This window comes from Pleurodeles waltl, chromosome 10 (genome assembly GCF_031143425.1).
Source record: "Pleurodeles waltl isolate 20211129_DDA chromosome 10, aPleWal1.hap1.20221129, whole genome shotgun sequence".
Classification (NCBI taxonomy): Eukaryota; Metazoa; Chordata; class Amphibia; order Caudata; family Salamandridae; genus Pleurodeles; species Pleurodeles waltl.
Genome location: NC_090449.1, coordinates 37,284,934 through 37,553,548, shown reverse-complemented (window position 1 = coordinate 37,553,548; position 268,615 = coordinate 37,284,934). Strand labels below are relative to the sequence as shown.

The 268,615-nt window shown below is 44.8% G+C and overlaps 1 protein-coding gene across 2 annotated transcripts; it reads right to left on the bottom strand.

Annotated features, from left to right (window-relative positions):
* Positions 1-36,214: 36,214 nt before the first annotated feature.
* On the bottom strand, positions 36,215-258,644 carry HDAC6 (histone deacetylase 6). 2 transcript variants are annotated; one of them, XM_069209604.1, is made up of 29 exons: positions 258,564-258,644; positions 237,455-237,594; positions 228,490-228,630; positions 224,332-224,420; positions 222,181-222,265; positions 221,780-221,820; positions 220,875-220,971; positions 220,043-220,140; positions 219,826-219,930; positions 218,870-218,938; positions 195,891-196,017; positions 190,693-190,758; positions 144,372-144,431; positions 143,627-143,716; positions 143,122-143,228; positions 142,570-142,637; positions 141,569-141,749; positions 138,655-138,783; positions 138,259-138,427; positions 137,979-138,112; positions 137,266-137,334; positions 119,676-119,868; positions 119,011-119,160; positions 85,582-85,756; positions 83,101-84,917; positions 67,957-68,088; positions 66,932-67,078; positions 42,697-42,825; positions 36,215-40,047 (listed from the first exon to the last, which is right to left on the bottom strand). In XM_069209604.1, the coding sequence occupies exons 2-29, from the start codon at positions 237,554-237,556 to the stop codon at positions 39,988-39,990; spliced, it is 4,830 nt and encodes a 1,609-aa protein (XP_069065705.1). In that variant the 5' UTR covers positions 237,557-237,594; positions 258,564-258,644; the 3' UTR covers positions 36,215-39,987. The 2 variants fall into 2 exon arrangements, with proteins under 2 accessions (XP_069065705.1, XP_069065704.1); XM_069209603.1 differs by lacking the exon at positions 258,564-258,644 and adding an exon at positions 257,548-257,747.
* Between the last annotated feature and the right edge of the window lie 9,971 nt (positions 258,645-268,615).

Below are 268,615 nucleotides of genomic sequence, written 5' to 3'. Positions count from 1 at the left end.
ATATCCGACCCCAGTAACAAAAGTAGCAGTGCTTTACACTTGAACTCCTGGGGTAGTGTCGTAACAAAGGTCCCTGCTGCACCCGTAGTGCGGGAGGCCCATGGAGCTCCAGGGGGCGCCCTCAGCACAGAAAACTGTGCAAGGGCGGTAGGCCCGTGGCTAGGACCAGGGGAGAGCCCCCCTCTCCCTTTAGGGACTTCGCAAGGGGGCGAGAGAGGGGGGCTTAAGTTTTGTTACGTCACCGCCCCGTCATGTCAGGCTTGACTCTTTCAACCAATCCTAGAACAAGCACCAAATTCATTTTGGGGCTTGTAGTTTTGGTTTAACGTGTAACGTTGAAAACAAAAGCTAAAATATCCCAGCGACATGCAAAGGATGGCTGAAAGTGTCATAATAGACTTACCACCTATGTGCAAATCTAAATTGTTTTCCTAAGCTTACACAAAACTCGGCAGTGGCGCCAGTGGGGTCCAAGAACGATGGGGAGGGGGCAATGGTAGTAGAGTGATTTGCAGCAGTACCCTGTACCTTTGGGCCTGCATGGAAAGGTTTCTGTGGCACCACAGACCAAAGGGTTGACCCCAAATGATGCTTGAGTTGGCATGAAGGGTATGAACATAGTCATGTGGTCTGAAAGCCTGCTAGAGAGGGCTGCCTCCCTAGAAAAAATGCTGACCATGGCATTAGGAAATGCCATGGATCTGACTGGCAGGGAGGGGGGGGGGGGGAAGGTAGTGAGTGAGTGAGTGAGTGAGTGTGTGTGTGTGTGTGTGTGTGTGTGTGTGTGTGTGTTCTCTAGGGGCTAGTTCGACCACAGGTTCTGAAGGTGGTCTTGGGGGTGAATCAACTGGCGAAGCCGGCTTGAAAGGCACAAAAGGTACTACATCTAGCTCCAAGGACAAAAACATTCCGTGGGAATCGAGAGGTGCCTGGGCGACTTGCATCTGTGTTGTAGTTTAGCAGCGATTAGATTAAGCATTAGCAGAAGACATCTTGTATTTAGTAACTATTGTGAACATTTCGCGGAATCCATTTTGTATTCATGGCAGCCATTTTCTCTGCCACATGCTGCCATGTGCTCACCATGTGCACTGTCCTACCTTTCTGTTAACTACTCTTGAAATCTGTCTAGTGACAAGTTATATTTAGCATCTTCTACTTTCGCACATGCTCAGTAAGGTCTGCAGCTGTTAGTCCTTGAAAACTGTTAGCTCCTCCTACCTGTCGACTGTGCATTTTCAACATGACCTTACATGTATACAAGTCTTGCTTCTATAATTGTACCACCTCCTTTTAGCCCCTGCGTGGGTATAAAAGGACCATGCTCTCTCAGTTCAGTGTGCTACTTCAGACATTACCTAAGGGTGCTGTTTGAACTGTAGTACCGCCTCATGAGGTTAATAAACTTTGACTTTTATTTCAGTTCCTGTGCCAACTTCTTCCTACATGGTCTGAGGACTTTGTGCAGAGAAAGGTGAACCCCTTGCACTAGTAGGCCTTGCTGAGGCTTACTTCAACATCTGGAAAGAGCTCAGTGTTTCTTATGCTAATTCCATATGCTTGAAGAGTGCAAAAATGGTGACCTTGAGCAGGCCCAGGAGTGACACCTTCCTCTTTTGTCGTCGCGGGCCGACCACATGAAAAGTTTTGCCTCTCTCTCCTTTATTGTTAGTCTAGAGTCTAGACTCTCAAGACTTAGTCACGGTCAGACCCCTGACACCAATGGAAGCTAGAGTGAAGGTTGCCGTCCATTGCAGTCAGTACACACCCTAAATCCCAAAATCTTTGGGTGAAGACATCCCCCACACTGTGGTTTTTGACAATCCGGAGTGTTTAAACACAAAATCTCTCTAAGAAAGTGAGCTTCAGATCTACGTTGAAAGCACAAAAAAAAGTGATGTTGCACCAGGGATGGCGCTATATTGCTTGGGTGATGCCACCAGGCATCTCTTCCAGCACAGAGGAGCCGGTATCCCCTACCAGAGTCAGAGCTTTGAAGGTTTCTATATCCAATCTGATGCCTGAGATAAATTTAACAGGCAAGGAATCTGCAGGTAGAAATATCCACCAGAAACCATAGCTACCTTAGAAGGGATTGAAAAGCTGGAACACTCATTGTATACTTCAAATTCTAAATACTCTCTCGATGAGTTAAAGCTAAACTTTGTTACTGTAGGAGGCTGGCCTGGTGTGTGGTGGACACCTATGGTGTTGGCAGGATCCCAGTGACAACAGTCTAAGCACATTGATAGCAGGCAAAAAGTCGGCACAACCATGCCAAAAAGAGGGTACTTTCCTACAATTATAATAAAATGTCCACTGATTAGACGTCTGTATTTTTGCCTAAGAGTAGCGCAAGATATTACGTTGGCCAGAATAAAACGGGGAAATTGCATGTGAATTGCTTGAAGATTAGAGAAGAACAAGTTAAAGTAAACTCCCTAATCATTAAAGATTTCTTTTATATTTTCAAGGCTATAGATATTCTTAAGGAGTTTGTAGATTTCTATACACATTTACATAACCTAATATGAAGGAAGATGACATTGCTAATTATTTAGAATCAATTAAAACATCACCAAATCTAGTATCCACCATTTTAATCTAGAAAAAGATAATCTGACGAACAAGACTATATTTTGCTTACACACTAAATAGGTACACTGTTCCATAAATCTGGAGGAACATCAAGGAGGTCTTGCTCCTGAACATTAATGTTCCCCTAGATTTATGGAACAGTGTACCTATTTAGTGTGTGATTAGTCATTTTGGGAGACCGTACACTGGACCAACAATCTCCCTATCCCTCTCTTTGTTGATATCCTAGTACAGCCGGTTGCTGTGGGATTAGATTTCTTTTGTGTTCTTTACTCACCTGTGTCTCTGACACCATGGAAACTTTCCAAGGTTTGAGTTTTGATGACGACATGGTAGCAGCAATTCTGCTAACACCGTCAATTTTGAGCAATGATGGGTCAGCTCCTGCGGGCAGTCTTAAAGAAGGCTGGGACAAATTGTCCACCCTGAAACACGACCTTATCAAAACTATTATGCACGGTACAAAAATGACTGAATACTTAAGAGCAAACATCGCTCCCAATGGTCTACTAGTGTCGAATATGCCCAGGATTTTCCTACACGATCTAGTGTTCAGGAAAGACTGGGCCCAGATCGCTTGGAAGTGTGCAAGAGACTGGCTAGTCCTTATTATTAACACCTCCAGACGTCTGGCAGATTCCATCACTGTCCAAATCAATCTTTTAGAGGGTACCTTGAAAACCACTGTTACCTTGGCTGCGTTTAAAAGTCAGTTGGCAGAGATTAACTCTGAATTAAATGAAACTAAAGACTTCCTCACCAATCAGAAAATCTCGAAACTTCAGAAGGACATTACCAGATTCAGTAGGGAAAAGGTATATCCATATACCCAAGAAGAATTCGAGACAGATGTACAATCTCGTTCCTCAGATGAGTCTCAGTCCTCTTTTAAGAAACCTCAGAACAATAGTAACAGCTCATCCTCAGATGGATGGAGTACGGATGATAATATCCCCCCTCAACCGTTCTACAATTACCCCCAATTTCCTGTCAGCCACCAAATGCCCTGGCAGCCACCATACCCTTTTTACCAACCTCGCCCTATGATGCCCTTCATGCCTTTTTTAGGCCGAGGCCGGGGCAGAGGAAGAGGCAGAAGAAGAGGCAGAGGCAGAGGTAGACGCGTGCAATGGGCCAGGGAGGAACCACAGATGATTACCAGGAGCCAGGGCAAGAACCAACCTCCAAGAACCCAGTGGTAAATCTTTCTACAAGACACCTCACTGAGACTGAAACCACAGTGCTCAATCGAGGACTTGGATTTGTTCCCACACCTACTGAAGATTTCTTTAGACTTAACTGTGAACTCTCACAATTTTTCCGAAAAATTCAGTTACAATTCTATTTTCAAGACAAACCATCTGACATTACACAGACTGACTCTGGACTGAGACCTAAGTCTACTTTTGTTCCCCCTCCAGCAGCTATCCCGTGCGAAGTTCTAGCATTTGAGAAAGCGGTCGTGACTGACCGTGCTGCAATACATCCCAAACGCCCCTTTATCAATATCTCAACAATTGAAAGGAGAGCCTTAGGGACACTTGCTAATGACACCTCCATTGTTATTAAGCAGGCAGACAAGGGAGGGGCAATCGTTATAATGAATACTGAGGACTATCGGCAAGAATGCTTGCGTTTGCTGAGTGATAGCACCTATTACACTAAAATCACGAGTGACCCTACACTGAGATTACAATCTCTGATTAGGGCTATGATCGCAGAAGCATCTAACAATGCTTGGATCTCCCCTAAAGAGGTGGCTTTTCTGGACACAACTAACCCTAAAGTCCCATATTTCTATTGCCTTCCTAAGATTCACAAAGGCAAATTACCGCCTCCGGGACGCCCTATTGTGTCTGGAATTGGCTCTATTCTAGAACCATAATCATTGTCCATTTTCTGCGACCACTTCTTGCAGCCACTTGTAAAGGAACCTTCCACTTACTTACAAGATACCAAGGATGTATTGAATTTGATTGAGTCTATTAACAACACAGTTGATGTCCATGGTTTGATTACCCTGGATGTCGAGGCTCTGTATACAAATATACCACAGGATGCGACACTACAGGTAGTAGAATCAACACTACAGGATGGTAGTGACAATCTCACGTCACCGGTTCCATTTATAATGCAGTGCACTACATTGGCGATGACAGAAAATCTCTTCCAGTTTGAAGATCAATTTTACCATCAGATTAGGGGTACTTGTATGGAAAGCACTTTTGCTCCAAGCTTGGCTTGCCCCTACATGTATAATTTTGAAAAACAATTCATTTTACCCGCTACCAATCGTTTTTCTGCCAATATAAAACGATGGCGTCGTTATATTGACGACGTCCTGGTAGTGTGGCACGGTCCTCTAACTACTGCTGACATTTTTACAGATTGGGTTAATACACTCAACCCCTTCTTGAAATTTACATCCATGGTGTCAACCAAGGAAATCAACTTCCTGGATTTACTGATCACGATCCATAATGGCAAATTATCGACCAGTACATACCATAAACCAACTGACCGCAACAGTCTCCTGACATATGACAGCCACCATCCAAAATCTTTACGTGATAATTTGCCGTTTGGGCAATTTTTAAGATTACGATGCAACTGCAGCTCAGCACAGGTGTACAACACTCAAGCTGATGACCTACAAACCAAACTACTATCACGTCACTATCCCCAGTATATTGTCAACCAAGCTCGCAAGAGAGCTAGAAACAACAATCGCGAAGCCTTACTCTAACCCAGCACTAGGGACACTAATAGGACATTGACTTGTGTGTCCACCTTTACCCCCCTATCGAATGAGATCAAGAAACTGATCAATAAGAGATGGCCTATTCTCACAAGTGTGGGCAATTCCATCCCTAGACCTCTCTTTGCATTCAAACGATCACAAAATATTAAGGACCTGATAATACATACCCGTCCTAAAGGCACTGTACAGTCACAGTCGACTCTTTGGAATCTTCCCCCTGTGATGGGCCATTATCCATGTGGACACTGTAATGTTTGCCCACTGACCAGTCATGTCAAGACCCTTGAATTGGAACCAATAGGTCAATGGCACCTGACCAAACACACTAATTGTAACACGAAGAATCGTGTTTACATGATTACATGTCCTTGTGGTCTACGATATGTTGGGATGACTTCCAGACCAGTCAAAATACGGATCAATGAACATAGGAGCAACATTAGGTGAGGACGTGTCACCACGAAATTATGTGTCCATTTCCTAGAGACACCTCACAGTCCTGACGACTTACGTTGGGTGGTCTTGGAATCCCCCAGATTCATTAACGACTCCTCACACTCGCTGTTCAGACTCGAACAACGTTGGGTATTCAAACTTCATACTAATACCAATGGTTTGAACGATGACATACCATGGGTAACACTGTCCCATTAGTTCCTCCCTGACATAGTGGACGGGCCTTGCGATTTTTTCACACGTGAACTGAATTAATATAATTCCATACTAACTACTGTTTTAACAACCTGATTAGTAACACTTAGGGCCATATGTACAAACACATTTTCCCATAGACACAGAATGGGTAAAACCCTTTGGTACATCTGGCCCATAGTCCCTAGACTTTCCAGGGGCACGCGCCATCACCTTTAAGTTCAAGGTCTTCAAGACCTGTTACACGTCAGGCCCCACTGTTATAGAGGTATTTAGAGGTCTCTACGGATCTCTTCAGCCGACTGCCCACAGGGCTATGCATTACAATTACCGGCGATAATGGAGTCAGTTATTCTTATATGGCTGCCAGTGTTCTCTATGTGATTGTCCCTTTTTTTCCATCACAACCATTTCTATTACAGTGATATATCACTGACCATAGTTATGGCCAGTTCTTTCTGTTTTTCTGTTTACCGGTGTGTTTTTTTATAGCATATCCTCTGTACCAACCGGTTAATACTGAGTTAGTGACTCCAACATGGCCGCCAATATTGCCCATTTGGTTGCCCCTTGTCTATTTTTATGATCTATGACTGACTGTAATCAGGGCCAGTCCGTCTTCTATGTTTGCAGCAAAATAGCATCACGTGACGCGGAAGAACATTGTCTCTGCGTCGCATTAACTCTAAATACAAGCCGTGCACCCCCGGTCGACACCATTTCGGGAGAGCACGCCAAGGGTAGGTGAAACGGACTGTGACCGCCACTATACAAGTAAGTGGTTCGTTTGCCTCTTCGGCATACCGTTGTTTTTTGCACAAAGGTGCGACCTTCACGACTTCCACTCTAGGGCACCCTACATTCTGGGAGTTCCTTTAAAGTTAATTAAGGCTTTTTTATGATATGGGACAGCGGGCCCACCTGGTGTCAGCCTACAGATCTTCCTGTGAATGGTGGCCATAACTTTAATTTTGACAACTCTGTCTACCGTTCTATTAAAGTATATGCCACACAGTGAAATAGGCACTATGTATACTGATATCCCTCTTTACCGACTTTTAGTGAATGTTCAACCTCATCTAACTTAGGTGAGCCATCTAGGCAAGTGGACATAGCAACACACTAGTACCTTCACCAATGTAGCATTGCAGACCGTTGCATCCTATACTGTACTGTATTGGTTGGATTATAACAAATACTGAATAAGTTTCCTAATGCAAAATGTTATATTTCAATTTCTATTAGTAGTGACTGTTTGTGGCATGCTATTTCCCAAGGCCCCCCCCCCCCAGTGATAAGGGATGGTAAGCAAATGATTCAGCTTGTTTTTAACACTAGGGGCTACCACCTCTTTTTTCTCACTGGTTTACCACAGGTGTTTTGTTCATTTAACCGTGTATACTGATTGTATATATTGTACATATTGTTTTCTAGGGCGAACTTTCTTGTTCCCATTTTTTGACAGTTAGTTTACTAAAATGTAAGTGACTGTAATTCTTCATACATACACTAAGTATTTTTGTATTTCACTTCATTTTTCCTTAACTTATTATGAGTCAGGAGAAGTTAATCTGATTGTTGGTCCTGAAGAAGCGTTATAGGATCTGTATAGACCACCATACGTGAAACATGTTGACCATGCCATAGGGGTCAGGTGATAATTTCCCAGATCTCCAGGCTTTGTTATAAAGTGGTTGAGCATGAATCCTCATTTTCCACTTTCCCTGTGTTTATAATCTTGGTCTTAACCTTTTCTTGTTGACACATTAAATAGAGCAGACTCCTGTGGGGTTGAGAACCAATTTTAATCTTTTCACTCTCCTGCCGCAATCAGTGTCTGACCTCTACGATTACGACGGCAGCCACTTACAAAAAGATCTCCGGCAAAGAGCCCCCGAACGGGCAGCCTGTCAGATATTGCACTGCCAGTCTGTCGAGGAGCAACCCGATGATGAAGCATGACATCCATTTGGATGTGTGAGGGCTCTTGCTCCTGAACATTAATGTTCCCCTAGATTTATGGAACAGTGTACCTATTTAGTGTGTGATTAGTCATTTTGGGAGACCGTACACTGGACCAACAATCTCCCTATCCCTCCCTTTGTTGATAATATTTCGCTTAGCCTACTAATGAGAGGCAGATCCCTTTGACCTAATGGTTTTTGGTTGAATTGTTTTCTTATATTACAATGTTATTCTCCAAACTTCTTGAGCCTTTTTTACTTCTTCTCATCTGCTAACTCGGCACAGGTGTCATTTTAGGAGACAGTGATCTGTCTTACCAAAAACTGAGTCTAGATCCAAAACCTTGTAAAATTTATAGAACAAAATCTTCTTGTCTTTTCGCGGCCCTCTTTTACAGCAGCTCATTGGTGGAAAACAGCCTGGCTTTGTCAAAGGACGACTCTTGTCCAATAACACCAAATCAATTTTAATGTATTAAGCAAATCTAAATTTATGTGCCCATTAGCTGCTATTACCATAAACACAGAGGAAGCCCTTGATAGAACGGGTCGGGTTTAATTTTCAAATTGTTGAAATTATGTGACCATGGCTCTAACACGATCATCCTAAATTTTCTATTCTAAAGCTCCTATTTTCTTGATGACGTATCTTCTAGTTATTTTCTTCTATTGAGAGATGTTACACAAGGCTGTCCTTTAGCACAATTTGTATTCATTTTAGCTCTAGAATTATTTTAGTTCGGAAGTAGGCAAACCTCACTTTGTAGCTGGTTTTAGATTTGGCGAAAATTAAACTAAAGGTCAGCGCAGAGGATGTTCTTTACATTCAAATTCTAATGACATTACAGTGAGCAATGGAAGTCACCAAAGGTATTCCAAATACACTTTTCTTTTCAGAGATTTGAGGACAGCAACATGAGTCACTCTGTATGACTTTTGCAAGCATTTCTTTCATGATGCACCTTTCAGAAATGGCACTATCAGCCAGAAGTTCTGCTCAATATGTTTGGTTGAAGGCTGCCCGGCTCTTTCCTTTCTTTGGAAACATGTATTTTAGAGACAGGAAGAGAGAAACTAATTTTACAGTTTTAAAATTAGCAGCCGTGGCCAGACAGTGCAGTGGCTATCCATTAAGAAAGAAACCTTCTGTTGGCTTCAGATTGTGCAGGGACAGAAAGATGGCATTGTACTGCTCGATGAGAGTGTTTGTTGACTCTCATCTGCCCCTCTCAGAACATGCGAAGGTACATAATCTCCAAGCTTCTCTTCCTTCAGAAATGTGCAATGAGCTTCTTCTGCAGGACACCCTTATTCCCCATCACCCCGACAGGTGAGATAGCCTTTTAGTGGAGAGACAGTGAGCGACTGACCGAGAAGTCAAGGTGTCTTCAGATATCACCACATTTTTGCCTACTGACCCTATACCACCACCAGACTCCCTTACAGCTGGAATACCCTAACCAAGCTGAGGCCTCCTGGCCACAGCCTCAAGACTTTGAGACCCAACCAGGAGTCTCCTTGCAAGCTCTGCCTCTTCTAGTGCTGGTCTGGTGTGGGGGTCAGGGGTGTGAAGCTGCCACCCTAGTCTTGCTGGCCATTCATTTGGAGGAAGGTATCAGGACATCCTAGAGGCTTGGTCCAACTTGGATCAACCCAGCATAATGCACATTCACCTAAACTGTTGAAAGATCCTGGGGAGAGTGACCGTGTTCCTGTTCCTGGCTGCCAAGATCAGCCATGTCCACAGCTGAGCCTTATCCTGAAATTGAAGAGAAGGGCATCCTAGCTGTTGGCAGGTGGCTAGAGGCTTGAACTGCCAATGTCCGTTTCGGTGAGATCCCCACCACGCGTCTCAGAGATCCTTCAGACATAAAACCCACCCTTGGAGAAGGACCCAAAGTATATTTTCACATAGCCAAAAGAGAAACATACTTGAAGCAATGAATTCACCACAACTTGAAAGAGGAAGATTCCAATTGAGACAAGCCAACTCAATTATAACTTAAGTAACTTCTTCCCTTATCCGGTGAAGGGGAGAGTATCACACTGCAGTGGAATATATCCCCAGTAATGTCTGAGAATTGTTCATAATATCTTAAACTAATTTTGTCTTATCGTCAAACCCCCCTCTTGTGTTAGAAGTATTTATATACTACACATTTTAACATTAGTAAGGCCTCTCATGGTCATAGGCTCCTGGTCCTGATTTTGAGGTTTTTAAATTGACTGGAGTCTCTTTATATTCATAGCTGTAACATAAAGAAAGTAGCTTTGCGGTTCTGTTGTTTCTAATAGGTGTGTTTTAATAATAGATCAATGAGTTATGAAGTTCTATTGGTGTATTCAGAGGTCCTGCTAAAGGTGTTTGGCTCTGTGTGGATGGTTTCACATGCCCAGGAGTGTGCTAATTGGAGTCACTGGTTTTGGCAGTCATGCTATCCATCTATTAGCACGGGGAGAGGGGTGTAGGGTAAAGCTTTCTGTTTAATATGTTCAGTTGGCATGTGACGTAGGGAGTGTGCTTTTGTAAACACAGTTCTACGCAATGGTAGGGCTATTGGTGTATAGGTGGGTCACAAAATTGCACTTTCGTTGCAAACAGTACTGGTTTTATATTTTCTCCTAGTCTTGCCAACTAGTGTTGAACATTTTGTGGTATGCGGCTAGCCTGACCAGAGAAGCCAGAGTACCCAACATTAAAACAGGTCAAATGTGAATCTACCATAGCCAACATTGATCCCACCCCATTGGCTGTACTCAGAATGGAGCTAAATCTGTCTGCAAATCTCATGTTAAGATACACAGACTTGGCAATCTATCTTCTAAGTGGGTGGAAATAGACAATTCAAGCTTGAATGTAATTCCAAAATATGCTCTGGTGAAACACAAGATATAATTGAAAGGCACTGTAGTAAAAGTGCATAAAAGTATAGATTCTTTACAGGAACCTCTTAGTGAGCATATGTTACGATCAACATATGGCACATATTCTGCCAATGGTATTTGCATCAACTGGGTTTGGAACCTTCCTGTCCTGGTTTCAACACCTACAGTCAGTTGTTGTATGTACATTGTGTTAAGTAGCTGATATTGTGTGTACAAATATATGTATTTTATAAAGTCATGGGTGTATTGTTGTTGATTCATATGGGTATTTTACGTTGTCCCAGAAGTCCAGTCAAGATGCTAACTTTATTTGCCTCAGACATTACCCAAAGGTTTTGTGTGTAAATTCAATGGAAGTACTGAGTGTCCAGGTATTACACATGTTCTCAACAGTGATGAAGCCATTCGTTCTGTGTGGGTTGTGCTGCAGGGCCCGGATATCCATTTTTTGACTTACCTGCACCTAGCTGGGTTGGTGTTCTGGGTTTTATTTAGACCTGTAGGCTTAGCCTATGGTAAGAGCTGATGGTATGCTTTGCGAGTCGCCCAGGAGCAGCCTCTCTTTGCTGGGTCCAGGGAGGAGCAGGGCAGGCCTTTTTCCTTGAAGGCCAGTGGTGTTCTGAGGACTGTGGATCTGGGATGCCACCTTTATGCCAAGTTTTCGTTTGTGTGAGGGAAGACTCACTAGCCATAGGGCAATAATTCCCATGAGGTAAGCCTTTCCACTTTACATAATTTCTTAAGCGTTGGCCACCAAATAATCCCAGGATACCACTCCCTACCTTGAACCAAGATGGTATAAGCCTTCTTTGCTGTGAGGAGTCCTGCGCACACCCAAGGGGTACCAAGCTTAATGAGCCATTCCTCCTAGAAAGCCGGTTTGCAACATTTTTACCCATCTGGAGGTGATGCCAGTCTGTTTGCCTTCACAAAGGAGGGGGCAGGTGAACGTGTGAATGCCATTTAGTTCACAGAGGTAGTAGGCTTTAAAGATGGGCCATCTGTGGCCACCCGCTGGTAGACATCCTGTTGAAGGTCAAATGTCCTCCTACCAGCAATTCTGTTTGTTCCCTGGTCCTAGGAGCACTTCCCAATTGGTAGCAGGATGACAGCATGTTGTTGTGGGTTGTAACTGCTGCAGATAGATTGAAAAGAGTACCAGAGGTTCCAGCAAGAAAGTGGTCACTTTCTAAAGACACACTTCTATTAAAAGTCACCTTAAATCATCCCAGCAATGAGTTTAATGTAATAATTAATTTGATACCTTGGACTAATATCTTTGGTGGTCTCAAATGGAAGTTAGCGCTTAGTGCTGTGGCTAGTGAAACTCCATGTTAGCCAACTGGACCACCAACATTGGTACAGTGAAAATGTCAGTTTCTTGTTTTCACTGTCAGAGCATATCAAACTGTAAAGGAACATGTTGCTCTTTCTAATTAATCACCCTGCCTGGTGGGCTACCATGGCCTTCCATACAAGTGGCTCATTAATATTAAAAAAGGAAGGTTTTGACATGGCCAAAGGGTTTATTTTGCCATGTCAAGTTGGCAGGTTTAAAGCTACCCACCTAGGCTGCAGTGCTCTTGTCACTGTAGTGGTGGCACAATTAAGTGATGCAGTCCACTAGTGACATAACGCATTAGCCCGGGGTATCTCTTTGGGCTTACAAGTAAGTTAAAGAAGCCAACAAGGTATTAGCCAAGTGTACACTTACTTTGGAGGTCTAAACACATGCACCATGTCCTGGACAGCAGGTCCCAGTGCACTACAAAGTTATAAGTAGACATTTGGAGATGCAGCATTATGGATGATCTGCTAAGAGTAGAATACCCCCTGGCATCGGAATCACCATGTGCAGCCTGCATTCCTTTGAAAAGAGATGTACCAGAAGATGAGAAGACACTGGCATCAAACTCAGATTAGATTTAAGCTTATTTTCCTTTTTTGTCTGTCTGACTTCATTTTCTTCTTGATTTACAATTTCACCAAAAGCTGAACAATCTCCAGGTGAAAGCTCTGGTACTCAAGTACATGCTTCCACGGAACCCTTATCCCAAAATGGATATTAAAGATTGCTCAACAGGGGAGGTTACTGTAAGAATTTGGGTTATTAATTTGGGAAGAGGTTGCTCTTACCAACTTAACACATCCTGGTTAGAACATAACACAGTTCTGAGAGAATCTCTGTGCAATCCATAGTAGCTGTTTTGTTTTTAAAGTGCGATAAAAAAAACTCTGAGCTGGACGAATCTGGATTTCATGCCCACCTAGGCTGTGCCCTAGCTAGGGAAGCCTCAGCACCTTCTGACTGTCCTCCAGAGGTGGAAAGAAATGCCAAAGAGGCTTATTTAGAATTTTTTGGGGGAACAGGGTACTCCATCACAAATATATTGCAGGATAGTGTATGACACTCGTAATACAGGAGGTTGGACATCCACAACAACTTCTGTACACAAAACTATAAATAAGACACTAAGCGCCAACTTTTTCTAACTGCTGGGCAAGTTTGTCCTAGTCACTCCAGTAGCCTCAGTACAGGCTTCTAGTCACCAGTTCTCTCTCCTGTCTTGGCTACAACATAGTCAGCCTACAGTCGTTGACTGGACCTTCTTGGAGTCAGCTGTTCTTCGGACTATTCCTCCTTGTAGCTTGTAAAAATAAGTTCTGAGGAGTTGGTGGGTATTCCAAGCATGGCTATTTTCTCACAGAATTCCCACTTTCTTAAGTAGTATGATCTGTGTTACTTGAAACCTTCCCAGAGTTCCTTAAACAAAATCCTCAGTGTTCCTCCCCCACTCCCATTGACATGTGCCCCGCACCCACCACCCAACCAGTGACTGCCTTGTTGCGAATGCAGGGGACACAGAAAGAAAGTCTAAAAATGGCTCTGGTAATCTTTGTTTACTCTCCAACACAGCCCCATTTCGCATTTCCACTTTAAAGGAAGAGCTTTGAAAGCTGTCCTATTGTCAGTTGTTCCTTTCCACCCCCGATAGCTAGTCCTTGCTATTATGTGTATCTGTTAAATCCACTCATACTGCCTGCTTTCAAGGCACAAGTCATTATGTTCCAGAGGAAGGGTTGTTAGCATTCAGAGAGGCATGTGTCTCCGGAAGGGGGTCAGGAAGCAAATCGCTCTAGAAACAGTTTACTCCTAAGCTGCACGAATCACACCTTTATAGTTACTTTTCCACTCAATGTATTGAAAAACTACTTTCACAATTGAATCAGATGTTAAAACTAAGTGAAAAGGAACTTCTGTTCATTGCTCTTGCATTTTCCCATGCTAAAATAGGGAACAGCAACTTTTTGTAACTGTTATGGAAGCAGACTGTCCTCAATATCAATTATGTCCAAAGCAGACTTAAGGAGTGCCTAATATATAAAAGTAGGGTTTCAAAACATGCAAAATACACCTGTTCCCCTGACATTTGTCACGGTAGAACCTTTAAACTCCATCCTGGCTAGAGCACAAAGATTATTTTTGGAACCATACATTTTATGTTACTTACGTGGCTGGTGTTGATAAACACTGAATGCCCATATATGACATTTTGCCCATCCTGAATGTAATGTATGGCAAAATAAAACGCAAAGCTAAATCAAACAAGCATTGCAAAGCCAATATGTCTTGCCTTTGGCTGCCAATGTAGATCTATTGAGTTTGCCAATGCTTTTTTCTGATTCTGTTTGGCAAGGAGAAAAAAATTGTTTAATAAATGTGTACAAATACTTTTTTGATATGTTTTTGTTGTGAACATATTTGCCACGTTTAATCAAGTGTTGGTAATAGTTTGTGAGTTCAACTTTTTGAGAGGAAAGTTTTTTTTTTTTTGAGTAACTGAAGCTGGAGCACTGTATTTTTGTAAAGAACAAGTTACTTACCTTGGGTAACGCTCTTTCTGGTGGATACACCATTTAACTGTAGATTCCTCACCAGATTGGATCTGGAAACTTTTTAGCAGTACCCCTGCGGGCCAGCAGGTGGAATCGTGCTGCTCATCACTGAAACTGTTCCGCTCCAGAATTGACATGTGAAGCAGCATATTAGCAGCACTTACATGCACTAACATCAGTTGCGTTCTATGCTGTCCAAGCCCCTAGACACAACAGCAGATTGGTTCACCAGTGGGGAGGTGTAAAATGCTCAGGTTCAGGTACAGAACCTGACCGTGTTGCTGCAATAGGATATCATCCTAAAGAGGCAGCCGAATTGGAAGACTGATGCTCATGGCCAGAGGTCCTGCGTACCACACAATCTTCGTCCAGTCTGGAGCCATTAGGATGACTAGCACCCAGGTCTCTCTTGATCTTGAGCATACTGGGCAAAAGAGGTATGGGCAGATAAGCATATAGGAGCCCTGAGCCCCAATATAGGCGAAAGGTGTCTCCCAGGAAGAACTACCTTGGGTAATCCAATGCGCAAATCACTTGACAAAGCGTTCTCTGAAGTGGCAAACAGATCAAACCATGGTTCTCCCCATTGCTGGAAGATGCCCCGAGCCACCTCTGAGTACAAAATCCATTTGTGATCAGCTAGGTATCGCCAGCTGAGTTTGTCTACTCTAACGTTTAAAGATCCCGCCAGCTGTTGGACAATCAGAGATATGTCCTGATTGCTCAGCCACTTGCAAAGACGTACAGCTTCCAAGCACAGAACCCACAACCCTATTTGTTAAAATACCTATAGCGGCAATATTGCCTGTGAGCACCTGTACTTCCTCCCCTTTGATCTTTGGAAGGAAAGCTTTTAATGCAAAATGGATAGCTCAAAGCTCCAACAGATTTATGTGAGGGCGAACTTCCACCAGAGACCAGACTCTCTCTCACTCAGATGACCTCGCCAACACAGTAATGACGCATCAATCACAACAAACAATACTGGGTGGCATAGTGAGAGGTATCTGCCGCTGGTCCAACTGCAGCTGAGTAGCCAGGACTACAGGTCTTTTGTAGTCTCCTCCTACACTTGAATGAAATCTGACAGATTTCCTTGATGTTAAGCCCCGAGACTTCAAGTTCCAATGCAGAATCTGCACGTGCCACCTGGGATGGACCACTAGCAGGATGTAGGAGGCCAGGAGACCCAGAAGTCTCAGAGCCACTTTTACCGGGGCCCAGACTACAGGCCGAAACATCAAGATCATAGCTCGAATATCCTGGACTCACTGAAGGCGATGTAGCTCGAAACATAATATCCAAGTTAGTTTCCATAAAAGGGAACTTCTGCGAAGGAGTCAATTGTGACATCGGCATACTGATGGTGAAACCCAACGACTTCAATAGTTCGGCGTTCGTTTAGAGATGGCTGGCGACTGAAGTGAATTTGGTTTCAACAACCAATTGTCTTGGTATTGGAAGCCTGTGTAGATGTGCAGGAGTCACCACCATCATCTTTGTGAACACATGAGGTGCAAAGGTCAGTCCAAAGGGGAGAACTGAAAATATTCATGTCCCACCTGAAAAATGCAGGAAACGTCTAAGTATGCAGGATGGGAATGTGAAAATACGCATCTTGCACTTCCAAAGCTCCCATCCAGTCTCCTGTATCCAGGGGAGATAGAACTTAGGCCAATGTTAGCATTTTGGTTTTGTCCCTTCTTAGGACGAAGCTCCCCACCCATTTTTAGTATTAAAAGAAATGCCAGGCATAACAACCAGTACCAATTTATGAAACTGGAATTCCCTCTATCACATCATTTGCTAAGAGAGCCCAAAACTCTTCTTGAAGAATTGACAAGTGGTCCTCCAGTAGATGTTGTGGTGGTTGAGGAATGTCCAAAGGGAATAAGCGGAATGAGTTAAAGTGCAGTAATAACCTTGTGTCACATTCTGGAGCACCTATTGATCTGAAGTTATGCTCCACCACACTGGGAGGTAGTAGGTGATTAGACCTCCAAGCAGGCGTGAACATGCAGCATCAATGTAATCTTAGAGAGGCTTTAAAGTTGCTGGGCTTGGGGGGGCGGTTTGAGGCTGGAGTTTGGTAGATCGTTGTCCTTAGGTGGCTGTATGTTGCCTACCTGCCCAACCGATGCGCATAAAAGCCTGGGTGGTCTGCGTGAATTGAGACATATACCAACTCTGTCTCTGGAAGTAGCCTCTTCCAAAACTTGAAAGGTGTGCACCCACCTGGTGATTCCAGACCTATAGAGTGAGCAGTGGCCTTGCTCTCCTTGAACCTCTCAACTGCTGTATCTGATTTCTCACCAAATATCTAGAACCATCAAAAGGCATATCCATTAAAGAATTCTGAACATCGGTAGAAAAAAGTTTCCCAGATCCAAACTTGTCTTCTAATCACCACAGTGGTCCATGTACCCCATTCCTAAAGAATCTGTTGTATCCAATCAAAATTTAATAGAGAATTTTGCTGCATCATGCCTGTCAGCAACTAAACTCTGTAAAAGTTAACAAGTATCCTCCAGTACTGAAGGTAAAACTTCAGCTACCCCATACCACAAAGCATGGGATATCTCTAAAACATACAGGAAGTATTCACTGCTCTCTAAGTCAAACTTGTGGAAGAAAACATATTTTTCACATAATCTTTATAGACTCACCAGCAGGAGGCGTAGTTGGAAATACACTGAGATTAGTATGACTAGTTAAAGCCTGTATTTTCAGGCTTTCTGGAGTTGTATGTTGAAGAAGGAAGTCCAGATAGCCCGGAGGCAGACAGTGTCTTCTCAAAAATATGATGATTTGCTGGAATACAAGATCCTGCATTAGCCCAGGCACCCATTTAAACATAGGTTAAAGCCTCATTGAGGACCAATAAAGGTTCCTGTGAAGCCCGAGTTGGATCCAGTAGCTCAGTTAGCAAAGTAGTCTTAACCTCCTGAGGTGGTAAAATAAGATCCCTACTTCTCAAAATTATTCTAAGCAGTGCAACAACAACCAGACTTAACCATGCTATTTAGGTACCCAAACCTGAGAACCAGACGGGAGTCATACCCAAACGAGCCACCCGTTTCAACCTCAGAATGCTACAGGTCTGGCTAGATAGAACAGAATGCAGAGCAGTTCTTTCCTTAGATGCCGAGAAAGCATTTGATTTAAAAGATTGGCTCTATTTCCATATGACCCAGAGAAGGTTTGGGCCTAAATTTTGTGAATGTGTGGCTTTGCTCTACAAGAACCCCACAGTAGCCGTGCGAGGGAACTGGGTAACAGCCACTGCATTCAAACCGGGAAAGGGTACAAGGCAGGGATGTCCTAACTCCCCATTATTGTTTGCATTTTGCCTGGAGCCATGCACAAGCTGGGTGTGAGGCTGAGCAGATGTCTCCAAATTCCCAAGGGTGACAGGAGAACTTGAAAAGACTCTCTGTACGCAGACAACATGCTGCTTCACCTCACTAATCCAGGGATGGCAATCCTCTCGATCTTCCAGGTATTCAAGGGGTACTCTGGTTACCACATCAACTTGGAAAAGTCAAACCTGTTCCAGATAGATGGAGAGGGGACAGAGGAGGTAACTCATTTTGAACCTCAAGAACAGGGTTTAAATAACTGGGAGTAGAAATCACCATTAATGAAGGGAGATTCCTCAAGGAGATCTTGGGTAGTCTCACAGACAAGTTCAGGGTAGATGCGAACAGATGGAGTAAGTTGCCCTTAACATTTATGGGTAGTGTAGGAAGCTGGGCTGGTGTGTGGTGAGTACCTATGGTATTATCACCTTATACCACGTCTAGGTATCCCCCCCACCCCCCATTAATGAAGTGTAGGCAGTGTCTAGAAGCCAGGCTCTCTAGAGGTAGCTGTGGATGAACTGCCAAGACTTATCTAGGAGACATGCAGAGCTCATGCAATACCACTGTAGTCACACAGCACATGAAAGGACCACACAGTGTTGCAAAAATAAAGGTACTTTATTTTAGTGACACAAGTACTAAAATTACTAGATAGGCAATACTCCAATAGCAGGTAAGTAATCACTCTATATATGTACAGTAGCAATCAGAAATAGGCATAACAAGCAATAGAAGACAGCACAATGCAATAGGCAATAATGAAGGCCTGGGGGGACTAAACCATATACCAAGAAAGTAGAATGTGAAAGTCAGGACCCATCCAAGGAAGTGGAATCGGTAGAGGGAGCTGGAGGGACTAGGAAACCCCAAAGGTAAGTACCAGAGTGCCCCCAGCGTCCAGGAAGAAAGGAGTAAATTAATGGATTTTCCCCAAACTACTAAAAGGACTGAAAATAAGGATCATTAAACACCCAGACAAGACTGCAAGTGTCCAGCTGTGGATTCCTGAAGTGGAAGACCTGAAAGAGAAGGGGACCAAGTCCAGATCTCGTGGAAGTGTCTGGTCATGGCAGGAGCCACTACCCACCCGTCTGTGGTTGCAGGAGTAAGTCGACAGATGAACAAAGATGGTCAGGAATGCAGCCCTGGAGTCAGTGAAGAGTTCCTGGAGGATGCAGATGATGTCCCACGTCAGAAGGAAGGTTGCAGTCTGTCTGTGTGTGTTATGGAAAAGCCAGCAACAAGCCTAGGCAAAGGTAAGAGTTCCAGGGGACCCTCAGCAGGGTAGAGAGTCCACAGAAGAAAAGGCAGCCCCCACAGAAGACCCACAAGCAGGAAGCCCAGGAGTCACAGAGGCTGACGCAGCACAACTGAAGAAGGGTCCCACACCACAGGAGAAGCACGCAGAGGGCTGTGCGTCGCAGGAAAGAGTGCTGGGGCTACACGAAACCTGAAGATCCCTTGGAGGAGATGCCAACAAGCCTTGGTAGCTGCAAGAGACACATTGCACAGGGGTATTGTCCTGCGTTGGAAGGCAAGGGCTTACCTTCACCAAAGTTGGACAGCTGGCAGAGAGGACCAAGGGGACCACTCCAGACCACCACCCATGATGCAGAATCCACACATCTCAGGACAAGAGGAGACCCACACAGCCAGTCATTGTACTTGGTGCCTGCAGATGCAGGGAAGTGACTCCTTTACTCCAAGGAAGATTCCTTCTTGTACAGACTGAAGACTTTCCACCCTCAGAGAATGCACAGCCGGGGAAATGTTGCAGCTGATCGAAGGAGCTGGAGAACCAATGTTGAAGGGTGAAGTTGTCCCTGGAGCTGCAGATTGTAGGTTTCAGTGAAGTCCAGTTGCAGTTCCAGAGGCCAGAAGTCGAAGCAGACATTGCAGAGGAGTCCTGCTGGAATCTTGCAAGTCGAATCTGGAGATCCACCCAAGAGGGAGACCCTTAATAGCCCTTGAAGGGGGATTGGTCACCTAGTCAGGTGACCATCTATCAGGAGGGGACTCTGACGTCACCTACCTGACCTGGCCACTCAGATGCTCCCATAGGCCTCTGCCCACCTTGGATCCAAGATGACAGAATCAAGGGGCCATCTGGAGGAGCTCTGGGCACCACCCCTGGGGTGGTGATGGACAGGGGAGTGGTAACTCTCCTTTCCATTATCCAGTTTCGTGCCAGAGCAGGGACTGGAGGTCCCTGAATCGGTGCAGGCTGGTTTATGCAAGGAGGGCACCAAATGTTCCCTTAAAAGCATACCAGTGGCTCGGGGAGGCTACCCCTACCAAGCATGTAACACCTATTTCTAAAGGGAGAGGGTGTTACCCACCCCTTCTCCCAAAGGAAATCCTTTGTTCTGCCTTCCTGGGCTTGAGCTGATCAGGCTGTAGGAGGGCAGAAACCAGATGAGGGGTGGCAGCAGCATGGGCTGCCCAGAAAACCCCAGAAAGCTGACAGGACCAATGCTGGGGGTCCTCTAAAGCGCCCCCAGAGTGCATGGAATCATACAACCAATACTGGCAACAGTATTTGGGTATGATTCCAACATGTTTGATATGAAACATGCCTAGGTTCGGAGTTACCATTATGTAGCTGGACATGCGTAGTGACCAATGCCCAATACACACATAAAACTTGCATTCACAAAGTCAAGGAATATGGATCTGGAGTTTGTGGGGGACACCTCTGCTCATGCAGGGGTGTCCTCACACACAGGTACTTGCACCCTGCCCTCTGGCCAGGGGGGGCCTACCATAGGTGTGACTTACAGTGACCTGGTTCAGTGACCTGTAGTGAAAAGGGTGCATGCACCCTTTCACGCAGGCTGCAATGGCAGGCCTGCAGATACACTTTGCATGGGCTTCCCAGAAATGAGAACTGGTGGGCAAGAAATCCATGGTAGATTTTCTGCACAAGGGGGAATTGGAATGCTTTGATGAACTGCAAAGGGAATACCATTTAGTGCCCTCTCAAAAATTGAAATATATACAACCGAAGTATGCACTGCAGAAGGAGCGGGCAATTGAGGGACTATCTCCAAGAGCATACACTCTTGGAAGATTGGGTGCTACAAGAAGAGACCAGTGTCACAACTCTATTGTACGCCAATAAACCACGCTCCGTATGGTCTCAAAAAAGAAGCTAATGGGGAGATGGAGGATACAGATTGGGAGGCGGGCCTGATACACCTCAGAGTGATGGCTATCAAGATTCAGCTGCGATTAGTACAACTCAAAATACTGCACAGGATTTATTATAACTAAAATAAACTTTTAAGATGAGACAGGCAAGCACCTCCTACTGCCTGAGATGTATCCCCAAGGTGGTTATGCATAGAATGTGGAGATGCCCCAAGCTAGGCAACTACTGGAGGGGAGTAATCGTTGAGTTGGAGGTGGTGCTGGGCCTTCAGATGCCTGGAACACCCAAACTGATAATACCAGCGATCCCTAATGATGTGGATATACCGCGCAGACGAAAACAAGTTACTTACCTGTAACTACAGTTATCCAGTATTGGTATCTTTCATAAATTCACATGCTTGAATCATCCCAGTCGTCGAAGTGGGAGTCCCACGGTACATAAAATAGCAATAAATAATATATATATTTTTTTTGCCATAGGCTATAATGGAGCCAGCACTTGCTCACATAGCCTATCCATGTCCTTTTGTGAAAGGACCCAAACCTGCCTGCTGTCCAATCAGGCACCAGCACCCTCTAGAACCTTCTCCAGATAAGCTCCCTTCCTCAGATTTTCCAGCACAAGAGTGAAAAATTAAAACCTGAGAGGAAATGCGAGCATCAAAGGGAAGGAGGGTGGGTCGCATGTGCACTGGATAACTGTAGTTACAGGTAAGTAACTTGTTTTCTTATCCAGTATTGGATCTTTCATAAATTCACATGCTTGAATCTGAGTAGACAGCAGTATGGTTGATAAACATTGTATCCAGCGTGGGTGGAGGGTGCGAGCATGAAGACCCTCTATCTCAAATATAAATAATAATAATAATAATCATAGTAAACTCATACATTTCTGACCGTGAGTTACGAAGGAATACAGATACTTTAAGTACGTGTATATAAATACTAAAATTCATGCTGTAAATACCGATATAAATATATACGTATATGTATACACATCCATAAATACATACATACACCTTACATATTCACATGGAAGCATAATAGAATGAAAATGTCACTTACCCAGTGTACATCTGTTCGTGGCATCAGTCGCTGAAGATTCACATGTTGTGCATAGCCCGCCATCTGGTGTTGGGTCGGAGTGTTACAAGTTGTTTTTCTTCGAAGAAGTCTTTCGAGTCACGGGACCGAGTGACTCCTCCTTTTTGTCTCCATTGCGCATGGGCGTCGACTCCATCTTCGATTGTTTTCCCCGCAGAGGGTGAGGTAGGAGTTGTGTTGTAGTAATAGTGCCCATGCAATGGAGTGAGTAAGAATGTACCAATTTAAGGTTTACTAATATATATACAGATGTGTAAGACTGAAGCTAACTTCCGAACTGCTACAGGCTCCCGGGGAGGCGGGTGGGCACATGTGAATCTTCAGCGACTGATGCCACGAACAGATGTACACTGGGTAAGTGACATTTTCAGTTCGATGGCATCTGTCGCTGTAGATACACATGTTGTGCATAGACTAATAAGCAGTTATCTCCCCAAAAGCGGTGGCTCAGCCTGTAGGAGTGGAAGTGGTCTGAAATAAGGTTCTTAGTACGGCTTGACCTACTGTGGCTTGTTGTGCGGATAGCACGTCTACACAGTAGTGCTTGGTAAATGTGTGAGGCGTAGACCATGTGGCTGCCTTACATATTTCGTGCATTGGAATATTCCCTAGGAAGGCCATGGTAGCGCCTTTCTTTCTGGTGGAGTGTGCCCTTGGTGTAATGGGCAGTTGTCTTTTTGCTTTAAGGTAGCAGATTTGGATGCACTTAACTATCCATCTGGCTATACCCTGTTTCGATATTGGGTTTCCTGCGTGAGGTTTTTGAAATGCAATAAACAGTTGTTTAGTTTTTCTGATGTTTTTAGTTCTGTCGATGTAGTACATTAGTGCTCTTTTGACGTCTAATGTATGTAGTGCCCTTTCAGCTATGGAATCTGGCTGTGGGAAGAACACTGGTAGCTCTACCGTTTGATTTAGGTGGAACGGTGAAATAACCTTTGGCAAAAATTTAGGATTGGTCCTTAGGACTACTTTATTTTTGTGTAGTTGGATAAAAGGTTCTTGTATTGTAAACGCCTGAATTTCATTAACTCTTCTTAGAGATGTGATGGCGATGAGAAATGCAACTTTCCAGGTTAGGAATTGTATTTCGCAAGAATGCATAGGTTCAAAAGGTGGACCCATGAGTCTTGTTAAGACGATGTTGAGGTTCCATGAAGGAACAGGTGGTGTCCTTGGTGGTATAATTCTCTTGAGGCCTTCCATAAATGCTTTAATGACAGGTATCCTAAATAGTGAAGTTGAATGGGTAATCTGCAGGTATGCAGATATTGCTGCGAGATGTATTTTAATGGAAGAGAAGGCCAGGTTCGATTTTTGTAAGTGTAGTAAGTAACCCACTACATCCTTTGGAGATGCGTGTAATGGTTGAATTTGATTATGATGGCAGTAGCAAACAAACCTTTTCCATTTGCTTGCATAGCAGTGTCTAGTGGATGGTCTTCTAGCTTGCTTTATGACTTCCATACATTCTCGTGTGAGGTTTAAGTGTTCGAATTCTAGGATTTCAGGAGCCAGATTGCTAGATTCAGCGATGCTGGGTTTGGATGCCTGATCTGTTGTTTGTGTTGTGTTAACAGATCTGGCCTGTTGGGCAACTTGACGTGGGGTACTACTGATAGGTCTAGCAGTGTTGTGTACCATGGTTGCCTTGCCCATGTTGGTGCTATCAGTATGAGTTTGAGTTTGTTTTGACTCAATTTGTTTACTAGAAATGGAAGGAGAGGGAGAGGGGGAAAAGCGTACGCAAATATCCCTGACCAGTTCATCCATAGGGCATTGCCTTGAGACTGCCTGTGTGGGTATCTGGATGCGAAGTTTTGGCATTTTGCGTTCTCCTTTGTTGCAAATAACTCTATTTGAGGTGTTCCCCAACGGTTGAAGTAAGTGTTTAGAATTTGGGGGTGAATTTCCCATTCGTGGACCTGTTGGTGATCTCGAGAGAGATTGTCTGCAAGTTGATTCTGGATCCCTGGAATAAACTGTGCTATTAGGCGAATGTGGTTGTGAATTGCCCATTGCCATATTTTTTGTGCCAGAAGGCACAGCTGTGTTGAGTGTGTCCCCCCTTGTTTGTTTAGATAATACATTGTTGTCATGTTGTCCGTTTTGACAAGAATGTATTTGTGAGTTATGATTGGTTGAAATGCTTTTAATGCTTGGAAAACTGCTAGTAGTTCGAGGTGATTTATATGCAGCTTTCTTTGATGTACGTCCCATTGTCCTTGTATGCTGTGGTGATTGAGGTGTGCTCCCCACCCTGTCATGGAAGCATCTGTTGTTATCACGTATTGTGGCACTGGGTCTTGGAAAGGCCGCCCTTTGTTTAAATTTATGTTGTTCCACCAAAGAAGCGAGAGGTATGTTAGGCGGTCTATCAACACCAGATCTAGAAGCTGACCCTGTGCTTGAGACCATTGTGATGCTAGGCACTGTTGTAAGGGCCGCATGTGCAACCTTGCGTGTGGGACAATGGCTATGCATGAGGACATCATGCCTAGGAGTTGTAATATCACCTTCGCCTGTACTCTGTGTTGGATACATGCGTTTTATAATCCTTTAGAAATTTTGAACCCTTTGTGGACTTGGAGTGGCTATTCCCTTTGTTGTATCTATTGTGGCTCCTAGGTATTGTTGTACCTTGCACGGCAGAATGTGTGATTTTGCATAGTTGATGGTGAAACCGAGTTTGTAGAGGGTTTGCACGACCTGATCTGTGTGGTGCGAGCACCTTGTCAGTGAGTCGGTCTTGATTAGCCAGTCGTCTAGATACGGGAATACGTGTATTTGCTGCCTTCTGATGTGTGCAGCCACTACTGCTAGGCACTTTGTGAAGACTCTTGGTGCAGTTGTTAAACCGAAGGGCAATACTTTGAATTGGTAATGTATTCCTTTGAATACGAACCTTAGGTATTTCCTGTGCGACGGATGTATCGGTATGTGGAAATACGCGTCTTTGAGATCTAAGGTAGTCATGTAGTCCTGTTGCTTCAGCAATGGTAACACTTCTTGGAGCGTGACCATGTGAAAGTGTTCTGATTTGATGTAGGTGTTTAGTGTTCTGAGGTCTAGGATTGGCCTCAGTGTTTTGTCCTTTTTTGGTATTAGGAAGTACAGCGAATAAACTCCTGTGTTTATTTGTGTCTTTGGTACTAGTTCTATTGCGTTCTTTTGCAATAATGCTTGAACTTCTATTTCCAGAAGGTCTGAATGTTGTTTTGATAAATTCTGTGTTTTTGGTGGTATGTTTGGAGGGAGTTGTAGAAATTCTATGCAATAACCATGTTGGATAATTGCTAAGACCCAAGTGTCTGTAGTTATTTCCTCCCATGCCTGGTAATACTGACCTATTCTTCCCCCCACTGGTGTTGTGTGGAGGGGATGAGTGACATGTGAGTCACTGCTTGGTTGTAGGGGTTTTGGGGCCTTGAAAGTTTCCCCTATTCCTAGGGAACTGCCCTCCTCTGTATTGGCCCCGAAAGCCTCCCCTGTACTGTCCCTGGTAGCTGGACGGTGTGGCCTGTGAGGTGCTGGCTTGTGTGGCCTGACCCCGAAACCCCCCTCTAAAGGTTGTCTTGCGAAAAGTGCTGTAAGTGCCTCTGCTCTGCGGGGAGTAGAGTGCGCCCATGGCTTTAGCAGTGTCAGTGTCCTTTTTAAGTTTCTCAATTGCCGTGTCCACTTCTGGTCCGAACAATTGTTTCTCGTTGAATGGCATATTGAGCACTGCCTGCTGTATCTCTGGTTTAAACCCAGACGTTCGTAGCCATGCGTGCCTTCTTATAGTTACAGCTGTGTTAATTGTCCTCGCGGCTGTGTCCGCTGCGTCCATAGAGGAGCGTATCTGATTGTTCGATATGTTCTGTCCTTCTTCAACTACCTGCTTTGCACTCTTTTGTAGTTCCTTGGGTAGATGCTCAATGAGGTGTTGCATCTCATCCCAATGGGCTCTGTCATAGCGCGCAAGTAGTGCTTGGGAGTTAGCGATGCACCATTGGTTTGCAGCTTGTACTGCGACTCTCATTCCGGCTGCATCGAACTTGCGGCTCTCTTTATCTGGGGGCGGAGCATCCCCAGATGTGTGGGAGTTGGCTCTCTTACGAGCTGCTCCTACTACGACGGAATCTGGTGGCAGCTGTGTGGTGATGAAAACAGGGTCCGTGGGAGGTGCCTTATATTTCTTTTCCACCCTTGCTGTTATTGCCCTACTCTTGACCGGCTCCTTGAAGATGTCTTTAGCGTGACGAAGCATTCCTGGGAGCATAGGCAGGCTTTGGTAGGAGCTGTGGGTGGAGGAGAGGGTGTTGAATAAGAAGTCATCCTCGACTTGTTCTGAGTGGAGGTTTACGTTGTGGAATTCTGCCGCTCTAGCCACCACTTGAGAATATGCTGTGCTATCTTCTGGTGGTGAGGGCTTCGTAGGATACGCTTCCGGACTGTTGTCCGACACTGGGGCGTCGTATAAGTCCCAAGCGTCTTGGTCCTGGTCACCTTGGCTCACGGTGGTGTGAGCCAGGGAATGTGGAGGAGTTTGTGCTGGTGAAATGTTAGCCACAGGTGGAGGAGAGGGTGGCGGAGTAACCTTCTTTGCCACTTTTGTTAGTGGTGCTGGGTCTGTTTGAAACTCCAGTCTCCTCTTTCTCCTAATAGGGGGAAGGGTGCTTATTTTCCCCGTTCCGTCCTGTATGAAAATACGTTTTTGCGTATGGTCCACATCGGTGGATTGCAGCTCCTCCTCAAATCTATGCTTTCGCATCTGAGAGGACAGAGAGTGCTCCTCTGAATAGGATCCTGAAACTGGGTCGGTTGCGGGTCTTTTCGGCACCGAAACCCTGTCTGTATGTTTTTTCGGCTCCGAGGTGACTTTTTTCTTCTTTGGAGTCGAAACCTCTCGTCGTCGATCTTCGTCGGTGCCGCTGTCTCGGCGTCGAGCCGTTTCGGCACCACTATCTCGGTGTCGATGTTTTTCTGCAGCACTTTCTCGATCCCGAGAAGGCTGCGTGCCGGTGTCTCGACCGGAGTCGGACGATCTCGGCACTGTTTGGGCCTTTTTCGGTGCCGATGGTCGGTCACCGAATTTATGGGTGGAGCCATGGCCTGGTGGCAGTGGCGTCCCCTGGGCCTTGTCACTTTTCTTATGTGTTGTTTTCGACGTCTTACTCACGGTTCTTTGATCGTCGAATTTCTCGGAGTACGATTTGTGGATCGAAAAGGTTTCTTCTTCCTCTTGTTCCTCGAACTCTCGGTGCGCTGTCGGCGTGGACGCCATCTGAAGTCTCCTGGCTCGACGGTCACGGAGTGTCTTTCGGGACCGGAACGCGCGACAGGCCTCGCAAGTCTCCTCACTATGCTCAGGTGACAGGCACAGGTTACAGACCAAATGTTGGTCTGTATACGGGTATTTGTTGTGGCATTTGGGACAAAAACGGAACGGGGTCCGTTCCATCGGCGTGCTTCTACACGCGGTCGGGCCGACCAGGCCCCGACGGGGGATCGAAAGCTACCCCGAAGGGCACCGGAGCGCATCGACCTTCGATGCGGTGTTGAATCTAACTACGCCGATCCCGAACGCAACAATACCGACGAAATCTTCCGATAACTAGCTAACTTTCCGTTCCGAAACTCGGAGCGACAGGAACACGTCCGAACCCGATGGCGGAAAGAAAACAATCGAAGATGGAGTCGACGCCCATGCGCAATGGAGACAAAAAGGAGGAGTCACTCGGTCCCGTGACTCAAAAGACTTCTTCGAAGAAAAACAACTTGTAACACTCCGACCCAACACCAGATGGCGGGCTATGCACAACATGTGTATCTACAGCGACAGATGCCATCGAACACATGGTTATTTGCATTTCAAACCATATGACTATAACTAAGGAAAAGTCTCTCCTTAATGAAAGAGATGGCGTAGCACAGCTTGTCCTACTAGAGAGTCTGTTCTTTGTGATGACTCCAAACAATAGTGCTGCTTAAAGGAGTGCGTAGTTTTCCATGTCGCAGCCTGGCAAATTTTATCAAGGGCAATACCTTGAAACAAAGCAGCCGATGTGGAGACTGCTCTTGTGGAGTGGGCTCTCGGGCGCCTAGTCAAGGGTTTTCCTGCCTTGGTGTGACAAAATTGGTTTGTTGAAGAAATCCATCGGGCTATAGTGGCCTTGGTTACTCCTGTTCCCTGACGTCCCAGAGAATAAGATACTAGGAGTTGGTCTGATTTTCTGATGTGTTTGGTACTTTGCAGATAAAATTGTAGGCATCGTTTGATGTCCAAAGAGTGGAGAGTTCTGTCTGCTATCGTAGTAGGGTTTGGAAAAAAGGTTCGTAGAATAACGGGTTCATTGAGGTGGAACGAAGATGGAACCTTAGGAATATATTTGGGATTGGTTCGGAGCATAACGAAGTCTTCAGAGAAAACTAAAAAGGGTTCTTTAGTAGTGAACGCCTGTATATCACCGACTCTCCTGGTAGAGGTGAGAGCGAGCAAGGTTGACACTTTCCAGGTGATGTACTTGAGTTCCGCCCTATGAATTGGCTCAAAAGGAGCTTTCATGAGTTGGGAGAGAACAATATTAAGGTGCCACTCTGGCGGAGGTAAGCGTACCGGAGGAAAGGTGCAGAACAGCCCTTTCATAAACTGTTTGATGACTCTGGTTGAGCCGATAGACGGCATGTCAGCCGATCATCTGTAAGAGGCTATAGCTGCTAGGTGAATCTTAACTGATGCATGGGAAAGACCAGCTTTGGAGAGGGAGAGCAGGTAAGAAAGAATTTGCTCAGGATTAATCTGAAATGGGTGAAAATTGTTCTGAGAGCACCAAACACAGAATCTCTTCCATTTGAGTTTGTATGTCTTGTTCGTGCTCTCTGCTCGTGCCTTAGATAATATGAGCCTACATTCTTGATCAATGTTCATATCTTGGAACTCTCTGTACTCAGGAGCCAAGCATGCAAGTGTAGTGAAGTTGGGTCGGGATGTAAGATGAGAGCCTGATTCTTCGTTAGAAGATTGTGGTTGCACGGGAGGCAGACTGGATTGGCTACTGACCGGAGTAGGAGCTCCGTGTACCAGTACTGCCTCGGCCACTTGGGGGCTATGAGAATGATCCTGCAGCATTCGGTCTTCATTTTCCTGAGGAGCCTGGGAATCAGTGGAATGGGGGTAAAAGCGTATGCAAAGATCCCGGACCATCTATCAAAAGAGCATTTCCCCACAACCCCGGGAGTGGGTATTGACTGGCGTAAAACTGGCATTTGGCGTTCAGATTGGTGGCGAACAAGTCTAGGATCGGCTGACCCCATCGTTGGAAGATGTCCTCGAGTATGGTCTGGTTGAGTTCCCACTCATGACAGTTGTCGTCTGTCCTGCTGAGAGAGTCCGCTAGAGCATTGTTGACCCCAGCCAGGTGCTCTGCCCTGAGGCGGACGTTGTTCAGTGTGAGCCAGTTCCAGAGAGACTGAGCTTCTCTTCAGAGGGAGAGGGATCTTGTTCCTCCCTGCTTGTTGATGTAGAACATGCTTGTTGTGTTGTCTGTTCTGACTAACACTGATGATCCTGCGATGCGTGGCAGAAAAGCTTTGAGCGTGAGATGAATCGCCTTCAGCTCTAACAGGTTTATGTGCATCTCTTTTTGGAGCTTGGACCATCTGCCTTGAATGCGCATGTCCTGTAAGTGGCCTCCCCATCCTTCCAAGGAGGCGTCCGTGGTGATGACGAAATCTGTTATTGGTGCCAGAAAAGTTAGACCGTGGGAGAGGTGGTTGATGTGAGACCACCATTCTAACGCCTGCCGAATCTTTGGTGTAATAGTTATTAAGTCGTCGAAGGATCCTTGCGACTGGGTCCATTGAAGTTGCAGTTCTTCTTGCAGCGGCCTCATTTTGAGTCTTCCTAGCCGTACTAGGACTATGGCTGAGGAAATCATGCCCAGAAGCGATTTGAATAGTCGTACTGAAACGAACTTTCTTGCGGAGATTGTGACAGCCAATTGGGTCAGCTTCTGCTGCCTTGCTAGGGTAAGATATGCCTTGTTTTGGATAGTGTCTAATTCTGCTCCCAGGAAAACTCTCCTGCGTGCGGGAAGCACGACTGACTTCTGTAGGTTCACTGTTAGACCCAAACCGTTGAATAGTTTTAGGCAGGCGTTTGTGGCTTTGGAAGCTAGTAGAGATGACGGAGCTTTTATGAGCCAGTCGTCCAGGTATGGGAACACCTGGAAACCCTTGCTTCTGAGGGAGGCTGCGACTGGGGCAAGGCATTTCGTGAAGATTCTCGGAGCTGATCTGAGGCCAAATGGTAGGACTCTGAACTGATAATGGGCACCGGCTACTGTAAAACGGAGATATTTGCAATGCTTTTGGTGTATTGGAATGTGGAAGTAGGCATTCTGGAGATCTAGAGTTGTCATAAAATTTCCAGGATTCAAGAGGTGCAAGATATCTGACAGTGTGATCATTCAGAAGGATTGTTTCCGAAGGAACTTGTTGAGTTTCCTGAGGTCTAGTATAGGACGCCACTCTCCTGACTTTTTCCTTATGAGGAAAAACCGGGAGTAGAATCCGAGACCCTGTTGTTGCAGAGGAACTGCCTCTATAGCCCCTTTGGCCAGAAGGCTGAATACTTCCGCTTGAAGCAGAGGAAGATGGAGAGACCTGCCTGATGTTGGTGGGTGAAGCGGTGGCTTTTGTGTGAATTCCAGGGTATGACCTCTTGTCACTATATCCAGCACCCATCTGTCTGATGTTATTTTCTTCCACTCTTGGATGAAGTTGGAAATGTTTGCTCCTATTTGCTGATGTTGAGGGCATTGGGGGAGCATAGCCGGTGCCTATAGAAGATCATTGTTTTCCGGGTTGATCTCTGGATTGCGAACCCTGCCTTCGTTTACCTCCTTGTCTGGTATGGGAGGCAGTCGATGATTGCCTGTACTGCTGGTGGTATGAAAGCCTGTACTGGGATTGCTGGCATTGTCTATTGAAGGAACCTCGAAATGAGGTGAAACCTCTTCCTCTAGCCCCTAGAATGGGCTATTTCCGGTACTGCAGGGTACCCAGGGACTTGGCGGTGTCCGTGTCCGTCTTGATGGCTTGAAGTGGGTCATCCACATGTTTGCCAAATAGAGATTCGCCATCGTAAGGCATGTCTAGGATTCGGGACTGCACTGGTCTAAAAGATGTGGCCTTGAGCCACCCTTGCCGTCGTAAGACCGCGGCACCCGCTAGTTGGCGGAAACCAGTAGAGGCTATGTCAAGAGCGCAGTCGATAATTTCTTCCGACGTACGCTCACCTTCCTGTAGGATCTTTCGTGCCTCTGCTTGTTTATTTTCAGGGATGAGGTCCAGGAAAGGTTGCATGTCGGACCACATTTGGCGGTCATATCGGCCTAAAATCGCTAAAGAATTTGCTGCCCTGACAGTGATTGCAGACATGGAGGAGAATCTCTTGCCTATATTGTCCAGTCTGCGACCTTCCTTGTCTGGAGGAGTAGAGATAGGCGTCAATGGATTTTTGGAGCGTCTTTGAGCAGCCTGTGAGATGACTGAGTCAGGCTTTGGATGGCCAGTAAGGCATGCCGGAGAATCTTGGGTTGCCTTGTATTTTTTATCCAGTTTTTGTGCCCTCGCTCCATATGAAATCAATAATCGGAATGGACCGTACCGACTTCCGTGATTGCTCCTTGAAATCATGTAGGAAACATTCCGACTGGGAGACAGATGTTGGAAGGTGAAAACGTACCGCGGCTCTATCCATAAGATTATGGAAACCACCTATGTCCACGGGCGGAGAATCAGAGGGGCGAGGAGGTGGTTGGGAAGGAGTGGGAGCCAAGTAATCCTCCCATTCCTCGGTAGGATGTTGTGGAGTGGAAATTTCTCCTTCTTCTTGTTCCTCTTCCCCTGAAGTGGAACCTTCATCTCTGGGGGGTGCAGCTAACACCGAGTGGGATGTCAATCTTGGAGGAGGAGGAGCATTAACTGGTGTCACCGGAGAGACTGGCGCTGGTGGTTGATCTTCCGCTGGGAACCTTCTCCTATAATCCTGAAGCATGGATTGTAAATCCTGGATTAAGGAGGAAGGCATTTGTACAGTATCTCTGTGTTGAGGCTCTCGTGTTTCGTAATATTGCTCCTGATGAGAGTAGTATGGTTGATATTGTTCATACTCATCCTCTTCATCCTCATCTTGGTACTTGACATGGAGCTGCAAGGGGCTATGTGCATCTCCGAAAGGACCTTCGTCAGATTCCTCCCAGTCAAGAAGATGACTGGGTACTAAAGCCAACACCTTTTTTTGGAGATGTGTCAGTTGGATAAATGTCCGGTGCAGGTAGAGATCTGATCCTGACCATGGCTTGGAGATCTGGAGACCTGGAAGAGATAGGAGTGGCCTCAACCTGTCTACTAGGCACCACTGCTGTCGATGGCGTGAAAGTTGATGCAGCCGTGGATGATACCGATTTTTCCGTCGACGGTGGTGTCGCCGACGATGGTTTCGCCGACGGTAGTGTCGCCGACGGTAGTGTCGCCGACGGTAGCTTCTTTGACTGTGTCCCCATCGATGGCGAAAGCGCCGATGACAATGGCGTCGCTGACGTTATAGTCGACGGGGCAGTCGTCGACGGTGTTGCAACCAACAATGTTTTTACTATACTCGTCGATGGAGTCTTGAGAGAGGGGATCGGATCCCTTACCGTCGATGTTAAGGTCGTCGACGCTGACGATGGTCTCGTCGACGATGTAGTGGAGACGGTAGTTGTTGGTACCGTCGTCGTCGTCACGGTCGTCGACGGTGTTGTCGTCGTCGATCTAATTTTTAGAGTCATTTTTCCAGAAGTGGAAGGCTCTGAGGAAGGAGATAGACGGTAGGACTCCTTCTTTTGAAGAGGAGAGGAAGGCTCAGAGGAGACTGAAGTCTGTAAGCCCTTCCCATGATGTGATTTCTGCCTCTTCCTGGATTTTTCTGTGTGGCCTAGGTCCTCAGATCTGGACCTTTTGTGTGGCCTCTCTGACCCACTCTCCTCACCTGAAGTACAGGATTTGGCCTGTAACCATGTCAGGAGCCTGCCCTCACGGTCTCGGAGGGTCTTTGTGGAGAAGGTGCGACATATTTTGCAGTCCTTAACCTGGTGTTGTGGGTAGAGACAATACAAACAGTCTTTATGTGGGTCATCCACATGGAGCCTTTTCTTTCCACAGGTCTTGCAAGGGCGGAAAAGGCCTTTCCTAGAAGAATCCAACATATTTTCAACTCTTTTGAGAGAAGAAGTTCTGAAGTAGAAGAAAAACTGAGCAGAGCTCAGGGAGACTCCCTTCACACGACGTGCGGTTGAAAATCTGAGGAAGGGAGCTTCTCTGGAGAAGGTTCTAGAGGGTGCTGGTGCCTGATTGGACAGCAGGCAGGTTTGGGTCAGCTGGCTCCATTATAGCCTATGGCAAAAACAATGTATTTATTATTTATTGCTATTTTATGTACCGTGGGACTCCCACTTCGACGACGGGGATGATTCAAGCATGTGAATTTATGAAAGATCCAATACTGGATAACTATGGGATTCTCTATTTTGGGGTTTACGGTGGCCAAGAGAGATGCGGGGAGGAGCACAGATCCAAATCGCAACAAAATGGATAGAGGAAATGAATATGTGTATTGATGTGGAAAGGGTGGTGATTTAGGGGACCATAGAAAGAACACTTGGATTGATGCAATGCAGAAAACTATAGGAGATGGCGAAGTATTGAACTGACAGCAAAATACCCCTTGTAGGGGTAAGAGAAGGGAGAGTCACCGGAACGAACAATGGAGGAGGTGCTAGTAGGAGGGTAATTGGGGGCTTAGAGGGGCGTGGGAGAAGACTCTACTGAATAACTGTGAGCTTACTCGGATGTACAGTATGCTGTGTTTTGTGCCTTTGAAGTCCATATTTAAAATTAAAAAAGAAAAAAAGTCTCTGTTGCCCTACATATAGCTGTGGCACATGATGCTGCCTCCTCAGTTGCTCTAACTGAAAAGGTGATGACAAATCTTCATGCAAAGCATCAAGACCACTTGCAACTTGCAAGTCTTGTAAAATATTATAATAATAATCAGCATCAAAAGTATATTCCTCACTAGAAAGATCAGGTTCCGACTGAGCGTAAACCAAATTATATTAAATACTGTCTTAAGTGTCCGAAAGAACAATCAGACCTGCATCCGGCATCTGTGACGTTGACCCCAGCATCGTCTGCGGCCTCATTCGAATAGTCTGTGGCTTCAGGTGCAGTGCAGAAAGTAGAGGCACTGAAGGTACCATAGTCAATGGACGCAACGTTGTCGTCTTCTAAACCGGACTAAAAGGAGGAGGATGAATCGGTTAACATCTAAACAACCGGAGGTCTCCTCAGATCCTGAAAACATCCAAGACTGATCCAGACACCGCCCAAGATTGAGCCCCTAGCTTTCTTAAGCTATTGGAGCTGATCTGGCATCGCTACCTTATCTGATGGTACCCGAAAAGGAAAGGACATCAAAGGCAGATTTACCACAGGGTAACGACTTTGTCTGGAAGTCTCAGGTACCTCATGTGACTCTGAATGGGTGGGATAATAGGAATGGCACAAAGCAGAGGAGCCATGCTTGAATTTTTATATAGCTCTTTTTGGACTTAATTGACTTTGAAGAAGTCCGATCTCCAAAATGACCTCTAGATGGATACGAGATTGTCTCCTTGACCTCGCCCAAGAATGAGTTACCTCTGACATCGAACAAGAATAATCTTCGACTTCGTCAACTCAGCTCCCTCAAGTTTTGTCTCTCGATCTCAGATTACCTTTTTGTTCATTTTGGCACCACAGGATATTGTTATGAAAATGCTTCTGAATCCAGCCTGACACCTGGGGGTATTCAAAAGATAAAGAGTGTGCTGTTAGAAGTATCTATCAGAAATAACAGAACTGACATCAGCGCATATGGATGGCACTTATGCGTGCTCCAGCACATCACGTCCGGACTCCAATGGTGTTGGCACAGAGCTGCACAGCGCCACTTACCGTCGCACAGATGTACTGCTGAAAAGCTTCCAGATCCAGTCTGACGTTAAGAATATTCACAAGGTGAGGAATTTGCTGATAAAAGTATCCATCAGCAATACGTTTTAGTAAAACACTGAGCATAGTTGTGCAAAATATAGACGTTTGCTAAGAGTGAAGTTTGGAAACAAATTTGTAAATGTAAATAAATAGAACATGTGCAGTGAGAGCGTTTTTTGTGTTGCTTAACTATTATTGACATTGGTCTATATCCGTGTACGATGTCACAGTTTATTGTTATATTTTAATGGGTGCATAAATTGCTATTGAGCAGGTAAATATTTCAAAAGGCTTTGCAGAACCTACTCCGCTTTTTACTATAATCTTGCCATGTCCCTAATTCTGAGAGGTGTTAGGAAATCTTCATACCATCAGCATGAACATGGACAGCTTTGCATAATATTTTCATCAGACATTTGACACAATGTTTACTGTGTGCATTTGATTACTGTCAACTTAATATTAACGTTGTAGCAGAAAATCCCAACATTAAGCTTTACTGACATCTAATTAAGGACACAGATTGATTATAATTACATAGGAACATGATTTTGCAGCACACTAACATATGCTTGGCTGTCAAACATTTACATAATGTCAAAACCATGTAAACATTAAATGAAACCTTTGGAAAAATGTATGCACCGCATGAAATTATCACCCCAAACTGCCCGTGTTCACACAAACATGAGTCTGGGGGCTAAGGGGAAGAAGGCATGAGATGGAGCCAGGCCTCAGGTCGTGAGGCTCAAAAGGTGGAAGACGGAGACAAAATGTTTGGTAAAAACAAGAGAATGCTTTATTTTCTGTCAAAAAGCTGGTTTCCCCAGCTGAGTGCAAAGTGTAAGACCCAACATGTCTCATGATGGGTTGCTTCTGTTACAGTGATGTGTACAACAGTGAACACAACTTTTAATTACACGTTCTGTGGACGAGTCTGTAAAAAGATCCGACTCTGGTGGAATCGAATCTTGGCAAGTGGAGGAAGCAAAAAGAGTCATGGATTAGCCTCTGTGATAGTTCCTTTCTGCCAAGCTCATCTGGAAGCTCATTTTTCTTACAAAAGAAAGATGATAAATCAAACCGAGAACGAAATATTAAAAACCTGAACTAAAGAGAACAATCATTTTGGTACCGAATGGACAGACTCCACAGATGCTACAAATACATTCTGTAATTAATCCTTCAGATCTGAGCCGGTGTCTCCTGGGATGGAGGGGTGTTGAATACTTAAACCAAGTTTAAAAAAAAAAAACGTTTATTACCCAACAATAAGGTGACAGGTGTATGTCTTGAAGAGAAATACACTCTGCCTGAGTAGAACATATATATGATAAGGAAGAGAGCGAATGTATATTTAGGATGTAGAAAAACAGATGCTAAGGTGAAAGGAAAAATTAGGACAAACAAAATAAAAACACAAAAGAGTGCTGAACAAAAATTAAAAGCCTGAAGAAAGAATTTGTGCTGAAAGCAACCACTCCATGCATCTTTGTTAAATGAAGTCACAGATAAAAAAGAAATTAACTCAATACTAATATATTTATATATAGATACACAATATTAAAATATGGACACAACATGAATCAGCCATTTACATTCAGCTACTGCTTTCAGGCATAACTGTTTCTCGTACAATCTTTTTCTTAACTGGAAAACATTCAAGAGGATGAACTGTTTAAATAACACAATCCAGATGCGACTAGGGAAAGTAGATTGATGACGTTGCTTGTAGACATGTGCTCACCCATGCTGATTCATTAATGCTTTAGTTATGTTCTGAAAGCATGAAGCCCTTGATCAGGAAAGTTCAACGTTTTATTCATGTCGGTTTGAGTCCTTCCCAGGAGAGGGCATGGTTTCAATACAGCTTTGTGTATGGTGTAGGATTGAATTAGATGTTTTAACCCCTTCACAACCGCTCAACACAGCCACATGGCTGCAGTAGCATCACCCAGAGGCTTGCTTTGAACTGGTGCTGCAGTGATGAGTCATGAGACACTGCCAGCCACAGCTCAAGTCAGTCTCAGCCACACTTCTTGCTGGCTGATGTCCTGGCGCACATTTACAGCATTCACTCCTGATCAATGTTTTCACATTTTGTTTGTTTCCAGATGCCCAACAGAACACACCAAAACACAATGCTAGACCAACTGAGTTAAACTCCGAGGTCAATCCTTAGGCTGGGTGTTACTTAGCAGGGTGCGAGCTGGCTCACAAGTCTCTGGGGCCCTAGACAGAGGCAGGATCGCAGATGACAAAGCACGGCTTGGACAACTGAGAGAAAGAGTGCTTGGTTGAAGGCCAAGCCCTGAAAGTGCAATGCATGGAGCATAGCAATGGCTTGGCCAGACAAGGCACCTCAAATTTGTACAGCAGAACAACCCAATATTGCTGTTACAGGACTGCTCCAGCTCTCACTTGGAGGACACCAATTCATTCAGTGCTCCCACTGCAATAGCCCTTGACCTAATAGTGCTTAATTCATCACTAATACTTAAGAATTGCCTTTTACTCCTGCTATTTCCCCTGCCTGGCTTTTTATCACTTTAGTATCAACTTTAGAGAAGTAACAGTATTTGTGTTATGTCAACGTTGTCCCATCCAATTTTAGCCAGTCTGAATAGATGAATTACTGGCAAACCAAGAGAGAAGATTGTTTGGTACCACAACACTCAAGAACCAAGGCACGCCGCAATGCTACGGTGCATTTAGCAATTGGCAGAGATTCCTCTCAAGTTTGGCTGCAATTTCCTTGCAGGACTAGAACAGTTTGAGCTCAAGACTCAATATCAATCTAACCCATTGCAAATGGACTGCAGCATATTTAAGTTCACAAAGGCACTCGTGCACTAGTTAACGTAACAATTCTCTTCTCAACGGAACACCCACAAAGTGGGTTTTCATGTTTGCTTTGCTGTTTGTCATAGCTCTGTAATTCAGACTGGTAAAATGAATGATGAGGTAAAAGAAACTAAATTCAAACAGCCTTATTTATTCATGTTGCTAAAGAGGAGCAAATACCTGATTCCGAACCCAATGTAGTGCAAGACAGCAAGGCAAATTCTCCAAATCATGCCTGCCATGGGCCAAAAAGAGACGCAGAGTGGAAAAGAACTGTCAGTTTTCTCGTATGAAGGGGCGTGGCTTTCTTGGTGAGAGAAGGACGGAAATGTTCGCTTCAGTTATTTGAGGTGGAAAGGAAGACCCATCACAAATTGAAAGGAAGTTATTATTCTCACTGGAAGCGCGGTCTCAACTTTGCCTAGAGAGCCAAGCAAAGGGAACCAAGAATTGCCCAGGAGCCGATCAATCTCATGTTTCCGACCAGTGAGCTACTCTGAGATCTAGTGTCATAAGTCACATGATCAGCACAGTGAGGAAAGGAAGCCTGCTAGGGCTATGTCACAAAGCTGATGCAGCAAGCTGCTCAGACTAATCAAAAGGGCTTGAAATATAATATTTATAAGTCAGGTCTTACCATCTACACACAAAGTCTGAACAATCACATCACAACCTGCTAGGAAATGCTTCTGCCAAAAAAAACCTACCTTCTTTCAATCTGAGAGGAGCAAGTTGAGTCTCAGGTTGGAAAAAAAGACTAGGTTTTTGAAACAAAGAACAGTTTTTGTTAAGAAAATCAAATACAGCAAGCTATGAAGGTGAAGAGGACAAGTATTAAAGACAGTAGAGGTAGAAGCTAAGATGGTAGACGCTTGAAACAGGGGACTGGGCAACAGCATCCCCTGAGCTGATAACCACTCAAGCTCCCACTCCTGAATAACAACGCTTTATAGAAAGGGCAGCCGGAGAGAGGCGGTAGGTATGGGAGAACCATAATGTATCGTCCATCTTCCTTATCAAATGCATCGGCAGTGCTCTTTGTGATAAGTTCGTAGGCATGTTATAAAACACATGTGCAAGACTGGCATTAGGATTGCCTCCACAACGCAACCAGAAGAGATAGTCTGCCCAAACTCAAAACACAGGCACTCTGGCAGTAAAAAGCACCAATAACCTGATAAGTTAGAGAAAGGGTGAGGAAAACTGGCTGTGCACAGGGTGGCCATGTCCCAGAACACTGAATTCATAATTAGCCACGTTCAACACTCGTAAAAAAAAACCTGGGACGCTGCTTTCCTTCTCTGGGTGAGAAGGCGGATGCACCTTATTGGTATGCTGGTGTTTCTTAAGCCTGAGAATCCGGTAAAGCACTGGTGTATAGTTAGATGAGTACTTCTTCTGTGATGCTGTAGGTAGTTAATTTACAAACCGACTGTTGTCAAGGCCTCAGTTTGTAGCAGATGCATAATTACTGTAAGCAATCTAAACATCTGCATTTAAAGAGTGAGATGAACCCTGAAGACCTAAGGCAGGTATACTGGAGCCCACAAAGTATACCAGTTGATGCATTTCCTGGTACCTAGAACATGGAAAATACTACGCTCATTCTGGGAGCTTATGAGTCACATGCTGCTGTCCAATACTCAGTCTTGGTAGGAGGGTAGTCCCAGCATGGGCGAGGAAAGGATGGGATCCACCATCACTGTCAGGCCACATCTTCACCAAACTTCATCCGGTGAGCGACATTCTTGGCCTCCAAAAGGGCCTGGCAGAAAGAAACAAAGCCGTGAGATGGTCAAAAGACAGGAAGAAACCAGCCTATTTTTCTAAATACTTAATTATTTTTATCTATGGGGATGGAGAAGAACAAAAGTTACTTATCAGTATCAATCATTCTGAATCTTGAATAGTTACAGATTCACCAGCAATGAGTCATGCATTATCTGGTTATTGATTAAAAAGGATGAAATTGTAGGAGTCTACGAAAGAGTTTCTATAGTTAAACTTCTGTATAAACTTAGACTATTTCCCCAGAAGCAGTCTATACACTACAGTCATCTTTAGAACTTGTTTTTGGGCATATGTCAGTGTTTGCGAATGTAGGTGACAATGTGCTCAACTTCTTAGGATTGCCACGTCAGTTGCATCTGAACTAGAACTATTCAAGGTGCAAACTACCATTAAAGTATGCAATTGCTTCCTTCGGCAGCCTGTTTCTGTTGTAGATTCACGTGCTGTCATAGATTACCAATTGGAGGTCTAATCTTGGAGGTGATTTTCAGGCTGAAATACTTGTAAATACTTTAAAAAAAACTGACGCTACCACTTGTCAATCTCTTCTAAGGTATTTATCGCTACAACGATTAGTTAATGATTGGGGCGAGCCTCAGGTTATGACTCAACAAATATACAAAAGGTCAATATTCTCCTCGTAGCGGGGAGCCTGTTGCCGTACCTCGTTCTGTTGCTGTCTAAATGTAACATAATTGCATGCACTTGACATCTAGCAGACTAGTTCTGATTTGAAAATTGGGTTGGCAGTATTCAATTTCCCATATCTGAACTATTTTGTGTCACTTAAACAGTATGTTAGGGTTCTCCTAGCATCTAATGCATGAATGTGCCACAGATTTTGGTGTTATGAAAACATGTAGTTCAACTGTTTGATTTAAAAGGACTGAGGAATTCTTTGGTAAGAGCTGAGGTGCTGTTTGTAATGTTACCTTGTCTTGATGGAAATGTAAGTCTTCTGTGGTGAGCGTGTGTAGTTTACTCAGTAGTGACATGGTGGCTTTGAAAATTCCCATGTCTAAAGTTAAATATTCTAGGGCTTGTAGGAAGGCTCTCTGCAGGTTGTCCCCCCACTTTTGCTCCCATTTGAACTGCTAGATACTAGAGTTCGACTCTGACAGTGCACTGAAAGACAGCTAACTAGGCACTAGTGCCAGTGTTCTTTCCCCTAAAAACGAAATACCCAATTGGCAAGGACTTTAGCACCCCTGTACTTCCCTAGTAAATGGTACCCCTGGTACCTAGAGCATGGGTACTAAAGATGGTCCCTAAGGGGTGTAGCATGTATTATGCCACCTTGAGGGTTCCCCATACAAATTACTTGTAGACTGCCACTGCCGCAGGCTGTGTGGCATGGGCAAACCATGAGAGAATACACAACATGGCACACTCATTGTGTGCCATGCCAAAACCACTGCATATAATATATGTAAGTCACCCCTACAAGCAGGCCTTGAACCCCAAGGCAGGGTGCATTATATTTTTTGTGAAGACATATCTGCATGAGCAGAAATGCCTCTGTGATGTCTAGTTCGAATATTAGATACTGCAAGTAAGCAGGGAAGCCATCTTAAGATATGTACTGGGCGAGTTACCCAGCAACATAATGGCTTCACTGAAACATATGTGTTTGGTATCAAACACCTTGTCTTAATAAATTCATACGGATGCCAGTCTTAGATTTGTTATGATATGCATCCAGAGGGCACCTTAGAGGTGCCCCTGAAAATCTACTAGTCCTCTAGGGTGTTGGCTGACTGGTATCGACCAGCCTGCCACCACAGACAAGTTTCTGACCCCCTGAAGGTGAGAGCCTGCGCTCTCAGATATCAGAAACACTAGCTGCTCCAGAGGAAGGTGTTATCACCTCCTCCAGGAGGATGGCTAGTAAATCTGCATACCAAGGCCAGGAACTTCAAAGTCCCTGCTTCCTTTGATATGCAGCCCTGGCTTCCCACAGGCCTGGGGAATGTCACCAAGACAGGTGGGAAATTTGCTGTGGCACTACCATGCTAGTCAAACCCCTAAGGTGGGCTGCCTTATGTGCTCCATCAAGAGGGGTTCCGCTGTCTTGTATATGGTGGAATTATGGGACAGGGTTATACCCACTCCCCACAAGAAGTGTTCATATAGGAAGTGTAATCACACCACAGGTAAGTAGCCCATTGGTTATTACTCTACAGTCCCCTTAACACCCAAAAATTCAGTATTTAGATGGCCCCCTGACACCAGGACTTTAGTTTCGACTGACTGAAGAAAGAAAAGGACAAAGAATATCTGGAGAAGCAAGAACTATTGACTACTGGTGGACTTCAGTGCAAAACCCTGCCTGCGTACATGCTCTTGTCCCAACAATCACGACAACCTGACTCGTCCTGCAGCTGTGCATCCCCTAAAAGCCATGAGAAGCCTCCAGCCTTTCGCTGAGCTGTCAGCATCTCCCTTGAGAGACTTCTTTGAACAAAAACAACTAGCGCACATTAGTGTCCAAAACTAGACGGCAGGAGTATGTTATGTATGTGTAATAAAGCCACACATGATACAAACAGTACGCTTAGGAGAACCAGAACAGAGAGATGAGAAAGAAAAAAAAGGATAAGGAAAAAATTAGACTGACACATACCTCATTGTGAATGTATGACTCACAACTGTAGCACCACACAGAGAGATCAGCGTAACTCAGCACTACCATATGACCGGAGTCCAGGCCATGCATCAGCATGTGCTCATTAATGTACCGCCCGCAGTACACCTGGGAAGGAGTAGACAAAGAAGGGAGGTGAGCAGATCTTATCCACAAAACCTACAATTCCACAAGAGGTAATCCAAGCAAAGGAGTTGTGGTTTTCACTGAGGAGCATTGGCCTCTCCTACTATGCTTCATTTAGTGGCATATTGTTATAAGACACACCTAGCCATAGCAGCTCCATAGCTCTTCGCACAGAGCATGGTAACAATTCTCTCTGTACAGGCTAAAGATGTGCTGGGTCGGCATTTACAAGTGCAGCCTGCAGAACTACAACAGCATTTCCAGTGTACAGCCTTACATGGGGTTTTACCGGAATTAAACTAAGTAGACAGATATACAAAGACCATCCAGTTCTGCAGCATTGGGTCATTTAATAGCTTCACATTCTTGAATTATTCGCAGATGTCAGGATGGGGAAATCCGGACATCAGGAAATAATACAAGCAAGTGAATCTGTGGCACGTCCACTCACTCCAGCTCCTTAGAACCTACAGAATAGAGAAGAAAGACAAACTGTAACAGGGGGCAGAGATCAAGGAGAATGAAGTCATCATATTGCCATGATCCAATATTATCTAGCTCATTGTGCTCTTCAATTAATGTAACCTCAGCTCATGACAGGGCCTAAAGTATGCCTGAGAGGGTATCAGAAGGGCATTTATAGTAACTAAATTTTCAGTGATTTTGGTGCAAAACAGCAAGAGGTAACAGATCAGGTGGTAACTGCTAGAAATGAGCAGCTCTAAGTAGGTTAAAAAAATAATGGGACAATAGACACATTTTTCCATTCTACTGCTAAACTGACAGATTTAGGAGGTGTTAATTAGTTGGGACACACTGGAACAAATATAAGGCACCACCATGTGGAAGACGTAAGACAAACCAAAGAATTAAAATTATGGGATCTTGGAAAAAAATAAGAGTTAGAGGCTAGATTCATGTTTAATGTGATCTTCTAATCATGATGCCTGGCTCAAGACAATGAGACTGCACCCAAAGACACAGTTCTGAAGGTTCAAATCCTTCAGGTTCACTCAGGGACTTAGACATGACAGAAAGGACACCCTAAGTGTAAACGGCAGGCTGGGGATGCAGCTGGCTCACCCGTGAGGATGGAGAAGTGGCTTGGCAGTTCCGCCACCAAGGACAATACTTGTCATCAGACATATTGTTTCTCCAGAACACTCGAGTCCTTGACAGACCCTCATTGCTTTCAGTCAGCTGGGTCTTATGTTGGTCTTCTAATGGGTATGAGCAGTCGTCTTCTTGCAGAGCATTTCAGCACCTCATCTACCCCAAGTGGAAGCAGCAAGATATTACAAGAACCAATGCTTGTCCCTTCACTTCATGGAGATCAATTATCAGTAAGGATTTTACTTCATGGAATGCTTCTGTTTAACACAAACCAAAGCTCTCCTTTAACCCCCAGATGAAGTACAAGCTGGCTGGTATTTATCCTTCCTGGTAGACCAGAATGAGATAATCAAAGGTGTACGTTTTGAAAAAACAATTCAAACTCTTCTGTTTAGCGAGAAGTTTTTGTGGCTATTTATAGTAAATTGTAAAGCCAGACAAGTTTGGTCTGGCAAAGGTGTGATGTGAAGATATGACCCAGCCAGAAGGCCATAATTGCTGGCAATAACCAGAAACACAGTGTACTGTTTCAACAAGGCAAGAGAAACCTGCAATGACAAAGGAAGAATATGCAACATTTGCAAACCTAACTGATACTTTCAGGTGGAATGTGTGCATGTGTAAACCTATTACAATGTCTCTCTACTGTAGTGTACACGCACTTTTTTGTTTTGAACCCTTAACCTCAAGATTTTGTTGGGCATCCCCATAGTATAAGGTCTGGTCTATTCATTCAAAAATCTTAAATGTTTCCATTCCAAGATCTGTCCCTCTCTATAAGACTGTGCTTGTAGTTTGATGACACCCAACCAATGCATTGTTGCCTTCAATGAAAAAGACCTGCTATACGTTTCCCTTTGAAAAACTCATTAAGACAGACTACTGTTCGCTTGCTCAAGGTGCACTAAAGAGACTAGTTTGGAATAAATCCATTCAGAAGTTTTCCTGAACATTTAAATGGAGATGCTGTAGCTATTCGAGAGTAGAACATCTAATGTTAGTGACTTATTTAATTTAATAAATGAGGGACTGATTGTTTTGCCAAGGTCTGAAGTTTGCAGACCTCTGAGAAACTAAAGACCTAATCTTGCAAAAATGTTCGAGGCCAAGAAAGAGTAGAGAGATCCCTTGAGGGATAGAACATATATTTCCCTGAAAAAATGGATATAAGAACTTAGCCGTGGGAGCAAATGCAAATATTTTCCTTCCCATATAATCTTGGGGCAAAATTATATTATTGTACAGCTAACTCTTTATGCCTAGTGCCGACCATGGCTCCATTTCGAACCTTAAATGCCCACTGAGACCAGCAGGTACTAGGCACAGGACTAGGACTCCTGCATACTGGTACTGAAAGAGCCATTGAAAATTGGCCAAAGAAAAAGGCAAAATAATCTCAACTCAACCTCCTCTTGCACTTTGTTAACACAGATGTGTTTTTTCGCTATACATTCTGTAACAATCACTTATCTAAACATTCTTGGAAAGAAATGAAAAAGTTTTACTTATGTATTTGCAGGAAGACAGTCTAGCGAGAGCATGAAACATGATGATCCTCAATGACATCTCTTGCCTGGGACCATCCACTTTTGGGAACACGGTCAGTAGAACTTGGAGGATAATTCTCTGCTCATAACTACTCACTTCTTTGCAAGGGGAAGAATCTTTGCAGACAATAGATGTTGCACCATTTGTCAACTTCATCTTAAAAGTTTTTTGCTGTCTCCTCATAGGGGGTCAGGTGTCCTACTACATCTTTTCATGTACAACACAAGCAATGACGAAAAAACAAGTTGCTTATCATTAGTAACGTTCTTTCTGGTGGATACTTTATCTAGCTTCAGAAGAGTTAGTAGGATTGATGATGAACCTGCAGTTAGAGTATTAACCAAATACAGCATTATTGAGGGCAAATAACTTGTTCTTCTGATGAATACTTCTTAAAGCAGATATCTCACTTTGTGAGAGATACCAAAATAGTACTTGTCTGGATGATGGGACTATGGAATGGCTCAGCGCACTAAGTCCTGTAGGACTGAACAGGCGAATTCCCCACCTCGATGGGGTTGACTGTCAAGGAAACAGTGCTTCGTGAATGTGTACACCGGAGCCCACGTAGCAGCCAGACAAATACCCAGGACATGCACTGTGTGTACTAGTGCAGTATGAGCAGCCTTGACCTCAGTGAAATGAACCCTTAATCCTTTAGGTGGATGAAAATTGGTTCTTTTCTGCACTGCGTCTTGCCCTTCTTTGCACCAGAGAAGGCCACAAAGAGTTGGTCGTCCACCCAATGGTCCATGGTGCGATCTAGTAAGTGAGGTCTCTCTTGGGGTCTGATAAACTGAGTCTGTCCTCCTCTTTCGAGGGGTGAGTAAGAGTAAAGAAAGTCGGAAGAGTGATAGCCTGCTAAGCACAGAAAGGTGTTACTACTTTTGGCAACAATGCAGCTCGAGTTCTCAACACCAATTTGTCTGGAAAACATGCTGTGCAAGGTGACAAACTGAGTGCTTGCAGCTCACTCACACAACAGCTGATGTTACTGCGACCAGAAAAAACGTTTTTAGGGTCAACAGACGTAGAGGACAACTGTGCACTGGCTTAAATGGGGTGCACATTAGAAAAATTTGAAACAAATAAAAGTTCCACTTGTGGCATTACAGGTGTTTTGGCAAAAACGTGTTGTAAACCTTAAAGCAATCTCATTGCAAAAGGTGATTTAAACAAAGTCTGATCCTGTTCTGAATTCCAATTTTTAAATTCAGAGCACCTTTACATCTCGATATGAAAATGTGTGCTGTAAAACATGCAACAAGTGAATACTTGATCCTAATGAATGCACTTGTCTAGCACGGTTTTCTGTTCTGACAGTGTGTCATGAACGTGTGATAATCAAGCTTATGGGGGAAGCAATACAAATTTTCCTTATTCACCGAGGCTTAGGGGTAGCTCGCTAGTTAGGAATGGCTAGCATAAGCAAAGGTCAGGGGAAGGGAAGGTTTACCATGCATATGCTTTCCTGGAACATTAACGGTTTGAGGACCAGCGCAAGAAGGAATAAAATCTTACAATATTTAAGGGACTCGCCAGCACAAATTCTTGTCTTACAAGAGACCCACCTGGCAGCAGACGAGTGTGAGAGGCTATTTGAGACGCAAAAATGGGTGCAAAGTTGTATCTATACTAATCACAATTTCCATACGAGGGGGGTGGTTATTTTGGTTAAACATGGCTTGCAAGTTAGGGTAGAAATACTCGAAGCAAGATCAGATCAAGCAGGGTGCTGGGTCATAGTAAGAGCTCAGGTTGGGGGAGGTGTTTTAGTACTGGTTGGGTACTACGGCCCAAATCGTGATGATATTGAGTCTCTTAATCGGGTGTTCTCCCAGTTAATTGAATTGTCTGATCCGGTTATTATGATGGGGGATTTTAATGTGGTGCTGGACAATAAATTGGATAGAACGGATACTTGTAGATCCCTAGGTACGCCAAAATCTCAGCAATATCTAAGAATGATGAAAGAGCTAAGCCTGTGTGATATATGGTGGAAGAGGGGTCGGGATGCAAGGGTTTTCTCCTTTATCAATAAGAAATATAGCCATGCTTCACGTATTGACTATTTTTTGGTTGATAGTAGGTTGCTGGAGAACGTGGATGAGGTAGAATATTTACTGTCTCATCTATCAGACCATGCAGCGGTGTCGTTGCACTTAACCTTGTCTCAGAGGAGAATGTATAATAGATGGACACTGGAGCGTGCATTACTAATGGAGGATGATGTGACATCTCAATTACGCAGGGAAACAGAAGTTTTTTTTAGTACTAATGTAGGCTCTGCATCACCATCAGTGGTATGGGATACTTTCAAGGACGTTATAAGAGGGAAGATCACGAGCATCGCATGCTATAAGCGCAAGATGTTTAGAAATGAAATACGTTTTTTAGAACAGGAGATGTTAAAAAAAAAAAAAAAGCGAGAAGTTGGTCAGAAAAGAGGAAACGTCTCAGTCAGAGGTAGTGAGGGTGGGATTGGCTGAGTTAAGACAATGGATGGAAAATATTTTACAAGCAAGAATTGTTAAAAGATGGGAGGCAAGCAAACTGAAGCACTTTGAATATGGTGAAAATTCGGGGAAGCTGCTTGCTTGGAAGATTAAATCAGACCAGGCCAGGAACCATATTAAGGAAATTAATTTGGATGAGTCAGGGGTGAAAGTGACACGATGTGAGGATATTGAGTATGGGTTTCAGGAATATTTTGCATCCCTGGATACTGAAAGTGTAGAGGGGCGAGAAGAGTTGGTGGAAGATTGGTTAGTTCCTGATGTGGTACCGGAAATCACTTTGCAGCAGCAGGAGTTTCTTAATGGTCCTATAACCATTGACGAAGCACGGGCGGTGTTGTTCGGAGGCAAAGACGGGAAAGCCCCTGGTCCTGATGGTATCCCAGTAGAGCTGTATAAAGTATTAGGTGATACAATTATCCCAATTTTGACAGAGTTGTTTGGGAAGATTTTTTTAAATGAAATAGATATCCCAACTACATGGAATGAGGCGATTATCACGCTGATTTTGAAACCAGGAAAAAATGCGACAAAATGCGCATCTTATAGGCCTATTTCACTATTAAATAGTGATTATAAATTGTTTGCCAAAATATTGGCAGATAGGTTGAATAGAGTAGTTAATAATCTGATACATCCAGACCAGAAGGGCTTCTCGAAGGGCAGATATTTGTATGAGTTGACATATGATTTGATTGGGGCTATAGGCATGGCAACGTCTTTTGATTCCCCTTTGAGGGTCATTACTATTGATGCAGCGAAAGCCTTTGATCAAGTAAGTTGGGGCTATCTAAAATCAGTTTTAAAACGAGCCAATTTGGGAGATAACTTCTGTGGGGTTGTGAATAGATATATAGGGCTCCTACAGCAAGAATACTTGTCAATGGAAATCTTACTGGAAGTATTACAATAACTAGGGGTACTAGACAGGGATGTCCACTATCTCCTGCTCTATTCAACTTATATATCGAGCCATTTGCTAGAAAGATTCAGCAAAATTCTGTGATTTCTCCCTTTTGTTGTAGGGGTTGGGAAAGGAAACTTGCTTTGTATGCGGACGATCTTTTGGTGTATACAGATAATCTATCATCTGCTATTCCTGAGATTTTTCGACTAGCCGAAGGATTTGGTAAGGTATCAGGCTATCAGGTAAATGTGGAAAAGACGGAGACCATGGCATGGAATACGGAATATAGATCAGTTTATAGTAAGAAGGAAATAAGGTATTTGGGTGTCCTGGTGACCCAGGATATCAAACAGTTAGTAGAGAGGAATCAGCAAAAACTGCTACTGGAGATTAAGGGATTATTGCAGGGTTGGGTTCATCTTCCCTTAACAATTATTGGAAGGGTTAATTTGGTAAAAATGTCCATTCTTCCAAAGTGGAATTTCCTGTTTTCTGCTTACCCACTCCCTATGCAGAAAAAATGTATAGATAAAATGCAGCAGCTTATAAATTATTTTATATGGAGTTCTAAAGGGGTTAGAAATTCTCGGAAAAAACTGCGTAGGTGTAAGGGAAAGGGTGGTTTGGCATTACCAGAACTACAGTATTATGCTTGGGCTTTCCTCTTGAAGAATACCAGGACTCTATTTCTTTCTCCAGATCCTACAAGTTTAAGGTGATTGCCTCTACCATCAAGGGTGCGTCAAGTAATTTCATTTTTAAATTTGGTGATCCTAAGTTTTTTAAACAGGTAAAATTGAAAATTATGCAGGGATTGGCAGAATGTTGGTACCAGCTTAGATTAGTCGCAAAGGTTTCATATTACAACTGCAATGCACCTATTTGGGATTCTCCGGGTACACCAGAGTGTTTTCAAGATGTTTTGGCTTTACCAATTAAACGGGCAGGTATAGAGTATTGGGGGGACCTCTTTCAGGAGGGGGTACTCCTTTCCTGGGAAGAGTTGAAACAACAAACGGGTGGCTCCCTGACTAGATGGAAGTTTTTGCAGATAAGGGATTGGGCACAGGGGGTTAAGGGAGGAGTCGGTATGCCCAACGCTTTGGAAGATGTTGTTCCGAGTCGATTGGTAGGTCCCCATAGAGTGGCAGCTTGGTATTGGGGGATTCTAGAAGGGGTGGATGGTGAGTTCGAACTTCCTACGGCTTTGTGGAGTAAATTCTTCTCTAAAGAATTAGTTCATATGTGGTGGAAGAAGTCATTAACTTTTTTGTTTGATACAGTTAAGTCGGCTGCTTTGAGGAAGAACCACTATTATACAATCCATAGAGCTTATATTTCTCCTGAGAAGTTGTCCAAAATGAAAGGAGGGGAGGAGGTGAAATGTCCAAAATGCGGTTTAATACAAGCAACTGACATCCATATGTTCTGCGAATGTCCGGATATTCGCTAGTTTTGGGAAAAGGTATGTGAGACTCTCTCGAGTATGTTGGAGTGGGAAATTGCAGCATCTCTCTCTTTAGTAATTTTTGGCCAACCACAAGATCAGGAGGGGAGGAGTGGAAGAGGTACAACCTTAAATCTCAAATTTGTATTTTACGCAATTTTGATGGGGAGAAGGGAAATATGTAGAAAATGGATGTCGGCTTCCCCTTCAGTATATTCGGAATGGCTTAATGATGTGTTTCGTACTGCGGATTTGGATTTAATGTTACGGAAAAGTAATAGGACGGGGGAATTTTTGGGCCCCATTATTGATTTGGAAACACTGATTTAGGTAATGGTAATTTGTCAAAAATATTATGTGATAATAAGCTATTTGTTTCTGTTATTTGTCTAATGATTTTACCCCCTTCTCTGAAATCCTCATGGAATCTAGATAGATGGAGGATTGTTTGAGAGTTAAGGGCGTCCCCTAGCCTGGATTACTGTTTTGCTGGTAAAGTAAGAGGGGTTGTTTAACGGCCACGGTGAATGAGGACAAGGAAAAGGAAAAAAATAAAAAAATAAAGCTTATGGAAAAAAAAAAAAAAAAAAAACACATTCCTAATAGTTAAAAATCTATCTGCATGATTGTTTAGTTTAGATAAGTGTAACAAGTAGCTGCAACAACACTGCTGCAATGTGTTTATTATTTATTTTAGGAGTTAATCTGGGGATATCAGAAACACTGACCGTTTTCTTTCAGATGTTTCTATTTTCATTATTTGTCCTTTTAGACTTTACTAATTCCATCCTTTGCCTTTTCTACTTCCATCATTTGTCTTTTTAACACTCTAAATCTTTCATAGACAATGTTTTAAACATGCGTAGAAATACCTGCGTTCTATGCACCTACCTTCTAGGACCATTTATAAACTCTAGATCTATACTATCAATATGATAATCACGCCTGATGCAATTGTCACCATGATTCTTTTTCTTATTGCTGATTTAGTGTCTGCTAGTCCTATAATTGTTTTAACAAAATAAGGTAACATCGATAATCAGATCCTATAAAAACTCATGTATAGGACTACAGGTTGAAGAGGACGTCATGCAGGCAATGAAGAGCAATACGAGCACAGCACCAGCATTTCCTTTAACTGAAGGCCTGAGTGAAGCGTATAGCCTTCACTGAATTGTGCTGGGGCTGTGTTTTTTCCCCGGACAGACAACTGCCCTTGTTTTTTAACAGGAATAGCAGGCTTCCTATTCCAGAAGATACAGACACTGTTGTTCCAAACCAGGTAGGTGCACCACCTCTGAATCTCGTAAATAGGCTTATTATGTTCTAATTCTGCAAGAACTAGCACAGAGCCTATGGATGGCACAATGAAGGAGTTAGGACTATGAAATACAATGTAAGATTTTTTTCTGTTGTCCCTGTTCAAAAACTACTGTGATTTTATATTCTGTGATGTTACCATTCCTATTTCGTGCACTACAATAGGATTGTTATTATAAGCATGCATTTGAAAATGCATATTCTGTTTCTAGTGATCCTTGAGTACGTAACAAAAGAGGGTTTTGAGTTCCACTGTTGTCCCTAAACTCAAATTACGGGACTTATTGTTACCAGGAAATACTTCCTGCGCAATAGTGCTCAATCGGCTGTGTTTGGGACACAGTCCAAATGGATTTCTAATCTGAATTAGCACACTGATCAAGTCCTTCTGCTTGGGGGGGGGGGGGGGGAGGTGTTTAGAAATCTGACCTCTTTGACTCAAAGGGGAACCCTAGAGAATGCATCCATTTAGCAACCTCAAACAAGCTGAAAGAGCTGACAAATACTGTTTAACAGTGCCCAACATAAGTCCCTGCTTGGTCAACTACAAAACAAACACTTCAGACAGCTTAGTTTGCAGCGGGTCAACCCGTTAGATGCCACACCAAGCCACAAACATGTCCCACGCCTTGAAAACACTGATTTCATAGATGGGCACATGGCTGCCAGAATAACAGCAACAACTTTGGGATGAGGAGTGAAGGAAACTAGCTGCCTCTGCTCAATCTCCACACATGGAAGTGTGGAATGCGGCAGTCGATCCGCCTGAATCAACAGCTTGATTGGAGGTCAGATACTCATACCCAGAAGTTCTGAATACCACACTGTCCAGGCCAAATCTGGAGCCACTACGATGTCTTTGGCATGGTTGGTCTTGATTTTCTTCAGAAATCTAGCCAATAGGAGTGGATGCTGGAAGGCATACAGGAGTTCTGAGCTCCATTCTGGGCAGAATGTGTCTCCGACAGAACCTTCTTGGAAACTCTAGTACACAAAAATTCTGACATTGGGCATTTTCTGCAGTGATGAAAAGATCGATCCAGGGTTATCCTCATTGCTGACCAACACATCCTACACCACCTCTGAGTGTAACTGCTATTTGTTAACCGCGAGGTGTTGGGTGACTGAATTTGTCCACCCTGGCCTTTAGAGAGCCAAACAGGTGGCTCATGAGAGAAATGCCCTGTCAAGTCAGCCGCTTTAAGAGATGCAGTCTCCCGACACATGACCCAAGATCCCTCTCAGCCCTGCTTGTTGCAACACCACATGGCGATAAAGTGGTCTGTGAATACTTGTACTAGTTTCTTCTTGAAAGAGGGTAGGAAGGCATTCAGTGCCCAGCTGCAACTCATAACAAATTGGTAAGGAGCTATGTTTCTGCCGGGTACCAGAGTCCTCTGATCTTCACCTCTCCAAGATAGTCTCCCCAGGTCAGTAATGATGCATCGGTCATGACATCAGCTCTGGGTGTGGTAATGAAAGTCTGCCACTGGGCCAATCATGGTCTAGGAACCACCATTGTAGATCTTTTGCAGTCTACTCTGAAACCTAGATGGAATTTGATTGGTTCACCTGGTGCTGTGCCAAATAGAACGTCATGTCCAATTGCACAGTCCGCATGTGTCATCTGGCATGGTCGACTAGCAGGACAGAAGAGGCCCACAGCAGTGGCACTATCCTCACTTAGATCCAGGACAGAGGCTGAAACATCAGGATCATAGCATGAACGTCCTAGAGTCTTCCCTCCTGGGGAAGGCAGGAGACTGCATTCTATCTAGGATGGCTCTGATGAACAGGAGCTTCTGCAAAGGAGTCAGGTGTGACTTTGGCATGTTAAAAGCGAACCTGAACAATCTTAAGAGGTTTGCCATTGTTGGAAGGTGATCCATAACTGTCTGGGGTGAGCCCACCTTCAACAGTCAATAGCCCAGTTAGCAGAAGATTGGTAGTTCCAACCGCTGAAGGTGCACTGCGAACACTATGTGAACTCCCGAGGGGCACTGGCAAGGCCAAAAGAAAGCATTGCAAACTGAAAATGCTCCTGGCCCACTATGAACCACAGATGACACATGTGGGCCTGCATGATGTGAATATGGAAATACAGGTCCTGTGGATGCAACACAACAATCCAGGATCCAGAGCAGACAAAACCTTGCCAAGTGTGAGCATCTTGAGTTTGTCCTTCTACAGGAAGTTGTTGAGAATGCAGAGAGCTAAAATAGGTTGAAGGCCTCTGTAATCCTTCAGCACGAGGAAGCAGCGGATTAACACCCGATTCATCCTTTGGAGGATGGAACCCTCTAAGGCCCTTTTGGCTACAAGGGTTTGCTCTGTCTGCTACAAAACGTACATGTGTTCCTCTGTCAGCTGCGCTGATGGGGTGGAATGTGCAGTAGGGTAGAAAGAAATAGAAGTGTCAAACCTAGTTGGCCAAGCTCGAGGACACTGCGTCCGAAGTGATGTCTCACTACCCTTGGAGGAAACATTTGACACACCAAAGTGGCTGTAGTTGCTACAGCGGCAGGACAGAACTGCACATTTCCCCTGATGCACTGAACAGTCTTTGGGAGCCGTGGCCTCAGCCACAAAAATGGCTGAAGATCATTGTGCTAGCTGCAGGCTCTGGCAGTGGAGATATTGAAACCCCCAGGCACAACCATGAAAGGGGCGAAGATTCTGAGGAAATTCTCTGGTAGGGGCAGGCAGCCCCATGGAACGCACTTGGGATGACTTTCTTTAAAGTGTTCCCAGGCAGAGACCACTCTTAGAAAGAGCGTCAAAGAGCATATCTATTAATGATGCTTGGACATTTTCAGAGAAGCCAATAGACCTCATCCAGAAGTGGCGCTGAAGCAGTGTTCACGCCAGTCCAGGTGACAAATTTTGCCTCAGTCTGGCTGTTTGGTGTGGTTTGGGATGAAGATGCCAGTAGGTCCTCTGGAAATGTTTGTAGGATTTGACCAACTACGTCTCAAAGCATGGCTGTAGCAGCCTAGGAGAAAGCTGGCACTGACGGAGTGCAAAGCAAGTGTGGCAGAAGAGGACACACGTTTGCCAAATGTCTCCATGAGCTTGGGCGCACAGTCAGGAGTTGTAGGAAAGGCATGAGAGTTCCCTATGCTGGTGGACACTTGGACCACAAGACTTCTCTAGTGTCGGTTTTGACTCAAGAAGTCAGGATTGCCAGGTGCTCGATTTGTGGCTGCAGGCTACCTGCCTGTTGACTGGGGCCCAGAGCACGAGCCCAAAAGGGTATTATTAAGGACTTTGTTAAATGGAATGAGAGGTTCAGTACGCACCTGGGCAGACTGAAGAGCCTCTATCAGGACGTCAGTTTTGACCTACATCTTAAGGACCTGAAAGTCAAGGACCTTCACAGCCTTTCACATAACCAAGGCAAAAATACACACTCTCCTCTGTGGCAGGACTAGGAGAAGAGATAAGTCCAGTTTCTGGGGAGGGGATCTAGACCACTGGCATCTTATAAGTCTGCATACCAACTGTCATCATATATTGGACAAATTTGTCCCCCTCATCACCGTCCTTATTATCAGAATCTGAGCCAAAGAGCTCAACAAGGTGGTAAAGGCAATGTATGAGAGTCAGAAGGGTTGGCTGTAGGTTGCACTAATGTGGGATCATAATGGGCTTGGTGATGGAAATCACCATAGGTAGCACATCCTCCTCAGCCAACAGCATCTAATTGAAGAGTACAGGCACAAGATCGAAGTTGGCACTGAAGTGGGTGTGGAACCCCAAGTGGTCTAAAGGGACACAGATCGTGTCATGGGAGAATCTGCGGACAAAACTCCAACTGGATGCCTCTGTAGATCATTGGGGCTTGGATGTGAACTACAGGGTGCCGAAAAGCATGGAACATATGCACATCATGACCTCCATGAAGGCCCCTATTTCCTGCAACGCTGCAGACGGATCCGTTAATTTGGGTGGCACTGGGATGAAACTCTGAAGCGGCTCTTTAGGAGTTTAGGAGTAAAACTGAGTTGCATGCCGATACCCTTGGACCCCCTCTGGAATTCAAGAGTGGCATTTAGGGACTAATTTACTGCTTGGACTTTTTGATATCTTTGACTTACTCAAAAACCTCGACTGTGAAGAGAATCATGTGTGTGATTACTTTGGAAGAAGGAACTGGACACTCTATTCAACTTCGACCAGTCGTGGTGTGGAGCCTTCCGATGATAGAGTTTATCTTGCAGTCCCGTATGGCCTTCAGGCTCATCAGGGTGCAGTCATCACTAGCCCTGGACTCATGCTCCAATCCCATGCACCAAAGGCTTACCTTGAGGAGGTCTGTCAGAGATATTTGTTTGTAACAGTGCTCACAAGGTTTAAATCCTGTTATTTCGGGGAGGGATATATTTCCCTTTAACATAGGTTAAAAAAAAAACAAAAAAAAAACAGAGTCTTTTGTAGAGAAATTCTTGTCAAAGACGAAATTAGTAGAGTTCCGGCTCTGTGTCTGAAGGTGCAGAAAGAAACAAGCTAATGCCAGAGAGCCTGGGTGACACTTATAGGCAGACACCCTCGTCCCTTTCAGAGCGGAACAACACCAGTGAAGGGCTGCACAATGCCATCTATACGCGTGCAGGAGTACTGCTTTTGAGTTTCCAGATCCAGTCTGATGCCTGGGCAAATATTTACAAGGCGATTGTAGGAAGTTGGCTCTGTATGTGCTATTTCAAAGTAAGGAATAGCATGCACAGAGTCCAAGGGTTCCCCTTAGAGGTAAAATAGTGGTAAGAATAGATAATACTAATGCTCTATTTTGTGGTAGTGTGGTCGAGCAGTAGGCTTATCCAAGGAGTAGTGTTAAGCATTTGTTGTACATACACATAGACAATAAATGAGGTACACACACTCAGAGACAAATCCAGCCAATAGGTTTTTGTGTAGAAAAATATCTTTTCTTAGTTTATTTTAAGAACCACAGGTTCAAATTCTACATGTAATATCTCATTCGAAAGGTATTGCAGGTAAGTACTTTAGGAACTTCAAATCATCAAAATTGCATGTATACTTTTCGAGTTATTCACAAATAGCTGTTTTAAAAGTGGACACTTAGTGCAATTTTCACAGTTCCTAGGGGAGGTAAGTATTTGTTAGGTTAACCAGGTAAGTAAGACACTTACAGGGCTTAGTTCTTGGTCCAAGGTAGCCCACCGTTGGGGGTTCAGAGCAACCCCAAAGTCACCACACCAGCGGCTCAGGGCCGGTCAGATGCAGAGTTCAAAGTGGTGCCCAAAACACATAGGCTAGAATGGAGAGAAGGGGGTGCCCCGGTTCCGGTCTGCTTGCAGGTAAGTACCCGCGTCTTCGGAGGGCAGACCAGGGGGGTTTTGTAGGGCACCGGGGGGGACACAAGCCCACACAGAAATTTCACCCTCAGCGGCGCGGGGGCGGCCGGGTGCAGTGTAGAAACAAGCGTTGGGTTCGCAATGTTAGTCTATGAGAGATCTCGGGATCTCTTCAGCGCTGCAGGCAGGCAAGGGGGGGGGTTCCTCGGGGAAACCTCCACTTGGGCAAGGGAGAGGGACTCCTGGGGGTCACTTCTCCAGTGAAAGTCCGGTCCTTCAGGTCCTGGGGGCTGCGGGTGCAGGGTCTCTCCCAGGCGTCGGGACTTAGGATTCAAAGAGTCGCGGTCAGGGGAAGCCTCGGGATTCCCTCTGCAGGCGGCGCTGTGGGGGCTCAGGAGGGGACAGGTTTTGGTACTCACAGTATCAGAGTAGTCCTGGGGTCCCTCCTGAGGTGTTGGATCTCCACCAGCCGAGTCGGGGTCGCCGGGTGCAGTGTTGCAAGTCTCACGCTTCTTGCGGGGAGCTTGCAGGGATCTTTAAAGCTTGCTGGAAACAAAGTCGCAGCTTTTCTTGGAGCAGGTCCGCTGTCCTCGGGAGTTTCTTGTCTTTTCGAAGCAGGGGCAGTCCTCAGAGGATGTCGAGGTCGCTGGTCCCTTTGGAAGGCGTCGCTGGAGCAGGATCTTTGGAAGGCAGGAGACAGGCCGGTGAGTTTCTGGAGCCAAGGCAGTTGTCGTCTTCTGGTCTTCCGCTGCAGGGGTTTTCAGCTAGGCAGTCCTTCTTCTTGTAGTTGCAGGAATCTAATTTTCTAGGGTTCAGGGTAGCCCTTAAATACTAAATTTAAGGGTGTGTTTAGGTCTGGGGGGTTAGTAGCCAATGGCTACTAGCCCTGAGGGTGGGTACACCCTCTTTATGCCTCCTCCCAAGGGGAGGGGGTCACAATCCTAACCCTATTGGGGGAATCCCCCATCTGCAAGATGGAGGATTTCTAAAAGTTAGAGTCACTTCAGCTCAGGACACCTTAGGGGCTGTCCTGACTGGCCAGTGACTCCTCCTTGTTTTTCTCATTATTTTCTCCGGCCTTGCCGCCAAAAGTGGGGCCTGGCCGGAGGGGGCGGGCAACTCCACTAGCTGGAGTGTCCTGCTGGGTTGGCACAAAGGAGGTGAGCCTTTGAGGCTCACCGCCAGGTGTGACAATTCCTGCCTGGGGGAGGTGTTAGCATCTCCACCCAGTGCAGGCTTTGTTACTGGCCTCAGAGTGACAAAGGCACTCTCCCCATGGGGCCAGCAACATGTCTCGGTTTGTGGCAGGCTGCTAAAACTAGTCAGCCTACACAGATAGTCGGTTAAGTTTCAGGGGGCACCTCTAAGGTGCCCTCTGGGGTGTATTTTACAATAAAATGTACACTGGCATCAGTGTGCATTTATTGTGCTGAGAAGTTTGATACCAAACTTCCCAGTTTTCAGTGTAGCCATTATGGTGCTGTGGAGTTCGTGTTTGACAAACTCCCAGACCATATACTCTTATGGCTACCCTGCACTTACAATGTCTAAGGTTTTTGTTTAGACACTGTAGGGGTACCATGCTCATGCACTGGTACCCTCACCTATGGTATAGTGCACCCTGCCTTAGGGCTGTAAGGCCTGGTAGAGGGGTGTCTTACCTATACTGCATAGGCAGTGAGAGGCTGGCATGGCACCCTGAGGGGAGTGCCATGTCGACTTACTCGTTTTGTCCTCACTAGCACACACAAGCTGGCAAGCAGTGTGTCTGTGCTGAGTGAGAGGTCTCCAGGGTGGCATAAGACATGCTGCAGCCCTTAGAGACCTTCCTTGGCATCAGGGCCCTTGGTACTAGAAGTACCAGTTACAAGGGACTTATCTGGATGCCAGGGTCTGCCAATTGTGGATACAAAAGTACAGGTTAGGGAAAGAACACTGGTGCTGGGGCCTGGTTAGCAGGCCTCAGCACACTTTCAATTGTAAACATAGCATCAGCAAAGGAAAAAAGTCAGGGGGCAACCATGCCAAGGAGGCATTTCCTTACACAACCCCCCCCCAAACGAAAGAGGATGAGACTAACCTTTCCCAAGAGAGTCTTCATTTTCTAAGTGGAAGAACCTGGAAAGGCCATCTGCATTGGCATGGGCAGTCCCAGGTCTGTGTTCCACTATAAAGTCCATTCCCTGTAGGGAGATGGACCACCTCAACAGTTTAGGATTTTCACCTTTCATTTGCATCAGCCATTTGAGAGGTCTGTGGTCAGTTTGAACTAGGAAGTGAGTCCCAAAGAGGTATGGTCTCAGCTTCTTCAGGGACCAAACCACAGCAAAGGCCTCCCTCTCAATGGCACTCCAACGCTCCTCCCTGGGGAGTAACCTCCTGCTAATGAAAGCAACAGGCTGGTCAAGGCCATCATCATTTGTTTGGGACAAAACTGCCCCTATCCCATGTTCAGAGGCATCAGTCTGCACAATGAACTGCTTAGAATAATCTGGAGCTTTGAGAACTGGTGCTGAGCACATTGCTTGTTTCAGGGTGTCAAAGGCCTGTTGGCATTCCACAGTCCAGTTCACTTTCTTGGGCATTTTCTTGGAGGTGAGTTCAGTGAGGGCTGTCACAATGGATCCATATCCCTTCACAAACCTCCTGTAATACCCAGTCAAGCCAAGGAATGCCCTGACTTGAGTCTGGGTTTTTGGAGCTACCCAGTCCAGAATAGTCTGGATCTTGGGTTGGAGTGGCTGAACTTGGCCTCCACCTACAAGGTGGCCCAAGTAAACCACAGTTCCCTGCCCTATCTGGCATTTGGATGCCTTGATAGAGAGGCCTGCAGATTGCAGAGCCTTCAAAACCTTCTTCAGGTGGACCAGGTGATCCTGCCAGGTGGAGCTAAAGACAGCAATATCATCAAGATAAGCTGTGCTAAAGGACTCCAAGCCAGCAAGGACTTGATTCACCAACCTTTGGAAGGTGGCAGGGGCATTCTTTAAACCAAAGGGCATAACAGTAAACTGATAATGCCCATCAGGTGTGGAGAATGCTGTTTTCTCTTTTGCTCCAGGTGCCATTTTTATTTGCCAGTACCCTGCTGTCAAGTCAAAGGTACTTAAGAATTTGGCAGCACCTAATTTGTCTATGAGCTCATCAGCTCTTGGAATTGGATGAGCATCTGTCTTGGTGACAGAATTGAGCCCTCTGTAGTCCACACAAAACCTCATCTCTTTCTTTCCATCTTTGGTGTGAGGTTTGGGGACTAAGACCACTGGGCTAGCCCAGGGGCTGTCAGAGCGCTCAATTACTCCCAATTCCAGCATCTTGTGGACTTCCACCTTGATGCTTTCCTTAACATGGTCAGATTGTCTAAAGATTTTGTTCTTGACAGGCATGCTGTCTCCTGTGTCCACATCATGGGTACACAGGTGTGTCTGACCAGGGGTTAAGGAGAAGAGTTCAGGAAACTGTTGTAGGACTCTCCTACAATCAGCTTGCTGTTGGCCAGAGAGGGTGTCTGAGTAGATCACTCCATCTACTGTGCCATCTTTTGGGTCTGATGACAGAAGATCAGGGAGAGGTTCACTCTCTGCCTCCTGATCCTCATCTGTTACCATCAACAGATTGACATCAGCCCTGTCATGGAAGAGCTTAAGGCGGTTCACATGGATCACCCTCTTGGGGCTCCTGCTTGTGCCCAGGTCCACCAGGTAGGTGACCTGACTCTTCCTTTCTAGTACTGGGTAAGGGCCACTCCATTTGTCCTGGAGTGCCCTGGGAGCCACAGGCTCCAGAACCCAGACTTTCTGCCCTGGTTGGAACTCAACCAGTGCAGCCTTTTGGTCATACCAAAACTTCTGGAGTTGTTGGCTAGCCTCAAGGTTTTTGGTTGCCTTTTCCATGTACTCTGCCATTCTAGAGCGAAGGCCAAGTACATAGTCCACTATGTCTTGCTTAGGCTCATGGAGAGGTCTCTCCCAGCCTTCTTTAACAAGAGCAAGTGGTCCTCTTACAGGATGACCAAACAGAAGTTCAAAGGGTGAGAATCCTACTCCCTTCTGTGGCCCCTCTCTGTAAGCGAAAAGCAGACATGGCAAGAGGACATCCCATCTCCTTTTGAGTTTTTCTGGGAGCCCCATGATCATGCCTTTTAATGTCTTGTTGAATCTCTCAACCAAGCCATTAGTTTGTGGATGGTATGGTGTAGTGAATTTATAAGTCACTCCACACTCATTCCACATGTGCTTTAGGTATGCTGACATGAAGTTGGTACCTCTGTCAGACACCACCTCCTTAGGGAAACCCACTCTGGTAAAGATACCAATGAGGGCCTTGGCTACTGCAGGGGCAGTAGTCGACCTAAGGGGAATAGCTTCAGGATACCTGGTAGCATGATCCACTACTACCAGGATATACATATTTCCTGAGGCTGTGGGAGGTTCTAGTGGACCAACTATGTCCACACCCACTCTTTCAAAGGGAACCCCCACCACTGGAAGTGGAATGAGGGGGGCCTTTGGATGCCCACCTGTCTTACCACTGGCTTGACAGGTGGGGCAGGAGAGGCAAAACTCCTTAACCATGTTGGACATATTGGGCCAGTAGAAGTGGTTGACTAACCTCTCCCACGTCTTGGTTTGTCCCAAATGTCCAGCAAGGGGAATGTCATGGGCCAATGTTAGGATGAACTTCCTGAACAGCTGAGGCACTACCACTCTCCTAGTGGCACCAGGTTTGGGGTCTCTGGCCTCAGTGTACAGGAGTCCATCTTCCCAATAGACCCTATGCGTTCCATTTTTCTTGCCTTTGGACTCTTCAGCAGCTTGCTGCCTAAGGCCTTCAAGAGAGGGACAGGTTTCTTGTCCCTTACACAGCTCCTCCCTTGAGGGTCCCCCTGGGCCTAAGAGCTCAACCTGATAAGGTTCAAGCTCCAAAGGTTCAGTTCCCTCAGAGGGCAGAACTTCTTCCTGAGAAGAGAGGTTCCCTTTCTTTTGCTGTGTTGTAGTTGGTTTCCCAACTGACTTTCCTGTTCTCTTGGTAGGCTGGGCCATTCTTCCAGACTCCAGCTCTACTTGTTCACCCCGTGCCTTGCACTGTGCTCTTGTTTTCACACACACCAGTTCAGGGATACCCAGCATTGCTGCATGGGTTTTTAGTTCTACCTCAGCCCATGCTGAGGACTCCAGGTCATTTCCAAGCAGACAGTCCACTGGGATATTTGAGGAGACCACCACCTGTTTCAGGCCATTGACCCCTCCCCATTCTAAAGTAACCATTGCCATGGGATGTACTTTTCTCTGATTGTCAGCGTTGGTGACTGTGTAAGTTTTTCCAGTCAGGTATTGGCCAGGGGAAACCAGTTTCTCTGTCACCATGGTGACACTGGCACCTGTATCCCTCAGGCCCTCTATTCTAGTCCCATTAATTAAGAGTTGCTGTCTGTATTTTTGCATGTTAGGCGGCCAGACAGCTAGTGTGGCTAAATCCACCCCACCCTCAGAAACTAGAGTAGCTTCAGTGTGGACCCTGATTTGCTCTGGGCACACTGTTGATCCCACTTGGAGACTAGCCATACCAGTGTTACCTGGATGGGAGTTTGGAGTGGAACCTTTCTTGGGACAGGCCTTGTCTCCAGTTTGGTGTCCATGCTGTTTACAGCTATGACACCAGGCCTTTTTGGGATCAAAGTTTTTACCCTTGTACCCATTGTTTTGTGAAGAGGCTCTGGGCCCACCCTCCTGTGCAGGTTTTTGGGGGCCTGTAGAAGACTCTTTACTATTTTTAGTTTTGGTTGTCTCATCACCCTTCCCCTGGGGAGTCTTTGTGACCCCTTTCTTTTGGTCACCCCCTGTTGAAGTCTTGGACACCCTTGTCTTGACCCAATGGTCCGCCTTCTTTCCCAATTCTTGGGGAGAAATTGGTCCTAGGTCTACCAGATGCTGATGCAGTTTATCATTGAAACAATTACTTAACAGGTGTTCTTTCACAAATAAATTGTACAGCCCATCATAATTACTTACACCACTGCCTTGAATCCAACCATCTAGTGTTTTCACTGAGTAGTCAACAAAGTCAACCCAGGTCTGGCTCGAGGATTTTTGAGCCCCCCTGAACCTAATCCTGTACTCCTCAGTGGAGAATCCAAAGCCCTCAATCAGGGTACCCTTCATGAGGTCATAAGATTCTGCATCTTTTCCAGAGAGTGTGAGGAGTCTATCCCTACACTTTCCAGTGAACATTTCCCAAAGGAGAGCACCCCAGTGAGATCTGTTCACTTTTCTGGTTACACAAGCCCTCTCAAAAGCTGTGAACCATTTGGTGATGTCATCACCATCTTCATATTTTGTCACAATCCCTTTGGGGATTTTTAACATGTCAGGAGAATCTCTGACCCTATTTATATTGCTGCCACCATTGATGGGTCCTAGGCCCATCTCTTGTCTTTCCCTTTCTATGGCTAGGAGCTGTCTCTCTAAAGCCAATCTTTTGGCCATCCTGGCTAACAGGAGGTCATCTTCACTGAGAGCATCCTCAGTGATTTCAGAAATGTGGGACCCTCCTGTGAGGGACTCACTATTTCTGACTAACACAGTTGGAGACAGGACTTGAGGGGTCCTGTTCTCCCTATTTAGGACTGGAGGAGGGACATTGGCCTCCAAGTCACTAATCTCTTCCTCTGTGAGGTCATCATCAGAGGGGTTGGCTTTTTCAAACTCTGCCAACAGCTCCTGGAGCTGAATTTTGGTAGGTCTGGAGCCAATGGTTATTTTTTTGATATTACAGAGAGACCTTAGCTCCCTCATCTTAAGATGGAGGTAAGGTGTGGTGTCGAGTTCCACCACATTCATCTCTGTATCAGACATTATTTTGCTAAGAGTTGGAAGACTTTTTAAAGAATCTAAAACTGTTTCTAGAATCTAATTTCAAACTTTTAACAAACTTTTAAACTCTAAAAGACAATGCTAAACAGGGACTTAACACACAAGGCCCTAGCAGGACTTTTAAGAATTTAGAAAAATTTCAAATTGCAAAAATGAATTTCTAATGACAATTTTGGAATTTGTCGTGTGATCAGGTATTGGCTGAGTAGTCCAGCAAATGCAGTCTTGTACCCCACCGCTGATCCACCAATGTAGGAAGTTGGCTCTGTATGTGCTATTTCAAAGTAAGGAATAGCATGCACAGAGTCCAAGGGTTCCCCTTAGAGGTAAAATAGTGGTAAGAATAGATAATACTAATGCTCTATTTTGTGGTAGTGTGGTCGAGCAGTAGGCTTATCCAAGGAGTAGTGTTAAGCATTTGTTGTACATACACATAGACAATAAATGAGGTACACACACTCAGAGACAAATCCAGCCAATAGGTTTTTATGTAGAAAAATATATTTTCTTAGTTTATTTTAAGAACCACAGGTTCAAATTCTACATGTAATATCTCATTCGAAAGGTATTGCAGGTAAGTACTTTAGGAACTTCAAATCATCAAAATTGCATGTATACTTTTCGAGTTATTCACAAATAGCTGTTTTAAAAGTGGACACTTAGTGCAATTTTCACAGTTCCTAGGGGAGGTAAGTATTTGTTAGGTTAACCAGGTAAGTAAGACACTTACAGGGCTTAGTTCTTGGTCCAAGGTAGCCCACCGTTGGGGGTTCAGAGCAACCCCAAAGTCACCACACCAGCGGCTCAGGGCCGGTCAGATGCAGAGTTCAAAGTGGTGCCCAAAACACATAGGCTAGAATGGAGAGAAGGGGGTGCCCCGGTTCCGGTCTGCTTGCAGGTAAGTACCCGCGTCTTCGGAGGGCAGACCAGGGGGGTTTTGTAGGGCACCGGGGGGGACACAAGCCCACACAGAAATTTCACCCTCAGCGGCGCGGGGGCGGCCGGGTGCAGTGTAGAAACAAGCGTCGGGTTCGCAATGTTAGTCTATGAGAGATCTCGGGATCTCTTCAGCGCTGCAGGCAGGCAAGGGGGGGGTTCCTCGGGGAAACCTCCACTTGGGCAAGGGAGAGGGACTCCTGGGGGTCACTTCTCCAGTGAAAGTCCGGTCCTTCAGGTCCTGGGGGCTGCGGGTGCAGGGTCTCTCCCAGGCGTCGGGACTTAGGATTCAAAGAGTCGCGGTCAGGGGAAGCCTCGGGATTCCCTCTGCAGGCGGCGCTGTGGGGGCTCAGGGGGGACAGGTTTTGGTACTCACAGTATCAGAGTAGTCCTGGGGTCCCTCCTGAGGTGTTGGATCTCCACCAGCCGAGTCGGGGTCGCCGGGTGCAGTGTTGCAAGTCTCACGCTTCTTGCGGGGAGCTTGCAGGGATCTTTAAAGCTTGCTGGAAACAAAGTCGCAGCTTTTCTTGGAGCAGGTCCGCTGTCCTCGGGAGTTTCTTGTCTTTTCGAAGCAGGGGCAGTCCTCAGAGGATGTCGAGGTCGCTGGTCCCTTTGGAAGGCGTCGCTGGAGCAGGATCTTTGGAAGGCAGGAGACAGGCCGGTGAGTTTCTGGAGCCAAGGCAGTTGTCGTCTTCTGGTCTTCCGCTGCAGGGGTTTTCAGCTAGGCAGTCCTTCTTCTTGTAGTTGCAGGAATCTAATTTTCTAGGGTTCAGGGTAGCCCTTAAATACTAAATTTAAGGGCGTGTTTAGGTCTGGGGGGTTAGTAGCCAATGGCTACTAGCCCTGAGGGTGGGTACACCCTCTTTGTGCCTCCTCCCAAGGGGAGGGGGTCACAATCCTAACCCTATTGGGGGAATCCCCCATCTGCAAGATGGAGGATTTCTAAAAGTTAGAGTCACTTCAGCTCAGGACACCTTAGGGGCTGTCCTGACTGGCCAGTGACTCATCCTTGTTTTTCTCATTATTTTCTCCGGCCTTGCCGCCAAAAGTGGGGCCTGGCCGGAGGGGGCGGGCAACTCCACTAGCTGGAGTGTCCTGCTGGGTTGGCACAAAGGAGGTGAGCCTTTGAGGCTCACCGCCAGGTGTGACAATTCCTGCCTGGGGGAGGTGTTAGCATCTCCACCCAGTGCAGGCTTTGTTACTGGCCTCAGAGTGACAAAGGCACTCTCCCCATGGGGCCAGCAACATGTCTCGGTTTGTGGCAGGCTGCTAAAACTAGTCAGCCTACACAGATAGTCGGTTAAGTTTCAGGGGGCACCTCTAAGGTGCCCTCTGGGGTGTATTTTACAATAAAATGTACACTGGCATCAGTGTGCATTTATTGTGCTGAGAAGTTTGATACCAAACTTCCCAGTTTTCAGTGTAGCCATTATGGTGCTGTGGAGTTCGTGTTTGACAAACTCCCAGACCATATACTCTTATGGCTACCCTGCACTTACAATGTCTAAGGTTTTTGTTTAGACACTGTAGGGGTACCATGCTCATGCACTGGTACCCTCACCTATGGTATAGTGCACCCTGCCTTAGGGCTGTAAGGCCTGCTAGAGGGGTGTCTTACCTATACTGCATAGGCAGTGAGAGGCTGGCATGGCACCCTGAGGGGAGTGCCATGTCGACTTACTCGTTTTGTCCTCACTAGCACACACAAGCTGGCAAGCAGTGTGTCTGTGCTGAGTGAGAGGTCTCCAGGGTGGCATAAGACATGCTGCAGCCCTTAGAGACCTTCCTTGGCATCAGGGCCCTTGGTACTAGAAGTACCAGTTACAAGGGACTTATCTGGATGCCAGGGTCTGCCAATTGTGGATACAAAAGTACAGGTTAGGGAAAGAACACTGGTGCTGGGGCCTGGTTAGCAGGCCTCAGCACACTTTCAATTGTAAACATAGCATCAGCAAAGGAAAAAAGTCAGGGGGCAACCATGCCAAGGAGGCATTTCCTTACAGCGATGAATCTTGAGTTAGAAGTATCTAGCAGAATTACTGATTCTGAATCATATTCCATAACAAGGGAACATGTGAGCAGAGTATATACACAAAACAAAGAATAATTACCTTGTAACAAACAAGACAGACCCAGTTTTCCACTGAGCTGCTGCACTCTTGACAGGCTTCTGTCACGTTGAGGCCACATTCTGGGACGGACTGCACTGATTCCAAGTGTGGACACCAAGGCAGAGGAGTGACTGCATACAACATGCTCTGGAAAATAAATTGAAAAAGTTATTAACAGATTTAGGTCATGAATTAGATACCCTTTTATCTTAGGACAAGGGCATAATTGTGCTAGTGAAGCCCCAATCTGAGCTACACCAGTTACGAATATTCTAATACAGGGTCGACTTACAGCTCTGCCAACACAACTCCATCCTGACTAGAAGCATGCACGCTGTCCAAGCAAAGCTCTGGCATCAAACATCAATCATGCTCTATCACACTGCTTGCTTACACAGGAAAGGATATCCAAACATAACCATGGCAATAAACCTAAATCATGGCCTTCCACACATCCTACTAGTTTAGTACTGGTTCAAAACACCATCTGTCAATGCGTATCAAGTTTGATGTAGAGAAACTCTGCTACTACAGTACTGTTAATGGCATCCTAACCTGCAGTACCATCAACTGTTCTAGCAACAGACACACATTTAGTTTTTCAAAGCACCACAGTTTGGACGTGCAGCTAGGCGCAGCCATTTTGGCACATCAAGCTCAGAAGCTGTTAGTAGATCTGAATCAAACCCTCATGAGGCGTAAATCAAATACTTTGTAATGTCCAGTTATTTGTTTAGCATCTAATAATGGTCACCGGCTAGTCTGTAAATTCTCACAAACTTCACAGAAAAGCAAGCACAACTACAAAGAGGCGAAGCATAATGCCCATGATAACACAATATGGCCATGTGTAGGAGGAATTAGAACCAATGCCTTCTGGCTTTGTGGTTTAGCTTGTACTCCACCTTTCCTCTGTGCAAAATATAGGCAAATTCATTTAATGCTGGAACTCGGACTTATAGCTCCCACTGTGTTCCGCTTTGGGACCCTCAATACATCCTACAAGTACGTATCTTGCCCCTCACCTGCTCCTCTTCTGGACAGTTCCCAAAGCGTTTGCAGAGAGGCCTGGAGTTGAAAGGGTTGGTCCAGCCAGTAGCTTCTTCCAAAAGCTCTTCCTTCTTTGGGCTAGATGAAATGCAGGTCTCTGGGGTCTCCTGAAAGACGAAATGCACATGACATCTACCACAAACACCTTGATAGACCCCTCTGTGCTTCTCTGTCCTCTCTGTCCTGTACAAGCACTCTCTAACCCCCAAGAGATGTAATGAGAAGAAAAGGAACACTTATAAACATCTCATGCCTCAACTCAATGCCCGCACCATACATGGGACACCCGAGTGAATCTTTTTCAGATGCAAGGAGTTAACTCCACCAAAGGCTGGTGAAATCTCCTCAGTGCTGAGTTACACCAGGATAGATTGCAACTAGCTATGTGAAACTTAGACTACATTTGCAAGAAGCCAGCGCCTCCAATCATCTAGAAATGTATCCTGCCCACAGACTCCCTGCTACCAGAGTCTGGAATGGGACTTCTCTGTACAATGGTGGCTCAAAGTGTTTCAGCCTTAGAAGTAGAGTATGTTGGTGCCACTGGGTGCATCCCAAATACACTTACCTCACATTCTTCACTTTGAAGACACAACAGCTATGTGTGGGAGAAGGAATGGTTTCTTACCTGTAACTCCAGTTCCCTTGTAGGGGAATTTTCATTATAGTCATAAGCACTGAATAGGCCTGCCCACGCGCGGGACCCTTAAGCACTTTTTCGCAACATATCTTTTTAAGTGCAGATGTTTGCCTTTCTTTGGGAAGGTCTGCAGTGTCACTTGAGAGAAAATTATTACGCATCCTATAGAAACAGGCTACAATGGTCCAATGCTTCACCTTGCATTTAAAAAGGGGGCCAGGAGATTATATATGTATATAATTTGGTAGTGTTTTGGTAAAAACAGCATAAATGTCTTTCACAACCCCTTTTTGGTGTAGCAGAGCGATCCTAGGGCAGTGTAGCCCCGTAATAAGAGTGAAAATTAAGGCTGTGCTTCAAGAAGCCAGAGACCACCGGTATCCCATCATGCTGAGCAGGTGGCAGTTGCTTCAGTTCTTTTTGAGGCAACGTGTGTGTGTTGTCACATCAGTGTACTGGTGAACCCTGTCCTATCCACTGGGGAGGAGGGAGGGTTGCTTATGACTATAATGTAAATTAACCTACGAGAGAACTGGAGTTAAAGGTAAGAAACCATTCCTTCCCTCGTAGGGGAGTTCCATTTATAGTCATAAGACTGACTAGAGTACCAAGCCCATCCCTACTTATGGCGGTGAAGAGGACAGAGAAGGTAATATCAAGCAAACAGATTCCTAAGGGAGGCCTGTCCTATTTGAGAGTCTGCTCTGGCATCAGAAGCCAGGCAGTAATTCTTGGTAAATGTATGGACAGTTCTCCAAGTGACTGCTCTGCAAATAGTAGGAATAGGAATATTTCTCAATAATGCAGCTGTAGCCACTTTACCTCTAGTGGAGTGTGCTAGGCTTAGCTGTTAATGTCTTGTTAGCCTTTTGATAACATAACAGGATGCAAGAAACTATCTATCGGGGAATAGACTGTTTAGAAGAGGCCAAGCCCATTCGGACTGGACCATAGTTAATAAACAGTTGGTTCGATCTACAGATGTCAAATGTCCTGTCTAGGAAGAATTTCAAAACTCTCCTCACATCCAGAGAATGAAGAGATCCTTGCGCTGGAGTGGAGCGGCTCTGAAAGACTGTTGGAAGAGATATGGTTTGGTTAACATGAAAGTACGAAATAACTTTAGGGAGGAATTTCGGGTGAGTTCTCATAACCAGTTTGCTAAAATGGAAGACTGAGTATGGTTTGTGAGAACAAAGTGCTTGGAGCTCGCTAACCCTGTGAGCTGATGCTATTGCTACAAGGAAAGCTGTCTTCCAAAACAGGTGTTGCAGGGAGGCTTTGTTAATAGGCTCAAAGGGATCCTGCATAAGACGAGAGTACAATGCTAAGCTACGAGTGAGGTGAAGGACATCTAATGGGAGAGAAACCCTTTTTCAAACCTTCTAGAAAATCCTTGATGGCGGAGATTTTGAAAAAAGAGGTTTGTGAAGGACATTTTCTGTAGGCAGTGAGGGCTGCCAGGTGAACCTTTATAGAAGAGAATTGCAAGCCAGATTTTGCCACAGGGAGTAAGTATGGAAGAATGACATTTTCCTGGCAAGAAGTGAGGTCCACGTTTCTAGAGGAACACCAAATGCAGAATCTCTTCCACTTGAAGGCATATGCGGAACGGGTGGAAGGCCGCTTAGTCTCTTTGAGGATGTCCATGTAGTCCTGCGGCAGATTCAAGTGTCTGTACCGCACTAGTTCAGGAGCCATGCCGCCAAATTCAAGGAGGAGAGATTGGGGTTTACTATCTGGCCTCAAAACTTTGTTAGCAGATCTGGTCTGCATGACAGCTTGAGATACGGACAGAAGGACCAGTAAAGGAGATCCATGAACCACCAGTGACGTGGCCACTCCGGTGCTATTAGGATTATCTTGGCTCTCGCATGGTACAGCTTGATGAGGACTGATGGAATCAGAGGACATTGGCGGAAAAGCGTAAAGAAATTTGTTGGACCAGTCGATCCATAGGGCATTCCCTAACGTCCCTGGTTGGTAGTATCTCAAGACAAAACTTTGGCATTTTTTGTTTTTTAAGGTGGCAAACAGGTCGATGGCAGGTGCCCCCCACAGATGAAATATGTTGTGAATGACATTGTTGTGCAAGACCCACTTGTGCTTTTCTTGCAGAATCCTGCTGAAAGAGTCTGCCTGCGCATTTTGGACACAGGGAAGTTGAGTTGCGGTGATTGTTAGATTCCTGGCTATGAGCCATTTTCATATTGTTTGGCCTTCGTGTGATATAGGCCTGGACCTCGTCCCTCCCTGCTTGTTGAGGTAGTACATGGTGGCAGTATGGTCGTCTGGACAAGCAAGGAGTTGGATCTGAGCGACAGGTGAAACACTTTTAGCGCTAGATGAACTGCGTGCAATTCAAGGAGGTTGATATGGTATGTTGACTCTCTCTCTGACCATTTGCCCTTGATCTGGAGGTGGTCCATGTCAGCCCCCAACCCCCAGCCTAGCAGTGAGATGTCCTTTCCTATTGTTTGAGGAGGAACCTCCGGATGAAAAGGCATCCCTTAAAGCAGGTTCTTTGGGAAGCATCTTCATTTCAAGGAGAGCTTTGCTCGACGAGACAGGACTATTCTGTCCCCCTAATTGCCCATCAGCTGGTCCCACTGGTCCTTGAGACATACTTGGAGGGATCGCATGTGGAGGTGAGCATTCCGTGTGAGGAAGATGCAGGATGCCATTGAGCTGAGGAGAGTGTTCTCACTGTTGGACGGCAAGCTGTCATGAGAGAATGATATTTCCGAAGGATCGATAAATGTCACTCCTCCGAAGGACACACTCTTTCTTGTACTGTATCAATTGAAGCTCCCAGGTAGTGTAATGTTTGGACAGAAGCTGACTTGCTGAGGCTGACCTGGAGGCCTAATCTTTGACGGAGACTGCAAGTCCAGTTGTATTGAAGCTGAGCTTCCTGAGATGCTGATGCCTAGATCATCCAGTCATCTAGGTAGAGGTACACAAATATTTTGTGCCTTCTCAGATGGGCATCCACCACTGCCATGCACCTTGAGAATGTTTTTGGTGCTGACTTAAGTCCAAATGGAAGGGCTTTCCACTGGTAGTGATCTTGTCCCTCTACAAACCTCAAGAACTTGCAATACTTCGTGGGAATTGGAATGTGAAAGTATGTGTCATGAAGGTTGATGGAACAGAGCCAGTCCCTCTGATGTAATGGAGGATAAATTTGGCGTAATGACAGCATCTGGAAGTTTTCTCACTGGACCCATTTGTGGGCTGATTTGAGGTCGAGAATGGGTCTGAATGTGTTCTTGTCTTTTTTCACCAGAAAGTACCTGGAATAAATGCCTTTCACTCGGTGGTCGTGACAAACAGGTTCCACTGCTTGTTTCTGCAGGAAGATGTTTGCTTTTGACTATAACAGTGGGAGTTGAAAACTGGATGGTTTCGGAGGGATGGATGGTGGAGGACTGGTGAACCTGAGACAATATCCATTTTGTACAATAGCCAAAACCCAGGCGTCTTTTGTTATTTTTTGCCACTCAGCCAAATGAGTTTGTAATTGGTGGTAAAGGTGATGCTGTGTTGTTGAGCACCACTTTGTTGGTGTCCCCAGGGAGGGGTTTGAACCCTCTGAGTATAGTACAATTGTTTGTAGAAAAGGAAAGATTTTCATTGATTTTTGGATCTTTCCAGGCCAACAGCTTTCAATGTCCCCATTTCTGACTTCATCCTTGCCATCTCATCATCTGGTTGGCTTCCGGATATAGTGGTACCAGAGAACGGGAGATTTATAATCCTCTGTTGAGCCTCTGGTTTGAGGAAGCTAAGGCGGAGCCAAGAATGACTCCGGAGAGCGATCCCATGGCAGTATTCATGTGCTGCAAGGAGTGAGGAATCAGCCGCAACACTAATAATTTGATTGAGACAAGTAACCCCTCATTGAGGATTTCTTGGAAATCTCCTCGTTTGTCTTGTGGGAGATGGTCAATAAATTGTTGCATCGAGTCCCATAAAGCCCCATCGTATCTGCCTAAAAGGGCTGTAGCACTCGCCGCTTTCATTGTGGTAGCCACTGTGCTGCAAACTTTACAGCCCACTGAGTCAATCCTCCGACTTTCCTTATCAGGAGGAACCATGGAAGTGGGAGTAGTGGCATCATGGTTTTTGGCTGCCACTACAATGACAGAATCTGGTGATGGGTCCGTTCGTAGAAATGAAGGATCCTGCTCCGGAAGGCGGTACTTTTTCTGAAGCCTAGATGCAGCTGGCTTGATAGAAGCTGGTGTTGAAAATAGATCCAGAGCAGGTTCTAATAAGCCTGGCACTAATGGTAGCAAAGGCCACAACGCTGATCTGTGTTGTACGGTCTCAGATATTACTGAAGTTGACAGTGTTGGAGTCAACATTGCGATATTAAGCTTTGCAGCTCCTCTCACCATGACTTTCTGAAAGGTGGTGATGTCATCCACAGGTGATATATACGTAGCAGTAGGGAGTCTATAGTGTTAGTGAGTAACATCTGGTAGTGGAGGATGAAGTGTCAAGGGGTTGTCTTGAATGAGATCTCCTAGAATGGTGGTGATGACATGAGCGCCTAAGTTGATGGAGTTGAGCGCCTTGAGTTGTGGTGTCTGCAATGATGGCGTGATCTAGAAGAAGTTGTGGACCTTGGTGAAACTACTGGCGCTGGAAGAGGAGGTGGTGGCAAAGGTTGAGGCGATTGTGGAGGTGGTTGAGGAGATGGTGCTGGTAGCAGAGAGCCAGGTTGAACTCTTGAAGGGGAGCATGTTCTCCAATACTCTGAATCTGCAGAGGTATAAATGCACCTCCTCTTTCTTCTTTCCTCCTGTCGTCTTGAGGAGGCTGTGAAGCTTCTCGATGGCGACCGGCCTGTCAACGGTGATAGATGTCAATGTCATGACACCTATTGATCCCTACGTCGATCTCCTACTGTGTCCTGATGGCCATCTGGACCTCGACCGAGAGTGCTGAGGTGGCTTTGGGCTTCTCAATGGCGACAAAGGTCTCCTTGTCGACGGTGTTGTTTTCAAAGTCGTCACCCGATGCCCTGACAGCAACCAGCGCAACTTCCTTGACGGCAAGCCCTGGATGGACGACAGGTAGGAGCCGTACCTTTCCTCGACATTCTCAAAATCGATCAGGATCTGTTGTTTTTCAGCCATTTTCTGTCTGGGACGCTCACCAGAGACAGATGAAAAAGCCCTGGTACAGGTCCAACCCGCTCCTCGCTCGGAGGTCCCTCCATCATACTGCATCTGTTTTCTTCTGTTCCATGTAGGCAAATTGTTTCTCTGTCTTTCAGGGTGCGATGATATGCTTACCACTCCCCCCCCCCCCCCCCCCCCCAAATCGGAGATGATAACAGAAGAGGGTGCAGTAACATCTCAGGGTATGGATGCGGATGGTTCCTTCCCACCTTGAGCAGTCTGCTGGGTGGATCTACCCCTGGTCTGGTTTCTGAAATAAATCAGTTGTCATCAAAATTCAGGAGAGAATTGTGAAGAAAAAATCCCACATTTGGCCGAGCTTAATGCTCCAGGGTCCTATCAGCAGGAGCTGGAAAAAAGCACTGAAACAACTGCCAACATGGTGGAGACTCTGGCTTATTAAAGGCACATCCCTTATTTTCACTCTTCTAATGGCAGCGTATGGGGCTACAATGCCCTAGGATACTTAATCTCTCTGCTACACCAACAAGTATTTGCAATGCAATAGGTTTCACATTTGCTTGCGTTAGAGGTATTGGCATTGTAAATGCATAACTGGACTTTTCTTGCCACATAAAATGGTCAACCCTGCCACATGATTTGGTCCTCTCTGCTACATAATTCCAGTTGCCCTGCATATAACGAAAGCATTTTCATATACCTTCTTCCTCTATTTACAGCAAAAAATTAAAATATTGCCACAAACATCTCTCTATCCCGTGTCCCAGGGAACACCGCTGCCCCTTTTGTACATGGAAATACCACTGGCATTAATGCACAGTGTAACACCCCACTTCACTGCATCATTAAACTTCAATAGTGTACAGAGAAGCACTGAGTGACGATATCTAGCAGTGCACTGGGAAATCTGCCAGGGCCAGCCTACAAGGGAGCATCTGACTCTGAGGCTTCTAGCGAGTATAGAACAGTAAACTGGGAGACATTTACCTCTATCAATGTACAGCAGGACATCTAGCTTGCCTGTCCATGGCTATATGTTCCATATTGAAAATGTCACTTACCCAGTGTACATCTGTTCGTGGCATCAGTCGCAGTAGATTCGCATGTTCTGCAATAGCTCGCCATCTGGTGTTGGGCCGGAGTGTTACAAGTTGTTTTTCTTCGAAGAAGTCTTTCGAGTCACGGGACCGAGTGACTCCTCCTTTTGTCTCCATTGCGCATGGGCGTCGACTCCATCTTCGATTGTTTTTCCCCGCAGAGGGTGAGGTAGGAGTTGAATTGTAGTAATAGTGCCCATGCAATGGAGTGACTAAGTATGCACCTATTTAAGGTTGAGATGATACATATATAAATAATTGAAGGTAACTTCCAAACTGCTACAGGCTCCCGGGGAGGCGGGTGGGCACATGCGAATCTACTGCGACTGATGCCACGAACAGATGTACACTGGGTAAGTGACATTTTCAGTTCGATGGCATCTGTCGCTGTAGATACGCATGTTCTGCATAGACTAGTAAGCAGTTATTTCCCCAAAAGCGGTGGATCAGCCTGTAGGAGTGGAAGTAGTCTGAAATAATGTTCTTAATACGGCTTGACCTACTGTGGCTTGTTGTGCGGATAACACGTCTACACAGTAGTGCTTGGTGAATGTGTGAGGCGTAGACCATGTGGCTGCCTTACATATTTCTTGCATTGGGATGTTTCCTAGAAAGGCCATGGTAGCACCTTTCTTTCTGGTTGAGTGTGCCCTTGGTGTAATGGGCAGCTGTCGTTTAGCTTTAAGGTAGCAGATTTGGATGCATTTAACTATCCATCTGGCTATACCTTGTTTTGAAATTGGGTTTCCTGCATGAGGTTTTTGAAATGCAATAAAGAGTTGTTTAGTCTTTCTGATGTTTTTTGTTCTGTCAATGTAATACATCAATGCTCTTTTGACATCTAATGTATGTAGTGCCCTTTCAGCTACGGTATCTGGCTGTGGAAAGAACACTGGAAGTTCCACTGTTTGATTTAGATGGAACGGTGAAATAACCTTTGGCAAAAATTTAGGATTGGTCCGTAGGACGACTTTATTTTTGTGTAGTTGTATAAAAGGTTCCTGTATTGTAAACGCCTGAATCTCGCTTACTCTTCTTAGGGAAGTAATGGCGATGAGAAATGCCACCTTCCAGGTTAGGAACTGTATGTCGCAGGAGTGCATGGGTTCAAAAGGTGGACCCATAAGTCTAGTTAGGACAACATTTAGGTTCCATGAAGGAACAGGTAGTGTTCTTGGTGGTATAATTCTCCTAAGGCCCTCCATGAATGCTTTAATGACTGGTATCTTATATAGGGAAGTTGAATAGGTAGTCTGCAGGTATGCAGATATTGCTGCAAGGTGTATTTTAATGGAAGAGAAAGCTAGGTTAGATTTTTGTAAGTGAAGCAAGTAACCCACTACATGTTCTGGAGTTGTGTGTAATGGTTGTATTTGATTAATATGGCAGTAGCAAACAAACCTCTTCCATTTACTTGCATAGCAGTGCCTGGTGGATGGCCTTCTGGCTTGTTTTATGACTTCCATACATTCTTGGGTAAGTTGTAAGTGCCCGAATTCTAGGATTTCAGGAGCCAGATTGCTAGATTCAGCGATGCTGGATCTGGGTGTCTGATCTTTTGGTTGTGCTGTGTCAACAGATCTGGCCTGTTGGGCAATTTGATGCAGGGTACCACTGATAGGTCTAGCAGCGTTGTGTACCAGGGTTGCCTTGCCCAAGTTGGTGCTATTAATATGAGTTTGAGTTTGCTTTGACTGAGTTTGTTTACCAGGTAAGGAAGGAGAGGGAGAGGAGGAAAAGCGTAAGCAAATATCCCTGACCAGTTCATCCATAGGGCATTGCCTTGGGATTGTTTGTGTGGGTATCTGGATGCGAAGTTTTGGCATTTTGCGTTCTCCCTTGTCGCAAACAAGTCTATCTGAGGTGTTCCCCAGAGTTTGAAATAAGTGTTCAGAATTTGGGGGTGAATTTCCCATTCGTGGACCTGTTGGTGATCTCGAGAGAGATTGTCTGCGAGTTGATTTTGGATCCCTGGTATAAACTGTGCTATTAGGCGAATTTGGTTGTGAATTGCCCAATGCCAAATCTTTTGTGCTAGCAGGCTTAACTGCGTGGAGTGCGTCCCCCCCTGCTTGTTTAGATAATACATTGTTGTCATGTTGTCTGTTTTGACGAGAATGTATTTGTGAACTATTATTGGTTGGAAAGCTTTTAGTGCTTGAAAAACTGCTAGAAGTTCTAGGTGATTGATATGCAGTCTTGTTTGATGTACGTTCCATTGTCCTTGTATGCTGTGTTGATCGAGGTGTGCTCCCCACCCTGTCATGGAAGCATCTGTTGTTATTACGTATTGTGGCACTGGGTCTTGGAAAGGCCGCCCCTTGTTTAAATTTATGTTGTTCCACCACAGAAGCGAGAGGTAAGTTTGGCGGTCTATTAACACTAGATCTAGAAGGTGACCCTGTGCTTGAGACCACTGTGATGCTAGGCATTGTTGTAAGGGCCTCATGTGCAGTCTTGCGTTTGGGACAATGGCTATGCATGAAGACATCATGCCTAGGAGTTGTAATACCATCTTTGCTTGTATCTTTTGTGTTGGATACATGCGTTGTATGATGGTGTTGAAATTTAGAATTCTTTGTGGACTTGGAGTGGCCACTCCTTTTGATGTGTCTATTATGGCTCCTAGGTATTGTTGTACCTTGCGCGGCAGAATGTTGGATTTTGTAAAGTTGACGGTGAACCCGAGTTTGAAGAGGGTTTGTATGATCTGATTTGTGTGATTTGAGCACTGTATGAACGAATGGGCCTTGATTAGCCAGTCGTCCAAATATGGGAACACATGTATTTGCTGCCTTCTTATGTGTGCAGCGACTACCGCTAGACATTTGGTAAAGACTCTTGGTGCGGTTGTTAATCCGAAAGGCAGTACCTTGAATTGGTAATGTATTCCTTTGAATACAAACCTTAGGTATTTCCTGTGCGATGGGTGTATTGGTATATGGAAATAAGCATCCTTGAGGTCTAAAGTTGCCATGTAGTCGTGTAGTTTTAGCAATGGCAATACTTCTTGTAGTGTGACCATGTGGAAGTGGTCTGATTTGATGAAAGTGTTCACTACTCTGAGGTCTAGGATTGGTCTCAGTGTTTTGTCCTTCTTTGGTATCAGAAAGTACAGTGAGTAAACTCCTGTGTTTATTTGTGTGTTTGGCACTAATTCGATTGCATTCTTTTGCAATAGTGCCTGCACTTCTATCTCCAGGAGATTGGAATGGTGTGTTGTTAAATTTTGTGCTCTTGGTGGTATGTTTGGAGGGAATTGTAGAAATTCTATGCAATAACCATGTTGGATAATTGCTAGAACCCAAGTGTCTGTAGTGATTTCCTCCCATGCTTTGTAATAATGACCTATTCTTCCCCCCACTGGTGTTGTGTGGAGGGGGTGAGTGACATGTGAGTCACTGTTTAGTAGTAGTGGTTTTGGGGCTTTGAAATCTTCCTCTATTTCTAGGGAATTGCCCTCCTCTATATTGTCCCCGAAAACCTCCTCTATACTGTCCCTGGTAACTGGACGGTGTGGCTTGTGAGGTGCTGGCTTGTGTGCTTTGACCCCGAAACCCCCCTCGAAAGGGCGTTTTACGGAATGTGCTGTAATTCCCTCTGCTCTGCGGGGAGTAGAGTGCGCCCATGGCTTTGGCAGTGTCCGTATCTTTTTTGAGTTTCTCAATCGCTGTGTCCACTTCTGGACCGAACAGTTCTTTTTCATTAAAAGGCATATTGAGAACTGCTTGTTGAATCTCTGGTTTAAATCCAGACGTTCGGAGCCATGCATGCCTTCTGATAGTTACAGATGTATTAATTGTCCGTGCAGCTGTATCTGCAGCGTCCATGGAGGAGCGTATCTGGTTGTTGGAGATGGTCTGTCCCTCCTCAACCACTTGTTTTGCCCTATTTTGTAAGTCCTTGGGCAGATGTTCAATGAGATGTTGCATCTCGTCCCAGTGGGCTCTGTCATAGCGCGCAAGTAGTGCCTGGGAGTTCGCGATGCGCCACTGGTTTGCAGCTTGTGCTGCGACTCTTTTACCAGCTGCATCGAACTTGCGGCTTTCTTTATCTGGGGGTGGTGCATCTCCAGATGTGTGAGAGTTGGCCCTTTTCCTAGCTGCTCCTACAACGACAGAGTCTGGTGGCAGCTGTGTAGTGATGAAAGCCGGGTCTGTAGGAGGCGCCTTATACTTTTTTTCCACCCTTGGTGTGATTGCCCTACTTTTGACCGGCTCCTTAAAGATGTCTTTTGCGTGCCGGAGCATACCAGGGAGCATAGGCAGGCTTTGGTATGAGCTGTGGGTGGAGGAGAGTGTGTTGAATAAGAAATCATCCTCGACCTGTTCTGAGTGGAGGCTTACGTTGTGAAATTGTGCTGCTCTAGCCACCACTTGAGAATACGCGGTGCTGTCTTCTGGTGGAGATGGCTTTGTAGGGTATGCCTCCGGACTGTTATCTGACACTGGGGCGTCGTATAGGTCCCATGCGTCCTGATCTTGGTCACCCTGGCTCATGGTGGTGTGAGCTGGGGAGTGTGATGGAGTTTGTGCTGGTGAGACGTTAATCACGGGCGGAGGAGAGGGTGGTGGGGTAACTCTTTTCACCACTTTTGGTTGTGGTGTCTGTTCCGTCTGGAACTCCAACCTTCTCTTTCTCCTAATGGGGGGAAGGGTGCTTATTTTTCCTGTCCCCTGCTGTATGAATATACGCTTTTGCGTATGGTCCACATCAGTTGCTTGTAGCTCTTCCTCAAACCTATGCTTTTGCATTTGGGAGGTTAGCGAGTGCTCTTCTGTATAAGAGCCTGAAGCTGGGTCGCTTGCAGTTTGTTTCGGCATCGAAACCCTGTCTGCGTGTTTTTTCGGCTCCGAGGTGACTTTTTTCTTTTTCGGGGCCGAAACCTCTCGGCGTCGATCTGTTTCGGTGCCGCTGTCTCGGCGTCGAGCCGTGTCCACACCGGCATCTCGGTGTCGAGGCTTGTCTCCAGCACTTTCTCGGTCCCGAGAAGGCTGCGTGCCGGTGTCTCGACCGGAGTCGGACGATCTCGGCACTGTTTGGGCCTTTTTCGGTGCCGACGGTCGGTCACCGAATTTATGGGTCGAGCCATGGCCTGGTGGCAGTGGCGTCCCCTGGGCCTTGTAAATGTTCCTCTGAGTGGATTTCGACGTCTTACTCACGGTTTGTGTATCGTCGAATCCTTCGGAGTCTGAGTCTTGGATCGAGAAGGTACCTTCCTCTTCCTGTTCCTCGAACTCCCGTTGGGCTGTCGGTGCGGACGCCATCTGCAGTCTTCTGGCTCGACGGTCTCGGAGTGTTTTTCGGGACCGGAACGCACGACAGGCCTCGCAGGTGTCTTCGCTGTGCTCAGGTGACAGGCACAGGTTGCAGACCAAGTGTTGGTCTGTGTAGGGGTATTTATTGTGGCATTTGGGGCAGAAACGGAACGGGGTCCGTTCCATCGGCGTTCTTCAGCACGCGGTCGGGCCGACCAGGCCCCGACGGAGGATCGAAAAACTACCCCGAAGGGCACCGGAGCTCTTCGATCTTCGATGCGGTGTGGAATCTAAGTACGCCGATCCCGAACGCAACAATACCGACGAAAATCTTCCGAAATTAGCTAATCTTCCGTTCCGAAACTCGGAGCGACAGGAACACGTCCGAACCCGATGGCGGAAAAAAAACAATCGAAGATGGAGTCGACGCCCATGCGCAATGGAGACAAAAGGAGGAGTCACTCGGTCCCGTGACTCGAAAGACTTCTTCGAAGAAAAACAACTTGTAACACTCCGGCCCAACACCAGATGGCGAGCTATTGCAGAACATGCGTATCTACAGCGACAGATGCCATCGAACATAGAGATTTATATGTATTAGGGAAGTGTCTGCACATAAATATATATGCCTTAGCCATTTTACAGTTTACAATGAGCACCTGATGTACAGGACAGCATCTGGCAGATAGACACAACAAGCAAACACAGAAGTGCCGACATTTAACTTAAGCAGGGAGACAAATATACAGGAGCTGTCTAACTCAGTGAGTACATAATGGGACTTTTCAGGTACAAGGGCTCATCAAAGTTGACTCTGCATATTAACAATTAGTGTACATGGAGTGATACGCGGTGTATATTAGTGCATCTTAATCTTAGAGTGTACTTGGGCAGAGGGGATGCCTGACAGCGTCCACGCTGTAGCTGAAAGGAACTCACCTGTGCTGTACAAATTGCAAGCCTGTCCGCGCACATGGCATATTTATAAACTGGAACAAAGTGGCCAGTGCTTGGACAGTGTTACAGCCCTAAGTGCTGCAGGGAGACCCACCTGGAGGTACCTAAGAGTATATGTACACCATCGCCTAGAAACCATAAAAGAGTAACAAAAGTCACTCTGTAAAAAAAAAAAAAAAAAACTGTTAATATGGTTGATACATCTACAAAGTGAACTCGAAGATGTAATGCACATGCACATTTATAAGCCCCTTCTAGCCGCTAGAAATGAATTGTGAATGTGCAGGCAAGTCACCTCTTCCTGTAGACTCTCAATGTATTAATTACTATACCGTTTTTTAAGCTGTTCTGTAAATAACAGGTTTGTGTTTACACTGCCACGCACATACTCCAGCGTTAATAAACAAGTCACTGGCTTGCCCCATCACAGCTCCAACGGTGAGGGTCTGACTGCAGGGTCAGCCTGTCAGGACACGGCTCAGTTCTAACATCGTTTGCTGAGCCCATCGGAAGGCTTTCATATATCCTAGCATAGAAGGAAATAGCCTAGACATCCGCCTGCAGACAATAGCAGCACACTGCTCTCCACCTATGTAATCAGAGGCTCCACGATGAAGCTACAGCAACACCCACCAAATGTCGGGCTAGTGTGGGGACTGTGCGATCCTCTGGGCGCAAGGGCTGACTACGAGCCCACAAACAGAGCTGTGATTCCCATTCCAAGGAAATTGCTTCAAACTGAAAAGAAGCATCAAGGCACTGTACTTTTTGCATATTTATATGCCCTTGTTTGTTAATGCGTTTGGTGTTATGACAATTAACGATGGTCCTTTGTAGATGAAGTTAGGCTTTGTGGTAGCTACAGTTTCATTCTGTGCTCTTGTCAGTGATGACCGAGTATCTGTTTCAACGCTTAGGAAGTAGTTTATTTATAACAGAATGTCTTGACATTACTTTCAGCACAAGAATACCAAGAAAATGTCAAGAAGTGGATGACAGGATTTCTCTGTTAAAGGCACAGGCACTTGTAAAAAGCGCTTGTTGTAAATAATAAGTTAGCAATGGGGCGTCATATACAGAGCTGCCGACTTTGGGACCAAGGAACTAGCTTTGAGTCTGGCGTCGGCTCTATTTAAAAAAAAATAAAAAAATGTTGATCTAAAAATAAACTTGTAACAAATAAAATTAAATGAACAATGGCAACTAAAAGACAGAAGGCAGTCCACAAAGGAAGCACATTAAAACTGAATGAAGAATGAAGCGCCTGTCACGTAGCAACATGGGAAGGCATTAACAATGGTGCATAGGCTCCCGTGCGGGGCCACCAATAAACACAACAACCCTCAACATGAAGTCCAGGTAAAAGAAACAAAGAAGAGGGAGAAACAAAATACAGCCATGCAGCGCGAAGTGGCGGGGCCAAAGAAAAAAAATTGTGCACCACACTAATCCATGTGGCAGATCGTGCAATCATCCATGTAACAGGGTCAGTCTGCAAGGTGGTAACAATACTGCCTCAAGGCGGGACAAACGTGAAGTATTTTCCTATGAAATCAAGGGAATTTCGAAAGGCGGGCCGAAGAATGAATGAATGTGACGGGGTGTGGTTAAATTCCACAGATTAAGTGACTCTGCAGGACTTCCAGAAGAAAGGTGAATATCTGCACTATAAGATGCATTGTGAAAAGTGCTCCGGGGTCCCCGCACGTGGGCAGGACTATTCAGTGCTTATGACTATAAATTAAAATCCTCTACAAGAGAGTGTGTTCCATATCCTTTGCATTCCATGAACCCACTCTTCAGAGTGGAAACGTATACTACTGAGACCTATCACGAGTCTCAGAATAGTTGTTAAATGCCCAAGTTTTCCCTAAATTTTCAAAGGCCAAATGCATGATGTAGAGCAGAGATCTAAAAGATGATAGGCTACCTAATTAGAGTGAGAATGAAACAGTGTCCAACCATCAAGGAAAAAGTATTGTAACATGAAAGTCCTGACTGGGTGCTAGCTTACCTTTTGTGAATGTCCTTCGATGTCTAGTACCTGCAAAGAGAGGGAAATGTCCACCACATGTTCCTCATCACTGCCTTCAAGCCCCATTACTGTCTCAGTATGAATTGCACTGCCAGCTGTGGATGACTCCTGTAACATTGTTGATTGGGCCAGACTCCGAGAGGAAGGTGAGGGCGCCAATGGAGAGGTTGAAGTCAGCTTTGTGGATGCAGTTGAGAAAGTCTGGCCTTGCGAGCCTGGCAATGCTGCAGCAATATATGTGGGATTAGATAAGGTCGGTGACGAGGACGATGCAACGGTGACAGAGCATGCACTGGCTATGGTAGAAAAGTCGGACGAGACCATGCAAGGCTTCACCTTTCTCCTAGCACCTCCAACTGGTATCGAAGTGGGGCTCTCACAGGCACAAAGTGGAGGTGTGTGTCCGGCAGGATTCTGGTCGTATGACTTGTCTCCAGTGGAGCATTTACCATTTACCAAAGTGTCTCCCCTCCCATCATTGAGGATCACTTTGTCAAGGTTGTAGACAGTTACAGGAGCTGGTTCCACTGCAGGCAATCGCAGAACCTCCATATTTATGCTTAGGATCTCATTCTGGTCTTTACTGGAGTCTTGTGCTGTCATGTTCTCTCCAACTGGCAAACACATATTTGAATTATCTACGGACAACTCCTTTATAGACATTTTTTCTTCACCCAGATCAGCCACAAACCTACAAGGTTGCTGTGATAGAAAAGCTGCTTCCACAATGGTACTGTTTTCCCTGGGAGTCACAGGTTCCATAGTCACAGACTGACAGACGGGAGTCTCTGGAGTCGAACCCTGTGCATAACCCACAACATCAGTGTGTGACTTTAGGGTCCTTGGATCATCTGTCACTCGTTCTTCAGAGTCTGCACATTCACCAACAAGGGGAACAGATTGCTGCAATATTAATTTGGAGAGTTCCACCACTAAAGAACCAGTTCCTACATGGTTCGAAGCTTCCTCCTCTGGATCTTTCAGTCTCTCTTTGGGGATTTCTAATTCAGCAGGTGATAAAATGGGGACCAATGGAACCTCATTTATGGAATCATGTAGATTCTCCTGCATTGTGAGGATCTCAGATGACTGTGGTAAACTGAGGTCCTTGCTCTCCAGCATTGTTTCCAATTCAAATACATTACCATTCACTACTGGAAGCTCCTTTTTCTCCATGGGTGACATGGGGTTCCCAGCCTGCACTGTTTTATCTGGCTCATGATCCTTCTTAATCCTTACAGTATGCATTTGCTTCTCAGATGGTGAAACAGACACATATGCTTGTCCAGATTTATCTTCTTCATGGTCATTTTCAACCACCATTGGGGCCTCTGGTTTGTCTGATGTAGGCAATGGACCTCTTAGAGTCTCCACCTGCTGTGTGTCATGGCTATTCTTAATTCCACCAGGACTATCTAGCTTTTCTACCTGTGTTACTTGCACCCTCATCTCCACCGCTTCCTCCACTGTTTGATCAGTTTCAACCATTAAGGGGGTCTCTGACCTCCTGGAGGATGATACAGATGCCCTGGACACCTCTGCTTCAATCACTTCATGGCCACTACCAATCCTAATGGGCTTCATTGGCTTCCCAAATGTTGGTGTTAGAATTCTCGGATTCTCTTCTTCCTTCTGGTGGTTGCTCATTTTAGTACCCACTGGTGTAACTGTCTGCCCAGTTGAGCTGCTTCCATGCCTTGTAGGTGTGCTTGGCTTTGGGGTGTTACCACGGCTTTTACTTGGCGTGACAGGCTTGTCTCGAGTCACCTCTTCACAAGTAATCACAAACTCAGGGACTGAAAGAAGAGAAAAACAACTAGTGAGCCATCTTACCACTTGAAATATTTATCTCTCTCACACATTTATACACAGCCATCCCACTTAATCTGCACTGATTGGTTGCGGCTGGGTAGTCAACAAGAATGGCTGTAGGAAGCCTGCACCTCCCTGGACTGTTTTGCAGGCAAGAAAGGTACAGCTTTCTGTGTTTAGATAGTCCCCTTTAATTGAGTCCACCTCTGATGGATTTGCAGCCCCTAAAAAATCATTTACTCAGGTGGACTAAGAAAGTCTGGATTCAGAAAGAATCATTTACTCAGGTGGACTAAGAAAGTCTGGATTCAGAGAGTTCCACTTTTTGGCTGAAATCTTTGCTCAACAGTAGTCAAGAGGAGAGCTGCATACTTCATTTGGAACTTCAAATACACACAGTACAAGAGCCCTAAAATATTTCTTACATGCTTGTTTTTTTTTTTTTTATTCTGCTCACTCCAGGGACTAGGGTAGCACCTCCCATCAGTAATAGTTGTATTCTGATCTCCATAAAAGAGAGCATTTCAAGACCAGAGTCCTCCCAAGGAAACCTTGTGTATCAAGTAAGCGGTACCACTGAAGTGCTCCAGCCTTCCATCATATACATACATGGCTTTAGTTTTTCCCACCAGATATGTGGGCGCTTACCATGCAGCTGGAGGCTCTTCCAGTACTTCTTGTGCACCCACACGGTGTTGGTGACGGACTGCTGGGCACTGCGCTGGGGGGCACGCAGCTTTCCGAGATCTGGCAAGGTGTCCCCCAGAAGGGTGCGTGTGCACATTGTCATTGACTCAGAGATGGATGAAAGATTATAGCCTCCCTGTCAGATTCAGGGAGAGAAGTGTTAATCAGCAAGGGGCACTCCAAGATCATAATAAAAAAAAAAAAAGAAAATATGACAATGACAATAGTTCAAAAAGCCAAAATAAAGCATTCCCTCAAATTAAGATGACTGGGTTATAAACCGAAAAAAAATACAACAAGGCTCCCCTAGGTACTGCTAGATCTACAGAGTTTCATTAAATCCCCAAAAATTCCAATCTTTCAAACATCTGCGTAAGCCAAATGTAAAAGAAAACTGGGATACCATATATATCTAGAAATTATATTTTATTATACTAATTTTTAGATAACTCATATATGAAAGTTATATCTATATAAAATGTTTCATACCCTGCAAGCCTTCAATTCGTGGCCTGTAGTGCTGAAGATTCACATGCTCTGCATACTTCTGCCATCTAGTGTTCGGGTCAGATGTGTACAATTTGGTTTTCTTCAAATAAGTATTTTCGAGTCACAGGACTTAGTGACTCCTTCCCGCATGGAGAGTGAGATTGGAGATGGAGCGTAAATACATAGTAAAGATACCCATGCAAGGCAAAATATTAAAAATATCTAAGAGAAGGAATATATATGCAACAAACGCAGGCCACTCGGGAGGAAGGTGGGTGCATGTGAATCTAGAGCATTACATGCAATGAACAGATGCATAAAGTGTAAATAACATTTTCTGTTGGTGACATGTGGGGCTCTAGATACAAAAGCTGTCCACAGACTGTTAAGCAATCCTCCCAAAGTGGTGGCTTAGCCTGAGGATGTAACAGAAGACTGAACAAGCATTTGTAATGCAATGGGTCTCGCGTTTGCTCGAGTTAAAGTCGTTAACGTTGTAAATTCCTAACTGGACTTTTCTTGCCACTTAAACTGAAAAGTAAAAAAAAAGTTGACATGAGTGAGCCGATTCAACACGCCACTGCCACCACAAGCGTGAAGGAGAGTAGAAAAGGAAAAAGAAGTTCCCTCGCAGTCAAACATCGGCAAAAGCGCAATTATCAATGTAACAAGGTCGGTGTCCAAGGCGGTAACCAAACCGCCCCAAGGAGGGACAAACGTAAAGCTTTTACCAATGATAACAAAGGATTTTTGAAAGGCAAGCCCAAGAATGAGTGATGGTGATGGGCATGGTTAAAAGCCCACAAAACTTACAAGTCAGAGTGCTTCTGTGTTCGAACTAAAAAGAGTACGTAGGACAGACTGACTAAACTTTGCTTGCTGTCTGGAATGGGCATCCACACATTAGTGTTTAGTAAATGTATGAGAGTTAGACCAAGTGTAAGGAAATGCCTTCTTGGCATGGTTACCCCCTGACTTTTTGCCTTTGCTGGTGCCAAGTTATGATTTGAAAGTGTGCTGAGGCCTGCTAACCAGGCCCCAGCACCAGTGTTCTTTCCCAAAAAACTGTATCTTTGTTTCCACATTTGGCACACCCTGGCATCCAGGTAAGTCCCTTGTAACTAGTACCCCTGGTACCAAGGGCCCTGATGCCAGGGAAGGTCTCTAAGGGCTGCAGCATGCCTTATGCCACCCTGGGGACCCCTCACTCAGCACAGACACACTGCTTGCCAGCTTGTGTGTGCTGGTGGGGAGAAAAGTCGAAATGGCACTCCCCTCAGGGTGCCATGCCAACCTCACACTGCCTATGGCATAGATAAGTCACCCCTCTAGCAGGCCTTACAGCCCTAAGGCAGGGTGCACTATACCATAGGTGAGGGCATAGGTGCATGAGCACTATGCCCCTACAGTGTCTAAGCAAAACCTTAGACATTGTAAGTGCAGGGTAGCCATAAGAGTATATGGTCTGGGAGTCTGTCTTACACGAACTCCACAGCACCATAATGGCTACACTGAAAACTGGGAAGTTTGGTATCAAACTTCTCAGCACAATAAATGCACACTGATGCCAGTGTACATTTTATTGTGAAATACACCCCAGAGGGCATCTTAGAGATGCCCCCTGAAAACATACCAGACTTCCAGTGTGGGCTGACTAGTTTTACCAGCCTGCCACACACCAGACATGTTGCTGGCCACATGGGGAGAGTGCCTTTGTCACTCTGTGGCTAGTAACACAGCCTGTACTGGGTGGAGGTGCTTCTCACCTCCCCCTGCAGGAACTGTAACACCTGGCGGTGAGCCTCAAAGGCTCACCCCCTTTGTTACAGCGCCCCAGGGCACTCCAGCTAGTGGAGATGCCCGCCCCCTCCGGCCACGGACCCACTTTTGGCGACAAGGCCGGAGGAGATAATGAGAAAAACAAGGAGTAGTCACTGGCCAGTCAGGACAACCCCTAAGGTGTCCTGAGCTGAGGTGACTCTGACTTTTAGAAATCCTACGTCTTGCAGATGGAGGATTCCCCCAATAGGATTAGGGATGTGCCCCCCTCCCCTCAGGGAGGAGGCACAAAGAGGGTGTAGCCACCCTCAGGGCTAGTAGCCATTGGCTACTAACCCCCCAGACCTAAACACACCCCTACATTGAGTATTTAGGGCCACCCAGAACCTAGCAAGATAGATTCCTGCAACCTGAAGACGAAAAAGGACTGCTGACCTGAAGCCCTGCAGAGAAGACGGAGACACCAACTGCTTTAGCCCCAGCCCTACCGGCCTGTCTCCCCACTTCGAGAAAAACTCCAACAGCGACGCGTCCCCCAGGGTCCAGCGACCTCTGAAGCCTCAGAGGACTACCCTGCATCTAAAAGGACCAAGAACTCCCGAGGACAGCGGCCCCGTTCCAAAGAAAATGCAACTTTGCAACAAAGAAGCAACTTTTAAACACCACACGTTTCCCGCCGGAAGCGTGAGACTTTCCACTCTGCACCAGACGCCCCCGGCTCGACCTGCGGAGAAACAACACTACAGGGAGGACTCCCCGGCGACTGCAACCCTGTGAATAGCATGAGTTGACCCCGCCCCCAGCGACGCCTGCAGAGGGAATCCAGAGGCTCCCCCTGACCGCGAGTGCCTGCTTCTAAGAACCCGACGCCTGGTAAAGACACTGCACTCGCAGCCCCCAGGACCTGAAGGATCCGACCTCCAGTGCAGAAGCGACCCCCAGGTGGCCCTCTCCCTTGCCCAGGTGGTGGCTACCCCGAGGAGCCCCCCCTTGCCTGCCTGCTTAGCTGAAGAGACCCCTGGGTCTCCCATTGAAACCAATTGCAAACCAGACGCCTGTTTGCACTCTGCAGCCGGCCGCCCCGTGCCGCTGAGGGTGTACTTTTTGTGCTGACTTGTGTCACCCCCCCCCCCCCCGGTGCCCTACAAAACCCCCCTGGTCTGCCCTCCGAAGACGCAGGTACCTACCTGCTGGCAGACTGGAACCGGGGCACCCCCTTCTCCATTGAAGCCTATGCGTTTTGGGCACCACTTTGACCTCTGCACCTGACCGGCCCTGAGCTGCTGGTGTGGTAACTTTGGAGTTGCTTTGAACCCCCAATGGTGGGCTACCTTGGACCCAACTTTGAACCCTGTAGGTGGTTTACTTACCTGCAAAACTAACAAAAACTTACCTCCCCCAGGAACTGTTGAAATTTGCACTGTGTTTAGTTTTAAAATAGCTTTTTGCAATTTTTGTGAAAACTGTACATGCTATTTTGCTGATTCAAAGTTCCTAAGTTACCTAAGTGAAATGCCTTTCATTTGCAGTATTACTTGTAAATCTTGAACCTGTGGTTCTTAAAATAAACTAAGAAAATATATTTTTCTATACAAAAACCTATTGGCCTGGAATTGTCTTTGAGTGTGTGTTCCTCATTTATTGCCTGTGTGTGTACAACAAATGCTTAACACTACCCTCTGATAAGCCTACTGCACGACCACACTACCACAAAACAGAGCATTAGAACCCTTGGGACTCTGTGCATGCTATTTCTTACTTTGAAATAGTACATACAGAGCCAACTTCCTGCACCAAGGAACTCTTCTTGGATGTCAGCTAGTGGTATATTAATCTAGAAAGCCATAGATGCCCCTTTCTTTCAGTGGAATGCGGGGGGAGAGAGAGAAAGTTTTCCTTCAGCTTTAGGGTAACAAATCTGTATGCACTTAACCAGCCAACACCTGCCTTGGAAATGGCTCATCTCATGTGTGGCCTGGAGTGTGACACATAGCTGTTCCGTGTTATGGAAGGGTTTATACATTAGCCCTCTCTTGACATCTAGAGTATACAGAGTGCGTTCTGCTACAGTGTCTGGGTACAGAAAGAAAACTGGGAGGCCTATTGTCTGATTAAGGCGAAAACTGGAAGCTACTTTAGGGATGAATTTGGGATTGATTTTGAGAACACCCTATCATGATAAACTTGAAAGAAAGGATGTTCCAAGGTAAAGGTGTATATCTCAGTAACTCGCCTAAGGGAAGTAATGGTTACAAGGAAAGCCACCTGCCAGGAAAGGACTTGCAATGGGCAAGAGTGTAGTAGTTCAAAAGGAGGGCCCATGAGTCTTGTGAGAACTACATTAAGATTCCACACAGAAGCAGGAGGTGTTCAGAGTGGGATAATCCATTTGAAGCAGTTCATGAAAGTCTTAATGATTAGAGTTCTGAACAATGAAGTATTTTGTCTGTTCTGTAAGTAAGCAGCTACCACACCCAAATGTAATTGAATGCAGGTGAAGGTGAGGCCTGACCTTTGTAGGTGAAGTAGGCAATGGACAATGACCTGACCAGATACTGTGAGAGGATCGATATTTTTTGGGAGACAGTAGTGTACAAACTATTTGCCTGCATAGTGGGCTATAGTAGTTAGCCTGCAGGCCACTCTGAGAACAGACATGCATTCTTCCGGTAAGTTAAGGTAACCAAACTCCAAAACCTCAGGAGCCAAACTGCAAGGTTGAACTGCTGAGGTCTGGGGAGCCTAAGAGTGCCTCAGAGTTGCGCAAGAAGGGCTGGTCTGTTGTGGAGCTTCTCGTAAGGCACTACCGAAAGCTCGAGCACAGTGGCTTAACATGGTTAATCTACCCAGGTTGGTGCTACTAAGATGAGTGAGGGATGAATGTCTTAGCCTCCAGACATCAAACAGTAGGAGAGGTGGAAAAGTGTAAGCAAATATCTCTGACCAATTCATCCATAATGCATTGCCCACGGACTGTGGGGGTGGTAACCTGCAGCCGAAGTCTGGCATTTTGCATCTTCGGCAGTGGCGAACAGGTTTATTTGCAGAAACCCCCCAACAATGGCAGAACAGGGGTAGGACTTGGGGGTGGAGTTCACATTTGTGGTCTTGTTGATGTGCCCTGCTGAGCAGGTCTCCCAGATAGTTGTCCACCAGGGAAAGTGTTGTACGAGCAGACATAATCTGTGATATATCGCCCACCGTCATATGCGCTGGGATTCAGTCGACAAGGATAAGTTACTTACCTGTAAATCCTAGTTCTCTTTCAGGGGTATCCTCATCAAAGTCATAAACATTGAATATTACCACCCTCGTGCGGGGATCCCAGAGCATATATAAAAACACACATGTATAAGTATGAAAAATACATGAAAAATATAAAAAAATTTAGTAGACAATTTTCATACCAGAACCATGTATACATGTGTATACCAGCAATGCAGACTACGTTGATAAACAGGCTAAAATGCTTTATTTCTATGGATTTTTTTTTTTAAACACTCTCCTTTATAATTACAAGATTTTTTTTTTCCAAAGCACCATAGCTGGGCTCAGGAAAAGAAGTACTAGCAACATCCATGAAAAAAGAGAAAAAAACTACATTAAAAACAATAGACCATTATTAGCTAATAGGCTGCATGCAGGTTCATACAGCAGAACCACAAAATTTGGCATCGTGCCTTTAAGACCCTGAGCACCTCCAGTATCCCACCATGCCTCAGGGTTGAAGGAGAGGTGACAGTTGGTTCACAGTTAGGTCAGTACTTTTTTACGGTGACAACGCATCCTACATATTAGATAGATGGTCTATTCTGCACTTCTAGGAGACTTGCGTCCGGGGAGGAGCGTGGGTTGTTTATGACTTTGATGAGGATACCCCTGGAAGAGAACTAGGATTTACAGGTAAGTAACTTATCCTTCTCTCGCAGGGGATCCTCATCCATAGTCATAAACAATGAATAGATTAGCAAGCCCATCCCCTATCTCTGCGGACTGTCAAATAGAAGTGCAGGAGAAAGAGACACACTATGCAAAAAAAATTCTCAGAGACGCCTGCCCAACTTGAGCGTCCGCTCTGGCATCGGAGTCCAAACATTAGTGCCTAGTAAATGTATGTACACATTTCCATGTAGCAGCCTTACAGATTTCAGAGATTGGAACATTATTAAGGAGGGCAGCAGTAGCCACTTTTCCTCTTGTCGAATGAGCCTTAGGCCTAGCCAATAACTGTTAGCCAATTGATATGCAGTAACAATACATGAAACTATCCATCTAGATATGGTTCGTTTTGAGGCTGCATCGCCTGATCTCATATGTCCATAATTTACAAACGAGTAGTGAGATCGTCTAATCAATTTGGTCTTATCCAGGTAGAATTTTAGCACTCTTTTCAAATCCAGGGAGTGCAATGCTTTCTCCGCTGGACTACCCAGATTAGGGAAAAAAGTTGGTAGTGATATAGTCTGATTGATGTGAAAATCCGACACCACCTTCGGTAAGAATGATGGATGAGTTCTTAGAACAACTCTATTTTCATGGAAAATCTTGTACGGTTCCTTGGAGGACAAAGCCTGAATCTCACTGACCCTCCTCGCCGAAGTAATGGCTACAAGAAAAGCTGTCTTCCACGTAAGGTGTTGTAAAGAAGCTTTGTGGATAGGCTCAAAAGGAGGCCCATGAGTCTAGATAATACTATGTTCAGTTCCCATGGAGGTGAGGGTTTTCAAATGGGTGGAAAAACCTTCTTCAAACCTTCAAAGAAATCCTTGCATAGTAAAGAAGGATTCCTGAGAAGGTGACTTACGATAGGCTGTAATGGCAGATATATGTACCTTACTAGATGACACTTGCAGACCCGATTTCGCCAGATGGAGCAGGTAAGACAATATGACCTCCTCCTGAGCCAGAATAGGATTCTGACCCTGCTGACGACACCATATGTAGAATCTCTTCCACTTGAACGCTTAAGAGCGCCGCGTGGAATGCCTTCTGGACTCCTTTAAGATGTTCATGCATTCCTGCGAGAGCCCTAGATGCCCATACTGCAGAAATTCAGGAGCCATGCCGTCAAGCTCAGAGAGGGAAGGTTGGGGTGAAGAATCTTGCCTCCCAGCCTGCAAAGGAGATCCAGTCTGCACGGCAGCCTCTTGTGCGGTTGTTCTGATAGGTTGAGGAGATCCGTGTACCAGAACTGACGAGGCCATTGCAGGGCTATGAGAATCATTCTGGTGTTGGATCTGTAGAGTTTGTTTATCACCGCTGGTATGAAGGGAATCGGTGGAAAGGCGTAGAGAAATATACCTGACCAGTCGATCAACAGGGCATTCCCTCGAGACCCCGGACGGTAGAACCTGGACGCGAAGTCTGGGCATTTCTTGTTTACCTCGTCTGCGAACAGATCTAACTGAGGTTGACCCCACTGAACAAAGATGTCTTCGACGACGTCGTCGTGAAGAACCCAATCGTGGGCGTCCTCGAGGGTTCTGCTTAGGAAGTCCGCCTCCACGTTTTGCTGCCCTGGGAGGTGAATTGCTGTAAGAGACATTCCCCTCGCTCTGAGCCAATGCCAAAAGGCCTGAGATTCCCGAGACAGGGGCCGAGACCTCGTCCCTCCTTGCTTGTTCAGATAATACATTGTTGTCGTATTGTCCATCTGCACCAGGAGAGACTTTCCCTGAATTGATGGAGCAAATGACTTGAGAGCCAGATGACCCGCTCTGAGCTCCAGCAGGTTGATATGGTACGACCTCTCTTTGATGGACCACAAGCCCTGAGCTTGAAGGGAACCCAGATGAGCTCCCCAGCCCTGAAGCGACGCATCCGTTACCAGAGTGTCGGATGGAATTGGCTGATGAAAAGGAACTCCTACTGACAGGTGATGTCTGTGCATCCACCATCGTAATGATTGTCGCGCTCCTACCGGAAGAAGCATTCTGTCCTCCCAGTGTCCTGTGTGTTGATTCCAGTTTTCCTCCAGAGCCTCTTGAAGAGGCCTCATATGCAATCTGGCGTTTGGGACAATGAAAATGCAAGAGGCCATGGAGCCCAACAGAGATGTTACCCGACGGGCCGTAGGTGCGGGGAACCCAAAAGGTCTTGACACTCCCTCCTTATTGATAACAGTCGTTCTTCCGAAGGATACACTCTTTCGAGCTCTGTATTCAGTATCACTCCCAGGTAGTGGAGGGTTTGTGTTGGGATGAGGGTGGACTTTTGGAAGTTGACCTGCAGATCTAGAGATCGGAAAACACTGAGCACAATGTCCAGATGGTTCTTCGCCTGTTCCAGAGAGGAGGCTTTCAGTAGCCAGTTGTCTAGGTATGGATAAATGAAGATTTTCTGCTTCCTTAAATGTGCCGCTACCGTTGCTACACACTTGGAGAATGCGTGAGGGGCAGATTTTAGGCCGAAGGGAAGCACCTTGATAGTGTTGGGAGGCTATCACAAATCATAGGAATTTCCGATGCTTGGGAATGATCGGGATGTGAAAATAAGCATCTTGCAGATCTATGGAGCACATCCAGTCTCCTCGATGCAGTTGAGGGAAGATCTGGTGAAGAGTCAGCATCCTGAACTTTTGCTTCTTTATGTATTTGTTCAGTAGCCTCAAGTCTAGAATCGGTCTGAAAACTCCTTCCCGACCCTTCTTTGCCACTAGAAAATAGCGGGAGTACACCCCCCTTTCCTCTTTGTGTGACTGGAACCTTTTCTATCGCCTTTTTTTGTAACAGGGCCTGAACCTCTTTGCGTAATAAGCTCATGTGCGCAGGACTGGATTTGGGTGGTGGCAAGTGAGGAGGAGGTTGCCGGAAAAGAAGAGAGTATCCACTCTCTACAATGTTCACCACCCATTTGTCTTTTGTGATGCCATGCCACTTGTGAATGAACGCTGTGATACTTCCCCCAACCGGAGTGGTGTATGGTATTAAGGGAAGCAAATCCTCATTGTTTTGCAAGGGCTTTGGGGGTAGACTGCTGAGGTCTGCTTGACCCTCGGTCTCTCGTGGCTTTGCGAGACTGGAAGAGGGGACGCCCTTGTTTCTGTTGTGGTCTCTGGGACCAATGAGGGGTTTGAACCCTCTGTTGGAACGGGCGCCTGTCATAAGGCCTATACCTTTGGCAGAAGTCTTTCCTCCTCTCGAGGCCCACTGCCCTCATGGTGTCAACCTCCGCCTTCATATGCGCCATCTCCTCATCCGTGTGGGCTCCAAATAGCGAGTTTCCATTAAACGGAAGATTCAAGATACGCTGCTGCGCTTCCTGCTTTAATCCTGCGAGTCTCAGCCAGGAAGATCATCTCGCACAAACCCCATACGCGCAACCATGTGCTGCCAAATCTGCTCCATCTGCTGCCGCACTGATGATCTGATTGGACACTAGACTTCCCTCCTGAAGGATCTCCTGAAAATCTTGCCTGTCCCCTCTAGGCAGCTTTTCTGCAAACCTGCTCAGCGAGTCCCAGAGTGACCGATCATATCTGCCTAGGAGTGCGGAGGCGCTGGAGACCTTCATCATCGACGCCGCCGTGCCACACATCTTCCTCCACAGAGAGTCCAGGTGTCTATTCTCCTTGTCCGGTTGAACCGTAGAGGATGACGCCACTGAATGCGTCTTACGGGCTGCGGCCAATAAGACGGAGTCTGGTGCTGGATCAGCCCTGAGAAACAAAGGATCTTGATCAGGGGCCTTGTATTTCTTTAAGATCCTAGCGGGAGCTGAACAGAGGTTTTCTGGTGTTAAAAAAGTCTCCATGGTTGGTTGGAGAAGACCAGGCACAAGCGGTAACAATTTCTTTGTAACCGCTTTGTGTTGCAGGGTTTCGAAGATTACCGACGAGGAGGTGGAAGGCTCCGGGACCTCAATATTCAGCTTTTGTGCTCCCGTGAGAAGCACCTCGTTGAAAGTTGTGTTGTCGTCCACTGGGGAAACTCTAGCTGGCGGAGAATCCATCAGAGTCGGGGAGTACCCTCTTACTGATGACCCCGACGATGTGGACCAAGGAGACCTTCTGTGACGGCGCGATCTTGATCTTCTCTGGGAGCGTGACCTGCTCCTAGATCTTGTTGTAGTGCGCCGAGGCCTAGTGGCAGACTGGCGAGACGCAGAACGAGCCCGTTCTGTGCGCGCCGTTGGCGATGGTGTCCTCCGGAGAGAAGCCGATGGTGAATACATTCGCGAGTACTGAGAGTCTGGAGAAGCAGGCGTTTTTTTAAGACTCTCCAACCACCTTGGCGATAGCCCAGACGATGCGGCTCTCGACTGCCTCGATGATCCACTCCTTATGGAGACCAGTGGACTTGTTGGAGTGACGTTCTTGTCAGCCGGTGGTTGCTGACGCTCTCCCCCTTGCGAGATAGGCAGCACCTGTTTCGACGTTGAAAGGTGTACCGACGTCGAAGGAAGTACCATGGACGGTCTCGACGTCGAGCGCCACAACGGCGACCGGTGGTCCCTTGAATGTGATCTGCTCAAAGTCGTATGCTGCGCCGTTGAGTGATGGGCCGCTGACGACGGAAGTCTCTGCTCTCGCCATTGAGGCGATTTCGAAATCGCCTTCCGTACCGTCGAGGGATGTGAGGCCTTCGACGGCGAATGAGCACGGCGGTGCTGGCTCGACGGCGATCGGTGGGTTACCGTTGACGGAGATCTGCCCTTATTGTGGCTATATACCTTCGACGTCGGTCGGGTCGCCGTTGACGGCGATCTGTGACGATGCGACGCTGGCAGCGATGACGTCGACGGGGAACAGACAGGCACCTTCTTACCAGCTGACGTCGATCTAGCCTGTCTCTCCTGAGAATGGCTTGTTGACTGTCTGGGAAGTGAAGGGGACAACGTTTTTTGCCTCTCATGAAGACCATGAAGCCTGATTTTCTCTCTGTCTTTCATGAATCCTTTTTCACATGTTCTTGCAGTGCCTGCATGTGTCAGGGCAGTGGCTCTGAGGCAAACACACAATACAGAGAGTGTGGTTCAGACTGGGCCTTCTTCTTCCCACAGGAAGGGCCCTTCACAAAAAGAGAAAGCATTTTCCCGTCAGGAAAAAATCCCCTCACTCAGACAAAGGTGAAAAATGTTGAGTGAAGGTAGAAAAACACTGTTTTTGAATATTTTTCTGTGAAAAACCCAGAAAAATTGAGAGCTCAATGCTCCAAGATCCTCTCAGAAGAAGCCGGAAAAAAGAACTGACCTAACTGTGAACCAACTGTCACCTCTCCTTCACCCCTGAGGCATGGTAGGATACTGGAGGTGCTCAGGGTCTTAAAGGCACGGTGCCAAATTTTGTGGTTCTGCTGTATGAACCCGCATGCAGCCTATTAGTTAATAATGCTCTACTGTTTTCAATGTCGTTTTTTTCTCTTTTTTCAAAGATGTTGCTAGTGCTTCTTTTCCTGGGCCCAGCTATGGGGCTTTGGAAAAAAAAATTCTTGTAATTATAAAGGAGAGTGTTTATAAAAAATAAAATAAAAACTCCATAGAAATAAAGCATTTTAGCCTGTTTATTAACATAGTCTGCATTGCTGTTATACACATGTATTGAAAATGTCACTTACCCAGTGTACATTTGTTCGTGGCATTAGTCGCTGCAGATTCACATGTTGTGCATAGTCCAGCGTCTGGTGTTGGGTTGGAGTGTTACAGGTTGTTTTTCTTCGAAGAAGTATTTTTCGAGTCCCGAGACCGAGGGACTCCTCCTCCTTCGTTCCATTGCGCATGGGCGTCGACTCCATGTTAGATTGTTTTCCCCGCAGAGGGTGAGGCAGGAGTTGTGTATGTTAGTAATAGTGCCCATGCAATGGAATGAATAAGTATGTACCAACTAAGGTTTAAGTAATATATTTACAAATGTACAAATGTTGAAGATAACTTCCAAACGGCTACAGGCTCCCGGGGAGGTGGGTGGGCACATGTGAATCTGCAGCGACTAATGCCACGAACAGATCTACACTGGGTAAGTGACATTTTCAGTTCGATGGCATGTGTAGCTGCAGATACACATGTTGTGCATAGACTAGTAAGCAGTTATCTCCCCAAAAGCGGTGGCTCAGCCTGTAGGAGTGGAAGTAGTCTGAAATAAAGTTCTTAGTGCGGCTTGACCTACTGTGGCTTGTTGTGCGGATAGCACGTCTACACAGTAGTGCTTAGTAAATGTGTGAGGCGTAGACCATGTGGCTGCCTTACATATCTCGTTCATTGGAATGTTTCCTAGGAAGGCCATGGTAGCGCCTTTCTTTCTGGTTGAATGTGCCCTTGGTGTAATGGGCAGTTCTCTCTTTGCTTTAAGGTAGCAGGTTTGGATGCACTTAACTATCCATCTGGCTATACCCTGTTTTGATATTGGGTTTCCTGTATGAGGTTTTTGAAATGCAATAAACAGTTGTTTGTTTTCCTTATTTCTTTTGTTCTGTCAATGTAGTACATTAGTGCTCTTCTGATGTCTAATGTATGTAGTGCCCTTTCAGCTACTGAGTCTGGCTGTGGGAAGAACACTGGTAGTTCTACCGTTTGATTTAAGTGGAACGGCGAAATAACTTTTGGTAAAAATTTTGGATTGGTTCTTAGGACTACTTTATTTTTGTGTATTTGAATAAAAGGTTCTTGTATAGTAAACGCCTGAATTTCACTTACTCTTCTTAGAGATGTGATGGCAATGAGAAATGCAACCTTCCACGTTAAGAATTGCATTTCGCATGAGTGCATGGGTTCAAAAGGTGGGCCCATGAGTCTTGTTAAGACGATGTTGAGGTTCCATGAAGGAACAGGTGGTGTTCTTGGTGGTATAATTCTTTTTAGGCCTTCCATAAACGCTTTAATGACAGGTATCCTAAATAGTGAAGTTGAATGGGTAATCTGCAGGTATGCAGATATTGCTGCGAGGTGTATCTTTATGGAAGAGAAGGCTAGATTTGATTTCTGTAAATGTAGTAAGTATCCCACTACATCCTTTGGAGATGCATGTAATGGTTGAACTTGATTATTATGGCAGTAGCAAACAAATCTTTTCCATTTCCTAGCATAGCAGTGTCTAGTGGATGGTCTTCTAGCTTGTTTTATGACTTCCATACATTCTTGGGTGAGGTTTAAATGTCCGAATTCTAGGATCTCAGGAGCCAGATTGCTAGATTCAGCGATGCTGGGTTTGGATGCCTGATCTGTTGTTTGTGTTGTGTTAACAGATCTGGTCTGTTGGGCAACCTGACATGGGGTACTACTGACAGGTCAAGTAGTGTAGTGTACCAAGGTTGTCTTGCCCATGTTGGTGCTATTAGTATGAGTTTGAGTTTGTTTTGACTCAATTTGTTTACTAGATATGGAAGGAGAGGGAGAGGGGGAGGGGGAAAAGCGTACGCAAATATCCCTGACCAGTTCATCCATAGAGCATTGCCTTGAGACTGCCTGTGTGGGTACCTGGATGCGAAGTTTTGGCATTTTGCGTTCTCCTTTGTTGCAAATAGGTCTATTTGAGGTGTCCCCCAAATTTTGAAGTAAGTGTTTAGAATTTGGGGGTGAATCTCCCATTCGTGGACCTGTTGGTGATCTCGAGAGAGATTGTCTGTAGTTGATTTTGGATCCCTGGAATAAATTGTGCGATTAGGCGAATGTGGTTGTGAATTGCCCATTGCCATATCTTTTGTGCCAGGAGGCACAGCTGTGTCGAGTGTGTTCCCCCCTGTTTGTTTAGATAATACATTGTTGTCATGTTGTCTGTTTTGACAAGAATGTATTTGTGGGTTATGATGGGTTGAAATGCTTTCAACGCTAGGAATACTGCTAACAATTCGAGGTGATTTATATGCAGTTTTGTTTGATGTACGTCCCATTGTCCTTGGATGCTGTGTTGATTGAGGTGTGCTCCCCACCCTGTCATGGAAGCATCTGTTGTTATCACGTATTGTGGCACTGGGTCTTGGAAAGGCCGCACTTTGTTTAAATTTATACTGTTCCACCATAGAAGCAAGATGTATGTTTGGCGGTCTATCAACACCAGATCTAGAAGGTGACCCTGTGCATGTGACCACTGTGATGCTAGGCACTGTTGTAAGGGCCTCATGTGCAGTCTTGCGTTTGGGACAATGGCTATGCATGAGGACATCATGCCTAGGAGTTTTAATACCGTCTTTGCCAGTATCTTTTGTGTTGGATACATGGCTTGTATAACCTTGTGAAAATTTTGAACCCTTTGTGGACTTGGAGTGGCTATTCCCTTTGTTGTGTTGATTGTCGCTCCTAAGTATTGCTGTGTTTTGCACGGCAGAATGTGAGATTTTGTGTAGTTGATGGAGAAACCGAGTTTGTAGAGGGTTTGTATGACATAATCTGTGTGTTGTGAACACTTTGTTAGGGAGTTGGTCTTGATTAGCCAATCGTCTAGGTACGGGAATACGTGTATTTGCTGCCTTCTGATGTGTGCAGCTACTACTGCTAGGCATTTTGTGAATACTCTTGGTGCGGTTGTTATACCGAACGGCAACACTTTGAATTGGTAATGTATTCCCTTGAAAACGAACCTTAGGTATTTCCTGTGCGAGGGATGTATCGGTATGTGAAAATACACGTCCTTTAGATCTAAGGTTGTCATGTAGTCTTGTTGCTTTAGCAGTGGTAACACGTCTTGTAGCGTGACCATGTGAAAGTGTTCTGATTTGATGTAGGTGTTTAGTGTTCTGAGATCTAGGATTGGTCTCAGTGTTTTGTCCTTTTTTGGTATTAGAAAGTACAGTGAGTAAACTCCTGTGTTTACTTGTGTACATGGTACCAATTCTATTGCGTCCTTTTGTAGTAATGCTTGAACTTCTAGTTCTAGAAGGTCTAAATGTTGTTTTGACATATTCTGTGTTTTTGGTGGGACATTTGGAGGGAGTTGGAGAAATTCTATGCAATAACCATGTCGGATAATTGCTAGGACCCAAGTGTCTGTTGTTATCTCCTCCCAGGATTTGTAAAACTGACTTAGTCTTCCCCCCACTGGTGTTGAGTGAAGGGGTTGAGTGACTTGTGAGTCACTGTTTGGTTGTAGGGGTTTTTGGACTTTGAAATTTTCCCCGGTTTCTAGGGAATTGTCCTCCTCTGTACTGGCCCCGAAAGCCTCCCCTTTGGTACTGTCCCTGGTAGGTAGACGGTGTTGATTGTGAGGTGCTGGCTTGACCCCCGAAACCCCCCTCTGAAAGTTGTTTTGCGGAAGGTGCCGAAAGTGCCTCTGCCCTGCGGGGAATAGAGTGCGCCCATGGCCTTGGCTGTGTCAGTGTCCTTTTTCAATTTCTCAATTGCCGTGTCCACTTTGGGTCCAAACAATTGCTGTTCATTGAACGGCATATTGAGCACCGCTTGCTGTATTTCCGGTTTAAAGCCAGATGTGCGCAACCATGCGTGCCTTCTTATGGTTACTGCGGTATTTATTGTTCTTGCAGCTGTGTCCGCTGCGTCCATAGAGGAGCGTATTTGGTTATTGGAGATGTTTTGTCCCTCCTCAACCACTTGTTTTGCCCGTTTTTGAAATTCTTTGGGCAGATGCTCGATGAGATGCTGCATCTCGTCCCAATGGGCTCTATCATATCGCGCTAGGAGCGCCTGAGAGTTCGCGATGCGCCACTGGTTTGCAGCTTGTACTGCGACCCTTTTCCCAGCTGCATCGAACTTGCGGCTCTCTTTATCCAGAGGTGGTGCCTCGCCTGATGTGTGCGAGTTGGCTCTCTTGCGAGCTGCCCCTACCACGACTGAATCTGGTGGCAGTTGTGAGGTGATAAAAGCAGGGTCCGTGGGCGGTGCTTTATATTTTTTCTCCACCCTTGGAGTTATCGCTCTACTCTTGACCGGTTCTTTGAAGATCTGCTTTGCGTGCCTTAGCATTCCTGGAAGCATAGGCAGGCTTTGGTAGGTGCTATGGGTGGAGGAGAGGGTGTTGAAAAGGAAGTCATCCTCGACAGGTTCTGCGTGTAACGACACGTTATGGAACTCTGCTGCCCTAGCTACCACCTGTGCATACGCTGTGCTGTCCTCAGGTGGCGAGGGCTTGGTAGGGTACGACTCAGGACTATTGTCTGATACTGGGGCGTCGTATAGGTCCCAAGCGACTTTGTCATCTTGGCTCATGGTGGTATGAGCCGGTGAATGTGACGGAGTCTGTGCCGGTGATATGTGAGTTACAGGTGGAGGAGAGGGTGGCGGAGTTACCTTCTTCACCATTTTTTGTGGTGTTTGTTCTTGAGTTTGGAACTCGAGTCTCCTTTTTCTCCTGATTGGGGGAAGAGTGCTGATTTTCCCTGTCCCACTTTGTATGAAGATCCGCTTTTGTGTGTGGTCTACATCAGTGGTTTGTAACTCTTCTTCAAATCTGTGTTTGCGCATTTGAGAGGACAGTGATTGTTCCTCTGTATATGAGCTGGCAGTTGGTTCGGTTGCTGGTCGTTTTGGCACCGAAACTGTGTCTCTGCTTGTTTTCGGCTCCGAGGCAAATTTTTTCTTTTTCGGCGTCGAGCTTTCTCGGCGTCGATCTTCCTCGGTGCCGCTGTCTCTGCGCCGAGCAGCTTCGGTTCCGCTGTCTCGGCGTCGATCTTTTTCGGCAGCACCTTCTCGGTCCCGAGATTGCTGCGTGCCTGTGTCTCGACCCGAGTCGGACGATCTCGGCACCAGTTCGGCCTTTTTCGGTGCCGATGGATGGTCACCTACTTTATGGGTTGAGCCATGGCCTGTTGGCAGTGGCGTCCCCTGGGCCTTGTCTGTTTTCTTGTGTGGTGCTTGCTTCGACGTCTTACTCACGGTTTCTTCGACGTCGAATTCCTCCGAGTCCGATTCATGGATGGAGAAGGCTTCCTCTTCTTCTCCTTGTCCCTCGAACTCTCGGTGTCCTGTCGGCGTGGACGCCATCTGCAATCTTCTGGCTCGCCGGTCACGGAGCGTTTTTCGGGACCGAAACGCACGACAGGCCTCACACGTTTCTTCCTTGTGCTCGGGCGACAGGCACAAGTTACAGACCAAATGTTGGTCTGTATATGGATATTTATTGTGGCATTTAGGACAGAATCGGAACGGGGTCCGTTCCATCAGTGTCGATGTTACACGCGGTCGGGCCGACCAGGCCCCGACGGGGGATCGAAATTACCCCGAAAGGCTACCGGAGCTCTTCACGATTCGGTGTCGATTCTATTCTTACCCGATCCCGAGCGAAACAATACCGACGTAGTTTTCCGAAGTTAAGACTATCTTTCCGTCCCGAAACCCGGAGCGAAAAGGAACACGTTCGAACCCGATGGCGGAAAAAAAACAATCTAACATGGAGTCGACGCCCATGCGCAATGGAACGAAGGAGGAGGAGTCCCTCGGTCTCGGGACTCGAAAAATACTTCTTCGAAGAAAAACAACCTGTAACACTCCGACCCAACACCAGACGGCGGGCGGACTATGCACAACATGTGTATCTGCAGCTACACATGCCATCGAACACATGGTTCTGGTATGAAAATTGTCTACTAAAAAATGTTATATTTTTCATGTATTTTTCATACTTATACATGTGTGTTTTTATATATGCTCCGGGATCCCCGCACAAGGGCGGGAATATTCAATGTTTATGACCATTGATGAGGATCCCCTGGAAGAGAACTGTAGTGAGTGTGTACCCACTTACTTTTGTAGGTGAAATATGGCAGTGGTGTTGTCCATTTGATATAAGACTGTTTTGTCCCAGAAGAGAGGATGGAAGGCCCGGAGAGCGAGCTGGATTGTCAGGTGATTGATGTGGAGGGATTGTTTTGCAGATATCCATTTCCCATGAACGGTTATGTGACTGAGATGCAAGCCTCAGCCAATGAGTGAGGCATCCGTGGTGGTGGTCTCTTGTGGAACTAGGTCAAATAAGGGCCACCCCAGAAACAAGTTGTTTGTGTTACACCACTGCAGAAGGTGATAAGTGAGGCCTCAAACCAACACTGGGTCCTCTAGATGACCCTCTGCTTGAGACCACTGTGCTGCTAGGCACTCTTGTAACGGACTAATGTGCAATCTGGCATGAAGAACTATGGCCATGCCAGATGCCATAATTTCTAGCAATCTCATCATACTTCTTTTACTTGGTGATCTGGCAAAAAGGAGGTATCAGGTTTTGAAAAGCTTGAACTCTCGCTGGACTAAGGTAAGCTTTCCCTACTTGTGAGTCTATGGTGGCCCCAAGAAACGGCTGTGGAGTAGTGGCCCCTTTGTGGGCTGTACTCTTTCCTCTGCCTTCGCCATTGTTACTCCTGTGCCAACCACTACAGTAACCTCATAAAGGCGATTGCTGTGTGGGCCTTGAAAATGTGGAAGAGGTTTCCGGAATGGGGGTTTTGGCTGCACCTCAGTATTGGGAGTCACAAGGAACAGCTGTTCGTAGGGTGTCCATTGCTTTGGCCATATCAGTATCATTTTTTATCTTTTTTAGCATCTCGTCAAACTGAGGGCTCATGAGATGCTGGCCATCAAAGGATGCATTTAAAAGGTGTTGCTGTACCTCTGGCTGAAAGCCAGAGATGCACAGCCAGCATGGCGACACAGAAGAATGCTGGTGTTTATGCTACGTGCAGCTGTGTCTGTGGCATCCAGTGTACAGCGGTTAATGGTATTGGAGAGGATTCTGCCCTCCCCCACCAACTCTTGTCCATTTTTACAATACTGCTCTGGGAGATGCTGCACACAGTCCACAATCTGATCCCAATGGGCACAGTCATTCCAGGAGAGTAGGCCTATAGAATTAGCGATGAGTAGCAGACTGCACTGCTACCCTTTTACCCCTACATCAATGTTGTTATTCTTTCTGCTTGGAGGGGGTGTGTGCCCTCAGTGTTAGTTCACTTTCTGGCCATATGAATTACTAGTGAGCCGGGGGTAACTGACCCTGAATATACTGGGGGTCAGTGGGAGAAACCTTGAACATTTTAATGACCCTCAGTGTAAGCACCCTGGCTTTACCTGTCTCTTTAACGATTTCAATGGCTGGTCTGAGAACGTTGAGTGGAGAGAGATTACATGAAGAAATCATCCTTCTCATGTTGCACATGCATTTCTACCTTGTGAAAGGTAGCTGCTGTAGGAAGCTGGCTCTCTATGTGGTGTACTGAATGCAAAAGGACACTATGCAGATAGTCCAAGCTACTATTGGTTCTCTTGTGTAGTAGTTTGGGAGAGCAGTTTAGGCTTATCAGAGAGCAGTGCTAAGCATTTGCTGAACACACAGTGTCGGAAAACGAGACACACTAAAGAAGAAAGTCAAGACCAATTTGTAAAAAAATACAAATACTTTTTATGTAATGTTTGAGCACCAGAAAACTTCAAAAGAAGGTTAGTACTGTTGCAGTGTATCAATTTTTGCAGGTAACAGTGTCACTCAAATGCGTTTTTAAGTGTAAAAGTCTTTAATTGGGCAAAGTACATTTAATGCATAGGAGTCTTTGCAGATAGGTCTCCCCTTTAGGTTGTAGGGTGCTAGAGGGACACAGTCTCAAGTAGTACAGTTTTACCTTCCCTACGGCATCCAGGTGCAGAGGTGCTGAATAGGTTGGGTGCCTTGCGCACTGCACATTTGGCGATGGGCAGCGCACCTAGAAACAGGCTACAAAGGGGGGGCTTGGAGACAAGTCTGGGAGCTTTCAATGGGAGGCTCAGTCGGTGGGGGTCCTGGGAGCAGGGAACTGTTGGGTTGTCGTGGACCCAGGACATGAAGCTCGTGTGCAGCGGGTGTCAGCTGTTGGATGCTCCTGCGTCAAAGGCACTCACAGGTCTTGCTGGACCTGCCAGAAGGGGACAAAACCGGGCAGCTGGTCCACTCTTAGTGCTGGCCTCTGTGATGTGGATGTCCCTTGATGGTTGGTCTCTGGTTGTAGCGCTGAAGTCCGGACTGGACTCAAACAAGCGCTGGTTGCTACAAGGGGTCTGGCACCCAGGGTATCAGTGAAGGGCAACTCAGGTGCATTCTGGCATCTTCTCACTTGGTGGGGAGACGGAATGGACCTCCTGGAGCATGGTGATCTCCCCCTGGGCAGCTGCTGCATCGAAGGACCCGGTGGCCAGCAGTACGGTGAGCCAGATGTTGCAGTGGGAGCCTGCAGGGAAGTGGCTCCTCCACTCCAAGGGAGATGCTGACGGCTTGGCACGTTGCTAGAGGTCCTCCAAGGCTTTTGGTGGATGTACAGCTGCAGGACGAGCCGGGTTGTCGTTTGGACTGAAGTAGGAAGGCAGGCAGGGCTTGGCACCAAGAGTCCCCCAGCAGTCCGCAGTTCTTGCTTTTTCGGCTCTTCTTTGTTCTCTTCTTTCTTCAGTTAGTCGAATTTGAGCTCTTGGTTTCAGGGGGGCACCTAAATACTGAATTAAGGGGCATTAGGGGAGTGTAGTGTAGTAACCAATGGACTACTTACCCAAGGGATGACTACACCCCCTATATGACCACTTTCTATTGGAAGTGGGCATAGCCTTGTCCCAGAGTTCCTAATTCCACCAAAAACAAGTTGGTGGAATCCTTCCTTTGTGGAGTACATCACGCAGCTCACCTAAGGGGTGATACTAGCCTGGTTGCTCAACACACCTACCTTCATAGCTAATTTCCTGCATGTCCTGGTGTCATATGGGCCTCTGGGCAGGGGTGACATTCCCTAGGTTTGGGGGAAGCTGGGGTTGCATATCAAGGGTGGCAGAGGCTTTAAAACACAGTAGGTTTCAGTGAAGCCATTATGTAGTTGGGTAACTCGTGATGATCAATGCCCAGTACATACCTTAAGATGGCTTCTCAGTTCACGTGCAATTTCTAGCAATAGAACTAGACATCACAGCTATCTCTTTATATAATGGACCGAAACGAGGTAGACTGTGCAAAGAGTCCCGGAAATTCCCAGAGATATCACAGAGGCACAAATTACATTCCAAAAGCTCTCTTTTTGGGTAGTGTGATTGAGCAGTTAGGAATATCACAGGATAGTGCTAAGGATTTAAGGCACGCAATCATGCAGTAAGTGAGGCACACACTCAATAAAAAAATCCGACACCAAGTTATAAAAATAACACATGGTTTTATATAAACTTTGATACCAAGATCACCGGAGTCAGGCGACTACTTTTTGAGTTATACATTTTTAGAGTTTTTAAAAGTCAACACCTATTGCATTTTTCAGGTACCTGCAATGTAATCCTATGGAGGAAAACGAGTACAGCGACTTACAGGACAGGACCAATCTTTTGTCCGTGGCGGGGGGAGTGGACGGGGGTGGGGTCCAAAGCACCAACAGGAGGAGTGGGGGTTGGGGGGGGGGGGAGGGAATCAAACCCTGAGGTTGTCAGGCACGTGGGGACAACTCGTCAGTCCACTTATCAAGCTGTAGGGTGCGGGTGCAGAGGTGTCTTATGGTGTCAGATCCGGTACTGGAGTTCCTCACGGTTGCAGGGGGGCCCGCAGAAACCCTCTGCAGATGTGGACAGGGGGTGGGGGGGATTAGAGGTCCAGTCCGACCCAGCTAACATGTGGGCTCAGGTTTCACTAGGAGGGGAGACGTTGGGACACCCTTGGTTGTCTCCTCCTTGGTCCAGGGCAGACTGGTGCAGAGGTGTCCCAAGGCAGCAGGTCTTTGTCTTCTGGTCCCTCTTGGTTGCTGGGAGGTCTGCAGAACCAGTCTGCAGATGCTGTTGTGAAGTCCACAGTGGGCGAGAACAGGGTGGGGTTCGTCTTTGGAGGACCTGGGAACCACGCACACACCGTTGGTCCACATCGACACTGGCTAGATGGCTCGGGTATAGGGGTAATGTCCGACACCGGGTTACTGGCAGTCCTGTGCGTCTCAGGTCTTTTTTGGGTGCCTGCAGATGGAGGGGAGCAGCTCCTCTAATCCAAGGGAGTTCCTCCTGGCAATTGGCAAAGCACTGGAAGCTCTCACAGTTTCTTGGAGGCTGCAGCACCAGGCCAGGTCAGTTGCTCCTCGAGGTTCGGTGAAGGAGACAGTCTACCTTGTGTTTCCCCAAACAAGGTTTCTATTTCCATTCTTTCATTTTAGGGCTTAATGAGTTAGCAGCTGATCAACATCCCATATTTTGGGATGTATATATGTGAAGGGGAAATCAAACCTTAACCTCTCACAAGGGTAAGATGTATCTTGCTTCTTTGCTCTATGGGTTTAAAATTACTGCTGACATCTCATTTCTGAACAAGTTTTTAAGTTTAATAAAATATCTTTTATATGTATATATGGTATCCATGTTAAAAGACTAATTGTTGAGGACTGAATTAAACAATGTAGTTCTTGCAGTCCCTAGGGGACCCTTACAATAGTTTTCGGCATAACAATATTTCTCCATTTTGAATATCTGTTTCAAATTTTGTTTGGTTAGGGCCAGAAGTCAGACAAATTATCTAAAAAAATCATTTGTTTTTTTAAATCATTCAATAGCAATAGGATTGAGTGTATCTATGGGCACTAATGGAATTGAAGCCACCCCACATCAGGTGGTACCAACTTAGATTTGTATCTGAAGCATATTAAGACCTTGAATTTCATCAATACAGTAATGCTTGCTGAATACTCTGTTTCATCTCTGTGTTGTTCCTGTAATACATTTAAAAAAAAAGATGATACTACAATAAAGAAACACTCTTAGCAACAGGATAGTGACACGTGGAAGAACCATGATGGAAGAGTTGTAAAGGTACATAAAGTGATCTACTGGGAGCTGTCTTGCTTAGGAACACTCCTCGCCCTTAACTGCAAATCAATGGGTCGCATAGAACTGAATTTACTCTTCTAATTTGTTGGTCTCATCTCTCACAGACTCCCACTTTAGGACTCTTCTAAACCTACCCACCTTCATTCTGCCATTCATATACCTAAAAGAGTCTCTGAAGCATGCTACCCACTGGTCAGTGCAGGATCTTCAGTGGGCTTCAGATTCGTCCCAGAGAGATGGGGTTGAAGTTTGGCACCGACACAACTGATTCTTTGCCCATCATTTATCTTCAAGTACCTCGGTAATCTCTGCATATCTCAATGTTTGCCTTTATCAGCCTTCCTAAAACAAAGGCAGTTATGCAGTGGTGTGCAGTGCTTAATAAAAATAAATAAATAAATCAGATGGTATTCTTTTTTTGTCTTGTAAAATGCCAGTATGTAACTCTTTACTTAGTGTAGAGAATAACCATAGACCAAACAGTGGGCTCATTTAATTTGGAAGAACAGTAACAATGAACTGTAAGAGCACCAGGTCCATTTGGGTTATGTCAGAGAAAAGAGAATCATGTCCACACTGGACATGATTCACTGTCTTCAATAGCAAGGGAGAGTAAAATAATACAGTGAAATATTCTTAACAAGCTCACTAAACAGAAGTTGTGATCGGGACCCAAGTACTCTATACTGGAAATCTGGAAGTTAACCTTCAGGAATCTGTTTGGTTGTATAAATACTAAATGAGTCGGGAGGTCAAAACATCACCAGATTTCGTGTACACCTTTTTAGTGATGCTCAAATTATCAGCTGAAGTAAACTGCCTAATGGCAGTCTTTGGGACGCAGTTATATTACGTGTATCACATGGTGAAACAGCCCCCAATGTTTGTGGGTGAGGAACCTTTTTGGAGAGGAATTGACACCTTTTGTACTCTTGTCTTTATATGTTGTACATCAAGGTTTTACTATCGATAAAGTCTTTTGTATAGGAATACAAGTCAGAATCATTTCGGGGAAGCACAGACCAAGAAGGCCATGTTTTATTGGTCATCTAGTCACCAAGGAACCATCTTGCACAACCCCACCTCCACATGAAAAAACATTTTAAAAATCATCTGGGAATTTTACTGTCCTTGCACTTATTTCCTTCCTTTCTGGGCTTGTTAGAGGTATAGAGAGTAGGGAATAAAGCGCTATAGGAAAGCACATAATATACATTACTATAACCAATAGACTAGGATATTGCAAGGCAGCAGACTGGGTCTTGTTATCCAGTTAGTGTTAACTACATTTTTGCACTCTAACTGTGCTGTAGCATCCAAAGGGAAAACTACTGTCTGCATCAAAAAGTAAGCACAAGCAGCCAGAAACTGAAAATAAGAAATCAAACTCCAATGTGCAGTCAACGAAGTGAGTTAAATAATATGCACTTATTAAAATGCTGGATGGTGCAGAAGAAAATAAGTTACTTACCTGTAACTGTAGTTCTCCAGTATTGGAATCTTTCATAGATTCACATGCTTGAATCATTCCCCGTCGTCGAGATGGGAGTCCCGGTACAATTTTCACAAGTAATGTTAAGACATAGTAACAGAGAAAAAGGCCCTAGGCCTCTTCAATTTCATAGTCTATCAGAGTCATTTTGTGAAAAGGACCAAACCTGAGCCTCCACCAATCAGGCGACAGCACCCTTCAGAACCTCCTGAGAGAAGCTCTAGCACCTCAGATTTTCCAAGCACAAGTGCGTATATTATGTTAAATATATAAAGAAAGAGGTGAAGTGAGCTTCTCCGGGGAGGCGGGTGGGTCGCATGTGAATCTATGAAAGATTCCAATACTGGAGAACTACAGTTACAGGTAAGTAACTTATTTTCTTACTCCAGTATTGGAACTTTCATAGATTCACATGCTTGAATCAGAGTAGAGAGCAATAACTATGCACATTGTAATATGACAATACCTCTAATAGAAAAAATATTTTGACCCACAAAACCTTATTATCATCCTGCATATAATAATGAACTATATAAGTATACGCCCATATGTCTATATATATATATATCTATATATATATATATATATATATATAAATAAATACCTCCATTACACACAGATATACCTGTACAGATACATGATGAAATACCAAGAAAAACAGTAAAAAGAAATTATTATAAGACACTACTGTAACATGACCATTGTCTTCAAACCCGCTTACTTATGTGATTGTCATAACTTTCTTTTATCCTTATATACATTTCTGTTTTTCTCTCTTTTCTTTTTTTTTTTTTGAAATGTAAACAATGTGCATACCTGTTCTAGGATGGAGGGATGGAGGAGAAATGGCTCACCTTCACCTAAAGAGATTCCTGAGAACCGCTTGGCCCACTGCTACCTCTCCATGAGAAAGAGATTCCAAGCAGTAGTGCTTAGTGAAAGTATGACAGCTCTTCCATGTTGCTGCCCTACAAATGTCTTGTAGTGGGACTCCGGCAAACAGCGCAGCTGACGATGAGACTTTTCTCGTAGAATGAGCATGCACAGATGATTGCAAAGGTTTGCCCGCTGCTTGATGGCAAAAGCGAATGGCTGAAGCGATCCATCTGGAAATACTCTGCTTGGATAGTGGGTACCCCTTCCTAGGAGCACTGTATGCCACAAATAACTGATTAGAGCGTCAAAAAGATTTAGTCCGGTCCAAATAAAATTGAACACATCTTTTAACGTCTAAGGAGTGTAATGCCCTCTCCGCCGGAGTAGATGGATGAGGAAAAAAAGACTTGAAGACTAAAGGTTTGTTTATGTGAAAGTCTGACGGAACCTTTGGGATAAAATGCGGGTTAGTGCGCATTAACAGTCTATCGTGTTTAAGCTGCAGGAATGGCTCTTGGATGGACAGCGCTTGCACCTCGCTGACCCGCCTAGCTGATGTAAGGGCTACCAATAAGGCAACCTTCCACGACAAGAACTTGAGGGAAGCACGATGGATCGGTTCAAACGGATGCTTCATCAATTGTGCCAAGACAATATTCAGATTCCACAAAGGAGGTGGTGGTCTGAAAGGAGGGTAAACCCTGAAAAGCCCCTTCAGAAATCTCTTAATCAGCTGAGGAGTGAGGGTGTGTCATCTGAACGTCTGTATGCAGCTATAGCTGCTAAATGAACTTTATTGGATGAGTGTGCTAGGCTAGATTCAGCTAGCTGTAAGAGATACAGCAATATTTCCTCTGGAGGTGAGACTAGAGGGTCAATCCGACGCTGATGACACCAGGCACAGAATCTCTTCCATTTACACTGATACGTCTTGTTCGTGCTATCCGCTCTGGCTTTTGACAAAATATCCCTGCAGTCCTGCGGGATATTCAAATGCGCGAACTCTCTGTGGTGAGGAGCCATGCTGATAACCGCATTGACTGCGGATCGGGGTGCCGAACCTGGCTGTTGTTCATTGTTAATAATTGAGGTAACGGCTCCAGTGGAATATGAGGTTTGACTGACAGAATGAGAAGTTCCGCGAACCAATGTTGGCGCGGCCAGTACGGGGCTATCAGTATCAGAGTGCACGGTTCTGTTTTCATCTTCGTGAGGACCCTTGGGATCAACGGAATGGGAGGAAAGGCGTAAGCAAAGTTGTCTGACCAGACTATCGAAAACGCATTCCCCCAAGATCCCTTTTGGTGATGCCAACTTGCGAAGAACCGGCATTTAGCGTTGTCCTTGTTCGCAAACAAGTCCACCGTTGGTGTCCCCCACAGGGAAAAAATATGGTTCAGTACGGTCTGATCTAGCTCCCACTCGTGGCAGTCCGATTTCTGCCTGCTGAGTGCATCTGCTGTCTTGTTGTTTATTCCAGGCAAGTGTACCGCTGATAGTGTGATGCCTTGCTGTGAGGCCCAGTTCCAGATCGCTTGGGCTTCCCTGGAGAGGGTGAGAGATCTTGTGCCTCCTTGTTTGTTGAGATAGTGCATCGTAGTGGTGTTGTCCGTTCTTATCACCACTTGCGATCCTGAGATCCTTGGGAGAAACGCTTGTAAGGCCAGGTGCACTGCCCTGAGTTCTAGCCAATTGATATGCATTGATGCCAGATGCAGTGGCCATTTGCCACTATTTTCAGATCCTGTAACACCGCTCCCCAGCCTTCCAGTGAGGCATCCGTTGTTATGGTCCACGGGGCTGGCTGTTGTAGAAACGAAAGGCCAATTGATAGATGATGCCTTTGAGACCACCATCTCAGAGTTCTGATCATTATCGGAGTTATTTGTATTTGGTCTTCAAAGGTGCCCGATACTTGGAGCCATTGACGATTTAGCTGCTCCTGTAAGGGGCGCATCTTTAGCCGACACAGAGGTATCAAAGGTATGCATGAAGACATCATGCCCAACAGTGATTTGAACAGACGGACAGTAACCTTTGCTCTTCTCTGTATGGAACTCACTAGAGTCAGTAATCTTTGTTGCCTCTCTAACGTGGGACATGCCATGGCGGATTCTGTGTTCAGTTTTGCTCCTAGAAAAGTAATATTGCGTACTGGTAGAGGGTTGGACTTCTCCCAGTTGATTGTGAATCCGAGATTGGTCAGTAAGGAAACGCACTTTTTTGTTGACTTGTGCGCTCCTGCGTAAGTCTTTGCCTTTATCAACCAATCGTCTAAGTATGGAAAAACCTGGTGCTTTCTCCTTCTGAGAAAGGCTGCGACTGGTGCTAGAGATTTGGTAAATATTCTTGGGGCTGATTTCAGTCCGAAAGGAAGGACACAGTATTGATAATGGCTTCCGGCTATGGTGAATCTTAGGTATTTTCTGTGGGCAGGGTGGATGGGTATGTGGAAGTATGCGTCTTTCAGGTCTAGTGATGACATAAAATCTCCCTGATTGTGACGCAGAAGGACGTCTTGCAAGCTGATCATTCGGAACGATTGCTTATTTAGGTATACATTTAGTTCCCTTAAATCGAGGATCGGCTTCCAATCCTTCCACTTTTTCCGGATGATGAAGAACCTGGAATAGAATCCTGTTCCTCGTTCGGCCCGAGGCACCTTCTCTATAGCTCCCTTGAGAAGCATCTTGTCGATCTCTTTTTTGAGTTGTTGAGGGTACCTTGAAGGAGTCCTGTGGGGAGGGTTGGAGGGAGGTATCTGGATAAATTCGAAAGTATGGCCCCGTTTCACTAATTGTAGGACCCACTTGTCTGACGTAATGGTTTGCCATTGACTGAGGAATAAAGAGATCCTCCCGCCCAGAGTGACAGGAGGAGGACTGGGTGTAGCTGGAGCCTTGAAAACCTCAGGTTCTACGAGCCGAATCTTTGGCCGGACGGGTTGAACGTCCACTGCCTGCAGGTCTACTATAGGCTGGTTGTGGCGGCTGCCTTTGCGAGTAGTATGGACGATACTGCTGTAAAGATGATGGATAGGAAGAATATCTGTGTTGTTGATATCCCCCTCTGTATGAGGGTTGGCCACGCTCTCTGAACGAAAGGACGATCTTCGATATTGCAGGGTCCCTAATGACCTTGCCGTGTCCGTTTTAATTGATTGTAGGGCTTCAACGACATGTTTTCCAAATAGCGCTTGGCCATCAAAGGGTAAGTCTAGGATTTTATTTTTGACTTCTGGGCGAAACGAGGTGGCTTTAAGCCAGCCCTTGGTTCTTAGTACAGCTGCACCTGCAAGTTGTCTAAAAGCAGTGGTCACTATATCCATTGCACAGTCTATAAGCTCTGCAGACATGCGTTGACCTTCTTGTACCGTTTTATTTGCCTCCGATCTTGCATCCTCCGGCAGTTGGTTAATAAAAGGTGCAATGTCCGCCCAAAGCTGTCTGTCGAATCTAGACAGAATAGCCAAGGAGTTGGCAGCTCGAGTTACTAGGCTAGCCATAGAAGAAAACCTTTTCCCTATGTTATCTAGCCGCCTACCCCCCTTGTCTGGGGGTGCGGAAATCGGGGCAGAAGGATTCTTTGATCTTCTTTGAGCTGCCTGAGCTACTACTGAATCCGGAGGAGGATGTCCTGTTAAGCGTGTTGGTGCATCATCAGGAGCTTTATATTTTTTATCCAGACGTGGCAAAACTGCCGTGACTGTTGCCGGATTATTCATGACTTTAAGGCCCTCTTCCCACAGGTAGTTCACCATCGGGATAGAGCGCACAGACTTCTGAAAGGGCTCTTTAAAATCGTACAGGAAACAGTCTGTTTGCTTGGTAGGTAACGGTAAGGCAAAATGCTTGGCTGCCCTCTCTAGAAGATTGTGAAATCCTCCAATGTCTTCTGGTGGGGATTCAACCTTCAAATGAGAAGGAGAAGGAGGGGCAGGGATAATGTACTCGTCCCACTCTGAGTGAGTGTCCATGAGCTCTCCTTCCTGATCGCCCTCTGAGATGTCGGTGTCCTGAGGAATTGTCATGTCCGGAGTGGCCACATTTGTGAGATGTAAGGACGTTGGTCTCTGATGTGGAGTAGAAACACCAGAAATAGACGATGGAGGAGGTTGTGCTCCTTGAGGAGGAAACCTTCTATTGTAATCCACTAACATCGCTCTAAGGTCAGTAAGCAGAGAGAAAGGAATAAACGCCCCCTGTTGATATTGCTGTTGCTGTGAGTAAAGCTGGGGATCATAAGCTTCTTCATATTCCTCTTCTTCCTGGTACTTTACATTCAATTCAGAAGGACTGTGGGCTGTTCCAAAAGGCCCGTCTTCATCTGAATTTTCGTCTCCCTCCAAAAGATGTACTGGCACAAGGGAGGACACCTTACTAGGTGATGTGTGGGTTGGTGTTAGCTTTTCTACTCTTTTTAGATGTTTTTCCCTCGTCGACGGTGTCGACGACGTGTAAATAGACTTAGTCATGGATGGTGCCGTCGACGCTGGACGCACAGTTATTTTAATAGCAGAAAGTCTTACCGACGAGTCTACCGTCGACGACTTTGTAGGGCTGACACTGACATCAGCGCCGTCGACGATGACGAGGTGTAGACGGTCGTTGACGCTGATGTCGTCGCTGCAGTTCTCGTCGACAGTGGGGTAGTTGTTCTCGTCGACGATGTCTGAGCCGTCGACGATGGAAATCCAGAAGTAGATGTCGTCGGCAATGCACCCACCGACGGTGCCGTCGACGGTGAATCCGTCGACAAAGCCTTTTTTCCAGTCACAGAGGATGGCTTCTTGAATGGCACAGATGGTGGAACAGATGAAGACTTTCTGTGGCTCTCAGAACTGGAAGAATGCCTTTTCCCCTCTTTACTTGAAACTTTCGTTGGGGAAGAAGATGGGCTGCGACCCTCATAAGACCCTGAAGTAGTCTTTTTGGGGGCCTTTCTTGAGATTTGTGAGGGAGATCTAGAGCGTGATCTCGCCCTTTTAGATGATCTCTTAGATGTTGATGATTCAGCACTCTCAGAATCAGAAATTGGATCCTTCCTATGTTTTAGTTTCTGCAGCCATATTAATAATCTGCCTTCCCTGTCTTTTAAGGTTTTAGAAGAAAAAGTACGGCAACTCTTACAGTCTTTGGCTGAATGATCTGGGTATAGGCAGTAAATGCAGTCTTGGTGAGGGTCTTCAGAATGAAGCCTTTTCTTTCCACAAGTCTTGCAGTCTCTGAAGAGACTCTTCTTTTCCTTGTCAGACATAGTTGAAAAATAGCTGACAAATCCAAATAAATGAGTTTCTCTGAGAGAAAATAGTTGAATAAAGGTGTGAAGACAGAGCAGAGCTCTGAGGAGACTCCCTAGCACGACGTGCGGTAGAAAATCTGAGGTGCTAGAGCTTCTCTCAGGAGGTTCTGAAGGGTACTGTCGCCTGATTGGTGGAGGCTCAGGTTTGGTCCTTTTCACAAAATGACTATGAAATTGAAGAGTCCTAGGGCCTTTTTCTCTGTTAATATGTCTTAACATTACTTGTGAAAATTGTACTGGGACTCCCATCTCGACGACGGGGAATGATTCAAGCATGTGAATCTATGAAAGTTCCAATACTGGAGTAAAATTAGATCATACTGAATACAGAAAACCAAAGACCTTAAAGAACTCTCTTAGTCAGAAGGGACAGCTCTGCTAGTCACCAAGGGTCCCTTTGAAATGCACATCTCTGTTGGACTCTAAAGATTAAATAGGAAACAGACGTAGGAGCACTAAATGTGCACAGTAGAATAAGAGGCATATTTAACTTCAGCACCTAAGATCTGAAACAAAGGGCTAACAGTAGATTAAACATTTCACCATCTCAGGTTCTGAACATAACTTTACTGGGCCTACCTTGGTTTCTCTCCCTACAATATCCACAGCTGAGTAAGTTCAATTCTCCTTCTGTCTAGGGAACTGGATTTAACTGTTGCACACATATATTGTGCAAGCCTCCTCGAAATACACAGATCTGCAGCAAAGAATGTAGCATGCATGCTATAGGTGCAGCATGGACAGCAACGGTGCACGATTCTCTTATCATAAGCGTCTCCTAACAGCCCAATAGGCAAGAGGTGTTTGCGGACCTCAATGCCAGGCTGGAGGAAGAAAACATCTTCTTCCCAAGGTGATCCAGCCTCTTGGATTCCATATCCGGAGGAGCTGAAGGGGAGGCACCACTGGAAGTAAAGGCTTGGACAACCAAGCTCTCAGGAGTGGGGTGTTGTGTCAGGAAACTAGGGTCGCTCGGAGCGGGACTCTGGCAGCGGCCGACCGTCCTATTCACAGGAGCCCCTGTGCTGGGTTTGGACCACATACCCAGAAGGACGTCGGTAAGAGCCTCATTGAAGGGCAACATCGGCTCTGATGTTGTCACCCCTGGCTGAAGCACTTCTGTCAGGATATTCGTCCTGACTGGCACAGTAGGCAAATCTAGGTCCAAGACCTCAGCTGCCCTACGCACCACCATTGCGAAAGAACCACCCTCCTCCGTAGCCACATTAGGAGGAGAGAGCATTCCAGTATCTGGAGACGTGTCCAGTCCACTGGCCTCCCCTGGTTCCTCATACCAGTCCTGTTGCAATCAACATTCTAAAGGGTCCTCAGACCCCTCCCATTCCTCTTCTGCGTCTGGCTGATCTAAATAATGCTCAGACAATGATCTGGGCCGAATTGGCTCCGTCGAAGTCGGAGTCGACGTCGTACGACATCGCTCTGGCTCCGGATCATCTGGAATAAGGATTGGGCTGCCACCGGTGGCGGAATCGTTGACGTCGGACCCAGCGCCGAAGGAGGTCGACTGTGAGAGACCGGCGCCGGTCCCGATCTGGTATCGGATCCTGGGGTGCCAACGCTGGCGTCTCCGAATGAGTCCCTGTGGGGCCCGAAGACCCACATGAGGGTGCAGCCGGCTCAAAAACGAGACGCATGGCCTTGTAAAACTCTTATATGAGCGTGGGTCGATTCGGTCCCTGGAAACGGGGGAAGACGCATAGTCAACCCTGGCGATGGCTCCGCAGAACCGCGCTCGGAATGTCGACGTTCCATAGATGCCTCGTCGGCCGACAGGCGTGTCAAAGACGAAGTCCGCTTGGACTTCTTCTTGTGCCTCTTACCTTCGGAATGCCCGCGAGGAAGAGGACTTGGGGCTCCGGGAGCGGTGCTGCGACCTCCTCCTGCTGCGGGACAGTGACCCCAGCAGAGTCGCGCCGACCGAAGACAAATGTCGGGCCGCAAGAAGCTTAAGGGATCTCTCCCTCAAGGCCTTCGGCGCTATGGGCCCGACTGTCGGGGCACGAGGTGGAATCGTGGTCCTTCTCCAGGTACCAAAGGCAAACACCATGCGGATCCGTCACTGGCATGGTGCAATGACACGCACCAAACGGCTTGAATCCTGTCTTTCTCGAAGACACGACTTCAAACAGTCAAAAAAGCGCCGACAAACCGGCGAAGCAGGGTAGCTCTTTCCGGAACTGCGCTTAACCAGCGCGGAAGGAAAAGAACTGACGTACGTGCGCCGAGACGGCGTCTATATAGACAACCGCGATGTCACAGACGGCTCCAACGACGCTGACGACGCACGCAGAGCTGGTCGACGCACGTGGATCCGAACGACGCCACCCACCCGCGCAGGGTATTGTTCAGAAAAAAACTCCGGATTCGAAGCTGACACCAGGGAATTTAATGGTAAGGAAGCTGCAGCTAGAAGTCTCTATCAGATCTGTTATGTTATCCCACGTTCCGGGCCCACCTCTTGCACAATATTACCAGTTCAGAAGGGCAAAGTTGATGTGTGGTGTGAAAGTGTTTGTTAACGTTTGTTGATGACTACGTTTGTTTAGGAGAGTGAATCCAAATGTAATTAATCCAAATTTATATTTTAGGTAGGCACCAGGTAGGCCGGTCTATGCTGTCCTGGACTAAATGGAGCAGTTTAGTTTCTGATGTGCTAAGCTCTAACCCTTGAAATCAAGATATCAGCTCTTGAAACAGAGGTTAAAGCCTCTCTGCCTCTCTAGCAGATATGCACCAATGAGATGAACACGTACACATACCTCTAGCACCACCACGATCTTACCCCCTGCGAGTCCCATGAGCAGGTGGGTCATGTGTGCATAGCCTTCTGGGGTCACTAGGCACCCACCCAGAGGGTCGCCCCGAGCAGCATCGAAGCCTGCTGATACCACAACCAGATCTGGATTGAACTGAAAAATAGGAAAAACACATTTATTCAAAACACATTATCATTTGTTTTGCATTCAATATCTGGTCTGAACATAAGAGAATCACAAAGTACTTATGGGGAAGTCCCAGTATCCATGTAAGTTCTATCTTTAGCCTTGCTCGGGGTCAAAGAAGGGACAACATTTAAGGATAAGAGCAAAGTTCAGTCTTCACATTTAGCCAGTGCATTCCGTCAGTACACAGGCCCATTTAACCACTTATGGACACGCAGACAAATGTGCATTTTACAAAATGGGAGTTTGGAAAGAGGTAAAAAGCTTATTCCAAGGCTATCTGGTTCTGCAGCACTTTCTTACAAAATACTTATGGAAAGACCAACACTACCCTAGCACGTAAGCCCCAGAAATAAAGTTTGATTTGCAAAGATAGAAACAAGCGTGTTCTCCCTCATCTCACCAAACACGTCAGATATTAGTAGATGTACCCAAGATATGTGATAGCAGCAATTAAAAGAGCTTTGCAGAGCTTCCCTTACCTCATAGGCGATAGGTATCACAGCACGGTGAAATGCCATTATGTACTCTGCATCTCCCATTTTGCTGTTATTCCATGCAATATTGACGTTGAACCCTGCTCCACTCCCATGTCCCACATTGTTATAATCTGCATCGGTGGAGGCAGGGAAGAATGTAGCATTGTCATAGCGGTGGAGAGAAACATACAGCACGCTATATGAAAATTGGAGAATAAAATGAGATCAAACAGAAAAATTCATTTATAGAGATTCCAGCAATCTATTTTCTCTCACTTATTCAAGCACATGGTGCCATGACTGCCTATCTAATCCCCAGCTATAACGGTACGTATCATCACTACTGCCACATGATCCTTGGTCACGGCAGGGACCATATCAGAAATCAATGAATCACATCAATGCATTTTATCTCTCCCAAAATGTTTATTCAGAATGCATTTAATACACAGTTCTCAAATCCCTTGCTTGACCAATACAGGAAACTAGCAATTTAAGCACTGAGCAAGTTAAGTACTAAGGAAGAAACAGGAAAATACCAATAACAGAGAAAAATGATTCACTGCAGTCTTTAAACATTGTTTTTAATTAAGGAATGCTATGCAATGCTTGTTCAATGGAGGAACAGCAATAGAATACAGAGAGGAAGTGTTGAAGACCATTTCCTTAAAGGATGTTTTCAGTGTTTGGGAGGAAGTTAACAGGGAGTCAAATTAAGACAGTGAGGGGGGATTAGAATAATCTAGTCACTATACTCTGGTCTGTGCACTTAGTTGTTCACTTCAATTTCCTCCATAGAAATGTCATGTCCAATCATCTGTACTGATTATACCAAAACATACGCCACAAATCAAAACATGTGAGATGCCACAGAAAAAGCTGAAAGACTGACCACCTCTCTCACAGAAAAGACTGACCCCTGTTTACAATAGGAGCTGGCCCTAACTCTTAGGAGTTCTCATCCATTACATTTTGATAAGGTTCAAAATATAAATCAGTCACTAATGCAATGGTCACACCATTAAGCACACTATTCACAAAACACAAGTTAATAATTTCATACACTCACTAAGCAGATAACATTCATGTTTGTTGTTTCTTTCAAAAGATTATCATAATAATACCCATGCTGTGTGATAGCAATATGCACTATATCTGAAAATTAACTGGAAACAGGCAGAAACCATCTGTGGGCATCCAACTTAAAACCGTATTACCCAGAGCCCATTGAGGACTTCTCATAGTAATTTTATAGATCAAATGTGCCGGTCTCTGCTGAAACAGGAACGTTTCCACAGTGTGGTGCAACAGAAACTCATCTACCCTTGCACAGATTATGGCATCAGCCTTTATAATTAAAACATTGTAATGCTGCTGTGTGGGTTCTTAGGAGAACTAGAAAGAAAGACCATGTCTTCCTTTTCTCTTCAAACATGTCACTAGGTGCCAGCATCTTCGCAATTTGTTTTAAAATCTCTGTAGAGCACACAGATCTACACATATCCAAGGGCAAACTGTCGCACAAACTGAATCTGTGATACAAATTCCAGTGTTCAAATTCCAGCCTAACTACTCTGTGTTCTACACTTGTATAAGTACATCTACTGCCTAGTTAGCCCAATAATAGTCTGAGCTTCCAGATAGCTGCTCAAAGTTCAAATGCCAAGGACATGCACTCCAGAATCAACTGCTGAGGTTTATAAATGGCATAAAGTTAGTGTTATGTAAATCTACAATCTAGAAATGTTATGTATTTCAGAGTTCTGATTTATTCTGGGTGAGATTTATATACATTCAGGAATAACAGCACATAGACAACTTTAAACAAGTTACAGTGCCCATTAAAAATAAGCAATCTTCACAAATTCAAATAATGTGGGTGTCACTAAGGAGCAGTATTAAAGTCTGTTCCAGTAATGTGCCACAAAACAAGCAATGCAGCAGGAACCAGAGAATGCAAATCACTTGAGGAAGCAGAGTTTGGCCAAACCAATAACATGTTTGTCTAATTCCTTATTATGTCAGGGCAGCTTCTGAACATTCAGAAGACTAGTGTGAGCAAAGAGGCACCAGTGTAACAAACATATTCTATCAGTGAACATCTTGTAGGATCAACTACTCCAAACCTGAACAACAGCAACAAAATCTCAAGTCAGCAGTTTAATGTCACAGATGGCCTTAAACAGGCCAGTAAAACTGCCTCTAGAAGCTTCAGTTGAAAAAAAAAGAATTTAAAAGTATTAGACTAGAACAAATTATACTCAGGTAAGACAAAATTGTACAACTTAAACATCAGCCACGTCTGAATTCTCAGTGAACTTATGTATCCCCTTCAGGGATCTCTGTCTGCCCTCAGCTTTGAATGCTGACGGATCAGCCCAGCATTTCACCCTTCTGAGGTCAATAAAATGAATGCCACAGAGCTGACTAACAATAAACATCTATTATTTCAATGCCAAGAGCTCAAAGATGAACATGCCCTTTACAAGCAGACATTATCTTATGTCAGACATGGGAAAGACATATCTACCCCTCAACATATTTATACATACAAGATGGTCACTGGACACTGTGCAAAAAACCCTAAGCCATTTGAAAGTGTGCATTCATCTATATTTCTGCCTTTGTGTTGGAATACGAGAGAGAGGGTCTGACTCAAATATGTCTTTAGGAAAAAGACGTCTAAGTTTGTTGGTTGTGGGAAAGGTAAAGGAGCTGGAGGACCTTGCACCTCCACTGCAGCTCATTCTCTAAGACAGTAGTAAGGGGTCTCCTGTTACTAAGTCTAGAAGTTTTAAGAACCAGAAAGTGTTATTTTTGCATCAAGACGTTATCATCATATCACAAAATAAGGGGTACGATAAGAGTTTGGGGGATTTCTCCAGTGCCACCAACCTTGCAATTTTTCTACCCGTTTTACAGTGGGGACCTCTGATTTACTACTGTGCTGATAAAGCTACAACTGGCTTTGCCAGCAGTGAATTAACAGTGGTGATTTGTCTGCCTGCATTTAGGCACTTGGAGGTCAGAGATACTTAGGGGAGTGGGGTAAGTGGCCGTAGCCTCCACCATCTGGCAAGTCACCCCATAAACATTAAAGATCTAACAGCTTGATGTAGAGTTTGGCAGACAGGGTACTCGGTTGCAAATGCCACGGAGTACCCTCTGTCCACCAAACCTTCTGTCTCTCTGCCTCTGAAGGCTGGAGGAAGGACATTACATTGTCTACTATATGTGACTGTGTAAAACCTTTTATTTTTTCTTGATGACCTCCAGGGATACCCTGGCCATAAGGGATAGTAAAACAGGAAAAAACAATGAAGACCACCCACAACCCCGGAAAAAACTCCCAGGGTCTCGGGCCATTAGTTTTTCTTTTTCCAAAAACAAACTCTTGCTTTGGGATTTTGTTTTCAAAAACATAAAAAGTTTTTAAGTTTGATGATCGACCATCATGGCTGACGGTACTATTCAATAAACATTTCTCATACTGATGGCGGTTCCTGTCAATGCACAGAGTTGTCTGCGGTGTCAGCGGCCAACTAAATTTGACAGGCAGAAGTCACTCTATATGAGAGAGGCATTATCCTCAGCCATCAAGACAGAGAAAACTGTCTGGTAAACTTGAAGTTAGGTCCCCAATTCTGCCATATTTGTATGCATTAATTACGTAACTAAGTGTATTACATTACATTTTGAGCAGAAATGCACTCCCAAAAATGGTTAGTTCACAACCATCCATATTCTACATTCAAGAGCTTGAAGTTGTCATGTAATGCAGAGATCCAGCTGGGACGACCGTACAGGTGATATATTTACACCACATAGTGAGTAAGGATAAGTTACTTACCTGTAAATCCTAGTTCTCTTCCAGGGGTATCCTCATCAAAGTCATAAACATTGAATATTCCCGCCCTTGTGCGGGGACCCCGGAGCATATATAAAATACACACATATTATACATGTGTAAAACAGCAATGCAGGCTATAATGTTAAAACAGGCTAAAATGCTTTATTTCTATGAAGTTTTATTTTTTATTTTTAATATTATAAAATTACAATAGAGAATAAATATCTACCCAAGCCCCCAAAACTGGGCTTAGGGAAGTAAGCAGCAGTAAACTCTAGAGAAAAAGAGAAACAAAACTGCATTGAAAAACTATGGAGCATTCTTAGCCAATAGGCTGCATGCAGGTTAACACAGGAGAACCATAAAAACTTTGGCACCGTGCCTTTAAGACCCTGAGCACCTCCAGTATCCCACCATGCCTCAGGGGTGAAGGAAAGGTGACAGTTGGTTCACAGTTAGGTCAGTTCTTTTTTACGGTGACAATCTGTGTAACTGATTCAAAATACAGTCTGTCCTGCACTTCTAGGAGACGTGCGTCCGGGGAGGAGGGTGGGTTGTTTATGACTTTGATGAGGATACCCCTGGAAGAGAACTAGGATTTACAGGTAAGTAACTTATCCTTCTCTTCCAGGGGATCCTCATCAATAGTCATAAACATTGAATAGATTAGCAAGCCCATCCCTAAACTCTGCGGACTGTCCAATAGAAGTGCAGGAATAGATAGGTATTATGCAAATAAATTTCTCAGAGAGGCCTGCCCCACTTGGGCATCCGCTCTTGCATCTGAGTCTAAACAGTAATGTCTAGTAAACGTATGTACAGACTTCCATGTAGCAGCCTTACAAATCTCAGATATTGGAACATTGTTAAGGAGGGCAGCAGTAGCCGCTTTTCCCCTTGTGGAATGCGCTTTAGGCCTCGCTAGTAATTGTTTATTAGCCAGCTGGTAAGTATTAACAATACAAGAAACTATCCATCTTGATAACGTTCGTTTAGATGCTGCCTCTCCTGTCCTCAAATGACCATAATTTACAAACAAGCGGTTAGAGTGTCTAATCGATTTTGTCTTATCCAGATAAAATTTCAGCACTCTTTTCAAGTCTAAGGAGTGCAATGCTTTCTCTGCCGGAGTCTCCGGATTGGGAAAGAAAGTCGGTAAAGATATAGTCTGATTGATATGGAATTCTGACACCACCTTCGGAAGGAAAGATGGGTGAGTTCGCAGAACCACTCTATTGTCATGAAAAACCGTGTACGGTTCTTTGGAAGACAAAGCCTGGATTTCGCTGACCCTCCTCGCTGAAGTAATGGCCACTAAAAAAGCCGTCTTCCACGTAAGGTGTTGTAAAGAGGCCTTACGTATAGGTTCAAAAGGAGGGCCCATAAGTTTTGCCAATACTATGTTCAGTTCCCATGGAGGAGAAGGTCTCCGAATGGGCGGAAAAACTTTTTTCAAACCTTCTAAGAAATCCTTGACTACAGGTTTCGTAAAGAAGGATTCCTGAGAAGGTGACTTGCGATAGGCTGTAATAGCAGACAAATGTACCTTAATAGATGATACCTGCAGACCGGACTTTGCCAGATGAAGCAAATAGGACAGTATGACATCCTCCTAAGCCCGTATGGGATTCTGACCTTGTTGACAGCACCATATGTAGAATCTCTTCCACTTAAAAGCGTAAGAACGCTGCATGGAAGGCCGTTTGGACTCTTTCAAGATGTTCATGCACTCTTGTGAGAGCCCTAGGTGCCCATACTGCAGGAATTCAGGAGCCATGCTGTTAAGCTCAGAGAGGGTAGGTTGGGATGTAGAATCCTGCCCTCCATTCTGCTCAGAAGATCCGGTCTGCACGGCAGCCTCCTGTGTAGTTTTTCCGATAGGTTGAGGAGATCTGTGTACCAGAATTGACGGGGCCATTGTGGCGCTATGAGAATCATTCTGGTTCTGGATCTGTAAAGTTTATTGATCACTGCCGGTATGAGGGGAATCGGCGGAAAAGCGTAGAGAAATATCCCTGACCAGTCGATCAACAGGGCATTCCCTCGAGATCCCGGACGGTAGAACCTGGATGCGAAGTCTGGGCATTTCTTGTTTACTTCGTCTGCGAAGAGGTCCAGTTGAGGCCGACCCCATTGAGCGAAGATGTATTCTGCGACTTCGCCGTGTAGGACCCAATCGTGAGCGTCCTCTAGGTGTCTGCTCAGAAAATCTGCTTCCACGTTTTGTTGACCTGGCAGGTGAACCGCTGTAAGTGACATTCCTCTGGCCAGGAGCCAATGCCATATCGCTTGGGACTCTCGAGATAGGGGTAGGGATCTCGTTCCCCCCGTTTGTTCAAATAATACATCGTGGTTGTATTGTCCGTTTGTATTAGGAGAGTTTTCCCCTGAATTAGTGGTATGAAAGACTTGAGAGCCAGATGGACCGCTCTGAGTTCTAGCAGATTGATGTGGTACTGCTTTTCCTTGTCTGACCACAAGCCCTGAGCTTGAAGGGGACCCAGATGAGCCCCCCATCCCTGAAGAGAAGCATCCGTTACCAGAGTGTCGGATGGAACTACCTGGTGAAACGGAGCACCCACTGACAGGTGAGGTCTGAGCATCCACCATCTCAATGACTGAAGTGCTACTGCCGGTAGTCGCACTCTGTCCTCCCAGCGACCTGTCCTTTGGCTCCAGTTGCTCTCCAATGCCTCTTGGAGGGGCCTCATGTGGAGTCTGGCATTTGGGACAATAAAAATGCATGATGCCATGGAGCCCAGCAGCGATGTCACCTGACGTGCCGTAGGTGCGTTGGCTCTCAACAGGTCCTGACACTTCCTGTCTATTGAGGATAGTTGTTCCTCCGAAGGATACACTCTTTGGAGTTCTGTGTTTATGATAGCTCCCAGGTAGTGAAGGTTCTGTGTTGGAATCAAGGTTGACTTTTGGTAATTGACCTGAAGACCTAGAGACTCGCAAACTCCGAGCACAATGTCCCGATGGCTTCTCGCCTGCTCCGGAGAAGAAGCCTTCAGTAACCAGTCGTCTAGGTATGGATATATGAATATCTTTTGTTTTCGAAGATGCGCCGCTACCACTGCCATACATTTCGAGAAGACGCGTGGGGCAGATTTCAGGCCAAATGGTAGAACTCTGAACTGGTAATGCTGTAACGCTACTTGGAAGCGCAGGAATTTTCGATGTTTGGGAGCTATTGGGATGTGAAAATATGCATCCTGCAGGTCGATGGAGCACATCCAGTCTCCCTGATGTAGCTGAGGGAAAATCTGGTGAAGCGCTAGCATCCTGAACTTCTGTTTCCTTATGCATTTGTTCAGCAGCCGTAGGTCCAGAATTGGCCTGAAAACGCCCTCTCGACCCTTCTTCGCCACCAGAAAGTACGGGAGTAAACCCCCTTTCCTCTGTGCGCAGGTGGAACCTTTTCTATGGCATTCTTTTGTAGGAGGGCGAGAGCCTCTTTGCGCAGCAGGCTGAGATGAGATGGATTGCCTTTGGTTGGTGGCAAGTGTGGTGGAGGCTGTTTGAAAAGAAGAGAGTAGCCATGTTCGACAATATTGAGCACCCATTTGTCTCTTGTGATAGAGTGCCACTCGTGAAGATAAGCTGTAATACTTCCCCCCACCGGAGTGGTGTACAGTGTCGAGGGAAGCGAGATCTCATTGTTTGGCCGGCGCTTTCGGAGTGGACTGTTGAGGTCTACTTGACCCTCGCTCCCTTGTGTTCCTTCGCTGAAAAAGAGGGCGTCCCTGCCGTTGCTGTGACCTTTGGGACCAGTGAGGGGTTTGAACCCTCTGCTGGAAAGGGCGCCTGTCATAAGGCCTATACCTCCGCCTGAAATCTTTCTTTCTTTCCAGGCCCACTGCCCTCATGGTATCCACCTCGGTCTTCATGCAGGCCATTTCCTCGTCTGCATGGGCATCAAATAGAGAGTTCCCGGCGAATGGGAGATTCAGGATGCGTTGTTGTGCTTCCTGCTTTAAACCAGTGAGCCTCAGTCAGGAAGACCTCCTTGCACAGATTCCATGCGCGTACCCATGTGCAGCTAAATCCGCCCCATCTGCTGCCGCGCTGATAACCTGGTTGGATACCAGGCATCCTTCTTGCAGGAACTCTTGAAAATCTTGTCTGTCCTCTCTGGGCAATTTCTCTGTGAATCTATTGAGAGAGTCCCACAGAGAACGATCATACCTGCCCAGGAGTGCAGAAGCACTGGAGACTTTCATTGCCGAAGCCGCCGTCCCGCATATCTTTCTCCCCAGAGAGTCTAGATGCCTGCTCTCTTTATCCGGGGGGACCGTGGATGATGATGCCACCGAGTGGGTCTTTCGGGCTGCGGCTAATATTACCGAGTCCGGTGGCGGATCCTTCCTGAGGAACAAAGGGTCCTGTTCGGGAGCCTTGTATTTTTTTAAAATCCTAGCCGGGGCAGATTTGAGCAAGGCTGGGGCCAGAAAAGTGTCCATGGTTGGCTGCAACAAACCAGGCACTAGAGGCAACAGCTTTTTTGATGCTGATCTCTGTTGTAGAGTCTCAAAGATGACTGACGAGGAGGTAGATGGCTCTGGAACCTCTATGTTTAGTTTCTGCGCTCCTCTTAACAGCACCTCGTTAAACGTGGTAATGTCATCCACCGGTGAGACCCTAGCAGGTGGAGAATCTGTTAGGGTGGGGGAGTAACGCCAGACAGATGATCCTGACGACGACCAAGAGGGTGATCTTCTTCGTGAACGAGACCTGGATCGTCGTTGAGAACGAGACCTGCTGCGAGACGCTGTAGCAGAGCGCCCAGCCCTCGCGGCCGGTTGACGAGGAGCAGAACGAGCCCGTCCTGCCCTTGCTGTCGGTGATGGCGTTCTTGGCAGGGAGGCAGTAGGCGAGTACATTCGCGAATATTGCGAATCCGGGGAGGCCGCTGGTCTGTTAAGGCTCTCTAGCCATCTTGGAGATAGATTGATGGGCGAGACATGCCCAGATGATGCCGCTCTTGAACGAGATGAGTCGCTCGGTATGGAGACCACTGGAGATGGTGCGGCCTTGTCTGGCGTGGGGCGATGTTCTACTCTCTGCGGGACAGGTAAAACCTGTGTCGACGTCAACGGCTGTGTCGACGTCGAAGGGCGCCCCACCGGTTGCTCTTGCCTCGACGTAGAGTGTCTCAACGTCGAACGGCGATCTTTGGACCTCGACCTGCTCGCCGTCGTGTGCCTCGACGTGGAGCGGTGGGAAGCCGACGGCGGATGTCTCTCATGCCGTCGTGGTGATTTCGACGCCGTGTCTCTTGACGTCGGGGGGCGCACAGCCTTTGGCGGCGACCGGGCACGCCGGCGATGGCTCGACGTCGATCGGCGGGCTGCCGTCGACGGAGACCTGCCCCTGCGATGGTGTTCCCTCGACGCCGTCTCCTTCGACGTCGGGTGTGTCGCCGTCGACGGTGATCTATGCCGGTGAGACGGTGGTAGCGACGACGTCGACGGGGAACAAACAGGTACTTTCCTACCTGCTGACGTCGACCTAGCCATTCTCTCCTGAGAATGACCTGCTGGTTGTCTGGGAAGTGAAGAGGACGATGTTTTCTGCCTCTCCTGAAGCCCATGTAGCCTGATCTTTTCTCTGTCCTTCAGAGTCCTCTTTGACATATTCTTGCAGTGCTTACAAGTGTCAGGGCAGTGACTCTGAGGCAGGCACACTATACACAGAGAGTGTGGGTCTGACTGGGCCTTCTTCTTCCCACAAGCAGGGCATTTGACAAAAAGTGAAGGCATTTTTCTGTCAGGAAAAAACTGCCAAGCTCAGACAAAGATGTTATCTGTCGAATGAAAAAGATCCTCTCAGAAGAAGCCGGAAAAAAAGAACTGACCTAACTGTGAACCAACTGTCACCTTTCCTTCACCCCTGAGGCATGGTGGGATACTGGAGGTGCTCAGGGTCTTAAAGGCACGGTGCCAAAGTTTTTATGGTTCTCCTGTGTTAACCTGCATGCAGCCTATTGGCTAAGAATGCTCCATTGTTTTTCAATGCAGTTTTTTTTTCTCTTTTTCTCTAGAGTTTACTGCTGCTTACTTCCCTAAGCCCAGTTTTGGGGGCTTGGCTAGATATTTATTCTCTATTGTAATTTTATAATATATAAAAAAAATAAAAAAAACTTCATAGAAATAAAGCATTTTAGCCTGTTTTAACATTATAGCCTGCATTGCTGTTTTACACATGTATAATATGTGTGTATTATATATATGCTCCGGGGTCCCCGCACAAGGGCGGGAATATTCAATGTTTATGACTATTGATGACGATCCCCTGGAAGAGAAATTTTTCATACATCATCCTCCAGAACCTCGTACCTATCTGCCTGCACATTATGAAGTTGGAGTCTTCCATCTATGGAATTGTAAAACCAATAATGTGAACAACACAAATATGAAATCCTTTAAAAATTTCATGAAAGCAACACAGAGATTTTACCAATCTATAGTAAAGCTAACAGATAGGTCCAAATCCTCTGGCTAGCTACCATAGGCTTGTGACCCAAACCAGTAGCTTCAGCTTGCACTCTTGGAATCATCTTGGAAACTAAACTTCCATTGGAACCACAGCTATCCGCTGTCACAAAAGCCTGCATTTCTGACCTCAAGCTATAAATAGACAGTTGCAGTGATGTATCTTTCCCTATCATTCACTTTAAAAGAAAGCAAAAATACTTTGTGAAGGATGTTTTAAAATGTCACTTTTCTTTCATTTACTTACCCTTTTAAAGATTACTGTATTTCCTTTTGTTTTTAAAGTCAAATAATGGAACTGACAATATAGCCTATTTTTAGGCTCCTAAATTATAATTTTGTGACATTAACTTCCTGGCCTTTTCAAAGTAAGGTGAAGATACGACTTTGGAAAAAGTGCTTTGGGATCCCTGCACACGGGTGGGGCTATTCAGTGGTTATGATTATTAATGGGGATCCCAGAACGGGAACTGCATCTCTTTCATTCACTGAGGAAGTCAGGCTCAAAATCTGACAAGAGACAAGGTTCTCTGACACCACCATGTCAATATATATATGTACACTATCAAAAGGTCTGCAGTCTTCTTCAGAGAATATTCACAAGTAGCTGAGGAAGATCCTCTAATGTGCAATGATTCAGAGCTCTGAAAAATTTCTACTCACAGAGACCATGCATAACTTGGTTGGATGGACGCAAAACTCCCACAATCCCACTTGCCCTGTAGATCAGAATTTATTTTCAATGCTTCCAATTGCAATTGAAGAAGAGTTGGGTTTCTCCCACACGATTTTCTGTTTAGAATCCATATAGATGGTCTAGTACAGATCTTATCTGTCTGAAATTACCTCTTTTTTCACACCTAACACAACTAATCCTCAACAAATATGAGAAAAAACCTGGTGGGATGCTGTGCATCCTTGCTCTCATATGAACAGTTGCCTAAAGTCATAGTACCAGAGGTCCTCTTTGTTATGCTGTGATGCCTTCTATTTGGTAGTGATATGGAAAAGCCTACGTGATGGCTACCAGTAACCACATGTGTGCTGGACAAATGTGGTTTCAGGAATGCAGTAAACCAGAATTGAATTAATTTGATCTCCAAATCATTGTTTTGTAGATGATGCACTTAAGGATTGGTGCGTATTGGCTGTGAAAGGACCTTCACTTCATCCCCAGTATTATGAAATGAAGCTCTGAAGAGGCTTAAACAATATGTAGCACTTTATAAAACTCTAAAATAGATACAAATATGATGCCATGGGTTCCATTATTATGGCAGAAAGACATGTTAACATTGTATAAAAAGGGCTCAACAGTAAACTGGATCACTGAAGCTCAGAGAGACCTCTCATGATGACATCAAAGAATATGCAGTACTTCTAAAGAATTGTTCTGATAGGTGAGAAGCTAACATAAATAAGATAAAATATATATTTCGTGACCTTTGGATTCTTGATGGCAAAACTGTGAAGCTAGTTTGAAACATGGAATACAAAATAGCTAATTCCTAAGCCCTCGAAAAAGAAGGAAGCATACATGTTGTAAATATCAACAGGATGTCAACAGCAACTCTGAAGTCAGATAGAATAGAGACTTGGCTCAATTTGGTGGTGTGGACCCAGATGCGGTTTTGTCAATCATGGAAACCAAGTTAATGAGGTATAAGAAGAAAGTGGCTCTTGCAATGAAAACGTGTAGCTGCACCCAACACTGTTTTGAATCCTTGCAAACTATTAACAATGGTATTTTGTTGTAGGTAAATATCACATGAGTCTAAACTTTCTTTGACGATTCTCTCCCTCTCTCATTTCTATCCTTTGATCTTTACCTTTTTTTTGACTGGTTCCTTTGTCTTAGTTCTAATTTCTTTCCTTTCCTAAACCAATACTCACCTGTTCAAAAATGCACTAGTTCCCGCTTCAATTGCATGCTTGTGCCCCTTCATTTCTTCTTTCTTTGCAGGCCTCATGTTCTATGTCCGTCCTATAGTCTCCTTTCCTTCAGTCATTCCTTTGCACGTGTTCTTTCAGGTCCCCTGAATTAAAGTTAGACAGAGCAGTCCATGCCCTTGCAAAGGTACCCTTGACCCTAGGGTAGGTCGCTTCCCCGCCGCTGCAGCTCCACCTGCCCAGGTCCCTGCCACTGGTCTGGTAAGTCCTAGGTTCTTTCGTTCTGCTCCGTTCCCATCCTTCTCCATTTTCGCTCCTGTTTGTGCTACTGTCTTCCTCCTCTGCCTCTCCTGTTGTGCTTCTGTTTTTCTCCCTTGCCTCTCCTGTTGCGCTTCTGTTTTTCTCCTTTTCCTCTCCTAGTGTGCTTCTCCTATTATCATCTGTCTCACCTTTTGTGCTTTTCTAGTGATCCTTTTTCTCTCTCCTGTTGTGCTTCTCCAGTTATCCTCGATCTCTCCTGCTGTGCTTTTCTATTGATCCGTGGTCTCTCCTGCTGCGCTCCTGCCTTCCTCCTTTTTCGCTCCTGTTGTGCTCCTCTATTTCCCCTCTGTCGGTCTTGTTGGGATTCTGTCTTTCTCCCTTCTCCACTTTCTCGCCTGTCACGCTTTCTCTTTTTTCCCTCCCGTTCCGCTCTCCAGACGCTTTCCCGCCCCCCACTCTCCCGCCTTCCCGCCGCTGCCTCCCGTGCGGCCCCGCCTCCCCGCTTCCATTCGCTACCCTCCCTCCCGCCTCCCAGCTGACTCCTCCCCCCCTTCCCTCTTATGGCGGCCACACGCAGCGGGCGTGCGAAAGGCAAACCTGTCTGCGCCCGTCCGCGCCTGGACCACGCCCAGCGCCAGAACCCCTGGCCCCCAGCGCTCCCAAAACCCCCAGCTTACATCCGACGCCGCCTCCCTCCACGCACTCAACCCCGGACGAACAACCACATGCTACCAAGCCAGCTCTAAACGCACTTCGCCTGTCAAGCCTGCAAGTATACCTTCCACCGCGCCTGCAATCCGTCCACCGGCCCACGCTCCAACGACCACCTCAAGTGCATCCTCCTCAACGCACGCTCCGTCCACAAGCACCCCACTGAACTATGGGACCTCCTGGACACAACCGCACCTGACGTCGCCTTCATCACAGAAACCTGGATGAACGCCTCCTCAGCTCCCCACATCGCCTTAGCCATCCCAGATGGCTACAAGATCGCCAGGAAAGACTGCACCAACCAAATCGGAGGAGGAATCGCCATCATCTACAAGAGCTCCATCAACATCACTACCTCCACCGAAGACACCCTCCTCGCCGCCGAACACATGCACTTCCAGATCCACACCGACCCCAGGACCACCCTCAGAGGCACTCTCGTCTACAGGCCCCATGGCCCACGCGCCCTATTCAGCGAATCCATCACAGACCATCACCCTGCACGCCCTAGCCTCACCTCACTACATCCTCCTCGGGGACCTGAACTTCCACCTGGAGAAGAACAACAACACCAACACCGCCACCTTGCTCGACAACCTCTAGCCTCACCTGACTACATCCTCCTCGGGGACCTGAACTTCCACCTGGAGAAGAACAACAACACCAACACCGCCACCTTGCTCGACAACCTCGGACTCAAGCAACTGGTGAACACCCCCACCCACACCCACACCGCTGGCCACACGCTCGACCCCATCTTCTCCGCCAGCAACCACGTATCCTTCAGCCACTCCTCCGAGATACACTGGACCGACAACAGATGTGTCCACTTCACCTTCAAGCGCAAGACCCACCACCTTCGCACACAACTAATCACCCGCAGACCCTGGAACAAAATCTCCACAGAACAGCTACTCTCCACTCTTAACCATAACCAACCTGCCATCACCTCAGACGCCAACAACGCAGCCCTCAGCCTCACACAGTGGATCACCAACTGCGCCTACAACCTCGCCCCCCACAGAAGCCACCCAAGACAGACCGACATCAGGAAACCTCCTTGGTTCACGGACGCCCTCAAAGAATCCAAGAAAACCTGCCGTACCCTCGAAAAAAACTGGCGCAAAGAACACACTGCAGAAAACATGTCAGCCCCCAAGATCGCCACCCGTGAACACCACCAGCTGATCCACTCCACCAAAAGGGCATCTTTCAAAGAGAGACTGGACAAGAACACCCACAACAGCAAAGAACTCTTCAACATCGTCAAAGAGCTCTCCAATCCCAACGCCAGCTCCAACACCATCAAGCCCTCACAAGAACTCTGCAACTCCCTCGCTACTTTCTTCCATCGAAAGATCACCGACCTACACGACAGCTTCGGACCCCAGATCCCGCCGACCACCACTGAACCCACAGCCCCAACCATCACCTTTAACGCCTGGACCCCCATCAGCTCCGAAGAGACTAGAACCACCATGAACTCCATCCACTCCGGCGCCCCCTCGGACCTGTGCCCCCATCACATCTTCAACAAAGCCGACGCCATCATCGCCCCCTACCTACAGAGCATCATCAACAGCTCATTTACATCTGCCACCTTCCCCGAGAGCTGGAAAAACGCGGAAGTCAATGCTCTCCTGAAAAAACCTGCGGCGGACCCCAACGACCTGAAGAACTTCCGCCCCATCTCGCTCCTCCCCTTCCCGGCCAAGGTCATCGAGAAGGCCGTCAACAAGCAACTGACCAACTTCCTCAAAGATAACAACTTGCTCGACCCCTCTCTATCTGGCTTTCGGGCCAACCACAGCACAGAAACCGCCCTCATCGCAGTCACCGATGACATCGGAACCCTGATGGACAACGGAGAAACAACCACCCTCATCCTCCTTGACCTCTCGGGCTGCCTTCGACACCGTCTGCCACCGCACCCTAATAACCCGCCTCCGCTCCACTGGCATCCAAGGACAGGCCCTGGACTGGATCATCTTGTTCCTCTCGGACCAAACCCAAAGAGTGCACCTCCCGCCCTTCCGCTCAGAACCCACCGAGATCATCTGCGGCGTCCCACAAGGCTCCTCGCTTAGCCCTACCCTCTTCAAAATCTACATGAGCCCCCTCGCCAACATCGCTCGCAAACACAACATCAACATCATCCCCTACGCTGACGACACCCAGCTAATACTCTCCCTCACCAAGGACCCTGCCACCGCCAAAGCCAACCTGCAGGATGGAATGAAAGATGTCGCACAATGGATGAAGCTCAGCCGCCTGAAGCTGAACTCAGACAAGACAGAGGTCCTCATCCTCGGAAACACCCCGTCCGCCTGGGACAACTCTTGGTGGCCCACGGCCCTGGGCACCGCACCAACCCCTTCAGACCACGCACGCAATCTCGGATTCATCCTGGACCCCCTTCTCACCATGACCAAGCAAGTCAACGCGGTCTCGTCTTCTTGCTTCCACACCCTTCGCATGCTCCGTTGCTGGATCCCCACCGATACCAGAAAAACTGTTACCCACGCCCTCGTCACAAGCCGCCTGGACTACGGAAACACCCTTTACGCAGGAACCACCGCAAAACTTCAGAAACGTCTCCAGCGCATACAAAATGCCTCTGCACGCCTCATCCTCGACGTACCACACCACAGCCACATATCCGCCCACCTGAAACACCTGCACTGGCTCCCCGTCAACAAAAGGATCACCTTCAGGCTCCTTACTCACGCACACAAAGCCCTCCACAAAAAGGGCCCCGAATACCTCAACAGTCGTCTCGCCTTCTACATGCCCACCCGCCAACTTCACTCCACCAGCCTCGTTCTCGCCGCCGTCCATAACATCCGCAGAACCACCGCTGGAGGTAAATCCTTCTCCTATCTAGCAGCCAAGACATGGAATTCCCTTCCAGTCCACCTCAGGACTACCCAGGACCACCCCACCTTCAGAAAGCGCCTCAAGACCTGGCTCTTCGAGCAGCAGTAACCCCCCCCCAGCGCCTTGAGACCCTCACGGGTGAGTAGCGCGCTCTATAAATGCCTTGATTGATTGAAGGTAGCCAACATTTAAGAAGCTGCACTACTTTTGCATCGTTGTGATGTTAACAAAGGGCTCCAAAAAGGCATAGCATTCAAAAGCTAAAGCAATCTAAGTGCTCAAGCCATCATTATTTATGTGCTGGCGAGACCATAAGATAATGGCAACTTTGTATTCAAGTCAGTAACAGCAAGGTAATTTTCACTTGAGAGGAAAGTAAATTTGCTCCCTTCCAAAAACGTCTGGGAGGAGTAGTAAATAAATATTTGAAGATCTTTACCTGGCTTAACCAGAGAGAAATCCCACCAACTTAATAAAATGCTTCTGTTGAGAACAGTGTCCTACTCTGAGGAAGACCACTGTATAAAGCATAAGACTTCAGTAAAAACCATATCTTGGCAGAACGGCGTAATATCCTAAACTCCCATCAGATGCAATTGTCCAGTTGTTCTTTCACTGCTTCACACTAGCACGTTAACAGAGGTAGAACGAAATAAAATACTTTGACCAAGTCCATATAACATGGTCAAGTAGAAATTTAGGATTAAGTCTCCGGGTCTATCATGTTGAAAAATGGTGGTGTCTTTTTCATAATGGCAGGCACTGAATTAATTTTACACACACCAAAATGTGTGGGAACTTGAACGGTCTAGTTAAGGTTTTGAGGATGCTTCTCTCAAAGCCATGAGTGTACTAAAATGGCAAATTGTGTAGCCTACAGACATAAAGCATTAGTTTGTTTCTATTATATAAGTCAGATATGAATATTTGGGCTTGTATGGTTATTCACAAAGATTCTATTTAAGTTACACATACATAAGTCTGCTGATAAATAGGTTTGCGTGCATCATGTTGCTACAGAGGCTCCATCGTGACAAAGTATATATGTGTATGCATTACCACACATCTCCATGCCTACGTCATGATGCGGCAGGCACTAGCTTTTGTTTTAATTTGGCAGATGCTCATCTTGGAGCAGTGAGTTAAAACAAATACAAATGTTCGTCAAAGTGCGTTTTTAAAGGTAGAAGTAGGGCAGAACCAAGCAGCTGCTGTCAAGCCCCCACCCCAAACAACCCAAGAAAACAAAAAACAAGACTGGAAGAAAGTATGAATTGCGTGGGAAGGTGCTGGAGTAAACAGTGGGGTGTGGGGTGTGGGAGCATCAGTCAAGGACAGATTACTGGCTCTGTCTCATAGCAAGGGCCATATTGAAATGAATTCAGTGACTGATTATGGTAGGTGAGGGCAAGGTAATATTCATGGTAGGGTGGAGTTTAGTTTAGATCAGTGCTTTGTATGCGGACTAACGCAACTCTTATAACTGTAGAGAGAGGAGTGGGATTACCTTGGGTCGTCTTCAAAGATGTGCTGTGTTCCGTTGCCGTGGTGGACATCCCAGTCTAGAATCATAACCCTGTCATCATAAAGGAAAGGTGCAGTGAGCTTCATTTTACTGTTTTTCAATGTAGGATCTCCTATCCAGCACTTTCAAAGCCTAATATTTGACTAGCAGCACCTTAATCCCAACCACTTAATCCATCAACCAGCTCTGCAAATGCATACATCATGACTAGCATGTCGACACTGAATCCATTCCATGGCTTTTCCAGTACACAAACTATGACAGCATCCTTCAATCCAAAATAGAAACAAAGATAAGATATATCAATGCAACAAATATGACTGTCAGTCGCTCTGTATGCCAATACAGAAACCCACACTCCACTCAACCAATAGAACGGACGGTACTTGCAAAGTCACAATATTAAGAAACTGAAATCTAGGCGTAGTCCTGCCAATTGTACTTCATCTGAGACATCACTATCCTACATTACAATATTTTAGCCACACACTTATACACAAGCACACACACACATCACCTAAATGACCTTACTATTACGAACCTAGCGCTCTAACCTGTATGAATATACCACAAACACAATCCCTGAATCTACCAATTGAATGCATCCCTAATATTGATCTTTCCATACATTTTGACACTTATTGACCACACAAGTATCACAGCTGAAAATGAAACATATTTGGTCAGATACTCACTTGAGTTGTCGTCCAGCTATCCTCTGTGCATATCTTGCAGCCAGCGCCGCAGTATTGAAGAAGCAGAAACCACATGCATTGCCTCTCTCTGCATGGTGTCCTGGCGGTCGAACAATTGCCACTGCATTCTGCACCTGAACGAATGTGGAAGCAAATCCTGTGATTATGAGGTAAAAAAAAGCCAAGTAGTAGAACATTATTGGTAGTGTCTTACAGATTACCTACAATTAACATGCTCGACAGGCAAAGTGCCCCTCTTGCTACAAACAACTAAACTTACCTTGCCCGTCATCACAGCTTCTATGGCACTGAAGGAACAGCCTGCTGCAAGGCGGGCACAATCATAGGATTTTGGATTAATGAATATGGAATTGTACTCGCTGCCCAGACGGTGCAGGTCCCGAGGCTTCATATCAGCTGTGGATCGGATAGTCTGGATGTATTCTGAGCTACAGAAGAAGAAGAAGCATTTTGTAGTATTTCATTTGGATGGTCTATAATGTAGGTTATAAAAGGGCCTAGATTTTTGAAGAACCAAAACGTTTGTTTTGGTTTAAACTAAGGAATATGAATAGGAGGATGACATCACAAAATACATTTTAGTTTCCACTGATATGGCCTTGGGTAAGCAATGAGATTCGGGGTTTGGAAGGTGCAGAGCGAAAGCTAGACCCACCTGTGGCACATCATCAGTTCATCATCAGAGGCATGTCTAGCGGGCAACCTGCAGCAGCGCTCCACCAGTCGCAGCTCCATATGTCGCTCATAAATGCGCGAGATCCTCTGTGGCAGCTCAGGGTGATGGCTGCGAGGAAGAATGGCCAATCACAATAGAAAGTTTTTTTAAGTTAAGGCATCAACAAGAATTGAATACTTTATAAGGTATCAGCAAGCAGAGCATGGAGCTGGCAAATAAAAAGTTACACAACTGTAACAGCTTACATATCACAGCTGAAAGGGCTGATTTCTCATTTCAGAAAAGAAGATAACATGCCACTACAAAGTATGGAAAAGAGATCTAAATGAATCACTAAGGAGCCAGTAATTGCAGTTTAAATCTGTTCTGTGTCACCATTGACACTGGTTAAAATAGCAAAATCAAATAACACATTTCTCCTATCAATCTTATTAAAGAACGCAGTGACCTCATTACAAGCAAACCCTCTCGTCCACCTGCACAGGAGGTTTAATCTCTCACACACTAATTGCTATGGATGAAGGTATCCATGAGAGTCTTATGAAAAGAAAGGAGCACTCCAAGTCTGAAGTCTATAAAAGCCACTGTGTACAGCACAAACGACCTTAAGGTTTGGAAGACTTTGAAAAAAACACGATTAAGTTAGACGGAACCCAGATTTTCAAAAATAAATTGTGCTACCTACAATTGTTTTTCTTGTAAGGCACAGAAAATGAGACTTGCAAGTAAGAGGCTGAGCAAGGGTGAGGACGGAACGAGACATGCCAGTAGGAGGCTGAGCAAGACTGAAGACAGGACCTTGGTGTGGGAAACCTCCCCTACTGAGGGTTCCACTCGTAGGGCTATTCACCTTGCTCTAGCAATATCTTCACGTTATCAGACTAAAGAGTTTAAACCCAGTTTTATTAGCCTACGTGACTAACACTACAGTGCTTTACCTGGGCTGACATGGTACCAAAGGTTTATTTGTAAAATGGATTATGCAGCTACAGGTGACTATGCACTATCCCAAGCTACCCCTGGATTCCAAATGAAAGATGCATCAAACTTAAAAGAGTTCACTCAGACCTGTTGTGACCTACGTGGCTCATCCTCATCACACGTTTCTATAAAGAGTTTCATACCTGTAACAAGAGTTTACGTCTGACAGCACAGCTCTCATTGCAATCAAACTCTGCCTAATTCCTATGGATGCAGTATTCATGAGAATCCTAAGAAAGCAATGGGCCAGTGCAAAGGCTGACAGGAATTCCTTCCCTGTCACTGATAGGAGGCCCCCTCCCCACCAACAACTCCTCTGACGCCCCCACCTCCCCTCCATCCATGCATCCCATCCTTCCAATCCCCCCCCACACACACAGTCATTCACACAGGCATACACGCATGTGTCCATTAATTAATGCACACATCCGCACTTCATTCACACAGACATGCATTCACATATCCATACTTACATGCATTCGCATATATGCATACATGCACGCACACTACAGATCCATTTGCATTCACGTACACACTCATGCACACACCCCCTCACACACACAACCCCGTTCCCCACGTCAGAACCCCCCGTCAGAAACCCGAATTACCTGGATCCAGGGGGTCTTCCAGCAGGGAACAGGGCGCTTCTACCGCCAGCAGCGTCTGCCAGCTGAACACCACCAGGCCATATTATTTTTCATAATACGGCTGGCGGCGATCTACTGGCACAGCGCTGCTGGTGGTGGTAGCAGAGCCACCTTAACGCCATCCGCCAGCATGGCCACAGCCAGATTTAACCCTTCTTGAGGTGGAAATCTGGCTGTGGTCATTATTCGGCGGACAGCTGTTAGCTGCGGTGACGGTCTTTTGGCAGCCGTCGCCGCGGTGGTACTTACCGCCAATGTCGTAATGTAGGCCTAAGTCTTTTACTTCTGAGAAGGACTGGTATGCCCGTGTCTAGGCCTCAAGGGTTTTGAGACACTGATTGCTCAGGATTCAGTTTACAGACACAATGGACAACAACCCCCTATAGTAAGTGATGGCTATGAAGGGCTTAATCCAGAATTCCAGCATTGGACGTCACTGTGGACAAAATAATGGAGTCTCATGCTAATAAAGTAATACCAAAAGGAGAGACAAGTGCAGGAAAGACTAGTCCACTGTACGTCCTCCACAGTAAATACCTATATACACAGAGCACGGGGCTGAGAAAGAGCTTAAACAGGACAAAAAAGATGCGCCCTGTTTCTGCTAACCCTAGGACCAAACGCAGAATCCAGAGTTTCTGGATGGGGAAGCCTCACGGACATTATGTAGCATACTCGATGGGACTAATGTAGGTTAAAACGCAGATGCTGCTTCTTGAAGAATGTGTGACTATAGGAGGTTTCACCCTAAGCTGTAACCATGAAGTGATTTGACACACACAACTGGGCGCTTTCTGATTACCTGGTGAAGGTAGTAAACTCTTATCTCACCTACTAGGAGGGGTAGAATTTTAGGGTATCCTCCCTTTGGTAGAGCCGTGATTAATTGCTGTGACTACTTTTTAGGCAGTCCTAGCAGAGAAAGAGAAGAGTGATGAGTGGCAGAGACAGACATGAGGGAGAGGCAGAAAGTAGATGTAGAGGGCAAAATCCAGAGGTAAAGCTAAGAGTGCAGAGTGGTGTCGAGTAAAACCAGCTGAGGGTATAAACTAAGAGGTGGGGAGTAGAGTCAGAGTGGTAATGGGTAGAGGAAGATAAGAAGAGTTGGAGAGTGTGGTGAAGAAATGTGATCCGAGGAGGTGTGGGGTGCACTGGATAGAAGACAGAGTAAAGCAAGGTTAAGAAAGAGACAGAGTGATAGATGAGCTGTCTTCACCTTCTCTGTTAAACTGAATCAAATGCTCAGACATCCTTTGCTACCATACCTGTCCCAGGCGTTGGCATGTTCCATCATTCTATCATCATATACCAGTCCTGTCCTCTGTGGTGGGAGCACTCGCATGACTTCAGCCATGGTTGTGTCCAGGATAACATTTAGCTCTTGGGATGTGGGAAGGGCTTCTGGTTTCGACTCCTCTGACTCCTCCTCAGTCTGATCCACTTCACCTGCACAGAGAACAATGAGGTGGGGATGGTGGGTGGATAAGAAAGCAAGGAATACGTGACGCCTGACTATAAACACGTATGAACCCTCCCTTCGCCCTTTTTTCCTAGTTAGTGTCCTACTTCACTTCTGCCAGCATTCATTTTAAAGTTGCAGTATAAAGACAGCTTCTTAAACCTTCTTCAGAACTCAACAAACACTGTGCCTGTGACTTCAGTGTGTCCCTCAAGCGTGCCAAGTGTACTCAGTAACAACTTTGAATCCATGTACCAAATAAATTAAGAATATTTATTGCCAGGCTCTCGCAATGAATTACGCTATATGTTGGTGATCTAAAGAATGCACATATACTTCTGCAGTTTTGATTTATTAGTAAAAAATATTAGTCAGTGGTGGTCTCAAAGCACGGCTATTGTGCAAAGCAAGCATATCTGAAATGCAATACATGGTTTTCACAACATTTATCTCGTATGTTGTTTCATAAAATATATGCGCATATAGTGTAAATTCTAAGCACTTGCCACTATTAAAGGTCCTACACTGAAGTTATACGTAGTTATCGGGCAGGAACAAATTATCTTCTAAAAGTACATTTGGATGTCTAACACTGCACAATTCCTACACTGTCATAGCTTCCACACTATTTTTTTTCCACTCCCCTTCTAATAGTGTTGAAATCCAAATGCTTGCAGTGTGATCACTAACCGCCCTGTTCTCCAAGTAGAACGCTTCAAGCCCACATCACATGCAGACATTCTCTTCCCACAAAATGTCCCAAATTTGATCCAGCTTGGATGAAATTAGAAAAGTACAGGATCTCACCATAGTGACGCAGGCTTTTCCAGTACTTGTAATGCGCTGCAATGGCCTCTGAAATGGATGCCAAGGCACTGAGTGAAGGGAAAAGGTGGAAGGTAAAGAGATTGAGAGAGAAGGGGGAGGGTCAAACAAGTGAAAAGGATTATTCCACTTTTACTGAGGACATGTACTTAAGGTAGCAGAAAGAGGTAGGATTGCAATTTAGAAGTCCAGTGTTCAAATAAATACCAGCGTGTTACTCTCCTCAGTCTATGCCATCTTGTGCTCCTGAACCTCTATATCAGGCCTTCAATCCAACACACATTTTAATTAGGGGTCTGTATTAAGAGGGTTCACAACAGGACAAAATCAGAGGCAGTTTTAGCTACTACACAACTCAACACCCTGCACCCAAAGGATCACATTTACCACATTCTTTAATAGTTGAAAAGTTCAGAAGGAGCATTAACTGTACCCCTTCATTGCAGTCCTGGTCTCCCAAAAGATAAACACAGCATGAAGATGTCACTGACCAGTTTGGGTGCCATTCCAGGTGAAATCAGGCCTACCTCTCACCTTTGACATGGGATGACGGGCGAAGTAAGCCTGGGACAAGGGTCGCCCAGCAGAATCTTCAGGGCTGAGCATGACCCTTCCGCCAGCGACCGAAGGTTGTAACCACCCTGCAGAACGCAAGTGTGAAGTTAACGTGGGGGGAGAGGTGGCAGAGGGTGCGATGGGCACATCAAGGAGCAGAGATAGTAGACCTGAGGAGTACTTGATTAGCAGAGGTACCCTCCCATAAGACGCAAGGCTACAGATCCGTGCTGATGTGCAGAAAGCAACTAGTGTGAAGAGCTTAGCAGTGAGGGGAGGAAGGGTATGAGAGGAATGTAAAGTGAGGGTAAAGAAGGATATTGGCATGAAAAAAGAGAAAGTATATGAGGAAGCCGAAGGATTCGGAGACAAGAAAGTGCAAGGACAAGGGGTTATGTGGGGAAGAACAGGGAATGGAAAGGAGATGGAGCAGTTGGGAACGTTAAAAGGGGCAGAGAAGAAGAATGCTAATAGCTGGCTTTACCTCCAGAGCCAGGATGAGCTTTCCACCAGCCAGCGGCATCAGTAGGTGCGTAAGATGAGCAAAGCATGCCGGGGAGGCCAACATCTCACCCTAGGAGGAGAAAGAAAATCTGAGTGCTAAAAACCCCACATTGTACATTCACACATAAGGTGAATTGAGAAACGAAAGCCAGTTTTATAGCAGTTCAGAAGTACTTGTTCAGAGCTGACTATATTGCTAAAAGTTGTATTCTTTATAACAGGGCTGGGATACTGCGGTTTTGTTTTCATCTGAATTTAGCATTCATAACCACATTCTCCACCATTATCCATGAGCCTGGACTATTGCGCAGCTCTACAAAACCACCATAATACCTGTATTCATGTGTTAGTGGAGCCCAACAGACAAAAGATTCAGCAGAGGTACCCCATATGTGTCAGGATTAGATACTTTGCAAAGATCGTTTCGGCATCAACCGTCTCCATCAGTATCCAGGGACTCCTAATGTCCTACTGGAAAATAAGCAACTGAAACAGCTACAGAAGTGCCTCTAGTAATGGTTATGGGAATGACTAACGTCTCAGGGCATGCAGCTCGTGTTCCTCAACATTCCATCAGGAGACGTCTACCACTGTTACAATTGCATCTGAAGGAAGTGTGATGTCCTTTCTGTTCCCATGGTCCTTCCTGGTCTGTGATAAGATACTTCAGACCATGTAGAACATCTCTATCTCAAGTGTGTAAAATGATGAAAGGAAGCTCTTACCTTGGGATCGCCAATTACAGAGTCAAAACCAGCTGCAACAAGCACCAGATGAGGCTGAAACTAGAATGGGGAACGCATTAGGGATCTTGCATCAGAATTCACTATTAATGTACAAGGGAGTCTCAAGCATAGGTTGTTACAATGGAATACTTTACGAAAAGGTAAATAAATACACTATGTAAGACAGGTTATGATTTGCGTGTTGTTTTTCTTCTTCTTTTTGATAAACACCATGAAGTTATGCACAAAGGGCAACAGATTAATAAAGGGGACAAATTGTTTGTTCAAAGTAATACTATCTGTTGCTAATAAAGGTTTCATTTTAGACAGGTTTATCACTTAAATATATTTTCCCTTTTTATTATACTCTTAATGCTATCTGTATGCATGTTTAGGTTGAGCAGAGCACTGCTCTTCTGGACAAGTTGTAATCTATTCTGTGGGCTTTAACAACACCCATCTCATGCCTATCACTTTCATTCATTCCTGGGCCTGCCTTTTAAAAATCCCTTGATGTCATTGGTAAATGCTTTACGTTTGTCCTGCCTTGAGGCTGTTTTGTTACTGCCTTGAAGACTGACCCTGTTACTTTGATGACAGCACAATCGGGCATGTACCTTAGTGTGGTGCACGATTTTCTCTTTTGCCTCGCCGCTTCGCGCTTATGGCGGTATGTTATTTCTTCCTTGTTTTTGGGCATCTTTCAGTTTCATTGCGATGTCTGCCGGGTCTTTTTTTAATTATTTTTGTTTTTCAGTTTTATATGGCGGGAACTCTATACAAAGGTATTGGAGCGATTTTATGCTTTTTGAAATTTTATATAGTGCAAGCTCGATACAAAGGTGTTACAGTGCTTTACACAAGCACCAGTTACATTACAGAAGAACACAATCATTTTTGGTAGTAAGGGGATATTAAGGGCCTGATTCTAACTTTGGAGGACGGTGTTAAACCGTCCCAAAAGTGGCGGATATACCACCTACCGTATTACGAGTCCATTATATCCTATGGAACTCGTAATACGGTAGGTGGTATATCCGCCACTTTTGGGACGGTTTAACACCGTCCTCCAAAGTTAGAATCAGGCCCTAAGTGACTTGCCCAGAATCGCAGGATGTTGAGCCGGTGCAGAGACTGGAAAGTGTTCCCCAGCTCGAAAGTCGCCAGCTCCGCCCTTACGCCACATCCTCTCCCCTAGAATTCTTTGTCTGGTGCGTGTTGGGGCAGTCTGGCAGTAACTCCTTTTTATGGGCGAGCACAATGTGCTCCGTTCATCAGTAATCTCTCTTTTGGCTTGAAACCACGCCCATGCCACATCAGTCACTTACATTGGTTCGTGTGCTTGCCTTTTAAAATCTGCTTGCTTTCATTTGTGAAAGGCATGCATACGTCCTGCCTTTTCCGGTGTTTAGCTCACCTACACAGCACCAGTAAAGTACCAAAAACATACGAGGCTCGATGTTTTCAGCCTGGAGTCCGGACTACTTTATCTGTTTATTTTCCACTCAGCGCAGTTGCGCTGCGTTTTTTTTTGCTTTACAACACAAATAGATCTAACTCGAACAAATGCGAGTCCTGCCGCACTGAAAATGCTTGTTTATATAGTGCTTGGTAATACAGGTTCTGGTATTTCACAGAGCTGCAAAGCAGGTGTCTTTCATAACAAAATCACTATAATTCATTTGCATCGACCTTGCAGAGATGGAGAGCTGCAAAAAGCTGTCAGGATTGTAATCTGTGACATTCTAGTTCTGTCAAAACCTCTGCAGTGGGTGCATTAACCAAATGACTTGAGTAGTGCTTAACACTAGGCGACAGCATGTGCTCTTGTAAACCTCCGGAGGGTCACTAACCAAGCACATAAGTTAGTTCTAGGAAAAAAGATAGCGAAAGGTGTCTCCAAAATGGTGGACAAGGAGTTGTGACTCCAGACCCAAGCACCTCACAGTCTCAAGCATGACAGCAAAAAACATCTTGCCTTTGGATGTAAATTGGGCCTCTTTAAATATAGTTCAGTTAGTGGAGGCAGACATTTTCCTAATCCTGTAGCCCAAAGAAGCTAACACAAGTATGCCACCGTGGGAGGAGCATCTTATCATAGGGAACAAAAGTGGAGCAAGCTGCATCACTTCCTCCTCTCAGAATTCACTGGTGTCACAGCTACTGTGACCTCGCAGATGCCACTTCTGGAAGCGCTGTCTAACGAAGTGCTTGAATAGCACTGCTTCCTGTTTGAAAAGGCCCCCACCTCGAAAAAACCCTGCACTTGCTGTCACAGGCGCAGAGCGCTTCCCAATCACCCTCAGGACTCCTGAATATAGTGATTCAAGCACAGTCTGTCACAGTCCAGTAATGTTTAACCTGCTCTCCTCTCTTCCAACTCCAGGCTTCATGTAACCACTCCACTAAGTTCACATGCTTCATTTGATTTAAACTCTATGCATTATTTCGGATTGCCGTGGTTACCAAGTACATGGAAAAGCAACATCAAGAAAATATCTTTATGACCCTATCAAGTGGCCCTTTACTCACACGTGTGTTTGATTATTCGGGTACACATACCAAGGACTACATCTCAAAGTCAATCCTGGAAAGTAACTGTAAAGACTCTATGGGTAGGAGATGTTCTAAACAGGAGAATTGTTGTTTCACAAACTGTGGCCTCGAGGACCAGCCACTGCTTGTACTTATGTAACATATGTGTCGTGACGTAAGCCTTTTTTTGTATAAGACAACAAAGAAAGACTACAAATAGACGTTATGACGAGTCCAGATTTATCATTGGCACCACACTGATAGGTTATTATAATATGGATCGCACAGGGCCACAGTGGACAGACTCTAGACATCTGAAATGGTGAACATCAAGTGGGTTTTTCATATAATTGCCTCACACATTTTGTTCACATTACAAATATTTGAAATCCCTGTATTTAAGTGAAGGTAGCCTGAATATGGGCTAAAGCAGTCCACAGGCCTAATGTGTCCTCGTCAAAGATCTGTTTGGCAGCAAGGATTAAATGTTTGATTCCCAGATGGGCTAGTTTGGCCTTTCATCATCCAGGGTGATACCACCTGAGCCTCTGAATGTATATCACAGTTCGGGCTGGACTCTTCCCATGGGGAAGAGGGTCAAGACTGATTTGCATATGGCTGGGTCCAAACTGGGGTGGCATGGTGAGCAAAAGAACGATGGATTAAACCCAGATATGTGACTGGGGGTGAGTTTTTGAAAAGTTTCACAGTCCATCCATCATCCTTTTGTGTTGTTAAAGTTGCCCTAAGTGGGAAGGGTATGCCCAGATGTGGGTCCCTTGCTCACTGTGCCACTGGATTCAAAATAGCCTAGCTGATGGAGGGTGATACCCTGAAACCGGTCCCAGGATGCTCGTTTCCGGTCCAGGGAGGACCTGGCCTGGAAGTTTGGGCTGGACTGTTTACATTTGGAACAGGGTCAAGACTGATTTGCACATGGCTGGGTCCAAACTGGGGTGGTATGGTGAGAAAACGAACGATGCATTAAACCCAGATCTGTGACGAGGGGTGACTGTTTGAAAAGTTTCAACACTCCGTCCATCATCCTTTTGTGCTGATATATCACACCATCACTGCATGGAAGAGACCGGCTGTCACTGAACTAATACAATGAACCCAGACCACCTCTATCCCAGTTACTGAGAACTTTCAGAGCCCAGCTTCAGATAACGTCAAAGAGAAGGCAAAAGTGTGCAAATCAAACGCTGGGAAGATGATATAAATGTTTTATCTTGTGTCTGTCTTTTGGTCCTTTCCTTGTACTGGAGTCATGTCTTGTCACGGTTTTGTATGTGATGCCATGTGGTTTCTCAGGATTTTGTATGTCCGCTGGAAAAAGGAGAAGCTACTCAGGGAATGAGGTGATAAAATCATGCAGCTGGTGGGTTAATGCCACATACATGACTGATCACCTATCTTCTGTACTGATTTACATGGTGATAAATTCTTCAACATGTGTATTTGCCTGCCTCATGTGCTGTGCATCTGTGTCTTCTCTATCTATTATCTTCTTTAACTATTATCAGGTCCAATGGAATTATGCAGCACATGGTGGGCAAAAGTATGTGGCAGAGGTTCCTGAATTATGTGTCTAGAAATTACAAATTATGCTGCTTAATGCAGCACATTCAGTGGCAACATAATTTTGCTGTTTTGTCATTTAGCACACATTAATAACGTTTGAGCAAGGATTTTTCCTTATTAGTACCAGTTTAACGCATGACCACAAGAGCCAGCAACTAAAAAGTGATCAGATGACCTCTGCAAAGGATCTGCCTCTCTGCAGAATATGCCAGAGTCACAGAACTGCATCATTCCAGCGGCCCTTCCTCTTACTAACAAACACCAAGAGGAGACACTCTGGTGCTTAAAGTGGGCTACATAAATGATTGTTATAATTTTATTATTTTTATTGCCTTAGTTGTGTGATGGGGGGTTATAAAGAAGAATGCATCTTTACAACTGCACTACGTATACATGATGCGGTCTAGGTTTCCAACACAGGAGCTAAACCTTTCTCTAACGTAATACATGATTCATATTTATGACTTGTGACGCACTGAGAATTTGTGGCTGGCACAACATCTATGTATGCTTCATAGACTTAGACACATTAGTTCTCAGCATCACCACAACACTGATCTGTTTCAAAGCAGCGGTTCACAGCATGTTCAACACACACAAATATTCCTGTCATGTGAACAGACTATTTCTGGACATCATCTTTCACTTTAAGAGAGGTCAGTGCTGAGTCACTGCCTGAGAGGGACATGACTAGCTTAGCCTATTCTCACTGTGAGTTCTACGACTACACACCATTAAGTATACTAAGGCTGTATGATAAATGTTTGTTGCATTTGGGGATGCAAAAGTTCCCCTTCAGAGGGTATGTGGTCTAACCAAGCCCTATGGTGTAAGGAAGGTGCCTTATGGAGTCACCTAGTGGTTAGGTGAAATTATTGCCAATTTACCTTAAAAACCTATATGGGGACTGCACCATTGGTACAGCTCTGTTTCGCTCGAAGAGCTGAAAATTGCACAGCTTCCTGGCCCAGCTGTTCCAACAGAATGTCCATTGAATGGCTGGGCCAAATTAATTCCCATGTGGTTAGCCCCAGCCTGACATGGCACAGACAAGCTAAAAACGATGGAGCCGAATGTGACTCACCATTTCTCAGAATATTGTGTTTGATATTACAATTCACACAGAGCTGCTTGCCAGCTGGAAAAGGTCTGTGTGATTTCTCATGTACGGCTGTGCTACACAACCAAAGTGTGCCAAATCTGGAAATGGGACCAAGCATTAGCATGATATAAAGAAACAAGCACAGAGATTCGTAGAGTGTAAACTTGTCACCCCAGGGGTCTCCAGGTGCTAGGGGGAGTCTGCAAGCCTTGGCCGACTGGTGATGGAGGTGATAAAACACTGTCTTGAGCTGTCTTATGAAGTCTTTCAGAGCAGGTGAAAGGAGAGGTCTTTCCAGGACTTGGCAGCAAGTTGGGAAAAGGAGCGGCCACAGAGGCGTCCCAACGGATGAGGAGGACAAAGCCCAGGGCGAGGTTGGCGGATCGGAGTTCCCAGGTGGGGGCGGTATAACACAAGGCACCACCAACCACTGCAGTATTCAGTGCCACAACAGTGACGTAGATAGTGGCCACACTTGGCTGGATCAATGTCCACATCCTGATATGCAGGTTTATTTTGAATGCAAACCTTTTCCCAGGACCTAATTGGGCCTCATGAGATTTACCTGTCAAATGATTTCCTGGGAAGCAGGAAGTTGGGCTTAGGTGTCCCACTGCACTCATTGGCTGATTTATAGTCATTTGCATGTATAGGTTCAACTTACTTAAGTAAATGACTTGATGTACAAAAGTGGAATATGAAGTTGAGCTTATAACGTAATTTTTACACACAATATAACACCTATATTATGTAACATTAGGTTGGAGTAATTCTGCTCTCATGGGTCTGGAGTGTGCATTCCACGGCGGAGATGCCATAGAGAATGTGTCCACACCGATAAATGTATGAATTGGAAACTACTCACAAAAATTCTCAGCCTGCAAAAGTTTAGAGACATACTGTTGTTACAGACAGGAGTAAATAATTTCTCAGTAACAAAATTTGTGGAGGCGTAAGAGATGTGGCTTCTCCAACGGGAAAAACATTTTCCCGGTGGAAAATGAAGGAAAAAGATAGAAAAGGTAAATGTCTTAGTAACCATTTTTTTCTCATATGAAATTGTTTTTCATGAGCAGTTATGTATGTGTAACTGTTTATGATTGTGAGTAGAAAAGTTGTGATTATTGCAGGCTCCCAGGATTACTTCTGGAATTCTTCGAGAATTCCAAAATCAGAATCGAAAATCTCCCTCTTAATGCAGGAGTAAACTTAAGACTGTATTTTTTCTTAGTGAATGTGGCCTCTTGTGTCTGAAAAAACCCCACAGAAGCATAGAACATAACTGAAGGAGCCATGGCTCCAGGCCACGTCCCAATGCCCCCTCCTCCCTGTAAATACTTATGTTACTGTTTCGCTTCTGTAATTCTTACTTGCCATTTAAAATAAAGCCGGTGATTTGTGGTCAGACAGTCTTTGTTTGCTTCTGTACACAGAAGTTTGGCCTAATTTGCTAGCTGCATGTCTTTGTATACTGTAACAGTCATCTGCAGCTCGTGCTGCAAGGCATGGCTGCTTCCTAGCATCTTCGGTCTGGGTAACTTTTCACTTTATAATTTGTCTGGGGCTAAAGTACTTTGTTTTCAAATATTTTGAACACTGGATTTTTCTACTTGCTGGAAATACTTGCTTTGGGCCTCTGTCTTCTCACTCACAGAGGAGAGACATCGGTGACCTCACAAGCTGATAGTGAGTGGCCTGTTTATAGAACACGAGGTGACACAATATGCTATATACATATTATTACATTATTATAGGTATAAGTTGAGGTGATTAGAACACTTTATTGCATGTCATTATAGAACACTCGTGTCCACTGAAGGATTGGGCAGGCAGGGTCCATGCCAGGCTTTGAGGGTAACCACTGTGTAAATAAGTTACATACAAATTATTTTTACATAATTTATCTTATGTGGGTATCAAGAAACTCTTACATGGTTCTAGACCTACCTGGGATTCCCAAGAAAAACATACATTTAACTCCATTTCATAGCCTGACAAAATGCCAATGAACTAGCCCTGTAGGAGCCTCACTGGGCACCTCTGGTCTAGGCATAAAAACACTATTGTCCAAACCCAATCTGCTGTACTCTGAATGGTTCAGATGGCAAGGCCAAGACTTCAAATTTTGAGTAGCCGCCCCAACAGAGATAATTCTCACTTCAAAACCAGTAGTCAGGGCACAAATGTATGCACCAAAAACGCACTGCCAAGGCCCAGGAGATTCAGGTACACGTATCTGTTCTACAGAGCACAGTTTCTGAGCCGAGGACTGTCATGAGACTATTAACCCAAGGCAGTGCTTTAAATGAATACAGAGTGCCAGCCCTTCTGTATTTCCATTTAAAACACTGACCCAAGATCACATCTCTGGAACCTATCCTGTCGGCCCATCTATCACTGAGCTCTGTTTCACCAAACTGCACACATTTGAAGAGTCCTGTTCAGTTAAACTGCCTCTTCTGTTATTCTCTTTGTATCCAGTAAAAGTTTTTAAAAGTTGGCTGGTATTGCCAATGTGGAGGAATACTTCCTTTAAAAAGTTTCACACAGAAATATATGGCGGCCCCTGTTTCTTTCCTCCTAACTCTTGACTCCCTCATTCTCTGGGTTAAATGCAACCAGTTGTCTCTGTGGCTTGTTTGGTTCTATAAAACTTTAGGTAAACACATCTGCATCTGTAGGGTATCACAGCCAGTCTGTAAGAACACTCCCAAGAAGTCAACCTTGTTGTGTCCTCTCTCCAGCAGCGGCAGGCCTGGGAGGGTTGCTGTAGCACCTGGCATACATCCACTACACTCCAAACCAAAATACATAGGTAAAATACATTGTCATTTACGATGACAATAGCTCTAATTTTCACAAATGTGAGATCTATTTCATTGCAAATGCTTGTTTTAAGGATGTCTTCTATTATGTGAACTGCCTACAACCACTTAAACACCAATGTCAGACAGAAGCAAAACCAAATTTACAACTTCAAATGCACCATCATTGCACTACATTTTATTTAATATCACTTTTTTAATGAGGGCATAATTTTAATTAACATTTGTGCACTTTTAAAACCACTGACCAAAGACCTCTTCAGAAATATAAAGCTGAGAAACTCCCCTATCCACCCATACAAACATCATGTTCTTTTCATTTGGAAGTCGAAGATTGAGTGATACTGTATTTTCAACCAGTCCAGAAAATGACTACATGGGGCCCTTGAAAATAACCACTGGCTTGGATATTTCTGTGACTTCACTGTTATAAGTTGGCACCTACTGTTGCTGAAACTCCGGAGTGCAAAAGAAATAAAATATGTAGCGCACCCTATTACAAGGCCTCGCAGGATTTCAGGATGGCAAGCCTAATTCTGCAGGGTTGTGTTGGAGGGCTGTCCAGTGAGGTACTGCGGCTTAAGGTGAGAAGCAGAAGAGCAATCAACAATGTTTGAGCACTTGCCTGCACTATGAGAAAACTCATACTGAGTCTGCATCAAATTTTCTATGATTCAGTAACACAATGAGGATCTGTATGAGCAGAGCAGGCACAACTTTGTGCCTCTACCAGGGACAACACATCTTTTCTATAAGGCGTATGGTCCCAGTAAGCCCCATAATAATGTAGCACAACTCCACAGCTTCTATCATCACCCTTCAGCACATGGTGCACTGTAATATTTGTAGATGAAGGCAGTGGCCAGAAGTATAGCTCCTATGTCATGCTGCCCTGGATTTTTTTGTCATGAGGGCTACAGCCTGAACTTTCAGAATGACTGCTTCACTCTTCACTGAGTGTACTGTAAACTGCCCAGCATTCACCCAAGCAAGTCAACAGTCATTAATTATTAGTCTTTTTCAGGAGATCTTCATCAATAGTCAGAAGCACTAAATAGAACAGCACACCCACCCTATAAACTGAGCAGACAAGAATACAAAAAACACAGTGTCGACAATCACCCAGAAAGATTCCTCAAAGAACCTTGTCTCACTACAGTATCCAATATTGGGGTTTCATTCATTTAGATAGTACTATGTCAAGGAGATCATGGTCATCTATTTAATCTTGATTAGTACTCAAGCAACACCCAACACCCAACAGGTTGTCTTAGCAATCCCTCCCTATCTGATAAAGAGGGTGACTACTTTAACCTCCAATGAGGGTGTAAGGCACTCACCTCTCAAGTGATCTATTACCACTTTGTACCTGTCCTTGTGCAAGTCTAATTGGACATAGGCATTGCTTTGAGTGAGACAGTCCAGTCCCCAGAGCAAGAATCAGCAACATTATCAGAAAGGAACAAACGGCTGCTCTCAAGGCCCTGCTTTAATACTCTGCATTACCAACATTCTTTTCCCAGTTACTTAACTTTTAGGTGTAATTACACTATTTTTCAATGGAATTTTAATGTCTCGTCTAGTGCAGAAAAACGCTACATAAAGAAATTATAAAATAAATGGAATTTAAAATTTCCAATGTCCACTGCAGAAACCTAAACTGGTGTAATGTTGTTTAATTGAACAAGATTGAGGGAGGACACGGAGATAAGGAAACATTATTTACCAGTAATCCTGAGTCTCTTCCAGAGGAATCCTCACCATAGTCATAAGCAATTCTCCTAACTACAACAAAAAAATTAATACCTAAAATAACCTTAAATAGTGAATGTCAGTAACTATCACTTGTAACCAAGAAGGCAAAGTGTTGTCATCATTGATGTCCTTTCAGATGTCACTTCAGATGCTATTAATGGTGTTTTCAATGGTGTTTTCAAAGATGTTACAGATCATATTATGAGTGATGTAATGTAAGGTAATAAGTAGTGCATGGTGAGAGAGTGAATTATAGTTAATTAATGTAACTATAACTTGTGAATTTCAGTGCTTCTTTAAGTTTGAAATGTTTTGTTTAGCCTGGCATTTTCACCTATCTATAACGTTAATTTAATTTTGGGCTTCTCAGTGACTCTCTGAGATTGTTTTCAATGCAAATTGAAATATTAATAATGCAGCCCTGAACCCAAGCCCCTGTGGGCGGACACCAACTGAGGCACACAGCCTCTGGCAGTGTAAGGCGTGCGTTAGCAGGAGCCCCAATCCCCCAGTACGTGGCCCACCCACCACAGACCACCTCTTCCTTTGAGCCAGTGCGGACCCTGTGCTCCTATGTGACATTTGAAATCTGTTCCTGGGTGTGGTTGTGTTGCCTCTGGAACTCCCCTACAAGCTCCAGGGGGATCAGAGTATGCCCACCCTTCCCACTTATACTTTTATCCCCCGGCATTTTCATCACATGGCGGCCGAGTTCCTTGGTCTCAAAATGGAGAACAATCGGAGCATGAACTTCCATTGGAGTGATACCACCAACATGAAAAGAGGCCTCACTCTGCCAATCAGATTGCTGTATTATTCAAAGTTGCATGTTCGCTGGACTCCAGCGAGAGTTCTTTAGAACCAAATGTCCAGATATATATAAATTGTGAATCTTCACTTCTCAAAAACTACTGAACAGATTTACACCACATGTTTTGGGTATAAATATAGCTTTCTGCCATTTTTGGTGTAATTTCGTTCAGCCGTTTGGGCTGCAACATTGTTCAAAAGTCCCTATGGAAACTGCATGGCCAAACTGCATTTTGGGATCCCCTTTTTTTTCAGTCCCCACTTGACAGATCACCCCGAAACATTCAAGGAAGGAGACCAGGTGGACAAACCTTTTTTGGAAAGTTTCTTGAAGATTCGTCAATATGCCTTCCTCTCCACCCCTTGTGCCCTGTCATATCTGGATAGGAGAGCAATTGAACTGGATATCCCCCAATGAGTGGCTGCTCCAACGGCAACATTCTTGCCAGCTGTAAGCTACCTTCTTCCTCTCCTTACCTCAAGGAGAAGCAACGCCATTGGCTTGGGCAGAGGCATACTTGTGGGCAGCGTGGATTACCAAGAAATTTGGCAGGACCTGGCCTCTAATGTACAAAGGGTCAATGACAAGGGCTTGAACTTTCTTTCTACCCTAATGGAACTACTCTGTCTGCGACGGTTTCTCAGTAGCAGATGCTAACATACCCTTTAGCATACAGAGGAAATGTGCTGAGCTCTCAGATTTAGGCACAGTTTCAGTAAGAAAGTTCTCCTCCTCTTGAATGATGTGCATATCCATCTAATGGCATGACACCGCTTGATGTCTGATCTCATGGTATACTCCAGTACCATCACAGGGAGAAGCCCTGACTGTATAGTTGTCTCAGTCTTTTTGGTACAGGTTCAGAGGAAGAAGGTATAGCAAAAGGAAAGCCTCTCCTTTTAAGAGATAGACTCTGAAGTTGGTGGAGCGGACATAGGTGGTTTGGCAGAGATGTTGCCCATGACGGTGAATGAAGAGGCAATGTTATATAACGTCCAAATCCTGCTGCAGTCTTTCGAAGGATAAAGCCTTGGTGTCCTCTTCGATGGGCATCACAGTCCCTCCTTTGTCTTGAGAACACTAGATGGTTTTGAACTGACAAAGGCTTGAGACCTAGTGATGATTTTGGTGCCAAAAGCGTGGGTGTCGAGGAGGGTTTTGGAGCCGAAAAAAGATTTGACATTGAAGTTGGGTTGTAGGCACCGATGAAGGTGTCAGAGTTGACTTTGGAGGTCATGGCCCTTGGCTGGGAGCTTGATAAGACTCTGGGGTCTTTTGCTGGTGACAACCAGAGACCAAAGGTGACGTGGACATGATCATGCTGGTCTGGCCTTGACTGCCGTGCTCAGAGCTGAATACTTGACTCCCTCAGGAGCGGTGCTCTGCCCTGATGACGGTTATGTGTCTTGGATTTTGTGTGAGTCCTGGCATACTCATGACTCTATGCATCTTCTTCATCTGGGCCCATTCTTCAGAGCCGTCTCAATGTCCTCTCACTGTTTGCCTTTGGATTTACTCGAAGACATAGGCTCTGAACTTAGTGACAACTGCCCCAGTGGAAGCCCCAACCAGCTGACTTCATCCTGTAGTCGGGCACAGAGGTGATATTCTTCCCTAAAGATATATTGTGTGCCGGAGGGGTCTTGGCACCAAATGGTGCAGTGTGCTCAGATGCATTCCCTCCAGTTCTGTTGCATCTTTTTGGAGTAGAAGGCAAGGCACAAGAAGGAGGTAGAGTCATCATGGTCAGAGGACAGGCGGAGGTTAAGCACTTTGTGATGGCCCATCCACAGAAAACTGGCATGGCATAGAGGGCAATATTGGAACAGTGTGTGTTCCAGCAAACGGGCCTTCATTCTCAGGCAACAATCAGTCAATTAAGTATTTGTAAAGCGCACCCGGGGGGTCTCAAGGCGCTGATGGTGGAGGGGTGGTGCAGGTCAGTCGAAGAGCCAGGTCAGGAGGTCCTGAACTGAGCCAGTGACGGAGACTGCCTGAGGTGAAGCAGCAGGGTGTTCTAGGTCTGAGCAGAAAGGCAGAAGAAGGATCTTCCTCCAGCTGTGTTGTTCCGAATCCTAGGGATGGTGGAGAGTGCCAGTTGAGCAGAGCAGACTAGCCTGGGGGGAAGTGCGTAGAAGACGCGGTGGTTGAGGTAGGCATGTCCGATGTTGTGAAGGGCCTTGTGAGCGTTTGTTAGGGGTTTGAAAGTGATGCGTTTATTGATGGGGAGCTAGTGTAGGCCTCTCAGGGGGGCAGAGATGTCGCTGTGGCAGGGGAGGTACAGGAGGAGTTTAGCCACGGCGTTCTGTATTCTCTGGAGTTTTGTTGGAGTTTCTTGTTGATGCTGGCACAGAATTCATTGCCATAGTTGAGTTTGTTGCTGACGAGTGCATAGGTGACTGTTCTTCCTACATCGATAGGGATCCACTTGAAAATCTTCTGGAGCAGGCGGAGGTCGTGGAAGTATGAGGATGAGACGGCGTTGACTTGGCGGGCCATAGATAGCAAGTAGTCGAGAATGATGCTGAGGTTGCGTGCGTGGTTGGTGGAAGATAGGGCAGTTCCGATGGCAGAAGCCCACCAGGAGTCATCCCAGGAGATGGGGCCTAGAATGAGGATCTATACCTTATTCGAGTTGAGCTTGAGGCAGCTGTCTTTCATTCAGTCAGCGGCTGCCTTCATTCTGTTATGAAAGTTGCTTTTGGCTGTCGATGGTTCATCGGTGAAGGAGAGAATTAACTGCGTGTCATTGGCGTATGAGACTGTTGAGCCTGTGGTGTCTGACAATCTGGGAGAGCGGGGTCATGTAGACATTGAAGACGGTGGGGCTCAAAGAGGAGCTCTGGGGTACTCCGCAGCTGGTTTATGTCGGTTTCAAGGTGAAAAGTAGGAGCCTGACTCTGGGTTTGGCCGGCGAGGAAGGAGCGGATCCAGTCCAGGACTTTGCCGTGGATGTGGGTGTTGTGTAGTCTGGTGCACAAGGTGGTGTGGGAGACAGTGCTGAAAGTGGTTGAGTGTTCAAAGAGGATGAGGCCAGCTGTTTCACCGCAAGAGGGGCTATGAATGCTGAAGCCTTTTCTTTAGAACACTTAGAAGATATTCTTAATGCAGTGGGCTGGTCTTCGGATTCTACATTTAAGAGGTTTTACTTTAAATCAGTCCAAAACCTGGTATCGCTCGTAATGGAAATGTTTTAAACCAGCCTAATCCTCGCCTCCAGACCTGACATGGAATGAAAAATTATCTATCCATCTTAACAGAAAGTTTTAATTCTATTAAGGACACGGAGGCGAGGATTAGCCCACCCTTAAGATCTATTTTTCTACCCATCAAACGTAAGGGGGTTATAAAATTATGTTACTTAAGTAATAGGATACAATTTACATGTAAGTACTGGATTGCTTGAATGTTCAATTGCACCTTGCTGTAATAGGACTGTAACAATCGTCTTTATTTGCTTCTGAATTATGCCTCATTTTATCTGAATGCATACTTTTTGGGGGACGGAAATGTAAGCTGGTGTAGTTTTCTTCTCACGGATTGACTCCAAACAACTAGATGAAACCTCAAAATCATCGGCTGTGGTTGTAAGAAGAAAGAGGGAGAAAAACACCCGCAGAGAGTCTTTAAGGGTAGAGCTGATTGCGGACTGGACACACTGTTTCTTCTGGTTTTTCCTATGGTTCATGGGAAATGAAGTCTTTGTTTTCTGCTTGGATAATGTTAATGGCTGTCGGTATAAATAAAGTGAAGAAAGAGTGTGTCCTTAATAGAATTGAAACTTTCTGTTACGATATCTAGGAAATTTTTCATTGGGCAGAGCAAGCTGGATTGGCACAGGGCAAGTACTGATTGCTTCATCTGGATTAGGGTCCTTCAACTGCTGGCTGGGATTGAGGTATTATTATTTATTTTGTTTCTTCTTCTTTAGCCTCAACGCACCAGCAGCAGAAGACCCTTCAGTACTGTTATCCTTGCTGCTTCTTGACCTCTGACCCTCATCTGTTCCTTAATCCCCATCCTACACCCGTCCCTCTTGCTTATTCCTCTTCTAACCCCAGCCTCTCCTGGCCATGTTGCTTACACTCTGCCACGTCACCATGTCGACCCCCACCCCCTTGTTGATCCTCTTGCTCAACAACCCCCTTTAACTGCCAATAATGAAAAAAGAGCTACAACACTGCGGTCATAGGCCGCTTCATAGCATTTTAATTTTTGACCTTTTTTATGTTGCTCTATGCTCTCATTTGCGTATGAATGTTCCCTGTATCGCCTTGTTTATGCTACCATGACTGCTAAACGGCTGAACTGCACTTCTGTTCTTTTCAAACAGTAGCTTCCAGGGATTAATGCATGTTCATTTAGGTAGCACTTTTTTCAGCTCTGGCTGCATTTCACTTCTTAGCATGGTATGGGATATAGGATTTTCTCAGTTACATCTCTTCACCATGGTAGGCATTTTCTGCTAAATTAAAGTTAGCGCTGCCTTTTCAGACACAGCCGAATGCCTATCTCCATGTTAAACTTTATATTTCTCTTGATGATGTGTACAATGGACCATTAAGAACACCCATCCACATGCATTCATCTGTGGTTTTCTTCTTGCCTTCTCAAATAAAATGTTTGTATGTCCAAGTCTGAGCCATTAGGAGCAATTAAGTACATTGGTTTACTCTGCAGCCTACTCAAAATCATTACACTCCAATTTTCTGTCACCCTCCCACTCACTGCCAACCCTCAATGTGCTCAGAAGTGCCTCTTACTGCTTGCATCTGACTGCTTATCCCCCAACACTTCACCATCCCCTCCATCTTCCAGTTCCCTTTTTTTTGCTTTTTTAAACAGATACCACAGTGGCAACCAACCGCATTCTGACCTGAGGGCATCTTCTGAACATAAAGGGGCACCCCGGGCACTCAAACCTCAGATTTCGACAGATCTTGAAGAGAGAATAAGGATGGACTATCCTGCTGCACTGAGGGACCAACAAAGGCTGCCTGCACCGTCAAGGACTGCAAATGCTGTACCTGGCGGCTAGCAAAAAGAGGGACCCTGCCCGTGCCAGCCATGTCCTGCTCAAGGAGGAGCTGTCTCCAGAGCACAGAGTTCTTTCAAGTAACTAAAGCTCGCGCTCAACGGTAACTATAACTTGCTCCTGTGCAATGCACAGTTGTCTCATCAATATTTTTTGGGAAATGTTGCAGTGACACTATGAAAGATGGCATAGAATATATCATCAATGATATAATATGCGGAGTAATTAGCTGTGCATGGCGGAGGTGTGAGTTATAGTTACCTTAGGGCGTGAGCTATAGTTACTTGAAAGAACTCTAACTGCTGAATTTCTATAGTTTTGTACAAGTAAATGCAGAACCTAACTAAAACTTCCTTGTTTTTTCAGTGGATTTCACTGTTTTTTTTAATGCGTAGTAATTTTTGTGGCTATGCGTGAATCCAACCACCACCACACATGGCCTGGCCCAGGCCCTGAGGCCAACCCCCTATAAGCACCCAACCTTGCACAGTGCACAACCTTCTCTTGTGCGGAGTACAGGTTGCTCGCAAGGGCTGGCCTGCAACCAGTCCATGCGGCCACCCCCGCCTCCCAACCTACCCAACAACCCCCCCCCCCCATCCACCCAACCAGATACTGTGCACAGCCCTTTGCGCATGCATGGCGGAAGATGGCCACGGCCTCTCTGGGTGTGAGAATGGGTGTGACAATAGGTGTGAGAGGCTATATCTACGGGAAAGAGTGGCTGTCAGAGTATCTCTCTGGGTGTGAAAGTGCATACATCAGTGTTTTAGTGGGTGCGTGAGTATGTGCGCAGGTCTGTGGATGGGTGCATCAGGGTGTTAGTGGGTATATGAGTGGGTGTGTGACAGTGAGTGGGTGCCTGAGTGGGTATGTAACTGTCTGAGAGGGTGCATGAGGGTCTGTCTGGGGCTGCGTGTGAGGGTCTGAGTGAGTCTGTGAGTGGGTGCCTGAGTTTCCGAGTGGGTCTGTGAGTGGGAGAATTGACTGAGAGACAGAGTGAAAGAAAGTGAGAGAGAGTTTTTTTTAGGCTTTGATGTCTGATATACTTAGAATGAGTTATTTGTCTCCAATCTAAAATAAAAAAAATGTATTTTTTTAATGATATAATAAAAATAAAAAAAATACGTCCAGCTGGACTTGGACCCCCAAATCTCGGTGTGAAGGTCTGCGACCTTCAGACTGAGCTACTAAGGTGTTTTTTTTAATTATTATTCCCTCCCCACCCCTAGTCCGTAATGGACTATCAGGGACCGCAAGGGAGCCCTCCAGGGCTCCCCGCAGTCCCTCCTTCCTTATTTACTATTTAAATTTTTTTTTTTTTTTAAATAGGGGAAGCCTTAAGGCACACGTGCAGGGGACAGAGATGAAAACTTCGGATTTTGACAGTAGGATCTGCTTTACAGGTCACGGTGTCAAAACCAGAAGTGTTTGCCGTGGCTTGGCTGCAGAGCTGCAGCCAAGACCGAGCAATTAGATATGTCCCGGGGGCGTGCACCCTGGGACACAGCAGGAGCTGGCTCTGGGAGGTGGCGGTCCCCAGGGCTATCAGTGGTTTCAAAAGGGGGGCCACCCCCCCCCCTCCAATGAGCAGATAACCCGGCGGGGTGGTGGCCCCCAGGGACTGGGGGTCCCAGAAGGACCCCCTTTCTTTTTGTAAGTATTTGCCGTGCGGGCCCCCCTGCATCTATAATAATGAAAGCCCCGGGGAGGTGGCAGTCCCCAGGGTGGGTGAACAGTGGTGGGGGGGGGGACGGGAGGCCCACAGGCAGTCCAGCACTTTTAAAAATGAAAGTCTTGGACCGGTGGCAGTCCACAGGGCCCCCCACCCCTGTATATTTAAAAGTCAAAGCCCAGGGGAGGTCGCGGTTCCCAGGGCAGCCGGGTGGGCGGAGGGGGTCGCAATTGTAAAAATGAAAGCCCTGGGGAGGTGGCGGTTCCCTAGGTCATTGGGGAGGCCGCGACCCACGAGGGCCTATAAAAAAAACAAAAAACTAAATCACCAATATTGCGATTTAATAGCAAACAAATAATTAAAAAAATGTTTTTTACTCTACCAGTGCTCTCTACCGTGTCCCTTTTTTTATTTTTTTATTTTTTTACTTGTTTTTTCCGGAGTCCGCTCAAGTGGAGTTCCAAAATGCCTGCCAACACTTCCTGGTTTAAAGTGTTGGTAGCCAATCAGAGCTGTGCATTTCCCTACATGAGCTTTTCTTAGTTTGTGAATACTTCGTGACCAGAGATATATAAATTAGAATTTCCTTAAATTTCTCACTACTGAACAGATTTACACCAATTAAAAAGCACAATCTGCGTACCGACAGCTAGCGTTCTGCCAAATTTGGTGCAATTCCGTCCAGCGGTTCAGGCTGTAGACGTGTTGACAGATCCTACGGGAATTAAAACGGGGAATACAATCTTTTTTGGCCCCCTTTTTGTCGGCCCCTCCTTGACAGATCACCCCAAAACTTTCCATGTGCACCAAGGATTACCAGGTCTCTTTTTGTTGAAAAATTTTGTGAAGATTTATCAAAAGTTATAGGCAAATCAAAAAACACTTTTTCTATTGAAACATGGTCCAAACGATAACTACCTACTGGTGGCCGCTGTACACACTTTGTTACCTTACCAATATATGGCATTTAAAAAAAATAGCTTTGATTGAACTTTTTAATAATTTTTAGCAATTCTGCACAGCAGCTAAAACCGCTCTACAATATGGCTAAAATACACTGGCAAAGCCAATAGCTCTCACATAAAACGGATATCTTATCTTTGCCAATACTCATTTTCAAATTTGCAACTTATATAGAAAATAATTAGGCAAATCCATAATTATGCAGTATAAGTTGCTGACAGAGATCCAGGTAAATCCATTTCCCCTCACCATTATCAATTATTTTAAACAAGGATAAGTTACTTACCTGTAAATCCTAGTTCTCTTCCAGGGGTATCCTCATCAAAGTCATAAACATTGAATATTCCTGCCCTTGTGCGGGGACCCCGGAGCATATATAAAATACACACATATTATACATGTGTAAAACAGCAATGCAGGCTATAATGTTAAACAGGCTAAAATGCTTTATTTCTATGAAGTTTTTTTAAATTTATTTTTTATATATTATAAAATTACAATAGAGAATAAATATCTACCCAAGCCCCCAAAACTGGGCTTAGGGAAGTAAGCAGCAGTAAACTCTAGAGAAAAAGAGAAAAAACTGCATTGAAAAACAATGGAGCATTCTTAGCCAATAGGCTGCATGCAGGTTAACACAGGAGAACCATAAAAACTTTGGCACCGTGCCTTTAAGACCCTGAGCACCTCCAGTATCCCACCATGCCTCAGGGGTGAAGGAAAGGTGACAGTTGGTTCGCAGTTATGTCAGTACTTTTTTACGGTGACAATCTGTGTAACTGATTCGAAAGACAGTCTGTCCTGCACTTCTAGGAGACGTGAGTCCGGGGAGGAGGGTGGGTTGTTTATGACTTTGATGAGGATACCCCTGGAAGAGAACTAGGATTTACAGGTAAGTAATTTATCCTTCTCTTCCAGGGGATCCTCATCAATAGTCAAACATTGAATAGATTAGCAAGCCCATCCCTAAACTCTGCGGACTGTCTAATAGAAGTGCAGGAATAGATACGTATTATGCAAATAAATTTCTCAGAGAGGCCTGCCCCACTTGGGACTCCGCTCTTGCATCTGAGTCCAAACAGTAATGTCTAGTAAACGTATGTACAGACTTCCATGTAGCAGCCTTACAAATCTCATATATTGGAACATTGTTAAGGAGGGCAGCAGTAGCCGCTTTTCCCCTTGTGCAATGCGCTTTAGGCCTAGCTAGTAATTGTTTATTAGCCAGCTGGTAAGTATTAACAATACAAGAAACTATCCATCTTGATATAGTTCGTTTAGTTGCTGCCTCTCCTGTCCTCAAATGACCATAATTTACAAACAATCGGTTGGAATGTCTAATCGATTTTGTTTTATCCAAATAAAATTTCAGCACTCTTTTCAAGTCTAAGGAGTGCAATGCTTTCTCTGCCGGAGTCTCCGGATTGGGAAAGAAAGTTGGTAAAGATATAGTCTGATTGATATGGAATTCTGACACCACTTTCGGAAGGAAAGATGGGTGAGTTCGGAAGATTGAGATTGGAAGACAAAGCCTGAATTTCGCTGACCCTCCTCGCCAAAGTAATGGCCACCAAAAAAGCCATCGTCCACGTAAGGTGTTGTAAAGAGGCCTTGTGTATAGGCTCAAAAGGAGGGCCCATAAGTTTTGACAATACTATGTTCAGTTCCCATGGAGGAGATGGTCTCCGAATGGGGGGAAATACTTTTTTCAAACCTTCTAAGAAATCCTTGACTACAGGTTTCATAAAGAAGGATTCCTGAGAAGGTGACTTACGATAGGCTGTAATGGCAGACAAATGTACCTTAATGGATGATACCTGCAGACCGGACTTTGCCAGATGAAGTAGGTAGGACAGTATGACATCCTCCTGAGCCCGTATGGGATTCTGGCCTTGTTGACAGCACCATATGTAGAATCTTTTCCACTTAAAAGCGTAAGAACGCCGCGTGGAAGGTCGTTTGGACTCTTTCAAGATGTTCATACACTCCTGGGAGAGCCCTAGGTGCCCATACTGCAGGAATTCAGGAGCCATGCTGTTAAGCTCAGAGAGGGTAGGTTGGGATGTAGAATCCTGCCCTCCATTCTGCTCAGAAGATCCGGTCTGCACAGCAGCCTCCTGTGAGGTTTTTCGGATAGGTTGAGGAGATCTGTGTACCAGAATTGACGGGGCCATTGTGGCGCTATGAGAATCATTCTGGTTCTGGATCTGTAAAGTTTGTTGATCACTACCGGTGTGAGGGGAATCGGTGGAAAGGCGTAGAGAAATATCCCTGACCAGTCGATCAACAGGGCATTCCCTCGAGATCCCGGACGGTAGAACCTGGATGCGAAGTCTGGGCATTTCTTGTTTACTTCGTCTGCAAAGAGATCCAATTGAGGCCGACCCCATTGAGCGAAGATGTATTCGACGACTTCGCCGTGTAGGACCCAATCGTGTGCGTCCTCTAGGTGTCTGCTCAGGAAATCTGCTTCCACGTTTTGTTGTCCTGGCAGGTGAACCACTGTAAGTGACATTCCTCTGGCCAGGAGCCAATGCCATATCGTTTGGGACTCTCGAGATAGGGGTAGGGATCTCGTTCCCCCCTGTTTGTTCAAATAATACATCGTGGTTGTATTGTCTGTTTGTATTAGGAGAGTTTTCCCCTGAATTAATGGTGAGAAAGACTTGAGAGCCAGATGGACCGCTCTGAGTTCCAGCAGATTGATGTGGTACTGCTTTTCCTTGTCTGACCACAGGCCCTGAGAGCTTGAAGGGGACCCAGATGAGCCCCCCATCCCTGAAGAGACGCATCCGTTACGAGAGTGTCGGATGGAACTACCTGGTGAAACGGAGCACCTACTGACAGGTGAGGTCTGTGCATCCACCATTTCAATGACTGAAGTGCCGCTGCCGGTAGTCGCACTCTGTCCTCCCAGCGACCTGTCCTTTGGCTCCAGTTGCTCTCCAATGCCTCTTGGAGGGGCCTCATGTGCAGTCTGGCATTTGGGACAATGAAAATGCATGATGCCATGGAGCCCAGCAGCGATGTCAACTGACGTGCCGTAGGTGCGTTGGCTTTCAACAGGTCCTGACACTTCCTGTCTATTGAGGATAGTCGTTCCTCCGAAGGATACACTCTTTGGAGTTCTGTGTTTATTATAGCTCCCAGATAGTGAAGGTTCTGTGTTGGAATCAAGGTTGACTTTTGGCAATTGACCTGAAGACCTAGAGACTCGCAAACCCTGAGCACAATGTCCCGATGGCTTCTCGCCTGCTCCGGAGAAGAAGCCTTCAGTAACCAGTCGTCTAGGTATGGGTAGATGAATATCTTTTGTTTTCGAAGATGTGCCGCTACCACCGCCATACATTTCGAGAAGACGCGTGGGGCAGATTTCAGGCCAAATGGTAGAACTCTGAACTGGTAATGCTGTGACACTACTTGGAAGCGCAAGAATTTCCGATGCTTGGGAGCTATTGGGATGTGAAAATATGCATCCTGCAGGTCGATGGAGCACATCCAGTCTCCCTGATGTAGTTGAGGGAAAATCTGGTGAAGCGCTAGCATCCTGAACTTCGTTTTTCTTATGTATTTGTTCAGCAGCCGTAAGTCCAGAATTGGTCTGAAGACGCCCTCTCGGCCCTTTTTCGCCACCAGAAAATAACGGGAGTAAACCCCCTTTCCTCTGTGCGCAGGTGGAACCCTTTCTATGGCATTCTTTTGTAAGAGGGCGAGAGCCTCTTTGCGCAGCAGGCTGAGATGAGATGGATTGCATTTGGCTGGTGGCAAGTGTGGTGGAGGCTGTTTGAAAAGAAGAGAGTAGCCATTTTCGACAATATCGAGCACCCATTTGTCTCTTGTGATAGAGTGCCACTCGTGAAGATAACCTGCAATACTTCCCCCCCCGGAGTGGTGTACAGTGTAGAGGGAAGCGAGATCTCATTGTTTGGCCGGCGCTTTCGGTGTGGACTGCCGAGGTCTACTTGACCCTCGCTCCCTTGTGTTCCTTCGCTGAAAGAGAGGGCGTCCCTGCCGTTGTTGTGGCCTCTGGGACCAGTGAGGGGATTGAACCCTCTGCTGGAAAGGGCGCCTGTCATAAGGCCTATACCTTCTCCTGAAATCTTTCTTCCTTTCCAGGCCTACCGACCTCATGGTGTCCACCTCGGTCTTCATGCGGGCCATTTCCTCGTCTGCATGGGTACCGAACAGCGAGTTCCCGGCGAATGGGAGATTCAGGATGCGCTGTTGTGCTTCTTGTTTTAACCCAGTCAGTCTCAGCCAGGAAGACCTTCTTGCACAGATTCCATGTGCATACCCATGTGCAGCTAGATCCGCCCCATCTGCCGCCGCGCTGATAACCTGGTTGGATACCAGGCATCCATCCTGCAGGATCTCTTGAAAATCTTGTCTGTCTTCTCTGGGCAATTTCTCTGTGAATCTATTGAGGGAGTCCCACAGAGAACGGTCATACCTGCCCAGGAGTGCAGAAGCACTGGAGACTTTCATTGTCGAAGCCGCCGTACCGCACATCTTTCTCCCCAGAGAGTCTAGATGCCTGCTCTCTTTATCCGGGGGGACCGTGGAGGATGATGCCACCGAGTGGGTTTTTCGGGCTGCGGCCAATATTACAGAGTCCGGTGGCGGACCCTTTCTTAGGAACAAAGGGTCCTGTTCGGGAGCCTTATATTTTTTCAGATTCCTAGCCGGGGCAGATTTGAGCGTAGCTGGGGCCAGAAAAGTTCCATGGTTGGCTGCAACAAACCAGGCACTAGAGGCAGTAGCTTTTTTGACGCTGATCTATGCTGCAGAGTCTCAAAGATGACTGACGAGGAGGTAGATGGCTCTGGAACCTCTATGTTTAATTTCTGTGCTCCCCTTAACAGCACCTCGTTAAACGTGGTATTGTCATCCACCGGTGAGACCCTAGCAGGTGGAGAATCTGTTAGGGTGGGGGAGTAACGCCCGACAGATGATCCTGATGACGACCAAGAGGGTGATCTTCTTCGTGAACGAGACCTGGATCGCCGTTGAGAACGAGACCTGCTGCGAGACGCTGTAGCAGAGCGCCCAGGCCTCGCGGTCGGTTGACGAGGAACAGAACGAGCCCGTCCTGCCCTTGCTGTCGGTGATGGCGTTCTTGGAAGGGAGGCAGTAGGCGAGTACATTCGCGAATACTGCAAATCCGGGGAGGCCGCTGGTCTGTTAAGGCTCTCTAGCCATCTTGGAGATAGGTTGATGGGCGAAACATGCCCAGATGATGCCGCTCTTGAACGAGATGAGTCGCTCGGTATGGAGACCACGGGAGATGGTGCGTCCTTGTCTGCTGGCGAAGGGCGATGTTCTACTGCCTGCGGGACAGGTAAAACCTGTGTCGACGTCGAAGGGCGCCCCATCGGTTGCTCTTGCCTCGACGTTGAGTGTCTCGACGTCGAACGGCGATCTTTGGACCTCGACCTACTCGCCGTCGTGTGCCTCGACGTGGAGCGGTGGGAGGTCGACGGCGAATGTCTCTCATGCCGTCGTGGCAATTTCGACGTCGCGTCTCTTGACGTCGGGGGGCGTACGGCCTTTGGCGGCGACCGGGCACGCCGGCGATGGCTCGACGTCGATCGGTGGGCTGCCGTCGACGGAGATCTGCCCCTGCGATGGTGTTCCCTCGACGCCGTATCCTTCGACGTTGGGTCTTTCGCCGTCGACGGCGATCTATGCCGGTGAGACGGTGGTAGCGACGACGTCGACGGGGAACAAACAGGTACTTTCCTACCTGCTGACGTCGACCTAGCCATTCTCTCCTGAGAATGGCCTGCTGGTTGCCTGGGAAGAGAGGAGGACGATGGTTTCTGCCTCTCATGAAGCCCATGTAGCCTGATCTTCTCTCTGTCCTTCAGAGTCCTCTTTGACATATTCTTGCAGTGCTTGCAAGTGTCAGGGCAGTGACTCTGAGGCAGGCACACAATACAAAGAGTGTGGGTCTGACTGGGCCTTCTTCTTCCCACAAGAAGGGCATTTGACAAAAAGTGAAGGCATTTTTCTGTCAGGAAAAAACTGCCAAACACAGACAAAGATGTTATCGGTCGAATGAAACAGGAAAAAATGCTTTTTAAAGGATTTTTCTGAGAAAAAACTCAGAAAAACTGAGAGCTCAATGCTCCAGGATCCTCTCAGAAGAAGCCTGAAAAAAGAACTGACCTAACTGTGAACCAACTGTCACCTTTCCTTCACCCCTGAGGCATGGTGGGATACTGGAGGTGCTCAGGGTCTTAAAGGCACGGTGCCAAAGTTTTTATGGTTCTCCTGTGTTAACCTGCATGCAGCCTATTGGCTAAGAATGCTCCATTGTTTTTCAATGCAGTTATTTCTCTTTTTCCCTAGAGTTTACTGCTGCTTACTTCCCTAAGCCCAGTTTTGGGGGCTTGGGTAGATATTTATTCTCTATTATAATTTTATAATATAAAAAAAAAAAAAAAAACTTCATAGAAATAAAGCATTTTAGCCTGTTTAACATTATAGCCTGCATTGCTGTTTTACACATGTATAATATGTGTGTATTTTATATATGCTCCGTGGTCCCCGCACAAGGGCGGGAATATTCAATGTTTATGACTATTGATGAGGATCCCCTGGAAGAGAAGAATATATACGCAACCCAAGCATCTGAATTCCAATTAATAACCATTGTTAGCTATGTGTTACAGGAAACAGATTTTTCAAGTTAAATCCCCCCATAACACACCTGGAATATTAAAAAAGCTACAACAACTGTGTTTAGCCTTGTGGTTTATGATGTTACCAGAACCTCTAGATGGCAGTATTGGGCCATATTAAACACTCACCAATTATCTATCCTCTCTCCCTATAATTGAGTTGCATGTATAGTTTATTCACTAAAGAAGTCAAAGTTTAGGCACAGTTATATTTACAAAATACAACTAAAAACGTCTTGAACTTCACCAGTTATGTCTCACTTCACCTTCGATACCTCGTGCAACTGCTTACAAACAATAACTGCAAACCAAAGGCAATGCTGGTGACCTCACCTACGATGTGACAGGTGACAAAACAATTGACAGATAATCTAACCTTACCATTAACCTTATCAATTACAAGACTATGGATATAGAAATATTTATTTCTTTGTAGACTTCTTGATATTTGAAGCTCTTACATATTTGTGCAAATATTATAAGGTCAAAAGTATTACAAGTTCAAATATTGATCGAAGTTTGCAAACTACAGTGCGAGCATGCAAAACTCACCAATTAAGACCCAACCTTCAAAGTCTTTTGAACACCTTCTGTAATGCTAATTTATCCAAAATTACTGAACAGATTCACACCAAATAAAGTTAAGTCACTCCACAAAGTAAAGTTCAAGTTTAATTCCAAGTCTGGTGTCATTCTGCATCTTTTTTTGCACAGAGGAAAGTGTCCTATATATAACTTTTAATTGAAAATGCTCATAATATGACCATTTCTTTATTCCTCATTCCCAAACGTGGACCTGTACGAAACTTTACATATTTAAACTTAGCTATTTTCACAGTTTGATCAGGTTTAATACAGGTTTATCAAGTAAAACTAAAGTAACAAGCACGTTATCACCATTTCTATAGAAACTCTGACAAAACCATAAAGACACACTCACTATTACCTAGTGGTTATTATGCAACTGTATGCTCAATGCTGCTAAGAATGCATTGAACCAGCTATGCGTCTCTGCAACTGATGCTACCTCTGCTACATCAACTCCAAATGTGCACCCTTTTCTTGGCAATTGTGATCTCCAGACAAGACAACCATTATTGTGTGTAAGCAAGCTTCCCTGACAAACTATTACTAAATTGCAGGGTCCATAACTATGCTACTCGCCTCACCATTGGACTGATATACACTAATCAGATTACAGCAGCTATGATGATGCCTCATTAGCTCTCACTAAGACTCTTCATGGTCAAGCTTCATTCCATCTTACAAAACTGATGCTGCCTTACCAATTGACCAGAAGCATTAGACTAGCAACTTAAAAACCATGCTGCTGTTCATTCAGTAAGATATAAATGCTTTCAAAGTACTTAACTGCATTCTGAAGGCTCCTTCCTTTAGAATTTGCTTCTTCTATCCCTCTGCTCTGATGACAACATTATCAATTTCAGAAAATCACTGAAGACACATTTCTTCCAAGAGGTCTTTTGCCGGACCCTCTCCCAATACTCAGATTCTGTTTTCTGTGTTTCTATGACCCTCCTATATCACTGTTCACCCTTTCACCCTACCTTTAAGTCACCACCTAAGTGTTATTTGAAGTACAAATTGCTCAAGCGTGTGTGTCTATATACACACACACACACACACACTATATATATATATATATATATATATATATATAGATGGAAAATGTCACTTACCCAGTGTACATCTGTTCGTGGCATGAGACGCTGCAGATTCACATGCTGTGCATTATCCTGCCATCTAGTGTTGGGCTTGGAGTGTTACAAGTTGTTTTTCTTCAAAGAAGTCTTTCGAGTCACGGGACCGAGTGACTCCTCCCTTTCGGCTCCATTGCGCATAGGCGCCGACTCCATCTTAGATTGTTTTCCCCACAGAGGGTGAGGTAGGAGTATTGAGTATACTAGAGGTGCCCATGCAATGGAGTAGTAATGTGTGTACCTAATGTCTATTAAAATAATATTTATTTACATATTTAAAATTTTCATGGAACTAAAAACGGCTACCGGGGAGGTGGGAAGGCGCATGTGAATCTGCAGCTTCTCATGCCACGAACAGATGTACACTGGGTAAGTGACATTTTCCGTTCGATGGCATGTGTAGCTGCAGATACACATGCTGTGCATAGGCTATCAAGCACTAATCTCCCCAAAAAGCGGTGGTTTAGCCTGTAGAAGTTGAAGCTGTCTGAAATAATGCTCTTAATACAGCCTGTCCTACTGTGGCTTGTTGTGTTGCTAACACATCTACACAGTAATGCTTAGTAAATGTAATGCTTTCTTTTGTTGCGAATAGGTCTATGTTTGGTGTTCCCCAGCGGTGGAAGTGATCTTGTAGGATCTTGGGATGTATTTCCCATTCGTGAGTTTGCTGGTGATCTCGACTGAGATTGTCGGCCAACTGATTCTGAATGCCTGGTAGGTATTGTGCTATTAGGCAAATGTGGTTGTGAATTGCCCAATGCCAAATCTTTTGTGCTAAGAGACACAGTTGTGACGAGTGTGTCCCCCCTTGTTTGTTGAGATAGTACTTTGTTGTCATGTTGTCTGTCTTGACAAGAATGTGTTTGTGGGCTACTAGTGGTTGAAACGCTTTTAGTGCTAGAAAAACCGCAAGCAGTTCCAAGTGATTTTTGTGAAGTTGTTTTTGTTGATTGTCCCATTGACCCTGTATGCTGTGATTGTTGAGGTGTGCTCCCCACCCCACCATGGAAGCATCTGTTGTGATAACAGCTTGAGGCACTGGGTCTTGGAATGGCCGCCCTTTGTTTAAATTTATAGGGTTCCACCACTGAAGCGAGGAGTGTGTTTGGCGGTCTATCAACACTAGATCTTGAAGTTGGCCCTGTGCTTGTGTCCATTGTTTTGCTAGGCACTGTTGTAAGGGCCGCATGTGTAATCTTGCATTTGGGACAATGGCTATGCATGAGGACATCATGCCTAGTAGTTTCATTACAAACCTTACCGTGTAGTGTTGGTTTGGTTGTATGCTTGATCTTACATTTTGGAACGATTGGACTCTTTGTGGACTTGGAGTGGCAATTGCCCTTTGTGTGTTGAGTGTTGCTCCCAAGTATTGTTGTATTTGGGATGGTTGCAGATGTGATTTCTAGTAATTTATAGAGAACCCCAGTTTGTGTAGAGTTTCTATGATGTAATGCGTGTGAAGAAGACACTGTTGTTGAGTGTTGGTTTTTATTAGCCAGTCGTCTAAATATGGGAATACGTGCATGTGCTGTCTCCTTATGTGATAGAGTTTCTATGATGTAATGCGTGTGAAGAAGACACTGTTGTTGAGTGTTGGTTTTTATTAGCCAGTCGTCTAAATATGGGAATACGTGCATGGGCTGTCTCCTTATGTGAGCGGCTACTACTGCTAGGCATTTTGTGAATACCCTTGGGGCTGTTGTTATTCCGAACGGTAGCACTTTGAATTGATAGTGTATGCTGTGCATTACAAACCTTAAGTAATTTCTGTGAGAAGGATGGATGGGTAAGTAGAAATACGCATCCTTGAGATCTAATGTTGTCATGTATTGCTCCTTTTTTAATGAGGGAACTATGTCTTGAAGTGTTACCATGCGGAAGTGGTCTGATTTGATAAAGAGATTCAGTGTTCTGAGATCTAAGATAGGTCTTAACGTTTTGTCCTTTTTCGGAATCAGGAAATATAGTAAGTAGACGCCTGTTCCTTTTTGATGATTGGGTACGAGCTCTATTGCTTGTTTTTGTAGTAGTGCTTGGACCTCTATTTGTAATAGGTCTAAGGGTTGTTGGGACAGTCTGTGCGTTTTGGGTGGCACATCTGGCGGGAATCTCGTGAATTCTATGCAATAACCATGTTGGATAATTGATAGGGCCCATGCGTCTGTGGTAATGTGTGTCCAGTTTTGGTAGTATGTGGTTAGCCTCCCCCCCACTGGTGACAAGTGTAGGGGTGTTGTGACATTGAAGTCACTGCTTGGTCTGGCTTGGTTTGGTTGTTTGGAATGTTCCCCTTCCTCTTGGGAATTGTCTTCTATAGGAACCACGAAAACCTCCCCTTTGGTATTGTGCCCAATAGGTGGGTCTGGTTTGAGAGGTGGAAGGCTCAGATGTTTGTTGCCTAAAACCTCCTCTGAATTGTGGTTTTCTAAAGGTGCCTCTGACTTGTGGGGAATAGAGCGCACCCATGGCTTTGGCCGTGTCTGTGTCTTTTTTAATTTTTTCAATGGCTGTATCGACTTCCGGCCCAAACAACTGTTGTTGATTAAACGGCATAGTTAACACCGCTTGTTGAATCTCTGGCTTGAATCCAGAAGTTCTTGTCTGTGAATGGTCACAGCCATGTTGACAGTCCGTGCTGCCGTGTCTGCCGAGTCTATTGCGGACCTTATCTGGTTATTAGATATGGCCTGTCCCTCTTCCACTACTTGCTGGGCACTTTTTTGGTGTTCTTTGGGCAAGTGCTGTATGATGTCTTGCATCTCGTCCCAGTGTGCCCTGTCGTAGCGTGCAAGTAGGGCTTGTGAATTTGCTATTTGCCATTGATTGGCTGCTTGTACTGCCACTCTCTTGCCCGCTGCGTCAAATTTTCTACTTTCTTTGTCAGGTGGTGGAGCGTCTCCTGATGATTGAGAGTTTGCTCTTTTTCTTGCCGCCCCTACAACCACTGAGTCCGGTGTGAGTTGCTGTGTTATGAACACAGGATCTGTTGGGGGAGGTTTGTACTTTTTCTTAACTCTAGGCGTGATAGCTCTTCCCTTTACAGGCTCCTGGAAGACCGGTTGCGCGTGCTTGAGCATGCCCGGGAGCATCAGCAGACTCTGATAGGAAGCGTGGGTGGATGCCAGAGTGTTAAAAAGGAAGTCATCCTCCACTGGCTCTGTGTGCATTGCTACGTTGTGGAACGTAGCTGCCCTAGATAGTACCTGCGTATATGCAGTACTGTCTTCTGGTGGTGACGGCTTGTTGGATAACATTCTGGACTGTTATCTGATACTGGTGGATCATGTAAGTCCCATGCATCAGCATCGTCCTGTGTCATCCCAGTATGTGTGGGTGACTGCATTATAGGTGTTCCCACTGGTGACAATTGTGGTGAGTGAGGTGGGGACGGTTGTGGTGAGAACATCGGTTGTGGAGATTTGTCTCTAACCACTTTTGCCTTAGGTTGTATTTCTGTCTCCTGAAATGCAAGTTTCCTTTTTGATTTGAGTGGAGATAAAGTTTGTATCTTGCCAGTCTCTTTTTGAATGTGTAACCTCCGTTGTGTATGGCCAGGTTCCTCCATACCTAACTCTTGCTCAAATCGATGTCTTTCCTTCAGTTGGCTGGAAAGTCCTTGCTCTTCTGTAAAAGAGCTTCTTTTCGGCTCCAAGGCCGCTTTTTTCGGTACCTAGGTTTCTGTTGTTACAGTCTTTTTCGGTTCAGAGGAGATTTTCCGTGGTTTGGTCAATTCAAACACTCAGTGTCAAAATCGTTTGGTGCCGGATTCTCGACCGGAGTCGGAAGTCTTTGGCAATTCTTTGGCCTTTTTCGGTGCCGATGTTTGGTCACCTTCCTTTCGGTGGGTTGAGCCATGGCCTGCTGGCGTCCCCATGGCCTTAAATGTTTTGGTGTGACCCTGAGTTTTGGACGGGGCAGGTTTACTCATGGTTCGTTGCACTGTCAAGGGTCATTCTCCTTCGGATTCATCAGAGTCCATCTCTTGGATGGAGATTAATTCCTCCTCTCCGATGTCGAGCTGTTCTTTCGGTTTCGACGCCATTTGTAGTCTTCTTGCGCGTCGATCCCTCAACGTCTTTTTCGATCGGAACGCTCGGCAAGCTTCACAAGTATCCTCTCTGTGTTCGGGTGATATACTTTGCGTGACACTTAGGACAGAAACAGAAGGGGGTCCAGTCCATTAGTCTGTAACGACAGGTGTGGTCGGGCCGACCAGGCCTCGATGAAGAGTGGAAGCCCTGAAGGGCCGCCGAAGCGGTCTTGATGTCAGTGCCGATTCACTAACCCGGTACCGAGCGATAACAATAAAATCGAATTTTTTATACTTTGCTAACTTTCCCGATTCAAAATACGGAGCGAAGAGGAACACGTCCGAACCCGATGGCGGAAAGAAAACAATCTAAGATGGAGTCGATGCCCATGCGCAATGGAGCCGAAAGGGAGGAGTCACTCGGTCCTGTGACTCGAAAAGACTTCTTTGAAGAAAAACAACTTGTAACACTCAGAGCCCAACACTAGATGGCAGGATAATGCACAGCAAGTGTATCTGCAGCTACACATGCCACCGAATATGAATATATATATGGAAAGTGTCACTTACCCAGTGTACATCTGTGGTATGAGACGCTGCAGATTCACATGCTGTGCACATCCCGCCATCTAGTGTTGGTCTCGGAGTGTTCCAAGTTGTTTTTCTTCGAAGAAGTCTTTCGAGTCACGAGATCGAGGGACTCCTCCCCTTTCGGCTCCATTGCGCATGGGCGTCGACTCCATCTTAGATTGTTTTCCCCGCAGAGGGTGAGGTAGGAGTTGTGTATATAGTAATAGTGCCCATACAATGGAGTAAGTATGTATGTACATAATGTGATTAAAAGTGGTATATTTACAGATTTACAAATGTACAAGTTTAATTTTTGTCAACTTTGAACGGCTACAGGCTCCCGGGGAGGTGGGAGGGCGCATGTGAATCTGCAGCGTCTCATGCCACGAACAGATGTACACTGGGTAAATGACATTTTCCGTTCAATGGCATGTGTAGCTGCAGATACACATGCTGTGCATAGACTAGTAAGCAGTTATCTCCCCAAAAGCGGTGGTTTAGCCTGTAGGGGTTGAAGTTGTTTGAAATAATGTTCTTAATACTGCTTGTCCTATTGTGGCTTGTTGTGTTGTTAACACATCCACGCAGTAATGCTTGGTAAATGTATGAGGCGTAGACCATGTGGCTGCCTTACAGATTTCAGTCATTGGTATGTTTCCTAGAAAAGCCATGGTGGCACCTTTCTTTCTAGTGGAGTGTGCCTTTGGTGTAATAGGCAGTTCTCTTTTTGCTTTTATATAACAGGTTTGAATACATTTAACTATCCATCTGGCAATGCCTTGTTTGGATATTGGATTCCCTGTATGAGGTTTTTGGAAAGCAACAAACAATTGTTTTGTTTTGCGAATTTGTTTGGTTCTATCAATGTAGTACATTAGTGCCCTTTTGATGTCTAATGTATGTAATGCTCTCTCAGCTACAGAATCTGGTTCTGGAAAGAACACTGGGAGTTCCACTGTTTGATTTAAGTGGAACGGTGAAATGACTTTAGGTAAGAATTTTGGATTTGTGCGTAGAACAACTTTATGTTTGTGTATTTGTATAAAGGGTTCTTGTATGGTAAATGCTTGTATTTCACTTACTCTTCTGAGAGATGTGATAGCTATTAGAAAGGCTACTTTCCATGTTAAGTACTGTACTCACATGAGTGCATGGTTCAAATGGTGGACCCATGAGTCGTGTTAATACGATGTTGAGGTTCCATAAAGGAACTCGTGGTGTTCTTGGTGGGATAATCCTTTTCAGACCCTCCATAAATGCTTTTATGACTGGGATTCTGAATAATGAAGTTGAGTGCGTAATTTGCAGATAAGCCGAAATTGCAGTTAGATGTATTTTAATGGATGAAAAAGCTAACATGGACTTTTGTAAGTGTAGTAGGTGGCTTACGATGTTTTTAGCAGATGCGTGTAATGGTTGAATTTGATTATTATGGCAGTAATAAACAAATATTTTCCACTTATTTGCGTAGCAACGTCTTGTGGTTGGTTTTCTAGCTTGTTTTATGACCTCCATACATTCCTGTGTAAGGTCTAGATGTCTGAATTCTAAGATTTCAGGAGCCAAATTGCTAGATTCAGCGATCCTGGATTTGGGTGTCTGATCTGTTGTTTGTGTTGAGTTAACAGATCTGGTCTGTTTGGCAGTTTGATATGAGGCACTACTGAGAGGTCTAGTAGTGTTGTGTACCAAGGTTGTCGTGCCCAAGTTGGTGCTATTAGTATGAGTTTGAGTTTGTTTTGACTCAATTTGTTCACTAGATATGGAAGGAGTGGGAGAGGGGGAAAAGCGTATGCAAATATCCCTGACCAACTCATCCATAACGCATTGCCTTGAGAGTGAGCCTGTGGGTACCTGGATGCGAAGTTTTGGCATTTTGCATTTTCTTTTGTTGCAAATAGGTCTATTTGTGGTGTTCCCCATCTTTGGAAAGTGTTTAGTATTTGGGGTTGGATCTCCCATTCGTGGATCTGTTGGTGATCCCGAGAGAGATTGTCTGCTAGCTGGTTCTGAATTCCTGGAATGAACTGCGCTATTAGGCGAATGTGGTTGTGAATCGCCCAATGCCATATTTTCTGTGCCAGGAGACACAACTGTGTTGAGTGTGTTCCTCCCTGTTTGTTCAGATAATACATCGTTGTCATGTTGTCTGTTTTGACAAGAATGTGTTTGTGGATTATTATAGGTTGAAATGCTTCAGCGCTAGAAATACTGCCAGTAGTTCTAAGTGATTTATGTGAAACTGTCTCTGTTGAGTGTCCCATTGTCCCTGGATGCTGTGTTGGTTGAGGTGTGCTCCCCACCCTATCATGGAGGCATCCGTTTTTATTACGTATTGAGGCACTGGGTCTTGAAAAGGCCGCCCTTTGTTTAAATTTATAGTGTTCCACCATTGAAGCGAGGTGTATGTTTGGCGGTCTATCAACACTAGATCTTGAAGTTGACCCTGTGCCTGTGACCATTGTGATGCTAGGCACTGTTGTAAGGGCCGCATGTGCAATCTTGCATTTGGGACAATGGCTATGCATGAGGACATCATGCCTAGTAGTTTCATCACTATCTTGACTTGTATCTTTTGTTTTGGGTGCATGGCCTGTATTACATTGTGAAATGCCTGTACCCTTTGTGGACTTGGAGTTGCAATCCCTTTTGTTGTGTTGATTGTTGCTCCTAAGTATTGTTGTATTTGACACAGCTGAAGGTGTGACTTGTTGTAGTTAAGTGAGAAACCTAGTTTGTGAAGGGTTTCTATGACATACTTTGTGTGTTTTGAGCACCGTTCCTGCATGTTGGTTTTTATTAACCAATCGTCTAGGTACGGGAACACATGTATTTGCTGTCTTCTGATATGAGCAGCCACTACTGCCAAGCATTTTGTAAAAACCCTTGGCGCAGTTATCCCGAATGGCAACACTTTGAATTGGTAATGTACCCCTTGGAAGGCAAACCTTAAGTACTTTCTGTGTGAAGGATGAATTGGTATATGGAAGTACGCATCCTTTAGGTCTAGTGTTGTAATGTAGTCTTGTTGTTTGAGCAATGGGATTACGTCCTGCAGTGTCACCATGTGAAAGTGATCTGATTTGATGTAGATGTTTAATGTTCTGAGATCTAATATAGGTCTTAGAGTTTTGTCTTTTTTGGGTATGAGAAAGTACAGTGAGTAAACTCCTCTTCCTCTCTGATGAATTGGAACCAACTCTATTGCATCTTTTTGCAACAACGCCTGGACCTCCAGTTGAAGAAGATCCATGTGTTGTTTTGACATGTTGTATGTTTTCGTGGGACATTTGGAGGGAACTCTAGAAATTCTATGCAATAACCATGCTGGATAATGGCTAGGACCCACGTGTCTGTTGTTATTTCCTCCCAGTTTTTGTAGAACTTGGTTAGTCTCCCCCCCACTGGTGTTGTGTTGGGGATTTGTGACATCAAAGTCACTGTTTATTTTGTGGAGTTTTAGGACTTTGGAACTTCCCTCTACTCTTTGGGAACTGTCCCCCTCTATATTGTCCTCGGAAACTTCCCCGCTGGTATTGGCTCTGATAAGTGGGCCTTGTTGGTGAGGTTGTGGGTTCTGTGCTTTGTCCTCGAAACTGTGATTTTCGAAATGTGCCTCTGCTCTGTGGGGAGTAGAGTGCGCCCATGGCTTTGGCCGTATCCGTGTCCTTTTTAAGTTTTTCGATAGCAGTGTCCACCTCCGGCCCAAACAACTGCTGTCCGTTAAATGGCATATTCAGTATGGCTTGTTGTATTTCCGGCTTGAATCCAGATGTACGTAGCCATGCATGTCTCCGTATTGTTACTGCTGTATTTACAGTCCTAGCAGCTGTGTCTGCTGCATCCATTGCTGACCGTATCTGATTGTTCGAGATACTCTGTCCTTCCTCCACCACTTGTGCTCTCTTTTGGAACTCCTTGGGCAAATGTTCTATAAAATGTTGCATTTCGTTCCAATGAGCCCTATCATATCTCGCCAACAAGGCCTGTGAGTTGGCAATGCGCCACTGGTTGGCTGCTTGTGCAGCCACTCTTTTCCCAGCCGCGTCGAACTAACGACTCTCTTTGTCTGAAGGTGGTGCATCTCCTGACGTGTGTGAGTTTGCCCTCTTGCGCGCTGCCCCTACTACCACTGAGTCTGGTGTTAACTGTTGTGTGATGTACACAGGGTCTGTTGGTGGCAGTTTATATTTTTTCTCCACCCTTGGAGTAATGGCCCTTCCTTTGACAGGCTCCTCAAACACTTGTTTGGAGTGTTTTAGCATTCCAGGTAGCATGGGGTGGCTCTGGTACTGGCTATGTGTGGACGAGAGTGTGTTAAATAGAAAGTCGTCTTCAATTGGTCCTGCATGCAGGCTGACATTATGAAACGCAGCTGCTCTTGACACCACCTGTGTGTAGGCGGTACTGTCCTCAGGTGGTGACGGTCTAGCTGGATAACAGTCGGGACTGTTATCTGACACTGGCGCATCATAAAGATCACACGCGTCTGCATCATCCTGACTCATCCCTGTATGAGTTGGGGACTGCATCATTGGTGGGGTGGCTACCGGTGATGGTTGTGGAGAGTGTTGTGGAGACGGTGGCGGGGTTACTTGTCTTGCCACCTTTGCCTGTGGCTGCTTGTCTTTCTCTTGGAAGGCAAGTTTCTGTTTCATTCGTATCGGCGGGAAGAGTACTGATCTTCCCTATCTCCTTTTGAATGTGGAGCCTTCTTTGGGTGTAATCTGTCTCCATTGTCTCTAGCTCCTGTCCAAATCGATGTGTTTGCATTTGTGAGGACAGGCCTTGTTCCTCTGTGTAGGAACTTGTTTTCGGTTCCAGGGTCGGATGTTTCGGTACCGAAACTTTTTCTGCCGATTTTTTCAGTTCCGACGACACTTTTTTGCTCTTCGACATAGTGATCTCTCGGTGCCGACTTGCTTCAGTGCCGCTCTCTCGGTGCCGAGATTGCTCTGACCCGGTGTCTCGGGGTCGAGGCTGCTCTGTGCCAGTATCTCGACCGGAGTCGGATGACTTCGACACATGCATGCCCTTTTTCGGTGCCGATGCTCGGTCACCTATTTTTCGGGTTAAGCCATGGCCTGCCGGCGGTGGCGTGCCCTGGGCTTTAGTAGTCTTTGCGTGAGTTTTGTGTATCGACGTCTTACTCACGGTTTTCGGCGTCTGTTCAGGATCGACCTCTTCTGAGTCCGAATCCTCGATGGAGAAGGTTTCCTCTTCTTCCTCCATGTGTTTTTGTCCTGTCGGCACCGACGCCATCTGTAGTCTTCTTGCTCTTCGGTCCCTTAAGGTCTTCCTGGACCGAAACGCTTGACAGGCCTCACAGGTATCCTCCTTGTGTTCTGGAGACAAACACAAATTACAGACCAGATGCTGATCTGTATAAGGATACTTGTTGTGACATTCGGGGCAGAAGCGGAATGGGGTCCGTTCCATTAGCCTTAAAGACGCACGTGGTCGGGCCGACCAGGCCCCGCCGGGGAATCGAAAACCCCGAAGGGCCGCCGGAGCGCTTCAAAATTCGGTGTCGATCTGTTGTAACTAACCCGATACTGAACGCAAACAATACTGTCGAATTTTCTGAGATTTTCACTAACTTTCCGAACCGAAACGCGGAGCGAAAAGGAACACGTCCGAACCCGATGGCGGAAAGAAAACAATCTAAGATGGAGTCAACGCCCATACGCAATGGAGCCGAAAGGGGAGGAGTCCCTCGATCTCGTGACTCGAAAAGACTTCTTCGAAGAAAAACAACTTGTAACACTCCGAGCCCAACACTAGATGGCGGGATGTGCAAAGCATGTGTATCTGCAGCTACACATGCCATCGAACATATATATATATATATATATATATATAGAGAGAGAGAGAGATGGAAAATTACACTTATCCAGTGTACATCTGTTCGTGGCATGGTCTGCTGCAGATTCACATGCTGTGCATATGGATTCTGACATCTAGTGTTGGGCTCAGAGTGTTACAAGTTTTTTTTTTTCTTCGAAGAAGTCTTTTTGAGTCACGAGATCGAGTGACTACTTTTCAGTTCCATTGCGCATGGGCATCGACTCCATTGTTAGACTGTTATATATATACACATCTATGTGTGTGTAAGGCAGCAGCCGAAAAGCGTTGACACTTTTTTCTTCACTTGTGGGGAGAAGCACTCATGAATACATTTTTAAAAGAACTATCTGGCCTACTGTCATTTTCTCCCACGACAATTTATGCTGTGAATATGCGCAAGGGGTTGCAGCTGGTGGAAGAATTGGATTTTCATCAATGTGTAAAAAAAAAAATACATCAATGTTTTTTTTCACAAAAAAAAACAACAAAAAAAGGTTACAGGGCTCTTATACTTAAATTGACGTTTTACTATACAAAACCATAAAAATTCAACAGGTATAGTTATACTTATGTTAAAAAACTATCACTTGTTGCTTAAAGTTACTTTCTGGCACGAGTTATAGTTTCTTCAGATAAGTATAACTATAAATGTTGAATTTCTCTGGTTTTGTATGGGTAAAGCATCAATTTAACTCCAACGTCCCTGTAGAACAAGTTACTTACCTTCGGTAAAGTTTTTTCTGGTGGATACGCTAGCTACCTGTGGATTCCTCACCTTATGAATTCTCCCAATGCACCATCATTCGCCAGAAAATCTTCCACCCAGCTCTCCACGTCGACGAGGACGTCACAATTGCACGGCTCTGCACGCGACTCTGTCTGACGTCACCGTGGCAATAAGAGGTCCTCGCCGGCATGCTGAAGTCAGTTTCCCCCTTTTTTACGTGTCTTTGAGGCGAACAGGTGAAAACCAACCTCACGATAGCCCAAATAAATACATACATACATATAACCATATTGATGTAACATAAATACAAAAATTATGTATATGAAAATTAATCAAAAACATACATACACTTATAATACAAAAGTCTTGGTATGACCATACAGGCAATCCGGAGGCGGGCGGTGCTGTGAGGAATCCACAGGTAGCTAGTGTATCCACCAGAAAAAGTGTTACCGGAGGTACGTAACTTGTTCTTCTGATGGATACAACTACCTGTGGATTCCTCACCTTATGAATAGAGTCCCAAAGCAGTACCGCACTCTGAGGTTGGTGCCTGATTAGTCACACCCAGAAACACTACAACACAGAACGTGCAAAATGGCCATCCCTCCTGACTTCCGAATCCAAGCAGCAGTGCTTCGCAAAAGTATAAATTGAAGCCCAAGTTGCCGCTTTACAAATATCTACCACTGGAACACCCCTAGCCAAAGCTGAAGTGGCAGCCTTAGCCCTGGTAGAATGAGCTGTAATATCCTCAAGAGTAATCTTCTTTGTTAACGAATAACAGATCTTAATACAAAGAATGACCCACCTGGATATTGTTCTGTTATGCACAGCTCTGCCCTTCATCTTTCCCACATATCGAACAAAGAGTTGGTCATCCAACCGAAAGTCCTTTGTTCTCTCAATATAGAAACTGAGAGCCCTTCTGGGGTCCAAGCGATGGAGTCTTTCTTCCTCTTTTGAAGGATGAGGAGGAGGGTAGAAAGATGAAAGGGTAATAGACTTTAGGAAGGAAAGCCACCCTGGTTTTCAGCAACACTTTATCAGCAAAGAATGACGTAAAGGGAGGTTTGACACTAAGGGCCTGAAGCTCACTCAGACGTAATGGCTATAAGGAAAATGGTCTTAAAGACCAATAATCTTAAAGGACAAGAATGCATAGGTTCAAACGGTGAACCCATTAAAAAAGTCAAAACCAGATTTAAATCCCACTGAGGCATAAGAAATGGAGTGGGAGGAAATGTATTTGTTAAACCTTTCAAGAACCTAACAACAATAGGTGATTTGAACAAGGATGGTTGATCCGGAAGGCATAGAAAGGCTGACAGTGCCAACAAATAGCCTTTGACAGTCGCAACTGCACAACCCTTCTGTGCTAAAGTTAAAGCAAACAACAGAACATCAGACAGATGGGCTCTCAAGGGATCAATTTGTTTCTCTTCACACAAAGCCACAAATTTTTCCCATCTGCTGGCATAAACAGTCTTAGTGGAGTGTCGCCTGGCCGATAAAATAACATCCACTACCTCTGGTGGGAGAGAGAAAGAACTCAGATTGCCCCGTTCAATCTCCAGGCATGTAGGTGCAGGCTCTGAAGGTGGGGTTGTAGAAGCTGCCCCTGCGAGAGGAGATCTGCCCTGAGAGGGAGACGGAGCAGAGGGGACAGTGAGAGTTGGAGAAGGTCCGTGTACCACACCCTTCGCAGCCAATCCGGAGCAATTACAATGACTTGAGCAGATGTTGGCGAATCTTCCTCAGAACCCGAGCAATCAAGGGTATGGGAGGAAACGCGTAAAGCAACTGGTCGTACCAAGACATCTGAAATGCGTCCCCCAAAGCTCCTTGCACCGGATACTGGAGGCTGCAGAATGACGGGCAATGCGCATTCTCCCGAGTGGCAAATAGGTCTATCTGCGGAAAACCCCACATTCAAAAGATGTAAAGGGTCAGGTCTGATTTGAGACACCACTCGTGATCAATCGAGAAATGCCGACTGAGACTGTCTGCACGTACGTTGAGAACTCTGGCCAGATGATTTGCTACCAAGCAAATCTGATGGTCCTGAGCTCAGGACCAGAGCCGCAGAGCCTCTCTGCAGAGAAGGTACAATCCTACTTCTCCCTGCTTGTTGATGTACCACATCGCGGTAGTGCTGTCCGTCAAGACTTGCACTGACTGACCGCGAAGGGACAGAGGAGGCCTTGAGAGCCAGACGTATCGCCCGCAATTCCAAAAGATTGATATGAAAAGTCTGTTCCACTGGAGACCAAAGACCTTTGATCTCCAGGTCCCCCAGATGAGCTCCCCACACTAGAGTGGAAGCATCCGTAATGACCGTAGCCACCGGAAGCGGCAGTGAAAACGGCCTTCCTTGGGAAAGGTTGCCGCCCACAGCCCACCATCGCGGATCCACTGCAGCGTCTCTGGAGATCGTTATCGACTCCTCGAGATCCCCTTTGTGTTGAAACCACTGCCTGCAGAGGCACCACTGAAGAGCCCTCGTGTGCAAGTGTGCATGAATGACCAACAGAATGCAAGAAGCGAACAGACCGATCAGACGTAGGGCCTTGAGGTCTGGAACAACTGCTCCATTTTGAATCATTGGAATGATCGCCTCAATGTCCTGAATCTGCTGAGGCGGAGGATAGGCCCTAGTCAATGTTGTATCCAGTACTGCCCCTATGAGCAGGAGGCGCTGAGAGGGCTCCAGGTGAGACTTGGGCAGGTTTATCGAAACCCCCTGCGTGAACAACAACTGAGTTTGTGATTTGCAGGTGATGCAGCATGAGCTCTGGAGACTTGGCTTTGATCAACCAATTGTCCAGGTAAGGGAATACCAATATTCCCTTCCTCCGGAGACTTTCTGTAACCACCACCATCACCTTTGTGAAGACTAGAGGTGCTGAAGTAAGACCAAACTGAAGGAACGCAAACTGGTAGTGTTGCGACCCCACCACAAACCGGAGATGCTTCCTGTGCAACTTGAGACTAGGGATATGAAAGTAAGCATCCTGCAAGTCGACAGACACCATCCAATCCTCTTTGTTCAACGCCAGAAGCACCTGCGCAAGAGTCAGCATCTTGAATTTCTCCTCCTTGAGGAACCAATTTAAAATCCTCAGATCAAGGATAGGTCTCAATTGACCATCCTTCTTGGGGATCAGGAAATATCTTGAATAACAACCCTGAATCTTTCCTGCCCTGGAACCAACTTCACTGCGCCTTTTGATAACAGGATTTGAACCTCCTGCTGCAATAACAGGAGATGGTCTTCTTCGCTTTGTTCAGGATGGGGAGGGATGGGAGTGGGGAAAACTCACGAAAAGGAAGGGCATATCCTTTTCTCACAATATTTAGAACCCGGGAGTCTGATGTGGCTGACTCCCACTCGCGGAGAAAAAGACATAACCTTCCCCCTACAGGAGAAGTGTGACTCAAATTGGGTAGAAAACTAGGGCTGCTTCCCTTGATGTTGTCCCCCAGAGGAAGAGGATGATGCAGGGTGCTGCTGGGTGGCCCCCCTTGTCTGAACTCTCCCCCGCCCTCTAAAGGATCTATATGGGAGGCTGGCAGGCTGTTGGGACTGTAGACTGGGGTCTGCCACGATAAACAGCTCCATGCCCAAACCCCCGAACCTCTGAAAGAAGCTGAAAGGGGTAGTAGTGGAAGCCTGCAGACTCAAAGACTTTGCTGTGGCCCTAATGTTCTTGAAGTGCTCTAAGGCAGAGTCAGCCTTGGCTCCAAACACCGTTTCTCCGTCGAAAAGCAGGTCCAATAGAGTGGTCTGGACATCTGTAGAAAAGCCAGAAGATCTCAACCACCTCAGCCAGATAAAAAGGCATGAACGGCACCGACTTATAAGGGGCTGGAGAGCCCAATGAGAATGCCAAGGTAACCACAGGACCAGCCGGTGCACCAGCAGGGGCCATAGCATTAAACATGTTAAACATGACATTCAAAAATGCCGCCAGATCTGCTCCTGGAGCAGGGAAGGCAGGATACCGCTGATCTTCCTGCGGCACTTGCGCCGGCTGGGCATCAGAACCCTGCACCCCAGGTGAAAAGCGAGGACTCTCTTGGGGTGCAACCACCTCGAAGACCGATGCGACGGAGAAGCCTGAGGGCTTTGAGGCTCTGGAGTCACTGTAGGACGCCGTCTAGATGGAGACTAGGATCGTGAACGACCTCTAGCCAAACGACGCTGAGAGTTGTGTCAGCGCCGCTTCTTATGCTTCTTCGAACAGGTATGTGAAGATGATCTCCGATGACCTCTGTGCCCCTGTATCGCCTTAGCCAGATTGACTTCTCTCTCTTTCAGGGCCTTCGGATTCATGCTTTGGCAGGACACACACTTGTCTACATCATGCTCTGAACTTAGTCATCGTGAGGGTCCGTGACCAACATACGACCCCCGCACTCCCAACAGGTTTAAACCCTGACTTTTTTTGTAGGAGTCATTGTAAACAGAGACAAAAAGGACACTTTTGAAACAGAAGAACGAGCTAGGAGAAAACCGTTAGCGCTGAAGGCACGGAAAAAAGGGAACTGACGTCAGCACGCCGGCAAGGACCTCTTCTTGCCATGGGGACGTCAGACGGAGTCGCGTGCAGAGCCGTGCAATTGTGACGTCCTCGTCTACGTGGAGAGCTGGGAAGAAGATTTTCCATCAAATGCTGGCGCATTGGGAGAATTCATAAGGTGAGGAATCCACAGGTAGTTGTATCCATCAGAAACTTAGTTTTTTTCAGTGGACTTCGATGTTTGTTTTATTGGGGCGGGTTATATAACCACTGCTCCGCATGGCCAAAGGCCGTGTGCAGTGGGGGTTGATCGCTGGGCCTGGCCCTGCGGCCAGCCCTTCCGCATGCACCCAAACCCAAGTTGCGCCTCAGCCTTTATTTTTTATACACTTCTTTGCTTCCATTGTGTGCTACATATGACTGTTTGTTTTTGGCCCAATAAAGACCCACTTATTTACAATAAAGGATTGAAATGCTGCCCGCAGATCAAATACAGTCAAATGCTGCTGCTCAAGCTCCACACATGAGGTTGTAGATTGTGCAGATTTGGGTGACGGGCCCTGTCTTGTTGCTGCAGCAGAAGATCCTAATTAAGTAGTAGCCTAATCGAACAAGCAGATGCTGAAGTTCTGGGTCCCACACTCTCCTGGCCAAATACAGAGCCACTAGATTGACTTGGACCTAGTCACGCCTGACATTTTTCATAACATGGGACCGGGGTGGAAGGCTTACAGGAGGAGTCCAGTGTTTCACTCCAGCCAGAATGAAATCTGCTGTGAGGATTCTTGCAGAAACTTCCAAGTGCAAAATTTTGAAATTGTGCGTTCTCGACTGTGGTGAAAAGATTCAGCTTGGGTTCTCCTTACGCTCTGGATGTAAATGCCATTTTTGATCTGCTACATGTACCCTGTCTAGTGTCTCCATTCTGACATTCAAGGATCCCGCCAAATGATTTGGGTCCAGGAAAATACTCTGAGACTCCAACCAACTCCACAGGTACACACAGTCACAGTCTAATAGGAAGATGAAAGAGGCTAAGAGACCATGAAGGTTCAGAGTTGCTCTCACAGGGATTCAGGACCGAGGCTGAAACTTCGGGATCATAGCCAGTATCTCTTGGACTCGTAATGGATAGAATGCCTGGATCTGCACTGTATTCAAAATAGCATCAATGAAAAGGAGTCTTTATGAATAAGTCTGGTGTGACTTTGGCTCAATGATCGGGAACACGTATGATATCAAGAGATTCACCCAGGGTCTTCAACTTCCGAAGGTATACAACAACCATTGAAATCAACAGAGGGGCATTGTAAGGCTGAAGGGAAGTCCTGCAAACTGAAAATGCTCCTGCCTGTTCTTGAACTGCAAGTAACCTCTGTAGGACTGCAGGACGGGAAAATGAAAATACACATCCTACAGAAAAGAGGACACCACCCAGCCCTCCAAGCCAACAGCTGTCAAGCATGAGGTTTCTGAACTTGTCCTTCCGCATGAAGGCATTTGGTGAACGCAGGTCTAATATAGGCCAGAAGCCTCTGTTCTTTTTCAGCTCAAGGAAATAACAAGAGTAGCAGTCATTTCAGAGTACAGGTAGCACTTCTAGAGAGCACCTCTATTAGAGTTTTTGTTTTAGAATGGAGAGGTGCACCTCTGAAAGCCAGTCTGATGTGGAGCAAAGACTTGGTGGTAACAAAAAGGTGTAGAGCACAGCAGTAATGAACTGTATGACCCTTGTGTTGAACGTGATGGATCACCAAACACAGGAAGAAATGTCGAATCATGACCTTCCCACAAGATAGGTGTGCACCGTTAACGGAAAATTAAATAGGCCTGGTGTCTGTTGCCACAATGAAATGGATTGGGAGGACTGGTGCCCCTTCCGGCCTGTGAGCTGCCTGCCAGACCCGCGTCCTCAGTCTCTAAAGGACTAGGATGACTACAACAGCACTTGGGGCAACTGTCACCTAGGAATAGTTTCTGAACTGATGCAGGAACTGCTTGGCATAGGTCAAGAGACCCAGGGAGTGTGCCATGTCTCTCAGCCTCATTACCAGCAAGACATGACCCATCAAAGGGCAAATCTATCAGAGGCTTGCACATTGGTCTGTAAGCATGAACATCTGTCTATTTAATGGAGGATAAGAACAGGGCTTAAACAAGGTATCACTGAGGGCCTTGTCAGTGGGAAGCAAGGTTCAGTAATGCTTGGTGCAGGCTGAAAACATTTCGTAAGGATCTTAGTCGTGGTCTTGAGCGAAGAAAGCCGCAATTCCGGGCCTCAGCTGCCCATCGAACTACTACTGCAAATGATGCAGTCTCTTCTAATGGTGGTTTAAGTAGCAAGCCCAGCCCTCTATTGAGGAAATGTGAAGCACTCTCAAATCTTGTGAGTCACTGTAAAAAACGACACCATAGGCAGGAGTATGATCACAATCCCTCCCCCCCCAATCACCATCATCTCCCTCTGGTGTGGTACCTTGAGCACATTCAGAGCCAAGCTGGTGCACCCCCCCCTGCAAGAGGCATTGGTACAGAGTCACGCTGAATGTTGATTGGTTGTGCTTTAGCAATTTTGTAGCGTGACATTGGTTGATATTGGGTTAAAGTTCTTTTGGGATCGCACACTGGAATCGGCATCAGTACCTCTTCCAGCATCAGTGGCATTGATACAAGCATCAACGAGAAACGACCCAGTGCGGATCTGTGAGCCAGAGTAGATGTATCTTCAGGAGTCACTACAGCAACCTGAATGGATTGCATGGGGTCAGATGGCACTGCAGACAATCTACAGCATGGACTTTCTTATGGCCTCGATTTACTGTGGAGTCGCTGATAGTCCAGGAAAGTCGGGCGCACCAGGATCAGTTGGGGAATTTGCTCTGCGACTTGCCATCGTGATGACTTCTTGACTTTTCCTTGGTGGGATGGTGTTGTGTCCAGCTTTGCATATTCTGTGTTTTGAATTCTATTGGGTCTTATTGGTAGACCTTCACCACAAAGCTGACTTCTCGTGGGAACCTCTCAGGGAGCGGGACTCAGTCCAAGCCCTGGAGAATCCTACTACCCAAGGCAGTGACTACTACTTATGTTTGGCAATGTACAACTCTGCTTCTTGAGCCCAGATCATCTCCAGATGCATGAGGGCCTAATTATAGCTCGACCTTTTGTGTCCAAAGCTAAATATCATAGACACACATTGTAGAAAACAGATGTTGGTCACAGATCTGCACAATCACAGTACAGTTATAACCTCTAGTTTTAGGAGGTAACATTGTTTCCTAGCACACTGGAACCTGTTTAGTTGTTAGGCTGAATTTTAGAGCAGATCTCTGCAACTGCATTGAAAGGCAAGGAAAGAAACTAACTGATGTCAGAGTACAAGAATTATGTTAGCATACTGTCACTTTCTTGCTGTACAGAGCTAGCCGTAAGCCACATAGCACCATCTAGTGGCCTATATGAGCTTTGCTGGAAAAGTTTCAGGATCCAATCCTCATCAAAATAAGAAGGCATGAAAAGAAAGTATCTGATGTCAGCACACAGGGGTAGCACTTATATGCTAATACACTCTGTCACTTTCTGGTTGTAAAGCGCCAAGCTGCACAGCACACCTAGTGGCATGTCAGAGCATTGCTGGAAACAGTTTTCGGATCCGGTCTAGAGTTTGGGGAGTATTCACAAATGAGGAATCTGTTATTAGAATTATCCATCAAAATGACTAAGCAGAAACTGCACATAAAATTACATCTTCCTGACCAATGCCAGAAAGAGGGAGAAAAAAAGGCATAAAAAGACAACAGAATGACCACCATTAACAGAGCATCATAAGGTAAAATGAAAGACAATGCATCAAAGAACTGAATGCACACTGCTGAGCAACCAAAGTCTATTTATAATTTATAAAAATGCACTGCAAGAATACAGCTTACCTCAAGGGCAATGGGCAGGAGGAGGTGAAGGAAAGCAGCAATGTAATCTGCATCACCCATACCAGTCTGAGAAGGAAACATAAGGCAGAGGATGAAACATGATAGGGACACTCGGCATCAGGCAAGATATGAGGAGGAAATGTGAATGAGTATTTAGAGGTAAAGGATGAAGCTTTAAGTCCTTGGCTCAGCTCAGACATTATGTTTTTCCCTACTGCCTGAAGGACCCAATATGTAATAATTTGAATCCCTATTGTCTCATACAACTCTGAAAGGACTGACACAATTAAAGGGTTAGCTTTTGTTCCAATCCCCAATGGTGCGTGACCAAACGAAGGACGTCTGCTATGCGCAGCTTGAGGAAACCAGGGAATAGCCACATACCTGTAATCAGAGTTTTCCAGGACTGCTGTCTTTCAAAAATTGACATGATTTTGAACTAGTTCCCATTACTGGGCTAGGATTTACTGATACATTTATTCTGTCAGAGTAAGAGACAAGCATTTAATGCATTAGAGTGTAAAGTCTATCCATTTCATTGTGAGCAAAATTCATCACCTGAGATGGAAAAGCGAATACCCCTCTCTCCATCGAGGTCAACTTCAAAACTATCACAGACAAGAGGGTTGCATTCAAACCTATAAAAGATACCAACACTGGAAAAATGTACTTAAAGGTAACAACTTCTCCAACATTGGTTACTTCATAAATTGGCATGCTTCTGAATTGCCATGGTAAGTAGTACGATAAACTGTGTCCTCCTCCCTCAAGTGCACACAAAGGCTTCAGTTAACATAAGGCGCACTTGGCAGGTGGCACACCTAGCATGCAATCTCTTATTTGTGAGCCTGAATGTCCTCTGGTCTCTCTGGTCCTTGAGAACACTTGGACTTAAAGTCTCCTGATTATCTTGTTCCTGAACCACCCAAGTGCCATCCTTTTTTCATATTTTAGCTATTTGTGCTTTGGCCCGCTGACATTTAATTGTGACGTACACAAAGCCAATGAACCAGCATTCTCCTCTGCCAAACCCATCTTGGCATTACGGGAGCTCATCAGTGTTTAGAGTTTTTTTTTTATGTGCTTGTAAAAAAACCTCCAAGTACTCTGGGTGAACCCACCTACCTCTAGGATGATAGTAAAAAGGCACAGGGCTATGCTATGCTCCTCAGACCTCGAGTTACATATGCTATATATAAAACAATGGTTCCTAAGTGAGAAATCTGGAGCACATCAATCCTTCAATAAGAAGCGAGTACAAATATCTCCTCTCCAGGAGATCGCTTCCTTCAGAAAAACAAGTCGTTCACTATATATGAAATAAATCAATTGTGCTGTATCAAAGTAGCCAGGCTGTTACAGACATGTATAAAGACTAAACCACAAAAAACAGGTGCTGATAAAAACAGGTACACATCAGAGGCGCAGAGGTCGTGAGGGGGCTTAAAAAATGAAACACAAAGTAACAAAGATAGATCATAAACACACATGAGGTCAAGGATGGCCGACTGAGTTTTGGAAGCAGGGTGAGTTTACAATGTAATGTTCTACTGAGATGTTTTTAAATCTACGGGATGACAGTTTAATCATCAGCTATTACCTTTTAAACCCAGAGATGATACTGACTAAAGATTAACCCTGAAGACAAAGCATGCTGCCCAGTGTAAGTGAAGGATTACACCCTTGTTACAAAACATGTTTCTACTACTAAAATGTTGTATGCCACAGTGTGGGAGTACTTACACAAAACATCCAGAGGCGCAGGAATACTCAAGGTACTTCCTTTCTTCTAGAGTATACCGGTTCATTAGTGTTATGATTAGATATTCAGAGAAGTTACACCTGGTTGTGCTCCTTAAACTACTTTCTCTTTTCTACTATAGTTTTTTTTTTAACTTTATCCTTTTGGCCAGAGGTGTTCCCACATTATTCTCCCATTCAATACATTTCTGTCCCAAGAATAATATAGAGGTCTCTGCCCTATTCGTCCTCTGCTTTCTTAGCAAATTCAGCAGTGCAATCAAATGCCTTGTGATCATGCCAATTCCAGATCTTTTATCTCTTCTTTCTTATCCTTTCTGTCACAATGCCTATAGCGGTCACCCTCACAGCCACTTTAAAGGTTTCCCAGATTATAGTACGCGCAATTCCCAATTGATTCTGAATTATTCAGCGTTTTCTCTTTTTTTTGCCATTTCTGGTTTAAGGTCCACGTCCCTAAACATACTGGTCCTCATTCTCCTCTACCCAACATGAAGTTGCTCTCCCCAAACTCCCAGAACATTTCCACATGTGAATGATGGGAAAATGATATGTCAGATATTTACTTACATTACTGAGTCATGAAGGGACTGGAAAAGAAGTAATGGCTATCACAGGTTCATGTGGAGTGAACATGGGATCAAAATGAGTAGTTAAACTCTTCTGTGTGCTGATATCTAGAGCCATATGAGAGAGCTAAGTCTGTCATTTGATCTTTTGTGTCTGTGACAAAGCTCCTGTGCTCGAGGAAGGTATTTGACACCTATTGAAGTACAGGTCCCACACTAGGTTAAAGTATCCACCCACAAACCACAGTCCTTCCATTTCTTTTGAGTACGGCCCACAGAAGTACCATACAAAAACACTTTTGAGAGGTAACAGGGGGCGCATATTTTTATAAGGTGAAGTGTGAGTTGTACCCAAAGGTAGGACTCCTTCCTTTTCTCTTTTAAACTCGGTCCACCCTCTGCCACATTTTGTAAAGGATGCCACCCCTGCTGCCTTCATCTCTGCCTCTGCCCAATATTGATGTGGTTAGAGTTTATGCTTCATTTGGAACTGGTCCCTCAGCAGTAGGTGGGTCTCCTGTAGGAAGATGACATCCTGTCATGCTTCCTTATATAGTCTCACAGTTGTTGTCTTTTGTTATGGGAAATTAACTCCTTTATATTTAAGGATAAGAGTTTGAGTGCATCGTAATGGTGTTAGTCTACATTTGTCTGCTTTGGCCAGTAGAGTGGATCCACCACCATTCAGTATCTGTACACTTTTCTGTCACCTCAACAAATTCACAATCAGGGCCAACAGGGACTAACAAGCACGTGTTTCAAGCCTCCTAGCACCCCCATCCACCCCCACCACACGGTATAAACTTCAACCTCCCCCCCTTATCAAAGATGATAAACAATATCTTATTTATAGCCCATCTAAATGTCATGCGGATCAGCTTGCCACCTAGGCCTTTATCATCATCCCACCAAGTGATCCTCACCACTGAGTGCGGTCTTTGATTTAACACTGCTGTCTCCCAGGTTTAGGGATTTTCTTTCTTGTCAGGAGGGCTCTCGCCCAGCTCTTTGCTCTCTTTCACCCAATCCCTTTTTCATTAGGTAATGAAGTACACCACCTCTTTTTTTATACCCGAGACACCTGGTGGATTTATCAGCTCTCCCTCTTTGAGGGCTCTTTGCCAAAGGGGGCTAGTGCTTTCTTTCCAGGGGTGTCTGACTCAACATCCTACCTTTTCTCATATTTTTCTAGGCCCAAGATGCTTTTTGAACTGTTGAGCTAATGGACTGCTCTTTATTGTCATTTCCACATTAACATTATAAGGAAAGTGTGTCAGCACTGGTATGGGCTACGCTGCTCTTGAAGGAACTCGGTCACAGGGCAAAAAGCTCTAGTTTCTGCAGTGTTTATGTGGCGAGGTACTGACTAGACTTCGCGCCCCTTGCGGACAATCACTTCTTTTGTTCAAGCAGGTGGTAGTATTTGCTCCTTGTCTTCAAAGAAGTGCATCCTTGTTAGGATATATAGAGACGTGTCTATATATAGTCCTAGATATTTTACTATAGGTGTACAGTCTAGCTTGACTGATGGAGCCTCTAAAAGGACTTCAATGCCCTGCAGAAGATTCATGATGTATTGCGGGATATTACCTCCCATCACTGCTCTTGGTAGACCCATAATTCTAATGTTTCATCAGAAGCGGTTTTCAAGATCTTCCTGTTTGGACTGCAATTCAATATCCACATATTCAGTTGGTCCAGTGCCAGAATCATTGTTTACAGTTGCTCTTGCTCCTCCTTCTACCACGCGTTTTAAGCCATGTAATCTGCCTTAAACTCTGTCACTGCCCCCATAGTGGCTGAAGGCACGCATCCTCGGGTTAATGCAGGCTTAATCTCAGCTTAGTTTTGATTTCTTTAGGAAAGGTCTGCAAGCAATCTTGTGGGACCTCGTTAGGCAGCTCATTCCGCACTGCCTTCCCTTTGGGGCCCTCAAAGGTGGGTCCATTTTTGCGATGTCCCTTTTTCTCCCTGGCAAGACTCTTAGGTCTTTACTGTCAGCTCTTTCTCCGTGTCTTCAGTGAAAATGTGTGCAAGCAAAGGGTTTGCTTCTCGTGGCGGAGTATGATTGGTGCTTGAAACCACTGCGTACTACTCCATGCACAAAGACAATTCTTTTAGAAAGAATACATTCTAATAAGAGTCCAGAATGGGCTAAATGGAGATATAAAGGCAGGATATGATAAGCTCCTGCCAAATGCTGTCCTAACATTATATTGAAAAGAAGAAACCCAATTACCCTACCTGACCTGGGTTATATAGCAAACTATCAACAAAAAAGTGGTTAGAAGGTAGGGATCAATTGAATCAATATTTTTAAATCAGAGTGCTCAATACTGTCTTTATGGATCAATTATTATCCAAAATTTATTGTAAATAATTATATTCAAGGCAGACAATAACTCACTGGTGAATATCAACAAAATACAAAAAAAGAAAAATCTACAACATAAAACATTACACACATAAAATCCAACACATAGAATTGAATTCACATTTTCATCTTAATTCAACTCTGGTCAACATCTAGCTTCTCAAAGTCTTGTAGCTGACCATATCCTCAATAGAGGGTTATGCCCAATAACCTTTCTTTGTAACAAAACGGTGGTCACAATTTCAAAATTGTAGAGCATATTTTTATGAGTCGGTTATCATTGCTTTTACAATAATTGCTACTGCACTATTTGGGTAATATATATCTTTAAGGGGCACATTTTAAAGTCCTAGTTATAGCCTGTGCAAAATTTAAATTGAATAACGTGCACTGACTAAGTTCCCCATTGCTATTAATTTCAATGTGTTTCTAGAAGGACAAATGGAATTGGAGAGTGCTACAGTAAAAACAGGCTTAAGTAAAGCCATTCCTACCTTGTTCCATGGAACGTTGATTGTGAAGCCTTCACCTCGTCCTTCCCCCACAGCATGACTGTCTGACTCAGGCAAATGAGGCCAAAAGTGTCCCTGTTCGTACCGGTGAATGGAGAAGTAAAGTACACTGGATTGAATCATCAAATGGGGAGGTAAAAAAAGGTAAAACATATTAGTGGACTTTAGGGAGGGAACTACATTTAAAACAGTGCTTGAGAATCCTTCCCTCTCATCCAATTAGGCAAGCCTAACATTACTTATTCCATGAGATACAACATGCCAGTGTAATATCATACCACACAGTGATATAAGCAAGTTGAAAAGCACCGAGGTTTCAAAGGTTATCACTATTGTAGCTGAGTTATTCAAAAGTTATTTCTTTATTAAAGCTGATCAAAATGATGAAAGCCACCACTCGATTCCTCTGAAGCACAAGGCTAACTTCTGAATCCCAACAAATATAAATTTCTAAATCCTCATGAACAGGAAATGGAATCTCTTAAATCTCTTATCACCAGAACACATGTATGGCTGTCCCTGTGGACTTGCTTTTGAAAGCAGCTTGCACTAGAGTTCTAGAGTAACCCACATTGTGTAGCACTGCACAGATCTCGCAATTCACTCTGGTCCACAAGCCTGACCAGGTGCAGCCACATCTCTGCCAAGACTTATTTTTGCTTTACTGAAATACTTAACCATTTATATCCATTTGCTGAAGCTGTTCCTCACGTTCTATGGAAGATAGCAGATTTGTCTCCATGTGTATTCCATCATTGAAGAGAGCGGTGGTAGCAGAGAATAGAAGAGTCAACCTCTTGCTGCGAGCATTGGTATATTTGGAGAGAAGAGACCTGACTCCCTGTAATTTCATTTATTCATCCCGTCAGGGAGGGTACAGCTGTCTTTTCACATATGCTGTGCTGGGAGCCACAGAATATGAGAAAATGTGAAGAAGTGGCATCCCTCTCTATATAAATTCAGTCAATGTATCCAGGCTGGAAGCTTCAGTATACTAAAGAAGAAAAAGGTACATCTATATGTGAATCGTTTATTTACTTACTGCTGCGAGTTGTACAAGGCACCCAAATTTCTTCTGGATGTTTGTAAGCGGTTCTATCAAATACCATTTCTTTGATCATACCCGCATGACCAACAGACGCCTATTGCCTTACTTAAACTCCTGATCTGCAAAGGCGAAAGACCAGTCAAAGGCAAAATCAGCAGCTGCCTATTGTGGAATACCTACTGTGGACAACAACAATATTAACAACTTAGTTGATGGTTTTACGTCCACTTCTGTGTCAGCTCCTCCCCAGAAGCATGGTATATTTACTAACCATTTGATGGATGACTCGGACCCTTCCACTGCTTACGTTCAGAGAAACACTTATACTTATAATACTTATACTTTTAGCACTCTATGGAAGCGCATGTTTTCTTGCTCTCTTCCGATCCCCTCTGTGCTACTTCCCCTTTTACACCCCACACTCTCCATGTTGCTTGCTCACCTGTCAACTTATCCTTTGACACTACCAACTGTTCCCTGCTGTGCTTGGCCTGCTTTTTAAAACTCCCTTTGCTTCCCTAGCCTTGCTTGCTCTCCTGCTCCCATCACTACTCTCCCATCCCTTGCAATCCTTTTTTACATTGTTTTTTTTTTTTTTTTTTTTTTTTTTTTACTTTTTAGAAGGGCCTAACAACTGCAATTTGCTACCAGGCTGCTCTCATGTGTAAATTTGCTTTTATGTGCTTCCTGTTCTTTTTCTTCCTCTTATAAACTGCTCCAAAACGGGTGCTGACCATCTTGGAATGGTAAATTTAAAAAAGCAAAAATGGCCACCATGTTATGTGTGTATGCACGATAATGCATGCCCATGCGCTCATCACTGAGCAAGAGCTTTTGGGGGGTGAAGGGTGGGATGAAGCTAAAAAGCATTAGCCAAATTAAAAGGTGAGATGTATTGGGCTTTTCCAATATGCTTACTTTTAAATTAAATAGACAAAAAATATAAATTACATTTTTTAAAGCACTATACTTGATATTCCTGACTTTAAGAGGGGACAACATCTCCTCAGAGCCTTACTTCTCCAAACTTTTGTTTTATATTAGCGTGGAAATGAGGTCTGTCAACATACTAGTTTCATGCCACAAAAGGTTGTGCTGTAAATCAACCACTTAAATCACAAGGATTGAGATGAAATAAGAGAAGGCAGTTTTGAAGACAACATGTACCAGAACGCACTAGTTAGGGCACCATAAGGGCCAGCTCCTATGCAAATGCAGCAGACATGTGAGCGTGAATGTATGATCCCTTCACGATAGGTAAAGACTGAAACAAGTCAGATGTTACTGATATACATTGGCCACATTGATCATGATGATCACGATGAAAAATATAGTATTGTCACACCAGACTGCACCCAGACGACTTTAAAATCACCTGTAAAAAGTTTTGTATCTTTTCACATTCAGTCTTTGACTCCTAGCTCAGAACCTTTGCGTACGTAAAGAGGCTTATCTGTGTGTATCGAGTCACTGCAGCAGACTCATCGGGGGATGAAGGGAGGTTTGTGGTTACATACATTTGTTTACTGACCTACGAATGAGTCTGCACTGCTTCAGATTGTAATCTGCAATTATGAAATCCCATCATGAAAATAAACAGTCCATTGGTGATGTTTCCTACTGCAATGAAAAGTCTTAGCACAACTGCAGAAGATTGAGAGGTGTTAGCTTCCCTAAAGAGGAAGGTTATAGGCAGCAAAACAGATCTCGTGATCATCTTCTTCATTGATATATATGACAGACAATCTCTTGGGACCCAAATCATAAAACGCTCATGTAATAAATTGAGCGCACAGTATTTTGTCCAATCAAGCTATTCCAGAGAGAGGCCTGTTTACCTGCCTGCAGATTCCTTTGTGCTTCGCTAGTCAGACATTTGAGAATTAGAGTAAAAATAAGCTACCTGCAAATGGAGTTGCCCAACATTGGCATCTTTCACTGATTCAAGTACTATTTGAATATACTGCACATTAAGAAAGGAACCCTATGGTGAACTCTAGGTTTACAAGTAAGTAACTTGTTTCCTGGCACTAGCATCTTTTACAGCCCCCGTGCTGCTCAAGTACAGTAAAATCACAAAGACCCTGGGAGATAGGTGCAGATCTAAAATATTGATAGATTACATTTGTTTCTCAGGGCACCTGTTCAAGTAGGCTATGTACCTTTGCACTCAATTCCCGGATCTGGTACCTGCAGAAGTCCCCCCAGGCCTCTGTATAGCCACACTGCAGGCATCTACCAGGAATATATTTACAAAGAACGCAGAAGCTGCAGCTCAACTTCTTGGTTAATATGTTGCAATCCATACAGAAACCGTCTCTCTTGGCCTTTTGGAAGGCAAATGTCATGCAATCTACTGATCACTTAGCAATATCAGACATAGTCATCGTCTTGCCCATTTGACGAAGCCCACATACTTCTGAATAGCAAATCTTTTTATACAGTAACACTTGACATGAAGCCCACAAAGTGAGCGGCACCTGCAGGTTGTTTAAAAAAGACTTGGAGGTAGGCAGGCTCATCCAGTTGAAAGTCTGTTGTCACCCATGTGGTGAATCTCAGGTTGTTCCTTCGTTGTCACCTCATCAGATATTTTTGTGAAAGGTGCTTTACTTTATAAGAAGCAAAATAACTGAAGAGTGCAGTTATTTTTATTAATAGGCCTTGAGCCAACTGTGGTATTAGTACCAATTGGGGGGATGGGTTCTAATATGATTTATTGGCAAGATATAGACGCCTGGAGATGGAAAACATGTGATAGCAAGTCATAACTGTTTGCCTTTTGTGAGTTACCACTCCACTCTCAAGAAATCTTGATGTAAATGGAAATGCTTTCATCATTTTTATTATGAATTTTATTATTGCAAATTACAGTTACAGTAAATCTGACTATGTAAATTGATAATTACATAGTAATTATGATTATATTAAGTACAACAAGTAAAATGTACACATTTTTAATTAATTTATTTTTCTAGAGCTGGTGCTGAATGATCATGCAGCATCATGAAGAAGACTAAAACAAGCACATCCTGTCCCTCTGATCCCCAATGTATAATTAATTTATGGTCAAATGTCCAACATGGAGTTACCCTGACAAACCCGCAGGACTACTCATCATGGAAAACTTTGTTAGAGGAAGCTCAAGTGAGGAATCACATTCCACTGTTAGACACTGTGAGAAATGTTGAAAACAACACAGCTCCCAAATATTTTACCACAGCAAGTGCAGGAGCCTGTTTATTATGAAGAGAGATTTGTAGACTATTAAGCGAAAAGCTGAAGCAAGTGTCAGTGATGATGCTGGAATGAGAGTGCACGAGTAAACACTCAAATAGAAGAATATCATTAAAGTCAAACATGTATGCTCAAGAATGTATATTTTGTGGAAAGATAAAATGCTACAAGACAACATCAACGTTGAGAAATTAATCAAGGCCACAGAGCTCAGAGTTGACAAAATGCTTTCAGTGTACAACCATTAATTGTGATTCAAAGATCTTAGCAGTTTGTTGTAGGGATATAGTGGCTGCAGAAGCCCATTATCATGCATCTTGTCATAGGAACTATTCAAGGATTAAAGCAAAGGAGGAAGATCATGCGTGTAGCATTCAAACCAATGATCACTCCAAAAATATGGGAGATGAAGCATATGATGAACTACTTCAATTCATTGGAACTGTAATTTTTCCTAACAGAGGTAATATATGTGACGCCACACTGAATGACAAGCAGAGGAAAACAGGGAATAGACGAATCAACCAAGAAGCATAGTAGAAGCAAATTGGGCTCTGAATTCGGTGACAGCCTCTAAAAAATCATAGACAACCAAGGAAAATGATTGGCCAACCTGATAAGGTCATGCTACAGGACATTGTAAGAGAAAACCAGAGTTAGAAAAGAGAATTATTAGTTTTAAATTTAAGGCAACAAACCTCAACAAGATCATTGCTCAAACATCATTGTACATAAAAACATTGATTAAATCAAACCGGACACCAACACCGTGGCCATATCATCCATCCATCCATCAGACGTTGATAAAGATTCATTTACCTTATTACCTTAAACGGTTCCTATTAGGATTTCTGACTGGAGATTCAGAAAACAAAAAGCCGTCCAAAAAGGTCACCTTACTTATGCACTCATTCAGTCAGGATATTATATATGCAGTCACAAATGGCCAGCAGAAACACCCCCAAGCAATTGTGCCTCCCATACACCGTAAAAATGATGACAAGCAATGTTGAAATCATTTGCACACTAAACAGACTTGGATATGGGATGTCATACTTTCAACCGGAGGAAAATGATACTGCCTTGTGCCTTCAGAAACTTGCTGCTACCTTAAATGAACAAATTGTTCTCCCAGTCGACATTAAGCTTCATGTCTTCACTAACTTACCATGAAATAACATTGATAGGCTGGAAAAGACTCTTACTGGTAAGGGGACATTTCATTGAGTCACCAGTATACCTGTGCAGCCCAAGTTGTATGGACTGCAGCCTTTTAAAGCTCCTCTCCCAAGCATTGAGAAACAAAAGCAAAGAACTCTGACCACCACAAAAACTGAAGAATCGTTCATGTATGTTTCTGGTGAATGAGTTGGGCCTCAGCCACTGATGATAAGTACCGAAGCCATGCCAGGATGTGTTGCCCAAATGAAGCTTGGGCAAAATAAGAACATAATCTGGGTTGTTACAAGACAAGAAGCGAGCCTTTCACAGATCATACCAAGTTGGACAGGATTTAACATCAGTACTAGAGACCTAGTTAATGTATCAGAGGATTCCATTGGCTACTTGCCCACCATTAATGCCCCTGCAACGGAGTTGACAACTGTTTCTGAAATTTTGAAACAGTAAGAGCTGATTTTGGTGAAAACTGTAGTGGTCACTGATCAAGCTCTCTACGCAAAAGCAACTGAGATCATGTGGAAACATAAAGCAACGTACGACAGAATCATTCTTAGAATGGCACCTTTCACACCATTTGCAATGTCATGTCCATTCTTGGAAAACGCTTTCAAGACACTGGCCTTCGTGTCCTTTGCATTGAAGCAGACATGGTAGCAGAAGGATCAATATCATCAGTACTAGAAGGTTGTATGTACAATTGTGCAGCTCAAGTACACGTGTATTTATGAAGCTATGTTGAGACTGGCTTGGTTGGAATGTATCCCCTGGGTGGAAAAGAATAAAGACGAGAGCATTCAGGTAGTCTACTCTTCACTGAGGATGATAATGACTTTGCAAAATACTTATGCCTACAGAGATTAGACGACCTCTTGCAGAATGCCGCCTATGCCGAAGTAAAACCGCTTTGGGATGTATTCCCGGAACATATTTGTCATGACAATGGAGATCTCTCTACATTTTGGATGTCATATGTGGATAAAGTTAAACATTTCTTGCTGGCTCTGCTGTGTGCTGCTCGAGAAGGAAACTGGCATTTACATCTTACAGCCATACGTTCTATGATCCCATGGTGTTTTCCATATGTAAGGATGAACTACGCTAGATATCTTCCTGTGTTCTACAGGGAGTGCAGAATTATTAGGCAAGTTGTATTTTTGAGGATTAATTTTATTATTGAACAACAACCATGTTCTCAATGAACCCAAAAAACTCATTAATATCAAAGCTGAATATTTTTGGAAGTAGTTTTTAGTTTGTTTTTAGTTTTAGCTATGTTAGGGGGATATCTGTGTGTGCAGGTGACTATTACTGTGCATAATTATTAGGCAACTTAACAAAAAAAAAATATATACCCATTTCAATTATTTATCATTACCAGTGAAACCAATATAACATCTCAACATTCACAAATATACATTTCTGACATTCAAAAACAAAACAAAAACAAATCAGTGACCAATATAGCCACCTTTCTTTGCAAGGACACTCAAAAGCCTGCCATCCATGGATTCTGTCAGTGTTTTGATCTGTTCACCATCAACATTGCGTGCAGCAGCAACCACAGCCTCCCAGACACTGTTCAGAGAGGTGTACTGTTTTCCCTCCTTGTAAATCTCACATTTGATGATGGACCACAGGTTCTCAATGGGGTTCAGATCAGGTGAACAAGGAGGCCATGTCATTAGATTTCCTTCTTTTATACCCTTTCTTGCCAGCCACGCTGTGGAGTACTTGGACGCGTGTGATGGAGCATTGTCCTGCATGAAAATCATGTTTTTCTTGAAGGATGCAGACTTCTTCCTGTACCACTGCTTGAAGAAGGTGTCTTCCAGGAACTGGCAGTAGGACTGGGAGTTGAGCTTGACTCCATCCTCAACCCGAAAAGGCCCCACAAGCTCATCTTTGATGATACCAGCCCAAACCAGTACTCCACCTCCACCTTGCTGGCGTCTGAGTCGGACTGGAGCTCTCTGCCCTTTACCAATCCAGCCACGGGCCCATCCATCTGGCCCATCAAGACTCACTCTCATTTCATCAGTCCATAAAACCTTAGAAAAATCAGTCTTGAGATATTTATTGGCCCAGTCTTGACGTTTCAGCTTGTGTGTCTTGTTTAGTGGTGGTCGTCTTTCAGCCTTTTTTACCTTGGCCATGTCTCTGAGTATTGCACACCTTGTGCTTTTGGGCACTCCAGTGATGTTGCAGCTCTGAAATATGGCCAAACTGGTGGCATGTGGCATCGTGGCAGCTGCACGCTTGACTTTTCTCAGTTCATGGGCAGTTATTTTGCGCCTTGGTTTTTCCACACGCTTCTTGCGACCCTGTTGACTATTTTGAATGAAACGCTTGATTGTTCGATGATCACGCTTCAGAAGCTTTGCAATTTTAAGAGTGCTGCATCCCTCTGCAAGATATCTCACTATTTTTTACTTTTCTGAGCCCGTCAAGTCCTTCTTTTGACCCATTTTGCCAAAGGAAAGGAAGTTGCCTAATAATTATGCACACCTGATATAGGGTGTTGATGTCATTAGACCACACCCCTTCTCATTACAGAGATGCACATCACCTAATATGCTTAATTGGTAGTAGGCTTTCGAGCCTATACAGCTTGGAGTAAGACAACATGCATAAAGAGGATGATGTGGTCAAAAATACTCATTTGCCTAATAATTCTGCACTCCCTGTATGCCAAAAGGACATTACTTGGGGTGGAACATCCAGAGATACACCACGTCATTAAATGAAAATGTCACTTACCCAGTGTACATCTGTTCGTGGCATCAGTCGCAGTAGATTCGCATGTTCTGCAATAGCTCGCCATCTGGTGTTGGGCCGGAGTGTTACAAGTTGTTTTTCTTCGAAGAAGTCTTTCGAGTCACGGGACCGAGTGACTCCTCCTTTTGTCTCCATTGCGCATGGGCGTCGACTCCATCTTCGATTGTTTTTCCCCGCAGAGGGTGAGGTAGGAGTTGAATTGTAGTAATAGTGCCCATGCAATGGAGTGACTAAGTATGCACCTATTTAAGGTTGAGATGATACATATATAAATAATTGAAGGTAACTTCCAAACTGCTACAGGCTCCCGGGGAGGCGGGTGGGCACATGCGAATCTACTGCGACTGATGCCACGAACAGATGTACACTGGGTAAGTGACATTTTCAGTTCGATGGCATCTGTCGCTGTAGATACGCATGTTCTGCATAGACTAGTAAGCAGTTATTTCCCCAAAAGCGGTGGATCAGCCTGTAGGAGTGGAAGTAGTCTGAAATAATGTTCTTAATACAGCTTGACCTACTGTGGCTTGTTGTGCGGATAACACGTCTACACAGTAGTGCTTGGTGAATGTGTGAGGCGTAGACCATGTGGCTGCCTTACATATTTCTTGCATTGGGATGTTTCCTAGAAAGGCCATGGTAGCACCTTTCTTTCTAGTTGAGTGTGCCCTTGGTGTAATGGGCAGCTGTCGTTTAGCTTTAAGGTAGCAGATTTGGATGCATTTAACTATCCATCTGGCTATACCTTGTTTTGAAATTGGGTTTCCTGCATGAGGTTTTTGAAATGCAATAAAGAGTTGTTTAGTCTTTCTGATGTTTTTTGTTCTGTCAATGTAATACATCAATGCTCTTTTGACATCTAATGTATGTAGCGCTCTTTCAGCTACGGTATCTGGCTGTGGAAAGAACACTGGAAGTTCCACTGTTTGATTTAGATGGAACGGTGAAATAACCTTTGGCAAAAATTTAGGATTGGTCCTTAAGACGACTTTATTTTTGTGTAGTTGTATAAAAGGTTCCTGTATTGTAAACGCCTGAATCTCGCTTACTCTTCTTAGGGAAGTAATGGCGATGAGAAATGCCACCTTCCAGGTTAGGAACTGTATGTCGCAGGAGTGCATGGGTTCAAAAGGTGGACCCATAAGTCTAGTTAGGACAACATTTAGGTTCCATGAAGGAACAGGTAGTGTTCTTGGTGGTATAATTCTCCTAAGGCCCTCCATGAATGCTTTAATGACTGGTATCTTATATAGGGAAGTTGAATAGGTAGTCTGCAGGTATGCAGAAATTGCTGCAAGGTGTATTTTAATGGAAGAGAAAGCTAGGTTAGATTTTTGTAAGTGAAGCAAGTAACCCACTACATGTTCTGGAGTTGTGTGTAATGGTTGTATTTGATTAATATGGCAGTAGCAAACAAACTTCTTCCATTTACTTGCATAACAGTGCCTGGTGGATGGCCTTCTGGCCTGTTTTATGACTTCCATACATTCTTGGGTAAGTTGTAAGTGCCCGAATTCTAGGATTTCAGGAGCCAGATTGCTAGATTCAGCGATGCTGGATCTGGGTGTCTGATCTTTTGGTTGTGCTGTGTCAACAGATCTGGCCTGTTGGGCAATTTGATGCAGGGTACCACTGATAGGTCTAGCAGCGTTGTGTACCAGGGTTGCCTTGCCCAAGTTGGTGCTATCAATATGAGTTTGAGTTTGCTTTGACTGAGTTTGTTTACCAGGTAAGGAAGGAGAGGGAGAGGAGGAAAAGCGTAAGCAAATATCCCTGACCAGTTCATCCATAGGGCATTGCCTTGGGATTGTTTGTGTGGGTATCTGGATGCGAAGTTTTGGCATTTTGCGTTCTCCCTTGTCGCAAACAAGTCTATCTGAGGTGTTCCCCAGAGTTTGAAATAAGTGTTCAGAATTTGGGGGTGAATTTCCCATTCGTGGACCTGTTGATGATCTCGAGAGAGATTGTCTGCGAGTTGATTTTGGATCCCTGGTATAAACTGTGCTATTAGGCGAATTTGGTTGTGAATTGCCCAATGCCAAATTTTTTGTGCTAGCAGGCTTAACTGCGTGGAGTGCGTCCCCCCCTGCTTGTTTAGATAATACATTGTTGTCATGTTGTCTGTTTTGACGAGAATGTATTTGTGAACTATTATTGGTTGGAAGGCTTTTAGTGCTTGAAAAACTGCTAGAAGTTCTAGGTGATTGATATGCAGTTTTGTTTGATGTACGTTCCATTGTCCTTGTATGCTGTGTTGATCGAGGTGTGCTCCCCACCCTGTCATGGAAGCATCTGTTGTTATTACGTATTGTGGCACTGGGTCTTGGAAAGGCCGCCCCTTGTTTAAATTTATGTTGTTCCACCACAGAAGCGAGAGGTAAGTTTGGCGGTCTATTAACACCAGATCTAGAAGGTGACCCTGTGCTTGAGACCACTGTGATGCTAGGCATTGTTGTAAGGGCCTCATGTGCAGTCTTGCGTTTGGGACAATGGCTATGCATGAAGACATCATGCCTAGGAGTTGTAATACCATCTTTGCTTGTATCTTTTGTGTTGGATACATGCGTTGTATGATGGTGTTGAAATTTAGAATTCTTTGTGGACTTGGAGTGGCTACTCCCTTTGATGTGTCTATTATGGCTCCTAGGTATTGTTGTACCTTGCGCGGCAGAATGTTGGATTTTATAAAGTTGACGGTGAACCCGAGTTTGAAGAGGGTTTGTATGATCTGATTTGTGTGATTTGAGCACTGTATGAACGAATGGGCCTTGATTAGCCAGTCGTCCAAATATGGGAACACATGTATTTGCTGCCTTCTTATGTGTGCAGCGACTACCGCTAGACATTTGGTAAAGACTCTTGGTGCGGTTGTTAATCCGAAAGGCAGTACCTTGAATTGGTAATGTATTCCTTTGAATACAAACCTTAGGTATTTCCTGTGCGATGGGTGTATTGGTATATGGAAATAAGCATCCTTGAGGTCTAAAGTTGCCATGTAGTCGTGTAGTTTTAGCAATGGCAATACTTCTTGTAGTGTGACCATGTGGAAGTGGTCTGATTTGATGAAAGTGTTCACTACTCTGAGGTCTAGGATTGGTCTCAGTGTTTTGTCCTTCTTTGGTATCAGAAAGTACAGTGAGTAAACTCCTGTGTTTATTTGTGTGTTTGGCACTAATTCGATTGCATTCTTTTGCAATAGTGCCTGCACTTCTATCTCCAGGAGATTGGAATGGTGTGTTGTTAGATTTTGTGCTTTTGGTGGTATGTTTGGAGGGAATTGTAGAAATTCTATGCAATAACCATGTTGGATAATTGCTAGAACCCAAGTGTCTGTAGTGATTTTCTCCCATGCTTTGTAATAATGACCTATTCTTCCCCCCACTGGTGTTGTGTGGAGGGGGTGAGTGACATGTGAGTCACTGTTTAGTAGTAGGGGTTTTGGGGCTTTGAAATCTCCCTCTATTTCTAGGGAATTGCCCTCCTCTATATTGTCCCCGAAATCCTCCTCTATACTGTCCCTGGTAACTGGACGGTGTGGCTTGTGAGGTGCTGGCTTGTGTGCTTTGACCCCGAAACCCCCCTCGAAAGGGCGTTTTACGGAATGTGCTGTAATTCCCTCTGCTCTGCGGGGAGTAGAGTGCGCCCATGGCTTTGGCAGTGTCTGTATCTTTTTTGAGTTTCTCAATCGCTGTGTCCACTTCTGGACCGAACAGTTCTTTTTCATTAAAAGGCATATTGAGAACTGCTTGTTGAATCTCTGGTTTAAATCCAGACGTTCGGAGCCATGCATGCCTTCTGATAGTTACAGATGTATTAAATGTCCGTGCAGCTGTATCTGCAGCGTCCATGGAGGAGCGTATCTGGTTGTTGGAGATGGTCTGTCCCTCTTCAACCACTTGTTTTGCCCTATTTTGTAAGTCCTTGGGCAGATGTTAAATGAGATGTTGCATCTCGTCCCAGTGGGCTCTGTCATAGCGCGCAAGTAGTGCCTGGGAGTTCGCGATGCGCCACTGGTTTGCAGCTTGTGCTGCGACTCTTTTACCAGCTGCATCGAACTTGCGGCTTTCTTTATCTGGGGGTGGTGCATCTCCAGATGTGTGAGAGTTGGCCCTTTTCCTAGCTGCTCCTACAACGACAGAGTCTGGTGGCAGCTGTGTAGTGATGAAAACCGGGTCCGTAGGAGGCGGCTTATACTTTTTTTCCACCCTTGGTGTGATTGCCCTACTTTTGACCGGCTCCTTAAAGATGTCTTTTGCGTGCCGGAGCATACCAGGGAGCATAGGCAGGCTTTGGTATGAGCTGTGGGTGGAGGAGAGTGTGTTGAATAAGAAATCATCCTCGACCTGTTCTGAGTGGAGGCTTACGTGGTGAAATTGTGCTGCTCTAGCCACCACTTGAGAGTACGCGGTGCTGTCTTCTGGTGGAGATGGCTTTGTAGGGTATGCCTCCGGACTGTTATCTGACACTGGGGCGTCATATAGGTCCCATGCGTCCTGATCTTGGTCACCCTGGCTCATGGTGGTGTGAGCTGGGGAGTGTGATGGAGTTTGTGCTGGTGAAACGTTAATCACGGGCGGAGGAGAGGGTGGTGGTGTAACTCTTTTCACCACTTTTGGTTGTGGTGTTTGTTCCGTCTGGAACTCCAACCTTCTCTTTCTCCTAATGGGGGGAAGGGTGCTTTTTTTTCCTGTCCCCTGCTGAATGAAGATACGCTTTTGCGTATGGTCCACATCAGTTGCTTGTAGCTCTTCCTCAAACCTATGCTTCTGCATTTGGGAGGTTAGCGAGTGCTCTTCTGTATAAGAGCCTGAAGCTGGGTTGCTTGCAGTCTGTTTCGGCATCGAAACTTTGTCTGCGTGTTTTTTCGGCTCCGAGGTGACTTTTTTCCTTTTCGGGGCCGAAACCTCTCGGCGTCGATCTGTTTCGGTGCCGCTGTCTCGGCGTCGAGCCGTGTCCACACCGGCATCTCGGTGTCGAGGCTTGTCTCCAGCACTTTCTCGGTCCCGAGAAGGCTGCGTGCCGGTGTCTCGACCGGAGTCGGACGATCTCGGCACTGTTTGGGCCTTTTTCGGTGCCGACGGTCGGTCACCGATTTTATGGGTCGAGCCATGGCCTGGTGGCAGTGGCGTCCCCTGGGCCTTGTAAATGTTCCTTTGAGTGGATTTCGACGTCTTACTCACGGTTTGTGTATCGTCGAATCCTTCGGAGTCTGAGTCTTGGATCGAGAAGGTACCTTCCTCTTCTTGTTCCTCGAACTCCCGTTGGGCTGTCGGTGCGGACGCCATCTGAAGTCTTCTGGCTCGACGGTCTCGGAGTGTTTTTCGGGACCGGAACGCACGACAGGCCTTGCAGGTGTCTTCGCTGTGCTCAGGTGACAGGCACAGGTTGCAGACCAAGTGTTGGTCTGTGTAGGGGTATTTATTGTGGCATTTGGGGCAGAAACGGAACGGGGTCCGTTCCATCGGCGTTCTTCAGCACGCGGTCGGGCCGACCAGGCCCCGACGGAGGATCGAAAAAACTACCCCGAAGGGCACCGGAGCTCTCCGATCTTCGATGCGGTGTGGAATCTAAGTACGCCGATCCCGAACGCAACAATACCGACGAAAATCTTCCGAAATTAGCTAATTTTCCGTTCCGAAACTCGGAGCGACAGGAACACGTCCGAACCCGATGGCGGAAAAAAAACAATCGAAGATGGAGTCGACGCCCATGCGCAATGGAGACAAAAGGAGGAGTCACTCGGTCCCGTGACTCGAAAGACTTCTTCGAAGAAAAACAACTTGTAACACTCCGGCCCAACACCAGATGGCGAGCTATTGCAGAACATGCGTATCTACAGCGACAGATGCCATCGAACTCATGTTTTTCAGTTCAACTGTCAGATGTTGAACCTTTGGGACGAATTCCGATTAATCAAGTGATATAGGTAACACTCAACAAATACACACAGACTCTGGGTGGTACAACAATGTCCAACCTCAAGCGGGTGCTGTGAAAAGATATTATATGACGGCTGAACACAGATGTGCCTTTTTTGGTCAGATAAGGGAAATGGTTTGTAACAACGAACGAGTTACTTACCTTCGGTAACGACTTTTCTGGTGGATACATTAGCTACCTGTGGATTCCTCACCTCATATAATACTCCCATGGCGCCAGCATTTGACGGAAATCTTCTTACTAGTCTCTGCACGTCGACGAGGACGTCACTGTCTCGCACGCGACGCCGTCTGACGTCATACAGGCAATAAGAGGTCCTCGACGACGTGCGGACGTCAGTACCAATCATTTTTTACGTGCATGAGAACAACCAGGCAATGAAAGAACAAAGCAACATCCATTATATTGTAAAAATACACCACATTGTATGAATAACTGTAAATGTTTTTTATGCACATATATATATATATATATATATATATATAAAACTCTTTCTTTTAAAAATATATACACACACCAAGTATATACATAAAGATATATACACATATACCCACATATATATAAATATATTATATATACACATCTATTGCACCCTCAAAGATCAAGAGGAGCGCACTCAAGGATTACTTGGCAAGACCATAAAGGCAACGGGGAGGCGGGTGGGACCGTGAGGAATCCACAGGTAGCTAATGTATCCACCAGAAAAGTTGTTACCGAAGGTAAGTAACTCGTTCTTCTGATGGATACAACTACCTGTGGATTCCTCACCTCATGAATAGAGTCCCAAAGCAGTACCACGCCCGGCGGTGGGTGCCTAAATGGTCAAACCAAGAAATCCTGCAGCACTGACCGTGCAAAATGGCCGTCCCTTCTAACCTCAGAATCTAAACAGTAATGTTTTGCAAAAGTGTGAAGGGACGACCAAGTTGCGGCCTTGCAGATGTCGACCACAGGAACACCTCTGGCTAAGGCCGAAGTGGCCGACTTAGCTCTGGTGGAATGAGCTCTAATGCCCTCAGGAGGATCCTTCTTTGCCAAAGAGTAACATATTTTAATGCAAAGAACAACCCACCTGGATAGTGTTCTCTTGTGGACTGCCTTTCCTCTCCTCTTGCCCACGTATCCAATAAACAGCTGATCCTCCAGCCTGAAATCCTTTGTTCTATCGATAAAGAAGCTCAACGCTCTCTTTGGATCCAGACGGTGCAGTCTTTCTTCCTCTTTGGAAGGATGAGGCGGAGGATAGAACGTGGACAAAGTAATTGCCTGAGCCAAATGGAAGGGTGAAACAACCTTCGGGAGGAAAGCAGCCTTGGTCCTCAACACCACCTTATCCCCATAAAAAGTTGTATAAGGGGGTTTTACTGATAAGGCCTGCAACTCACTCACTCTCCTTGCTGATGTTATAGCTATCAGGAAGACTGTTTTTAAAAACAAATACCTCAAGGGGCAAGAATGCATAGGTTCAAAAGGGGACCCCATAAGGAAAGTCAGGACTAAGGACAAATCCCATTGCGGCATAACGAATGGCTTTGGAGGATATTGATTTAGAAGACCTTTCAAGAATCTGATAACAATAGGGGATTTAAATAAAGATGGTTGGTCTGGAAGACATATAAAGGCTGACAAGGCCGATAAATAACCTTTAATGGTAGCCACTGCACAACCTTTCTGCGCCAGAGATAGAGCAAAAGACAAAATGTCCGATAGATGAGCTTGTAAAGGATCAATCTGCCTCTCTCCACACCACGCAACAAATTTAGACCACCTATTAGCGTAGATAGATTTAGTGGAGTGTCGCCTGGCCGCTAATATAACATCCACTACCTCAGGCGGGAGAGAGAAGGAACTCAGGTTGCCCCGTTCAATCTCCAGGCATGTAGGTGCAGACTCTGGAGGTTGGGGTGTAGAACCTGCCCCTGCGACTGCGAGAGGAGGTCTGCCCTGAAAGGAAGACGGAGCGGCGGGCACGTTGAGAGTTGGAGAAGGTCGGAGTACCACACCCTCCTTGGCCAATCCGGAGCTATTACGATTACTAGAGCCCGGTCTTGGCGAATCTTCCTCAATACTCGAGGAATCAAGGGTATGGGAGGAAACGCGTAAAGCAACTGGCCGCACCAGGTCATTTGAAACGCGTCCCCCAACGCTTCCTGCATCGGATACTGAAGGCTGCAGAACAACGGACAATGCGCGTTCTCTCGAGTGGCGAACAGATCTACCCGAGGAAACCCCCACTTCTGGAAGATTAAACGGACTTGATCTGGATGGAGACGCCACTCGTGGTCTGCCGAGAAGTGGCGACTGAGACTGTCCGCACGCACGTTCAAGACTCCGGCCAGATGGTTTGCTATCAAGCAAATCCGATGGTCCTTTGCCCAGGACCATAGTCGAAGAGCTTCTCTGCAGAGAAGGTACGACCCCACTCCTCCCTGCTTGTTTATGTACCACATCGTGGTAGTATTGTCCGTTAGGACCTGTACCGACTGACCACGAAGGGAAGGGAGGAAGGCCTTGAGAGCCAGACGTACAGCCCGTAACTCTAACAGATTGATGTGAAAAATCTGTTCCTCTGGAGACCAAAGACCTTTGATCTCCAGATCCCCCAGATGAGCTCCCCACCCTAGAGTGGAAGCATCCGTTATGACTGTGGCCACTGGTGGCGACTGCTGGAACGGCTTTCCTTGTGAAAGATTGTTGCTTGCAATCCACCACTTCAAATCCACAGCAGCATCTCTGGAGATCTTGACAGTACCCTCTAGATCCCCTCTGTGTTGAGACCACTGCCTTCGGAGGCACCACTGAAGAGCCCTCATGTGCCAGCGAGCATGCGTGACCAACAGAATGCAGGAGGCAAAAAGACCGAGCAGACGAAGGACCTTGAGGACTGGAACTACCGCTCCATTTCGAAACATTGGAACCAAATCCTGAATATCTTGAATCCGCTGAGGCGGAGGAAAGGCCCGACCCAATGTCGTATCCAGTACTGCCCCTATGAACAGGAGGCGCTGAGAGGGCTCCAGGTGAGATTTGGGCTCGTTCACCGAAAAGCCCAGGTCGAACAACAACTGGGTTGTTGACTGCAGATGACGCAACACAAGCTCCGGGGACTTGGCTTTGATCAACCAATCGTCCAAGTAAGGGAATACTGCTATCCCCTTCCTTCTGAGCTCTGCCGCAACCACCGACATCACCTTCGTGAAGACTCGAGGTGCTGAAGTAAGACCAAACGGAAGGACCGCAAACTGGTAGTGTTGCGATCTCACCACAAACCGGAGATACTTCCTGTGTGACTTGAGTATCGGGATATGAAAGTAAGCATCCTGCAAGTCGACAGACACCATCCAGTCTTCCATGTTCAACGCCAAAAGCACCTGTGCTAGGGTCAGCATCTTGAACTTTTCCTGCTTGAGGAACCAATTCAAGATCCTCAGGTCCAGAATTGGTCTCAAACGACCATCCTTCTTGGGAATCAGGAAATACCTTGAGTAAACTCCTTGACCCCTTTCCTGCTCCGGGACCAACTCCACCGCGCCCTTTAAAAGGAGGACTTCTACCTCCTGTTCTAGCAACAGGAGGTGTTCTTGTGAACAATACGAAGGGCGGGGCGGGATGAGGGGCGGAAACTCCCGAAAGGGAAGGGTGTAGCCTTTTCCCACAACACTGAGAACCCAAGTGTCCGACGTAACAGTCTCCCATTTGGTGAGAAAATGCTGTAATCTTCCCCCTACAGGAGAGGAGTGAGTGGGAAATGGTGGAAGCCTAAGGCTGCTTCCCCTGCTGCACCCCGCCAGAGGATGAGGAAGAGGCAGAGTGCTGCTGAGAGGCTCCCCTGGTGCGGACCCTACCCCTCCCCCTAAAAGATCTATAGGGGTGGGAAGAGGCAGGTTGCTGATATCTTCCCCGAAAGGAAGAGGAGGAAGAGCCACGCCCAAATCCACGAAACCTCCTGAAGAATCTGGAAGAGGCCGTGGAAGAAGGAGCTTGGAGTCCCAACGACTTAGCCGTGGCCCTGCTCTCCTTAAAACGTTCCAAGGCCGAATCAGCCTTAGCCCCAAACAGTTTGTCCCCATCAAACGGGAGATCCAACAATGTGGACTGTACATCTGCCGAAAAGCCCGAGTTACGTAGCCAGGCCTGTCTCCTTTCCACCACAGTTGTGCCCATTGCTCTGGCTACCGAGTCGGTGGTATCCAGTCCCGTCTGGATAATTTGGGTCGCAGCAGCCTGGGCATCAGAGACAAGATCCAAAAGACCCTGGGGAAGCTCTGTAAACGAAGAGGAGATGTCATCCATCAGAGCATGAATATACCTCCCCAGGATACAGGTCGCATTAGTGGCTTTTAACGCCAGACTGCAGGACGAAAAAATCTTCTTCGACTGCGCCTCTAGCTTTTTTGAGTCTCTGTCCCCAGGCACCGTCGGGAAAGAACCAGGCGCTGATTTGGATGAACAGGAGGCCTGCACAACCAAGCTCTCCGGCGTAGGGTGCCTAGATAGGAAACCAGGATCAGTTGGAGCCGTCCGATACCTCCTGGCCACGGCTCTGTGAACTGCTGGGGAAGATGCCGGCTTCTTCCACACCTCTAAAACCGGATCCAGCAGAGCGTCATTAAAAGGTAATAGAGGCTCCGCCGCTGCTGAGGCCGGATGCAACACCTCTGTCAAAAGGTTTTGTTTCGCCTCCACCACCGGCAAAGGCAGGTCCAAAAAACTAGCTGCCTTCCGTACCACTGTATGAAAGGAAGCAGCTTCCTCGGTATATTCCCCCGGGGACGAAAGGTCCCACTCAGGGGAAGTGTCCAGCCCACTGGCCGACTCCAGTCCACGCAGCCCATCACCCGAGTCCTCTAGCTCTCCTTCCTCTAGGGCTCGTTGGTACTCCTGCTCCTCTAGTACCCGGAGAGCACGCCTCCTTGAATGAAGTCGTTGCTCAATCCGCGGAGTCGACAACACCTCCGCCGAAGTCGGAGATCGGCGCCGATCTTCCGAAGCCACCGACGCCGCATCCGGCGCCACAGGTAACTTCGGCGCCGACTGAAGAGCAGATGAAACGGATGGACCCACCGGAGTCACAGGCCGAAATCTCGACGTCGACGGGATGGAAATCCCTGGGGCCAATCCCTCCGAAGCCATCGGAGCGGCCACCAGCGCCGACACTGGCGCCGAGCCCACGTTCCCAAACGGGAGAAAGGGCATAAAGGGTGCCGGCCGAAGAGGCGCAGGATCACCCAAAGAAAAGGCCAAAGGCCCAGCCGGAGCACCCCCTGGAGCCATCTGTTGGAAGATGGCATACATCGCATTCAAGAATGCGGAACTATCGGCTCCAGGAGTGGGAAAAGCCGGATACTGGGGTGCCTGACTCGGAGGCGACCCCGACGCCGGCCTCGGCGTCTGCGCCGGAGAAAACACCTGAGGCTCCAATACCTCAATCACCGACGCCTGTCCAGGCGAAGTTGGAGACGTCGGAGAGAGCAACGGCGTCGAAGGATGCGGCGTCACCGTGGGGCTGACCTCCCATGTCCTCCGGCGCCGATCCGGAGACCTGGAACGAGCCTCCCTTGAATGACGCCGAGATTCTCTACGGCGCCGGGAGTCTCGATGACGCCGATGTCTTGGAGAAGACTTTTTCTTGTGATGCTTCTCCTTTGATTTGGCCATAAACAGCTTCGCCTCGCGTTCTTTAATGGCCTTCGGATTCATGTGCTGACACGAATCACAAGTCGAGACGTCGTGGTCGGAGCTCAAACACCAAAGGCAATCGGAATGAGGATCCGTCACCGACATCTTGCCTCCACACTCACGACAAGGCTTAAATCCAGACTTTCTCTGCGACATTATTTCCACAGAGAAGAAGTACGCAGCAAGATATACACTGTAACCGCAAGAGTAACAGTTGCTCCCTCGAAGATAACCATTTCGAATGCACGGAAAAAAGGGAACTGACGTCCGCACGTCGTCGAGGACCTCTTATTGCCTGTATGACGTCAGACGGCGTCGCGTGCGAGACAGTGACGTCCTCGTCGACGTGCAGAGACTAGTAAGAAGATTTCCGTCAAATGCTGGCGCCATGGGAGTATTCATGAGGTGAGGAATCCACAGGTAGTTGTATCCATCAGAAAGATCAGATCTTACTCACGCAGACCTACATAAGTCACAAATTGAAAAAGACGAAGCTACTGTTACGAGAGCTGTTAGTCTGGTTCAAAGCTGGATTAACCTATTTGTTGAGCCACATGATCTCAGTCTCTCCACAGCAAAAAAGGCATCTCAAGACATATCCAACATAATGAAGGTGCATGAAATAAGTGAAAAGTGCCATATAGACTTCAAACTTGAGAATAATACACCTAGTAAGAAGTTTTATGACCCAATGAAAATGAACAAACTAAAAACCTTCACTAACATGTCCAAGAAGAAGGAAGTGAACAGCAATGGCAGGACATTAATTATGAAAGCAGACAAAGCACTATTTGGTCAAATCATTGTGATAGCACAGAATCTAAACCTTCAAATGGTGGATGTATTCTCTCATCCCTTGAGACCTTTGCCATGGACTTTAGTTTGTGTTTAGCGAGAACACCATTGCTGCCAAAACTTACCTGCACACTGAGGGGCTGTGAAAGAGGCCAGCGCCATGACAGAAGTCGTCATGCTGTGTTGCGTTACCCTCTTCTGCAGATACCCCAAGAATTGTAAGAGCCTCAACATACCAATCTTGCCAGAAAAAAACACCTCTGCACCCGGGTTCCCCAGCCTAGGCTCATAAAAATCAACTGTGTCCCTGTGACCCTATGAGGCGAGCCCCACTTTGGGTTCTGTCGAAGTCGTCCCCTAGTCCACTGCTGCAGTCTCTTTCTTACAAGTATTTATCCCACTGACTTCAACATGTAACATTTAGGGCTACTACTGCTTGAGGCACCTGTGTACCCGGACACACCAGGGCAGGTAAACCGAACTGTTGGTGCTTCCTACCACCTTGACCCCTACTTACCTTAAGTCCAGAAGTAAGTTGTTTGCTAGTGACTCTATGCAGTGTGTGTTCCCCATAGGATAACACTAGGGCTCATGTGTCACTCTTGACAGCTGCATTTTCTATACTTTGAACAGTCGCTAACTCGAAAAGTAGTTACCTGATCTTGTAGATTCTAGTGTCTAAAATAATATAAAAATCTGTACTATTTTTCGAAATTGCTGTTGAATTTCTTTTTTGATTGTGTCTTATTTATTGACTTTGTGAGTGCATCAAATGCCCCAAATTACCCTGCGATAGGCCTAAAGCTGCTCAACCACATTACCACAATTAGTGCACCTTAGGATTGTTAACACGAGTGGACTCTGCACAGTGCACCTAATTTTTCTACACCATATAGAGAGCCAGCTTCCTACAATCTCTCTCACTTCACTGCCTAACAAGTTTTCTGGTTCCAGAAAAATAGTAATTCATCATAACCTTCTTCACAACTAGAAATACTAGGCTGTAATACAGGATGAAATAAAGGAAGAAAACATCTGAAAATGGTTTCAGATGCAGTGGTAAGTATTTTATGAACACAAGTGTCTGAAATCACTGGTCATGAAACTGTTAATATTCTGTGGTTCTTTTCTTGTTTTCCGCTTCCTAGCTTTATCTACCGAAGCAGGTTTTCATACTGAGATTTACACTAACTTTGAAGCCTGTCTTCACCACTCCTGAAGGTGCACCTTAAGTCGTTACAAGACTTGGTGACTGCAGCTAGTAAGAATCATGTTACCTAGATGCAGCGTTGCTCATACTACAGAAGCCAGGGTGTATCTAGTATTTGTCCCTTCCTGTATATAACAGAGGATGGTTTATTACCAACCTCTGACTGCAGAAGGCACAAACTCCCCAGCTGTGGGTTCCCTTAATATAAATCTCAGGCTTTCTGGGAGTCAGCTGAAGAGAACATAAATACTGTGCACTACTTGACACCTGTCTTGAGCAACGTGTGCAGCAAAGGAAAGCAAGATCATTTTGAAAACATCAGAAACATGTCCCTTGTGTGGCTCAGGGGCAATAAAGGAACTACATCAGGCACAATGTGGCTGTACAGATGTTAATTAGGGAGTTCTGGCCAACTGGCAAAAACGCAACTGCAAGTGGGTGTAGAGGTTGTAAATCATGGACCGGAGTGGGGTTCATGCACGCAGAGAGAGAGTGCAAGCAGAGCAATTTATTGTTTTAGGTAATATTCTGGTGCAGGCAATTCACAATCGGTTACAGAGGAGGAACAGTGCGGCAGTAGAAAATAATCTTTATGGACCTTTGATCACTGAAGAGCACTGTAGTGTGTATGAGAAGAGAGGTTTTCCCCACAGAAAGACAGCACTGTCTCTAGTGTATCTAATCATTTATCAACCATAGGAAGTCAGAACCTAATATCAGTCTTTATGGCTATTTAATCCTTGACAGATCACAAGGGGAAGAATAGAAAAAGCTCAGTCCCAAGCACATTCATTTATTGATCCCTCAATGGAAAGAGCAGTGGTTTACTATTTGAAGGGAGAGACAGTCTTCAAAGACATTCAATCACTGAACAATCAATGGAGATCTGCACAAAGAGTGTAGATCAGTCTCTGTGATCATTCAATTGTTAATAAATCACAGGGGGCGGGTTTTTTTCTTTATTATTCATTTCTGTTCACCCTTTGATGCCTAACTCCACTGCTATCCATAAAAGGTATCTCTACAGAATTTGCCAACTAGCTGACAACTGCTACGCTCGAGGTACAAACCTATCAAATGAAAGATAGCACTTACCTTGGGTCATCTTCAAACATGTACTGTGTGCCCTGACCATGGTGAACATCCCAGTCTACAATAAGAATCCTGCAAAGAGATTTGTGTGGAATAGGATGAGCTTGAAATATTTCAAACAAAAGTCCTTTAATCAAACATGATCCCTCCATCTATTCACATGTTCACCTTTCATCAAAAGGGGAAGATCAGTCAAATCCCTTCCTCGCCTCTCTGCTTTCACCATCCGAGAAATGTATCTACTCAAACTTCAGTCTATCACCAAATGAGATATACCTATACTCCCATCTCTCCTTTCATCAGCCACAGCTCACAAGCAACACTAGCCTCTTTTCTATGAAAGAATCCTCAAGAAAGATCGAACCAGATCAGCTACATTAGGCCAAACCGCGGCAGAATGTGCGGCATATTATTTATATATATATATATATATATATATATATATATATACACACACATACACAACATAATTCAGAAAATCAATGAATTGGTTCACAACTCTGCATTTCATCAATTTAAAATCATTTTTAGTCCCACCTCTATCTTTCATCAACTGGGAAATGCAGCTGTTCCAACCTGTGACATTTATCTACAGAGATAATAGACCTTTTGCCCCATTTGACCTACATTAACTGGGGAACAAGGATCTATTTATACCTCTGCCTTTCCACAATTGGGGACCAAAAATCCATTTACACCTCTTCCTTTCATAAACAGGCATACACAGCTATTGCAACCTTCACGTTTCAGCAACTGGGTGACCAAGGAGCTATTTACAGCTCTCATATTTCTCAGGCACCAGATATTTAAACCTACATTGGTCATTTATCAACTGTCAACATATGGTCTAAACAGAGACCAGGGACCCAAACTCATGCTTTCCATTTTAGCAAATGAAGATACTTTCTTTTAATAAGTGGCATGAGTTTGTAATTCACTATATGCACCCAGATGCTTACCGCGAAGCTCCATGATTTCGCTGGGCATACCGGGCAGCCATGGCAAGGTTGTTGAACATACAATAACCGTTCATCTTTCCCCAATGTGCATGATGCCCCGGAGGTCTAGAGAATGAAACAAAGAATGTGCATCCAAAGTTGATTTGAAACTGATCACATACGTACAATTTTTCTAAGCCAAAATTTAACTGTGAGGGAAAAGGTGGGAATGGCTTACCTCACTACTGCCATTCCATTCCGAGCCTCCCCTGCAAACACCTTATCAACCAGCTGCAGAACAGATCCTGCAGCCAGGCAGGCACTGTGATAAGACTTCTGAAATAAAGCCAGCATGATTAAGTTAATCAAAAATCAAAGTTCAATCAAGATCCTAATGAGAAGGAGATTGCGACACACATTCAAACAATCATTTCTGTCTCAAGATTCAGCGTTAGAACTTGATACATTTATACTACTTGATAAGTGAGCCTTTATAAATGCCATAAATACATCTAAAATAAGGTGAAACAATAAGATGTGGGAGACAGTGAAAGTTCCATGCTGCTGACGATTCCTGTTGGGCTGGATGACCTGAGATTGTCTGGCTCAGAAACTGAGAATTGACTACATTATCTACAGCTTCTAGCCATATCCTTACTGAGGACAAAACTTGGGATAGGTCAAAATAAGAGACTAATCTGATTAAATACCAATAAGGGTCACAAAGGAGCAGTCTAAAGCAAAATGTTGTCATAACAAAGCTCTTCATTCACCAGTCTATCCTGAATGTTTCAGGCATTCAGCCACTTATCAAATTTTAAAGTGTGCTAAAACCAGAAGGAAGTCTTTATCAGCACAGTGACCTTGGCTGAATTTTAGGCTGTTTGTTGTTGGTTGCATAGTACTTCAACTTGCACATGTTTTTTCATCAATTGTCTGCCTTCAATTAAGATCATTTGGAATCCTGCTCTGGTCTGTTATACTTGGAGGAACTAGACATCATAAAAATGATGGTGCTCTTAGGGAGTAAATGCAGCTCTCAGCATTAGTATGAAATATGTGCTGCTCACTGGGTGCAGGTAGATGGAGTCATAGCTATCTGACAAGGCCCGCAGCTCTTCCACTGTCATGTTCTGCGTAGACTTCATCTGTTTCAGGTATTCCGGGCTGAAAAAGTAAGAACAAAGGTATTGCTTAGACTCTCTTTAAGTAGAAAAAACAAATTTACTCTCTGAAAATACCCTCAATTATTAGTATAGAAAGCAGTCATTAAACATAATCAGACGGACAGATTGGCAGATCCTGACACTCCTATAAATATGTACCATATGCATGGTATCACAAGAGCCTCAGACACCATAAGAGCATTACATATTTTATGATCTAGTTTAGTGTTTGTAAAACACAGTTTCTTTGTCTTGTTAGAACAAAGCAGGGGAACTCATGGATCTAAACTAATGCTGCAGAGTCTGGTAGTTTTAAGCAGTTTTTCACACTACTCTATATCCTTGTGAATTAATCCAGGGGAGGTTTGGTGAGGCCCCTGTCTATTTTCCCAGCTCAGCAAACCCCCATGACTCCGAGGGGCAGGAGAATCTAACTTAGGCGGCACAGGGTATGAGGGTCCAGAGAGATGTTTTTGTCTCTTGATGTTTCCCTTCCATCACTCTGTGTTACTTGATGGCAACATTGGCAGAATTACACTTACTATAAGCTAGGCATGGAAAATGTCTTGCCTGCATGGGTAACGCTGAGCTCAAGATTGGCCAGCTGCATGGAAGTACCAAAACATGTCATGTTGAGGCACTGGAACACTGTGAAGCTTGCACCACTGGGCACTAGGGCCGAACTAATCCAGAAGAAAGACCACAACCCACCATCATACCAAACACTCTCTAAACTTTAAGGGATCATGTCGAAATAATTTTAATTGGAACACCACAAATGTCACCCAGTCCCTTCTCATAACACATACCTGTGAACCAGAAGGATCTCATCATCACTAGCCTCCTGGGCCTGTGGAGGGAAAAAGGGCAAAAATAAGTAGCTCAAAATGTGGACACATAAAACCTCATAATCAATGGATACCTCTGGTGGGTGAAACAGACACGGGCAGAGAGAAAGGAAGAGAGAGAGGGACAAAGAGAAAGTGAGAAAGAGAATGTAAAAAATAGAGAAAGCGAGAAGGAAAGCAAGACAGGCAGATGGACGGAGTGGAAGACAATTAGAGAGGAACCTGCCAAATGGAAAGGAATGACAGTTAAAGAGACAGTGATAAGAAGGGGAGATAGCGAGAACTTTCTCATACCTCTGTCTGCTGAGGGACAATACCATAGCAAAATACCTCTATGTAAAAGGCATCTAGAGACAACTTACTTGCAACTGAATGCATCGCTGCATCAGGCCATATTTGACAAGCTTCTCCTTCACAGCGGTCAGCCTTGCTGGGCATTCGGGGAAGCTGTCGGGGAAATAAGAAGTCAATGAGCAGAACATGAATTTGCATACAAGGCAGCAAAGCAAAAAGACGGCAAATGGGGACAGCGGACACAGAGGCTGTGACTGCAGCGAACCTTGAAACAAGATTTCTAATAGAGCAAAGTCCACTTTTAAACTTTTATTAAGTTTTTAACCTCGTAGACACCCCAGCTATATGACTTGGATGAGGGAGAAAATTTGTAAAAGGAAGATGAGTCAACAGAGAGCTAAGGCCATATTATGAAAAAGGGCAGGAAAATGAGAAAGGGATAAAAGATAAAGGAAGTGGTACAAAACAGTTGTTGCACAGGGCAGGCACACTGCATTATCAAGAGGGTGTATCTATGAAGCATTTACCTAATGAATTCTGAGGTGGGGAGGGCGGTGGGAGAGGGAGGGATTTGGGGATCAACTTTCACCAGGTTCTTGCTTAGATTGGCCCAAAACAAGATGTCTTGGTTTGTGTTAGGAAAGAGGAGATTTAGGTGGTTTTGGGCCTCTCTTAAGTAGGTAGGCTATGCTCATCATTTCTATATTGATAAGCACTTGGAAGTCGTCCATTCTGTCAGGATTAATTTTAATTCAAATGTTATCATCAGGTCAATAAGACTGGTTTTCCGATATTGGTAAAGAAGGTACCACCGGTGCTGAATAAGTCCCCTGACTTATCGTGGGGAATTCCATTGTGATGACTGCCATTAAAATCCCCTGGAGGCAATTGAGGACTTAGTCCAAAAAAGTGTAGTACGTTAGTATTTGAATGACATACGTTCAAAATCCTCTTTATAGTTTTGTTCAATGGAATTAGGTTTCATTTAGCTAGCTTGGCTGGTGTCCAGCACTCTATATGGGACACCAAGAATCTGCATTTGTGTCAAGGCAGGGGTAACTATATTTTTACAGGTAGAGATAAGTGCTGATCAAGATGTTTTGTAGGCTCAGGGAAAATCTATGGTTTGTTTAGTTGACAATTTTACATATTCAGTCAGATGGCAGACTTATTTAATTTGTATTGGGTCGAAGGTAAAGGTAAGTCAACCTTCTTCAGAGGTCCAAGCTTGGTTGGTGTAAGGATGTAGGAAATTGTACAATTGGATTTATGTTGTATTTCAGCATAGGAGAGCAATATTTGATTTTTATATAGGTCGCTTGCTAAGAAGATAACTTTTGCTATCCATGTTTGCTAATCTAGTGACTTCATTTTAAATTCCTCGTTATGCTAGATAGCTATTATTGGAACTGTTAATTTCCTCGCTACTTATAGGAAAGCACTGGCCGTGTTGTTAACAAACACTTATGAGTAACCAGCAACAATAGGCTTTATAGGGAGTGTCGCAATTATGTTGATTGACACAATTCCTTCTTTTTCGATCACTAGCCACGGTGAGATATTATATGAGAGGAAGGAAGGCTGACGGATAGCTGTACCAATCTAGTGAGTAGCACCTGACTTTTGATGGTCTAGGCAGTTTATTAACACTTGGGATTTTTGTTATTCCATATAGAAAAAAAAAAAAGAATATAATTGACTCACTTTTTGAGATTATCTGATTGGGAGCTTCCACGAAAGGAAGTTAACAATGGGTGTAATCATCATTTCAAGATTCTCTAATCTTCTCCACCATGCAGGCTTTCAACAGCTTTTTAATCTTAAGTATTTTCAATTTGTTGATTAAAAGGAGTCAATAAGATTGATGGAGAACCATATACCCAAATACTTAATAGATTTCAGTTGCAATTAGAGGCCCTTTTAAATATGGATTTGTAATCATTTTTAACATTGCTGCCCTTGAAATTGGTTTGTATAATAAAAGCTCAGCAATGTTTAGTAATTTATGCAGCTGATCATAATGTGTATCAAGGGCATTCAGTTTATATAGCTTAAATACATAGCACAGGCACACCTCTGTGTCTTTCAGATATGCTTTAAACCCTTCTTGCCTATAGAGATGTAGTCACTTTTTTTTCAAACCAGTATTTGTATAGTGGGAGGAGAAAGAAAAAGTTAAATGAAGATATTAGAGTATTGCTTGCTCGAGTACAACTTACTCTTTGTCCCAGAGACAGTGGAAATCAGTTAACGTCTCGTCACACACCAAAGCCGTACCGCTGAAGACAGCCTCAGCTCGGCGCAAGTCCTAGATACGAGAAAGGACAGACTTTTTGAAATGACCCTGTATACAATAAAGCATTACAGTGACAACGGCAGAAAAAAAAAAGATAAGGTCTAATACTGGGGTGTCAACATAGATCCAAAGGGGCTTATGCCAGATTTCCATTTTATGTACACAAGAAAACTGTACATGCTATGAAATAAATATCACTCATCTATAAACTCAAAGGTTACTCTAAACATCTTCTGAAATTGTACACCTGCATTCTAGAGTCACTCTCACTGTAATAACTATTTTGAATATGAATCTGTAAGTAATTGAGTTGAATATTCCATTCCAATCTCGGCTTTAAAACAAAGTTCTGAGAATAGTTTGTTTCTGTCAATTAAAGAATCAAAAACAAATTGAGAATTTTTTTTATATAAATCTTTAAGATTAAGTTTAACATTGGAGAGCATTTTGAGGACAAAGAGGATAAGTTGTCAGAAATAACAGACAAAGATCCATTTAAACCTGGGGAAAAACAAACAGAAGCACCAGTTTGGACTAAAACGTCAGATATGACACTAAAGAAGCACTTAATAACATTGAAAAGATTTCACCAAGATGAAAGAGGTGACCCCTAAAAGCTAATGTATGATTACTCAAACTAAATATAACTAGGGATCCTGTTTTATGGTATTTACTTTTTGAACATGTCTGTATTGATCAGGCGCACTTGACATAGAAAAGATTTCACCAACATGCAGGAGGTGACCTTTAAAGGGAATGTATGATTACTTAACCTAAATATAACTAGGGCACCCGGTTTTATGGAATTTATTTTTTGATCATTTCCATCTGTATTTAACCCTATTTATCTTTTATCCATTTTATTGGTATTTACCCATAATTATTTTGTGTTTTGTGAAAAAAGGGGGGTAATAACTCATATATTTTGCATTTATTCAAAGGATAAATGTTCAGTGATACTTTGTACTTGTCAGGTTTGCACATTACACACCCAAAGATAATAAAATAATAAAGGCACATTAAAAAATAGTATAATAGCACGTAGACATGTTGAGATGTGCAGTAATTTAAGCACATCTCATTGAGCTTTTTAACTCCCCATGCTGCCAATACGTACAGCTATTGGCCTGAAAGTCATTAATCTCAAGATGGTGATTCACTCCAAAGAATTCAAATCATTAGTATTTTTCCGCTTTTATAAATAAATACAAAACAGGCAGGACAATGATTTCTGTCTGCATTTACATGTAAAAAACAGTGCAAACGGAAAACAGGGAGCCCTAAATATAACCTATCACTCCTAATCTCAACAACCATCTGGTGTTTTTTTAGGGGTCTCACCTTCAGTTAAAGGCATACTTCATCACAGGTCCTTGTGTAGGGGCCTACTGTCACCCATACAGGCTGTATTTAGTAAACATACATACTCTTTACGGATCTCCTCTTTCATGCAATGGAATGATTTTCAGCCTGAAGTAGGAGTGATCTCTGTTGATTCCCGAACCACCATCACCCACCCCCCCAATTTGATTTGAGTATAGAAAAGATTTCTTCCAATGCTAAGCAATAGGCAGAAGCATGAGAGACTTCAAAGTTAAAGCCTTGAAACATCCGCAATCAAAGGATGTGCTGCATGTGAAAGCCGGTACAGAGGGAGATTTGAGTATCGTTAGGGTCCAAACAATAGGTTTTAAAAGTCCTTGAGGGCAGGAATTCCATCACTTTAGGTTGTGATCATAAATATGAAATATATCATCACTTAACAAGATACTAAGGCATCTATTAGAGCAAGAATGGTTCAATGATTATATGAATGGATAACTATACAATCAAAATCCGCTTACACCAATTTTGCATACATTAGCACAAATTCACAAGAATTCAAAAGAGACTGATAAGGTCAATAATATGTGACAAAGTCTAGTGACCTAAATATGCTGACTTTTTTAACAACAGTTGAGAGGGGAACTATGTTTAGGGATAAAATTACAAGAAACTGATATAATGATTTTTTTTATTTATATGTTACAATGTGTACAGCAACATTTCATAGGGTGACGTCTTGGAAGCAACAGAAGAAATGTAAACATCTGAAAGTTCCATATTTAAAAATACTATACTTTTGTGTCAAAACTATTTCGGATTAGTGGAAAGATTATAATTGCAATGTTACTATATGAAGTAAGGGCTGTGGTTGAATGCCTTAAGCTACTGACTTTGAAGCTAGTTAACCAGGTTTGAGTCTCAGCGTCTGCCCAACACTCTGTGATTCTGGGCAAATCAATGAATCTCCCTGGGCCTATCAGCGCCTTGAGACCCTTGACATTGAAAGTATGTTGTTGTTTGTTAGTGTGTTTTGGATATGGTGAGAGAGCATACAGGAACTGTGCGAGTTTAAGTATAATCAAGGGACATCCTTGGCAACCTATTGGGGAAATTATTCCTACACAGATTCTAATATACCAATGACAAACCGTTGATGGTGTACATACACTAGATAAAGAAATACCAAAGATAACTTGGCTGATTCAGAATTTGAGAAAATAGATTCATTAAAAACAACACTGATGAGACAAAAATATGGAAGATATCCTTGCTTACAAAGCAGCAACTGCCATTAAAGTTTCAAAGGTCGTATACCCAGAAACTGTAAAATAAATTATATTACAAATCTATGCTAAAATGATAAAAGGAGACCACCATTTAAAATTAAATATTTTTGTGGAACATAAGATGATATTGGGCAAATGGAATGCAAAATCAAGAGACACGTTAATGAACATTCATTCTGCAATCACAAACAACAACGTTAATCCCAGTATTGTGAAACACCTTCTGGACAACAAACACATTTCTCAGTTACGATTTCAGGTGAGCAAAGTATTGCAGCCTTCTTCTGATGTAGGATACATTACATGACACCTACTCTAGTAATAAATCTACTGGATAGACTATTTGAATCCGATATGTCTGCATGGCCTGGCAACGGCACAGAATTACACAGGTTCTATCTAAACCTGCTTATGCATATTCACTCACTCTGATACACAAGACCGATCGCAATACCAGTAATATTTGTAGCATTAAAAGAGCATAAAGAGAGAGGCACAAAACTGAGTGAATAGGAAGGTGAACATTGAACAGGAGGAAACAGATCTAATGATCGGGTTAAAACAACTGGAAAGATGACATTGTAGCTGAACCTAATGATGGGTTTAGCGAGTGAGTGTTAATGTTTAAATTAATGTCTAAGTGTTGAACCAATTATAGTTAGGCGTCCATGGTGATAAAAGGTTCCCTAGTGTTTTGAGTGTATGAATGTATTTAAATGTGTGCTAATACTGTTAACTTCATAAGCTCCAGCTTGAACATTAGAAGTAACTTATTTTCTATTTAATTTCACAGGTGTTTCTTTTTATTATGATTCATTAAGGAAAATAATTAATACGATTTTGGTAACACTACCTGCGGATGCAGTAAAGTGTAATACTAGAAATTGATCAAGCTGAAAGCATTAAATAAAATCAGTAGCATTTGAAGCACAAGTAGAGCTCTTAATATGATCTAAAGTCAATGTGAAGTTTGATTATTTTGGGGTCAGACACAATATCTTATATTACAATACAGACAGTAACATGGGAATGGTTTCCTGAACAAGATACAAACTACAGAAAGTGGCCTCACTTCAAAGTTCAAAAGCTTACGACGCAACATCTGACTAGTCCACACTCCAAGTTTTTTTTCTCATCAATGAATTTGCGGTGCCTTTTTCCACGGGTTTTCTTCAATAAGATCATTACAATGGCTAGGTCAGCCCTGGATCTTAAAGAGTCTCCTTTTTGAGAAAACAGGCGAGCTATAAAATGTTTTTATGAACAACATTGCCTACCATCAACTTGTCTGCCAATTTCTAAAAACAAAATGAAAACTTACATAGTGAACATTTTGTTGGATACAGGGACATGTGGAGTAGGAGCCCATGGATCAAGTACCATCACAAAGGAGAAATAAACTGTTGAAGGAGATAATGCAAATAGTCATTTTCAGGGAACAGAAATAGGAAGAAAAAAAAAGCACCTACCAATCTCTGAAGTTGCGCCACAATATCCTCATCAGTACTCCTGTTCAGTTTCATCTTGCCCTTCTTCCTGGCCTCCTGCAGATTCTGGCTCCTCTGCTGCGGGTTGGAAGCAGGTTGGCCTCCCTTCTTTGGTGCCTTTTTCTGTGATACACATAGAGGAGAAAAAGCTGGAGAGTGAGGGAAAGAAGGATGGGCAGGGGGAGGATAGACAGGGCAAATAGAAAATACAGATCGAGTAAATGTCAGAGGTCAGAGGAGGACAAAAGGAATTGGGTTAGGAGAGGACAACGCCAAGCGTCAGAGGCCAGGAGCAGATGCACATAAGTTCCTCAGATCATAAGAACAAAGCCAGGCACAATTGCATATAGATTGACAATGTCCCCTGGAACACTACAATTGCATACACATTACTCTTCTCCCAGTATGCATAAAAAAGAAACATGCTAGTGAGTACAGCAAGGTACTGCCACATATCTTAGTTTATTCATCCACTACGTACAGACAAACTGCTCTTTAAACGACTGACTGCACTTGGGTAAAAGGCTATGTTTTGCATGTCCCATCTGTATAAAGTGAAATTAGCCACCAGATGCCTCATCTATCACACATTTTGCCAGCTCGCCCTGCTGTACCACTGCCATACAGATAAACAGAATGTCACAAAGGAAACTGATAAGTATAGGAATATATTGGCTAGTTCATCAACACCTACACCAACAGTTTGAGATGAACAACTGCCTTACCATTAAGTGGTCTTGATTCAGACCACCTTTGTTCAGCTCCATGGACAAGCTACTGCTTGACTAAACATAAGCTATGAGCCAGTTATTTACTTTGACATCTTTAGATAACAGATGAATCAATTAAAAAAGTATATATGTTACCCTAAACATCATCAGTCAAATGTATTCTATTTTTGTGGATTCCAGCACACCCTGCAACTTACTAATGTGTTTTTTGTCAAAGCTTGTTTGTGTAAGTTTGATCCATGTTTTCAAAAAGACTATCTGATTAAGACCCACCAATGCATGTGCAGGGTGCTTCATTTAATATGCTGCCAATGAATGTTTGCCCTCCTACATGGACAAGACTCGGCCAGGGACCTACAGGCTGCTGACCAGAACAATACATACACTTCAAGAATATGAGGTGGCTTTGTAACCACAGATGATCTTTACTGGGTGCCAGGAAGTAAGACCATACTAGGCTGGCTAAAGAGACCATGAAAAGCAGCCACAAACTGAAATGCCACATATTCCCCACGGAACAACAAGAAAGTGCATAAACATTTATACTCCACTGATTAGGAAAGCAAAGCCATGCAAAAAAGATGACAAACAACTAGGAGCGTCTGTTAGTTCCACTCTGTTAGCTTCCACCCTGGCTTCAATTCTGCAGATTCATGAACTTTCAAAGTTATTTTGCTGACTCAATAACAGAGAGGGCATAAACTGAACAACTGTTCAGGCTGTTCTTTGAGCACTCCTTTAGGATACTATTTATAGTTACTTCGCACTTCTGAGCGGTGCTCTGCTGCTCAGCTGCTTTATCCCCAATAGCAGCAAAGACCTATGAACTTCGCCCTACTGAGCTTTCTCTTGCTTCTCGGCCTGATCTCTCTTTGTCCTCATACCTTCTTTAAGTATCCTTTAAACAAGATAGTTCTGTCATTGTACGAATGTGGGGACTCTATAATCACATGTAGGCTCTATAAACCATCAGTCACTCCCTGGTGGATTAGGCTAGATTGAGGGCTTTGCATGCCTCTCTACATTGCTGATACCCCACTCCCTTCACCACTGAGCAAAACTCCCTCCTTCAGCCTGTTCCCACTGTAATATTCCACAACAGTTTTGATGCTCTATACACACAACTTAATTCCATACTGCAAAGGTCCTTTGTCCAACCCTTTATAGTTCTATTTATAACAAATTTTATAATCTTGACAGCAGTAATGATTCAGTCCCGGAAGGGGTGAAAGCTCACTGCAAATTGTGAAGTTTGTGTTCTATATCTTTCTGTGTGCTGTTACCGTGGTCTACTGGATTGCTCACACTGCACAGCAAAGTTGTCAGACCCAGGTTGATTGTGGCCAAATGTCCATGGTGGTTGGGGTTGTTTGTGTCTGGTGTCCTGGCCGCAGCCTGTCTCTGGCTCACGCTCTGCCATTTGGGCCATGAAGACTCTTTCCACACTCGATTCTCAGTGTAGCGAAGGCCAGCAGTCAAATGCTTCTCCGAGAGAGAGTGTGGGGGCAGAGAGGTAGAACTCATACAGTCAAATATACACTAACTTCGTGCCTAGCCTAGTACTTATCTTAATAAAAAGAAAAGTACTTTAATATCACAGTAAAACTAAATACCAATGTTAACCTTGAATCAATTATAAGGTTCTGAAAATTAATCTATGGGCTTTAGCCATGTTTCACACCTTGTATAGTTGTCTAACCCAGATCCTGTTGTGCCCTCCAATATCTACAGTGCTCAGGCCTCGAAAAATCAAAAAATGTTACAAGACCTTCAGGTCGAGTAACTTGAATAATCTACACAACCTAACTGTAGCGTACTTGACCCATAAACGGGTCCCAACATGAGTGATCCTAGGCAACTATTCTATTTTAAAGAGTCGCCTTTTTCTTCATTCTCACATACAGGTGAACCTTCAAATATGTGCGTTCCGCATTTTTGCTGTACAAAAAAATCCTCTTTAGTTAAATTAAACAAAAATGTACTCCATGTATAATAAGAAGCTAGCCCAAATATACCGTACGTACACGTGATCCATGACTTGCCTCTTAGTTTACTAATAGCATTGCCATCAGGGCAGGAGCGTTTCTCAGTTTATGTTTAAACACTCACCTTAAATAAAAAATAAAAAAAAATAAAGCATGATGTGTGGAACACTTATTTACAGAAACTTAGGGGCGGATTAGAAGTTTGGCAGATGGAAACACCCATCTGCCAAACTCCCGATGGGGTGCTCGCTGTCGTGCTTGCGACCTCCCAGCCAGCCCCATTACGACTTTCCCACTGGGCTGACTGTCAGAAATCAAGGTTTCCACCGGTCAGCCCAGTGGGAAATGTGCAGCAGCATTGTCGCCGACTCATGATAGAGCCAGAGGCAATGCTGATGCATGCAGGGGGCGCGAACGCCCTCCGAATGCACACTGTCTGCACAGCAGACAGTGCACAGTTCAAGAGTGCTGGGCAGGGAGACCCCTGCACTGCCCATGACACGGACATGGGCAGTGCAGGGGCCTTCCTGTGGGCCCCTGCACTTGTTCTTCTCCAGCCTTGTCATGGTGGTTGAACCCCCATGAAAAGGCAGGCGGAGAACAAGGTTGTAATCAGCAGGGTGGCGCTGACTTCAGTGCCACCTTGGCTCATAACGATCTGCACCTCCATCAGCCCGTCGGGATCTGACATCCTGGCAGGGATGACGGTAGGTTGGCGAGTCTGCTCGCCAACCCCCCTAATGTGGCAGTCCGACTGCCTCATCCACAGCAGTCTGACAGCCACCACGAGGCTGGAGGTCTTTGGACCGCCAGCCTCATAATCAGACCCTAAGTTTCCAAGAAATGTCCAAAAACCATCCCACTAGCTTGCAGCTTTACTGATAAAGCTACATAGTGCATTAACAATCGGTGAAAATTGGTTTTCAGAAAACATAATTATCATTAGCACATCCCCAAGTGAAGTGTTCTGATTTGTTTTCATCCTTTAAAAATAGTTGTTCATTACACAAAGGGTAAAAAAGGGTCTTCACAACTACTGAAATATATTTTGAATGTTTGTACAGTTGACTTAGTTATTTAAATGTTGTGTTCAAGGAAAAACCTGTCACCCTTTAGCCTTTCATTTCACAGTCTTTGTACAGCAGGCCAGACAGTACACCTTACAAAATTTTGGAACCCTGCAGTCAGAAGGAAAAGTACCCAAATTTCAGTGATTTCCAAATCACTTGGATTCCACCTGGACACCAACTTTACCCTCAAGGAACACACTGCCAAAAAAGCAAAAAGAGCTTGGTACCAGCTCTCTCTTCTAAAGAAAAAGAAACCCTCTCTTCCAGAAAGCGACTTCAGAATTGCTGTTCTAGCCTTCATATTTTCACTTTTGAAAAGTGATAACTCCCTGTTCTCTATCCTCCCCGATGACACACTTGCATCCCTTATGGGCATCCTACATGCTGACTCTACAGAACGTCTCAGGCAGGGCCTGAAGAAATATAACCATATCTCCCCCATCCTGGTGGAAGTCCACTGGCTCCCCTTGCTGGCATGCACAATCCTCAAAACCAGCTGCATTATTTACAAAGCCATCACAACCAGCACCCCCCACTTATCCTGCAGACAAGATCACCATCTCCGATTGTTTTTAGCATAACTGCAGCCGAGACACCATCAGGCTGCAGACCTTTTCCCATCTATGCACCTAGGATTTGCAACAACATCCCCATATACATCAGGACTGCCCCAATGCTGCTTCAATTGAGGAAAGAGTTGAAAACTAACCTCTTAAAAGGATACTACATCGCAATGCATTAACAGTCCACAAACTAAATATCTCTCTTATCACTGGTTAACTTTATACTTGTCTTTGAGCCTGTACAGTCCTTCGCTGCCTTCTGGCTAGGTTTGCGGTATAGAAATATCACATAGATACATACAGTGTCTATGTCTCCAATGCACAACTACCATCTAGGGAGGCTGTATCTTCTCTTCATCTTGTGCCATGCTAAACCGCAGGCAATCAAACATGTTCTAAGAGACTCAGAAACAAGTGATTTCAAACGTCTGAGAGGTTTCCTGCTCACGAACCGTGCATGGGAAAAATAATGCAAAGATTAAACTTTCTTTGGTTAACTAGCAACAAGAATGGATGAGACAGCAAAGTGTAGTTAAAACTACTTTACACAAAACATATCTGATAATATAAACCAAGATACAAGAGAAAAAATAATCTCTCAGGGCCCCAGGTTCTCTTTACACCATCAAGCTCCCAGGGGTTTGCAGAACAGCGCCTTGCAGACATGGCTTCCTACACTACATATCCGACAAAGCACATAAATAAATGATATTCCAGCTGCCACACACACCAGCAATCAAATTTCAATCCAAAGAGTTCAAAAATAAAAGAATGAACAAAAAGCAATGCTACAGCTCTGCAAATAAGGCTGCTGTTTTTAAGTTTACTTAACCATTTTTGTCCTCACATTCTTCAGCAATCCTGAAATGACAAAATCACATTCAAGACATGTGCGGCAAGTGTACAGGGCAAAGTGTAGATTTAAAGTAGTGTATGGGAGTGAGGTATGGGGTATGACAAGCATAATTTGCTGCAAACAGTTGAAAACTTCTTCTTGAGATGTCTTCTTTGCATACCCCAAAATACCCCTGTGTTCTCTGCACACGAAGAACTGAGAGTTGGATATATTTCTGACACAATAGCGTTCGCCCCCCCTTTCCATTTGGATTGATATTTGGTCGAGAGACAAAACCAAGCTCAATAAAGAGGTTCTTATGGATTGAACCTTGGTAGGGCTGATCTGTTCACCATGCAAGAGAAAAGATTACATCTGATTGTAGGGGGACGAAAGACCTCATCATGCAACATAGGTCCATGACCAGGTAGCAGATAGCCTTTAAGATGCCATGGGTGTGTAGCCACTTTCTGTTAAAAACAGTCCCAGACATACAGCCCTACCTTTTAGTCATGCCCAGCATGTATGACTGATTTGTATTGACTATGTTTAGAATTGGACTATTACACTACTTGTTGGATTCCCCTCGCACTAGGGCCAAGGTCACAAAATGGAACCCAGCAGCTGAAATAACCTGTCTCTGCAGGACACCTTACATTTTATTATGTTTTGTAACCACTATGCTGTCCCACAAAAGGAACATTATCCCTATCTTGAAGCAGGCGAACTTTAGTCAAGTACGTCCTGCGCATACGTACCTTCAAATGTTACCAGAAGGAATTATTTATAGTGTGGTCTCTTTTTTTAAAGCTGCAGTGAAACTGAGGAACAGTGGTGATTACTAGTCCTGTAGGTCCTGGAATAAATACCATGCACTTTAACTGTATCAGGCTCATAGTGGGTACTAGGTGAACTTTGCCATTTTATTATGTCATTGTATTTTAACATGCTATGTTTATAGTTGTTTTTAATCTTGCAATTTTATGCACATATTCTTTTCTTGATTTGTCTACATTGCATGAACTGTTTTATAAGTTGCTTTTATAGCTTGTTCAAAGTCAAACTAAAGCTTATTTGACATTTGTGGCAGATAGTTGCTCTTCCCTCCTTTCCACAACCCCTTATTTTTGAATATGTGATTTTCTTTTATTGTATCATATTATAAGCCAAAAGGGTTGAATGCATCTATAAAATTAGTTACCTGAGTTAAGTGGACCCCTAAGAAAGGCTGTGCAAAGTGTTTTATTCAACTGGCAATGTTTCACACAAGTGTGCAAAGCTTTCCAGTTTACCTTCTGGCATGCAAACATTCTTCTACCCTGCAAGATCATTTAACTACGTCGCAAGATCAAATTAATTACAAGTGCATCCAGCCAAGCAGGAAAATGCATCAGATTTTAATCTGCAAGCTTATACTTTGCTGAACCTTTCTATTCATGATGGCATAGTGCACCAGAAGAACACTAAGTGTTTTCTTTTAAGTGCGACTTCCACATAACCATTGTGTTAGTGGTCAAGGGATATATGCCACATTCATTCATTGCAGTATAAGTGAAGCCTGTCAATCAGAAGTGGCAGAGCTAAAACTAAAAATAAATATTAAAAAAATTCACAGTTTCAGCATAGACCTCAGCATAGCCTGTAAAAAAAACAGCAACTTTCCACATTCTTACATTTAAGCACGGAGAACTAGGTTAAAACCTTCAATTCATTTTAGGAAGGAGAGCAGGAGTAGCCTATGAAGAGCATGCAATATAAATAGGAGTGATCAATGAGGACAAAACTACTACTGTTTTGTGGCGAATGGACTAAACCACTACCCTGTAGGTGAATGGTTACTGTTAAAGGATATATTAGAAGTGCCCATGACTACCCCTACATCAGTCTGTGAACCATTCATAACTATTTCTCGGATCTACCCCCCTCTTGGATCCAGTACAATATTTAAAAAACGAGATATTGGACTAGTAATAACATAACAGAGAGCATGCTCAGTGACCGCTTACAACCTGAGTGCTAAGCCAAAGAAAAACACAAAGCAGCTTTTGAGAAGTAAAATGATGGTAGACTGCTGGATTCATGTAGGTTACTTCTTTATTCAGTAGTAAAGTACAGCATGGGGTCTAGATACCCCACCTTTCAAGTTGACCTTTACCAACTGATCTCTGCACAAATATACTCCATACTCAGGATTACTTCTGCAACGTTCTGCAGGTAACTAACATTCCAAGGTGAGAAGAAATCATGATCACGAGATTCATAGAAGAAATAGTCCCCAACACACCTCCATTTTTTGCAATGATACATACACTTAGACATGTAGAAGCAGAACAAAACAGAAGCGGTCCCCCGTCATGTCAAGACTCACCGTTTAGAGCAACTCCTGCCAAACTCCTCAGCTAGGTACTGGGGTTCAAGGACCAAAGTAACTTGAGAACGAGAGAAGGCTAGGTCTAACACTGTAAATCATTCACTTTAGGCAGACAGAACTTTAGACTAAGACAACCGCCCACAACACTGAACAGGACCTCTCATATACACAAGGATGCCTGCTGTGTCCCTGCTAAAATGATTCATGTTAACTACACATCATTCATTCAAAGCTGATGCAAGATGGGGAGAAAGCGAAATTGTTTGTCGTGGGGCCATGCCATGTCCATTAACTACTAGGTGCTGGTGAGGAAATGACAAATGTGCCCACACAGGGACAATAACCAAATAAATGAATTTACTAGTAGGAAACAGCCACACAAATACTGACTGCAAGTAAAACCATAAGCTAAAGAAAACTGCGCATGACGACTAAAGCCTAGGCAGATGAGTCCATAAATAAGCAGGTACAGCAATGCATGCTACACACACTCCTGGAAAGAAGGGCAATCAGTCTTGAAAGATCTTTCAGGGCCTCCATTCAGAGACTGTCAGTTACCAACTGTGATTTTTTTTTTTTACTAAGCGGATTCCAACAACAGGCAGAAAATGTTCTGAGCTCTTGCACCTTATGGATAAATGAAGTTAAAAATAAGTTTCTACATTACTAAAGCTATCAAAGCTATCAAATTCTGCTCCACCCCAACCTTCAACCCACAGACAAATTAGTCAATATATTCATTCATGTTGTTGGATTTGTGGCAACATCCAGTTTCCCAGCATGTGGACAACGTTTGTGAATGAAAATGTTGACCAATTACATATAAAGTGTGGGAAAATCAGAACAGAATACGTTTCCAAGCAAGTTCACACTGTTCTTAGAAAACAAGCAGACTCATTAGTGTGCCAGTAAGCAAGCTCAAGATGTGCCATATCTATGATCACCAATGACCCAGCGAGCGAGCACTCATACACTCACATTCTTTAAAGCATAAAGAAGCCTCATAGAGGGTTAGGACTGTGCTCTCGACAGTACTACCCACAACACACAACAAATCAAGAATATTCAAATAAATGGCTATAAATGTCATCCAACAGCAAATGCAAAAGTAAGCTAGTAATAACACATATAAATTAGCTGGGAAGTGGAAACCCAGTCAGCCCCGTAACAAATCAGATCTCACTAACCATTAACTCACAACTCATTAAAACTAACATATGCATCTGACTGACTGCATGTGACCACAAAGCCCAACTTGGGTGTGTGATAAAAATGTTTGGAAAGTCATACCGTGGTCTACTTAAAGGTGCTGTAATGCCATGCTAATAGAAGACTGTGCACAACACTAAGTTCAGGTGTGGAGGTGCAAATTCGGAAGAACTATCACTGTACCTGAGAATGGCCACCAGAAGCAGCAGCTGACAGCAAGGGGGACCGGGAGCTGCCACGAATGCTGCGTGGACCAGGCTGTGCCTGACTGGGTGGGGACGGCATTCTGCAGCTGGGGTACTCTCCTGTTGACGCCAGAGATCCTAAAAGGGCACAATAAAAGAAACAATAGATCAGCCATCAAACCTATGGCATGCTTTATTAAAAGATGCTTTCAAAAGAGTGTCAATAAGGACATGGCAGCTTAAACATTCAGAGCATGATAGCAAAGCAAAAACTAGTACGTAGCAAACACACAAAAAGAAGAGAGGTCAGTAACAGTGCAAAGTTCCATTCCCAATTTATGTACCAGATTCTGTGACCTCTTCTCCTTGTGATATACTGAGACAGATACTTAAATTCTTGCCAGAGCAGGGTATTTTATTAGTATTCCATTTTAAAAGGGCTGTGTGTGTGGGTACATATGGTCCTTAAAAGTTCAATGTAGACAGACTGTAAGGGTGGGGGGAAGCAACACACATGGAGAAGAGGTTGGGGACAGAAGCAGCACAAAGGGTGCAGGTTAGGGACAGAAGCACCACAGAGGGTGGGTGTGGGGGATAAGAAGCAACGAAACACAGAGGACGTGTGGGGAAGCAACACAGAGGGACAGGGATGCAAGCAACATGGAGGGTGGTGTGGGGTGGAGAGAAGAAGCAAAGAGCTCGACAGCAACATGGGGCAGGCAGGGAGAAGCAACACTGAGGGGAGGACATGACAGCAAGCACAACACAGAGGAGGAAGAAGCACACATGACAGAGCAACATGAAGTGCAGGGGGGAAAAAATACGGAAGGGAGACAGCTGGAAAACATATTCACGCTTGTGATATGCTTCGCTGAAAAAATAAAAGTAGTGCTTGAGAAGCAAGTAATGGAAGCATAGAAGTCAGCCAAACAAGAGAGAGGGTACAAGGCCCTGCTACACAGGAGGGATACGACTGACACACAGGGACAGAACCAATAGTACCACCCTCCTGTACTTATAGCGCAGCACTCCTCTATGCACCCAAATCTTCAAACAAAGGTGGTGGAGGAGTTGGGCTCGTTCTTAATAAATTCCGGTGTTGCAGATATCCTACAACCAGATCCAATGAAAGCACTGTTTCAGCTTCTTGGTTTAAGTCTTTTAATGCTCATGATGCAGCCAAACATTATTTGAACACCTTAAAGCCATAATGGAGAAAGCTCCATAATCCACCTGGACTATTCTAACTATAATCCCTCCCCTTATGACCACTCTATAGCCACATACATTCACCACCCATCACTTCATCTTCATTCCTGATTTGCAGATGAAAGACCCTCCTCTACTGACTCCTACATCATTTAAAGTTTTACTCCATGTCTTGATAACACCTTCTCTGATCTTTTCAACAGCATGTTAATGTCAACCAACAGTTCCCTCAACCTCGTACCAACCATCAGTCCCTCCACCAATCACAGCCCTGGAACACTGGCTAGCCCATGCTGAAAGAAGGCTCATGGGTTTGAAATATTTTCCACAGTGTAAAGTTTCACACACAGAAAAACTGTATCTGCTTTCTGAAAACTTCACCCTCTAGATGGTACACCTATGGATCCCTGCCTCTGGTCCCCTCCTATAACACTTCCTAGAGCAACCGTACAGTCAATGATTTTGCTACTTACTTTGCCTCAAAAAATCTCAATAGTGAGAACCACTACTTTCTCGATCCGAACCGTCACTGATCTCCCACACAGAGCATTTTGACTCATTCTTTCGGATCTCCGTGTTCCAAGCTGCCAATCCATCCTGTTCCCTCTGACCTTTGCTCCTCTAAATTGCTGAAAGCTTACTTCACTTCTTTCTATGCAATCACTGACTTTTATCTAGATTCTGTACTAAATGATACTTGTCTCATGTTGTTCGCCCTTACTTAAGAAGATAACTAGTGGTCCTTCTGCCATTCTGTCTCAGCATCTCCACTTTCTGTCATATCTACTACTATAAAATGTCTGGTAGTCAACATCTCTTCTCTTATTAATCCTGTTTCACTATTCTAAATCAGCTTTAAGCTAAATATTACAAATTCTGCTCTGATGAAAAATAACAGCCACTCGTGTTTCAAAATCTTTCTCGCCTCTCCCCATTAAAATCACCACTGCTCCATTCGTAACATCCTTTATCTGTCAGGTTCAACACAATCAACTACTACATCATGCTCAGAATCCTTACCTCACTGGGTGTTAAGGGCAGGGCATTAGAGTGGTTCTAGTACCTCTCCAAGGCTCCTAGTTCTGTGCCCTATCAATCGTCTCTCTAAACTCTTACCATTCTAATAGTATATGTACCTCAAGGGTTGGTCCTAGGACATCTCCTGCTAGCCCTCGACACTACATATCTTGGTGACAGAATATCGTGCTATGCCTTCTTGGCGCATCCATATGCTGAGGACACTCAAATCTTTTTCTCCAGCCACTCCTCATACTTTATCTCCAAACAAAACTTGTTTGCTTTAAAACTGAAAAAAATGTACTTCTCTGACTCAGATACTTAATCTATCTACCCCTCCTATATATTCATCTGTACAAATTACCTACACTAGTGCATCAATCCCGGGAATAGGATGAACCCCACCATGCAGCTTAAATCCTCTATCTCATACTCCACTATTGCTGCCTAAATTCAACTGCTATACATGATGAACAGCCACGGCCTTGCCCCTTGCGATTGTCAGACTCCCCCATTAAATTTCCATTCCGCATGACAAAATTCTAACTGTTGCAACCAGCATACTATTTAACCTGCCTTATCACCCAATTCACTTCAGCAATGTGAAGTAGGTTGTCTCTCTGCCAAAATACAGGGCACGGAATATATATAGCATGCACACTCTTGTTTTTAAACGATTCATGGCACTGCTTCGCCTTACCTCTTAACCGGTATTGAAGCACTCAACACATCCATTATGGTCTGCCAATTTTCATCACCACATCACCTCTCAAAGTTTAAATCCTGTGGCAACTGTGCTTTTGCTAGCCAAATGGCAACTGAGCTTTTGCTAGCTAAACTGCAACAGTGTTTTTCCTAGCTGAACAGAGTTGACATCAACTGGGAAAGAGGCCAAATAGCCACGAACAAAAACTAGTGAACGACTTGGTATACAGTAACGAAAACGTAGACACATTAACTGCCCTTCTTCACAGAACTTTAGGACCACTGGACATAAGGGACCCCTACTAGGGAAATCTACTGAGGGCAAATACTTACCAGGGCTTTTTGTTATGCATGTTCAATTCTATTCATTATGACTGTATCATATTTCCCCCTGGAAGTAATTGTATTTTAACAGATTGTTACAATGCTATATGTAATGTAGTGATCAAGATCTTGAAACACAGTCGATCTTTTAAAATTGTTCAGATGTTGAAGTACCTACCTCTTTAGCACGGCCTCTCAAATTACTTAAGGTTAAAAAAAAAAAAAAAAAAAAATCTAGGACAACCCAATATGTCAGAAGGGAATCCAGATAAAGATATTTGCTATATGTTTAAAGAACACTACGCTCTCTTGGCTGATTTGAGAAAAAACATTTCTCGGTTACATTGTACACAAGTAATTTGGCAAATATTCAAAGGAAGGATTAAGAGTAATAAATAACAGAGCCACGTCACTATATAACAAAAGGTATGATATAATAATTAACAATGAAAACAAGTCAATATTGTGGCGAATACAACAGACGCTGATCATTCTTTCACCAGTGACTCTGCCCATTCCTTTTTTCTAATGTGTTTATTGGTCTTTTCAGGTCTTTTGGTGCACTTTAATTACATTAAGGCTAGATTGATTAGTTTTCCATGGAGTCAATAATCCAGGACACCTTGGTCTTATATTTTCTGAAGATACAATTTAACAAAACACGTAATCCTTTTGAAAATCCATATTACCGGTGTAAGAATGAACTAGCAGTAGTAGAATAAAAAAAACTGAAAACAGTACTTTCTGCAATTGTTTTCGAACCTATTTTTAAATAAGGGAATAAAGTCACTTTTGTGATATTTAGTCACTTGGCTTGGGTATATTTTTGAAGATTATGTCATTCCTGAAAAAAATGCACCACATAGACTTTTTGTGACCAGTGAGATTATCTCTGGTGGGTGTTTCAGGTGGAAGGACTGCGGGCATAATTTCACTGAATGTCTAATGAATGTTATAAAATATGTTACTCTATATCAGTTTGAAGCATGGAGGAGCAGCCTGTTAAAGGGTGTTGCTAGTAAAAATGTGTGTGTGTGTGTATTATTATTTTATATATATATATATATATATATATATATATATATTTTTTTTTTTAACAAGAAACTGAAACCAGTTATAACGCTGCACTCCAGGAAAGTTTCTTTGCTGTTTAATTAATTGCGCGCATCGCCAACCCTCACCACCAACGCATTTTGACCTCCCGGTCTTGTTATGTAAGGCATGATATGCTGATTTTTAATCCTTCATTCACAATTACTTTATGCATGTAATAAAGACAAAAGGGCCACTAAATAAAGTGCAAAGTGCTAACCATCAAAACCACTTCTATATAAATTATGTAAATATCACACGTTGAAAACAGTGATGGAAAATGCATTTCTTCACCTACTATCTTATAAATATAAAAAGAATGAGAAAATAAAAATAAAAAATAAACACATATTATTTTGTGTTTCTCAAGGCAACATAGAACATTCAAATCACCACTTGTTATTGCCGAATCTAGATATTATATTGTCTCCAAAATCCAATATAGGCAAATTATTACCTCACTCAATGCCATTTTCCATTGTATTATGATTGAAATGCATTTCTTATGACATATCATAAATGGACATGTAATTCCGCATCAAGATTATGCCCCCAAGGAGACTCGGAACCAAGTAATAAAATCATCTTAGATTCCATTTGTCTAAGTTCAGATGTTCCATCACCCGCCCTAGGGTTACTTTTAATACATTTTATTCCATAGAATATTAAGGTACTGAGATTGCCATTGTGTATATCCCAAAAATGTTTAGCCAAAGGGTACGTTCTAGCATGGTTTTTGATAGCTCTAAAATGTTGTAAAAATCTGATCTTCAACTTGTGGATGGTACTGCCAACATATTTTTTGCGACATCCACATTCAACAACATGAACCACATATTCAGTAACTGATGTAAAGCGGTCCTTGATGTTACAATGGCGTTCATCAAATGTTTGATAATCTTGCCTATTCTGTGCATAATTACATGCCTTACAATGGCCACATTTCCAAAACCCCAAACCTTTTTTACTCAGCCAAGATGTATTATCTTTTGTGGAAAAGAAACTTTTAGTTAGATGGTCTCCTAATGAGCGAGCTTTACCAGAGGTAATGGAAGGATGTTGGCCAATGATATCCCTGATATTTGGATCATTCTGTAAAATATGTCAATTTTTTTGTGATATGGTTCTCAATGAACCATGTTGTTGATTATATTCCAGAAATATTCTAGGAGGAGATTGTTTTATCTCATTACTTATGGGTGTGTTCTTAAAGAGTAACTGATCCTGCTTTTCTTTTTTACTCTGTTCTGCGAATCCACCAAGATTTTAAGGGGATATCCTCTACTTAAAAATCTTTCTGTCATTGTCGTGATTTCTATGTCATATCTACTCTCATCAGAGCATATTCTGCAAGCCCGCAGAAACTGACTATAAGGTATGCTCCACTTCAACGTTGTAGGATATCCACTATCGGCATGCAGAATGGAATTGCACGGCGTGGGTTTGCGATAGATGGTGGTCTCTAATCAATCATTTTTCACTTCTAGTAAGACATCTAAAAAATCAATTGTCTCTCTACTGAAAGTGGTTTCTAAATGAATATTAAATTCATTGTCATTCAGTACATTTACGTAATCTAAAAGTGATTAATCAGGACCATCCCAGATGATAAAAAGATCGTTGATATATCGCACCCACAATGCGACTTTGTCCATGTAGATATTATTACCCCTCAGACCATGCCACCTCTTTCTCCCACCAACCCATATACAGATTGGCATACGTGGGAGCAAAGGAAGCACCCATGGCTGTCCCTTGTTTTTGCAAAAAACAATCATTATCAAATAGGAACAGGTTATGGGTCAAACAAAATTGTAACATGGACAAGAGCATTTCTGTATGTTCAAGGATTTCAATGGGCCATGTTCTTAAAAAGTATCTGCATGCTTATATCCCATATTGATGCTTGATAGAGGTGTAGAGAGAGGCCACATCCATGGTAACCATTAGATAACCTTTATGCCACGGAATATTGTGTATCTTGGCCAAGAAATCATTAGTGTCACATAAATAAGAGGGTAATTCAGTAACAAAAGTGCACAGAAACAGGTCCAGATATCTTGACGTATTTTCCAACAGTGACTGGTTCATACTCACTATAGGTCTACCCGGGGGATGTGATTTATTCTTGTGGATTTTAGGCAAAAAGTAAATACATGGAATTTCAGGATGTTCAATTTTCAAATATAAATATTCCTCATAGTCAATAAGCTGTTTAGTGTGCCAAAATGTTTAATCAATCGTAGTTTGCGAGCAAATTTATAAAGTTCAATGCGTGTATTAACATAATCCCATTTCACATGAGGACAGAAACTAAGTCCCAAATCAAGGATGAGTATTTGATTGTCTGTTAAGATGCTCTTAAAAATATTCACAACAGTACTGGGGCGATTCAAATTATTAAAAGAATGAGTACTCAATTTTATTCCTTGTGCTGGTTGCCTCTTCCTCTTCCCCCGCCTCGTCTTCTGCCTCCTCTGCCACGTCTGCGATTTAGGCCAGAGGGTGGCGTAGCCATCTGCATGAGATGCATTTCACCCTGAAAATCCAATTTATTACGTAGTGCCTCGTCTGCAGAAGAACCTATCTCCGAACTATCATCTGCGGAGGTTTGGTGTACAGCAACCTCCACTCCACTCTTTTGCACATCCTTTGTTTTTAAAATGTCGTACTTACGAGCAAATGTATAAATTCTTCCATGTTCATAATCAAGTTTGTCTCTATTGAATTTATGTGCCTTGAGTGATTTGATTTCTTCTTCCTTGTTTTTAATTCGTTCTTCCATTTTGGCTAACTGATTAGAGACATCTTGTTGGTTAACTATTTTCTCTAGTTCTTTGGTCAGTTGTTCAATCTTAATAATCTGTTCATACATTCGTCTTTTCGCTTGGGTAATTAAAGTTCCCATGAGTTTAATTGAGCATTCAGCTGTTTGTGCTCTCCATTCCTCCAGCAAATCCGGGTCCATATCACCTAAGGTGGGCAATATTAAAATGCGAAGGCCCCGTGGCACCCTGCCATTTTCAATATATTTAGTCAGCGATGTCATTTCCCACCATTTTTTAAGCTCCGAAATGCGTGCTTTTTCCAGCTGGTTGACAATGCTGGAAGTAGTGCGAGCATGAACGCCCGGAGGTCCATTGCTGTCCCTAGTGTTGTTAAATAGTTCAGCTGCTGCTTGCTCCCACAGCATTCTATGCTCAGCCATAGCTGGGGTTGGTACGAGAACAGCAAATGTTTTATGACCAATGCTATATGTCGTGCAGCCATAAGATAGTAGAAAAGAGGGAAGACTAAAAAACTTCTAATAAGCAGGAAGCTGTGTATATATATATATATATATATATATATTAAAAAACATTTGATTGTATAAACAGGGTGAAAACACCCAGGTCCAACCACCACTTCGATGGGGCATGACACATGTAGACTTAAGATGAAGAAAAGGATACCGGACATGGAGACATTTTCTAATTACCTTCATTACATACTTTCAGGCCGCAACCTTTTCAGTAACCTGAAATCTTGGTCACTTTTGGTTACCATGAAGGGTTGGCGGAGTGCACAAAAAGAAAACAAGGTAACAGAGGGGACGCCTCGTCAATCCTTGGCCCAAGAAGGCAGAATCACACTAAGAATGCAGTATGGGCACATCCCTTTCTGAACATACTGAAGAAGGAAAGCAATTAAAAAGAAATAAGGATGAACCTGAAGCACCTAATTTCTTATTAAGACTAAGGCCAACAGAGTGATCTTTTGCGTCAAGACCACAGGTAACTCTTTACTATGTGTCTTTGGGTCACACTAACATGCTGTGTAATTGGGATGGTATCTTGATGTAAGCTTTCTTGTTTTTAAGTTTACATTATATTTCACCTTTCTTTTCTGAAAATTCCTCCTTCTGAATCCTCCCCTTTGCTTTCTAAAACATGTAGCTTTTAGTCACTGACAGCACTACTTTCAGCTCTCATGTGATACGTCTGTTTTATCTCGCATGATCAGTCATTGGTTGAATGTCACAGCTGTATTATTCAGACTGTTCAAAGCTTATACCCAAACAATTATGATGCCATCCAGCTAACTGTATACAACGTGAAGATTGCCAAGCATTAGTTTTTTTCACAAATATGCTACAGAAAGAAAAGCCTTGCTATTGTTAACTCAGCGAAATGAATCAAGCAATACTGCGATGCTGCATTTTAAGGGTAGTTAACGTTTTTAAAATCAAACTTATATTACAGATGGTAGGTAGTGGGGAACTTGCAACTCTTTTCCGTGACTATAAATAACAATCTTCCTGCACTATATTACACAGCTTTCAAGAACACATTACAAACTTTCAGTATCACCAAACTCCTAACTGCACAGTCCATAGGTCGACTCACAAATCAAAATACTCAGAGCCAGAGGGAAATACTGTGCAGGCTCCCCTCTTGCCAAACAACAAAGTACTTAAATTCTCTGCAGAGAACAAAAAAAGAGGGCTGTACTAGTCAATATGGTCACACAGTGAGAACTGGAGAAAGCATTAACAAATATGGAATGGTTCTCTAATACCATCACCACATTTGGGCTACAAATGTTAAGTTAACCCTGACAAAGTAGTAGTTCAAATGTGAGGTCAAGATATACTGGCAGGTCTCAGGGACTTCTACGGATCAACGAACAGTATGGATAATATTTAAGAGAATGTATTTGAGAAATCTATCCTGCAGTCAGAAAATTCTCATACAGATCAAACATTTCAACATGGTGATGAATTAAACATGAAGTGATCTGCATATGGAAAGGTACACATTCATTATTGAATACATTTTTTAAACTGGCTCAACACACAAAATTCATATCTTTTTGTCACATGGTCAGTTAGTAGAGATAAGATCGCCCTCCTAGACACAGACATTGAGGCACATGTGGGCTATCTAAAAAACACATTACAAAGAAACAGACAAGAACTCACAGTTGTTTTATGGAACTGAGAGAGTGTAGCTTATATAATCTATATTAACATAAAATGTTTATGAATTAATGTGTAATAATGCCGCATAGAAACTGTAATGGTAAATTTTGCTTAAACGTGCACTTGAAATGTGACCACGGGGAGTGGCCACCAATGTATACGTAGACTAATAATGATGACTAAAATGTTTATAAAACGTTATATTGAATAAGTTCTATACTAATTATTGATCGTGTTATTGAATTTGTGCTGAAATCCTTGTAGGCCTTAAGTTAGCATGAGCCGAAGCTTAGCTGCTTGGCTCTCATGTTAAATGTATTTTTCCTATCTTGCAGTGTGCTGACTCGCAAAACGACATGACCCCTTGTTTTCTTCAAACTAGAGGCTGAATGTAACTGTAGAAGATACGTTCCCATGAAATCCCCATTGCTTGTAGAAATTACTAATCAAAATGCAACAGTGTAGATTAATGTAATGTACAAGGTCGTTCAAACCGGTGAAGACAATGGAGCTACTGACCAAAAGATGTGCAAAGAATTACAGAAGGATGAAATCATACCGGACGTGCTACCTCTGAAGACGTCAATAATGTGAACCAATGAAATGTCTGTAAAATAATATGGGGTGAAAGATTAATGACCTAATGCATTCTCTAATAGGTTAAAGATAGTGGGGTATAACCAACGACCAATGACATTTTAGGGGAATGTACAACAAAAAAGGGATAAAAACCCATGACACGGGGAGCCATTTAGAATTAGGTAGAGAATGCTATTGAGTTTATCCAGAAACTTTGTCACTCTGTTTGGTGACTTATTGGTTTGCTTAAAACCATCCTCGTCCTTAGATTTGCCCATTTTACACTTTACCTCTTTATGAGGGAAGTGACCCATTTTGCCCCAGAGCTGAGTTCTGACTGATGGCGATTTGACTGATGTCCTTAAGACGGAGACTGAGCCTGAGTGCTGACCTAAACTTTGGAGGGTAACTATGATAATAAAATTGTGATTTGTCTGTTTTCTTTTCCTTTCTAGGTACCAACTGCTTACTTTTAACAGAGACCATAGTTAGATGTTTTCCAAATTGGTGTTCTAAATTGTTTTGCATGATGCCCAACATGCTAATGCTAATCAGTGGTTAGGACAGGTGTTCACTAAACTGACGCAAATAGACAAACGACTGAATCTATGATTTGTTGAACTGACGTGCTAATGACATTCTGCTAAAATTGATCTATGTTTATGCAGTGTTATGTTTTGATGTTCGTGATTCTCGCCTTAATGAAATCGTATCAAAGTTGCCATATCGTGACTATGCTATTATGTTTCTTGGTTTTGAGATTAACACATCTGCTTTTAGAATTGTAAACAATAGGGAATAAAACTCATACAAATTCTACTAAACTTGTGTGGTTATTCATGGCTGCAAGGTCATGGTAGTGTTTTGAATTGATTAATGACTTTGACTAAAGTGAAATGTATTGTTATGATAAATATTGATGACATTGACGTATTGATTGACATACTGATTATCTATCTCGTCCTAAGGTGTCTCTCAACTGGGTCAAAAGATTCATTGGCCTAAAACGAGTCCTGATGTGTAATAAATTATCATAAAGGGACGCGTTAACAGAACTTTCCATATACGTGCTCTTAGATTATTTACTGCTTAGACCTTTCTTTGGATTTAAACGTCAATGCACAGTCCTACAATCTAACACTTTGCTACAGAAACGGATGGAAGAGATAACCATAACGTGCTGTGAAGAAGACTGTTTTTGATGAACAATTTTGTATTGTTTTATTGCAAAACACTAATGACAATACAGTCCAAACAACCATGTCACAGACATCTCCCTCGTACATGAACATACATCAATCAATCGATAAGGCCATGGCAATGATTCTCCCACCATTTACCCCAGATTTCCCTGTGATTTTGCAGGCAGCCCCTGGCCGCATAAATAGTTTGTTCCTGTTGAGCACACCAGCCCACTCCTGCCCGCTACACAGCCACAACAGGAGGGGGGGTGTTCTTTGAATTCCAGCGTCATGCCATGTCTTGTTTGGCAATCAGATTGGTGACTCCAATGAAAATATGTTCCAGCTTTGGTCCTCCCAAGTCCTCCAGTAGGCCCAGCATGGTGACTCTTGGTAAGAGGTCTAAGGGTTGGCCCAGGAACAAAGAAAGCTCTCTTACAAAATGTTGCCAATACCGGTCCACCTCAGGGAAGGACCAGAGTATATGGAATAAATCTGCATCCAGTGAAGCACACCAGAAGCAATCAGCCTAGGTAGCCCCACCCACTCGGTGAAGTCGCTGAGAGATCATGTAGATGAGTTGGAGGTATTTAAGTAGGACCAGTCTGAGGCATGTGGAGATGGCTAACTCCAGCAGGCCATCCTTGCCTCCCTCCAATCTGTATCCTCTACCTCCCCTATCCACGCCTCACTCCTGTTTTAGTCTCCGGAACCAAACCGGGGTGTTAATAATTAACAAACGGTAGATTTAGGAAACTGTGCTTTCGTTATGTTATTGGTGAGTAATTTCACTTTGAGGGGACTGACTTCAAGGACCGGAAGTGTCCACGGGGACATTGGCTGTGAAGGCATCACACAACCGGGGGTACTTGTGGAATTGAGTAAGGGAAAGCTATATGTCGACGCATTTTGGCCTTTCAAATTACTAGCCTCATCAGGACATGAGAAGATAGAGATACATTATTATTCGACTGAATACTAAGCCCGGGGGTTCTTCAGTATATGTATGTGTACATTATTATATATATCTTCAAGATACTGTCCTATTTATTTAGGCACCTTAATTCCCGCCGCAAAAGGGCTCTCAAACCTCTGTATTATCCCACTATCGAAGCAGACGTCTTCTTAATTCTCACTGCCAAAGGGCTCTCAAGCCTCTGTATTATATCACTATCGAAACAAAGGTCTGCTGGAGGAAGAGGAAACCCACGTATCCACGATGAGACCAGTAATTTGAATGGCCAAAATGTGTTGACATACATTTTGGGGAGTCTTAATTAGAATAAATGAATAGTGCCCATTAAAAGGGATTGAACCGGAACAAACAATTTCGCAGGAAGAATATTTTTCCAACTGGGGTTCCAACTACATAAGTACCATGTGGACTGTGGTTTATGATACTGCTTTACAGCCACATTAGGCATAAATAACTTAGAAAGATTGGAGTACAATGGTAATTTTGCCACAGTGTTTTGCTGGACTTTTTTGTCAATAGTATTTTGTCTATATACATGTATGTTTTTATATGTTGATGTATACTTTGTATTGTATTCCTTATATGTTGATGCATAATTTGTATTGTACTTTGTATGTATAATCGTTTATATATTGAAGGGTAGGATTGTGCGAGATAACAATAAACTGTGGAAAGAATTCTAGATAAAAGTAATGATTAGTTTCCAGTGATTCATTTAGGTTCTCACTGATGTGATAATTTACATATATCTTACCTTATTGTATGCCATTTCATATGAAGTGTGGTTTATAGCCCAGGCTCAATTGGGTTACAAAGGCTTTCCCTGGGATGGTGAGGCTGGTTACCCAGGAGGGCGACATGAGAAGCCAAGGAAGGGGCCTTCAAAAAATACTGTGCCATTGCGCCCAACACGAGGAAGACCCATTTTGCCACCAGCTACAGCTACCTCAGACCCTCATCCGGTAGGCCCACCTGTTCCTGCCTCCCCTGGCTAACTTCAGCAGCATTCGGCAGGGTCAGCATGAGCTACGACACCCCCCAGACTCCAGGTGGTGGAGAATGTAAAGGTAGAGCACAAGTAGGACCCATGAAGTCCACCCCCCACTGCTGGCATAGCCCAGCAGGCCTTGCCGGTGCACACCGTCCTGTGTCACCCATCCCATCGGGTGATCTCAGAGAGCAAGGCCCAGGGATAACCGCCACCGTAGGGAGGTGGCAGCCAAGGGCCCGGGTGCACCAGAGAGAACACAGAGAATACTGTAGGATATTGTAGCACAAGTGCCTTAGGGCAACAGGATAGCCAAGGGCACATCAGCAAGGGGCCAGGCTGGGCTCTGCACCACTCACTACTCTTCAGGGGTTGCGTCGGTGTGCCGACTAGCGTGGCCATTCCACGTTCCCGGAGGCTGGGGCAACAGAAGTCAACTGGCCTCAGAGTTTCCTTCAGCTGCGTCGTCGAGGCAGGACGCTGCAGCACAGGAGCCGTCATCTTGAGCGGATCAGCCTGACAGCTCAAGGCCTTCTACCCCTTTGCATCAACTCACGGTCCTCAGGCACTTTAGGACTAATGTTCACTCAACAACCATTACTGTGGTGACTAGTTTGGACCCACAAGAAAATCAAATATGTAAATTAATTAGGGAACATTAGAGATTAACAGCAAGGCAGGCCTGGCCCTCTCTTAGCCTTCAAACATGGTTCTTATTTGAAAACTAGTGAAGTGGTTCCTATTTGAAAAATAGTTTGGTGCATACTAGACCTAAAATGAGAAGTGAACCTCAGACTACTCTGTGGGCAATTACATGAGTTAGAAGCCACTACTCCTGCTGAAACTGTGGTATGGCTACAAAAACAGGAAATGCTACACTCTGAAATGGATCCATTTAGGAACAGAGATAACACACTAACTGCAACACCAGACGTCATTTGTATGGAAGACTCATCTGATGTTTAGTTAGAAAGACAATCATGCCGGAGCTCTAGAAATGTTGGAGGGTACACCTACCCTCCCTATTGGAATTATCAGCAACGAGAAGGTCACCAAACTCATTTAACTCTGCACAACCCCACCACAAAACAGTCTTCAATGCAGGAGAAGAAAGCAACAGTTCGCAATCTCACCAACACCAAAAATACCCAGCAAATTACTCACATCATCCTAGACCTCTGAATTCCAGATAACTATGGAAAGAAATTTCCCACCATTTTACCATGCACTATTAAATTCCATAATCAAAGCCAACGAAACAAAATCACAGCTAACAAAATAATAAACATGAAAAAGAGAAATTGTACAAACAAAAACAAAAAAAATGAAGAGTCATTGATCCTTGCCTTCTATCACATTACTACCTACCTACCACCAAGTACATCTCAGGTCTTCATAAAATTCACATTGTTCTATGTCACAATAACTGCAAAGGACCTGAGCGAATGCACTGAGATCTTCAATATGTTCTTAAAACACATAACAGAGTAGTACCTCTGGACAGGAACATCTTTAGACACTTTAAAACAAGCCATTATTACATCTGTACGAGTGAGGCATGTGTGCTAATATTTTGAGGCACACAATTAATGAAGAAAATAATTTCCACAATATCAAATGTGTAATAAAAAAGCTAACTTAACACAACCACTCCCAGAAAGCAAAGATCTCTTACCAGCCACCCGACTTCTGATAAATACTGTCTAGGCTGTTGTAAAGGACAAGATATAAACCCCCTCAATATCTAGGATACGATGCTAGAAGCAGCAAACACACTCATGGATTTCAGCACAACCTATTTTTTTTTATCTAGTACATCGCTAACCAAATGGGTGTCAGAGTATGGAACAGTAATAGTCTGTTTGATAAGGTACATTATACAATAGTGGTAGATTTATAAAACTAACGATAGGACATCAATGGATGCACTGGTACATGACAAAAGTAACATAAGTGAAGACATTAAGGCTAGATGTATAAAGGAAGAGTGATGTAAAAAAAAAAAACTTAACAAAACATCACAGTGAGATGGTGGTGTATACAGAAGTAGATACTGACAAAGGTAAGTATAGGTTAACCACAGTATCGAGGCTATGAACACTGGAGGTGACATATTTTATGCAGCATGAAGATGTATAACTTAAGACAAATGAAGCATAAACGCTGTAACTGTGTAACATTTATAGACTACAAAACAGATGTGCAAATATGGGCTATTTAAAGTAAGATGAAAACAAATACAGGTCTTACACTGGTGAAAGTAGTACTACAGAACACAGGATAATTTCATGCGAAAGGATGCTGAGGTCTTTTTGAAGCAAGATATTTTGAGAAGGACTGTATATTTCATTCTTATGGACCTGCTTTGACTGGACAGCTGCAGCTTTTGTGTGGGATAGATGGGGGAGTTATTATATAAAGCTTATAAACGAGATAAGCAGTCCTGTGTATAAACAAATCTTCATGATAAAGCGACATTTGTACAATCATTGGACTCTTCAACGCATCCCTCCACTGGTTCATGTCCTTCTTATTTGGCCACTGAATAACTGATGTGATGTTCACAAGGATTCCAGTTACCAGTAACATTGTCCCATGTTCTAATTATCATCAACTTACAGGTAAACTTCGTAACATTGAAAGTAGTTTTCAAAAATAAACTCCTCAGCCCTGATGAGAAGAACCTAGATAAAATTCAGTTCACAGAAACGTGCCACGCAGGAATATTTATTCATTCGATACTTAGATCCACAAGCGCCTAATAGCAGATAGAACTGCAGTAAATTCACAAATTGAATCAATGAACACTACACTGCAAGATGTTGCATGAGCCATGTTGAGCCTAAATCTAAAACCTAGTCAAGTTTTCTGGCCAACGCATTTTCCATGATAAGGCGAGAATCCACAACTAGTCTTGGCATAATATGGTTTAGTTCACAAGCGTAAATATAATTGCTAACACGCAAACTAACTTGGTGAGCAAACTACCAGCTAGTTCCTGACTCAAGGGGAAGGCCTCAATGATAATGGCATCCAATAATCTCATTAACAATAACTTTATAAGGAGTCATCCCGTGAAACGTACAAAGAAATGTATAGAGCTTGTAATCTAATGTAAACAAGTTCTCCTCTCGTCAAGGAGGTTGCCTTGTTATTCTGCAAAAATAAGAACTAAAAGTTTCCTCCCTTCTGAATTCATCTGCCTTAGCAGAGTTGGTTGGCTTTACCATCTTTTCTCTTCGAGCTCTGTCACAGGTGCTCTCTGCCACAAGCCCCCACAGCATGCCAAAATTGTGATACTCTTCTTGCTTACATCCTCTCACCGGTCCTTAGCAGCACTAATTTCCTAGTGCTAAATTAATGCTCGCACTGACATCACTAACTTTTCTACTCTGTCATCAACTCTCTGGCCGACCTTAATCTGCATGAACTGGTCAAAGGGCCGATCCATATTCATGGCCATTAGCTTGATCGTATATTCTCCACTAACAAACGTGTTAATTGCCAACAACCAATTCCTCAAACGTAGACCAATAATTATTTGATCCCTTTCACCTGTTAACACACGGTCCAGCACTTTCTGCTTGTCTGCCTTCTGGTTCTATAAGGAAACGCTCATGACAGAAGTTTCCGCCTGAGTACTTAACAGAACTGAGGTACTTATCCTAGACTTCCATTTGAAGGATGATCTTGCCAATCTTGATAAACGGATATCTCTCTGTCTCTCGACTCAGCTTTGCCAGCATCCTCTAAGCAGGTCCACAGCAAAAATCCCCTACCCCTTGGTTTAATGTAACCTCAGTGAGGCGAGGCTCAACTGCAAGAAATTGGAAACAAAATTGCAAGCGGAATACTCCTTAAGTAGCACCTAACTCAGATCAGACCAAGTCTCTTATAAAACATATTGTCCTCTCTTAACGTTAAGCTATTTTGTTACTAAAATTCTTAACATGCATGAAGTGGCTAGATGTTGTAAGCTCTGTATTCACGAAATATCTCTAACCTTTCCTGTCTCTTTGTGATGATCTATTCAACTTCTTTGCTGTTAAAATCGAAATCCGTATCTCACAAAATGACATTGCTCACCAAATTGTAGCTACCCCAGCACTCTTCCTCCATCTTCTATTGAGGTGACCCCTGCCTTTGGAAATTGTCAGGTGTCCTTTATTTAGTTCCCACCTTATTGATTCTCTATTTTTAACAGCTCATTCACCCTGCCTCTTCAGGATCTTGTCTGGCACTCTCCTCCCTCCCTGCTCTGACAAACCTTACTACATGATGCAACAAATCTACTGTTCTGGCCAGTCTATGAACCCTGGAAGCAGGTTCTACTTATCCAACTGTTAAAAAGCCATTAGAGGACCACACAAATCTGGGCACCTTTCACTCAATATCCCCCATTTCCCAATAGAACTACTTTAAAGGTCTAACAATACGCATATAGTCTACTTTCTTGAGTTCAATAACACTCAGTCCAGCTTCCCCATAGCATTCAAACTGCCCTCTTTTCGGTCCTTAAATATCTTTGTCTTAGTTTTGATAGACCTGTATGTCGCATTCAATATAATCTCTCACCAGATTCTTGTTGATCGCTTAATAGGAGTGTGAATTCTTAGGCAGGTTTTTAAGTGGTACTTCTTAAAAGGGTGCAAATGCCCTAGCAGTCTCAGTTCAAACCACTCTTGCACAGAGTGCCATAGAGCTCCTCCCTAAACCCTTGGCTTCTTCTATGTCTAACTTCCTGCTGAGCTCATTTGCTCCTTTGCCCTCAGCTTTACCTGATGTATGAACGATACTTGTAAACTGTTTTCTTTTAATGATAATTCCACCAACTCCATCTCTATCATTCAAAGTTGTTTGCTCAGTATAGTGGATAGCATGAAAACAATATCCCAAAACTCAATGCTGATGAGACTGAAATTCTAATCTTGTCTGGCCCCAACTCACCACAAACTGGATTTAATCAATTGTAGGCCTACTCAACTTGGTTTGTCTCCCAATCCATTTCCCCATGCCAAGAATTTAGCGTTTATATTGGTTCAAAATCTCTCTCTGATCACATCAATGGATTCTCTTATTCTTGTTTTTTTCCCTCATAAGAGGCTACAGAAAATGCTGCCATTCCTCCCTCCCACGCACTTCATTTCATGGTGCAGGCTATCAATCTAAACCGTGTTGACAAATGCAACAATTTGTTTCCTTCCCTTACATTTGCATGCCTCCTCAGCCTTTATTGGCCAAGCCCTGGAAAGTCCTATCTGCCTGGCCTCTCTGGAGGCTTTCAAAAGTTTCCACAGGCTTCCAATACCACAGTAGAATATCTTTAAATCTCTCCCCATGGTATTCAGAGCATTTCATGACTTTGGCAATTAATATCTTCAGCTCAAGTTTTTCAGCTATAATCCTACTTACTCTCCAAGGTCTGGTGCTGTTAGAAATATAGGCCATGAGTCTGGGTTTGTTGGAAGCTGTGTATTTTCATTGCACTAGATAAACCGCTATACCCTGGAGAACCTTATTTATCAGGTGCAATAAACAGAACCTATTATGGGTCTGGGGATGGGGGTTATTAGTAACATGCTGATGTGTGCTTGATAAACCAGAATCCGTGTGGCTTGGCAAATACTGTATACTTTTTCCCCTGATATATTCCAGAAGGTTCGATCTGCTGAAATTTAGTGAAAAGTGAGATATTGAGCATGTAAATACCATATAATTCTTAATTCTGAGACCCTGCACAAACAGGCGTTTAAGCAGGAGTTGCAAAACACCATCCCACTCATAATCAGGACCTTATTGGTTCCTAGATTCTGCCATTCACTGACCAGAAGCTGTGCTTTTATATTTAACTGCTGCAGTCAATCTTTGGAAACCCCTGCACATTTCCATATCGGTACATGGCCAGCTGCTACCTTTCCGTAAAGCGCTAAAAACTTGGCTTTTCTTCAAATTTCACTTAGAATTATTAGCTTCAGTCAGTTTCAGCACCAGGCCCCCTTTTAAGCATTTGCATGCTCCATAAATCTCATGATTTTTTTAAAAAAATCATCAACAACTACCAGTGATAAAGGTTTTGCAATGTTCCTTTGTTTGATGCAGTCTTGCTTAATTCTAAAATCTATTGTAACATCATTTACTAGATGTTCCCAAGCAACCCACCTGGATCTTACAAATGGCATCAAGACTCACGCCACAGTGGCACACATAAATGAGAGGCACTAGGACACAGACACGGCCTCCTTCATTGAATATCAATTAGAACATTTGTCTTCTCCCTTTCTGCCACAAATCACCACGCAGCAATTAGGCTGCAGCTGCCAAATAGCTCAAAACCTATTTGGGATCTTGCAGAAGTCAAAGCATCCTCAGTTGTGCATAATTATGACTTGCCTTTTCCTGGATAGGCCTGCCTTGCCTGCAGATACACTGGTCATAACATCAATGCTTCTGTTACATTAAAATCTCACTTCTGACACTAGGATTCCAAGACCAAACAAGAAATATGTAACAGATGTTCAGCACATATAACCTTTCCAGTCTGTCCTCATATCTCTAGGAAGAGGATGTGTTGAACTGGTCTAGACAGGGTCTGATGTGTGTTGTGATGGGCTGGGCTTTAACGGGCTAGGTAGTGTTTCGAGGGGGCCGCGAAACAGAAGCCGGTCCCTGCATGTCTAAACATAACTTTGTCATTTTATTGGGCTATTCTAATGTGAGGGGGCACGATAAGCTTCATGGTGGGCTTGGAACACAGGGGGTCTAGAAAGGGTCTTATGTATCTACGAGTTATTACTTTAACACAGGAGGAATTTCTGCAGGTAGTTTAGTATATGCATATAGACAGTTATGTACCGAGGGGCTCTGCGAGGAAGGTTCAGAAGGCTCTTTGGCCTATAGGTTCCAGAAGGTGACCTACGCTGGTGGGTCACGTGTTCTGTGCACATGAGGTCTTCTATTGGGATTTCAGGGGGTGACCTCTGCACAGGTTTAGAACGGTCCTGTAAAGGTAGGCTCTTCTAAACAACTCAGAGGACCACACTAAAATGGTTCAGATGGTTACCTCTGCAGTGGTGTTGAAGGGTTTTACAGGTGGCTGATCTGTTCTCTGCATGATGGCTTTTTTTTTTTAGGATGAGAGCTCTGATATACAGGAGGTTGCAGTCTGAAGGAGGGTGAAAGAGCTGAGGGTTCAGCAAGTGGTTAGGGGGCCGTGGAACCATGGAGCACATAGTGCTGCAGGTTTCAGATGGTGAGCTATGCAGGGAACTGGTGACAGTTGTACAGGACCTTTAGATGGGCTCTTATAAACTGATTAGGATTCTGCGAGGCGGAGGGTACGAAGGAGGGACTGCAGAGCGACGGCCTAGGACTGCACTGAATGTGGTGCAGGGATGTATAGGAGGGTTGTAGAGCTGTAGCAGTGCTAGAGGGTGGAGAGGGTCAGGGGAAGGTGTGGCAGGTGCTTAGTGTGCTCTCCGCAGGGGCTCTTGTAAGTTGACAAGGCCATGGGTGCAGGGGGTCTCTGGGAGGATGGGAGGGCTGCAGAATTCTGAGCGTGAAAGGGAAGTTTAGGAAGAAGATGTTCGCAGACATGAATGGTGCAGAGAGCGACCGCTGCAGGCGGCTGGATAACGTCCCATAGGCGCCAGGTGTGCTCTCCGTAGGGGCTGTTGTGATGGAGCCCAAAGGTGCAGGGCTGCAGGATTCAGAGGGTAACAGGGAAGCTCTGGGGTGGAGGGATTCACAGAGATTAAGGGTGAAGGGGGGGCCTTACATGGCTCCGGGAAGGGCTCTTGTAAGGTGATGGGGCGCAGAGGGTCGGCAGGATTCAGAGGGTGACAGGGAAGCTGTGGGTGGAGGGGTTCACAGTGATGAGGGGTGTCATTACAAGGGCCCCGTCTGAGCCGGAGGGGGTCTTCTAAGATGATGGGGCGCAGAGGGTCGTCAGGGTTCAGAGGGTGACAGGGAAGCTGTGGGTGGAGGGGTTCACAGTGATGAGGGGTGAAGAGGGGGGGGCCTTACGAGGGTCCGGGGAGGGCCCCGCCAATGCCGGGGTGCTCTCCGCAGGGCTCTCACCTGTCACGGCTGCCGCCCCTCTTCCTGTTCGGCGCCGGTTGGTGACGTCACAACAACTCCAACGCTCTAGCGCGCAACGCCTTGCCGGACTCCGCCCCCAACCGGTAGCCCCGCCCCGAAGTTATTACGTAGGAGGTGGACCGGCGCGAGGGAGGAGAGGCCGTTGCTGTCCAGCTCGAGGCGGCGCAGCGCACGAGGACAAGGAAAGAGTAAAGGCTGTTAACAGAGGAAAACGAGAAGAGGGTATTGAAAAGAACAGGGTAGTAAAAAGGAAGAAAACAAAGAGAGAGAAAGCATCTTCAGAAAATCAAAAAAGAAGAAAATAAATTAAAGCAAGCGGCAGGATAATAACTGACCTGTAGGAGGTGGCAGAAACGAAGAAGAAGTAAGAGACAAAAATGAGTAGAGCAAGCACTGGCAAAGCCAACAGGTCTCGCCTAAACAAGCGCTATTGGTGTTGGCAATGTGTGCACCAGTGTGGCTGCTTGACAGCATGGCTAAAAGTTAGTGGCGTGGAGTGTCAGAGTGGGGTAGACTGGCTTGTTGGAATGGCTTAAAGAGAAATAGAAGGACAGAGTGTTGTTGAATGGAGGGGAGTAGAGTTCAGTGGCAGAGTGGGGTGGATTGAGTGGAGTGGGGTGGACTGATGTGATGTGCATTGGATTGGTTCCTCCATTTGCTGTCAGTTCACACCAACGTGCACCAGAGGACCCTTCTCCTGCAATGCCTGCAACTTCACCTGCAAGCTAACCCCCGAACACCATACCAAAACAACAGACTGCCGCCAAAGATGGATTCTGCTGAACACCCGCTCCGTCCACAAACATGCAATTGAACTCTGGGACTTACTGACCACACACTCGCCGGACATCGCATTCCTCACCGAAACATGGATGAACCCTGCCTCGGAACCTGACAAAGCAATAGCTATACCAGATAATTACAAAATCACCAGAAGAGACCGCAACAACAAACCCGGAGGAGGAATCGGCATAGTCCACAGAAACACCATAAGAGCCTCCACCAACTCCGACGACATCATCCAGTTCGCCGAGCACCTCCACTTCAAAATCTACGTAAACGCCAACAACACACTCAGAGGAACACTGGTCTACAGACCCCCTGGCCCGAGACCACAGTTCTGTGACGACATCGCTGACACCATCAGCTCCCAAGCCCTCGCCTCAACGGACTACATCCTCCTAGGCAACCTGAACTTCCACCTGGAGAATAACAACAATACCAACACCACCAACCTAATCGCCAACCTCGGCCTCAAGCAACTCGTCACGTCACCGACCCAGTCCACAGGCCACACACTCGATCCCATCTTCTCAACCAGCAACCACGTCTCCTTCAGCCACACAACCGAACTCTACTGGACAGACCACCGATGCATCCACTTCTCCTACCAGAAACCAGTCACTCACCACCACCGCACTCAACCCCCCCCGACACAACTGGAGCAAAGTATCCATGGACCAGCTGATTTCCACCCTCGCCCGGGACCTCAGACCCCAACACAGCCGCCAGCAACCTGCACCACTGCACATAATCAAGGCCAGCTGGTTCACCCCAGATCTACAGGAATCCAAACGAAGATGCCGCAGAATGGAAAAAGCTGGTGCCGTGACCCTACCATCTCCAATTGCATCGCCTTCAAGGAGGCCCTATGCAGACATCACCAAATGATCAACACCGCCAAAAGGACCCACTTCAAAAACTTCATCAACACCAACGCTCATAAGAGCAAAGAACTCTTCGGCATCATCAAAGAGCTATCCACCCCAGGGCCCGCACCAACGAACCCCTGCCATCACAGGAGCTCTGCAACTCACTTGCATCCTACTTCCATCGAAAGATAGAAGAAATCCACAACAGCTTCAACTCCCAGTCCCACCAGCTAACTACAAACACCCACAAACCCTACGCTCCAAGCAACACCCACCTCCTCCACACCTAGACCCCTATCAACACAGAAGACACCGCAAGCACCATGGCCACCATCCACTCTGTTCACCATCGGACCCCTGCCCACACCACATCTTCAACAAAACTAACACCATCATCGCCCCCATCTCTGCCACACCATCAACAGTTCCCTCGAATCAGCCACCTTCCCAGAGAGATGGAAGCACGCAGAAATCAACGCCTTGCTAAAGAAACCAAAGGCAGACCCTGACGACCCCAAGAACTACCGACCGATCTCCCTCCTCACCTTCCCAGCCAAGGTCATCGAAAAAATAGTGAACAATCAACTATCCCAGTTCCTGGAAGACAACAAGGCACTCAACACCTCCCAATCCGGATTCCACAAAAACCACAGCACCGAGACCGCGCTCATTGCTGCCACAGACGACATCAGGACCATGCTCGACAAAGGAGAAACAGCAGCACTCATCCTCCTAGACTTCTCCACAGCTGTCGACACGGTATGTCATCACACCCTCCCCACACGCGTCCACAACGCGGGAATCCGCTACAAAGCACTGGACTGGATCACGTCATTTCTCACAAACAGGACCCAGAGAGTCCGCCTCCCGCCGTTCCTATCAGAAGCCTCCAAAATCACCTGTGGCGTCCCTCAAGGATCTTCACTCAGCCCCACACTTTTCAACGTGTACCTGGCCCCCCTCGGCAACATCGCACGAACACACCACATCAACATAGTCTCCTACTCTGACGATACTCAGCTCATCATCTCCCTCAAAAAAGACCCTAGTACTGCAAAGGACAACCTCCACAACGGACTCCACGCCATCACCACCTGGAGAGAATCAAGCCACCTCAGATTAAACACAGACAAGACAGAATTACTCATCTTCGGCATCAACCGCTCAGCTTCGAACGACTCCTGGTGGCCCTCCTCCCTAGGATCCGCACCTTCACCCACGCACGCAACTTGGGCTTCATCCTGGATTCCACACTCAGCATGACTCAGCAGGTCAATGCCATCTCCTCTTCCTGCTACAACACCCTCCGCTGCTCCGCAAAATCTTCAGATGGATTCCCATCGAAACCAGGAAAACCGTCACCCACGCCTTGGTCAGTAGCCGATTGGATTACGGAAACGCCCTATATGCAGGAATAACAAACAAACTCCAAACAAAGCTGCAAAGAATCCAGAAAGCATCCGCCTGATCATTCTGGACATCCCACGCTGCGAGCACATCTCACCCCACCTCAGAGACGTACACTGGCTACCACTATCAAAGAGGATCACCTTCAAAATCCTCATCCACGCACACAAGGCCCTTCACAACACAGGTCCCTCCTACCTCAACCACAGACTCACCTTTCACACCCCCACCCGCAACCTTCGCTCCGCCAAACGCGCCCTGGCCTACGTTCCTCGCGTCTGTCGCACGACCGCCGAAGGAAGATCATTCTCTCACCTTGCCGCAAAGACCTGGAACTCCCTACTGCTCCACCTCCGCCTGACCCAAGACCTTCTATCATTCAGGAAACACCTCAAGACTTGGCTTTTCGACCAGTAGCTCCCCCCCACCCCCCCCCCCCCCCAGCGCCTTGAGACCTTACCGGGTGAGTAGTGCGCTCTATAAATCCCTGATTGATTGATTGGAGTGGGGTGGATTGAATTGGGATGAGGTGGATGGGATTGGTGTGGATTAGAGTTGGGTGGATTAGATTGGATTGGGGTGGTTTGGATTGGAGTGATATGGGTGGGGTAGATTGGATTGGGGTGTATCTGATTAGGGTGGATTGGTTTGAGTGGGGTGGAATGGATTGAGTGGGGTGGATTAGGGTGGGGTGGATTGGATTTAGTATTGGATTGGGATTGATTGGGTAGCATTGGTGTGGATTGAATTGAGGTGGGGTGGATTGGACTGGAGTAGGGTGGATTAATGTGGATTGTATTGCAGTGAGATGGACTGGGGTGGTGTGGGTGGATTGGATTGAAGTGACGTGGACAGGATTGGAGTAGGGTGGGTTTGATTGGAGAGGGGTGGGATGGACTGGAGTGGGTTGGATTGGAGTAGAATGGGTTGGAGAGGGGTGGGTGGGATGGAATACGGTGAGGTGGATTGGATTGTAGTAAAGTGGCTTGGGGTAACATATATTGGATTGGAGTGGGGTATATTGGACTGGGCAAGATTGGGGGGGGATGGACTGGAGTGGAGTGGGGATGAATTGGGGTGGATTGGAGTGGGATGGATTGGGTTTTAGAGGGGTGGATGTGAGGTGGATTGGATTGAAGTGGGGCAGATTATTTTGGATTGGAGTGGGGCAGGGTGAAGTGGGGCAGGTTATTTTGAATTAAAGTGGGGCAGATTGAAATGGATTGGAATGGGATATGTTGTTTTGGATTGGAGTGGGCAGCTTCTTTTGGATTGGAGTGGGACACATTGCTTTGGACTGGAGGGGCCAGATTGTTTTGGTTTGGAGTGGGACATATTGTATTAGCGTGGATTGAAGTGGATTGGGTTGGAGAGGAGTGGGGTGTATTGGAGAGGGGTGGATTGGTGTGAGATGAGGTGGCCTGGATTGGAATGGGGCGGATTGGAGTGGGACAGATTGTTTTGGAGTGGGGTAGACTGGAGAGGGGCAGATTGGAGTGGGACAAATTGTTTTGGATTGGAGAGGGGCAGATAGATACGAGTGGGACAGATATTTTGGAGTAGAGTGGGGCAGATTGTTTTGCATTAAAGTGAGGCAGATTAGAGTGAGGTGCACTGGAGTGGGGCAGATTGGTTTGGTTTGGAGTAGGGCAGATTGTTTTGGACTGCAGTGGGGCAAATTGGTTTTGATTGGAGTGCAGCAGATTGCAGTGGTGAACACTGTTTTGGATTGGGACAGATTAGAGTGCAGAATATAGTTTTGGATTGGAGTGGGACAAATTGTTTTAGATTATAGTGGGGCTAATAGTAGTGGGGCAGTTTAGATTGGAGAAGGTTGGGAGGATTGGAGTGGGGTAAATTGAACTGGGATGGGGTGAGTGGCTTAGATTGTAGTGAGGTGGATTGTAGTGGGGTGGATTGTAGTGGGGTGGATTGAAGTGCGGTTTATTGGGGTGTACTACACAATTCAGTGTTAAAGCATCATTTCATAAATTGCACATAATTACATTGCATTGTCATATTTTGAACAAGATAGTCTTCTGAGAAGAGCATCCAGGAGCAAAAACAAATTAAAACATGAGTGGAAAGTGAGAAAAGACCACTTGGCAAAATAAAATAAAGTAAGCTATAAAAAGAAAACTTTTCAATTTTGTTTTCCTGCAGTGCACGTCTTTGCCAGTTACAAGACTTCTGTTTGTGGGGCAGTATAAGTTAAACAGAACACAATAATACCTTGATCGCGTCAGGAGCAGCGGACAGGCACTAATTAAGTTGAATCAATCGGTTCTTGGTTGCGGCACCACACAGAGAAATGGAAATAATGCCAGGTCTGAAGTGGACAGATTATGAAGTTGTAAAGAAGACTGCCATGCAAGCCAACAAGTGGTGAGTGACAGGCAGGCTCTAAGCCCTTTACTGTACACAACAGAGTCAACTCCATCAAATCCTCCTGTTTTCACACTCTCCAACTGCTCCGGAAGATCTACAAATGAATCCCAGAGGACTGCCTCAGAACCGTGACTCACTCCATGGTTACCAGCATACCTGAGTATGGCAACGATCTCTACGGCGGCACCACCCTGAAGAACCTGAAGAAACTACAGCACATCCAAAACACCTCTGCCAGACTCATCCTGGACATTCCTGCCGCGAACACATCTCCAATCACCTAAGAGACTTTCACTGGCTTCCTATCGAGAAATGGATTTACTTTAAACTCCTCATACAGGGCCCTCCACGACCTATGACCCTCCTACCTCAATCACCACATCACCTTCTACTCCCCCACCAGACCTGTCCACTCTGCTCAACAGCCACTAGCCACCATACCCGACATATGGAAGACCTCGTCTGGTGGAAGATTATTCACCTTCCTCGGGGCAAAGAGCTGGGACACCCTGCCCCTACACCTCAGGAAGTCACCATCACTGCATCAGTTCAGGAAGGACCTTAAAACCTGGCTCTTCAACTGAAGCTCAGAAGACACGCTCCCCCTGCCCCCACCCCTCCCCACAGTGCCTTGAGACCCTTACAGGTGAGTAGTTGTGCTCTATAAACATTGATTTTATTGGATTTGATTTGAGAGTCTTGCAAGCGAGACACCTGCGCTAGTGCATGCTATCGCAGGATTGACCTTAAAAATATGGCAAAGGAAAAGTTTAAGAATTGAAAAGAAATAAATAATTCAAAGCAGTGGTCCCAGTGTTTGCCAGAACTGAGGTTAATAAAAAGACAGAAAGTAGCAAAAAATAAAAGCATTTTTTTATTTTAGATTTGTGTAATGTTGCGTGATCCTTTCGGTTACTTCAAAGAACAAAATTCAGGTTTGGACACTTGCATGGTCATTATAGCATGAAGGATCTGGCAAAGCGTTCTCCAATTTTCTTCAGCCACAACCCATTTCTATTTATTTAAGTTTTGTTCTCTTAAAGATAGCTCCATTCCCATCGGTGCTGGAATTGGAAAAAAAATATTCTGGGAACCCATAAATTGGCGGGCAAGGTGGGAGAGAGAAAAGCTGGTGTAGTCACTCAGGCAGAGTTTGAAAAGCAGAGTCCCACAGTTAACTTATGCATTTGTTTTAAACAAATCTGCAAAGAAATTGGTATCAAGGACATTTGTGACCATAAATTTGTTCTGGTTTACCTGATTGGTCACAAAGAGGCTGACTTTTAAAATATCTTACCGGTTTAGGACACGTGCTACGGAGATCATTGTGTGGCCAGCTATTTTGAGGGGGTTATAGTAGTGATAAGATAACTCTAGGGGTTAACATACATCTGAAAGAGTTCTGTGTTTTGTCCAGTCACAATTCTGACTCATTAAGAAGCATAGGCAGTTAATGTGCCTGCTGCAAAGCATATCATGTAACCGACAGCCTAAAGGTTTGTATTTGATGTAGATCGGTACATGGACTACTGCTTTTTGCACTGAGATAATTTTGTTACTCCCTGTTCATAAATTGCAAGCCCTCTAATATAGCACAGTGATCTATATACTAGCATCAGTGAGCTGTAGATAATCTGTAAACTGTGGTTTAGACCCTTAATGTTTTTTGCTCAATCTGTTGTCATTCTAAGATTAGGTTCCTTTGGGAAGTAATAAAGCCTTGTTAGTGCATACAACCACAATCACTATGTCATGTTTTATATCCTGACTTTGTGTTTCTCCAAACCTCTCACTCTTGTAATGACCACAAATATGGATGATACGTTATTCCTGTACCTTATAACCCTCACTGCATTATGTAATATTTCTTGTAATTTTGTTCACATTTGTATGAGTTAGTGTGCCAATGTGTGTGTGTGTGTGATGTAAAGCACCCTGACACTCCACACTGAGATGAGTACTGCCATAAAAATAGTTAACTGAAAAAAGTACTATGTGCCATTTAATGTAAAAAAATGTGTAATAACTCATACAGACAGATAAATCTTGCAAGCTAAAAATGTGCATCCAATAGTTTCTTTTAAGAACCTGTGAAGTGCTAAGATATGTGCCTTTGTTACCTTCCAGTGAATTGGCATCTAGGAGTTAGGTTCCTGATGGCTCTCAGCCAGGTTGACACTTGAACAGGAGGGTCGATGGCCCTTTAAATTAGGCCTTTGTTTTGCTTGGACCTGGATGTTAAAAAACAGAAAGCCACCCCTTGTTGCCTGCACATTGCTGTAACGGATTGAATGCAGACAACGTGCAGGTGCTGCTGAATTATATTCTGGTGTCGGAATATGACACCACTTCAAATCAGCATGTTTCTCTGAGGAAATAACCCCATAACCGGGATCTGGTGTGTCCCCTCTACTTTCCACCACACTGATTCCCATGCAACTCGAAGCTGAATATATTCTCCCCAACATTATTTTCTAATGTCCTTTTTTCAGCTGCTCCCAAATGTTAGTGTGTACGAGAACCTAAATTGAAGTCAAGTTTTAGCAGTTATTTTTTCAATTGTTTTCTGAACTGATGTAGTCAGATTTAGTTCTCAGAGTTGTCTGTAGAGTATCCCATTGCCTTGCACGCTCAATGATCTGTCCGGTGACGCAACCATGTAAGTGGTCTGTGGGAGAGGAAGGTGTGCTGTGTTGGACTCGACCATCTGAGTGATCTGTGGGTGTTGAGGTGAAAGTGCCTGATTGATGCATAGTCGGGGTTTAGAGATTGCAAGTACCGCAGGTCTTTCTTCAGTAGGTACTGTTGCAATACACCGGATACAAATTGTAATTTTTGTCTCCAAAGCAAGCCAATGAAGTACTTTCACTGCCTGTTTGACATGCTCATGTTTGCAGTCTTTCAAGCACAGTTTAGTTGGTGGTTTTTCTAGTCCTTGGAGGCTTTTCACCTCTCCATGAGTTTCTTTGAGTGCTCTTAGTGCATTTTTTACAATTGCAAAGCACACCAGCAATCTCAACAGAGTATTCACACTAAAGGATCTGGTGAGGAAGGATCTATAGATTTAAAGAAAGAGGGAATTTACAAAAATGCGCATCAGGCCCTTTCAAAGGTCAAATGCGTAGCGTGATTGCACAAAAAGGTCCATGTTTTATTAGTTAGAAAAGATGAGGACCTGTTCCCGGTCTTAACCTGTCAGAACCAATTGAGAATCGGAAGGTTAGCAGAGCAGAACAGGTGTTCTGAGTATGCACACAGTATTTGACACAAGTACAAAGAAAAATCTGGCCTCTGTGTCGGATGGCTTTGTGACAGTGCACAAACCATTTTTATGAACAGTTTTTTTTTTAAATGTGAATTTCACATTCGATATCACAAAGTTCTCATCCCATACTTCTTACAATTATATAAATAGTACTATGCAACCACTTCTTACATCACACTTGTTTACCTCATCTTTACAAACAGTTGTTTTGGGGTCAATCAGTTTCTCAAGATCAATTCTTCTATATTGACATAATTCCCCCCTCATATTTTGGGACGCTTTTGTTGTCACCCTCCTAATTTAGGATTATGCAATTGACTGATCTTTTCTGCCACATTTCTAGTGATTGGGCTCTTTGGACCAGTTTCTAACAATGGCCCTCTTAGTGACAAGCAGGTCCATGTACAGGAATACCATCTTCTATCTATTGCCAAGTATATCAATTTCTATACGAAGCAGGGCTAGTTTTGGGTCTTTCAGTATCGTCCACTCCAAAACCTTTCCAAGTAGACAGTGAACTCCTTCGGAGAAGGGTCTCAATCTACAACAGTGTTTGTATGCATAAGATCTCCTATTCGATTGTTACACTGGAGACAGGTTTAGGAGGCTATTTGAAAAAACATGCCAGAGCTTTGATCAAGGGAAATATGTGAGATGAAAGTAGTTTAGTTGGATTACCCAAAACAGGTGCGCTATAGCTGCTCTAGTAGGTCCAGCCTTGCATCCCTCCGACCTCATCTGTAATGTTTCGCATGTCTGTCTCAATTTGTCAAATAAGTCCATGGCATAAATCAATAGCGAGTGATAAGCCTGGGATGAATTATGTTCTGTGTGTTACCCGGAAAGTAATGTAGCCTCCAACGGGCTAAAGTCTGCAAGGTCCTTCAGGTTGGCTATGTGTGGGCAATTGTTCAATGCAATTTACAACAGTGAAAGAACTGATTTTTGTGAAGCTTAAAATCTCGCTGCATACTCTCAAGGGACCGTAATGCTGTCCCTGTTTCTAATATTGATATCCTAAGGCTTGCAGGAGAAACCAGTGAGATTTAAATCTTTTTAGAAGTGCAACTCAAAACTGAGGCAAGTCAGTCCAAAAGAATGAGTGCCTCAGATGCTGGATCCTTTGTTCATGTGGAAGGTTGATTCATAACATATGCAATGCTTAAAGTTGTCACGTTAAACCATCATCTGTAATAGACACATTAATTCAGAGATAAGGTAGTGATGATATATAGAAAGATGCACATTGACGTGCAAAGACACTTGATTAGTGGGATTCAGAGGAGGGTAAGATATGTTGAATAGTGTGACCAGTGAGG

Coding starts and splice junctions, on each gene's coding strand:
- HDAC6 (XM_069209603.1), bottom strand. CDS start 257,716: ATGTGCTCCATGGTTCCACGGCCCCCTAACCACTTGCTGAACCCTCAG. Junction 220,141..220,874: donor ACTCCATCTACCTGCACCCA/GTGAGCAGCACA, acceptor GCTTTATTTCAG/AAGTCTTATCACAGTGCCTG. Junction 143,717..144,371: donor CTGTAATTGGCGATCCCAAG/GTAAGAGCTTCC, acceptor TTCTCCTCCTAG/GGTGAGATGTTGGCCTCCCC.